Source organism: Anabrus simplex, chromosome 4, assembly GCF_040414725.1.
Source record: "Anabrus simplex isolate iqAnaSimp1 chromosome 4, ASM4041472v1, whole genome shotgun sequence".
Lineage (NCBI taxonomy): Eukaryota > Metazoa > Arthropoda > Insecta > Orthoptera > Tettigoniidae > Anabrus > Anabrus simplex.
Window position 1 is genome coordinate 77,548,012 of NC_090268.1, and position 285,937 is coordinate 77,833,948.

At 38.8% G+C, this 285,937-nt stretch overlaps 4 protein-coding genes and 1 pseudogene across 5 annotated transcripts; 3 read left to right on the forward strand and 2 right to left on the reverse strand.

Moving 5' to 3' along the window:
* Positions 1-3,047: 3,047 nt before the first annotated feature.
* On the reverse strand, positions 3,048-23,974 carry LOC136871649 (dnaJ protein homolog 1). Its single transcript, XM_067145127.2, has 3 exons — positions 23,818-23,974; positions 10,430-11,268; positions 3,048-3,871 (listed from the first exon to the last, which is right to left on the reverse strand). The coding sequence occupies exons 2-3, from the start codon at positions 11,261-11,263 to the stop codon at positions 3,638-3,640; spliced, it is 1,068 nt and encodes a 355-aa protein (XP_067001228.1). The 5' UTR covers positions 11,264-11,268; positions 23,818-23,974; the 3' UTR covers positions 3,048-3,637.
* A 180-nt stretch (positions 23,975-24,154) lies between these two features.
* Sc2 (trans-2,3-enoyl-CoA reductase Sc2) lies at positions 24,155-74,711 on the forward strand. Its single transcript, XM_067145129.2, has 6 exons — positions 24,155-24,213; positions 24,439-24,489; positions 38,846-39,159; positions 55,163-55,379; positions 56,946-57,138; positions 74,383-74,711. The coding sequence occupies exons 1-6, from the start codon at positions 24,208-24,210 to the stop codon at positions 74,508-74,510; spliced, it is 909 nt and encodes a 302-aa protein (XP_067001230.2). The 5' UTR covers positions 24,155-24,207; the 3' UTR covers positions 74,511-74,711.
* Positions 74,712-82,503: 7,792 nt separating this feature from the next.
* tous (testes of unusual size) lies at positions 82,504-213,628 on the reverse strand. The gene is made up of 18 exons (XM_067146015.2): positions 213,420-213,628; positions 209,592-209,859; positions 198,136-198,401; positions 179,371-179,680; positions 173,325-173,529; positions 167,780-167,997; positions 159,427-159,636; positions 152,367-152,540; positions 146,509-146,826; positions 137,978-138,162; positions 125,974-126,073; positions 113,145-113,326; positions 99,354-99,504; positions 99,122-99,265; positions 98,830-99,045; positions 97,876-98,058; positions 92,672-92,866; positions 82,504-82,629 (listed from the first exon to the last, which is right to left on the reverse strand). Exons 1-18 carry the CDS (start codon positions 213,626-213,628, stop codon positions 82,504-82,506), a joined length of 3,660 nt encoding a protein of 1,219 aa, XP_067002116.2.
* On the forward strand, positions 191,353-191,471 carry LOC136872982 (5S ribosomal RNA; annotated as a pseudogene).
* A 7,154-nt stretch (positions 213,629-220,782) lies between the features above and the next one.
* Positions 220,783-275,710, forward strand: Ctu1 (Cytosolic thiouridylase subunit 1). Of its 2 annotated transcripts, XM_067146240.2 has the most exons (7): positions 220,783-221,130; positions 225,388-225,419; positions 230,141-230,372; positions 234,441-234,559; positions 237,428-237,616; positions 263,684-263,891; positions 275,412-275,710. In XM_067146240.2, exons 1-7 carry the CDS (start codon positions 221,094-221,096, stop codon positions 275,636-275,638), a joined length of 1,044 nt encoding a protein of 347 aa, XP_067002341.1. In that variant the 5' UTR covers positions 220,783-221,093; the 3' UTR covers positions 275,639-275,710. The 2 variants fall into 2 exon arrangements, with proteins under 2 accessions (XP_067002341.1, XP_067002342.1); XM_067146241.2 differs by lacking the exon at positions 225,388-225,419 and having other exon boundaries at positions 220,784-221,130.
* The last annotated feature ends 10,227 nt before the right edge of the window (positions 275,711-285,937 follow it).

The window sequence follows — 285,937 nt, forward strand, 5'->3', positions numbered from 1 at the left end:
ATACTGCTCTTAACAATGCACCATGACCCAACCACTGATGGAGAAACCGGCGACAAACAGCAGCCGGAGATTAACACATTTTACAACTGCACAAAGTCTGGCATTGTTGTCGACGAGCTTTGTGCAATATACAACGGTGGACGTGTGAGTAACTGCTGGCCACTATTTTATGCCATGCTGAATGTAGCTGGCAGAAATACTCATCTACCAATCAAAGAGACCCGATAAGGTAGTTAGACGAGCTTTCCTCAAGCAACTGTCTCAGGAAAGGGTCCATGAACACATGAAAACCGAGCGGTAATGGAGAACCTTCCTCGTTCGCTGAGGTCGAAGATATCCGTATATGTAAGCATTTAAACTAATGATAGGACCTCCACCTAAGAAAGGCTTAACAAGGTGTGGGTATTGCCCTTCTAGTGCTGACAGGAAGACAAACTGAGTACAACAATTGTGGAATAATGATCTGTGGTCAACACACCACTCCCATGTGTCTCCAGCGTGCAGGTATCGCTACCAGCCAGCGTTAATAAAGTGCACATTTTGGACAGCAATGAATTCTTGAGGAATACTGGTAATAATTTGCAAGTGATTGGAAACTTATTGAGACTTGTGCTGTATATTATGTGAACATTTCTTTAAATTGTTCATCCTAAGTGATTGAAATTTAAGATAAATACTTTCCTGCCGATATTAACCCTTTCCACTCGAATTTGTACGTCCTGATTTTTCCCAACTCGCATTTATTTCTGTCAGCATTCTTCATATTTTAAAACCTGGTGTTAAGTACTGGTTGTAACAATAATACAGGGAGAAACTACAAAATTAATGAATGTATGGTATTTACATGACACAAAATCATGTTTTTCACTTTCTTAACGGTATGTCTTTAGTGTGTGGAAGCGTTCAAAGCAAATGCTTGGATGGAGCCCTGCTTGCTTATCCAACCAGTCTGCACTAAATTAATCCTGCATTTTTGCCTTACTGTTCATCCCCATGTTGATAATTGTACCAATAAATGCCTTCAGCTCTTCTAATGTCACAGCTTTCCAAGAAAACCAGATAGATCTCTTCAGAAGTGGAGTATTTTGCTGTAATTTATATTTCAGCAAATTTGTTTGTCTCATGGACAATAGAGGTTATCAACTGATCAGTAAAAAATAGCTACCAGTACTCTAGTTCTATTTTAAGTCTATTGCCACAATTTATGAATGCACCGACTAATCTGTAAGGACATTTGGGTAAACCTGCATCACCCATTCTCCAAGGAATGTTTGAAGTCAGCACCGTATCACTGGGACCGGGACGAGTCAAAATACTATCGCCGCCTCTATGATTTCTTGCAACGCTGATATCAATATCGCCATTTGAATCACTAATAGATATATCTCTTTCATTGCCAGATTCAAAATTTTCATCATTTTCATGGTCACTATAAAAACAATCAGCCAAAATAGACGCAAGAATCTCAGCTTCAGTCAGACTGTGCGCCGCCATGTTGCTTCACGCGACTGCTTTCCATTGTCAAGAAAACGGAGCAATTTTGCCAAGCAAAGAAACTAAAACACACCTATTTGGTTTCTTTCAGTTTCCGGAAGGGACCAGCACTTACGAAACGAAGTACAAAAGACCTGGCATTCCAGGTAACCTAGCAACGAGCGGCGAAACATTGTGTCGACTCATCAGGGTCGACACACGAGCTATAACGCTGAGCGACGGCTGTCGACCTCAGGTCGACACACGAGCGGAAAGGGTTAAGGTCTATTTTAATATTCATGAAATTATTGTATTTATAATGCATGTTATATTGAATAAATTTTCTAAAATCTCATTAAACGATTTAAAACGGTTCATTAGAACAGTCTAGGCACAATTCATTTTATTTGTAGTGAACAATGGCTATAAATAAATTTTAAGAACTCTGGTCAAATATACCTATACACCAGTGTACACGTTATATTTTTTCGCGCCAGTCCCGAAGAGTTAATGCTTAATATTACAGCAGGCAGTAAATTAGAGTACAATCCAAAGAGTATAACAAAACAAATTTACTGATTTTATTTGAGACTGCAGTTCTGGAGAAATTGCCAAACTATAATTGACATTCTTGGAAGAAAAGACAAAAAAAATCCAAAACTGAAGTATCAGAGTGCAGTTGAACAAATACAGGGAAAAATTAGAATAGGAGACAGTATTAAAGTAGATAATATTTCTACTTGGGTAGTAGAATAAACGATGGCAGAAGTAAGGACATAGAATGCAAACTAGCACAAGTGAGGAAAGGGAGCAAGTTTGCATACTTGGAGCACTGATATAGGAATTCTAGCTCAGAAAGAAATAATTGAAATTTATTAAATGTGGTGTTCCAGAAGAATGCTGAAGGCAAAAAGGGTAGATGAAATCACAAATGGAGATACCACGTCGAACACTAGAATTTGGTAAAATTTGACAAGAGGAAATGATTTGACATCAAGACACTCAGGATTTTTAGGTCTTGAGGGACGTTCATTATTCTGCACACTGGTGATCCTCACTCCAGCAACATCTGATTTTTGCAGAGCAGATTCTCCATACATTTGAAACCTAGGCAACAGTATAAACCACCCCTCCCACCAAAAAAATATTCAAAACTATTTTGAAGGCATAGTAGTGCAGAGATCACAAATGTTTCATTAGTAGTTTAATACTTATATTTGCACTTGCTCAATGCATTTGCAATGGCCTACACAACTGCTTTGGACAGCTTCCTCTAAACTAATAGAACTCACTTTCACGAAGCATTCCAATGCCCAGGACTTTTCCTTTCACACTTCTACATTTTTACTTTTCAGTTAAAATTATGCTTTTAAGTGTCAAGGGCATGTTTATGCTTCAGCAGAAGCTGGGTTTTGGAGGAAAGTGATTTGGAAACTACCTTGCTATTCACGTCAGGAATGTCAATACCACCAAGGATTTTATTCTACACATTCTATATCTACGACCTTTTAGCTTGCATCTTTTTAGGTTGCCACAGGGCAACTTCCATGCCTAAATAAAAGAAATTGCATAAATTACTTTTACTACAAACTTTTATTTTCTAGAGCAATTAATGATACACAAGGTCTTCAGACATATTTACAGTTAACATTCATGACCACAAAGAAAGCAATGTCTTGTAAAATTCGTACCAAATCATAAACAAGAAGAAATGAGAAGAATTTTGTACACGATGTCCAAATATACTAGTCATTCCTTCCGATCTGATTCAATACCTCTTAAATTAAATACATTGTACTAAAACGTACAAATCAAATTTTAAAAATGAAAGCAATAAACATTAAAAAGGCCACAAAAATGTACACATTTCTTTTCAACCTGCTTAAACACAAGCTACAAACAAATTACTGAAGTCCATTTTCACACATACCTACACTCGCACAGTTCATTCTCTCCACCAAGTTACAAACATGATACCCAAATTGGGAGATTTTCTATGCTGAGGCAAATCACATTCTGTACACAATGTGCACAAATAATGAAGATTACAAATGGATGCCACTTACAAAAATCTGGAAACACCAGGTCAAATTGAGTATGTCCACAAACTTCTACTGAAGACTGTAACAGCATTACACAATCACACTATCACACATCACAGTTTTCAATTTGGCAAAGTGTCGAAGAGTATGTCTTTTACACTTTGAGATAATGTCTCTGGGAACCTTATGTCAAAGGACACAAGTAAGTCACCTTTCCTGCTTGGTTCTTTAGGGAAAGGCAGACCATGACCTTGAATCCGCTTAACAGTTGTGGGCTTCACTATCTCATTGGTGAGGTTGATGGGAATTTTGTCTCCAGTTAATGTAGGTACATCAATGATGCAACCACACAAGGCCTGAAACAAACAAAAAAAATCCATTATATAAAACATAAGTATAAGCTTCCGACAGATTTAAACAAATGCTATAAAGGAATTGTCGGATGAAGCAAACACTCCCATAGTGTTTCAACATTTGAGACGTACCACAGCAGCTCATATGGATTATTGCAACTTGGAGCAGGAAAAGGACCATATTCCAACCTAGCCAGTATCAAACGATTATCTTCTGAGGCCACTAGAATGAGTTATTACTGTTATTGAAACATTCAATTAGTGAACACTAGCTTGTTGGAGGAAATCTGTTCCTTGCAAAGATATGTAACAAAAGTCAAGGTTAGTCAAGTTAAAAATTAGTTTTGTTTGTGAAAGAACGAGTACACGAAACAAGTTTTCCAGATGCAGGAAAATCAGGAAGTGTTATCCAGATCAGGTCAAAGAATGGCGATATTCACTAGATAATCTATTTCTACAGTTGGAAGGTACGCATCCCCCGCCCCAGAAAACGCAAAATATCACAGTAGTTTTGAACAGAAATCTTATCAATATAAGCATGAAGCAATGTGTACAGTCTAAAAAGCACACTAGTGGTGATGCGACCTAGTCTCACTTTTCCTGAAGCCCTGTATGAATTATGCAATGCAGAAATCTTTGAGATCACGTTCATATACTGTACTAAATAAATTACTTTACATGCCATAATTGAGATTTCATTAAATTTATTAAACTGCAGATCTCCACTGAGATTTACTACTTCTACACAGTACACGACATTAACAATCGCTTTGCACTATTAGACGTCCCTTTTATCCTTTTACATGTTTGGTTCTAAAACATTTTCTCGTATCTCCCGTATTTATAGGTTAAAGTGAGCTTGAAACTTTGATTAGGGTGAAATTCGAGAATATTTTAAACTCTTCACATTTTTTGCACACTTATGTATAAGCTAGAATCATGAAATTTGGTCCAAATATGGCCTCTGATCATGCCAATCTGCACACCTAAACTTGATGACTTTATCATTTTTATAAGTGTCAAACATGAAGTATACGTGTAAAAATCACCAAATTTACGAACAATCCAGAAATACAGCCAAATCTAACGTATAAGGGAAAGATACGACAAAAAGTCGTAGGACCAAAGTTGTAGATTACTCCAAATTGAGCGGAGATTGTGCCATCCCTTTTGTTATACGACTTATTTAGCCAACAAATAGCTCAAAAGGAATATCTGCACAGTCATTAAAATTGCCTCCATATTTAGATATTTTTGGGGTAAAAAGTGAAAAATGTGAACATCTTGCATTGTTTGGTTGCAAGCTAAAAGCTATAATTTGGCCAAATTTCAATTTTCTAGCTCGCCTGGCAGATTGTGCTGCCATCTTGATTTGGGGAGCAAGAGAGATAAAAATGAGGAAATTCACAATTTTTAAAGCCCACCAAACCTACAGCTGCGTGCCCCTAACCGCACAGCCAACTCACCCGGTACAGAACAATCTACCACACACAGAGCATTCTTCATACTGTATCTCATGGATAGATTTGGTCATTATAAAGATTTAAAGCAAATTTTAAATTTTTAAAAATGTGTGGTGATACGCCTAGGCAACCATCCTCTATAAAATTAAGAGAAAAAATCAAACTAGTCCAACACTTCCGAAAATGATAGCCACAGAAGGACAAGCGCCATGAAGGGCATAAAAATAAAAGACTGCCTAGGCCTCGATACCTAATACCAGCAGGGTCGGAAAAGAACAAGAGTATCGAGGAAGGTCAGATAGGATAGATTAAAGTGAGAAGCCTGGCAATAGTGGAAGCAATAACAGAACTCTTAAGTGCCCTGTAGTCTTGAACCCAGTTTGTGTGAGTGAATAAGAGATCAAAAGGATGTGGAATGTCATGTTTCTGTCGTATGGACCATCCATGCAAGCGCGCAAGAGTTCCTACTTTTACCAACAAGTGAGGACACTTCTTGGGACAATTGCAGAGAAAATTTTCAGCAGCTACTTCCAGGCAACATATGGTATCAAAATGTGCACCTTTTGCAAAAATATTCATCAAAACTTCAGACACTGAAAGTGAAGTTACAATGATATCTACCAACTGGAAGACCAGAGTGGAAAGAAGCCAGGATTAAGATATCCCAACTGGGCCAAGACAGCACATACAAACTACAATGTTTTCAGCATACTAGGATGGAGGCAATGAAAAGACCCTACAGAAGATATGAAAATTAAGACTTGTTGGAATTTGAGGACTTAAAACTGCTGGATAGGGTCAAGATGACACTGCTAAGGGAAGATACCAATTAATATTTGGTAAATCAGAAACTTCCCACAAATGTTTGACAAGCACATAAGCAATGAATGGGGAAGTTTAAAAAAAAAAAAAGGGCTTTTTTCTTGAGGTTTTTATATACTACTTTGTTGGAAATAGAAAACTCAAATTTAGTAAAGTGTCAATAACATTCATGTAATTTTTCACACTTTCCTTATCCCCAAGTAATAAATCACTGACAAGTTTTTAGATTGATTGCAGACATGCAAGGAGTAATGAAGAAAGAAAAAAAAAACGCACAAATTTTAGAGACAAAACTCATTTCAATATCAAACACATGGAGGGAAATTTGTACCAAATATCCTTCTAAAAAAACATTCAGACCTATCAACAAATAGGTGAATCAGATCAAAAATCATGCCAGAAATTACACTATAAATATAAACGTGAATTGCAACAGTTTTACATTTTTTAACCATTGCTTAGACATTGCAGTATAGGTATTCCACAAATAGTTTGATTAAGATTATTATTTTAAAGCTAGTATAAAAAAGAAAGAAAATATCCTTACAACTTACTAGCAAAACTGATTCAAAGATTTCCTCCAGCTTTAGAGGATAAATTTACAGTGCTCCTTATTTCCATAATATGAACATGGTTAAGTCTCTTGGGCATCTCTTGCTGAGGAATCTCCAGGTCTCCCTCTATATGCTCAGCAATATGTACCCTTCATACTCTACAAAATAGACCAGCTGCTTTAATTTCAGGCTGACCAAAATTTGATCAAACTTAAGGAAACTCACTCTGGATTTTTGAAAAAAAAATAAGTACCCCAACCTGTTACAAGAACATGGCCTATGCTTCTACAGTTTTTAATACCCCCATTTTATGCCGACAGGGATTTTCCTCATTTCCCAAAATCTCTACACAGAACCCCATTTAGCATTTTCACAGGTACCCAATATTTTTAACCTTAAATGGGTGTTCACCTTAAATTGAGGTTTCAGTAGAAAACAACATTTCCAGAAATCTTTGCCTGTATTAACAAATTGTACTGTTACAAATTTTCACAACATTAATAAAACTAGGAGATATCTTACACAATGTCCTGTAGTTATAACGTACCATTTGTGCTGAAAATTACTTGCATAAAATTGCCCCTGCTATCTATGCAAGAAACCTATATTGAACCACAACTAGCTTTGGCTCAGACTGTTCTCTGAAGAAAAATGTAAAAAAATGCTTGCATAAGCAGACCTGGGTACAGCCTAACAAATGCATTCCTTTGCACTACCAGATTAACAGACCTATGCTATCTGCAGAGCCAAACTGAGTAATAATTGCTGAAGGCACATACAAGGAAATTTGGTAGCTAGAAGATCATTGTCTCCTACATCTTAATTTTACACTGTTACACCTTTTAGCATTCAGTCTTCAAGCCGCTGAATTAAGTGCTTCCATAATCCTCTATTTGTAAACAGCTCTAGCTCCTTTTAGTTGCACACCTTAAAACCATCTCCCTCTGCACCACTTAGTTTGTTAAGAAATATTGTTTTCAATGTTACTGAGGAATACATTCGTTATTCCCAATAACTGAGCCCATTGTTGAACCTTTTTGTCGGTGAATGCAAAACCACTTTGGTTTCAGACTGCTCTCAGAAGGTTATATATATGATTATGCATAAAAGGAAAGATACCAACACTTGAAACAACTCATTGAAGTCTATATGAAACAGCAATCCATTTGTTTAAAAGTTTTTAGGGTTGTTTCCAAACAGCGGCTCACTCATTAGCATGGTATTTTTCTAATTACAACTGTCTGAACATGCATATTCACTGTCATTCTTAAATATTGTAATAGAGGCCTGTGGCGTAAGTTTCCATTCTCTTTCTTCAAACAACATCGCTTAACCTCCGTTTACCGCGCATGTACTATGAAAACATTTCAAGCTCCGTATAGAGTAATAACCTTTTCACTACAAATTTACATGGGAACAGCATTTCTGAAATTTAAACAGACACGAAAGTATGTAACCCAACCTCTGAAATTTTGTATCTTGAGAAGTATCAGATTCTTATTTTTATTTCAGTACATTGTATAAAATTAAGCAATCTAACTTCAACCTTTATTTCCAAGGAGGTAACAACTGCTGTCTGAATACTGGAAAAATATGTTCTCCCAAGGTTTGTTTACACCAGTTGGAATTTTGGTGAGGGGGGAACTTGCTTGTGCAAGTAGTGACGAATACACAAGACACGAAAGATGATCAGTAACTTCTTTTCTAGCCTATTTCAATCTACTGCTGGATATAGGCCTCTTCCATGTGCTTCCATCGTCTTCGGTCTTGAGCCACTTGGAACCAGCGTGTTCCAGCCAACAGCTTTATGTCGTCGAGCCATCTCTTCAGATGTCTTCCAATGCCTCTCTTGTCCCCATGGTCTCCAGTGAACATTTGATATAAATGCTGGAGTAGAGCGTATGAATATTGATTACTAAATAATGAACACACCCGAATTTGCCCGTAATAACAGATGAATCAGTAAAAGGTTCACATAACAGAACGATATTGCACAGATTAATATAGGAATGTTCAAAGGGCATAATATTGTCATTAAAACAGGGTTCTTTTTAATGTACAACTACCGTGATCCGATGTGTAACCGAATCAGACATCAAGTAAGCCCTAAGCGCCCGTGTTCCAAGTTCCTCTTTGGCATTGAACCATCCTTAGCAAGCTTATGACTGATAAGTTAGTGTCCCATAACCATAACAATTAGAAGTAAATATTAGAGTTTTAACCATTCTCTACACTAAATGGGGATCGGCGCCCCCCCCCCCCCCCAATGTAAATTACGTTAAATGGAATATAAAATGGCATTGCCCTTATGGAATAAATTTTGGGACTTCATTCCTTCCGTCAGATGCAGGTTTACGCTAAATCGAGGTCACGCAAAATCGGGGTTATACTGTACAATTATAGAAGTCCTCAGTAAGTAATAGCTAGGTTTGCTATTATTCCTGATAGTGGCAAGTCCATTATTAACCCTTCCTCTTGACAATCTGTACACACCAACATATGGTAAGATACATCAAACTGTCAACACGAAAGTCTTCTACACGAACAATTGACTGATTCTTGATCTGAATGTTCCATCATGAAGAGTCAAATGAAGCCAATTTCCATTTAAAACAACTTCCATACTATATAAACTAATTTATTTTCTTTTACAGCCAGAAGATATTTAAAGTGAAGTGAAAATCACTAAAGCCAAGTTTTTGATACTAGTACTGATCAGTTACTGGGTACTAATTAATGGCAAGAGTTGCAAACAAATATGTATGTCTAGTTACAGTATGCTTTAACTCTTACCCCTTAAATTAAAGTTCTGTGTTGTCACTGTTATTATTTAAAATTTGAATTTTTATCTTATATGACCTGTATTCATCTTTCAGGATTTTGGAGATGGTACTTTCTTTTAAATCGTGTATTTAGACTACATGTTTACAGCAACCTATACTGGAGCAAATAAAAGAAATGTGCAATTTATTTTGCATTATTACTACTACTACTACTACTACTACTACGTTAGCACATACCGATTGGTTTCGTTAATAATTTCACGGAACAAATTATTGATAAACAAAATGAAAAACTATTCCGCCTGTTTTCATACCACGCAGTAGTTCGTAGGCTGAAACTGCTGTAAACAGCGACTTCTTAAAATCGGGATCCGTCGATTTATAATTGTGCCAGCCGTCGGCATCAGGCACAGGTTGGGATACGGTACACAAGCAGACCATCGCCAGTTCACTTAAGCACTGTCAAATGCTATTAGATATATTCACTAGGGTACAAAGAGTAGAGGTGCAAAAATTACTGGGGTTTTGTGTTACCTGACATACAACATTGAACAGTAAACTATATGACTAGAAGAGCACATGGCGACCATGTTTGTTTACTATCACTAGAGCTTTTGTGTGCGTGAGTGGACAGCTGACTGCTACACTACTATCTAAATAGATTTTTAACCGACTGTCAAATAGTATCTGGATTCTACAAAGTTCCACGCTGAACCAAAAGATGGCAGAACAGTATAACAGTATTACACAATGTCATGTTGGGTCTCACCCGACATGCAACCAGAACGGGAATACTTTATGCCTGGCCTCACCCGACAGACGAGAGGTAAGGGTTAATAGTCCACAAATGGCAACACCCTAATCACTCTTCTATTCCTGCTACAATGGAACTAATAAAGACCCATACAAAATAGTGAAAACTAAGTTACGGAAACTTACCTGCTTCAATGAAATCTTTGCTGTGTACCGGATGTCGCTGCCTTCCCTCTTGAAGTACGGATGTGGTTTGTCTCTTATTATGAAGACTATATCTGCAGGAATCTTGTTCCTTCCTTGGTCCCCTTCTCGCTGGAATGTGATCTTTGTACCAGCTTTCCAACCAGGTTTCACATTTATTGTAAGGACTTTATCTTCTTTCCTAACAGAACCATCTTGTTGAAGAACTTTTCGTGAAATCTTCATTTTCTTTGTACAACCTCTAGTAATATCCTCCAATGTAACATACAGGTCATGTTCAATAGGTGGATCTTGCATTTTGTCTTTACTACGGCTTTGAGGGCTCCCATGAATGTTAAAGGAATGTGATCTGAAAGCACCACCTGGACCACCAGGTCTCCCACCACCCATGCCTAAACTTACGAAGGGATCATCAATGTCCATATCATCTTCACGGAAGCCAAACATCCTATTGCCACCTCCACCCAGATCGAAGAAAGTCTGAAATGGGCTTGCTGAACCAAAGAACTGAGCAAACGTTGCTTTTGGATCTCCATGAAATGCGTATGTGAAGGACTGTCCAGAATTATCATTTCCTCCAGGTACACCTCCCTTCAGGCCTTCTTCACCATACTGATCATATATTTCACGTTTCTTTTTGTCGCTGAGAACTTCATAAGCCTCTGCTACCTCCTTGAATCTCTCCTCAGCACCTGCAGCCTTATTCTTGTCTGGGTGGTACTTAAGAGCCAGTTTACGATAGGCTTTCTTTATGTCATCGTCTGTCGCTCCCTTGGCGAGTCCCAAAATTTTGTAGTAATCTTTCCCCATGACCATTCAATCTGAAACAATAGGAGGAAAGGTAATATTACTTAGCTGAAATCATAAAAGCAGCATTATGGATTGAACCTTTAAATGTCAATAACAGGAGCTTTTTTTTTTTTTTTGCTTGATATTGTGATCAAGTTTCCATGCACATTTAAGAGAAGAGAAATCTAAAGCCCACCATCCTATAAAATGAAATTCCTAACAGTTTTAAGGGTTTATGAAATCTACAAGACTAACTTTATTATAAGGTATGTACCACAGATTTAAAGGTTTATCTACAAGACTTATTTTGTGCCATTTCTGACATGGATCAGAAATGCAGGTGATGGAGAGGGATAAAAGTAGAATACGAGCAGTGGGAATGAAGTTTCAAAGGTGTCTAATAGGTTTAATAAGAATGGACAGAGTAAGAAATGAGAGTTCGGGAGATGGTAAATGAGGTACCCCTACAGGAAAAGATAGAAAAATCAAGGCTGCAGTGGTATGGACATGTTAAGAGAATGGGAGAAGAAAGGATAGCAAGAAAGATGTTAGAAATGGAGTTGAAGAGATTTAGAGGAATACCAAGAGACAGATGGCTGAAAGGTGTAAAGAAGAGCATTGAGGCAAGAGGAGGGAAACTGTACCAGAGAGAGAAGTGGTGGATGGACAAAACAATGGAGAGGCTTATATTCCAAGCAGACCAAGCCTGTGGTTGGAAACTGCTCCAGATGCACACAAGCAAGATATAGCTCCCCCCCAAAATACTGGATCTTTGTTATGGAATGCTCAACTTTCCCTTTCATGTTTCAGTGCAGAACGATCTGACTAGTGAGTCTCGAATCCGCAACCTCCGAGATCAAGGATATTGCATACTGACCTAGAGTTTATATGATCATGTAACAGTGGCAAGAAGTTAGTGTTTCATGTTGAGTGATAATTTTATTAAGTGGAAGAAAGTAAGTTTTCAAAGTGCAAGACTTCATACAAGTTCTACTTGAAGCAAGCTGGTGCAACTCAAGTCAGTGTGTGTAACGTGCAACAGTCAGCTACACGGCATCAGGGTAAAAGAGAAAACTCAAAAGAAAGTCCTGTAAGAGTTTCTAGAAGCGAATATCGCATAGATTGTTGACGCAGTAAGAAACTACTTGTTTGAGCGAAATCCATGACACTCCCCATCAGTTACTGGGAGGAACCCGTGAACCAATCAGACTTAAGTCTTACTTCTACAGAAGGAGAGGGAAAAGCTTCGAGAAACGTCCAACGCTGATATAGGGAATAATACTTCCGACAGATCAGGGAGAATTTTTCCCGACTGAACAACATGTGGGTGGCTGTGCGTCACAAAGGGAGAAGCAGTCCAGAAGTTGTAAAGGGATACGCGAGGCAGTGATTCCAGTGAGGGAATCACTGTGTACAACATAGTTGGCAGGTTGCTAGTACAAAGACTTAAAGAGTATAAATGGACTGGATAGTCAAGGACTAAGAGACTAACAAAAATTTTCAGGTTTCTCAGTTGAATAATTTGTAAATATATAATGTGTGCCTATCTTTTCTATACAGGTGAGGAAAAAAAAAAAAGTGTGTGTGTATAAAGGCGATCTTGTTATTTCTAAGATTAAGCTCCCAAAAAATCCAAACCCAAGTCTCCAGCCTGTTCAACCCTTAAGATCCAACACCTTACAATAGGCAGGGGACATCATGGGCATTCTTCTAACGCACCCACCCACAGGGGGAAGCAATAGAAGGGAAAGTTCCTTGTGACGTATACATGTATTGTCACATTTATCCAATAGTGAAAGTGATTATGAAAGCAATATTAGCAAAGATGGTGCACAGCGTGTTAAGTGAACTATACTGCTAATAATAAGAGTTGGCGTCTGACATTTCTTAGAGGGAGGTCCGTTTACTGCCTGCCGAGGCGGAATAAAGGGAGCGGCTGTGTGGTTGCCATGGAAACGAGGGTGGGGCGACTGCGGTTGCCATGGAGATAAAACTTCAGGGCAGCTCGTCTTTCTGGGAGTTGCCAAACCTGTCACTGTCACTGATAAGAACCGGATTGTTTGTATAAGAGTGATCGCAAATGGGACGACACCGCCTCGCCAGGTAGTCTACAACAGATCACAGCGGTCAGAATGAAGGAGGGAACAAGTGAGCCGGAAGCGAGGGGTAACAGCATGTAGAAAGGATGCTGGAATGTGGCAACATCGTGAAATGGCACGTGCAGTGCTCCTCCCCCCAACCTTACCTGTCAGACGCCAACTTTAGTTAAGTCTAGTATAGATACACGAGCAGAATATTCTAAATTCCAGCAGTTTCATTATCTAAGATAAAATTATAAAATAATTAAATTGTATGAGTCCACCTGTGCGATACAAGTTTGCCATTTGATAAAGGTCTGTCTAAAAAGTTAGATAGGACATGTTGTAACCTGGCCTAGAGGTCATCAGCTAAAATAAAGATGAAAGCCATAAAAAAAAAAAAAAACAGTGATACATAAAAAACAAAGAAACTCAAGAAATGTTATTGCCTTTCTGGACGAACTTATTCAATGCCTGTCTAAGATCTGGAACTATTCCTGAGGAATGGAGAAGATCAGTGAAAATCCTATACAAGGGTGAAGGACAGACAAATGATCCCAATTCTTAGAGAGACATTGCATTGGAGAACAACATCCTCAAAATATTTATGAAGAACCTTACAAAGAAATTGCAAAATTCTGTAACAATCCCGGAATGCCAATTCGGATTTATGCCTGGAAGAAGCACAATTCATGCTGTAAAATACCTGCTTCAGGAAATAGAAGCATTAAGACTACCCAAAGGAAAATACTATGCAGTTTTCATGGATTTCACGAAGGCTTTTGACTCCGTAAATCGAAAAATTCTCCTAACCAAGATAAAAACATGATCAGCGAAGCTCATCCCCTTTTTAAGTTGCTAAATAACATCTTGATAGTGAACTACATAGAGATTGAAGATGGAGTCGACACCTCGGACCCGATCAGACAAACGAATGGAGTACTGCAGGGTGACCCGATGAGTCCTGCTCAACATCATCACGGCAGACATCACGAATATAGTAAATTCTTCACCCGACATGACAGTCATCCTCTACGCAGATGACATGGTACTAGGATCAAACAAAGACAGCTTACAAGCCTCCTTAAGAGTTAGAAAAGTGGGTTAACAAAAACCACCTCACGATCAATCTTCAGAAGACTGTGCAAATGACCTTCAGAAAAGGAGGGAGACTTTCTACAAAAGACACTCTTACCCTTTAACAACGATCTAACAGTAGTCTACAAATTCAAGTACTTAGGAATAACTCTTCAAACCACAGCTCTGTCTTTTAATTACAACATAGAAGAAAGAACTGCGGCAGCGACAAGGGCCACCTACAAGATAAAAGATCTCGCAGCACTACCTTTATCCACTGCAATAATGTTATTCCACACAGTAATATCACCTGTCTTCTCTTACGGATTGGAACTAATTTGGGACTTTACGAGTTGGAAAATCGGCCCCATCACGTCTAGTATATGAACTGGCCAAAGAAACTTTACATTCAGGACCTCAAATGAGGCTCCATCTGCCATCTACTGGAGCTTACAATGAACTCCTAAGCAGAAGGGAAGAAAAAAAGGAAATCTACCCCGACTTCTATACCTCAGATGCCATCTTGGTGAGAAACTGGACCAAAGAAAATCAAGATCAAAGACATATCATTCATGGTTTTCACCACAGGATATGCACAGTGGTCTTTTCATAATCCAGATGTTAACTGTATATGCGTTATGTGTCAAACAGTGTGACAGGTATCACATCAAGACTTGGAACAAGAGAACCATGTCGATAAGTGAATATTGTAAACCCTAATGCCCATTCGGATGCCCTTTCTAATAAAAAAATGGAGATAAAATACAATCAGCACATGCAATGAAAACCTATGTTTAAAAGTTCATAGCTTCAATCTTCGGCAAATCTGGTTTTAACAGGTGTGGGATCTAATTGTAATCATCACAACTAGTGGTTGGCTACAGGAATACTTTAAAATTGTGAAGGCTCAAACGTTCTATTTATCACGCTTCTGGAAGCAGAGTGAAGTTTTAAAATCCATATACAAATTTCTTCATAGAGAATACAAGTATGGCCAGGATCTAAAAGCAAAACAAAAAAGCCAAGTGTGAGAATGAAAAAATGAAGTAGAAGTAAAAGTTAATACGAAAAGATTTAATTGAGCCTTGCTTCAGATCTTTAGATTATTGCGTCAACAAGGATATTAGTTTTTCCTTGGATTTTGTTAAGTCAATACAAAACCAGAATGAAGTTCATTATTTGCAGTTTCATTGTTTGCCAAATGATATTTCCTCTGTTTGAGGAACCTTACACGAGGTATGACAGTTTCATAATGCTGCATGTCAACACTTTCATCCTTACGCCAGTAACCGATTTGTAGGCTTCTATATTAATGCATTCAAGCACAAGAAGCAATATGCACACCTACTTCATGCAAGTTAGTCTAAAGTCTAGATCAGTACTGGTATACCTATCAGTTTCATCTATAATGTACTGCACTATACTGTCATCTAAGTACTGCCTGAAAATGAATTCTGTACTTAAATGTTCACAAATTCAGCTTTCATCATCCATATTGCTGTACAGTACCAAATATTTTGTTTATGCAAACTGTTTCTATATAACGTGTGGACAATTACATGTTTTCAGTCATGAAAAATATTGTAAAATGTACTTAACTGTATGCAATTATGCCAATCAATTTACCTCCAAATTTATGAAAACTAATTGCAATGGTATGGACAATACAACCCAACAGTGCAAGCAAGTGTCCACAAGCCCACCCCTTAAAGGAGGTTAAAAGCTAACTAGGAGGAAATTTAAATCTCAGGAGTGCTAAAACCACACCCAGGCAAATGGAGTGGGATATTGATGATGATGACGAGTGCTGAGGAAACAATGTCCCATACCTTTCATAACACAAGAGGGTTGCAAAATGAGGCCTGGCATTGTAGTTCTAGCCTCTAGTGTCCTGATTTATGATAAATAAACTCTGAATCTTTCCCTCCTTAACTGTGCCTGCAATTGATAAAACGCCAGGTGTATCTCGTGGGGCAAAGAATGGGCTGAGAGATATCCATGGTTTGAAGATACTTTGAAGGAAACACAGGTAATGGGATGTGTCCAATAAAAGTTGTGCAACGTGTTTGACATGGGTAGCACAATAAGTACTTAGTCATTATGGATTTCATTTTAATTCCCATTATGTTCACAACTGCAAACGCTTATATTTTTGCGTGAAGTAGTCCGCAGCTTAATGTGATGGGAATTTGAAATTAGCGACCATTTTCAATATAATGATACATCTGGCCGCTACCAATACAGATCAATGCTGCAATAGACAGGTTCAAATTTTTTTAATACTAAGAGCATATTAAATGTTCTAGCATTATGAAAATTATTTTGCATGTTATGTAGAAGGTTTATATCTATAAAGTACGATTTGGTATGGTTATCATAAATGGATTTTCCTTTGAAATGTTTTTACATTTTACTGCAGGATCAAAAAATAGCGAATATTTGAGAAAGTCAAGGGGATACTCCCTACAATGCCTGAAATCAACGTAGGGTTTCGAGTTTGCGGCAACAACTGCTTGAAATTTGAGGCTGTTGCGATGAATAAAAATGACTACCCATCTATGGAAGTTACTTATTTTATTTATCGTACCTCTCTGTTCCTTTTCTCGGTATAACTTTACACAATACCAATATAAATGGTCCGTTATTGGACATTATAAATTTTCCAGCTAACTCATTCTTGTTGCCAGCGTTTCGCCCCCATGTGCTAGGCTGGGCTCATCAGTTGGTACCTAGCACACCTACCAAGACGCTGGATAGTGCATACCATGTCCAATAACGGACCATTTATATTGGTATTATAAATTTACTCATTCGGAACAAATATTTCAGATTCCCTATGGGAATCAACATCTATATCATAACTTTACATCCCGCAGCCCAACGTTTATAACATAAGGAAGTGAAAATAATGCAAATCTTAGTTGGAATTCCCTTTAGAGGAGAGATGTGTTCATTAAAATGTCTAGGACCCCACCATCCCACCCCCAGAATTACATTTACAACCTAATAAAGAGCAGCAGCTGCCATCGTCCACGACTAAAGTAGCTTCTTGCATTCTCATTGGTCAATGTGAACAGAATGTGACAATATTGCCATCAATGCCGATAAATACATTGTGTTACCAACCCTGGCTGAATAAAAGCACAAACAAAACACACCATGTAAAATAACAATGCACGGCAAGAACAAGTCCAGACCAATCATCACCACCAACAGCTATCTAAGCACCTTACTCAGTTCCTCAGTACAGAGGTTGGCAGCTTCGAGCACTGTTTCACAACAACCTTCTCAAGAAAGCTGCGAGCGTGTGAACAAATGGCAGTCGTTCAGCACGCAGCTGAATGTAGCGAGTACTGGGCTGCGAGAAGTAATGATATCAAAATATTTTAGTTTTTTTTTACGATTAAATTCTGAATTTCTTGTGCTCTGAAGCCGGCAAGAATGCACTTTTAAAAAACGAAGATCCTGAAGTAACCCCCAAAGAAATGAAAGTATTCATTTTACTTCTAAGGGGCAATGTCCAAATGCAACCATCAGAATTCGGAAAGTGCAAAATATTTAACATTATCTGGGTGTTATTTTGGAAAGAAACAGTTCTTTGCACTTTTTTTCTTTCTGGAGTATCTGACAGATTCAATGACCTACATCACTATATCACTCCAACGAATACCAGTGTGAATCCTGCAGCCGCACAGAATGCGTCAAGAGTAGTGTGGGCGTCTAAACTTTTTGCCAGTCCAAGCTAGTGAGAAGCGAGAACAGTAGGTTAATAAAAACTAAGTCTATAGTAGTATCATTCCAATTTCCTGAAGATATGTCACGTCTGAGCTAATGTCTAACATTCTGTAACAATATTAAGCATTAAATTTCATGGTATTCTACAGAGGTAACAATTTTGATGTTTCACCCAAAAGGCACGTCAAGCATCGTGTAGTACTGTGCGGTACCAGGCCCTTATTTAGAAACTCAATCATCCAATTTTTAGAAAAATTGACAACGTTCTATAGTATGTGAATGCTGGGAATATTATAGAATTTAAAAATCTAAAACTCTGGCATTCCCGGGTTACGGGCAACGACAGCCCTTGGGCCTCTTTACTGTCTATGCAGTTAACGAGAATGGATTTGTGGGCAACGCAAAGTTAGTATTCCTGTGTAAAGAACACCAGCAATGCACACAACAAAATGAATGGGGTAGGTTATGAACATCCTGATTTAAACATGGCACGTCCACGCCTCCACCAAAGAAAGAGTTGCGATTCGCTGAGCTTATAGTGCCGACCTCCAACCCGCCAATGTCTCTTGTTTGGAAGTACAGGGCTGCACATCGCATACGATAACAGTGCGAAGAACTGAACTTATGAATAAACAACTAAAGCTGGATTCTGTTCACTTAGTTTATTGAACACATTCACAATACACTGCCTGTAGTCACTTCTGAGTGGTTTTCCTCGTGCTTCACTACACGTGATGGTCCTACCTCTTGCTCCATTTCTCTCACTATGAATACTGACACTGACTGCTGCAACATGCAACACCTATCTCCTCACTATGAGAAGACTTCCTGCATTACACCACGCCATGTGCCTTCATTTCTCGTTATTTAATCACTATTGTATATATTAAAAAACGTACACTGGTATATATGACAACCGTATGTAAATTTGATTACATACTCATCCAAACTCTCTAAAGGTAATAAACTAAAATAAATGCCACGTACTACTTTTCTTTGAGCTTGCATACAGTCAAGTGAGTGCGATGGTTGCATCTCCAATCAACTATGTGTATGTCCATGTGCAAAGGCAACGCGCTCCACCTATTTGTTTACACCAGGATTAAACTCTCGTGAAGACATACAGTAGAAAAAAGAGCATTATGGCAATGTCATAGAAACAGCAAAAGCAAGAGAATGGCTTACATCCAAAGGTGTCCGTGATGAAGTCTACACGCTTAAGAAACATCTTATGAACTTGTGACACCAACAAAATAGAGAATGGCAAAAGGGCGGAGACATGAAGTGCTTTGCCTACCTATCACTGATCAAAACCCACTCTTGTGGGCTCAAATGAAACACTGTAGGAATGAATAACATACAAAACAAAAGATGTAGAAAAACTGACAACTCTTTCAGAATTGTATCAAAATCAAAATTAGGGCAATAATTTAGACCACATGAAATAGTCTAGCCTATGTGGAAGGCAGATCTACAGGAAGATGCCGAGCCCTTCATAATTCAGTTGGAAGTTCAAATGGCATCTGAAAGTAATGACCATGGTAGAACATCGATCTGGAAGGAACCTAACTACAGACGGCCAAGTGAAGGATTACGTGGTAAGTAGAACAGAAAAGCCTAAAATACTTGTTTTATTATTCACATAAATCGCATTTTCTGCCCCCTGATATGAATACCAAAGTTCCTAATAGCCTGTGCATGATGGAAATGTCTTAACACTTCCTACACTATTTGAAACAGCTCTTTCAGATTTATGTGAGGCATAGGATCACAAATCCAAGGAGGAAGTGTTGTACTCGACATCATCTGTCAATCAGTAACGAGTCATACCACTAAGAAATGAATGCCCTCATCGGTTCACTTCTGTATCTTTAACATTAGCCCAGTCCGTTAAAACCTGTACAACAACTACTTCCCGGCAGTGTTCTATTTCAGGTAGCTGCTGGAGTTTTGTCGCTGTATTGTGCATTGTGAAAAATCAGCACTACCTCTACCTAGGGCAAAAGTTCAGTTACTACAACACATTTTTCAGCACAGACACCTAGGCGCGATTGCACAGCCATTTCCTCCTTTCTGCCGATTTTGAGATGGTCGTGATCGTGCAGTACACAGAGCTGCTAACTCTTGACCTTAAGAAATAGACTTCCATTGCTAGTTTACAACTTACAAACTAGCGGATGGTTTGGAACGACCTAGCAGGGCGGGGGTCTGGGGGCACAAGCCACCAGGCTGTGAAGCAGCTGTTAGGCCGCTAACATTCCTTATGGTAGTGCATTCAAAAAGCTAAAGAAATTTATTATGCCTCCTAGTGACAAATGTATATGGTTTTGCTATAGATTGCAGGTTATAACTGAATGCGTATCAATACTTGCTCCCTGGGCACGCAGCCTTCTTGGGAAGGATGTTTGTCAAACAGTGGTCAATGCTGCCAACTACTTAGGAACTAATGAGCGAGTGGTGCTTCGATAGGTGATGATAGTGGTGATTGCTGCATCACTGGTCTGGACTGGTTCTTGTTGTGCAACAGAATAGGACCTGGGCGTGACCTGTGATATAGGGACAAGCAAAGGCAGTCTGGGGTCCTTGCATTTATATTGTGCTGGGGTTGGTAATTTAATATGATTAAAGGGAATGAAATCACATGCCACTTTACATTGGCCAACAGGACTGAAAGTAGCTACTTAGCAATGAAAATGGCATGTAGTACTCTTCATAAGGTTACAGAAGTAAAATTTATTTCTGGGGAGGGGGTTCCTGGACACCGCTATGAACACCTCTTCTGAGATGCATTCCAAGCAAGATTTCAGTAATTTCCCCTTACTACGTTAGAAAAATCTTGTCTCCAGGTGTCAACCTTTACCGAATCCATTTCTCTTTATTGCAAGGAATGATGTCCTATCCGATTGTATCTAAGGCAACTGAAATGCTACAGCGCGCTTCCGAGAAATGAATAATAGCGTGTGAAATTATATTAGGTTATAAAAGTAAATACACTTCTAGGGAACAGCGGGTGGGTCCCTGGCTGTTGCACACATCTCTCCTCTACAAGGTATTCCACAGAAGATTTGTGCACGTATTTACTTTCTACCTCAAACTTTTCTGACAGTTTGCTCCTTGTTTCCCTTAGTTCAAAATCGTGAACAGTAAGTTAGTCTGCAACTCTGAGAACGCCACATTTGCCCGGCAGCAAATAGGGCAAAAGGGTGACGTGGGCAAAGATTTACCTTGTGCAATGCAACAGTATTGGGAGCCACCACCTGCAGCACAGTACAACAGTTTCTCGCGGTCTGTGTGACGGTGCAGTGTGCAAGGCCACGGCTGCCAACTTCAGACCAATGAGCAAGACTACAGATGTTAGATATGGCTAGTGACAAAACCAATGGTCTGGATGGATCAGATCCAGCTACTGGGGGGCATAAGCTCCCAGGTTAGAAATGGTGTGTCTCTGGCTATTGTAATGAAACCCCTTATACTGCTATAAAGTTTGCATAGCAGGCAGTAAAATTCTATCCTGCATATAGGTATATTTTGGAGGTTTGGACATATTTCAAAGAGCATACTTCCAGACCTCAACCATGATGTGCATAGCCATGTGGAGAGTTGTGTCACCACAACAACTTAACCAGCTGTATCTTGTTATTTAAGTATGCTGACTTCATAAAACATCAGTACCTTTCAAAAGTAACCTTTACAGTTTCAGGTAACCAATTCAATTGAAGGCAAGGCTGAATGCTTCATTGAATCAAAGAAAGTCTTGGCTGCATCCTTTCTGGAAGTCACATTAGCTGATTCCAATTTTATCTTTTGTCAACTTCTTGAGATGTCCGAAGAAAGTTTTTCTGCAAATATGTTTAAGGAATAAGCTTTACCCAGAAACTAGGGAGAAAAATGGCAGCACCTCAGCATTATAGCAATAATGTGTATCCTTACAATTACAAACTTTTGCATTTAACAATATGTTTATCTTTTCTAGTTATCCTACAACATCAATAATGCTAATGCAGACAATTTATTTTAGTGCATATGAATAAATGAAAAGTTGAATGCACATTCAGCACCAGATATGTTACACAAACAAAGTTACCATATAGTTCATTATAATGGCAAAATGTCACATTTAGGTCAATTTCAAACTTCTACAGGCAAGTAGGTCTATGTTCAAAAGCCCAATGAGTTCTCAACAAGAACGTAATATAAGGCAACATATTTATACTTTGTGGTTTACTGATAAATCACACCAAGGTAAGGTCAGCACAATTCAAACCCTAAGTTCCCAGACCAAAGGGCTACAGAATTCCAGTTACATTCAACAGGCTTAAGGATGACCTCTTCCACCATTTGTATGCAACAGGAAAGGTTTATAAGCAAGATGGTTCAAAAATTATGATCTGGCAAGCAGCTGTAGCTCAAAGCAGCCACAAAAACAACATGCTACTACAGAAGACAATCTGTAAATTAGAGTGATTTAACAAATCTAGTCCCTAAGGAAAACTGGCTTGATCTCTATGATTAATCATTCTGAAAAAAATCTTAACCATGTCCTGCACTTAAAATAGATGCATTAGGGATACATATTGTACTATTGGAACGAGTATCCTATCCTACAGGGGCGAGTTTGCTAATGAACTTTACTTCGACGTACTTTAAACTGTAACTTTTGTAATATGAACGTTATCAATGAGAAGACAAAAGGTGGCGTGAGGGGACAGAATTGTTCACGGCAACTACGGAAAGTACCCTATACATTCAATTCCGTCCGGTCAAATGCATTTCCTACAGACAAAGATAAGTAGGCCTACTTTAAGAAAGCGCGATTCACTCGTAAGAGCCATTTATGGGCAATTGATATCGAAAAATTGCAATTTTTGACAGTTTTAAAATGGACTCATTAAATTTGCTTTTCATGCTCTTGTATGTTGAAAAAACCCTGACAGTTGCTCAATTTAAGTCATTTAGCACAACATTTACCGTATTCACAAGTAGGCGTATGTTTTTAGCTAATGGAAATGGTCTAAGGAACATTTCAGACCATACGTCTCGACTTTAGCAAACAAGTGTTACTTCTGCACGAATTCTGAAGCATTTCGACAATATAAATTATTTTCATATAAATACAATCTTGAGTATAATGCACCCAGCGCGTGTGCTTGAGGATAATGTGGAAGATTTTGAAGAGAAAAAAAAAAAAAAAAAAGGAGCCATCTGTCTTACGTCCATTGGTAGTGCCACGGGCACCTCGTTTTACTGGTAACGGGACCATACGAACATGACCATTCAAACACGCCATTTCGCCTTGTCCGGGATTCGAATCTCGACGTTTATGGAGGAAACAGAAAACGTCACGACATATCACCCGTATAAGCATTTGTTTCCATGTGGAACAGTCATGATGAGGAGTCCTTAAGTAGGACTAGAGAAGTAACTAGCATATGTCTAAGAAGCTAAGACTCCACTCTTTTTCAAATCATTATAGGAAATTCACAGCTGTAAAGGTTTACTTGTAAGACAATTTCCAACACACGAGACCAGATGCATCCAATGATTAGAGCAGGAGAATATTTCGTAGATTTGTACGCCTCAGCCAAAAAGCTAACGCTCCGCGACGAAGGCAAGTCAAATAAAAAACTCAGTTTCGAATAAAGTTAAGCACGAACATCGGTACTTAGTCCGATAAAACGAATATCAACTTACCAGATAATGATTAACACAAACTTCGCGGTTACACACAATTGTCCTCTGCAGGACGACACTAACGAAATATTCGACTGCAACACTATCTCCCAATGCACTCGAACTTCAACTAAACCATTACTCGGCTCTGTGCCGGGGATATATAACAGCGATTCGGTTCTAGAACATTCCGGAAGCGTCTGCTTGTGGCAATGTGCCAAATCAATGCTACCAACAACTCTACAAATTATGCGAGGGAAATTTCCCCTAGATGAAGGCTTCTGGAATGTTCCATAGCACGTCTCCAAAGAAATAATGTTTCATATCTTCCACTGCTGCTCACTGGACTTCAATAAAAGTGGCTCTACCTATTGTTATTTGAGTTCACTAAGTTTTGTCTGAGTCAGGGTGATGGAGGTAAGTACAATTTGTAAAGGTATATCATTCTAAAATTGTTGATTTTAGAAACTTTTGTTTGGAAAACATAACATAACATTGGAGTATGTGCAATAATCAATAAGGCAGGCTTTTAGTTTGTCGTCAAATAATACATATTATATGTACATGCCTTTCCGGTGGTCTCGTAATTTTGTATCCATATAATTTATAAATGACATTGTATTTTTTTCCTCCTCCTTTCAGATCGAAATCCTTTCAACTCAAGGCTCGAAGCCTCTAGGAACTTTAAGTAATGTGAGTATTAATGAAAATTCTGTTGGTTTTTCACTTCAGGTGTAGAAAAATGATTGGTTAATGTCCTTTTGATTGCTTTCTTTTCATTTAACAGCATACAGTAGGGCAGACACTGATCATACAGATTATGAGCTAGATTATGCACTTCTTTATTATTACATTGTTAATATATTAGATTGTATACATCTTGCAGGGAATATTATATTTATAATCACTCAAATGAAGTTATTTTATATAGTGTGGTTTATTTGTAGTCACACTTGGACAAAGTATTCTCGTTTGGCAAGATGTTTGATCATTCTTTGGGTTGAGAGATTGGCTGCTGGTAGTTAGCATACCACACACACTTCGCACCCCACCGTTTGGTTACTGTGAGCTTTCATTCCCTTCACCCACAGAACACCAATATATAACAGAAGTGCACAGTCCATGTTAGAGCTTGGAAACAAAGATGACCGCAGCACTCGTAGTGGTCTGGATGCTAAGTGATAGCACGGCCGAATGGATCCCTTCCTGCGCTAGCGAGAGCGACGCATCAAGTTGGCCGTGGTTATAGGTATGAGAATCTTAGCTTGCAAAGTACCTCCTGGTATGAGAACTTTCATTTGGTTATATAGGATAGCTCGCCTCCCCACACGTTTCTCAATATCTTAACATGTTGAATAATATGTAATAGTCTACATTTTTTCTCTCATAATGAATATGGCATGAATGAGCAATATGTTTTACTACTGGTTCATAAATTACTTTGTATTTTAAGACTTTCATATACACAATGAAACGGAATTCAATATGTTAAAATACTGAGAAACGTGTGGGGACGCAGGATATTCTAAATAACAAAACGAAAGTTTTCATGCCAGGAAGTACTCTGCAAGCTAAGATTCACATACCTATCACCGCGGCCAGCTCACTAAATTCGGAAACCTACAAGCTGAAAAATAAACTTTGTCATTGGGAACAGGGCCACAACGTCGCATACAATGACACTGTGTGTTGAGTTTGGAATGAGGAGCTTTGAGTGGTTTGTATTCTGTGGGAGAACAACCAATAAAAACCATATCATGATGACACTTGAAGTTTATTGGATTGCAACTTAATACATTAAACATTATAAATGACAACAGGAAAAGCAGGTGAAACTGATCTTTCCATCAGAGAAAGGATAGGTACATGAAAGAAGACAATCGGTCTGTCAATCATCAGCGATCTGCGTTTAGTTGTCGCAGAGGTGGTAGTTTCATGTTTACCACCATACAAGTCTTCAAATTGCCTGGGCCTTCATCAGTTAATGAAGACTACAGTACCATGGTTTCAGCAAAAGTACAAGCATCAATAAAATACATATATCTTCATTATAGACGGTTATGCCCTTCACCGTTCACCCTACAATCCTCTGTGAATTAACTATGTCTCTTCAGAGCCCTCTTTCCGCAATTAGCTCTGTGGTTTTGTTTAGTTCTCGCAACTAGCTCCGTGGTTTCGTTTCGTTCTACACCTCTGACTTTTAAGTGTTGGTGATGGTGATTATTGATTTGAAAAGAAGTACATGTAATCAACCATCCTCTATAGGCCTATAACACTAATCAGAGAGAAAAAATGGAAGGGATCCGACACTTCGAAAAGTGAAGATTTCGGCCAAAGGAAGACAAGGGCCATGAAAATGAGCGACTCCCTAGGATTCGCAACCTAGTACCGTCAGGGTCGAAAAGAACAAAAGCTGACCAAGGGAGGTCTGATAAAAGAAGATGAAAGCAAGGAGCCTGACAAGTAATTGGATGCAATGCAGTACTCAGCTAAGGGCCCCATGGTCACCAACCCACGCTCCCAAGTTTGGAGTCACTAGGGCCACTTTTAGTCGCCTCTTATGACAGGCAGGAGATACTGTGGGTGTTATTCTATCCCCCCCAAAGGTGAACCTGACCTTAAAATCCCTGAGAACTCTGTCTAATCATTGCCCTGGTCTTACCCTCCATAACCAAGTCCATTATTTCCCTAGGAATCAACTTCATCCATTAGTTCCTCCTGTGGGTGGGGCAATAGAACAACACCCACAATATCCCCTGTCATAAGAGACGACTAAAAGGGGCCCTGGAATTGGGAGCGTGGGTTGGCGACCACGAGGCCCTTACCTGAGTCCTAGCATTGCTTACACTTACTTGGGCCAGGCTCCTCATAGTCTATCCTATCCAACTTCCCTTGGTCAACTCTTGTTCTTTTCTAACTCTGATAGTATTACATATGGAGGTCTAGGGAGTGTTTAATTTTCCTGCCCCTTGTGGCCCTTTCCTTTCTTTGATAGGTTCCTTCATTTTTCGAAGTGTCAGATCCCAGGACTCTCAGGACCACTTGCTAGGCCACTCAACCTTTGCCCAGGGTTCACGAATTAGGATGTGACTACAGAAACCCACACCATGAACCCATACAGTATATACAGATAATATTTACAACCACACAAATCTAAAAATTCCTCAGCCTACATATGACAATGTGTAACCTAATCAATGAAGGACAAGCAGTAGGCCTATACAATAGGCTATACATATATAATGCTTACAACCACACAAGTCTTAAAACGAAATTACCTAGGCCAACATATGGTATAGCAAACCCAATCAACCAATGAAGAAAATATATTGGTGCCAGCAAATAGGACAAGCAATCATACAGTCTATACAACTGCACAAGTCTTAAAACTACCTAAGCCTGCATACAGCTAACCTGATAATAAATTCTAGCAAAATTAACACCGTTTACAAACACAAACTGGGATTTGAATTTTTTAAACCTTTTTGTCATGTCCAGCTGAATACTTTCTCTCAACCAAATGTTTACACTCTTTTAAATGAGAAATGGAAGAGCTGCCTGCAAAATTACATTTTCAAGAAAATGTTTCCAACAAAAGGAGTAGGCTGGCCTGGAAAATACACCTTAAAGGCTATCTTCTAATGCTTCTGTATGACCATATTTGTCCAAAAATATATACAATGGGTCATGAACATGAAGCAGAAAATCTTTCATTTGTTCACTGGCATACTGCAAGTTAGCTGATGAACTGTTTTCTTTGAAATATGTAAATAAATGGCCTTCAGTCAAGTTAGGTGAATATAGATTTCCCTTGCACACATCACACTCATTCTTTATACCTAAAACTTTCAAAATATATGCTACATATGTCACAGCTTGATTGTCCTCTTAAAAGATCAGAGTGGGATTTACTGGTCTGACTTGAGACAGTAATTTATACCTTCATGATCAACAGAGCCAGTGCCACATATGTACTCCTGGATTGTCATCATCAGCACTTTTAAAAACATATAAATTGGTAAGGGGAAAACAATTATCACTGTCACACTTACCCATAGTCTTGAAGGGCAAAGCCATATTATTTCCAATACAAGTTTTTAAAGGTATTACAAACTGAAAACATGTAGGATTTGTGTTGGAAATGCCATGCTGTCATAGGCAACATAATGCATTCTCTAAGGGCTCCTGATTGACAGCTTTCATACTAAGATACCTGAATCCTACTTTCTTCTACCTATTCCACAAAAACATAATAGACCTTATAGTAATCTGCCACCCATCAATGAAACTGAATGTGCATATCTTATCTCTACCAGTTTTAAGGTCTCTTATTTTCCAGGTACCTATCTCTTTTAGAATAGTGTTCCAAAACTCAATGTGTGGAGAATTTCCTGAAAGGGCACATCTATACATCTTACTTAAATGGGCATTCTGGTTACAACTGTTCAAAGAATCCAGAAGGTTGTCACTTGCTTCTACAAATTCTGCTATGTATATAGACATGGGTTACATCTAAATGGTAATGGAAAAGCAACTCTCTGTAGACAAATTGCTACAATTATCAACAGAGATTTGCAAACTAATCTGTACTTAAGAAAACCCATACCACTAAACTGGCACATACAGGGAAACTTGCCAGAAAACCCAGACCCTTAAATCAAGATCTATGTACAAGGATCTGGGTTCCAGGGAAGTTCTCAACTCATGAGTCAAACGTTACCCAATTGCAGCAGTCAAGTTTTAGGGAGGAAGGAGGTCTGAGATTGCTCTTGGTAAACTGTCAGAGTGTAGTAAATAAACAATTAAAATTCGGTACATTGATGGAATCTTATGAGACGGATGTGGTGATAGGAGTGGAATCGTGGTTGAGAGAAGGGGTGGGTAATACAGAAGTATTTCCAGAAGGGTATACAGTTTATCGTAGAGACCGAGGAGATAAAAAGGGAGGAGGGGTATTTATTCTGGTGAAGGAAACTTATTGTTTGCATGAATGGTTTACTGATGAAAGGGATGAAATATTAGGGATAAAATTAGTTTGTGATAATATGGAGGTGGGAATTATAGGAACATATAGGCCTGGAAGAGAGGAAAGAGACATGGAAATATTTGAGAAAATAATAGATTATACTCATAAAAACAATAATGATACGGTAATAATTGGGGGAGATCTAAACTTGCCTGAAGTTGAATGGAATGGAGCTGCAAGTGAAGCCCATGAACAGAAACTGGCAAATAAGTTAATTTGGGAGGGAGGATTTACACAAGTAGTACAAGAACCAACTCGTCTCAATAACTTGCTAGATGTATTCTTGGTTAAACCATGGGAAATTGTTGATAAAACTGAGGTAATTGAAGGAATAGGTGACCATAAGGCTGTAATAATGGATGTAGGACTGGTACCAAAAAGGCTTAATAAGAGGGTCACAAAAGACAAGAAATTATACAGAAAAACTAAAGTTGATGAATTTGGGACTTACCTTAAATCACAATTCAGTTGTTGGATAAGTGAAGGGAATAATGTGGATACACTTTGGGCTAAATTTAAAGGAATCATTTGGGAAGGTGAGAAGAGATTTGTACCTGTTAAGAAGGGTAAAATGACCTCAGACCCTGTTTATTACACAAGGGAAATAAAATTAAAAAGAAAATGTAGAATAGTAAACAGGAAAATCAAAGAAGGTAGGGAGAGTAGAGAAAGTAGAAAACAGCTAATGAGGGAACTGAATAGAGTGAAAAAGGAAGCAAAAGAGAATTATATGAATGGCATTCTTCAAGAGGGTAATGACCACAAAGGGAAATGGAAAAAGCTGTATTCATATATTAGGAATCAAAAAGGAAAAGGAATCCAAATTCCTACAATGGTGGGAGAAGGGGGTGAACACTATTTAACAGATACTGAGAAAGCAAACCTCTTTAGTAGGGAATTCCGAGATTCAGTAGAAGATTGTCAGGACTTGGAAACCGTAACAGAAGATAGAGAGGGAGAGACACAGAGGGAAACAAGAAGCTTCTCATTCACAAATGAAGATATTTTCAGAGAAATCCAACTGCTTCAGCAAGGAAAAGCAGCAGGAAGTGATCAAATTACTGGGGAGGTATTAAAGACAATGGGGTGGTATATAGTGCCTTATTTAAAATTTCTCTTTGACTATGTCATAAATAATAGTGTGATACCAAAGGAATGGAAGGAATCTATAATAATACCAATTTATAAAGGAAAGGGTGATAAAAGGAAACCAGAGAACTACAGACCAATCAGCCTGACCAGTATAGTTTGTAAAATACTGGAGAGTTTAATAGCAAAGTACATCAGAGGGATATGTGATGATAAAAATTGGTTCATGAGGAGCCAGTATGGATTTAGAAAGAAATTTTCTTGCGAGGCACAACTGGTGGGATTTCAGCAGAACATATCAGATCAGTTAGATTCAGGAGGCCAATTAGATTGCATAGCCATAGGTCTTTCCAAAGCCTTTGATAGAGTGGAACATGGAATATTATTAAAGAAATTGGAGGGAATAGGATTGGATGTAAGGGTTATACGTTGGATAAGAACATTTCTAAATTCAAGGGTTCAGAAAGTCAAAGTAGGAAATAATATATCACAGGAAGAGAAAGTCTGGAAGGGAATTGCACAGGGTAGTATAATCGGTCCGTTACTTTTCTTAATATACGCAAATGATTTAGGGAACAATATAACATCGAAAATAAGATTGTATGCAGATGACATAATTGTTTATAGGGAAATAAATAACATTGAGGATTGTTCAGAATTACAAAGGGACCTTGACAGTATCCAAGAATGGGTTGAAGAAAATAATATGAAGATTAATGGAGGCAAATCAACTGTTACAACATTTACAAACAGGAGCTTTAAAACTGAATTTGAATATACTTTGGATGAGGTAGTTATCCCAAAAGATGGCAAGTGCAAATACTTAGGTGTGAGATTTGAAAGTAATTTGCACCGGAAGGGTCATGTTGATGACATTGTTGGGAAAGCATACAGATCGTTACATGTCATAATGAGACTACTTAAAGGATGCAACAAAGAATTAAAAGAAAAAAGTTACTTAAGTATGGTTCGTCCATTATTGGAATATGCAAACAGTGTTTGGGATCCTCACCAAGAATACCTAATAAAAGAACTAGATGGTGTGCAGAGGAAAGCAGCAAGGTTTGTAACAGGGGATTTCAGGAGAAAGAGTAGTGTATCAGAAATGTTAAAGGAACTTGGGTGGGAAACTTTAAGTAAGAGAAGGGAGAAAACTAGACTTATAGGATTATATAGAGCCTATACAGGAGAAGCATGGGGAGATATCCGTGCGAGGCTTCGGTTGGAAAATAATTATATTGGTAGAACTGACCACAAGTACAAAATTAGAAGGAATTTTAGCAGAAGCGATTGGGGTAAATTTTCTTTCATTGGGAAGGGTGTGAAGGAGTGGAACAGTTTACCAGGCGTAGTGTTTGATCCTTTTCTAAAATCTGTACAGATATTCAAGAAGAGAATAAACAGAGATAATAAATTAAATGTTAGAGGGCATTCGACCACTGCAGGATATTGTAAATAATAAATGTGTGTGATTAAATTAATTCCATCCCCCTGGTCTAAGGAGTTTGGACAGCCCAAGTAGGGGACTGCCTGTAGGGGTGAAGTACAGTGGGGACTTCGAGGGCCCTGGGACCGCTACGGTAGCTGTGAAGGCCCTTCAGGAACTCTGAAAAGTGGTGGCAAAAGGGGCTCTGGTTAAGACGCAGCAGGTCGTTATGCTACTTAGGTTCCAAAATGGGTAAAATATAAATAAATTCAGTGTTAATTTTAATCTTATACCAGTTGTATAGTATTATTAGAAGTAATTTCACATACCGTACTGTATATGAGTTGACTATGTTTGTAAGATATTATAAGTAGAATTTTGTAAACAATATAAATTTATTAAGGATGATGTGTGTGTTTAATAGAAAAAATTATTAGCGTAAATTGTATAATATTGTATTCTAGGAAAATTTTCTTCGTCTCCTGTTAATTTAAAATTTAGAGCTTGACAATAATGTATTTTAGTGTACCATTTGCCACCGAGGTAGACATCTCATTTGCAAATAAAGAGATTTTGATTTGATTTCTGAGGGCAACACTTTGAGTAGCTACATACAGTATGTTTCAATTACAGCTGCCATAGTATGGCTTAACTGTGCAGCAGCAACTTTAACTTTAATTCACATAGCCATCCTGGAAGTTTAAATGTTTTTTTCTCAGTTTGGGCAAAGATGACAGACTGGGCAAACTGGAGCAAATATTCATTTATAGGAAGGGGAGTTAGGGATTGTAATAACTTACCAAGGGAAATGTTCAATAAATTTCCAATTTCTTTAAATCATTTCGGAAAAGGCTAGGAAAACAGATAGGGAATCTGCCACCTGGGCGACTGCCTTAAATGCAGATCAGTATTTATTTATTGATTTAAATCCTTTCTCTTGGTCTATATTGAATGTATTTAAATTTTGCCACCCTGTGATCATTAACCTGAATCTTATTTTCAATTAATGCACTTCTGGTATTTTTCAGAAGGGGAACATGATACATGACAACAATTGGTTCACTATTCACAAGAAAATGGAATGGACTGGGTCTATCTAAATTACCTTCACAATGCTTTCTGATTTTTCAAGCCATGGTCACAAATTGTGCAAACAACTTTCAACCCTTACTTATAACAAATTCAATCAGCTGTTGTAAGGCTACATTGCATGCTGGTACTGAATTTGTGGTGAAATAATAGGCAATTACAGTATTTGTTTCCAAATTCTGTGAATACATCTTAACATGAAAACTAATGCATGATTTGTTAGAACAGATGACCTTCCTAAAAGACCAAGATCTTCATACCCACATATACCTTGTTTATTAGCCTCATAATATAAACCCTTTCCTAGTGACATTTCATCAAATAGGAGGGCACAGTATTTGTCAATATTGGACATTTTAGAACCTCTACTTTCAGCACTTCAACTATGGGTGTATTCAGACTAGTGTCATAAGATATTTGAGATGGTAAAGAGTTCAAAGGCCTGACAGAGGGAAGCTTATCGAGTAACCAAATATTGATATAAGCAAGGCCCACCTTTATAAATTGAAAGTGCCATAACCTTATCCTCATTCCACCACATACCATATAGAGCTTTGTTAGCATTCTGTAACTGAGCACTGATGATTTACAAAAAAATGATACTCACCAGTTTGTGTGTTTTCTCCAATCTCAACCTCTTCAACATCACGTAATACTGAAAGATCTAGATTACAAATCCCGTTTGTGAAATTACTGAAATTTAATTCAGGAATACATTTCTATTTTATGCCATGCTATTACTTGACACAGGCATGTCTAAGTTACAGGGATTATAGGGGATAGTTTCCAGATGTTTAATATGAAGATAAAGGTGGAATTCAAGAGGACAGATTGGGGCAAATATTAATTTATAGCACAAGGAGTAAGGGATTGGAATAAATTATCAAGGGAAATGTTCAATAAATTCCCAAGTTTGTTGAAAATATTAAAGAGAAAGCTAGGTAAACAATTTATAGGTAATATGCCACCTGGGCAACCACCCTAAATGCAGATCATTGATTGATTGAACAACATTAAAATTTAATTGGTGCCTAGTGTGCCGGTAGTTAATAAGGTCCTTCTCAATAAAATGAACTTTACAAACATAAAAACTAGAACAATTTACACCATCACTCACACGACACACATTCTTCCACTGCTTCAGAGAATCCTTATTTATAAAAATGCTTATTCTTGATGTTGAGATTGCCAGTCATATCGACATAATAGCCACTTGTATATGCTGAAAACTTGCAGGAGTACTTTAACCTCAAGGTGTTACCTCTCTGAAATAAAGAACATGACGTTTATAAACAAAGTTTCAATACCGAAAACAAAGAAATGTAAGGAATGAAAAGTATAATTTAATACACTGTTTACAATTTTATTTCCCTAACTTACCTTTGCTGTACTTAGCATCTTCGGGCAGAAAATAACAATGTTTATGTTCTGATTACATGTAGCTTACAATGAAATTGCAAAACTACAGAACTCAAACATACAGCAACACTTGGACATTAAGCGTACCGTATCTAAAAACTTTTACCGGTTCCTTCTTCGTCGCAACTTCTTGTCATAACCATACAGAATTAAACAGTAATAAACAGTACAGAACTGAATCTCCATTTTCCATTTTACCAGCATAGGCCACGAGCACGAGGCAAGCCAGCCAATCAAGGCGCGACTCTACACCCTGCAACGCTTCCAAGTGGTCTGGACCTGAAATACGGCCTGTTGTACTTTTGTCGTATCTCACCTTCACCCCCAAGCCTTCACCTGCCTCCTGCTTCTCTGGCAACATATTTGGGATGATTCTCTCTTAGGTCATTCCATGTTAAGAAAACAGTGTTGCTCTTATGACAAGGTTGCCATATTGAACAGCTCTGCTCAGCATCACAGGAAAACTGTTCTAAGCATTTAATTCTGAGATGAAAAGGGGAAGAAACTAAACTGAAAATTATTTTTATTAAGGAGTGTCTCATTTTTTGTTTTCACAGCAATACGGGAACATGGTGGAACATAACTTTGTGAAACTCTGTACTTAAGTTAAAGATAAAAAGAGAAAGAAACTTAGGTTGCAAATTGCTTTTAGGAACTCAGACGGTGTATTTAGAGGCGCTCATTTTTATTTTTCACAGAAATACAGGAAAAACAGTGGCACATACATTTGGGAAACTCAACATTCAAATTCAATCTCCAAGTAAGATAGCTACTATGGCATAAACAAGTACCACTCAAAACCAAGATGACACTGTATAAATCATACTTGCACCAGCCAGTACTGTCCTTTGAGCTGCTACGAGTTCAAGACAAGGTAAAACAAAACGTAAGTTAAACTGAAGCACTGGGCACATTCCCCACACGAATAAAGACCAAAGCAAGAAAACTTACCACCAGTACACAAGGAGTTGCCGTGGATACCTAGAATTAAACTGGTACAGTATTAACCGCTATAAACTAGTTGAAGGAAAGACCAATCAATCGCTGAGTTTCAAAAGGTTTAATTTTAAAGTATTAGAGCTGGTTTAACAACTGGGAAAGGAACAGTACTATTAAATAAGGCTCAATGAGCTGCAACATAATAAGGTTAATTAATAAAACTTAAATTACTAGGAAGAAAAAAATTAACAGTTAACTCAAATATTCAAAAGACGACTGTCATTTAAGTTAAATTAGGAAAGATAATCTGGTATTTTAAGTACGGCTAACATTAAATTACTGACCCTTGATCTCAACAAATTTCCTCAAAAGAAAAATTAGCAATTACACTTCAAAGTTTTTAGATACACTTGAGCAGGTTCAAGTTTCATGTCATGAGTTTTCACAAGCATCAAAAAATAATTCAGTCATGAGCCAGAAATAGGCTAAAGAAAACAACCTCCGAAAGAGGATAAAAAATAAATCAGGATTAAGGGAAATGATTTTAAAACATTAAAAAAGAATTAAGTACACCCAAATTATAGCTCAGGATACAGAATTAATGCCAGGGAAAAATGATGCCCCAACATCAAATCATTCAACATCAACAATCGTCAATTAATAATCATCACCATAGTTACCGGTGCAGGCAGATTTACAAGCAGGCACCAATCCCACAATCGGAATAAAGAAAGAACAAAAGAGAATCAAGAAAAACAAATGTTCAGTAAATAAGATAAAAATTAGCTTAAGAGGAAGAATAACACCAAATAAATAGAATCAATAAGGGACTGAAAGCTAAAAATAAACTCTTGTGGGAATTCTTTCAGACATTACATACATCATTGATACTTTTCATTAGCTTTGTAACAGAACCATCACGTTACTCCCGAGAACATTACTTTAAACATTAAATAATAACAATAACCGAAATTTGGGAGTAAGCTTTTTGAAAAGTACAAAGGGAGAAACCCATGTTTCTATAGGAGAATTACAAACAGACTGGTGTTTTTGTTTTTTGCTAGTTTACATTAATTTCAAGAATCAGACGATTTCCAAAGGACCACTTAGAGTCCTTATTCCACTAGAAAGAAACAAAATGTATCAAATGGAAATGGAGTTCTTGATGAACATCCTCGCACAATTCTTTTTATTAACCATGATCCATGGTTACACTGATCGCTAGCCTAGAGCCACAATGAAACATGCTCCTGCTCGCCATAATAGCTTCCAACAGACTCCGGCGACTTCAAGTCGGACAGAGAGGACCATTGCGTAACAATCCTCGCTAGCACTGATTGGCCAGAGACATAGGCGCGGCTGAAAGTTGCGCTCGCCTGTGCAGAAGGCAGATACCAATTCAGCGCTGTCTGGCACAGAATAACGGGAACCGGAACAGACAGTGCCCGTATTAAATAAGAACGAGCATTTTAGGCAAGTTAAATATAAGTTAGGGGTACGACCTCCAGTAACTTAGAAACGGTAGTTGAAACGTAGGCTCGATGTGACACTGATTTCCATGGCAATAGTCAGTCCTAAAACATAAATAGAGAAGGCTGAAAATGTTACCTCAGTAACATACTACACCCCTATCCTCGCATGCAGCCTGGAAACTGCTACGTTAACAAAGGACAACTCGAAACTCCAAGCAGCAGAAATGAAGTTCCTACGCACTATCCAGAAGACCAGGAAGAGGGATAAAATCGGGAATGAAGAGGTCAGAGAAGACGTAGGGCTAGAAGACTCCTTACTCCAGAAGATTCAAAAGGCAAGACTGAAGTGGTTTGGTCGTGTGGAAAAATGAGTGCCAGTAGCTCTGCGAGAAAGGAGTATGAAAGAGAAATAAGGTGAAAGAGACCAGTGGGCAGACCTAGAGAAAAATGGACAGACTTAGTGAAGAAGGATGTAGAAGAGAGAGGTCAGGATTGGGAGCGGATTGTGAATGAAGAATGGTTCATGGACCGACAAAATGGAAGGGGCTCGTATACCACACCTGGGAAACTGGAATCTGTCAACGATGATGATAAAACGGGGAAGGTACTTAGCTGAAAATTACGTTTATTAACTTAAGGGGGTTTGGGGGGTGCATTTTGGTTTTTATAGCAAAACGGGGAAAATAGCTGCACAACAATTTGTGAAACTGATTTAAGTTCAAGATAAAAGGGGGAGGAAACTAAGCTGGAAATTATTTTTGTGAACTCATGGGACAGGTGGTGCCTAGGGCATAATGAAAAAACGGCAGTCCATAAATAAGTGAAATCTGCATTTAAGTTAAAGATAAAATTAGAAAAAAAACTTAAGATGCACATTATTTCTATGAAATCTAGGGTACAGGGGTTGAAGAGGGGATGGGGGGGCTTATTTAGGTTTTTACATCAGCAAGGGTAAACTACTGCACATACAAAACCTCAGTATTGAAGTTCAAAGAAAACTGGGGGAGAAAATAGACAAGAGATCATGTTTATAGGCTCAGGGGTGGGGGTGCAGTTAATTGCATTTAATAAATTTTCCCAGGCAACACTGGGTGCTACTGTGCCATCACATCTCCCATGTAAAGAATGGTAGAAATTAAATGTCCTTGTAAAAAAGTGGTAAAAAATAACATGTGGTATGCATAAATAAAATAACAAAACCAAGCACAGATAAAAACGGCAAATTTCTGTATCAGTACCAGTCATACCATACACGCCACCACAGCATCAAAATCTTAAGTAACAACTGCTGTACAGTACGAGAATATTAGAAAACCCACACACACACACAAATAAATGGATGACTTCTCTTTAACACTGGTAAGCTGCCAGCAGTAAACAGCGTAACTCATTACAAAATGAAGGAAAGCAACAAAGCAATCTGGGAGACTGATTACCTCGGATCGAGTAGGGGTATTTCAGTCACCTTGACAAAGAATGCTGCAGTGTATTCGAAACGTCGGCAAACTGTACGTAATGAACAGAAAACAACAGCACAGTTCAACACGAAAAAAGAACTAAATAAATAAAGCAATGGCTGTTCCTGCCAGTATGAAATGTAGAATGTTAAGTACCAGGGTAGAAATTTAGTATGTACTGCATACAATTTATAGCATTATAATGGATTTGAAATAGTACAAATCTTAAATAGAATACTTTGTAGAGGATTGATCACTGCAACAGCCAGGGACTCCCACAATCCCTCCAGAACGACATTTTCTTTTATGGCCTAATTTATTTAGCACACTCCATTATTCATTGCTTAAGTATGCTGAAGCATTTCCATTGGCTGAGACAGAATCGGATATGACATTTCCAGCAGTCAAGTAAAAGTGCATTCTGTTACCAACCCTTGCACAATAAAAACACAACTAAATGCAATCTGTAACAAAACAATATACAATACAGAACAAATTACTTGTTCCTCATTGTGAGAGACCTTTTTTTTATTGCTGGCATGAGGATGCCAGTGTGTCTGAATTTTGTATATTAGGTTGATTTTGTTACTATGCTCTGCTTCCAAAATTTACGGTTTGGCTATGAGTAGTGTGTGTGTTCCTGCATACTAAATTTAACTCGTTCGGCTCAAAATGCACATGAAACAAGAAGTCGCTTGTTTTTAAATCGTTCATTATATATTATATATTGCTTAAACCTTTGAAACCCAAGCTCAACTATCCATTGAACATTTTTATTACCTGGATCATCTGCTTCATCTAGAAGGAATTATCTTAATTAGAAGCAGCCATCCTTCCCAATATTCTTCCATTTTGTTGAAACATTTGAAGTATTGTAGCCTAGCAAAGCAGTTTCTTGACAAATCATTTGTTATTTTATACATTTTATTAAACAGGTTATTTTTTAAGTATTACATAACAAAACAATGAGCCCTGCTATCCATAAAATGAAATACCAAAGAAATAAGCCAGAGACAATTTTCCAGATCAATTATATTTCAAACTAACTCTCTTTTATATATCCATGTGATAATGTGAGGATGCTTTTATGATTCTCATTACTTTAAACATACTTTTTAATGGTATGTTTCAGCTTAACCCTACTACTTCAATCAAAGAGATTAAGAAACAAATACATGGACTGAAAAAAAGCCTTTATCCTGACCGTCAGTCAATACGCTTGGAATCAAAAGGAAAGAGTCTTAGTGATGGAGAAACGTTAAAAAGTTTAGGTTTAAAGAATGGGACCAAGCTGTATGTGAAGGATTTAGGACCACAGATTGGTTGGAAGACAGTATTTTTAGCTGAATATGCAGGTCCACTAGCTGTTTATCTTTGGATTTATCAAAGACCTTGGCTGTTCTATGGAGATGGAGCCTCAGCTGTCCCTATTCAGCCAGTTGTTCAGTAAGTAGAGCACTTGCACTTTTAAGCAGTAATAGTTTGTTTTTAAAATATTCCCTTATATCTATCTAAAATGAAGTTTGTCTATACTTGTGTCAGAAGGAAAATGCAATTTTAAAATTTCCACAATATCTGTATGCATGTACATGATTAACGAGAACAGCTGAACAGATCTTGATGAAAATCAATATTTAAGGTGAAGGGAGAAGACAGTACAAACTAGGCTATAAATACGTTAATTCAAATTGGGTGAAATGGTAGTTTAGAAGGAGGTCTAAAAATTAATTTTCAAATATCTCTGTTCTGTTGATAATTACTGCATAATAAAATTTGTAGGAAATAAGATTTCCAATCTTGTGCACAACAGAAATTCATCCTGTGACGATGAATAACAAATATTTACAATTTATTTTCCACACCCTGTCATTCATAACTGAAGAATACTTTGTAACAGAGAAAAAAGGGGAATACTAAATTCTGATCTTCCATATTTTCACATTTTTACACCAGAGGAGATGTTACCGTTCCTGATTTTTGACTGCATTGTCTGTCCCAAAGTGGGCTGTGAGGAGATGTCTGCATGACATTCGAATTAGTCTCGGAGTGGAACAACTTGTCAGAATATTGGTGGGGAGGAACTGGGAAGTTAGGTAACTTTATTTTGCCATTTCTCTGGGTTATACATATTTTGATAATTACTGGTACTGGACACGTTAGGCCATCATAGTATTCATGCTATTCTATCTGTGCTTTGGAGGCTCTGATAGGAATGGGAAGTTAATGCACTGAATAGAGCACAGCAAAGCAGTCTTTCACTGCTGTCTGTGGCAGAGAAGCTATGAAAATCAAGAGACAAATTTTCTGATATAGTGCATAATTTCTGGCATGTAGGAAGTGAATTAATCAAGAAATTACACTGTAACATCTTATCCAAGGAGGATTTTCTGCAGCGCCAAGGTAGTGGATACATGGTGTTGGTCGTCTGGCTGTAAGTTTGTATTCGAAAGATAATGGTTCGGTTGCCATTGTTTTGATATGGTTTCCCTTTTCAGACCAGGCAAATGGTGGGAATAAACCTTAATATCCCATCATTGGTATAATAAATATTTTTGTTACTTGATTTTGCAAGTATTTTTTACATTAAAAGACGAACTGTATGCCATTATTGTTGGAATCTTGTAGGTAACAAACTTCATAAAACAACAATTATGTGAGATGCACAGAGATAATTGTGGTCATCATCGATTTTCCGCTCCAGCAAGCCAGGTGTGGGTGTTTACGAGCCTCTTCCAGTTCGTCCTGTCCATCCACAGCTGATGTTCTACCTTTTCCTGCCAATTTACATCACGTTTTGCAAGGTCTTTGAAAATTTGCTTTTCCCAACTATCACAATGCCTCTCTCTGGGCAGAAAAATGTTGTGGTTTATGCCGAACTATTTTGTCGTTTCTACAGCAGCTATTGTTTTTTAGTTGATCTGGGAGTTGGTATCCTTTTCTGTGTAAACACTGATATAATTTAAACCACTGAAGTCCGAGTAACAGATCCACACTTTAAACTAAAGTGTAGATATGTTAAAAGTTTAAAGTGTAGATGTGTTATTCTGATTTCATCAATGGTTTAAATAAAGACTATAAATTGTCATATCAGTGTTTATATCATTATTGGTTATATGTGTGCTTATGTCTTCCAATTGGAGCATAGCTGAAGATGACCCAATATATATGGGGTCGAAACTAGTCCCAGTTTTATAAGGCAATATACAAACTAATAGTATTGAATAGGTTTACCCTTTGATAGTAGTTATCATTGTGTGTCGAAAGAATCCCAGTCTCTTACGCATAGTATCAGTAATGGGTTCCTACACTTCATACATGTCTTTATTGGGCACTATCTGCCACTGTCCGTCTTTCTGGTAATTTATGGAATTTTTTTTTTTTTTTTAAGATGTCCCAGGTTTACTTTTAACTAGCTTGTTTGTTCATCCTTTATTTGGAACGAGATTTTTCCGATCAGGTTCTTTGCCTATTTTTACTTTGTCATTTATACTTCTTTTAATGATAGTGTTTGGGGCATAATTCCTGTCTCTTTAAATGATGTTTTGAGGCCAGTTTTAGTTCCAGAGTTTTGAAGTAGCGATATGTTTTTTTAGCTTCATTGAAGTCGGTTCTTAGTAATGTGAAGTCGTCGGCGAAACTAAGACAGTTTGTATTGATTTTTCTGCCTATATTTTTATTGGAGAGGGTGGGGGGTGGTATTTCTTTAACCATTTCCACATTACACTTTCTAGATTGCAGTTAAACAGTAGTGGTGATAGTCCATTACGCTGGTGTAGTCCTGTTTTGATCTCAGATGGTTCTGGTGATTCGCCTGTAAACTTAACTTTTGACTTCTTGTTTGTTAGGGTCAGAAACCTCTCCTGTATTCTCCTAGTTCCTTCTCGAGTTGTAACCTGAATTCTGTTAAAGATGATTTGAGAAAGGATTTTGTACGTTATGCGTAGAAGTGAGATTCCCCTGTAGTTATTAGGGCCTGTTTTAAAAAAAAAATTAAACTCGTGTCCTGGTCTTTAGGTGCGCAGCTCTCTTCAGGCAGACCCCCAGTAGAGGTGAGCTGCATGTACCATTTTATCCACACACCAGACCTCTTACCTTTTCTTAAATTTCTGGCAGTATAAGGAATCGATCCTGGGAGCCCGAGGATGGCAGCTAATAGTGCTAACCATTATGCCACCGAGGTTGGATTTTTTTTTTTTTTTTTTTTTTTTTTTAATTATTATGTTTTCTTCCTGCATATTTCCAAATCTGATTTCCTGGTGCTTTGTAATGGAGTATTGCTCTTCAAGTTACTGAGTTCTGCCAGGTCCTCGTAATTTAGGAATTTATTGAAATATTTAGTGAGGATTTCTGCATTGTCTTTGTTAGCCAGCATACCATTTTCATCCTTTATTATTAGTAGGGTTGGGGGATTCGTATTTTTGTAGTTGCTCTTTCAAGATTTTGTAGTAATTTAATTTTATTGTGCATTCATGTGGTGTTTTCTCTTTATCCTCCTTAACCCTTTAAGCTTATGTTGGAAATGTTTTGACATCATGATAATCTAATGTTTACTCAAAGAATATTGTGTTTTAATGGAAGGATTTTAGTAGCTTTGCAATTCTTGTAGAGTACCTAGACTTTAGAGATTCCATGGCCTTCTTTTTTTTCAATTTGCTTTATGAAGCACAGACACAGATGGGTCTTATGCTGACAATGGGACAGGAAAGAACTAGGGAGTGGGAAGGAAGTGACCATGGCCTAAATTAAGCTACAGCTCCAGTATTTGCCTGTTGTAAAAATGGGAAACGGTGGAAAATCACCTTCAGGCCTACAGACAGTGGGTTCGAACCCACTATCTTCCAAATGCAAGTTGACAGCTACGTGACCCATCCTTCTGAATATAATAGTGTGATTTGAGCAGGCAATCCACAGAACGTATAGCGAGGGCTGCGTTTACAGTTGGAAGGTGCAAAATGGCCTCAAGCAATCAAGTGAAGATCATTGTCTTTCAGAACTTGTTTCGGGTAGTAAATATCAGAGCGCATCAAAAATATCCTGTGAATGTGAAGTTGCAGAAGGCTCCAGTTCATTAGAAGAAGATGGTTGCTCTGAGTAACTTAAAATGATATTATGGAGTTCCTGCATAATTTGCTAAGTAAACACACATAGAAAACATTTATAAATTTTACATTCATTGTTTGTGTAAGCCTGTAAAGCCTATTATTTCAGCTTTTTTCAGATAAATTGTTTTAGCCTTAGAACAGATAGCAGTATAGTCATACATTTCCAGAAAAATAAATACGAGTAGAGGTATATGACCAACTAAACAAATTCAAGTGATAAGTGTTTCCATTCTTTGCTTACCTCCTGTGGTTGGGGGATGCAGACGAAGAATACACCCATGGTATCCCTTGCCTGTCGTAAGAGGTGACTAAAAGGTGCCACAGGGGCTCTCAACTTAGGAGCGTGGTTCGGCGACTACGGGGCCCTTGGTCCCTTGGTCGACTCTTGTTCTTTTCCGACCCCAATGGTATTAGAGCATTTGAGGCCTAGGGAGTCTTTCATTTTCACGGCCTTCGCGGTCCTTGCCTTTCTTCGTCCGTTACTTCATTTTTCGAAGTGACGGATCCTTATTTTTTCTTTCTGTCTACCCCCTGTGGGTGGGGGATGCAGATGAAGAATACACCCACGGTATCCGCTGCCTGTCGTAAGAGATGACTTTTAAATTGTCATATTGAGGACCAAGGGATGATTTCATTAGAACCATGAAACTACTTGTGATTAGTACAATCACGTGGGGAACACCATGGGTCGCCTTTACTTGCGAGTAGTACCACTATGTTAGGTACACAATAGGTTTGGGGGGGGGGGGGATGGGAGGCACTCGGGCGCACGGACTAATTTCTATGTGAGAAAAGGTGCCATACGCTGCGCCGGAATGTGTCGTATCCCTGTGTTCAGAATGGGTATGCGTTACCTATGAGTAGTACCTATGAAGAACACCGCGGGTCTACGTTGCTTCTTATTAGTACCATTATGTGAGGAGCACTACGGGTTTGGCTGTTGCCCATGATTAGAACCACTATGTGGGTAAAACACTGGGTCTGCATTGCTTGAGAGTAGTACCATTATGTGAGGAACACCATGGGTCTGCGTTGCTTGTGAGTGGTACCAGCATGTGACATACCATCGGTATGCATTACGTGTGATTAGTACCACTATAGGAGGAACACTATCGTTCTGCTGTACCAGTGATTAGTACTATTATAAGGAACCGGTGATATGGATTTTGGTCCCCTTTGGACAACAAGCAGTATATCAGAAAATGATTGGATCCACTGATAGTTTTGGATACTTGGTCATTTTTTCATCATTCGTTTCATATTTTAGTCAGTGGGTACAGTTTGAAGTTTTAATTATAATTTAATTTTGTTGCACCTCATACCATTAGGGGCTGATGACCTAGCTGTTAGTCCCCTTTTAAACAGCAAACATCTTCATCAAGAAAAAAAGGAAAAGAACAGAGAATAACGAGATGCCATGGTAGTTGAGTGTAGTTGAGGCCATGATATAAGTAAACAGGTATCCTAAGAACATATTTATTATGTAGTAAAATTTAAAAGGGGAAAAAAAAAAAGGCAACTGGTATTAAAATATAGTAAGAGGGGAACAGAAAATCAAATACCAGTAAAATAATTTAAGGTGCTTACGAGCACAAAATGTGTGTGAAGAAACATTACATCAAATACGGAACGATTTAAAAGAGAACTGCACACGAGCTCTTAAAAGTGATTTTTCATTAAAAATTCACAGGATTTTGTACGTGTTCAAATGTTACACTACATGATCAAATTTACCTTACTTAAAAGGTGATGAAGTTAAAATTTAAGAAAGGGAAAATAGAAAATGAGTTTTTGAAACATTATAATATCACATTTCAAAGTCGTGAGAGGCTTAAATGTATCACCACAAAGTGAAGTACAACTATTTACATCCACAAGCAAAGAGGTAACATAATGATTAATACACAAATTCAATATAAAAGTTGCTTACCTCACAAGATGTTGATAGGAAAGTTCAAACTGAACTACCTCATCTTAAAATTTACCTTTCAAAATACTGTACTGTGGATAGAAGAAAAACGTTTAGTTCCTTGACGTCATTGAACCGAAAGAAAGAAAGTCTTACCCTAAGAAACAGCAAAGCTTCCAGTGAATAAGGTGCTACATGGAGACATGTCCGTCCCATAGCGGACCCAAACAAGAAGTGATACCGCACCATACCTTGCTCCAGGGGAAAAAGCTTGCGCGCATTAAGCAAAACATACAGATAAGCATTTTGGCTTAAGGCCAATGAACATGCCGGATTTAAACAATATCTACATGAAGCATCCCTGAATGCTGCTCTAAAAACTTTCACTCATGCTCACAGTGTGTTCTACAAATACCCTTCATTAATATTCAATTTAACACTCATAACTTGGCATAATTGTAATCAACAGGACTTATGTCATTGTTATGGTCAATTACACAATGGGGTTTCACTGCAGGCTGTCTTGTTCATCCATCATTTCTGTGGGTCTCATATTTTCAGTGTCATGTGGTCAACATACAACTTCTCATGTTGTTTTCCTCTGATATCTCTTGTTAGTTTTGTTTTTGTGCAGGTGGTCATACACTTGTGGACTTGAATACCAGGTATCTATCCACAGTGTATCCCCTTTCAGCAAGTACCTATCAATTAGTATCACGATAGCTGCATATTCAGGAATTATTTCTGTAGTTGCCCCTGTGTACACAAAAAAATCATCTAACACACATCTACAAAGGTCACTAGGAAAGTTTTGCAATGTGAGTGAACACCTTAGACTTTTTCAGAATAATTTCCATCACACTCATTACACTTCTCCATACGTCGAAACCAGTTACTGAACCAACTCTGCCTCTTTTCTTCGGTTACATTTTCACTCTCTTGATCCCATGCTGTCAGAAGCTCCTCGTCGGATGCAAAACGCTGCCCTTTCAGCTTCAGCTTCACTTCTTGGAGGAGTGCGAAGTCTCATGGGGCAAGATCAGGACTGTATGGAGGGTGATCAAGCACAGTCAACTCTGATCTGGCAAGAAAATCCATCGTTACATTAGCACGATCTGTCGTGATGTAAGAGGCAAGTGTTGGTCCATGACCTTGGACGGAGCTACTTGAGAGCCTGGATGACCTGAGGCAGACAAGTCTCACTGTACCACTTCGCAGTAACTGTCCTTTGTGTTTATAGCACAACCTGAGTCAGGATGCCCCGTTCAGTGAAGAATACTGCAACCATCCTTTTCTTCAATGACCTTGACTTTTGCACAGTCACAGGAGTACTCTCATCTTCAAACAGCCACACCTTGTTCTGGGATTTTGCTGGGACATCGTAATAATAAAGCCAAGTTTCGTCACCGGTAACGATGCTATTGATGTTACGCAAAGTCCCATTTTCAAGCTTATTAGCATTTTTTTTTTTTTTTTTTTTTTTTTTTTTTTTTTGGCACCATTTCTCTCGAAGTGCCCTTTGTTCCTCTGAAAGTGAATGGGGCACCCTAAGGGAACAAAGCTTTCTAACTTGGAGATGGTCGTATAGAATTGAATGAATAGCTGGTGCAGGGATGTGGGGGGGGGGGTCTCTTCTACCTGCTGATATGTCCACTGCCTCTCTTGATGCAACATTTTCCTCACAGCTTCAATGTTTTTATAGTCACTGATTCAGACGGTTGCCCAGAATGAGGATTGTCTTCAACCCCAAAATTTCCCCTCTGGAACTCTTTGTACCAACAGAAAATTGTCCGATGTGGGCAGTCTTTCCCCAGCATAGGAGTCATTTCCTTCAGGCACTGGTCAACAGTTAATCCATGAGCAAAATTGTAGCGGATAATTGCGCGATATTCACCTTTAGACCACACTGACAACTTAACTTGCTTTCAATCCCACTGCTTGGTAAAAACTGGTGTAAAGATCGAGTCTTGCTCTCTTCTGGACAGGTCTTCACCCCTCTTTTCATCCCTCACCATAACAGGGGTGTCCAGCCAACTGTTTTTGCTTATTGCAAAACTTTCCTTAGTGCCCTTTGTAGCCTTACAGTTGCAGATAACAAATGTCTTTATCTGTGCCTCTTTGGTGGGATAAACTGAAGGAATGCAATCGAACTTTCATAATTGCTAATGATTTTGAACAGGGTGAACGTTTCTCAGGCTTGTTTCTGAGATGGTCAATTACATACAGCCGGTGCCTTCAGGCTGCACTCGGCTAGAAATAGCCACACGAAATTATTATTATATGAGCACTGCGGAGAGGTTTGGAATTTAATCCAGGCTTTTGGCACACAGTGTAGTGATTAGAAATTGTATACCTCCCCTACCCTGCCGGCCAACATTCTGGTGGTGAAATTTTTTTCGACCAATGGAACTCGAACCGGCTAACCTTGGTGTCGGACCGTTTAGACTTCAGCGCCTTAACGAAGTGCTCATGGTCATCTATTAGTTTTCCTATGTTGTTTTCATTTTGTCTCTTGTATCACCACTTTCCTTTGTGATGATGTAGAATGTTAACATTTAAGGTTCTTTTTTGCTTCTCCAGTAGATTCATCAATTTCATCAGGAAAGTGGATGGAAGATGTCACATTCACCACCCGGTTTTTCTTTGGTACATATGAAAGGGAAGACGTATTTTCACCAAAACCAAACAAACTACTGCACTACGTCGCTTTCCTTTGCTAAATATAGCTGGTATTTCTCTTTTAATCTTCAAAATAGTGCCAACTAGAGATAATCTGTGATCTCTGTAGTTCGGTGGCTAGTGGTATGTTATGGAATTGGATTAGTTATCAGTAGTGACATTTTGTCCTGTTTCTGATATTTGGTCTATTAATCTCAGTACCATCTGATGAGGTTGAATATCCTTCTGAAAAGGTCCATCCAGTTACTTCCATGTTGAGGGCATAAAAAAAAAACCCTGGCATCACACAAGTCAAATATCTTTATACCATATTTTGCCAGTTTTGAATTCATGTAGGCTCAGAAAATGCAGCATCCTCAAAAGGGTTCGAACATCTTACCTGTTGAACAAGCTGGTTTCTGCCCGCACCGAAGCTGTACAGATCAAGTCCTTTCTGTGACAATTCATAGAGGCTAATTTTCAGAAACACCAGAAAACTTCAATTGCTTTCATTGGTTTAACAGCAGCATATGATACTGAGTGGAGACAAGGACTGATTCTCAAACTTCTACGAACCATTCCATGCCTGCACATTGGAAATCTTATTAACAACATGCTCAGTAACAGAAACTTCCTGGTTCAAATTGGTAATAGTATGAGCTCGCTGAGGAGTCTTAATAACGGTCTCCCACAGGGTTCTGTGCTGGATCCTCTTTTGTTCTGTTTATATATAGAAGGTATGCCAGAGACTACAGCTAGGAAGTTTGGGTACGCAGATGAATGGGCCCTTGCTGTTAGCCACATAGACTTTGAAGTTACCGAGGGTATTCTAACCAGAGACCTATCTACTATGGAGCGATACTTTCGTGACTGGAGGTTACAGCAAAGCGCAGCAAAGACAGTAGTTGCTTCGTTCCATCTCAACAATAAACAAGCGAATAGAGAACTGAAAGTTCACTTTGATGGCAGATTACTCTCGCATACCAAGTATCCAAAATTTCTAGGAGTCATTCTAGATAGGACTCTAAGGTTCAAAGAACATCTTACCAGAACCAAAAATAATATCCTGCAGAAACTGTGTGGCACTACATGGGGATCAACAGCTTCTACACTTAGGACTTCTGCCCTTGGACTAGTTTATCCCGTGGCTGAATATTGTGCACCAATCTGGATAAACAGTGCTCATGTTAAGCTTGCTGATACTCAGCTCAACCAAACCATGCGTTTAATATAAGGGACAATCAGATGTACTCCAACATACTGGCTGCCATCATAAAGTCGCATAGCACCTCCATCCGTGAGAAGAGAACAAGTACTTACCAAGGTGTACAATAATATATGCAACAATTCTTCTCTTCCTGAACATCTTGACCTCCCTGTTTTTTTGCTAGGGGCTTTACGTCGCACAGACACAGATAGGTCTTATGGCGACAATGGGATAGGAATGGCGTAGGAGTAGGAAGATAGGAATGGCGTAGGAGTAGGAAGGGAGCAGCCGTGGCCTTAATTAAGGTACAGCCCCAGCGTTTGCCTGGTGTGAAAATGGGAAACCACGGAAAACCATTTTCAGGGCTGCCGATAGTGGGATTCGAACCTACTATCTCCCGGATGCAAGCTCACAGCTGCGCGCCTGTACGCACACGGCCAACTTGCCCGGTAACCTCCCTGTTATTAACAGGAAGACACTTTGCTCTCGCCACCCTCCATTGAATACTGCAAGGAGGCTTGCTGAAAGTAATTTCAACATGAATGACAGCTGGAAGCAATTATGGAAGACCTCTGCAACACCAGAACAGCAAGCTTTGCCATGCATCACATCTAAGCCACCATGTTTTGAGCTCACCAGAAAAATTTGGTGTACTCTAAACCAAATCAGAACTAATTGTGGCAGATGTGCAGACTCCCTTTATAAATAGAAGAAAATTCAATCTCCCGAGTGTAGTTGTGTTGCTGAAAGACAAACTGTTCAGCATATTATCCAAGAATACCCTCTAACAACCTTTTCAGGAGATCCAGCCGAGTTCCTGATGGCTACTCAAAATGGTGTTCATTATATTACAGATACCAATCTGACATTGTAACTTAATGTGTTCTGATGTGTAAATAGTTTTAAAATACTTTTATTGTGATGTGATTGTAAACCATACGATATAAATATATATATATAATCTATGGTAATATTCTCTCCTACAGGATAGCGTATTTTACAGCACTAGTCGATTACTTCAAAAATCTCAGCAACTTGTCAACTTTTTCCCCTCTCTTCTCTGTTAGTCTTGTCATCAAAACTGTTGCCAAGAGAAATCTAAGCCTTCTAAAGAGACATTGGGTGGTGTGAATAAAAATGAGCACGCACTCTTTACTCGCGAATTTAGAGCAGGCACTCGCAATGAGGTGAATAAAAACTGCCTGTCGGAAGCAGTCATTCACAGCAGACCTGTGACCTTGAGCACACGCTCCAGTCGCTCGAGTAGCAGAGTGGGCGCTCCAGATTTCTGGTGAATAAAGATGAAGCAGGCACTCTTTCTGGTAAGCGCCTGCTCATGTTTCCTTGAGCTAACTCAGTGACTCCAAATGATAAGTGTCAAGTTCAATAGCATGGCAGAGGTGATAGTGGTGGTTAATCGGAAAATAAAATTATATGAACTTCGCAGAGAATCGCCTCAACTTGATTACAGTGTTATAAAGGTCCAGTAAGGAGCATGCTGAAGAACCTCCGTGGCTCAGATGGCAGCACAGATGGGTTCCATGGTTCAAATCTCGGCCACTCCATGTGGGATTTGTGCTGGACAAAGCGGAAGCGTGACAGGTTTTTCTCCGGGTACTCCAGTTTTTCCTGTCATCTTTCATTCAAACAGCACTCTCATATTATATTTCATCTGTCAGTCATTAATCATTGCCCCAGAGGAGTGCGACAGGTTTTGGCAGCCGGCATGATTCCTATCCTCACCGCTTCATTCATTCCATTCCTGACCCGGTCAGATGACTGGAAACAGGCTGTGGATTTTCAAGGAGCATGCTGAATGGTTAGCAGAGCATTTCCTTGGGCACTCTAAACAAACAAGAGGTGGTGCACTAACAAATGAAGGAAAAAAATATAAATCTTCTTGCGTGTTGTTGGTGACCCTGGAGTGGAGTTGGTGAAGACATGGGGAGAACTGTGTCAAAAACATTTTTGCAGGTTTTGACATGAACAGAAATGAAAGCATATTATTAGATAAAATTCCAACAAATGTTGCTTAGATGCAGGAAGCACGGGCTGAGTGACAAGAACGTTTCAGGTTCCCTTATGCTGTCGGAACTGTAGACTGTACTCGTGTACAAATTCAGTAGCCGCATGTTCATGGGAATTACTACATTTACAGAAAAGGCGTCCCTAGCATTAATGTACAGACCACTTGCAATGGAAAGGAAGAATTAAACCAGCGTAGATGCATCACGGCCTGACTCTATGACTCCCGAATTCGGAGAAACTCCGATGTTTGCAGAATTATGACGCCTCTGTAGGAAGTCGAAGGGATGACAACTTCTGCAGATTTTACAACTTACTTACGTCGCGCCGACACAGGTCTTATGGCGACGATGGAATAGGAATGGCGTAGGAGTAGGAAGGGAGCAGCCGTGGCCTTAATTAAGGTACAATCCCAGCATTTGCCTAATGTGAAAATGGGGAAACCACAGAACATCTTCAAGGCTGCTGACAGTGGGGATCGAACCCACTATCTCTCGGTTGCAAGCTCATAGCTGCGCGCCTAACCGCACGGCCAACTCATCCGGTCCTGCAGATCTGGCTCCTTAAAAATTTCATTAAATTGTCAATATATTATTTTCATCATAATTGTTTGTTATTTACGTTATAGGCCTACCATTTTCCTCAATTTATTAATGTCGTAATATTCGGGCTATGATTTCCTACCTTTCAGACGGCCGATGGTAGGGTTATTCTCCCCCTGCATCAGATTCATCAGCCGCTTCTCCCATTATTTTAACGATATGCATTTGTTTCCTGTACGCTTTAATTCTCCGTTATATTTGTCTTGTTTTCATGTTTTGTAATATTTTACCAACAGTTGTTGGACGGAAATTCTTCTCCTTCTACCTATTTCCCCACCTGTGTGGGGTCCTGGGTGTGAATTGTGCCACACATGTGGATTTGGCCCTGTTTTACGGCCGGATGCTCTTCCTGACGCCAACCCTAGATGTAGAGATGTAATCACTATTGCGTGTTTCTGTGATGATTGGTAGCGTAGTGTGTTGTGCAAATATGAAGAGGAAAGTGTTGGGACAAAGACAAACACCCAGTCTCCGGGCCAAAATATTTAATCAGATGTGATTAAAATCCCCGACTCAGCCGGGACCCTCTGAACCTAAGGCCTCAATGCTGACCATTCAGCCAATCAGACAGTTGTTGGACGGAAATGTTTGAGTTAAATTTAGTGAGTAGTTCACACTGAACTGCATTTATTGCACTGTTTTCTTGTGCTTCTTATCCGGTAACTGTGACTTTGAAAACCTAATTGTATGTTCCAGTCTGCTTTTATCTCCATTTTAAAGGAATTCCACACTGTCGTCTGTCATGTTAAGCATTGAACTACCCGGAAGTCATCGAACTGTTTTCACAGTCGGTGTTACATACATGGCACGTGCACGATCTTGATCAGGGACACTGAGTGGCTGTTCCAGACACTCGAGTGCAATAGTGTACGCTGTACTTCCGCTCTATATTTTTATTCACCGCAAATGCGGAGTGGAAGCTCATCGGCAGGAACACACTCAAGCACTCAGCGAGCACATGCTCGCTCACTTACTCATTTTTATTCACTCCACCCATTGTTTCTGAAAGAAAAAGAAAAAAAATTCCATTCCCATCCTTGGCGTAAACACCATCCAGATTTTGATGGGAGGAAGTACTCCTGCAAGGTATAGAAGACCTAATAAGGCCTTTACTTCCATTATATTTGTTATTTGGGCATCCCTCTTTCTATTAAAAGCGTGTGCGTGTGTGTGTGTGTGTGTGTGTGTGTGTGTGTGTGTGTGTGTGTGTGAATCCATTAATTCATAAATTCAATGATTCTTTCCAACATACAGTTCTGAAAGAACTAACCCCAACAATCTATTGGTGTCTTACCTTCCTTTTGCTTGTCCCTTTACTCCTGATAAATGAGTCATATTTTACCTCCTCACATTTTGGCGAGGAGTACGAGTGTGTCATTATGATGTTGTTCTTTTGTGTCAGATATGATACCTGTGGTGTTGCATTGTGTCGTGGTTGTAGGCCTAGCTGATCAAGTGGTAGTAAAGTCATCTTCATCAGCTGATATAATGGTAACTAGAGGTGTGTCGGTACTGGCGTACCGGTACGCGTCACCTATTCTCCGAATGGAGCAGTGACAGCCTGCTCCAGGATCCTCTTCTCTACCGGTCCACTGCTACTGTGACAGTCTTGCGCTGCGACTCGCAGTTTGCTGTACCGGGAAGTGTTGTTACTACTATTCGCAAATGGTCCAGTGACACGGCCGTCGTCGCCCCGTACCGTTAGGGAGGTTGTGACAAGAACACGACGGAGACATATCGGTATGGTGTTCAATATTTCATGTGAACGAAAGAAATCCACAATAATCTACTTCAGCATTAAAACGTTTCTACAAATAATAATAATAATAATAATAATAATGTTATTATTATTAATGACTTTTTCTTAACATAGTTAAAATATAGTTAAACGTCACTTTTAATACTATAACTAATCATTTAATCTGGCGAATATGATCAATGAACATTTTAAATTCACAACACTGAATACTTTTTATAACGTCAGATATTTCAAAATGATCATCGGGGATTTCTAAACAACATTATAGGTCATTCACATGTCAGAATCTTAGGGAAGAATTGCACACAAAATGTTAATCATTTTCCTAGTTGGGAAGTAACTGGGTAAAAGTAATCGGATTACTTGTAACGATTACATTTAAAAAATACCGGTATCATTACTTTTCCAAAAAGTCTACTTGTAATTTACTTCTTAAAATAAAATTGTGCCGGGCGGAGTAGCTTGGTCGCTACAGCGCTGGCCTTCTGACCCCAACTTGGCAGGTTCCATCCTGGCTCAGTCGGGTGGTATTTGAAGGTGCTCAAATACGTCAGCCTCGTATCGGTAGATTTAGAGGCACGTAAAGGAACTCACACGGGACTAAATTTCGGCATCTCGGTGTCTCCGAAAATCGTAATAGTAGTTAGTGGGACGTAAAGCAAATAACATTATTATTATTATTATTATTATTATTATTATTATTAGTAGTAGTAGATTTACTGGCAAGTTAAAGAACTCCAGTAGAGCAAAATTCCGGTACCTCGGCGTCTCCGAAAACCGTAAATGTACTTATTGGGACGTAAAACAAATAACATTATTATGTTTGTATTTATTAATTGAATATAAAAAATAGTTTCTATACTTTCAACCTACCACCAGTGTGCCGTTATCGAATCGGATAAGACAGGCGTGATCATGACATAATCGAAGAACATAGCAAATCGTGCGTCCGCTTACTACGTAAGCCTACTATGCTATATTGCTCAGCTCCATTTGTGCTTGTATCGGTTGTCACTGGACCGGCAGCGTGTCACCGCGCTCTGCATACTATGCCATGCTCCTCAGCTCCATCTGTGGTTGGACCGGTTTGTCACTGGACCGGCAACGTGTCACTGCTCCAGTCGTGTCACTGAAGCAGTTGGAGCAGTGACACATTATTTCTGGACCGTCACACCTCTAATGGTAACTTCGTCATTATCCTCTTCAGATTCATTGTGTTTATGTATGATTTGGCTATTTTCATTTGGATCCAAAGCCTCCAACAATAAATTATGAATTCTTTCCTGTTTTTTTAATAATCATCCATTTTCAATGACAGAAATGTATCTGTAGATTTATTTTCACACCAAATAATGCACAGGTAAACCACGAAGAACACATTTTAATGGCTTACAATTGGGTCAAGATTGAACCTGCATTGTTGTGGAATAAAAGGAGTTAGGATCACAGAACGGGAAATTGCTGTGGTTGTTTAAAATCTCGATCCATCTTGATTTATGCTATCAAAACGGTTACTTTATTTAGTTGCACGCAGAATTTCTCTCCGCGAAAATGCACTCTCGAAATAAAAGTTCCCAGTGCTACCGAATGGTTGGGAAACAGATGACAATTTTAATTGTAATATAAAATTGAACAATAAAAAGGCAGCTAGACAAGAGATTAAATGATTCCAATTGAAGGGAAAAGAAATATTAACGCAATTTAATGCGGAACAAGTTTCGCACCGTTCCTAATTAGGGGTTAACCACAGATAGCGTTAAAATGCACTGGGAACTTTGATGGTCCATTATATTCCATTGTATGCCTCTCAGGTTAAAAAAATAAAACTCCAAAAGTATCTATTTCCATTTCAGAAATTTAGCCGAAGTTGCTGAGAAGATATATTTTCCATTTGTTTTGATGAACAAAGTTGAAACTGGAAAGAAAAATGGCTTCCATTTAAAAAAAAAAAATTATTCTAAGTTTTACACTGATTCTTCTGTACAGGAGTCCTCTCAGGTTTTGTATTGAGAACTGTACAGTACAGCAGCTGGCCATGTATTTCTGGTTTTAGCCTTCTTTTAAGTAAAATAGTAAAATAAGCTGCAACTTTTGTTTTCCTCCTTTCTCTTTTCACTTTTGTTTTCCTTCTCTCTGTTTTCTTTTCTTCTGATTAACTTTTTAAAGCACTTGTTTGTTTCTTTCTAGCATTGCTGCTGGTTGCTGGACGCTCCATTATGTTAAACGGCTTTTGGAGACTATATTTGTGCACAGATTTTCACATTCCACAATGCCCATCACAAACTTGTTCAAAAACTGCTCCTATTATTGGGGCTTTGCAGCTTACATTGCATATCACGTGAATCATCCTTTGTATACTCCTCCGAGTTCTGTACAAGTGTACACTGGCCTGGCTCTATTCCTGGTAAGTGGATCTTTTGCAGTTGATTTTAAAATTTATATTTAAAGACTGTAATGTAACATTTTGATGCTCTACAGTTTTTTAAAAACGAGTTTCCTGTAACTGGAGCCAGATAGGAATGATGCATTTTAAAGTTAATGTGATGCTTTGTTCACCTGGATGGTCGACGGTTCAGTGTCCCATCAGGAAGTTATTGAGAAATAAGACTAACTTTTCTGGAGATGCTCTTGGCCTTGACTCTTGACTAGAGACCAGTTGGGATCAGATTAAAATCCTAAAGTAAGTTGTCATTTTCAATTCTGTGTTTTTGTGAATAAAATCTGAAGTGTGGCTAAGAAATTTCCAGTATAACACTACACTACTTTGTTCTAGCTGAGAGTTTTGGCACACACTAAATTCTGACAATTATAGTTTTGCCAGAAAGTTTAGGGACACACTCCCGTTTTAACATATGCGATCCTCTCTCTGTATTATTAGATTTAATAACACAGTTTTTTTAACAGTTATTTAACAATTGGAAACAAGTATTTGTTTCGCCCAAACAAGGCGTTTCTTTGGCTATGGTTACCGCTTGTAGGAAATTTTAAAAATTAAGCAAATGAAAAATCTTGACTTTTATACAATAAAATCCAAAATTACTGAATTACTGTGAGGCAGTTTTGATTTATTGCTGGATTGCTTTCAACTTATTACATTTTCAATTAGCAAGGTTGAAATATGTCATGAAAAATTATTTTGCAAGTGGCCAAGCATTTTCTGAGATTCTTTTTTTTTAGACAAGGGTGGGGAAAATCATGGTTTATTATATTTCATATAACTTTTGACTAGAAGCATCTAGCACGTCGTGGTTGGCACAGCAGCGCTTCTTGGGATTCGCTCGGCAAGATAGACATTTCGCATGTGTTAGATGCTTTCATTCGAAAAATTATTTCAAACAACTTCTACCATGATTTTCCCCACCCTTGTCTAGAAAAAAACTCGGAACATGCTTGGACATTAGCGAAATACTTCTTCAAGAAACATTTCATCCTTGCTAATTTAAAATATAATACATTAGAAACAATCCAGCAATGAATCAAAATTGCACCACAGTTATTCACTTATTTTGCAATTTATTGTCAAAGTAAAAAAAAAAAAAAAATTGTTTGTTTAAACATAACATTTTTCTAGAAGGAATAACCATCATAGAAACACTAGTTTGGGCCAAACATAATACTCGCTTTCCATTGTTAATTAACAGTTAAGAACATCGTTATTTTACCTAATAATATAGCGACAGGGTCACCTGTGTTCAAATTATAAGCGTGTCCCTAAACTTTCTGGCATAGCTGTACTTGTGCAGAACTATGGGTTCTCTGCATAACTGATTGATGCTTGCTTTTAAGGAGCTTAAAACTGAAAGCATGCAGCTGTAAAGAACAAGAATCTCTGAGCAAAGTCCACTGATTCATACTAGAGGTTGTGTTTTTTGAGATAGCATTTGTAGGTAAATTCTAAGGAATGTACTTGTGTATCATTTGATTTTGAAAATGATTTGTCTGAATATTATTTGTGTTTCTTACTCTGCAGATTTGTGAATTAGGAAACTTGAGTGTACATATTGCTCTTCGCAATCTTCGTCCACCTGGCACAACTGTGAGAAAAATTCCTGTTGCGACCTCAAATCCATTAACGACGCTCTTCAATTTTGTGTCATGTCCAAATTACACTTACGAGTTTGGAAGCTGGCTGGCATTTACAATTATGACACAGTGTTTACCAGGTAATATTGCTTGTTTTAAGTTTCGACGTTATGTCATTAGAAAAATTCTTGATGCATGCATCTTATTATCTATTTTGTGAATCAGGGGTGGTTTTAAATAGAATTGCTGCTGATGTTCCTTAAACCGAGCTCGATAGCTGCAGTCGCTTAAGTGCGGCCGTTATCCAGTATTCGGGAGATAGTGGGTTCAAACTCCACTGTCCGCAGCCCTGAAGATAGTTTTCTGTGGTTTCCCATTTTCACACCAGGCAAATGCTGGGCTGTACCTTAATTAAGGCCATGGATGCTTCCTTCCCACTCCTAGCCCTTTTCTGTCCCATCGTCGCCATAAGACCGATCTGTGTCGATGCGACGTAAAGCAGCTTGCAAAAAGAAAAAAAAAAAAAGTTCCTTAACCCAATCGCATCATTTGACGACCCTAGCTCGTCGTAGTTATTCGTGGCATATGAATCGAATGACGAGCTCTGCTCGCGGCAATGCACAGCTGTACATCAATCCATGTAGTTCAGTCATTAACCCACAGATGCCACATGTATGCATTCTGAGCTGAAGTTTACACATGTGGCTTCGGTTTTTTCCCTTTCACTAGGTTCTCACACTCTTCCGGAACAAGAGATAAGAGAATCTTTTTTCATATTATTTCGCTCTTGTCAGTTGCCATCATGGCGTCAAGCAGATGTTCTGGTGTTGATGAAGAAGGAATACAGAAGCTAATAGATGGTGTTTTAGAGAGTGATATTGAAGGCAGTGATGTTTGTGACGATGAAATGGACCCTGAGGTCCTTAGTTCAAGTACTAGCGATGCGTATTAGTTCTGATGACCCGGAAAGTGATGCAAATAACGACGGTGTGCCGAGTCTTTCGAAACAAGCTCGTACCTCAGCACAGACTAACTTGACCAACTGGAACTGGACAAAAAGTGACAATAAACCTGTTGTACATAAGTTTAGTGAATACAGTGGGATTAGTGAAAACTTATTGAAAAAGTTTGATACGCAGCCACTATCTGAACTCGGTTTTTTGTGAATACATGAACCTTTTGTTTGACAAAATATCTGTAGAGACAAATTCATATGCAGCAAAACAGTTGAGCAATCCTGACAGAAAAAAGTTGAAAGACGATGACAAATGGTTTGAGACTACACCCAACAAAATTAGGGCATATTTTGCGTTAGTTATACTAATGTCAAAAGAGTGAAAGTCGAGAATACATTTATACTGAAGTAAAAACAGGTGTATAAACACTCCTATTTTTCGTGAAACCATGAGCAGGGGGAGATTTATTATAATTTCACGATTTTTACATTTTGTTGACGACGAACAAGTCGATAGTAGTGACAAACTAAGAAAGATTGGGCCTATAATACAACATTTCTGTTCCAAATTTTCAGAATTATATTTACCTTCACAAGACATTGCTCTAGATGAAATTCTAATGAAATTCAGAGGCCGCCTTTCGTATGTCCAGTGTAATGGGTCTAAACGTTCTAGGTTTGGAATAAAAATTTACAAAATTTGTGAATAAAGTTCTGGCTGCTGTCTGTCTTTCAGAATTTATGTAGGTGATGATGTAACAGATCCAAGTCTGCCAGCAAATACAAACGTTGTGCTCAACGTGTGTGAACCCTTATTAGGCCGAGGGCATACATTGTTTTTAGATAACTGGTATTCTTCTCCAGATTTATTCAAAAGGCTACACAAGCAGATGAATGTAATTGGAACTGTTAGACAGAACCGAAAAGACATGCCTCGCGATATCAGTAAGATGAAACTAAAACGTGGAGAGCATGAGACGTGGGCTGCCAACGGTATGTTGTGTGTGAAGTGGAAAGATGACAATGATGTTCGATTTCTCATCACTAAACACAAATCAGCTGACATGAGTGACAGGCAAACTCAGACGAAAGAGAGGACAAACCCCTAGGGAAGAAGTGATAAAGCCCAAGTGTGGCCTTGAATACCAGAAGGGGATGGGTGGTGTTGACCTTCAAGATCAGGATACAGCTCTGTTCCCCGTCATGCAACACACAGTGAAAGGGTATAGTAAAATATTATTTTACCTCCTAGATATGTGTATTTTCAATTCCTTCACTGTGTATCACAAGATCACCGCTAACAGAAAGACGAGCTACACGGACTTCAGAACTAGCATTGCACAGCAGCTACTAGAGATTGTTCAGTTGCCGGAGTACTTGGTTCTAGGTAAACACAGCGAGCACCACCCCCACCAGATTACAAGCTAAATCATGGGCCCACTTTCCCATGCATATTCCCCGTACAGAGAAGAAATCAGTCACAAGAAGGTGTGTTGTGTGCTACAGCCGGGATAAAAGAAGTGAAAGTTGCTGGCAGTGCAAAAAGTGTGGCGTAGCTCTTCACTTAGAAGAATGTTTTGAGGTGTACCACACCCAGCAGATGTACTAAAATAGACATTGGTAAGTTTATTACTTCGTTATCATGCATGCAAATTTTCAGAAAGGAATATTTACTGGTTGGTTTTGTATGGTTTTCTAAAGTGTGATGACGACGGCCGTAGAGTGGTATTTATATATGATTTCTTAGTGAACTCCTATGGTATTTAAATGTGAGGCGAATGGGTTAACCACAGGTTTACTGGATGAAAATATTTTATATTGGTGCTCCTTTTGTATACAGTTTTGTAAGTATTTTACAAAATGAAAGCTGTGGAGAACAGCGTGATCAGGGTGGGTCCTTTTCCTGGACAAGTCCTAAATTTTAACCATCCTTATAGGGTCTGGGAGGAATTTTCAGTAATTCCAAAATGTCTTAAGTTTTTAAATATTATATCCAAATTACTGTAAATTTGTTATATTTCTGTCATTTGCTTCAAAACTTCTCAAAGTAATCATGCATATACAAATTCTGACATATAACATTCATAGGCTACTTTTGTTGAAATACACAGAATTCCATTTGTATTGATGTAGAACGTGATTAGCACAAATTAGTTCATTCTTTCTAGCTTTGTTTGGTCAAACGTAGTGGGCAATTTGGCAAAACTGGCAAATAACACAAATCATTCAAATGTGGAAAAATACAAGACAAGGTGATTGCTTTGTTTGTCCAGCAGGAACAAACAACCTCCATAGCCAATAAAAGTAAGGTATTGAAAATGTTACTTTTGTGAACACGAAACCCCGATTATTCTACAATGCATTGCTTGTATTATTGTGCTTCCCTATAGTTTAATAACAGGCACCTAAAAGGGCTGCCTAGAAGTGAGTGGGTTGGGAAAAGAAGCAAGCAGAGTTGTCAGTTTTCTTTTTGCAGTGCAGTGTTTGTTTTAAGTTTGCTGTTTACTTCATATTTATTTTATGGTTTGATCAATGGAGTTGCACATTAAGAGTTCCTTTTTACCAAGATTACTTCCGTTGAACATGTGAAATATGTAATAATGATACGTTAGACATAATAACCTATAATTGGGCTAAGAATAACTATAATACTAGTAGGAATGACAGGACTGAGCGAGTTAGCCGTGTGGTTTGTGTTGCGCAGCATTGAGCTTGCATTCGGGAGATAGTGGGTTTGAATCCCACTGTCGTTAGCCCTAAATATGGTTTTCTGTGGTTTCCCATTTTCACACTAGGCAAATGCTGGGGCTGTACCTTAATTAAGGCCACGGCTGCTTCCTTCCCACTCGTAGTCCTTTTTTCTATTCTATCATTGCCATAAGACGTATCTGTGTCTGTGCAATGTAAATAGAGAGAGAGAGAGAGAGAGACACACACACACACTCTTGTCACTATGGATACCGCAGGGCTCTTACTGGTGCGGCTTTGCTTGAGGAATATTTCCCCAGTCTACTGAAGCTGTCATTGGTGCGTTACAAGGCAAGGAGTATCAATGCTGCACCGCATTGTACCATTTAGAGAAACACAATAATGTTGAACAATTTTTGTAGTAAAATCAAATTTCAAATATTAAATTTGTCTTCCTTGGACTGTATTTTTAAGCGATTTTCTGTTGTTTAGTGCATTACACAACGTTTAATGTATTAAATCAGTATAGCAGTGTTCTTTTTAGTGTCCTACATTTTTAAAATTTCCTACATTTTGAAGCCTCAGTGGGGGAGGATCGGAAGGTATTGGACGGCGGCTGGTGTCAGACAATCGCATATGTCTTTGTTAGCAGCGTGTGGCAAAACCTGTTTACTCACAGGTCCGCCTGCATGTTTGAAGGGTGGGTACATCCTATTCAGTCGAAAGGCAGGGTCATTTGAGTGGTGGTGTATTTTTGTCCTTTGTGTGATTTTCGGCTGGCACAGATTTATTTTTACCAAGAAGTAGCAGCAACAGGGATAAGTTGCATTGAACTTTAAGTACAAAAGCAAAAACGGTATTCCTTACTCTGTAATATCGTGCGTTTAGAATCGGTTTCTTTTCATACATTCTCATTCAGTTCCTGTTGTTTCTTAAGGGAGTCATGTGTGCGGTATCGGACATCATAGGTTGCATTTCCGTCCAGGTTACTGATAGTACTATCCTTTGTTTTAGGTAAACATGGGGAAGATACGAAGATAATGGGAAGAAAGCAATATGGTATTAGCCGTGAATAGTGTCAGGGACAATAGAATGAATACTAGAGAGGCCAGTCAATGTTCCTCTGTTCCACAAAAGCACATTAGGTGATAGAATTAAAGCTCTTGATGCTGATAAGATTCCAATAAAAGCGTGTACGGCGAACAGTGAGACTTACCAGAGAACATTCTCAGATGAAGAAGAGAATGACCCGTACATGCATATCAAGACCCCGACAGTCAGCTCGTGCCACTCAACAGAACAGAATTTTTAAAACTTGTGTATCAGTTTGCTGAGGAATTGAGAGCTGAACATAGGTTTAATAAAACTAAAATTATGGCAGAAAGGCCTAATTTTATGACTTTATGAAGAGGCATCAGGACCTCCGTTTGAGGACGGCTGAGTCTACCAGCTTGCACCAAGCAGTAGGCTTCAACAAGGAGCAAGTGGCTAAATTTTTTGATAAATTAAATGATCTTATGACTAAATATTTTAGTCCATCAAGAATCTTCAATACTGATCAGTGTGATATTTGCAGAATGGCTAAACGTTAATTGTTCGTATTTTGAATGTGAAAAAATCTCCTTTTGTTATAAAGATTGACCGTCGGATATCGCCCTCCATTTTTCAAACCTACGAAAGTGTAATGACCTCATTTGTTAATTTTGTCAGTGTTTTTAATTGTGATTTAATATAATCTAGTGAGTACGTTAATGTAAGAATATAGATGCTTATAAAATGCATTAGGTGATTTTTTCCTATTCCATAAAAATATTATGCAGAAAAGTTGCTGTCCGATACCTCCCGACATTCCCCTATATCAGTTACTTTTTCAATTTTCAAGTAAAGCTCTCTGTTTGGCCTTAATCTGTATTCTGTATTTCTTTTTTTAGCTCCTAGTATTTTTATCAAATTCTTCTTTCAACTTTTTCTTTTTTTTTTTTTCTTTCAAGATCTCCAGTTCGTTACTTTAAGTGTGTCTGCTGCATATAGAGTTTCGGTTCTGATCACTGTTCAGTAATGTCTTCATTTCGTTTTCCAGGATTAGAATTTTTTGTTATAGGCCTATATATTTTTTGTTATATAAAACATCCTATCCATTCTGCTAGGTATTTAAAGCAATTTGTTTTACATATTGTTATGAATTTTGCTATTGTTGGCGGGTGTCACTGATCATGAACTTTGTTTTTTCAAATAAAATTTGTAATTCTAATTTAGATGCTTGTTTTTGCAATTCTCTGATTTGTACTTAAGCATTTTTTAGTGAGTCAGTAATTAATGCCATGTCATCTGCAAAAGCTAGATAGTGATTTTATGTGGATTTCTTCCTAGTTGAATACCTTTAGTATAAACTGCTTTCCTCCAGTCTCAAACTACCTTCTCTAATGCCCAGCTGAAAAGTAGAGGCGACAAACCATCTCCCTATCTTACACCTGACTTTATTTCGGAAGGTTTTGAGATCTTCCCCCTAAATATTACTTTGGATGTTGTGTTTGTTAATGTTGCTTTAATTATTTCAGTTGTTTTATTATCAAGTCCTAATTCCTTTGTAATGTCAATTAGTGTATTTCTGTCAATTGAGTAATATGAAACATCTTAAAATCCACGAAAGTAACTACGTATTTCAAGTTCCTGATTTTCCTCATTTCTATTATATTCTTTAAGTTCAATATTTGTTCTGCACATGACCGTCCCTTTCTGAATCCTGCCTGATACTCTCCTAGTTGTGGGTTGAGTACTGTATTTCCTCTGCTTTTTCCCCAAGTGCCTTGGACAAGATCTTGTAGGTCACAAGCAGGAGGGAGATTCCCTTACAGTTGTTAGGGTCTGTTTCCTTCCCCTTTTTTATGTAGTGAATGTATTAATGCAGATGTCCATTCTGTGATGGTAAACTGTTTCCAAATTGCATTGATGAGTTCTATTGAACATAGTGCAGGGTTGTTTTTTTTTCTCTCAGTGTGTCAGGGAAACATGCACGGAAGGCGATGGCGCGGCCGGGTGACTCATTTGCCGCAAGATGTATTGTTTCATGACCGGCTAAGATGATCTAATGCAGTACGGTAGCGATAACCATTGCTTCACAGCAATAGTTTAGTTTAACATCTAGTATTGGTAGCGTGTTCAATGTGTTCACTTTAAAATAACGATTCTGTAGGAACACAAAAATATTGTATGTTTGAGTGATTTATACAGTAGAACAGAGTGTATTCGTTGTGTTGTGCTATGCGAAGCATTCTTTTTATACAGACTGCTGCTTTCGATTCATTTGCAAATTTCCTGGCATCCTCCCTCCCCATAGGAATACGGTACGTAAATTAGTAAAGAAGTTCCGCACCACCGGGTCCATTCTTAACAAGAAATCGCGCAGGTGACGAACAGTTTTAACAGATGGAGAGCATGATGAAATAGGAGCTCTCTTGGAAAAAACTCCAACAAAATCCCTGTCGCGTCTTGCCGTTACAAGCTAATGTGTCTTCTGCCCACAAAGCAACAAAACTGTTAAAAGCCAAACCATACAAGCCTACCTCTGCCCAACATTTAAGAGGACCTGACAGTTTCTAGGGTTGCTTCAGTCAGTTCACGATGGGTATGTTGACCCAGAACTTTTATTTTATAGTGATGAGGCATGGCTACACTTAAGTGGCTATGTAAATAGTAAAAACAATCGCTATTGGTGTGCAGAAAATCCCCACCATCTGCATGTCCGTCCACTTCATGATGTAAAGCTACGAGTCTGGTGCGCAATAAGTACTCGCAAAATTATAGGGCCTATATTTTTCCGTGAAACAAATGTTGATCAATATATAGACCTCATTCTCAGACCATTCTCCCAAGAGCTGATGGAAGAAGAAAGGAGTAATGGTTATTTCATGCAAGATAATGCGATGGCACACACTGCTAATCGGTCGATGGAGATAATACAGGAAGTTTTCGAAGATCGTGTGGTTATTTATCCCCCTAGATCTCCTGATTTATATCCCTGTGATTATTACCTGTGGGGATGCTGAAGGGAAAAGTGTATGTGAACAACCCTTGCACAAGAGAACTGTAAGAGAGCATTACACAAGTTATTTCGAACATCACACAGGCTGAGATTTGCAGAGTGTCCGCAAACCTGTTTACGAGGTGTCGGGCGTGTTTGACAGCTGAGGGACAACATAGTGAACATCAAATGTAATGCCAGATAGGTTTTTAGACTTCTAGTTTCATTAGAAATGGCTTTCTATAAATGTGAATTGCCGTGATGTATTGGGGAGGAAAAGCGCGCATTATGCCGGCTAGTGAGGGAGTGTCATTGCACCAGCCATGCTGTGCTCTGAGTGGTGCTTCAGTGCGAGCCCAAAAAAAAAGACACTGTATATTGTCACTTGAGTATTTCCATAATTCAGCAACTACATTGTCTTCTCCAGGTGCTTTGTTATTTTTAAATTCTTTAGGTGCATTGCAGTTATGTAGTTGAAAGTATTCTGCAGTTTTCAGCGTTTACTACTGTATATGCAGTTTTCTGTCTTTTGTATCTGTGAAAAGTAAACTTGGAGGAGTGTATTCCTTCAGATTACTTATGAAGGTTTTGTAAAAGTTCCTTGTATTGTTCTGTTTGAAGTTTGATTCCATTGATGTTAGTTGGTCTTTCATATGTTGTATTTTGATTTTTGAGGCCTTTTGATGCAAGCTTTTGGGTTACTTTAAGGTTGTACCAATTCTTATCATTTTTATTTGCATTCCAGATGTTCCAAGCTTGTTGTCTTTTTAGGATTAGTTCATCTCGTTAGTCATTCCGCCAGGCATGTTTTCATTTTTTCTAAGGAGAATGCATACCTGCCAAATATTCAGTTTTTTCCGAAAAATGTACGGATTTTGTGTGTGTTTTATGGTTGTACAGATGAATAATGTTGTACGGATTTTGAATATCCACGCTTGGTTTCGCTTTCTGTGGTCAAATCGGATTTGTTTGACTTTTGGTAGTAGCGGGTAATACAAGATGCAGTGTTTGAAATTCGACCAGTAAACGTATCGATAATGTGATTATCGATTATCACCGTGCTTTTCTCACCTGTTCGACCTCAACTGCTACTTCATTCAATGAGATGTTCCCAAACAAGTAGCAGGCTGTGATTTTGAAGAAATGCTCCATAGCAGTTGAAAGGCTTTGTTTGTGTACGTGTGTAACATTGGTGGTAGGTCTGAAACTCGTGAAATTGTGACAAATTTGTAAGCAATCTAGTATTTTTAGTGGTGTTCATAAATGAGTTGCTAAGAAACGATATTATGTCTTTTCATGAGGCATATTCGGCTTAATTTCCTAGTTTTATACGATCACGGAAAGTGTTCCCAGTGTTCATTGAAAACAGATGAGCACTCAAGATGTAACTTCGTGTATTTAATTTCAGGGTTGACCATAACATATACAGTACAGTAAAACCTCGATGCATCATTTTTCAGGGGGCAGGGGGAAAAATGATGACGGATGCGGGAAAACTATAAATGCGGGCAACATAAAAAATAGGTGGGAAGCAAAGTACTAAAATACGGGTACTGTATTGCGACATTTTTTATTATGTAAAAATAATAAGAGCAGCAATAATGGCACGTGGCCTCCGGAACCGGGTGCAGGTCTTTAAAGTTGTCGCGTGATAGGCAATCTACAAGCATATGAAAATGCGGCTCTACCTAAGATGAATTCTAATGTTTAATTCGGCAGGCAGACAGCCCCCGAACCATTGGAATTAACCAAGGAAAGTTAAAATCCTCGACCCGATCGAGACCCCTTGAACCAAAGGCTAACATGTGTTAACCATATAGCTCATATTATACACAACGGTATCAAAATATTGCAACCATGATATAGGCCTACGAGGTAAAAATAAAAAGCGTGACTTTTACGCAGTTTCGTTTCACTTTTCTTTACAGATTTCATAATTGAGAACCTTGAAGTTCAGTTCTCTTATTGCAAATTAAAGATATACGTGGATATCACGGCGATAACCTGTACTTAGGAAAAGAATCCATGGACCCTTTGCGAACGACAGGTTAGATACCCAGCCTGGCACGGCTCTCACAGCTCAGCTCAGATGATGTCACAGAGGTTAGAAATTCAACGCGGCGCATCTCAAATGATGTTACAGCGGCTTGTGCGAAGCTGCCACCCTAGGAACTAGTTACAAGACTAGGCTATGAGAAAAGATTATTGGTCTGGCTTGGTTAGGTCGGCTTGTAACAAGACTATTGGGCAGAGGGCAACAAAGCGGTCAACAGGCCTCTAGCATCCCACACACTCCACAAGGTACGACGCCATTAATCACCCTGTGAGTAATTAAAACGAATCTGGCGCACTGCACGATTTTCTTTTTTTTTTTAAACTGTTGGCAGCCCTAGCCAGCCTATAGACACAGAAAATGGTGGTAAATTTGAGTTTTACGCTGTCTTAAGTTTTAATTCTTGTAAATAAGAATACTTCTAGGGGTCGGTTAGAGGGTCGAGGAGAATCGTTGGCACCAGGAGGCTTGTGAGTTTGCGCGTGAATAACCTGTGCACAGCACTCCAGCCTACAAGATCCCTGTTCAAGACTAGCAACTCCGAATCGCTCGTACATTCTCGCGTAACAGGTTGCTGCTAAGCATATTGAGTAGTCCCTCTAAATTAAAAAAAAACTTTTGCGTATTGTTTTCTTACGTACGATCGATCAATGCGGGAAAATTGTGACCCGAGGACAAATCACTTTTTGACGATAGATGCGACGAAACGATAGATGCAGGAAAATTTAACATTGGCTTATATGGATAATTTTTGAGACCGAATAAATTCAATGATGAATACGGGAAAACAACAGTTCTGGGAATGATGCATCGAGGTTCTACTGTATTCGACTTGTATTAGTATTGTTTATAATTGCCCCCTTGCCGTCCTTTTTCATTGTGTCTCAAGACTATTACGCATGCCTGTGTTGTTAAAAATTTTCCGCTGAAGGATCTTCCGGATTTCTCTTTTCGAAAGTTGGCAGGTATGAGAATGGTTTCTTCCGCTGTCTGTACTATGTCATTTTGAAGTTGTGCCCACGTTTTGGGTGCTCTCTTTTCCAAAAGCGTTTTTGAAATAATTTTCTTTACCTACTTTTTGTATAATACCAATATAAGTGGACCGTTATTGGACATTATAAATTTTCCAGCCAACTCATTCCTGGTTGCCGGTGTTTCGCCCTCGTGTGCTAGGTTGGGCTCATCAGTTGGTACCTAGCACACCTACCAAGACGCTGGCTAGTGCATACCGTGGAGGCCACTGCGTAGGCTCCAGCCTACTGTCCAATAACGGACCCTTTGTATTGGTATTTCCGTACTGTGTCGCACCAAATAGCTACTATCATTCACGGTTTCCTTACAACCGCATTGCGATCGAGATCTCTGTGTCGATGTTTGCCAACCAATTATCATTATAGAAAAACTTCTGCTAAGAAAAGTAACTAGATATTACAAAAAAAAAACCTAAAACATTTGCGTAAGACATCTATTGGAGGACGATAACTGTACTGTGTATTACCAGGGCTTATAAATCTGGATTTAAGTTTCCGGAAACTCGTTAAAGTTACAAGCGCATTTAGGTACTCATAGGTAACTGTGATGTACCAGAAACCGGCCATCAGTGTATACCAAGGGTCTCCTTGAACTTCCTTCACATACGTAGCTTTGAAATTGTCATTAATGCACCCAGCATCATCGTTTAGACTTCGTTTTATAAGCTCAAAATTGTCTTGATGTACCCTGGTTGCAGAGGTAACACCAAATCAGCGCCACACTGTTTGAATGAACCCTCACGACTGTGTGATTAAATGAACACTTTCTTCATGAATGCTATTTCTCTGTTCATATTTGTAAAAGATACTCCTTACTGTTTCAGCAACAAGGTGCATAGTGTTCACTAAAAAGGTTTAATACAGAATTTTCAAACCTTCACGTGTTTTAGCCATTCACTTCATCATTCGGATGTCATCAGTTTTCTCAAGGTGAACTGTTAACAGTAAAAATGACAGTGATGGGTCACATGTTAACGCACCTACTACAACATTGACTGCATAATGGCTAGTAGCATCAGTCGTCTATTCCATGCTGGTTTTTCGCCAATTTCACAGAGAATCGTGTGTACTGTCTCGGAGAAAAATTTTGGTAAATACTGTATTTTCTCTCATAATTAACACCCTTGCGCGATTTATGCATCCCGATATTTTTGGGTCTACAGTGGAGAAAAAGAAATGTTCACTTATTTGACTTGCCCACTTCTTCCAACATCCATCCTGCAGTTCCGGATGCGTTTCGAAATAAAGTTGTCAACTACTCAAGTAGCAGCCTTCCTATTGCGAAAGCGGGCATTCCAAATACAGGGCAACGTGCTGTTATTAGCTGGCAGAAAATCCCACCGCACTAGTTCAGTGAGAGAATCGGCCCAGAAGTGACTAGTGACACACTATTCCAGTCTGATACAAACATATTTTAAGTGTTTCGGGTACGGTACATGCGTTTTGTAATCTCAAAGTTTGTTAGTCCACAGTGAGCAAGTATTAGAGTAATACTGCATCATGTAAACTCGCAGTCATCAGTTACGCTGAAACATGCAGGAATAGGGCAGCAGACTGCTAGTATTCAGCGTTTCGCTACCACAGTAACAGAAGTACACTTCAAGCGACCAACAAGTTTTGCAGAGCATTTTGCAGACCAAAAAGCAGCAAGTTTCTGCAAGTAGAGGAGGATCTGCTTAAATATGATTTCGTTATGCAACGTTGGATAAGCAGTTTCTCACAAAATGTTGTATTTTAAAGAATGAGAAATAGCTTATGCACATGGAATCAGTGTCTCGGATTTGAAGGTTAGCCAAGGCTTGATGGACGTTCTCTTCAATGAAGAACATCATTATGCCAAAAAATGACGAGTGATTTCAACCATTTTCATTGCTTTGTGATTGAGAAGCATAAAGTGAAGGAATATTTGATCTCCCAAATAGGAACCATACGTCAGACGCCAATCAGTTTCCATATGCCACAAAGTTGAACAATTGATAAGAAAGGAACAAGTGTTATAGTACGTGCTACCGGAAGTGAAGAACTATGTACCGTACTGCAATGCTTGCTGTAACAGCTGATGCATCTTACATCGTTCTAAAACGAAAAACAATGCCTAAAGCAAAATATCCGCGAGTATTCGTATTCACGAAAAAAGGGTGGATGGACACGTCACTTGTAAAAGATTGGATGCAAACTTTTGGGAAATCTAGCAGGATCTCTCCTTCGATGCTCGGCCCTTTTCGTGTTGGACAGTTTTTTTTCCCGGTGTCATTGTCATGACGTTAAATGAATTGTACTTTTATTAATGTTTATATCACTTCAGTCTGTATTGTCAGCTCGTAACAGGAAGAATATTTTCCAGTGTCGGTACTTACCCACTTGTCTAACATACCTGATGTACCCTATTTGACTACCGAGCTCGATAGCTGCAGTCGCTTAAGTGCGGCCAGTATTCGGGAGATAGTAGGTTCGAACCCCACTGTCGGCAGTCCTGAAAATGGTTTTCTGTGGTTTCCCATTTTCACACCAGGCAAATGCTGGGGCTGTACCTTAAGGCCACGGCCGCTTCCTTCCCACTCCTAGCCCTTTCCAGTCCTATCGTCGCCATAAGACCTACCCATGTCGGTGCGACGTAAAGCAACTAGCAAAAAAAAAAAAAAAAAAAAAAAAGCGTAACAAAACAAAACCTATTTGACTTCAGCGCCAAATAATGAGAACTGCAGATGAGTTGAACCAATATGTTTATATTATATTTGATGTATCTTCTAAATGTAAATGAACTGAAAATAATTTTTTAATATCTGAATTCCTTGAATAATTTACGCATCCAAAGTTTTCAGCTGTATTTTTCGTCAAAAATGTGTGTTAAGTACATGAGAAAATACGGTAGTACTTGCACAACGTTGACTCCTGAGAGAGAGGAAGTTTGGCGTACTTCTCTAACGTTTCAAGTAGCACTGGATGCTGCAGTTTAAGTGGGTAATCAGCTGCAACAAATGCTTGACAAACCACAATCATCAATGTCCCACTTCAGTCACCTAGGTGTGGTTAACAAGCCTCCTCCACTCCTTTCTGTCCTTCCACCATTACTTACGCCACATCCACACCAGCTTCTCTAATGTCCTTCCGAATCTCATCCATCCACCTTCTTCTCAGTTTTCCAACTCGTCTCTTTCCCTTAACTTCTCTTTCCAATTCCCTTCTTGCTACCCGTTCCTTTACAATTCTTTTTAAGTTTCCGAACCACGTCAGTCTTGCTTTCTGTATGTTCTGTACTAACTGTTCTATATTTAGCTCTTCTCTGATTTTAATATTTTGAATTCTGTCTCTTGTCTTTTTAGCCGTTCTTAAAAATTTCATTTCTGCTGCTTGGATCTTGATAAAATGTTGTACCTGTACTTAGTCTGTTATCAATTTCAGGGTTGATTTCATTACTTCCATTAATAATGCTACCCAGATATGTAAACTGTTCTACATTCTCTAACCGTTCTGTCTACGTTCACTTGGCTTCTCTTTTTCTCTTTTCCACAGTGCATGACTACAGTTTTCATTTTACTAATTACCATTCCAAACTCCTTCAAATTTTCATTCCAAACGTCCAATTTCCTTTATAGGCTATTTCCTTTTCTCCCTTTCCCCAAATCACCACATCATCTGCAAATACCAAAGCATTCACTTCACTACTGATACTCTGTTTTACAAGTTTTATGATTTCATCCATCAATATAATAAATAATAATGGCGACAGTGCACTTCCTTGCTTGAGACTTTGTTTGTATAAAATATTTCAGAGTTGCCACTCCCCACTTGGACACTGCTTTTACTCTCATGATGCAACATTTTTATCTTCTTAATTAATGATTTTGGTACATTCCTCTTCAGTAGGCATTCCCATATGTGTTTTCTCTTAACTGTATCATAAGCGTTTTCCAAATAAATAAAAAAATACGAAGATGATTTCAGTGTTCCTTTTCAGATGTTTTTCCATTATCGTTCGCACTGTAAATATCAAGTCTATTGTTGATCTATTCGGTCTAGTCATACTGTTCTTCCTCTGCATTTCTATTATATCCCTCAGTCTTTAGTCTGACTTTCTCCATTATTTTTAGCCCATGTGATAATAGGAGTTTCTTGCAAATATTGCGAAGTAATGCACTTTATTAGTTTCAAAAAAGGTCTCCAAATTTCTGCAAATTCAAGCAAGCAGGCAAGAACTCCATACTCTGTCTGTCCTACAAGTTTGGCAGACCACTATCCTTTCAAGTAAAATTTCCTATTAAGGTATGGATTAGTGGAGGGATGCAGGATACTTAATGAAATTCTGACAACTCCAGCCCCCTGATGTCCCTAATGACCAGGGAATTCCTGCCTTGAAGTAGAATACAATGACAAGAGTGCATTGACAAAACAGAAGCCAATTGCTAGAACTGCCATGGATCGAAAATGTGGGCAATACATCAACTACAAGAAATTGGACTTAGCATCAATACTGGAAAATGTAAAGGAATATGCATCAAACATGGTCACCTGTCAGAAGAAAAACTATTCACGGCAGATGAAAAACAGATACCATGTCTGAAGAAAGGAGAATCTATCAAATATTTGGGTGTAAATTTTTCCAATGAAATTACCTTCCAGTCCGTCGAGGTCCTAAATAAGCTCAAAAACACCCTAGAGCTCCTCATTTCTTCACCCCTTTTGCATTCCGATCAAAAATTTGTAATCATAAACACTTCAATCTGTCCCAGTTTGGTATATAAATTTCAGACAGTACCACCACAAAAGATTCCAGTCAAATTTACAAATGACGCCGATATTATGGTTAGGGGGGCATTAAAGGAAATTTTGCAACTTCCCATGGATGTCCCGAATGATATGATATACGCTGAAATGAAATTTAAAGGTCTGGGTTTATTTTGTGTATCATGGGAAATATATCTGCAACATATTAATGCATGCAAAATTTTGAAATCTTCCAATAGTAATTTTCTACATTCAACGAGAAACTTATGTCAAGAAATCAGCACAAGCCTTGCCGTATTAAATGTAGCAGAAACAGAATCTATTCGAGACAAAAGACATGGCTTTGTAGATACAAAGAAAGTCCGACTCGAACTGAGAAGAAGAGCCTTTGACAACTGGAGCAAAAAAGAGCATAAAGGCAAAGGTGTAGTCCTATTTAAACAGTATACTCCAGCGAATACATGGATTCGTGATCATAAAGGATTGTCTTGCAGTGAATGGCGTGATGCAATAAAAATGAACGCCAATGTCTCTGCTGTGCGTACTGTACCTGGCAGATCCCAGGGCAACAGCCTCTGTCGGCGTTGCCACAGAGAGTTCGAAACTCTTTCACACGTCCTGGGAGCCTGTCCACATGGTGAATTACTGCGCACCTCACGCCATAATGTAGTCAGATCAATGATAGCTAACGCTCTTAGAGGACAAGGTTATAATGTCTATGAAGAAGTACACGGTCTCTCCAACAGAGGAAGCAACCGACGCATTGACATTATTGCTTTTAAGCCATCCTGTTCTGAAGGTTTCATCATTGATCCAACAATTAGATTTGAGACCAACGAAAACCAGCCGGAAGAGGTCGATGCAGAAAAAAGAAGAATTTATGAAGAAACGGCGGACTTCTACAAGCAAAAATATAAGCTCTCATCCATTTCTGTAATCGGCTTGATGTTAGGTGCTCGAGGAACAATACCTGCATTTTTTGTCAACTTCTGCAATACCTTTGGGCTAAATAGAGATTTTATCTATAACATCGCCATTACCACACTCAAGAAGTCCATCATGATCTTCAAGAACCATGCTTGCGGACCTCAAATAAATGTTTGACATGCCTCACTCGACTGCCTACATTTAACATCATACGAACACATTATCTATTGTATCCACATCCATTATTGTTGTGAAGGTACTCTTTGTCTTTGGGCAACCTGCAGCTGTTGCAGGAAGATTGTATAATAATAATGTAAGAAGTAGAATACATACTGCCGAATGTTTGAATAAATATGCCAGAATATGTATTTAATTATGAAAGTGGCAAAAAAATATGTAAATAAAGCATTACATAAAAATATTTAAGCACTTAATAATATATTATTTTTATAATAATAATAATAATAATTATTATTATTATTATTATTATTATTATTATTATTATTATTATTACTGACAAGGATAGGCAAATTGAATTATGTAAGCTCCCATGTCTGTATTCAGGGAAAGGGAGAGACAAGTTTGATTTGAATTTCTTCAAAATGGTTTTGTATCTTAACCCAGGTACATCTGTAGTTGGTGCCTTTGTTACAGTCCATGGATCACTTGAAATTTCAAAGGAAAAAGCATGTTAAATTGTGCAACATTTGTTTTATTATTTACATTGATTATTTTCATAAAATAATAAATCTAAGTAAGGGTAGCAATAACAGACAGGTAACATTAGATAATTTGCCCTTCCTTGCTACATTACATTTCCCATTCAAATTATCATTCTTGTTTTTCTTGGTCTTTGTCATGCAGTTGTATTAGGTTACATATGTATATTAATATAATTAAATATTCATAGTGTGATATTTCAACTGTGTCAGATTGAGAACTTATGTCTCTACCATTATTCATTGTACTTTTGGTATGTTTCAGCTGGTTTCTTTGCCTTGGCCGGCCTATACCAAATGGCAGTTTGGGCTCTAGGGAAACATCGAGCCTATAAAAAGGAATTTTCAAACTATCCCAAAGCTCGTAAAGCTATATTGCCATTCATTCTGTAAACATTTATACTGGGATTAACCATCAGAAAAAAGTGTGTTCTATTTCAAATTTAGTACAAGACTGTAAGTTATAAGGCTTTAATGTATCCATGATAATTCTTAGAAAGGATTGGATATTTTTATCTACTTTTCTCTCTTTAAATTTAAATACAGATTTATTGTAATCACAAGAGAGAGAGAGAGAGAGAGAGAAAGAGAGAGAGAGTGAGAGAGAGAGAGAGAGAGAGAGTGTGTGTGTGTGTGTGTGTGTGTGTGTGTGTGTGTGTGTGTGATATCTTTGTATAAATTTGTCGTCAGGTTCAGATAAGTCTATGTTGAGTGCATTATTTTACTAGGTTGTCTTCTTTGAAGTTGGGTTCCAATTTTTGTACTGACAGTGATGCAATACCTTCATATCCACAATAATCATTCCATCTGGTATTGGTGGAGGGGTTAGTAAATAGGCAGCAGTCAGTTGTCAGGTATAGAAGGCAAGAAGAGTCCAGAAACCTCTTCTCTGTTGGTCAACTCCACTATCAGCTGAACACCTGCCTACTTTCTCTTCCCTTTATACATAGGCATAGTCCATGCCTGTAATTATGCTATGATGAAAGGGAGATATTATGTAGTTTTTGGGTGCCAGCGTAATCTTCGTAGTTGAGATTGTTGTAGTTGAAAGAAGAATTATAAAATATTTAGTCTCTTGACAATTAGTTGCCCAGGATTACGTGTTGATTGCATTTTTTGGTTTGCTGACAGAGAGGATATGTTAAAAAAAAAAGTCTATTTCAATGCATTTTCTTATTGGTTTGATGTTAATGTTAATCACAATAACATAAGCAGACAGATTTTGTTTGTATTAATCATTGCATTTTTCCCCATATAATCATTTACATTATCAAAAGGAAACCAAAATCATTTCTAACCTAGGGTATTGTAACAAATTTGTATCAGAAAAGTTAAATAGCTATATTTTGGAAAAATTCAAACATTTGTTATACATTAACAAATTCATAGTGGATTTAAAGTGATTTGTTCACTGCAGATGACTGGTGTTAGGGTTGTATTACTTAAGTATTAAGTAATGTATCTTATCAGAATTTGACATCTCTCTTTCAAAGTGGAGTAAGATTTGTGATTGAATAAAAGTGTTGGTGCATAGTCCTTGAATTGAAGTGAATCCACAATTATTGTATTTTTATGAGTTACCAAACAAAAATGGTATAGGTAATTTTGGGGATCAATTGTATTTGGTTAAGGGACTAATTTATTGATTATCTGTTACTTTTTGTTTAATTTTCTGAATCTCGATTCCTTTACACGGCGTTTATTTTTACTATTTGGGTAGAGGGCATTTTATTAAATGTAGTTCATCTCAAGTAAAAATTCATTATTCCTTGCATTATTTTTCACTTTCAGTTAGGGATTTTAATATTTCTTCATGGTTACTCGAGTGTCAAAACATTGGATTATTTGAAGGTACCTTATATTTGTTACATTTTACAATATTTCATTGCATTCAACTTACAAATTACAGTAACAAAGTACATCATTTTGCACAAGTTGTACAACAATCAAAAGTGAATAAAAGAAAATAATAAAAGTAGCACAGAATAATGAACAGTAAATCATAATTTACAGGACAAGATAGCAATCCAATAATTTATTTCCTTACTGTTTCATTAATAATGTTCTTGCCAAGTTGTATTAGTATACTTAAAAAAAGCAGCCAGTGGGGAAAAAGTAATTTTAGAGTTAAGGCTGTCTACTTGGAAGATAACATATTATTGAATGTTGTCGGTGATGGGCAAATTTTAGATATATGATGTATTCATTTTCATATCACCGAGGGCAGACATGCAAGTGAAAGTGAGGTCAGTTAGAATTAATGCACATAAGCAGAGTAAATGTAAACTTTTATTTAACATATCATATATAGATATTAATCTTTGTTATAAATTAATTGTGCCATTTGAAACAAACGTATAACAGAATGAAAGGGAATGTTGGCACACGTTAGATGAAATCAGTGGTATGGTTATGCTCGACAAGCAATGTATTAATGCATTAAAATATTTTATTCAGCCTTGGATATCTGCGCTCGCATCTGCAGTCTGTATTTCAGGCTTCCTGTCTTTTTGAACTTCTTTACATCCTTTTTCTTAAAGTTTTTTCTTAGTTGTCGTTTTGCTTCTTGAGCTTTCTTGAGCTTTGTTGTTCCTTCCATATGTCCTTGAAGTCACAGCAGAATGGTAACCAATAACGCAAAGAAGTTCTCTGGCGTGACTTCATCTTCCTTCATTCCTTTCGGCTGTAATTGGTAGAACTCCATTGTTGCTTTGAATTTGTGTTTACACTCCTCCAAGTTTTCAGTTTCACCTGTAAGCTGCTCCTTTGCCATTTTGAGGAATGTTTCCATTTTGTCTTTGAAAGGCTGACAATTCTCCTCAGAGGATGCTGCTATTACTTCCTCTGCTTTCCGTTCCCGAGCAGATAGATCTTTCCGCAGTTTCTGCAGTTCAGTTCCAAGTTCTTCAAAGTTAACTGCGGCTGCTCTCGGGAATGGGGAGCGGCACATCACGACTTCGTAGATCTTCACACTTTTGCTTCATATATGTTCTTTCATTATTTATTGTCTCAAATTTCATAAGAAGGATTAATTTCTATATATGATATGTTAAATAAAAGTTCATATTTACTCTGCTTATATGCATTCATTCTAATTGAGAAACTTACACTTTGTAATTGTTTAAAATCTTCATCTTCTTCTGCTTCCTCTTCTTTTGACACCACATTGGATCACTTTAATCAACCCTTTGGTTTGTCGATTTCTTGGTAGAAACTGTCTGAGCCTTGCGGTCCTCCCAGTACTTCTTCATACATGTTGATATTCTTGCCCTTTTTTAGAAATAAAAATAACCGTAACTTTTGAAAATATCCCAATACAATCAGGTACTGAAGACAAGATATTGTATTTTCTCACATATTCCCTCCAAGCCTTTTTTTAGACATTTTTACACAATAAAATTTGTTCGGGGTGGATTTTGAAGGGCCTGTTGGATCTGGTATGGGAAAAATCAAGAAACGAAAGTTAGCATTATCTATCAGTTATAGATACAAAATCGGTATATTTACCTAATAAGTCAATAAAATAAATTCAAATTTACAAAATTTGATCAAAATGTGTATCAATGGCATTGGAATCATGAATGTCACACTGGGCGAAGAAAGCAGCAGATACAGCCACAGTATTTGCCTGGTGTAAAAATGGGAAACGGGCCGATGAAATAGATATTAGGCCACTTTAAACAACAGGCAAAAATGGGAAACCACGGAAAGCCATCTTAAGGGCTGCCAACAGTGGGGTTCGAACCCACTATCTCCTGAATGCAAGCTCACAGCTGTACATCCTAACCACACAGCCAACTTGCTCGATAGGTGTTATCACTTGTTGGTTATCAAACACTCCTGACTACTCAAAACGAAGCACATTCCAATCTAGACTGAAAATAACTGAGGAAACTTGGTACAGGTGGACAGTCTGTTCATAAATTGACTGTTCGTGATGACTCAGAGAGATTAGAAAATGGTGCTCTTCCAGTTATTCTAGGTGCAAGAGTAGTAAGGGTGTAGTGTGACTCCCAAAATCTTCTGCAAAACAAGCAAACAAACAAAAATTAGGGCAGGGAAATTAAGCAAGAACTTCACTTTTAAAAATGAATAGGTGCAGCGAAATTACACAGCGAGCTGATATGGGAGTAAATATAGCATTTTTGTAATATATAAAGCATAAGAGTTGGAAATTATTTTAGTAATCTATTGAAATTTGTTATAGAGAATGTGGAAGAGTCTTATCTTCTCAAAGAAGTATTTTATATTTTCATTTTTAAAGCTAAATTTTGTCTAAATCATCAATTTTAGACTTTCAGGAAAGGAACGGATCATCAGGGATTAATTAAATGCGTGAATCGATGACCTTAGATGTTAGGCTCCTTTAAACAACAGAAATCATCAATTAAATGTGTATCTAAACTGCTTGTTCTTACAGCTTAATATACTTGCCCTGGAGAACTGAAAATTTTATTAACCAAACTTTATATAGATCATGTCATATAAATACAGTACTCCTTAAGATTTATTAGTCATTTGAGAGACATTTGTCAGAGAAATTATGCTCTTGCATATTTTTCATTCAGTTGTTGTAGTAGTGATTAAATACTTCTAGTACTGTAATTTAATGTCTTGTAGTGACTATTCAGTAAGTAATGTTAAGATTTTTGGTACATATTCACTTTGTCCATATGTTAAGAAAGGGATGTTTCTCATTCTCTCATAGTTTCTCTCTAGTGAATTGAATCTTATAAAATGAAACGTCTATAGCATCTATTTACCATACCTCAGTGCAGTATTTTCTTGAATTTAGAGAATATGCTCTCTGACTCCAAAAGAATCAATAGAATCTTATATGTTCTATAGGTTGAGCGGTTCTGTTGAGTCGTAGGAAAACACTGAAATGAATGTTTCATTGTGTATTAATATTTCTTGCCTATTCATGTCAATAATTACTGTGTGTCCATGTATATGAAAGAACATTATTGTACTTCTGTTGGATTAATAATGAAAGAAAATTTGTGTAAAATATTGATTATATAAGACATTTTGATGCAGGTGATTTCTGGTTAGTGAACATGACTCTTGTGAATTATGCATTCCACCTTCTGCATTCCTGGTGATGCTTGTATTGCATTGTTCAAGCGTTTAAATATGCAAATTGTATTTTTCCTTGCTCTGCATGTGTGAAAAATTACAGTATTTTGTTTTTGAAAGTTGCAGGATACTGTAAATAGCACATATTGTTTGACAATATTGTCGTAGATTGAAAAACACTATTAAACAGCAGATAAGGGCCACTGTATTTGTATTTTCCTACACTCTTTCTCTAATAAATATCTCTTCTTTCTTATTTTTATTTGTCCAGTCTGACAGCATTGCATTTTTAGACTTTTCTTTCTTGTCCAAATTTTTTCTAGCTCCATTTAGAATTCGATAAGTTATTGTATATCAACCCCCACTATTTAATAATCAATGTTGTAATAAATCCTTGCTTTTTTACTCTTCCTCCAGGTGAAATTATTATACTGTGTCACTATTGATTAAAAATGTAGCTTAGAGAACACTTAGGTCAAACTGCGACTTGCTGCTAAATATAGTACAATTAATCTTGGTTAACTCTGTGATTTCAGTAAAGCAAATACAGTACTGAAATATAATTTCAAATACACAGAATACACCCTGAAGATAACACTATATTATCTTCTCATTAAAAGAAACAAGATTTAACTTCATTTCTCTTCATTATGTCTAGTGTATTGTAGAGGTGTTCTTCAAAAATTTCAGCATAGCCTGTATTCCTGTCGAAAGGTAGTCATGATTGTTACATTTTGCTGAAATATCATTTCACCCACATATTGCTATCGAATTGTGTTGTTTCAAGTATTTTCTGAAATGGAGGAAGGTGGGAGGAGCACGGTTTTATCAATACACTTGACCATGATTGTGAAATTGAAGAAACAGTAATATCTCTAATTCTGTATGGGGCCTAAGAAAATTATCCCATTATTTAAATTTAGTGGGTGTGCAGTATTTAGTAACATGCGTGGTCGCCCAGCATACTTTCTACATGCTTAAGGAATAACTATTTCTGTGCTACCAGGGTAAGTAAATTACTTACATTAACCAATAATGAAATACACTTCCATTATATTACTCTGTTGCCATGGCTGTGGGTTGACCTTTATGCGAATTTCAGGAATTCTAGCCTTTTTCACAAGCTGTCTTCTTAAACAAATTGCTCTTTCAAGATAATCTTTCTCTTCTTTCTTCATTTGGTCTACTTTGCATGAGAGATGATTTTTGCAACGCGCATATATCCATCAGAGCATAGAATACGACCAGTGGCCATCTTCTTGTTACAAGTGTTTGGATGCACACCTCCCACTGTGTCAACTTCTCCCTGTTTTGCATTGTAATTCAGGATTATCTCTGGTTTATCTGTATCGTTGTCAGTGGTTCTACAATCATGCATAGTTAACGTTAGCAAAAAATAACCTATTCGTTTTTCGGTTATGGGACATTCTAAATTTTCCAGCTAACTCATTCCTGGTTGCCAGCGTTTCACCCCAGTGTGCTAAGTTGGACTCATCAGTTGGTACATAGCACACTCCCCAAGATGCATGGGTAGTGCATACCGTGGAGGCCACTGCGTAGACTTTTTAGAGCCACCAGCAGTGTCAGTGCACTATGAGAGACTTTGTCTCATTTCCGAAAATTTATGCCTGCCTGGCATCATGTATATCAACACTGTCATTCTGGAACCCAGAGATGACTGAATACCCCTACATTTTTGAGGCTAAAGTTCTTGTGGAATCATGTTTGGCAATTTTTTCTCTCTTGTGTATCTAACAGACAGCTAAGGTGTAGCTGGTGTACAAGTTAGCTTAAGTATTGTTTCTTCTGTTGCCTTCACTGCGAGTAACACACCTTCCAGGGAGAAATGTATTTTTTCCACAGTATGCACTTCCATGTTGCTTGTGAAGAACATTTTAGCTTCTATTGAAAGATGAACATTTTTCCCATAGTTTGAAGATTTGTTTTGTGATATACTGAACAAAAAAAACAATGACTCGGAAAGCTTGCAGCTTTCCATCCACTGTTACAGATTCACGCACACTGTAAATGTGCTTATAGTTCACCACTTAGTTGGCTGCTGTTTGCTTATTGCAGCTAATGTATCATTTGCTCTTTCTTGCCTTGTGTTCTTGTCAAAACAGATACAATGTAACAGAAATGGGGATCTTCTATAGCTAATCACAGCTCTTGTGATCTCCATGCCTGTGCTTTTTGCTGTCTGTATTGAAGTGACACTCCTGTGGTTTGATTTCTTGGTCACAATGAGATATAGCAAACACAGCAATGCCATTACTTCACAACTTGTAGTTTATTTAGCTTCCAATCCTGTGGAATATTGTATATTTTTCATAGACTAAAACTGTGATTTCTTCAATCATTTTCAGGCCAAGTGTTTTCACGAAAGGCTCTGTTCCACTTGACACCTCTGACAACATGTTTAGCTTGAGAAAATATTTTTACAGTATGCTTTTGTTTAGTGTAGTCATACCAGCACATGTTTTATTCTATTTACATTTTCCATCCCTCCCAGTGAAACAGTTACCAGTGGAGGTTGACTGTTCAGCCTGCATCTGAATAATATTTTTGTTTAGAGCCTGAATCGTGGTAGCATCAAGTGTCCTCCTTAACAAATAGAACGACAAGAACTCGCCTGATGTGTTATATTACACTGTTTTTAAAAAATAACAAAATCGAAGTGAAGGAAATTGATGACTGTGGGCATGGTGTACTTTGTACAATAGGGTGACACTACTGTTGTGGGTTTCATTTCACTGCTGTTCACTTGGAGGTATGAAAGCAGAACTTATCACTACTAGCTGAAGCAACAATGAAATAATAGTTTTGAACTTGCAGATGTAAGACAGTCAGGAAACGTTTCAAGACAATGTTACTCGTGGTTGGTACACATAAGCACACCCGCTCAAAGGTTAAATAATCCAAAACAGTATTCTTTGGCAGCTGTACGATTTTGTAGAACAATTTAGACAATGTAATGTGTTTTTATTGTTAAGAGAAGTCTGTGCTTGTGCAATTCAGGTTCAAATAAATATTGTATTTGTTGCTGTATTTTGTTCTATTGGCAGTTTACAAAGAGTGAGAATTACAGATATAGTTGAATATTAGAGGGAACCTTCTGAATTAGTACGAAGTTTTTGCCAACATATTCTGTTAGCACTGTTTCTCACTCGGTGTTAACTGCTGCCTATTTTTTGTTGTTATTGTTGTTGATACTTTATGTATGGTGTTTGTTTTTTAAAAAAATGAATATATGTTGTTGAAGTTTATTGTCTACTCTCTCATTACAAATAAATGTTCCATACCTTCATTACAATGGCTTATGTCTAAGTATTTTCCTTTTTTCCTGCACTTGTTCTGCTTGATCTTCTTGACCTAGCTTTTGTACCAGTCGTTGAACTTCTTCTCTTAAAACTCTTATTAGTTTTTCATTTTCCTGCAGTAAAGAAAGAGGAATACATTAATTTCAGCTTTTTGGAAAATATATTTGTATCCTCCTGTTTTTGTGTTATTTGGAATAGACATGGGTGCAGCTTAGGGATGGTGCTTTGTTAGCAATGTTATGAAAATGTTGCACAAAAAAGGAAAAGTGAATGGAAATTATTATTTTTAGAATTTGCTTTACGTCACACAGACACAGATAGGTCTTTGGTAACGATGGGATAGGAAAGGATTAGGCATGGGAAGAAAGCGCCGTGGCCTTAAGGTACAGCTTCAGCATTTGCCAGGTGTGAAAATGGGAAACCATGAAAAAACATCTTCAGGGCTGCCGACAGCAAGGTTCAAGCCCACTATCTTCCAGATGCAAGCTCACAGCTGCGCACCCGTAACCGCATGACCAACTTGTCAGGTGAATGGGAGTTTAGTTAGTTCAACCATGTGACGTAGCTTGTACAAGTGAAGACAAACTTGGCCGTTACACCACAAGGGCAAGCAAAGAGGAGAGAAATGTTTAAGTGCTACAAAGGCCTAGCAAGTGTTACGTCAGTTCAATAATTGTTGTCGTCCACCTTCACATTGGAAAATTGTGAAATGTACAACTTCCTTGCAAATGCTTTTGTTGTGATGGGTTCCAGACTTTGGAATTCCTTGCTTGTCAGTGTCAGATACCACCTCATTACTTAAATTTAAGACTGATTGCTGAGACTGAATGCAGCTGACTAATTTGTATGACTGGGGTAAAAAAGTGTGATGTATTAGCGTGTAGATTATTATTTACTATATATTATATACTCTTAAGCTCTGCTTCCAATGATATATCTCTACAGTGTTTAAGTGTAAGAGAGGGCCAAGAGACCTAACTTCACCACCTACAAAGGCATAATAAATAATACAGTAAAACCTTAATACATTTCTGCGGGGGACAAGGAAAAAGAATGTGTTAAGTGAGAAAATGTACTACTGAATATAAAAGTAAAAACTACCTAAGAGGGATATGGAAACACTAGATATGATTTTTTTTTTTCTGGCATGAGGGCATTTTAGATCGTGTATCTGCAGCTACAGTGAAAACTATACCTAGGCCTACAATTTATAAAGATGAAAGGAAAGTATTAAAAGGTGTGAATAACGCGAGAGAGATGAATACCTTTTCTGCTGGGACTTATAACAGTGCACTGAAAGGTGTGAAAAATATGAGACAATTAAGATTTTCTTCTGAAGAGAGCAAAGTTCTCTGTGAAACAAAGAATTTCACCTTATTTTCTTAACATGGCATAAGCCCTAAAGCCTATATCAGGTCCATAGTCATAAATCTGGGTACAGGAGGGGGGGAGGGGGCTGGTGATGGTACTGCTTAACCCTCTACTTAAGCCTACTCCTATCGAATGGCACCAAGGAGTCTGTTCAAGGCTTACCGTCTCCATTCGATGGACGAATCAGTCAACGAAGTCATATGCCCTTGCTCCAAGATAAAGTTGGAATTCAAGAGGACAAATTGGGGCAAATATTAGTTTATAGGAAGGGGAGTTAGGGATTGGAATAACTTACCAAGGGAGATGTTCAGTAAATTTCCAATTTCTATGAAATCATTTATTAAAATGTTAAAAAACAACAGATAGGGAATCTGCCACCTGGGCGACTAACCTAAATGCAGATCAGTATTGATTGATTCATTCATTCATTTATTCCTAAAATGTTTTGCTTGGGCATTTTATTAGTGTTGTACAAATACACATAAAAGATGTCCTTCGTCAGAAGAAGAGGGATTTGGAAGCGTACAAACGCCTGTAAAGGAGAAATGAAGAAAGAAGTCTGAAAGACTAAGTAAGCACGACACCACCCTGAAGTAATGCGAGAGAGGTTCCGGGGTGATGATGCGCTTCGTGGGAAAAGCGTTTGTAGGTTTTAGTGGGTAAAAATCCCACACGCTTGCGGAGTGCGGACCCTTCATAAGTGTCTTTTGAAGATTTTCCACAGTCCCTAGAAAAATAAAATTATTATTGGGATTGTTGGACATGACAGTACGTGTGAACTTCGCAGCTACGTAGGTGCTTTGAAAAGTTCTCGGAATGTACTAGAATTAAGTATCTTACCTTGGTGGAATTGCTTTTATTTTTCAACATAGTCTCCCTGTAGACTAATGCATTTGGTCCAGCAATGCCTCTCCAATTCGGCTGTCAGTTCTTCCCTTGTAGAAAATCTCCGTCCACCGAGGAAAATTTTCAGCTTGGGGAATAGATGAAAGTGTGATGGTGCCAAATCAGGTGAATAAGGTGGATGTGGCAACAATTCGTACCTCAGTTCCTGAAGTTTTTCCCATGGCAATAACACTTGCGTGCGGCGGAGTCTTGTCCTGATGAAAGATGACCTTTTTCCTTGCCAAACCAGGCCTTGTTTCGCGTATCTTTTCCTGTAGTTGGTCTAGGAGGTTTGCATAGTATTGCCCCGTAATTGTTTGGCCGGTAGGAAGATAATCTATCAGCAGAATGCCTTTTGCATCCCAGAAAACTGAGGCCATGACCTTTCTGGCCGAACGCACTGCCTTTGCTTTCTTTGGTGGTGGTGAATCACCATGTTTCCACTGCTTTGACTGCAGTTTTGTCTCGGGTATAATAGTGGACCCAAGTTTCATCTGTAGTCGCAAACCGGCGCAAAAAAATCTTGTTGGTTGCACTGAAAACGGGCCAGATTTTGTTCGGACATTTCCAATCTGGTGCATTTATTGTCCAATGAGAGCCGTGGCACCCATCTTGCGGATAATTTTTTCATACCAAATTCTTTGGTTAAAATATAATGTACCCGTTCAGAAGACATCCCTACAGCTTCAGCAATCTCCTGCACTTTTAGTCGACGATCCTCCATGACCATTTTATGCACTTTTGAGATAAATTCTGGGGTCGTAACACTTTGGGCGTCCACTACGCGGATCATAATCCAAGCTCTCCCGACCAAATTTAAACTCGCTGGTCCACTTGGCAGCAGTTGAAAATGAAGGAGCAGAGTCCCCCAGTGTGTTCTGAAAGTTGGCATGAATTTTCTTTGCTTTCATACCTTTCTTTACAAAGTATCTCAGTTTTTTCCATTATCACAAATCGCTACGCGGGAACAACAAAGAATCGTCACTACCACACTCCTGCAGCTAGAGCACTGACGCGCCACGTGTTTACTCACAAAGGATGTGTGATTATTGTGCGGAAACCTCGTTGCTCTAGCACTGATATCTAGCAGTGATTCCGAGAACTTTTCAAACCGCCCTCGTACAAGATAGCTCAAGAAAGCAGGTTTATATTGTGAAGGTACTTGCCGAAACAAACTTGTATGGTTATTTTAAGCTCCATTGCATGGTAGGTGTGTTTGTTTACAACTGGAACGACAGAATATTGAGTGAAATATTGAAAAGTTTGCGGTGAAATAATCTTGTTGTGAGCAGCCATCTTGCCAAAGGTCAAAATCACGTAGAAGTAGCACTGCGGTAAATAGACGATCGTTTTCTAGTGTAAGCGCTCCCAGCGCCCACTCATGACATCATCCCCTTGGCTCAAGACACGGCCAACTAAACTCCCTCATTGGCATGGTGGCAGAAGCAGAGATTCAGTGTGGTAGAGTGGAGCTCCTGGAGTATCAAGGGAAGCCATCCACAATGGCTGAAATGGTAGGAGTATTGACCTAAATCTGATTGATGATATCAGTCGGCAGATAATGGAGAATCAGTATAAACAAGAGGTGTATCTTGAGACTGCAAGATCACTGTTGAAGAACACCATGGCTATTCCTCTTAAGAATCTAAACACGGAAATAAAGAATGGCCTCATGAAGTTGGAAGAAGCTTTAGAGGCTGGAGCAACATGCAGGATGTCGTGGAAGAAATCGACAGAAGAACTAAAGCAGGGATCAACTACCACGGAGGATAAGGAATTTTCAGGACATCACCAGTGATAAATGACTCGGAGGAAGATGGAAAAAGGGAAACGTTTCTATCCAAGAAGAAGAGTGAGGATAGGAAGCACAAAGATATTCCAAAGAAACAGGCCGGTAATGATCTTGAAAGTACAGCGTTTAGCGAAAGTGGAAAACGACCTCATTCTAAATATAGGAGTCGTTCAGAAGCCGTAACCATCAAAACAATGAACAGTAAGACTTTTGCTGATGTTTTGAAGGATATCAGGAACAGGGTGAAGCCAGAAGACAGTGGAGCAGGCATTCGATCTATCCGCAAAACAAGAGCTGGATCTGTTCTTCTTGAATTCAATAAAACAACAAAGATTGAAAACGGGGAGATATTCAGTAATTCTGTGAGAGATGGTGATGTAAAGGCTTTAATCCCCCAAACTACACTGGAGATTCGAGACATGGATGGCATCACTATCGCTGCAGATGTGGAGGAAGCTGTAAGACGAGATTAGGGCAATCCCCATGGAGAGCTGAAAATATCTGTCTCAAAACCAAACAGCTGGGGACAGGAACTTGCCATCTTCGAAGAATTAAGATAGGATGGCTATACTGCAGAGTACGTGCTAGAACCATGTTACCTCGCTGCTATCGATGCCTATCATATGGACACCTGGCAAGAAATTGCACAGGCCCCGACAGAAGTAAGGTCTGTTTTAAGTGTGGAGAATCTGGTCACAAGGCAGTAGACTGTAAAAAGAATAAGCTGTGATGCATGCTTTGTACAGACAAGAGTGTCAATGAAGCTAAATGAAATCATGTTCCTGGATCGGGAGCATGTACAATATTTCGTGAATCTCTGGAAAAGGCAAAAAATCACAGTAAATGATGCGAATCCTTCAAGCAAACATGCACAGGAGTCAAACAGCTAACGATCGTATGACAGCTGATTTATGAGATGGAAGCAGACATCGTTATTATTAGCGAACCATATCAAGAGAGGGACCATCCAGGGTGGTTTATGGATAACCTCGGAACACCTGCAATTTGGATACAAGATCCAGGGGAAAGTTTCAGTAACAGAGCATGGATGCAAAGACTGTTTTGTTTGGGTACAGACTGGGGGAATCACTATTGTAAGCTGTTATTTTACGCCAAATGAATCTCTTTTCCAACTTTCAGATGAAACTTCATGGCCTTGAGGATGTATTACGCGGAATGGAAAACAGACTAGTGGTTGCTGGTAACGTAGATGCTCAAGCATCGGAATGGGGTATGCCACAGACGGACTCCAGAGGACGGCGTATAATGGAGATGGCAGCCAGAATGGGTTTGGTGGTCAACAACATTGGAAATGTGTCAACATTTCGACGGCCAGGATGCCAGGGAACAATACCGGATGTAACCTTCTCATCGGAAGATATCGCGCCTAAGATTACTGAATGGCAAGCGATCGAGAACTATACGGGGAGTGATCATCAATATATAATCTTTCAACTGCTCCAAGAATATCCTCAAGTAAGAAACATCTTGCGCAGGCCAGCACGGTGGAACGTAGCCAGTATTGACAAGGAAAAGGTTCATTGATGTAATACGGAATGGAATGGAGAACATAACAGAAAAATGTTTTGCTCGTAGAGGGAAAGAAGCAGCTGGTGTATGTGTTGAACTCGCCATGCAGCTAATCCACCAAGCATGCAATTCCTCAATGTCCCGAAGGAGACAGTGAAATAGCAAGCGCCCAGCATACTGGTGGAACAAAGAGATTGCTGAACTGAGAAGGAATTGTCTGCGACTTCGATGCAGGGCTCAGAGGATGAGAGGCAGTCCAGAGAATACCTCAGTCACAGCGGAGTACAAGTCTGCGAAGAAGGAACTCCGCAATGCAATTAGAAAAAGTAAAGCCGAGAAGTGGTGGGCACTGGCTAAAGAAGTAGAAGATGATCCATGGGGACTAGGTCACAAGATTGTAATGAAGAAACTCGGGACATTTTCAGTCCCAAGTGTGGATCCGCAAACCATTAAACAAATTGTGGATACACTATTCCCAGACCATCCAGAGAGGATTGACTGTGATGATGAAAAAGAACTGGATGATATACCCCTCTTCACAGTAGAAGAGCTGAGTAGAGCTTAGAAACAAGAAAACTCCAGGACCAGATGGTATACCTACAGAAGTGCTAAAGATAATATCAGAACTCTGTCCAGACCTGTTGCTGCATATGTACAATAATAGCCTGCAAGCGGGTGTTTCTAGTCCCCGATGGAAAATAGACCATATGGTTTTAATCAGCAAAGGAAAACTTGGTGGTTATAGACCTTCATATATGCTGAACACAGCTGGAAAAGGCCTGGAGAAAATTCTGCAGCCCGGAATCCTCTCAGCAGTTCAACTAGCAGGGGATCTATCTGTTCGCCAACATGGATTTCGAAGAGGACACTCGACGCTAGATGCAGTGTGGGAGGTGGTGAATACAGCAGAAAGAGAGCAAATGGGCAATAATCATTCCCGTAAATTGACACTTCTTGTGACCCCGGATGTGAAGAATGCCTTCAATTCGTCAAGGTTGGTAACTCTTGAAGAAACTTTCAAGCTACCACAATATCTTATGCGAATAATGAGAGATTACTTCAAAGATCGCACTCTGCTGTATGATACGGAAGATGGACAAAAGACAAAACATCTGATGGCTGTTTCAGCGCAGGGATCGATCCTTGGTCCAGATCTTTGGAACATAATGTATGATGGCTTGTTACGTTTGGAGATGCCAGAGAACACGAAGCTTGTGGGCTTTGCTGATGATGTGGCCGCCTTGATACTGGCTCTTAATGTTGAAATGGCTCAAATCAAACTGAACCAGGTGATGCAGCGCATAAAAGAATGGATGATGAGCCACAGTCTAACACTAGCTGAACACAAAACGGAGATAGTTCTTCTGACAAGGAAAGGGATCGAAACTCTTGTGCCAATGATTGTTGGAGAGTTAGTGATAGAAACATCTGCGTGCACAGAATATCTAGGAGTGACACTTGACTCCAAGCTCACATTTTGGAATCATATTCAGAGAGCGACAGATAAGGCAGTAAAATCCATGACTGCACTTAGCAGACTGATGGGAAATATTAAAGGTCTGAAATCCAGTAAACGACGTCTGCTCATGTCGACGGTTCAGTCAGTGTTCCTGTATGGCTCTGAAATCTGGGCTGAATCCTTGAGATTTGCTTGGTATCGGAGAAGGATAGCTGCCATACAACGGAGAGCAGCTTTACATATTGCATGTGCATACCCCGTGGTTTCCGAACCTGCAATCCTCACGGTGGCAGCAATAGCCCCAATAGACCTACTTGCATTGGAGCGACATGAAATCTGGTGTACCTAAGGAGAGCTGGGAAAGAAATGTGCAAAGAAGCATGCTTTAGTCAATGGATGAGGCGATGGCAACTCAGATGGGAAAGTGACTCTCGGGGAAAATGGACAAAGCGACGGATACCACGCTTGGATATCTGGGTTGAAAGGGTCCATGGTGAAGTAAACTATTACCTAAGTAATAATAATAATAACTTAAATGTTTCCACCTTTTCAATACAATATATTCACAAAATTACAAAATTATACGGTACTAGTTTCGACCCATCTAGGGGTCATCATCAGCCGTATTGGAGCAAAGATCATTTGTGGCGAAATCCTAAGACAATATTATTTTAAAGAATAACAAGTGAAATGAGATGTTATGGTAATAGTTAATAATACAAGGAATATACATAATAAGAGGTTTTTAACAAAGAATAAAGTATAAATGGGGTGTTGTAAAAATTATAATCATGGAAATCAGTAAGTTCTTGTATTGAAATGAAATATGGCTTAGGAAGAGGGCTTAAGGTGGGGCTGAAGGGTGCGGGAGAAAGTGTAATTGTCTTGGAAAAGTACCTTTGATTAAATTTAGGATTGAGTTTAGGTTGGCTGCATTATTGTTTCTGAGGAAAGTGATAAATAGATCGAAGAGTATGTTGGGTTTCTCTGAGATTTCATTGAGATTGTGACTGGCATTAAAGTATTGGTCTAGGTGTATGTAGTAATTTTCCATTATGTTCAGTAAAGGGCCCTTGTTTGCTAATACGAGGATGTCCATGTCTTGTTCAATATTGGTGAAATTATGGTTATAATCTTGCATGTGTTGGCCGATGGCTGAAAACTTGTTGTATTTTATTGCGTTAGTGTGCTCGTGGTATCTGATAATGAAGTTTCTCCCGGTTTGCCCGATGTAGGTTTTTTTACAGGTGGTACATTTGATCCTATAAACTCCTGATTTTAAAAAACTGCTGGTCTTGTTGATGTGTGAAGTATTGTATAAAACATTCATGTTCTTATTGTTGGTTTTGAAGGCTATTTTAACGCCTTGTTTCTTAAAGATGTTGGTTAACTTGTAGATATCATTGTTGAACGTGAAGGTGGAAAATGTTAGAGGTTTGGTTATTTCTTTTTTGAGGGTAGTTTTTGGGTGATGTTTGTGTTTATTGATTATCCTTTCTATAAAATGATTGCTGAAGCCGTTGAATTTTGCGATTCCGCGGATTGTGTTGAGTTCGTTTTTTAGATCTTTATTGGACATAGGTATGCTGAAGGCTCGGTGAACTAGGCTGTTGTATGTGGCTCGTTTGTGGGACTGGGGGTGCACTGAATCTTGGCGAATGGTGGAGGCTGTTTGAGTGGGTTTTCTGAAAATTTTATAACTGAAAGAATCTGAGTTTCTAGTGATGGTTAAATCTAGAAAGTTGATTTTTTTGATTTGATTCGGATTCTAGTGTGAATTTGATATCGGGCAAACCGGGAGAAACTTCATTATCAGATACCACGAGCACACTAACGCAATAAAATACAACAAGTTTTCAGCCATCGGCCAACACATGCAAGATTATAACCATAATTTCACCAATATTGAACAAGACATGGACATCCTCGTATTAGCAAACAAGGGCCCTTTACTGAACATAATGGAAAATTACTACATACACCTAGACCAATACTTTAATGCCAGTCACAATCTCAATGAAATCTCAGAGAAACCCAACATACTCTTCGATCTATTTATCACTTTCCTCAGAAACAATAATGCAGCCAACCTAAACTCAATCCTAAATTTAATCAAAGGTACTTTTCCAAGACAATTACACTTTCTCCCGCACCCTTCAGCCCCACCTTAAGCCCTCTTCCTAAGCCATATTTCATTTCAATACAAGAACTTACTGATTTCCATGATTATAATTTTTACAACACCCCATTTATACTTTATTCTTTGTTAAAAACCTCTTATTATGTATATTCCTTGTATTATTAACTATTACCATAACATCTCATTTCACTTGTTATTCTTTAAAATAATATTGTCTTAGGATTTCGCCACAAATGATCTTTGCTCCAATACGGCTGATGATGACCCCTAGATGGGTCGAAACTAGTACCGTATAATTTTGTAATTTTGTGAATATATTGTATTGAAAAGGTGGAAACATTTAAGTTATTATTATTACTTATATATTGTTCAATACGGACCAAAAACATGAAATTCATAACCATCAAACTATTACCTCACGCAGCTTCTAATAGGACATGGATATTTTAGGAAATTCCTGCATAGAGTGGGCAGAGCGAGTGACACAGCATGCATATACTGTGATGATATCGATGACGTATTTCAAACCTTCTTTGAGTGCGGCTATTGGACGATACAGAGAAGATGTGTGGAAACTGAACTAGGAGAATTGGCAACAGATAATATTATTTCTGTGATGCTACGAAACCAGGAATCCTGGGATCGCATGGCAGTGTATGTGGAGGATGTCCTTTGTTAGAAAAAGAAGGATTTGGAAGCGTACAAATGTTCAGAATGTAAGATCTGTTTGTAAAGGAGAAATAAAGAAAGAAGTAGTCTGAATGACAAAACACCAGCATGACTGACGACACCTTTCATAGCACTCGGATGCACTAGTCATGCTCTGAATGTCATTAGTCAGCTCCGTTCATACCTCAGTAACTTCCATACTGTCTGTATTAACAGACAGATGAAAAGTACTGCACTCTTCACTAAATAACCTCGGACTATTTATTCTAAGAAATCTTTTGTCTTGAATATTGAGTTTTTAAAACTTACCTCTAGTTTAGCCTTATATTCATTATGAATATCATCATGCTTCTTTACTGCACTTGATAGGCGAGCCTGTGCTTCCTTTGGACTCATGTACTTAGCACTTAAGCCCAAAATGGACTCCATATCAGAAATATGACGCTGAGCAAGTTTCAGCTCTCTCCTTAAATTGTTTATTTCAACTATAAAGGTCACATTTTCCTATAAAACAGAACAAAACAAATTAATGACAAGTTTTTATTTAACACACAATCAGTGCATTTAAACAAGCCAGTATTTAGACTTTGCCAAACAAATGCTAATCTGAACAACATTTATCATGACATGATGTAGAAAATAATGGTAATAGTCACTGTATCAAGTTTCACTCTGCTAAGTGGACATACTGATTGATTATATTGTTACGAACAAAATACAGTTGGCCATGCGGTTAGGGGCACGCAGCTGTGAGCTTGCATCCGGGAGATAGTGGGTTCGAATCCCACTGTCGGCAGCCCTAAAGATAGTTTTCTGTGGTTTCCCATTTTCACACCAGGAAAATGCTGGGGCTGTACCCTAATGAAGGCCTAGGAGTTGGAAGGAAGCGGCTGTGGCCTTAATTAAGGTACAGCCCCAGCATTTGCCTGGTGTGAAAATGGGAAACCACGGAAAACCATCTTCAGGGCTGCCGATAGTGGGATTCGAACCTACTATCTCCTGGATGCAAGCTCACAGCCGCGCGCCTCTACGCGCACGGCCAACTCGCCCGGTACCAGCCTGTTTAATCGCTCTAATTTATTTCAGGATGAACCAGTATAAGGGCCATTCAAAAAAAGAAATGAGCCAGAGGCTATAAAATGAAAACCTGTACCATTATTTCAAAAGTATTGCCCAGCACTGTTGAAGCACTAATCCCACTGTGACACAAGGTGGTGAATGGCTGTCTCGTAAAATTCCTGGGGCTGCATTATGAACCAGTTCCGAACGGACTGCTTAGCGTCGCTGTCCGAGGTAAATAGTTTGCCTTTTAGAGCCTTCTTTAGCTCACATTGGATTTTTTGGGTGCCGACGACCCTGCACGCTTCCACTGGAGACTTTGTCGTTTTGACTCAGGTTTGAAATGATGACACCATGTCTCGTCTCCAGCGACCACTCGTGACAGGAACTCATTCCCTTCCTTAGCACAACGCAGTAGATGTTCAAGAAAGAGAGGTCTATTTGACATGCTTCCTGTGCTGGTTGAATACAGTGAGGCATCCATTGGGCACACTTTTAGCGAAATTTCAATCTGTCCTTAATGATGGCATGAACACTTCTAATGCTCACTTCAATCTCTGCGGCAGTGGCATCAGTAATACGGTGTGGTGTTCCAGACCGTACATCATCAGCCCCCACATGCGATTTTCCCTGAATCGCTTGTGCCACACCTTGACCCTTGCAATGGGCATGCAGTACTCTGCGTACATATGTGCCATTCTTCAATGAATTTTCGTTCTCCTCGCTTCTTCTGCTGTCAGGAAATGCTCTACACTCTTTTGCTCTTCTTTTGAAGCCTCCATTTCACTATTTTCAGGATGACTGGGTGCAGTGGATGATCCTTTCAGTGGTTTTCATTTTATAGCCTCCAGCTCATTTCGTTTTGAATGGTCCTCATAAATGCACACACACACACACACACACACACACACACACACACACACACACACATATATATTCTCACACAATTCTATTCAACCATGAATTACCACCCCACTAGTTGTTGGCTATTTTACAGGTCTCTGTTCTTTTCACACAACAGGCGGTTTGGCTCATTGGTATTACCTGGGAGACAGTGATCCTTTGCTCACAAGTCCAGTCACCCCATACAACAGCTGTGTGCACACTGCTAGGTTTGAACACAGGGCTACAAGCCACACAACACACAATGACTGTTTCTTGGTTCGACTCCAGAGACAGTCCAGCAGTGCACATAGTCAGACACAATGAACAACTAAACAGCAACAGTTTGACAGTGGTAAGCAGCAGGACAATACTCCTCACAACAACAACAACAACCAATAACACTGTTTCAATTATACTCACGATATTAATCCTCAGTCCTCAGAAGTACACATACACAATACTTGGTCCTGTATGCAATGATACCCTGACTCCAATGGGACAATGACAGCAGCCAACAGTCGTCTTCAGTCCAGTCCAGTGAGACACTAGCAACACCGCTGTTGCCATCAGTCAGCCACCGAACCCCAACATATCGAGTGCAACTCCGACTCAACACTAACTCCAACCCTACAGTAAGTCCAACACTGAGTGCAACACTGACCGACTGTTCACGGCTAGCCTACTTTTTATAGCTGGGGATGATGTGTACCAGAATATTCGCGACATAGCTGCACCTCGCAGAAACGCAGGGGAAGCCAGACAAAGAGAACAATACAAGGAAAGGTTACGCCCTCCAGGCTGGCTAGGAGCTTCCTTGTTGTGTGACACACTAGTACCTTTTAGGAAGTAAAGAAAGGGTCTACCAACAAGGGCTGGCACATAACAGTGCCCCCCTTCGAGAGATGATCGTCCTGATCAGTTATCTTCTCAGCTGTTCCTTGGTATGGCACCCGTCGGTCCAGATGTACCACCATCTTGCATCTTGGCCTCCGTTGTATTCGATGGCTAATGTCATTTATTTCCCTCAGATCAATGTACTAAGGGTATTTCCTTGTCCTCTGGAGCTCGAAGGACAATCCTCTCTTCCCTATGGGGTTGTACTGCCACCGTAGGTCATTCTCATGATTTCTGGTGGTACCTGCTTGCTGGTTGTTGGTCGTACTGCGCCTTCAATCGGTCACTCTCTAAGCTCAAACTCTTCCAGACAGCAGTGTGTACATCCTCCGGTCTCCTTGTTACATCCGAGCAGTACCAGTTAGTTGGGGCAGGATGGTCTTGAGGTTGGCTGAAAGCTAAATCCACACGGTGTCCCTGCTAGGGCAGATCCCGTGGCTTCATGAACTGCAGGTGACGATGACCTTTGATGTTAGGCCCCTTAAAACAACAAGCACCCACCATCATCATCATCATCATCATGAACTGCAGACTGGTAAGCAAGGGGGATCAGGGGAAAGTGACAGTCCTTGTCCCTCTGGGTTTCCATTCAGGTGTCATGGCTCTAGCTTCCTTTGAACTCCACTGTGGTCATTCAGCAGGGAATTTCATGCTTGGCCTCCCTCCTGGAACAGAACTTATGGTCTTTGGGACAGAGCATCAACCTGCGGAACATGCTTTATCTCATGGAGACCCTCGACCTTTCCCTGTCACCCTTCTTCTTCTGGCTGTCCTCCATCTTCTTCTGGCCATCTTCCATTTTTTCAGGCCGTCTTTTATCTTCTTCTGGTGGTCTTCCGACTTCTTCTGACCCTCTCCCATCTCCTTTATAAACCTCTCCTGGCTTTCTTCCAACTTCTTATAACATTCTTCCAACTTCTTTATGATACTGAAGAGCACATTTAACTGAGCCTCCATATTTTGTGTGGCCTTTGGTCTCATCTGGCATGCAGAAATGACTGCAAAAAGAAAACCAAATGAGTTATATGTATATGTCAGTGGCGGTTTCTGGTATAGCGCAATGGAGCAATGCACCTCCAGTTTATATCAAATTGTACTCAGCCACTTAATTTTCACGATTCCCTTGTCATTCTCAAAGCTCATGCTAAGCCCATCTGTCCGTAATATACTCGTACTGGCTTTCAATTCATGTGAGCTGCGCATAGTTTGTGGCTGGATACTTGTCTGGAATGAACCCCCATACAAGGCGACATCTCCGTCCGTACCTAGGCGAAGGGAGCAGTGAGGTGCGGGAGGAAGTCTGTCAGCATTAAGGCAAGACCTGGATATCGCAGAAAAGAATATCCGTGCTTTACGTATGCGCAGTATGCCATTCTCTCAAATCTGTCGCAAGTCATGTTGTTGGGGTAAGAAAACTGTAATAGTATGTGTTACCATCTGTTGCCCTTACAGGAATTTAACCAGGCAGCAGAGAATAGTGCACATAATTAGCGCTAGTGTTGAACAGCATCATTACTACCAAAAGGCATGTTAAATTGCCAAATTCCAATTAATACCTTGTCCCAAATATATCAATGCTTACTTAACATCTATTCATTTGCCTTCTTTGGAATAATTACTTTTTTTGGAGAGAAACTTAGCTTAAAAATCACTGAGGCAAAAAACACTTTATTGTTTGCACAGAAAACAAAGTCAACAACCTCTACCATCTAAAAATAATGGATAAAGTGCTAAACTTTGATTAAATAGATAATTGAATAGTTAATGAAATTAAACAGATCAATTAAATAATGAAATAGATAATTACATATCATTTCTGCAGCATTTAATACATGTTGTGTTTTATGTGCTGGTGAGTGTTATGATTTTTGAAGTGTGAAATACTGTAAAAGCAATTTTCAGTGTAGAATTCTGCATAAGATGTACCTAAACAACTGGAAAATTCAAAGTCATCTTTTGATCATGAGCTAGAAAGCAATTCGTTTAGTTGGTCCAAAGGGAGGTTATTGAAATATTATGTTACTCAAACAAATACATGCTTAGCTGTCAGCCATTTTTACACACTACGAGAATATTTCTATTTCTACAGATAGTTACAAGATGCCTTGTTAAGTGCACATCCAAATAATATTGCTGCAGCCAGCTATAGCTGAACAAGCATATCGATAGTGATGAACTGTGCTGTTAAGAGTACTGAAAAGGTTTGATTTGATCCCACAACCTTGTGAATGAGAGCTGAGGGCTACTCAGCTATGGTACATAGGTAGTCTATTCTTGAAAATAAAATATCTAGTTGAAATGTAATTGCTTTTTCATCACTGAAGAGATACGAGCAGAATCACGGATTGTGCAGATGATTTTCAGGAAGTATTTATCGAATTATAGAATTGCAGAAAATACACAGGTGTTTAGTAGTACTGGTACATACAATATTAGAAGGGAAATAATTTGAAGAGTGATGGTAAGTACTAAATTCTTTTGGTGAGTTATGTAATGTCAGTCTGGAAAATTCTGGAATCCACCTTGTAAAATAAGAACAAGATTTGTTTAATTGTTGTTGTTTTACTTATAATTCTATAAGCTGTAACATGTACAGACTTTGTACTGAATTACTATACAGTTCTGAGAATTGTCTTCCATAATCCTTAAATAATCCATGGAAAAAGAGACTTTACCTCCATGATCTTTGCACCATCTCCTATAGCTCCTTTGGTTTCTTTAGCAGCCTGCCTCTTAAGTGCAGCTACAGTTCTTTCCAAGTGCTCTCTCTGCCTCATGAACTCTGCCTGGGCATCTACATCCTGCACTCTAGTATTTAAAAAGTCGTCATCATCTTGGCTGTATTTGTGGTACAGTGCCTTGAACAGAAGAAAGAAAAACAAGTAAGAAAAACAAAATGGTAGGTTTATTCAGAACAATGAGATGAATTTCTATACTCCTATGTGTTTCAGTCTGTAGTGCAATGGCTGTATCTAGGCTCCTTTCATTTTGATTGACAATTTTTAAATATTAAGAGATTTGATTTCCAAGTCATATGCCCTATTAAGGTAAAAAGATACAGTTTAAAGCTATGAACAATTTAAAATAAAAGAGAGATACCCTTCCCTTAGAAAGTAAATAATGCTGGAACTGAAAAAGGATGGTTGGATCAAATGATGCAAGAATCCTGGCATAAGTAAATGGAAGTGATGCCAAACTCAGTCCTCTCAATTTGCCAAAATGAACAAAGCTCAGCTCAGCTCAGCTCAGTGACAGGGTTTCATGTTTTTGCACTATTATAAAGATAAAAGTTAAAATTTAAATGCAAAAAAATAATTGAAAAATCATATTTTTGGTCGGTCAAAGGCGTTGGTCCCCCCTTTATGGTTTTCTTTGCCTTTACTGCCTTTATTGTAACTGTTCTTAACACACCCAAGACATATGAAGGAAGAATGAAGAGCAACATCTGTAAAAGAAAGTAATAAAAATGTAACTTACATCAAGTTGTCTCAGGTGTATGGTACAGAAGTTATGTAGAGACAAAGAAATGATGAATCTACAGCAGAGTGCAAAATTTTTGTGTTCTGTGAAAACAGATTTGTTAATTTATCATTTTCTTTCATAACAACTATGATATTACAATTACATACTGTGACAGCTTGTTTCAGTTTGTTTGGTTCTTGAATAAGTCCAGCTGCATCATGAAGATCCATTTGCATTCGACGAAATAATGCACGACTCCCACGATTTTGACTTAGTGTTGTTTGTAACTCCATATCCGTTGCGTGTAGTTTTTCTTTGAGTTCAGCAAGTTGTAAATCAAGACTTGTATTGGTTTTCTGCAAATTCTCAAGCTCCAGTTCCATCTGGAAGGAAAACATTAAAACTGTAGTATAATATGCCATACATTTTCATATATTTATAATGTTCAGAAATACTTACATCTTGGATCTGTTCTTTCTTTTCCTTAATTTCTCTATCTTTTGGTTCAATTTGATTCTTTAGTTCTTTAATTTTGTAATTTAGAACAAATTTAAATTTCTCCAATTCCTGATTCTTCCTCTTTAGGTCATAAATACGTTTTTCCTGCAATCACAATTTGGAATGATATTATTTCACTATAGTTAAAAGCAAATCAAACTGTTGAACTCTTATTTCCGTGAACAACACATACCTTATCCTGAATTGTGGCATCTCTTTCATTAATTTCTTTCTTGAGATCATTAATATCTCTGTCAAGTCCAGAGATTGTGGCTTGGAATTTCTGATGTTCTCCTTGCAGTGTGTGGACTTGATGTTTGAACTCATCTATCTCTTTTTGTGAGCTGAAAGAGAAAACAGGTTGAAGTTTCTCATATCAGGACTATAGAGCCTATGTTCTGTTTATGGAAACCTGACCATCTTTTTTACGTACTGGTACTTGTATGTTCTTGATGGAATACCATGTTAAATAATTACAACACTAATTGTTCAATGAAATATTTAAAGTTATAGGCTATGGAGTTAGTTAACCCTTCAATACCACATTTTACATGCATATAAAAGTCTTCTGTCCACGGTTATTTAAGAACAAGTTCAGCTATTCAGTAGCTGCCTCTGTGGATCTGTGGATCCATGGTAGAGTGTCAGCCTCCGGATCCCAAGATAGCGGGTTCAAACCCGGCAGAGGTAGTCGGATTTTTGAAGGGCGGAAAAAAGTCCATTCGACACTCCATGTCGTACGATGTTGGCATGTAAAAGATCTCTGGTGATACATTTGGTATTTACCTGACAAAAAACATTAAATCTCAGCCATAGACGCCCAAGAGAGATCCTGTTTACTCTGTAGTGGTCCTAGAGTAAAACAGAATGTCGAAATTGACGAGCAGACAGCCAGATGGCGTCAAATCGAATGTCTGCACACTGTAGCTGAGGCCATATGATTATTATTATTATTATTATTATTATTATTATTATTATTATTATTATTATTATTATTATTATTATTATTATTATTATTATTATTACCTATTCAATATGTAGCTTACTAGCTATTGTACCTGTCTTTGTCAGGTTGGACATGTAGGCGGTTCATGTAAATAGAGAAAAGTAATTATTAACCTACTCAAATGTTGCAGTTAAAAGCAATGCTATAATATAAAATGACCGAGCTCGATAGCTGCAGTCGCTTAAGTGCGGCCAGTGTCCAGTATTCGGGAGATAGTAGGTTCGAACCCCACTATCGGCAGCCCTGAAGATGGTTTTCCATGGTTTCCCATTTTCACACCAGGTACATGCTGGGGCTGTACCTTAATTAAGACCAAGGCCCCTTCCTTCCCACTCCTAGCCTTTTCCTATCCCATCGTCGCCATAAGACCTATCTGTGTCGGTGCGACGTAAAGCAACTAGCAAGGCCCCTTCCTTCCCACTCCTAGCTTTTTCCTATCCCATCGTCGCCATAAGACCTATCTGTGTCGGTGCGACGTAAAGCAACTAGCAAAAAAAAAATATATATATATATATAATGCTTGATCAAATGAAAATCGGTGCAGATTTTCACTTTTTATGAATATTATGCTACCAATCTAACAAGAAGTTCCAGTGCTGGAATGACCTAGCCATAGGCCATGGTGAAGACTGCTCTGCTGTGCTCTGTTCAGAGTATTAAGTCCCCATTCCTAACAATACCCCCATAGCACAGATCATATAGTCTGAGTGATATGATGGACCAGGGTATCGGTACCAGAAGTTATCAGAATATGTATTATTTATGCATATATCAACATAAAATGAAAGTTATCTAATTTCCCAGCAACTCCCTGCCAGTACTCAAAGGGAGAGTGAGGTAATTTCACTAGTTCACAAGTCAAGCGGATGTCTGTTAGGGAGAGACAATATATTCAAATATTGGGACTGATAACTTTTCTACTACAATGAAAATGTATGCGCATGGAAAATCAAAGTTTACTATTCCTCCTCTCTTTGTTACAAAATATTTTGTGGTAAGATTAACATTAACAATGATAGGTTGCAGGAAATAAATTTAAAAATTATAAATATTATCATTAGTATTCATTGTAGTATTATTTTGTACTGCACATAAGATTGTAAATGTTATTTTCTGCAACTTTTATTATGTAGCATTTATCGATAGGACCAGTACGAACAGAAATATATGGGCATTTCATATTGATTTCCATTTTTAAATTTTCTGCCATCCATAGTCCTTCATTAGGTTTGGCAAAACAGTTGCTTAAATGTAGTACATAGGCCTATCAACAGGTATCAACACATAACAGAGAAGCATAATATCTGTGAACTATTGTGTGCATTTCTCCAACAGCGGACATTAAGTGAAATGGAGAACAATCGGCAAGACAGATTTGTTTCCGTGGAGGAGAGTGTTACCACCGCTGAGATTCACAGGTGACTGGTGACTGTGTGTGAAGAGTATGCAGCATCATGAAAAACCATTTACAATTGGGTGGATGGCTAGTAAAAAAAGCTGGACAACAACAGTGAGGGAAATAAGTTACGGCAGGAAAGTGACAGTGACCACACCTGTAAAAGCCGTGCAAATGGAGAGGATTATTGAATAGGTGCATCAGATTCTCTAAACCAGAGGCAGCCACTGGACTCACCTGCATCACATCATGCACAAACACCTTAAACTGGAAAAGATGTCTTCTAGGTAGGTTCCCAAAGCTCTGACTGCTGAACACAGACAAGTGTGTGGCTGTTTGCAGCAATCTTGCAGTGCCACAAGGAAGATCTAGAAGGCTTCATGTCCAAATTTTTGACCAGTGATGAGAAGTGGTTCCATTAGTCTTAAAGCCCAGGGAAGTGTGAAAGGAGTCCCCGCAAGAAATTCAGCACAGTGCTCTCGGCAGGCACAGGCATGGCTACAGTGTTCTGGGACAAGGATAGCATCATCCTTCTTAGCATTTGTCCTACAATGGAGCAGGGGTCCACTGTTTTGCAAGCCAATCTCCACTTGGTTCTATTAAGGGCATCGTTTGAAACAAGATGAACATAGGCATGTCTTCTTGAAGGCGATCAAGCCATCGTTTCTTGGGCCGACCACATGGCCTATTTCCAGATGGTGTAATGCAGAGTGCCATCTGTATAAAAGATGAACCTTCTCTATGCATTACATGGCCATACCATCGAAGTGGCATCTCACGCATCTTGTCTACAATCAAGGCAACTCCCATGATTTTCCAGATTTCTAGGTTGATGACATGATCTAGCCAGGTCAGTCTAAGTGACCAGCAAAGCATGTGCATCTCCTTGACGCGAAGTGCTTGCTCGTGCTTGATTGTTGCTTGCCAGCATTCAGAGCCATACAGAGCGACTGGGCAAAAAACAGTCCTGTAAACCTTGGATTTCAGATGGATTGGTATCCGACGATCGCAGAGAACACCAGTAGTTTGCCGTCACTCATCTAGGCCGCATCTAATCATGCTCGGGCATCTGAAATAGTGTGACACTCAGTATTGACCAAAGAACCAAGGTACTGAAACTGTTCTACTTTTTTGAGATCTTGGCCATCTATCTGAATGGTTCCTGATTGACCGGCTGGAATCAAGGATGATAATTAACAGCAAAGAATATGTGAGCACCCTTCAGAATTCGAAAGATGAGCTCGGGGAAATGGAGGAAAAACGTGTTCTTGCAGCATGATAATTCGTAACCTCACATGAATTGGGAGATAACTACCACCATTGCTGATATGGGCTTCCAAGTGCTGCCATAGCCACCACATTGCCCTGACTTGGCCCCTTCTAATTATAGCCTGTTCAGGGCTTTGAAGAAATCCCTGCGTGGATATCATTTCACTGACTGTAAGAACTAACTAAATTTGGCTGTCCGGAAGTGGGTGCGACATACTCTGAAAAAGTGGTTCCAGGAGGGCCTAGAGAAGTAGCCATACCACTGGAGCAAGTATATATAGTTGAAGGGAGACTATAAAGAGAATGTGGACATATTTACTGAGGTGTAATTGTTCTAAAATAAAATAAAGTGTAAATCAATTGACACACAAATACCAAATTTTTAAAAATTCTGACCAAAGTATTTTATTTAGGCTATATACATTAATTATATTTCCATCAAGATTATTTTGCTATTGGTTTTACATTTTACCAATGCAGAAGGTCTTATGGTAACAGTGGAATAGGACAGGAATAGAAGTGATTGTGGCCTTCATTAAGGTGTGGTGTAAAATTGGGAAAACACAGAAAACTATCTTCAGGGCTGTTAACAGTGGGGTTTGAGCACACTTTCTCCCAAACGTTAGCTCGCAGCTACATGACCCAAATGGAGGTGCATTTGGCCCTGAGGTTCACTCAGCCTACACCAAAAATAAGTACCAGATTAATTCCTGGGAGAAGAGACGGCCGGGCGTAGAGCTAACCATTCTACCCCATCATGTGCCAAGGTTACGAATAGTGGAAGCCTATAAGAGCCTTCATGGCCTGTACACTTACAGAGATGGCTTTGATTTACATGACCCAAATATGCTGCCAACTTGCTCAGTGTCTATCAAGATTAAGAAGAAAATACCTCCCATTAATAACTTTCATTACCTGTACCTAAAAGCTAAAAGACTGCAAATTCTTCAAAACACAGAACAGCACATTGCCCCTTGCCACATTTTACAACTTGGTTCCTTCTAGTTTTCCTCCATTTTCTCTGGCTGACAACAAACCACTGGTGCACGAGAAGTATGTTTGAAATCTCTGTCATCCCTTAAGGGACTCACTGCTAGAGTCCCTGAAGTTTGTTTTATTGTATTTGTATTTGACAAGTCCTTATGTCTTTCGTTGGGCAGTTTTGTTTGATAATAATAATAATAATAATAATAATAATAATAATAATAATAATAATAATAATAATAATAATAATAATAATATATTATTATAATTATATTATTATAATATAATTATAATATAATATATAATATAATAGATAATATAATATTATTTATTATTATTATTATTATTATTATTATTATTATTATTATTATTATTATTATTATTATTATTATTATTATTGCCTAAACTATGCAATTGCAGACTTTCTGAAGCAGTGCCATCCATTTTGACATTCCAATTGTGCTGCTGTCCAGCAATAAAAGCAGAAATGTATTGGATGGGTCCTATGGCTGAGTAAATTTAATTTTGTCAGATGATACTCAGCCTGCCACCAAAAATCTTTAACATTGAGTGTCAAGAGTTTTGACAGCTGGGATTGAAGCTGCGAACTTGGACTCATGAGTAGGACACTCTACCACTGATCCAAAGAGGAAGCTGACAATGTACTTCTGTAGGTGTAAGTGTTGCTAGATACTTCAGTCTCTCCGATATTACCTGGAACGCATGGGATTTATTTCTGTTGGAACATCATTGAATTTGATATTCCTTGGCTGAATGGTCAGCATTGAGGCCTTCGGCTCAGAGGGTCCCGGGTTCAATTCCCGGCCAGGTCAGGGATTTTAATCGCATATGATTAATTCTTCTGGCTCAGGGACTGGGTATTTGTGGTTGTCACAGCACTTTCCTCTTCATATTCAGACAACACACTACACTACTACCACCACAAGAACACGCAATAGTGATTACATCCCTTCATATAGGGTTGGTGTCAGGAAGGGCATCTGACCACAAAATAGGGCCAAGTTCACATGTGCAACACAGTTTGCACCCGCGGCCCGTCAGATATGGGAAAAGCGGAAGAAGAAGAAGAAGAGCAATGAATTTGATGCACACCATTCAAACATCACGTCCTTGACAAAATAAGGTCTATCTATAAAAATACATTACAGTCAAAGCCCGGTTAAATGCAGTCCGATTCACCATGGATTCTGATTGAACATGGTGCAAAGAACGTCTCCGAATAAACTAATCAATGAAATTTCTAATTTTTAATTGCATACAGGGATTCCGCATTACAGTCTATAACTATTACTGACTCCATGTTAAACAGAACTTCAAGGGATGATTGGATGAGGTTTTAGAAACTGCATGCCTGTCTATTCATAGAAATAATGGAATGTCAGCAATTGGCCAAGCTTTTGTGTGCACAGGAGAAAGTTAAAATAATCTTCCCTCCCCTTCCCCTCAACAACTTAAGCTTGTTTGCCTGCACCCGCACTTACAAAATAAGTGACCGTGTTGGTTTTTAGCTTGTGTCAGACGATCTCCTAGTTAGGTCTTGAGTTCGGAGCAGGTGCTGTGATGTCACAAAAAATAAAAGCATAGACCCTACTCTGTGAATGATAAATTGAACATAATCGAATACAATGTCAAATATGTGTATTTTAGGTACAGAGTCTTTCCTAAGTTTGTGTTCTTTTGTAGCCTACTCTTTTTCCCCAAACTTCTGTCACCTTATAGGTCATTTTCCATTTACCACGGTTAAGCTATAATGCAGGGTAAAGCATATACCATGGCAACTGCATTAAATTGAGCTTCTACTGTACCATTTTGGTAGTGAATGCATTAATGGTTTTAATTTATACAAGAGCAAAAGCAGATACAATATACATCATCATCATCATCATCATCATCATCATCATCATTTCCCATTATCCAGCTGTAGCCAGGCAGGGGCAAATATGGTTCCTCTCCACTTTCTTCGGTCTTTCAACCACTCTTCCTCCAACACTGTGTCTCAGTCCAGGTTTCTTTCTCTAATATAACGTTGGATTGTGTCCTTCCATCTCAGTCGTGGTCTTCTGCGGCCTCTCCTTCCTTGCATTTGCATAACTTTTTTTTGGCATTCTTTCATCACTCATTCACTTTATGTGCCCAAGCCATCTTAATCGGCTCTTCTCTTGTCTATCATTAATTTTTTCCACTCAAATTTCTTCCCGGATTTTCTTATTCCTTATTTTGTCTCTTCTACTCTTCTGTATCATACTCCTCAAGAACTTCATTTTGGCTGCCTCTCATCCTTCTTTGTCATTGTCCAAATTTCTACTCCGTAAGTTGTTATGGGTACCTTGTACGTAGTTTCCTTTGCTTCCATTGGCACCATATACAATGAATTACAATATACTGTACTGGGAAATCAAATATGTCATAGGTTCTCTGCGAAACCGTTTTGATTTTTACTTCATCATGTAGTCCTACATTTGACTATGTTGATGACCAAAAACGCAGAATTAAGTCCGTAACATTTATATTATGATTTTGTGTATATTCTTTCAAATTTCACATTCCTGTTCTACATCAATAATAAGGAGTTGTGAATTGATGATACCAAAGGCCTGAACCTGTCTTTCTGAAGCTGTTTTTAAGATTCTAACATTTTACCCCAGTTTTGACATGGCTTACTGTACATTTATTTTAAATTCTAAACTAAGTTGTCAACACTGGATTAAAGAATGACTTGCTTTCTTTTGTACAATTTGTATTAATTCAGTGTAACAGCTCATTTCACAGACAGCTATTCAACATCAAAAATTTGAACTGTAATGTTCATATACATGGCTTGTCCCACTGAAATCAGTCAATATACCAATCTAGACAATAGGGAATTTGGGTTTGAGTCCTGAAGACAGTCATACTTTCAACTTTCCTTCAGTAGTAAAATACAATACAATATGCTCTACGTTGCCCCGACACAGATAGGTCTTATGGCGGTGAGAGGAGAGGAAAGGCCTAGGGGTGGGAAGGATTCGACTGTCGCCTTGATAAAGGTACAGTCTCAGCATTTTCCTGGTGTGAAAATGGGAAACTATTGAAAATCATCTTCAGGGCTGCCGAACCCACTATCACCCGAATGCAAGCTGACAGCGACGTGACGCAAACCGCACAGCCACTCGCTCGGTAATAGTAATAATCCTTCGCTTTGATTTAATTTATCAACATATGAATAGTAACACAGTAAAGGTTTCCACCTATTCAGTACTAATATGTATTTACAATGTTATAAATTACATGGAACTAGTTTCGACCCACCTAGGGGTCATCATCAGCCATATTAAAGCATACATAAGTTTTTGTCGAATCCTAAAACATGTTATTTTTAATTGTAATAATCGTATGAATTTATAATTTATAAAGTGAAGTGTGGTATTGAGATGAGAAATGTTAGTATGGTACAGGTGAGTAGTAAATAATAATATATATACAAACAAGTTTGGAACAAAGTACAAGTGGGGTGCTTAGAGTTGTAAAAATATTAGCAAACAAAGGCCCTTTACTCAACATAATGGAAAATTACTACATACACCTAGACCAATACTTCAACGCCAGTCACAATCTCAATGAAATCTCAGAGAAACCCAACATACTCTTCGATCTATTCATCACTTTCCTCAGAAACAATAATGCAGCCAACCAAAACTCAATCCTAAGTCTAATCAAAGGTACTTTTCCGAGACAATTACCTTTTCTCCCGCACCCTTCAGCCCCGCCTTAAAAGCTCCCCACCCCCACCTCACCCCAAGCCACCCCCACTCTTCCTAACCCCCTCCTAACCCGCACGCGCCTGCCCTCCTCTCTGCCCACACTTCTCTCCCCGCCATTAATCGCACACCATCAGCTATACTACACACACCGCAGCGCGAGGTAAGCGTCCTTTCACTTTATGTTAACCTTTTCCTATCTCCATTTTTTGTTTTTACCGACTTTCTCCATTTAAAGATAAAAATTTCATTGTTCCGTATTGAAATTATTGATGTTAAAAATTAAATAATTGAAAAGGAGGTTCAACCTATTCAATACTTAAAAGAAAGAAATGTAGTAATTACATTCTTATTTAAATGGGACCGGTTTCGACCTTAGTCCAGGTCATCATCAGCCGTAAAAACATGTACAATGTTTATGAATATTGGAGGTCAGTTTCACACTCTGATAGGCACAAAGACACGACACCACATTCTGTCATGCACAAAGTCACAACACTATCAACTAATATACGAAGATCAAAAATAAATTGAAGTCGCAGACGAATAGATTTGTAGTAGAAAGCCGCCAGCTCCTGGTGATCATTGATTTGCGTCGTATATTTTTATATACGTACTTAACTTCCCGCAACTGTGACAAATTCTGGTCCTTCAAAACATTCTCCATTCTACTTTGGCGTTCGACCGCAGCGCATGACCTTGAATGTGCCGCGCTGATCACCAGGAGCTGGCGGCTTTCTACTACAAATCTATTCGTCTGCGACTTCAATTTATTTTTGATCTTCGTATATTAGTTGATAGTGTTGTGACTTTGTGCATGACAGAATGTGGTGTCGTGTCTTTGTGCCTATCAGAGTGTGAAACTGACCTCCAATATTCATAAACATTGTACATGTTTTTACGGCTGATGATGACCTGGACTAAGGTCGAAACCGGTCCCATTTAAATGAGAATGTAATTACTAGATTTCTTTCTTTTAAGTATTGAATAGGTTGAACCTCCTTTTCAATTATTTAATTTTTCTCCATTTAAACAGGCCCAATTTGGTTTCCGCTAAGAACTGAGAATCAATATATCCACGCGCAGTTTCCACCTTCTTCTCAACCAGAAATTCAAAAATAACTTCACGTCCAACAATCAACAACGCAACCGATCAACACAGCTTTAATACACCAAATGCCTAATTTCTCCACTTAAGTGATCAGTGTCAAGCCGACTTGACATCAAAAGAGTATCACTCTTTACTCTCCAGACTTTGTACATACTTGTATATATGTTTATATGTGTTATTTTACATTGATTCTTTAGTACGAGGACTACTGACATCCACGAGGTTATATTTTTACAACTCTAAGCACCCCACTTGTACTTTGTTCCAAACTTGTTTGTATATATATTATTATTTACTACTCACTGTACCATACTAACATTTCTCATCTCATTACCACACTTCACTTTATAAATTATAAATTCATACGATTATTACAATTAAAAATAACGTTTTAGGATTCGACAAAAACTTATATATGCTTTAATATGGCTGACGATGACCCCTAGATGGGTCGAAACTAGTTCCATGTAATTTATAACATTGTAAATACATATTAGTACTGAATAGGTGGAAATCTTTACTGTGTTACTATTCATATGTTATTCTCAGTTCAGTACGGACCAACAACATGAAATTCATAACCCTTGATGTTAATTTATCAAATCAATCAAATTATCAATCATTTGCATTTAGGGCTGTTGTCCATGCGACAGATTTCCTATCAGTTGTTCACCTAGACTTTTCTTATACGATTTCAAAGAACTTGGAAATTATTTGTCCTCTTGAATTCCAACTTTATCTTCATGTTATTATCTTTCCTACCTTTAAATGCTCCACTCAAACTTATTCATCTACTAATGTCGTTGCACGCTCTCTTTCCATGGCAGCTGGAACATACTGCTTAGTTGAACAGCTTGTTTTCTTACTTCCAAGTCTTCCCAGCCCAGAGTCTGCAACATTTTCGTAACACTACCCTTTTGTAAGAAATAACCTAGAACAAGTTGTGCTGCTTTCCTTTCGATCTCTCCCAGTTCTTGTATCAAATAATACGCTGGAACCATACTCTAATTTTGTCCTTACCAGAGACTTATATGCCCTCCCCTTTGCAGCCATACTTGTTTGTCCAACCCGTTTCCCTAGGGTCAGGTATGAGGTGAGATGAATCTGTTGTGGGGGGTTTTCATGACCAGATGCCCTTCCTTATGTCAACCTCATCAGAGGAGTTAATGAGATGAAATGAATGACGTGATATATGATAGTAGGGAGAGGGCTAAACCCGGTGCCAGCACATAACCTACTCCTGTCGAATAGCACCGAGGGGTCTGCTCAAGGCTTAACGTCCTCATCTGATGGACGAATCACCATCAACAGCATCATATTCCCTCACTCCATATGAGCACTGTGGAGAGGTTTGGAATTTAATTCAGACTTTTGGCACGCAATTTAGTGATTAGAAATTGTATACCACCACCTCCCCTACCCTGCTGGCCAACATTCTAATGGTGAAATTTTTTTCGAACAACGGGACTCGAACCGGCTAACCTTGGTGTCAGACCGATTAGATTTCAGCGCCTTAACGATCATGGCCACCAGGCAGGCTCTTTACAGCCATACTACAATCTGTAAATACCCTCCTAACCATAGGAAGAGATCTGTAAACTTTATTTACAATCTCGTTAATATGATTACTCTAATGAGATCTATCTTTATATTAACACCTGAGTACTTACAGTGATTCCTTTGGGGTACTTTCACCCCATCAACACAGAAATTTAAACTGCGAGGACTTTTCCTCATCTCATCATATGTTGAGTTCTCTTTGCAGTTGCTCACAGTCCTGTAATTGATTTAGTAGTCTAGTACATCTGTAAAAAGCCTTTGTGTAATTCCATTTCTTTACTCATATAATTTATACTGTATATGGTACGAAGGTCGATCAAATATAAACAGGATTTTTGTTCTTGAACAACAACAGTTGGTAGGACTGGCCCCGCGCTTCTGCTATGCTTAGGCGGGACCGTTAGGTGTGGGGAGAGCGTGCTGTTAGATATTTTCCGCCGTTTCATCAGTAATGCTCACGATGTCGGTGCACCAGGTGCACCCCTCCACTGCGCAACACATAATTATAAAATTTCTTGCTTGTGAAGGAGTTACAGTGGTGGAAATTTTCCAGAGATTGACTGCACAATTCAGTGATCAAACATTGTCGGGACGCATGTGTGTAAGGAGTGGCGGAGGAAAGGAGAGGCAGCACCAGTGAAAGCCAAGACTCGACTGTCAGCTGGCAAGGTTCTTGCAACCATTTTTTTCAATCTGTGAGGTATTTTGCTGATTGAATTTTTGCATGAGCGACGCACAATCAATGCTGCTTACTACTGCGAACTGTTGAACAAGGGGAGGGTTGCATATCGCCACAAAAATCGAGACCAACCGATTTGACAATGCACGGCCCCATGCTGCAGTTCTAACTGTCTCCAGGCTACAGGAAATGGACTGGACTACATTTGATCATCCTCTTCACAGCCCGGACTTATCGCCCTGCAATTTCCATTTGTTCGGACCGCTTAAAGAAGCTCTAGGAGGGCAACGATTTGAAGATGATGAGAGTGTGGAAGACTTTGTGCACAACTAGCTGGTGACACTACCCTGTTCTTTTTATGATGAGGGCATCAAAAAGCTGCCCATATGCTAGGACAAATGCATTTCCAAAGCAGGAAACTATGTGGAAAAATAAATTGTAATTACCTTGACTTTTTCAATAAATGAATTTAAATCTATATATATATAAAATAAGAGTTTTGTCTGTACATTGCTCAGAAGTTGAAAAGAATGGTATTTCTATATCGGTCATGGCCACAGTAACAAGAAAATGCATTTTTTACTTTTCCGTAATTTCTGTCTGTCTGTCTGTCTGTCTGTCTGTCTGTCTGTCTGTCTGTCTGTCTGTCTGTCTGTCTGTCTGTCTGTCTGTCTGTCTGTCTGTCTGTCTGTACACGCATCACGAGAAAATGGCTGAAGAGAATTTAATGAAAATCAGAATGTAAAGTTGGGTGATGAACTGCTAAAATCTAGGCTATAAATTATTTTAATCACGCCGAGTGAAATGGTAGTTTAGGGGAAGGCCTGAAATTTAATTCTCAAATGTTTATGTTATTAGTGGTCGTGTCTTAATGAAAATCGCTAGACAAAGATGGGAAATAAGTCGCTACAATATAGGCTATACACACTGAGAAAAATGGTAGTTTAGGGGAAGGCCTAAAATTTAATTGTCAAATATTTATTTTATTAGTGGTCGTATCTTCACGAAATTTGGTATAGAAAGTCGGTTAATTTGCTTGACGTCGCACCGACAAAGGTAGGTCTTATGGCGACGATGGGATAGGAAATGAATAGTGGTGTGAAGGAAGCGGCCTTGGCTTTAAGGTACAGCCTGGTGAAAATGGGAAACCACAAATATACCATCTTTTTTTTTTTTGCTTAAAGTCGCACCGACACAGATATGTCTTATGGCGACGATGGGATAGGAAAGGTCTAGGAAGTGGAAGGAAGCGGCTGTGGCTTTAATTAAGATACAGCCCGTCATTTGCCTGGTGTGAAAATGGGAAACCACGGAAAACCATCGGCAGGGCTGCCGACGGTGGAGCTCGAACCCACTATCTCCCGAATACCATCTTCAGGGTTGCCGGCAGTGGGGTTCGAATCCACTATCTCCCGGATGCAAGCTCACAGCTGCGCGCCCCTGACCACACGGCCAACTCGCCTGGTCGTACCGACTGTAACAGCCTGCCTGTATATTGGTGGGAAGTAGCTGGGGTGTAAGATAACTTTCTTCTTTAGCATGCCATTCCTCTGGTTCATACATTTTCTGATATATCTGGTACGTAACTCACTGGTTCATCATAGTATTCAAGCTATACAATCCCCACTCTGAGCCACTGATTGGAATGAGTAATGTGCATATTTAACGGAATAATGACAGAGGAGTGTTCACGGCAGTCTGCGACCTGGTTATTCCAGCTCTGGAACTTTGGACTCTTAGATCGGCACCGTAGTACTGTTCGTTGAAAGTGAGAAAGTGTGCAGTTCTTCATTTGATCGGGCATTTTATATGATAACATTGTTTTTAATCGCTACATTCCTAGACGTTTTTGTAATGACCTATGTTGAATTCAGTTAGGAAAACAACAAAGTCAGGATTTCTGAGAATCCCGTAGTGAAGCACGGGTACATCAGCTAGTAAAAAATAAAAACCCATTTATATTTGATCCCCTCTCGTACATAAGAAAACATAAAGGTCCAATAATACTGCCTTGGGGGACCCTCTTCTTAATCATTACAAGATCCACCTACTCTAATTTTCTGAGTTCTATTTTCTAGAAATTTAGCCTTCATTTCCATCAGCAGTCTCCCATGATCTTCCCTATTAAAGCTTTGGTCCTCCTGAATCTAAATCCTACTGGAATCCTTCAAGTTTATTCTTGGTTCAAATGCCTGCTTTTGTTGATACAAGCAAAACTTACCTGATGAACTTCTTCTTCATTACTCCTGCTTCTCCTCTAAGCCGCACATTAATATCTTTTTCTTCTTTTAATTGTAGTTCATAACGAGTTTTAACTTCCACTATCTCCCTGTCAGCATCGTCTTCAATCTCTAGTTTTATTCTCTCATGCTCCTTGATTTGTTGGTTTGACTCTTCATGTAACTAGATTTTTAAGAAAGCACATAACTTAAATTTAAATTGTGAACAAAATACAGAAAAATTACATTCACAGACTTCTTCTAACTTTTTTAAGGAAGTAGATGTATTTGAAAGGTAGTTGTATTTAAGCTTTACTCCTCTCTTCAATACCATTTCCATAATTCTTGACTCATTATGGATATCACAAAAATTAAGACATCTATTTCCAATGGGATACATGTCCTCAAAAGTTGTTTAAATATTTGGTAGCAATATATCCCTTTCAATAGTCAATTTTTTAATTGTTTTAAATCGTTTACTGCTTTCAAACTTCCTTAAAATAATGAAAATCTTATTCAAAATGGAATTTATATTTCATGTAGTATAATGTTCAAGAGAAAATGTGGCAAGTTTTGTTGGAAATGGGAATTCCTGTACATGTGGTTTGGCTGATAGTAAATCTGAATGAAGTCAACTGAGCTGTGGTCAGAATAAATGGTAAACTGATGGGGAATTTCAGAATCCATAAATATGTCCATCAAGATTGTATACTGTTGCTGGTGTTCTTAAATCTTAATTGAAACCAACTTTCAACTTATTAGGTCATGTGACGTACATTCAGTACGTGTTGAAGAGATGTTAAGTACAGAACAAATGGCCAACCAGACACCAGTGGGATCCGAACCCACAACCTCCCGATTTCGCGTCAGTTGCTCTACCAATTGAGCTATGGTGGCCTAGGCCATCTTTGTTCTGTTGGAAAGGATCTAAGCTACAGGTCTGGTACTACTACCATCACACTTTATTATCTATGGCGAGTACATCATGAGAGGTGCACTTGAGGAATGGAATGACAGATTTCCTCTCATCATCAGCACTGAAGAGTTTGGAATTTCTAAGCTCATTATTCATGGTAAGCAGATGATATGGTAATAGTTTCAGAAGAAAGAAAAGAGCTCTAGAAGGTACTAAACAGACTCACTTGAGTGGCCCTAAAAAAATGACTTGCAAATAAATCATGACAAAACTAAACAAATGACTTCAGAAGAGACAGTAAACTCTCTCCAAAAGATACATTGACCCTTCAAAATAAACTTTTAGATGTAGTACCAAAATTATCTCAGATTTATTCTTCAAACAACATTGACATCTTTTAACAATCATATCAAAGAGAAAACAACGTCAGCAATAAAAGCAATTTACAACATTCAACAACCACAAAAACTTTCAACATAAACAGCAATCATACTATTTAAAACAGCTATAGCACCAATAGCAACTTATGGGATCCATATAATCTGGGATAAACTTCAAAATAACAACGTGATATCGCTAGAGAAAGTTAAAGCTTGTAATATGAAACGAATCCTGGGTATCAGGAAGACAACACCATCAGACCTTGTCTTACTAAAAGAAACTATCTTTATAGAAGACATCAGAATGCAGATACACCTGGCAAACACTAAGGCCTACAGGAACACATTCCAAATTATCATAGAAAAACGCCGGGGGTTGAAGTTGCTCACGTCCGTAGGTTTAACCTCACATTGCCCTACACGTGACCCCCGGGTGGTGCTAAGCGAGCAACAGAGACTAGATGCCACCGTACTGTCCTCATCAACCTCACGGCAATGACAATCAAAGAGTTAGCCCTTTTCAGGGCGCAGCATCCTATACATGGACACTAGGCCCTCAATTAACCACCTGTCAACTAAACATTGAGGGTATAAGTAGAGTCAAAAGTGAATACTTGTCGAAGATACTTCTGGATCATTCTGTTGATATTCTGGTGCTACAGGAAACTCATTGTGAAGATGAACATCAACTGATTAACAGGGGAAAAATACCTGGGTACAAACTAACTACCAGACTTCACCACCCTAAGTATGGCATTGCCATCTATATGAAGAATGATATTGACAACTATGAAATTCTGCCACCAGACTCCATGCATAATATCTTCACCACCTCTGTCAAGGTTCAAAATATTACTATCATGAACATTTACAAACCACCAATGGTTAACTGGCCAGACCCTATCACACTAAAACCCACCAAAAATAGTGTTATCCTAGGTGACTTTAACAGCCATCATACATTATGGGGTTATAAGAATAGGGATGAGAATGGCGATAGACTATTCCAATGGATACACATTGATAACCTGACACTGGTGTATGACGCCAAGGAGAAAGGTACATTCCATTCACCACGATGGGATCATGATTATTCTCCAGACGTGTGTTTTATGTCACATGGACTAATGGCACAATCTCCACAAACCCAAAGGCATGTATTGAACGATTTCCCAGGAAGCCAAGGCCCATAACCTACAAAATCGGTCTGCAAATCCCAATAGTTAGATCAACTCCTAAAGCTCGGTGGAATTTTCAGAAAGGTGACTGCAAACTGTACTCCTCGTACACTGATGCTGACATAAGATGGGTAAAACCATCTCCTGAGAACTACGTTCATTTCATGGGACTAATCTAAGCTGTTGCTAAGCGAAGTATTCCAAGAGCGTTCCGTAAAGATTACATACCTGAGTGGAGTGAGGAAACTAGTCGTATATACAAAGAGTACGAACAAGACAACAGTTATGAGAAAGCTACTGAACTGCTGGCATCCTTGGACAGTGGCAGGAAAGAAAAGTGGTACAAAACTGTTGAAAGGCTCAGCTTTACTTACTCAAGCCGGAAAGCTTGGTCACTTATCCGAAAATTGGACTCATCAAACAAGCCAGCAAGAAAACGATCATCTATAAATTTAGAGAACATTGCCAACTACATTGCCTCCTCATCCAGGCTCATGAAAGATAAGAAATACAGCAGAAAAATTCGATCTGAGTTCAAGCGGTTAAGACAAGAAGTTGAACCTCATACCAACTACTCTCGACCATTTTCTCCAGAGGAAGTACAGCATGGCCTGAAATCCCTCTAGAATGGTAAAGCAGCTGGATTTGACGGTGTATATCCAGAACTATTGAAGAACTGTGGCCCCGCAATTGTACGCTGGCTGGCGTCCTTCTTTAGCAGTATACTGCACTCTGGACGTGTACCCCCAATATTCAAGAGAACTAAAATCATCTTCATACTGAAACCAGGAAAGGACCCTTCTCTACCCCAGAGCTACAGGCCAATTTTGCTACTGTGTGTTACTTTAAACAAATGGAAAGGTTAATTCTGAACAGGATAGCTCCTGCAATAGAACACATGATCCCAATAGAGCAAGATGGGTTCTGCCCCAAGCAAGACTGTAGTGACCAAGTCCTTGCCTTAACATCATATCTGGAGATTGGTTTTGAGAAGAAATTTAGAAATGTTTCTGTCTTCCTCGATCTGTCAGCGGCCTATGACACTGTCTGGAGAAGCTCCTCCTGAAGCTCATCAAGATTGTACCTTGTCTTAAGGTAATTACTCTCATTGATAATATATTGAGTAATCGATTATTCCAGGTATTCTCTGAAAATTCCAGGAGTAGATTTCACAAATTGAATAACAGCTTACCGCAGGCTTCAGTCTTAGCCCCTATACTGTTCAATTTGTACATCCATGATATTCCAGAAACTACAGCTCGGAAATTCATTTATGCTGATGATATAAACCTAACAGTACAGAGATCTACTTTCAAGCAGGCTGAGGATATACTGTCTTAAGATCTACGAGTGATGGATGAATACTTCAGGAAGTGGAGACTTCAACCAAGTCCTTCGAAGACGGAAGTAGCCGCATTTCATCTCAACAACTTAGAGGCTACTTATCAACCTAGGATATGGTTGAGGAATCAACTTTTGAAATACAATAGTACACCAAAATATCTAGGTGTAACATTGGACAGATCGCTGACATTCAAGTTTAAAAACTTCATGTTAATTCCATATTGAATCGAAAATCTAATGGGAACAAGAAAGGTCCACCTATTCAATACCATACAATGTTATAAATTATAATGCTGGTGTTCATCGAAATCAGTACTAAGAATAATAAAATGTTATAAATTATTTTATAACATTGTATGGTATTGAATAGGTGGACCTTTCTTGTTCCCATTAGATCACTGATATATCGAAGTCACATAGAAAAAACAGCCGTCCAACTTAAGACCCGGAATAACCTGCTGAGCAAGTTAGCTGGAACTTCATGGGGAGCTGACGTCAATACTTTGCGAACTACCGTCTTGGCCATGGTATATTCTACAGCTGAGTACTGTGCTGGAATATGGTTAAATAGCTCTCACTGCAATCTAATTGATATCCAACTTCGCCAGGCTATGCATTTTGTATCCGGTACGCTGTACTCAACTCCAGTGCAATGGCTACCTGTCCTTTGCAATATCTCTCCCACCCATATAAGGAGATAACAAGCAGTTACTAGCTTATGGTGCAGAATAGTGAAGAATGAGGCCCTATACATCAAGATATAAAGCAGCACATTACAACTAAGCTGAAATCGAGAAAACCAGCGTGGAAGGTAGCTTTGGACCTATCATGTCCTCGGATCAATCCCAGGAATGCCTGGAGATAAGAGTGGAGGATGTCGTCTCCCCGTGGCTTATGTGATATCTCCGACCCCAGCATGAAACTGGCTGGCTTCAGTTTGCCCCATGCTGTTTGGTCAACCCTGAACAGGATCCGATGTTGTGTTGGTAGGTCTGGCGCAGCCTTACATCTATGGGGATGGGTAGATTCTCCCTGTTGTGACTGTGGTGCTCAAGTGCAGTCTATCAAGCAAATAGTTCTAGAGTGCCCCCTACGTGCATTTCCTGGTTCTGCGGAGGAATTCTTTAAAGTAACACCGGAAGTGTTTACATGGATAAAAAGTTTGGACATTAAAATATAAAAGTGAAGTCCTGATGCTGTCACCAACTTGTACATTTTGTATTATGTTTGTATATTTTGATTGTCATATAATAATAATAATAATAATAATAATAATAATAATAATAATAATAATAATAATAATAATAATAATAATAATAATTTATTATTATTATTATTATTTATTTTTTTTACGAGGGAAGTGTGGGAAATCTTTCATTAGACACTTGTGAGGGTCCGCATTCCACAAGCGTGTGAGATTTCTGCTCACTAAAACCCACACACCCTTTTCCCACGACGTATATCTCCGCCCCGGAACCGCTCTCGCATTTCTTCAGGGCGGTGTCGTGCTAATTTCTTATAATAATAATAATAATAATAATAATAATAATAATAATAATAATAATAATAATAATAATAATAATAATAAAACGCTGCTATATCTGGAACGACTTTTATTCAACAGACACCATAATGACGGATGATTGGAAACAAGTAAATTACGAGCTTTGACATGTAATAACGCAATATGCAATACATGGTTTTCATCACAAGTTCTGTCAAAATAAGAGATTTCATCACCCGAATGAAAATTGTGTGTGTGAATTGTGCAATGAACACTGTGAAAGATATCATGCAAATATCTGCAGTAAAAGACAAATATCAGTAACAAAACCAGGAGTAGAGTAATGTAATAAAGTTTTTGTAATTTGCACATTGTATGCATTTTTTGATGATGATAATAATAATAATAATAATAATAATAATAATAATAATAATAATAATAATAATAATAATAATAATAATAATACCGAGCTCGATAGCTGCAGTCGCTTAAGTGCGGCCACTATCCAGTAATCGGGAGATAGTGGGTTCAAGCCCCACTGTCGGCAGCCCGGAAGATGGTTTTCCGTGGTTTCCCATTTTCACATCAGGCAAATGCCGGGGCTGTACCTTAATTAAGGCCACGGCCACTTCCTTCCACTTCCTAGACGTTTCCTATCCCGTCATCGCCATAAGACATATCTGTGTCGGTGCGACGTTAAGCAAAATAGCAACAAAAAAAATAAAAATAATAATAGGGTCCTAGGAGTCAACCTAGGAGGGGTCTTCACGGCCCTGGCAAATGCGTCGTTGCGACCATCTGCAACAATAAACTATTGGATTCAGCAAGAGAATCCAACTAGCCTCTTTCACTCCAACTTCAGCACGTAACCTACAAGAGGTGCCCCTGTTAAGCCGAGCAACTCAGTTGAAGGTTGGGTAACCAATCCCAGCGGGAAACTGGATCGGTGAACCGATCAGTGCTGGGGGCTCCAAGGTTCACAACCTTGGTAGTACCTTGGTCGGTGCGAAATATCACCGACCCCTGTCTACAGTTTTTCAACTGTGAAAAAAGCATGGAGGAAATTTCAGCTAAAGCTGCTACCCCAGGTGGTAACCAATCCACCGTCGTCTTGTACGACGTTAGCGGGCCTTCTCGGATTCTGGGGAGCCTGCACCGACATGCTCGGAGGTATCGGAGACTCCACGAAAGATCAAACATAGAGCCAAGAATTTCTTTGCTACCTTTAATGCCAATTCTCTCCAGAAGGTAGGAAAACTGAAACAGCTCACAGATATCCTATCGGAACAGCAAATTTTGATTGCAGCAATTCAGGAAACGAGATTTACAGATGAGCAGGCCTTTGAATCTGAAGGTTACAGGATCTTCAAGGGTAAACCTGGTAAACGTGTATTACAAACTGTCCCCCACCTTGGCACAGCATTTGTAGTCAACAAAATGATTCTGGACTCAATAACAAATTTCACCTCTGTGAATAGCAGAGTCTCGACTCTGTCCTTTCAAAGCACAAACAAAATGTATACTATTGTGAACATTCATGCGCCGATCAACCAAGCAAACAAAAGAGACCCAAAGGGAACTGATAGATTCTGGGAAGAACTTGAGGAGATTTTATCCAAGATTCCAGACAAACACACCATAATCGTGCTTGGAGATTTCAGTGCCCAGGTAGGCAAAGAGAGAAAGTTCCGAAACATCGTTGGAAACTATCCTGCTCACCAAACAACAATTTTTTTTTTTTTTTTGCTAGTTGTTTTACGTCGCACCGACACAGATAGGTCTTACGGCGACGATGGGACAGGAAAGAGCTAGGAGTGGGAAGGAAGCGACCGTGGCCTTAATTAAGGTACAGCCCCAGCATTTGCCTGGTGTGAAAATGGGAAACCACGGAAAACCATTTTCAGGGCTGCCGACAGTGGGGTTCGAACCTACTATCTCCCGAATACTGGATACTGGGCGCACTTAAGCGACTGCAGCTATCGAGCTCGGTAGACAACAAATTGTAATGGAGAAAGGCTAATAGAGCTGTGTAAGGCATTTAACCTCGTAATGAAGTCTACTGCTTTTAAACACCTGCCCAAGAAACAGGAGACCTGGAAATCCCCAAATCACCACCTTGGTGAATTCCAGATTGATCATGTCGCGATCACACGTAAGGCTCAAAGAGAAATTCAGAATGTTAAAGTTCTAAGACAAGCAAAACTGGACTCAGATCACTATCTATCCAAGATAAACATCAAACTGCTCCCGAGAAACACAAGGAGAGTTAAAGCCAAAAGGATTGAAAGATTTGATAGAGAAAAACTAGGATCTAACCGTGAGTTCACTCAGAAACTACAATCGGTGGATGCAGAGAACTGGGAACAACTGCACGAGGCCCTGCTCAAAACAGCTAAAGAGACGGTTCAGCTTACTAAGCCCAGAAAGCATGCTTGATGGAACAGTGAATGCGATGCAGCGCTAAGGCAAAGACAGTTCACCTGCCAGAAATGGAACTCGCTAAAGAACCAAGTTAACTGGACAAACTTCTTGAATGAGAGAAAGTGTGCAGCAAAAACCATCCGCAGCGTTAAAAGTGCTTTTGATAAACACCAGCTGGCTCAAATTGATCAGGATTTCAAGAACAATACACGCGACTTTTATAAAACATTTAAAAGCAACTTGAGGAAATACGACCCACCGAGCCTACAGTTCAGAGATTCCAATGGAAACCTAGCCTATAACAACAAGGAAAACTGCCGGATCCTTGCAAAACACTTTGAATCCCTTCTTAACTGCGAGGCCCCAATGTCCAGATTCACATTTGAAGATAAAACAACAGTCCACCGAGATTCAGCTCCACCTACAAAAGAGGAAGTCAGACAGATTATCCAATCCTTGAAGAATAATAAAGCGCCGGGTGAAGATTCGATAATAGCTGAATTGTGAAAGTTTGCTAGTGACAATACAGTGGAGAAATTAACGGACATCATACATGAAATCTGGAATACTGAAAGACTTCCAAGTGACTGGACATCTGCCCTAATCCACCCACTTCATAAGAAAGGCTACAAGTCGGATGTTAACAATTATCGCGGCATCTCCCTCCTACTTATAACCTACAAAATTCTCTCGAAAGCTCTTCAAATCAGGGCAGAAGAACAGCTAGATCCAGAGCTGGGTGATTACCAAGGAGGTTTCAGGAAAGGACGGTCATGGGTGGAGAAGATTATGAATCTGAAATCTGTCCTTTCATATATTAAACTAAGGAGCAAGCCTTTTGTAGTAACATTCATCGACTTTAAGAAGGCCTATGATTCAATTGATAGAACTACCCTACTTCAGATCTTAAAGGAATTTGGCTTTTACGGTAAAACAAGAGTGATCATCCAACAGACTCTCACCAACACCATCTTAAAAGTGAAGTTTAGAGGAGAGATTTCAGAGGCCTTTGAAATACGGACAGGAGTTAGGCAAGGAGATGGTCTCTCACCTCTGTTGTTCAACTGCATTCTTGAGAAAGTAATCCGTGAATGGCGCAGAGAAATGAGTTATGAAGGAGTCGAAAGCAGAATCAGACTAGGCCACAAGAACAAGAACCTTTCAATTGACTGTCTAGCATTTGCAGACGATCTCGCGGTTTTCGCTGATTCCTTGGATGTGGCCACGAAGCAGATCAACCAGCTTCAAACACAAACTGCAAAGGCGGGCCTCCAAATCTCCTTTGAGAAAACGAAATTCATTACAAACATCAAACTGACGCCAAGTGAGCTAGAAGGGACTCACGGAAAAGTCAAGCAAGTTGAAAAATTTAAGTATCTTGGTGAATGGATAGAACCTAACTTGTCCGAAAAAGAAGCCTTTTCTTCACGCATGAATAAAATGGAAATGGCTTACCATCTGACTAAAAGTGTCTATAACAAAAGATCTATATCTCTGAATGCAAAAATCAAACACTATTGCACTGTTACCTGGCTAGAGGCTCTATATGCAGCGGAATGTCTCGCCATGAACAAAAAAGGCATGATGGAGAAACTGGAGGCCAAGAAAGAAAGATTTTGAGAAAAATCTTAGGTCCAGTCAAAGATAACGGCGAGTTTAGGAGACGGCACAACCAGGAGTTGTACTCGCATTTGGAGAAAATAACTGATGTGATGTGAAAAAGGAGGATTACTTTTTATGGACACATGGCCCGAATTAATTCAACACGGTTAACCAACCGCATTTTCACTTTCCTCCAAGAGAAAAAGGCAAAGGGGGCATGGTTCAGTGAGGTACAGAAAGATCTACAGGAGATTGGGATCTCATTTGAAGATATCCAGGAGCGCGTCCCACTTAAGAAAAAACTCCAAGAACATCAGAGTTTCCTACCAAAGCCGAAGACGAAAACTGGAAAGGCATGGACGGAAGAGCGAAAGGAGCAACACCGTTTACGAATGAAGGAATACTGGACCAACATTAAAGCTCAAGGGAAACAGTTGAAATGACGTGGTCCTTAGTTGGCCGAAACAAAACAATAATAATAATAATAATAATAATAATAATAATAATAATAATAATAATAATAATAATAATAATAATAATAATAATAATAATAATAATAATAATAATATTTTTAAAAAAAAAATATATATATATATTTTTTTTTTTTTGCGAGGGAGTGTGGAAAATCTTTCATAAGACGCTTGTGAGGGTCCGCACTCAACAAGTGTGTGGAGATTCTTACCCACTAAAAACCACACTCCCTTTTCCCACGACGTTTATCTACGCCCCGGAAACCGCTCTCGCATTACTTCAGGACGGATGTCGTGCTTAATGCATCTTGTGCTTCATCTTCCTTCTTCTGCTTTACTGTCTGTCGTAATCGTCCAGGTCCTTCTTCTTCTGACGCAGAATATTTTCTACGTAGACTGCCACCTGGTCCCAAGATTCTTGACTTCGTAGCATTACTGACATGATCCCTCCTGGCGTCAATTCTCCCTGCATAACTCCTAAGCATCTTCTTTGTGGCAGCCAATGAACACACACAAAGAAAGTATGTAATACGTCATCGATATCACCGCAGTATATGCACACCAGACTGGTTGCTAGCCCTTGCCTATGAAGAAATTTTCGGAAGTATCCATGACCTGTCAAGAACTGTGTGAGATAGTAGTTCACTTCACCATGATTTCGGCCAACCCATACGCCCAGAGAAGGTATCAGTCTTTTCGTCCATTTCCCTCTAGAGTCATCTTCCCATCTTGTTTGCCATTGTTGCATTCTGCGACTAAGAGCCAAAGCCTTTGTCCTTTTCCTTCCTAGCTCTTCTTGTGTGAGCCAAATTTCTTGTCTTTCGAAGGCCAATAAGTCAATAGGAGCTACTGCTGCTACTACTAGAATCGCAGGTTCTGATACTGTGTGATATGCGCAAGCAATTCGTAAAGCTGCTCTCCGTTGTACAGCCGCAATTCTTGTCTGATATTTTGCAATTTTTAACGATTCAGCCCAAATTTCTGAACTGTCGACATGAGAAGCCGCCTTTTACTAGATTTTGGCCCCTTGATATTTCCCATGAGTCTACTCAGTGCAGTCATGGTTTTCGCTGCCTTATCTGTTACCCGTTGGATGTGGTCCCAATATGTAAGCTTAGTATCAAGCGTTACACCAAGATATTTTGTGCTCCTAGTTGTTTCAATGGCTATCTGCCCGATCTGCATCGGTACAAGAGTATTAATCCTTTTCCTCGTCAGGAGGACAATTTCCGTTTTATGATCTGCGAGTTCTAACTTGTGATTTATCATCCATTCTTTGACATGACGCATCACCTGATTCAATTTAAATTGAACCAGCTCTAGGTTACGGGTTACTATCACAGCAGCCACATCATCAGCATAACCCACAAGTTTTACATCTTCTGGCATCTCCAGCCGTAACAAACCATCATACATGATATTCCAAAGGTGTGGTCCGAGAATTGAGCCTTGCGCTGCACCAGCTGTGAGCCGTTTTCTTCTCTGACCATCTTCCGTGTCGTATAACAATGTACGGTCTTTCAAATAGTCTCGTAGTATATACATGAGATATTCTGGTAGCTTGAAAGTTTCTTGTAGAGCTTCCAAAATATCACTCCATTTTGCCAAGTTGAAAGCATTTTTAACATCTAGAGTCACAAGAAGCGCCAGCTTTCTAGAGTAATGATTACCCTTTGAGCTCGTTCTGCTGTCTTCACCACTTCCTTCACAGCATCTAGCATTGAGTGACCTCTGCGAAATCCATGTTGTTGGTCAGATAGGTCGCCAGCTAATCGGACTGCTGCTAGTATTCTCGGTTGTAGTAGCTTCTCTAAACCTTTCCCGGCGGTGTCCAGCATACATAGAGGTCTGTAACCCCCAGTTTTCCCTTTACGGATCAGAACCAATCTAGCTATCTTCCAACGAAAGCTAAAAATTCCCACTTCCAAACAATGATTATACATTCTCAATAGCAGTTGAGGACATAATTCGACTGCCACCTTCAGTACTTCTGCTGGAATACCATCTGGTCCAGGGGCTTTCTTATTTCTAAGGGAATTAATTGCTGTTATCATCAATTCTTCAGTTGTAAAAGGTGGTACATTATCTAGTTCTTTCTCGGCCTCAACATCAATTCTCTATGCATGATCAGGGAATATGGGTGTACTATTTCTTCCATGGTGCATGGATCCATGATAGGGCTTGGTAACATCCTGAATTTCTTCATAACAATTTTATACCCTAATCCCTATGGATTTTCATCCACTTCCTTAGACATTTCCCACCACTTGTCGGCTTTACTCTTTTTAATTGTATTTCGCAGTCTTTTCTTCATAGTCTTATACTCTACTGAGAGAGCTTCATCGTTATGTCGTGCTCTTTGTGTCCTTTGTGTGAGTCGCAGGCATTGTTTCCTCAGCTCAGCAATTTCTTCATTCCACCAATATGCTGGACGCTTGCCTCTCCGTTGTTTGTAATAATAATAATAATAATAATAATAATAATAATAATAATAATAATAATAATAATAATAATAATAATAATAATAATAATAATAATAATAATAATAATAATAATAATAATAATAATAATAATAATAATAATAATAATAATAATAATAATAATAATAATAATAATAATAATAATAATAATAATAATAATAATAATAATAATAATAATAATAATAAAAAACTCCTGGTAAAAGATGTGAGTGGTCAGATAGGGTGCAGATTAAAAAAGGAGACTTGCAGAAAGAAAAAAGTGGAGATAGAGAATATTTTCTAAATGTAAGAGTGTGCGAAGGAGAATATCTGTTGACCAGGAGAAGAAGTGTAGAGCACAGGTGAAACTGACAGTGAAAAAGATCAAAGTGGAGGAAGTTGTGTGAACTAAACATTGTGTGCAGCTTCCAGCGATACCAGCAACAGATATATATATATACATCACAAATTTATTCTACCAGGAAATAAATAAATACACTGACTCTGTAATGGAAAATGTCACTTAAATATGCAAGTATTTTACTCATTTCTCTTACCTCTTCAATTTGTACATTTTTCTCATGCAGTTGGCTCTCATAACTCTCTGTCAACTCCTTGAGTGCTTTCTCTTTATCGAGAGTCATATCAGCCATTTCTCTGGAAGCAAAATAAGTAAAAGCAAATTTAATTTTTATTTCTGATTGTATAAACAGCTTGATATATCTGATAAACAGTCAGTTTTGAGAGACGGCTATCATTCCTTACAAATATTGTAAAATATGTTGGTAGAAGTTGATCATGAAGTGGTAGTAGAAAAGTAGAAGATTGTTTCTTTATTAATAGAAATAGTAATTAATATCGGTGATCAAAACAGCCAGGTTCTATAAAAAGTGGTTTATGTTACTCAATAGCAGATAAGTTTGAAGTGAGGATAAGGACAGCAACACAAACTCTACCCTGCTTTTCATAACAACGGATATTCAACCAATGACAAATAAGGAAACTTATGAGGGCAAGTAAGGGATATAAGTGATCAGTAGAAGTCTGTTTGGAAGAATGAAACTTATGTTATTTTGCTGCAGTGAACTTGTGTAAGGATTCATTAATAATTTATTTCTTCTGTTTAGAAACTTCAGGTCCAAAACTGTCATGCTTTTCAGTTAAAACCTCCCCAAGTTTCAAACTCACTACCTGCCACTGGTCTTGATGGAAGGCTCACTGATTAAAAAAAGGTAAGCACATAGAAGGAATGATCCAATTTGGACATAATTTGTTGCACATGCATACCACTGATGATCATTAGTGATGTCATCACAACTGTAACAATAGTGTTGTCAGACAGGTGCAGAGCATCGAACGCAGTGAAGAAAGGTCATTAAACACAGAGTAAGCCTTGTAGATGCATTAGACAGCTTTAATACCAATTGACAGAGTTTGATAGGGGCTGCTATTTGGGTCTCCACGAAGCCAAGTGGTTGTGTTGTTCAGATACCAGGCATATGCAACTCACAATGCCCATTGAAACTGGACTGTGGAGCAGTGGTTGATTGAAACATAACACACCAAGGGAGGATCATCATGTTGTGTGTCAATTACACAACCCCATGACATCTGTACCTGCCATCAAGAGACAGTTACTATACTTTCTACAACACCCCATATCATCCTATATCATGTCTCGATGGCTGATATCACCATTCCATACATAGCCTGCAGTTAACAGAGCAGAAGTAGCTGAGTTTGGAATAGTCCTGTAACTGGGACTGATGATGAGTAATATGGCTGATGAATCTCCTTTCTTCATTACCTAGGGTTGCCATGTTTTTAAGACGACATTAGCCAGGCTGAGTGGCTCAGATGGTTGAGGCGCTGGCCTTTTGACCCCAACTTGGCAGGTTTGATCCTGGCTCAGTCCTGTGGTATTTGAAGGTGCTCAAATACATCAGCCCCATGTCGGTAGATTTACTGGCACGTAAAAGGACTCCTGCGGGACTAAATTCCGGCACCTTTGCGTCTCCAAAAACCGTAAACATAGTTAGTCGGATGTAAAGCAAATCTTCTTCTTCTTCTTTTCGTTTCAGCCATCTATGGGCTACGATTATGCAACTTCCATTGCTTTCTCAAGTTCTTTCTCCTTCCTTTTTTGCCAGTATTTGCTTGCTCGTGCCCGTTCTTCTGGCGAGAATACTCTATTCTTCCTTGTCTTTTCATCAGCTAGGTCCTTCACTTCCGCAACACTCTGCCTGAACATTTTTCTGTTTGTTATATCTTTTGCCATGATCCCACATATTTCTAAATCTCGGTGGACTTCTTTTACCCATGGGACTTGTGTCTTCCTTTTCTCCTGAAAGGTGTGGATCCTGTTGGTGAGTCTCTCTGATCCCATCCTTTTAATATGTCCGTAGAACGTCAATCTCCTCTTTTTCATTGTGGTGGTGTTTTCAAATTATTGGTATAGTTCTTGGTTTGGTCTCATGCGAAACGTAAAGTTGTCTGATGATTTTCTGGGTCCAAGAATCTTTCTAAGGAACCTCCTTTCTTTCTTTCTTTTCCAAATCTGACAGTCCCTTCATGGGTATTGTCTCAGTTGCGTATAAACAATCGTGCTGTAGTGCTTGAATTTGGCCTGGTAGGAGAGTGACTTAGATTTGTAGGTGTTCTGACATAATCTAAATGCAGTTTCCATCTTTCTTGCACGTTTTTTAATTGCTGCTTTCTCATTCATGTTTGGAGTCAAAATCTCTCCTAGGTGCTTGAATTTTATAGCTCTTTTGATGTCACCATACTTCGTCCTCATTGTCCAGGTTAGGTCAGTGGTATTTATGTTCATGTACTCCGTCTTCTCAAAAGATATTTGCAATCCTGTTTTGTCTGCTGTTTCTTTGAGGACTTCAATCTGCTTAGTTGGAATTTGCAAATTCTCTGAAAAAAGACTGTATCAACTGCAAATGCGAGGCATTCAAATTTAAGCCCAGTTCTCTTGTGGCCTAATCTAATTCCATTTGGAAAGTTGAACTTGCTAATTTCTTTTCACCATTCCCTGATAACTTTCTCTAAAACTCAGTTGAACAAAATTGGAGAGAGGTCATCTCCTTGTCTCAAACCTGTTTTGATTTCAAAGGGTTCTGACAGTTCTCCTAAAAAAATTACCTGCGATCGCGTGTTTTTTAGTGTTTGATGAATCAGGGTTGCTGTCTTATTGTCTATTCCAAATTCCTTAAGCACTTCCATTAGTGTGTCCCAGTCTATGGTAAAAATCTGTTCTGCACATGACCGCCCCTTTCGAAAGCCAGCTTGATATTCTCCTAATTGTTTATATGTCCTTCTATCCTACACTTGAGTGCTACAGAAAGTATCTTGTAGGCTACTGGCAAAAGTGATATCCCTCTATAGTTATTAACATTTATTTTGTCTCCTTTCTTGTGCAGGGGGTGGATGATAGCCTCCCTCCATTCTTCAGGGATCTCTCCTGTGGACCAGATCTGTTGAAAGAGTGTTTCAAGTTATTCCAGGAAGTTACCCCCTGCATATTTCAGAAGTTCAGCAACAACTGACTCCTTGCCAGATGCTTTGTTATTTTTCAAGCTCTTGATGATTTCCTTTATTTCATTCTTATCTGGTGGAGTTGATTCATGAAGTGTGCTTTCTGGTTTTTGGAATGTCAGTTTTTCTTGAGGTAGATCACAGTTGAGCAATTCTTTGAAATATTTAGCCAAGTGTTCACAGTTCTGTTTGTTGCTCATAATCAGCTTAGCTTGATCATTTTTGAAACAAATGTTGGGTGATGAGTAACCTCTTCTATCTCTCTCAGCTGGTCTCTTTTGAACCTTCTTTTGGCATTCTTGAACACCTTTGCTGTTCTTTCCCTTTGGATCTTAAATTCTTCGAAGTTCTGTTTGTTGGAGTTCCACTTGTTCCAAGCTTCTGATCGTCTTCGTAGAGCATCTTCACACTCATCATTCTACCATGGATGTTTCTTCTTCTTAGCAAGAAAAATTGTTTGTTTCGCTGCTTCCTGAATCTTTCAAGCCATTTTGTCCCACTCATAGGACTCCAACGTGTCGAGTTCTTTCTGATATTTTACTACTATTTCTTCGCTGACTTTGAGTTCTTCAATTCTGTACTTCTCTATTCTGAGAGGTTTCTTCCTATGGTTACAAGGTGTGGGCTTCACTTTTATCCTTGTTGGATAGTGGTCGGAATCAAAATTAGCACCGAACTGCACTCTGACATTCATTATTTCCTTCGGGCTGGTGGTCGCTACAGGGTCAATTTGGAATTCTCCTAACATAGAGTTAGCTGATCACCATGCCATCATCTGCTTGGGAGCTCTTGAATTGAGTGGACATTATTTTCATGCCAAATGATTCACAAACATCTATCAGTCTTTCACCATTTCTGTTTGTCCTTTTGTGAGTCGTGTATATTCGAACAATGTTTTGAAATTTTCTCTCTTTTCCAATCTGAGTTTTAAAATCTCCCATCAAGATCTTGACATGTTTTTCTGGGGTTCTGAACAGTTCTTCTTCAGGCAATGCATCTGTGAAAAAATCCTAAAATCTACAGTTTTCATCCTATCACCTTAGAATTTTGATCATTTAATATCAGTATCAGCATGATACAACATACAAAGTTTCAAGTTTCTATCAATAACAGTTTTTGAGATATTCATAAATTTATCAATATTTTAAACAATTTTCGATGTATTTATAAAATGCTTCTCATGCCAAACGGCTCAACAGATCTGGCTTAAAATTTTATGTTGGTTTTAAAAGACCAATATAAAAGAAGTGATGTGTGGGTTTTGACAAATTTGAATTACACTGAAAGGAACAAATTATTTCATATAGGCTTAACTTTTAAAATACTGTATATTTTATGATGATCATGATGAGAAAAAACCAGATTGCCACTGAACTATTGCATGTATTTTAAAATCTGCACATCAGTTTGTTATTATGTTGTATCTGAAACTATCCTAAAAGTTTCAAGTAGATTGATTGAAAACTGTGGCATGAGGAGCATTTTGAATCTTGAAAAGTGCTGGAAAATAAATTCTGAGGAAAAAGAGATTGAAATTTTAGAGATGAGCAATAGTCCAATACCTGAAACTAGTTGACTTAAAACTCCCCAGCACCATATGTTGGACCCTCTGCTGCCTTCTTCCTGGCCTCATTAGCAGTTTAGAGAGTTTTAGTTTCCTTCGGGCTGTTTTGAACCCATACTTGAACCAGAACTCTGGCCGCAGATTAAACCGGCTGGGGTACTAGATTCCATTCTACGCTTGTCCCTCATTACACTAATTTTCTGTCCTGAGCTGCTAACTTTAACACTCCTAACACTAGCTTTTAGTTTCTCACTTGCTTCACAACCCATGCTGAATTCAGCAATTGCTGATGTTACAGCAATCTCCAGTTCTTTATTTGACATAAACACTTCCTTAGGACACTTAGCCCAAATTACATTATGCATTCCCTAGGCACAATATTTGATGTGGAGATTTTAACTTCCCCTACTTGATCTTGTAAAATAGTACTTACATTCTTATTCCTGTTAGAAATGTCATTGTTTCACTTTATCCAACACTTTACTAGGTCGTTTCTTCCGGCGACGACAAGTCTCAATTCTTCTGCCCATTATGTACACTGATAATAACACAACCTCAGAAATCCCAACCTCAAAAACTAAGCTGCTTGCACTAAGTAGATACTGTTATTGTTTATGGATCATTTATAATACACTGTACAAATGTAACATTTAAAAAATTACAGAAAAGCAGAGTAGGCCTAAAACACGAATGATAAACACAAAACGTGAGATCACAACTATTTGTTTATATTCAATACATGGACAAGCTCCATCCTTGAAATAAGCGCCAATTCCACTGGATATATCGATAGTCCATCAGAATAGCCAACATAAAGACCTACAGTAACAAAATTTCTTACATTCAACCCGCACGCTAAATTCAAAATCTTCGATAAACGAAAGATATTCATGAGAACAGTGTCGATGGGTGGCAACGCCCACTTGCACCGGGTCATTTAAATGGCCACTAAGGGCTTTAAATGGCTGATATTTAAATAAAACAAAGCTCAAAAATAAAGTACAAAGTATAAACATTATGAGAACGTAAAAAAATAAAAATGGATTTTTTTCCACAATTTTCACCAAATTTCACCAATACATTGCCTTCAAGTTGTGACCAAAATTCTTCTACTTCCTCTGGATTCTTTCTGTTATCTTCATTAATTGGAGCATGAGCACTGAAGATGGATTACAATTTGTTTCCACTTTTGAGAGTTACTACAGACAGTCTGGGAGATGGAGATCTGAAGTCTACTATAGATTCTGTTATAGAGTTGTGAATAAAGAAGGCTGTCCCAGGTATTAACACTGGGTTCTTGGTTTTCTCTGACTTCTTAACTTTGATAGTTGGCCATCCTTTCAGTATTCTGTAGTTTCCAATAGCCGACACTTCATCTCAAATAAATCTTGTTTCTTGGACTGCTAGAAATTTGATCTTATATTCATTGAGTACTATGATCAGTTCCTTTTGTTTCCCAACTTTCAAAAGGGTGTTCACATTGAGTGTGCCAAAGAAATGCTTCTCTTTTGTTCTGAGTTTGCGGGGCGATGGATCCTCCGACTGATCCAAACATAGGGTCCTCAGAATCCTGTGCCATACTTGAACCAGAACTCTGGCCGCAGATTAAACCGGCTGGGGTACTAGATTCCATACATTTTGTCATCATGTTAGTTGCGTGGTAAAACCAAGTGAGTGAGACCTAGAGTTATAGAACAGCCGCCCCTAACATGGAGAATTTATAATGTCCAATAACGGTCCATTTATATTGGTATTATAAATTTACTCATTCGGGACAAATATTTCAGGTTCACTATGTTCTGCTCTTTGTGCCGTTGGGAAATAGATAGATTCCTCTTCCACTGCTGAGACCATTGATCCCCCTGTGGGTGGGGGCGGTAGAATAACACCCACCGTATCCCCTGCCTGTCGTAAGAGGCGACTAAAAGGGGCCCCAGGGGCTCTGAACTTTGGAGCGTGGGTTGGCGGCCACGGGGCCCTTGGCTGAGTCCTGGCATTGCTTCCTCTTACTTGTGCCAGGCTCCTCACTTTCATCTATCCTATCCGACCTCTCTTGGTCAACTCTTCTTCTTTTCTGACCCCGGCGCTATTAGGCTTGCGAGGGCTAGGGAGTCCTTCATTTTCACGCCTTTCGTGGCATTTGTCTTCCTTTGGCCGATATCTTCATTTTTCGAAGTGTCAGATCCCTTCCATTTTTCCGTCTGATTAGTGTTGTATAGAGGATGGTTGCCCAGTTGTACTTCCTCTTAAAACAATAATCACCACCACTGAGATCATTGACCAGTTTCACCTAGTAACCCTAGGTAGGTGCCCTATGACAGGGTGCTACCATCCGGAGCCAGATGGACCCTCGTTTTCTTACGAGGTTGATACAACTCCCGCTCCTCCTTCCTCATCACTTGCTAAATGAGGCCCCGGGCATGCAATCGGCATTGGCAGAGTTTATTATTATTATTATTATTATTATTATTATTATTATTATTATTATTATTATTATTATTATTATTATTATTGCCAACGGCCGTAGCCATGTTGAAACACCGGATCCCGTAAGATCTCCGAAGTTAAGCAACATTGGGCGTGGTCAGGAGTTGAATGGGTTGCCACGCGCTGTTGGCAGGGGGTAGGGGAATGGAGGGGCGGAAAGGAACTGGCCACCCTACCACACATAAACTCCGGCTCAGGAACACCTCTGCGGAGGTTCGGACCTGCCTTCGGGCAGAATAACCCTTACCTACCATTATTATTATTATTATTATTATTATTATTATTATTATTATTATTATTATTATTATTATTATTATTATTATTATTATTATTATTATTATTATTATTCAACCCGCCTGGTGGCCATGATCGCTAAGGCATTGAAGTCTAAATGGTTTTACACCGAGCTTAGCTGGTTTGAATCTCGTTGGTCAAAAATATTTTCACCACTAGAAGGTTGGCCGGCAGGGTAGGGGAGGTGATGGTATACAATTTCTAATCACTACATTGTGTGCCAAAATCCTGGATTAAATTCCAAAACTCTCCGCATGCTCATATGGAGTGAGGACATATGACGCTGTTGATGGTGATTTGTCCATCGGACTGGGACGTTAAGTCTTGAGCATACCCCTTGGTGCTATTCGAGAGGAGTAGGCTATGTGCCGGCACCAGGTTTCACCCTCTCTATTCCTACTGTCACATATCACGTCATTCATTTCACCTCATTAACTTCTCTGATGAGGTTGACATCAGGAGGGCATCCGGTCATAAAAACCCGCCACAACAGATTCATCTCACCTCATACCCGACCCCGTAGAGCAACGGGACAAGGGTCGGACAAACACATTATTATTATTATTATTATTATTATTATTATTATTATTATTATTATTATTATTATTATTATTATTATCCACAAATTTTAGATACAATTGAGGGATGGTGAAGAGAGAAAGGGCATAGCTTCAGATATTCTACAGAGTGTGCTCAGATACAGTTACCATATTTCCATTAACATATTATTTACATAATATCCATAAGACCTGTTCAACACTCAAGTAGTTTGACTCTTTCTCCCCCCCCCCCTCACACACACACACACACACACACACACTCTCTCTCTCTCTCTCTCTCTCTCTCTCTCTCTCTCTCTCTCTCTCTCTCTCTCCAGCTAGGCCGGCTCATTCATACCCACATACAGTCTCACTCATTTGAGATCACATCAACTTTCATCCGTCCTTCCACGCATACTGAACATTCACACAGTAGAAAGTTACGTTATGTACAAAAAGTTTCCTCATATATATATATATATCCATTCTTTTTACATCTTTATAAAAATTTTCAGCAGGTAGTTCTTTTGTCTGTGGTGAAAGTTCATTCCACAGCCGAGCAGAATGAATAAAGAAGCCACTTTGATATGATACTGTTCTTGCAAATGGAGGGAAAAGAGACAAACCTTGCTCTCTTTGAGCAGAACAGTAGTTCAGCTGTAAGCGGTTGAAAGGGTTTATATGAATGTTACCTGCGAGGGATTTTCTCAGAAAAGCAACATCTATTTGTTTACAGAGAGCTCTTATGAGAGGCAGTGACCTGGCTGTATTTAAATGACCGTGTTCAGTAATTAGTCGTTCTGTTCACCATTGAACTCCCTCTATTGTCGCGGCCACGAAATTAGGCGGGTCAGAGAAATTACGCTGTTGCCAAGGTTATGTAGCAACTGGTGAAGAAATGTCTAACTGAACACATCATTTCGGAGTGCGAGGCAAGTTGTTCTCTCTCAAGCTCCTGATGTTACTTCATACAATGTTTCGAAACAAATTATACTACAAGCTTCAGAAAAGACTGCTGATTTCAGTGGTATAACTATTTTCCATATAAACCACTTTAAATAATTATGAAAAATAAAATCTTGAACGAGTAATTTTAAATCCGTAGAATCATGTATTGAAAATTTCAGTAAGCGGCCAAGATTTTATTTCTTCAGCCAATAAAATTTTGTCTGCGGGAAAAATGTAAAAAATCGCCTGACTTATATTTTTTATCTGAAACATATTTCTGTGAGTCTTGTAATTTTCCTGGAAAATGGCTCAGAAAGCGATCATGTAAATAAGGAAGTTCGGGGCGCACGCACCAGCACAGGCTGCAGGACCCCCGTAAATACTTTCGGATTACATATTAATCCGTATCCGTATCAGTTTTATTACATTATAACTTTAAATATTTGAATACTGTATATTGTAGCGAGTAATATAGAAAAATAACTACTATAAAGAATAGGTTTACATTAATTTACAATGAAGTAAGAATCGGTTTCTGGCTTTAAGGCAGTCTTAGTCACTGTCATCACTCATCTCACTATCTGTCGAGTCGTCTTTTACACTGATGATGAATGGCTCCATTCTTTCATCCCTTACTATTTACTTGGCCCAATCGTCTGTTTGAACATTTTCCGCGCAATTGAAGCACTTTTCCCAATCTGCAGCAGTCACATGGTCGATGGCTTCTGAGTGAGTTTTTCTATTTTTCTACGCCCTTTATTTTGAATGTCTTGTTCCTCTCTACCACTTCTCTCTTGACTTGAGCCCAAATCAATTCACATTCACTATCCATCTTTCACTGCACTTACGATGCGAACTCAACAGCTACTTGACAGCGAATGTCTCGGGTAAGGTGGCCTGGAGCGGATGGGCTTCAGTTTGACAGCACTGCACGATCAGCGTTGCCAATCCGTGCCCGGGGGTAAGCAACTCTCGACCATCTGTCGCTTCGCCGTTCCCATATCTGGCGACAGCGCAGTTTTCCTCACCCGCCTAATTTGGTGGCCGCGACAATAGTTTTGTCATGTTCTCCACTGAGGAGGGGTGCTAAGAAGGAAGCCCATACAACAGTATTGGCCATACTAATGCCAAATAGGCCATCTGAACTAATTTATTTCTGGCTCCCAGTAGAGGTATGCAGATGAATCCCAAGACTCTGTATGCTTTGTACTTTATTTCCTCAAAGTACTTGTTCCATTTGAAATTGCTGCAAATATGAATGCCAAGCAATTTTATTGAGGTGCAAGACATCAGGTACTGTAGAATAAACTCTTACCACAAACAAAAGAACTACCTGCTGAAACATTTTGTACAGAGGTAACGAAATTTGGTGTTTTAACGGTGATCTTGCTCTAGTTAAGCAGATATATTTACATTTCTGTACATTAGAATGCAGTATCCCTGCTGGTACATCAATAGGATGACAGCTACTCAACATGGGATGTGCCAGATAAGGCTACTACCAATACTTCCTGTACAAAGTTTGAAAGTCTGTAACTTGTAAATGATTGACCGTAGGCTGTATGTTGTGTTGTTTTGGGTTATACTATCTGCCTACAATTACTTTCCACATGTTCAGAAACATTCTGTATAATAGGTAGTTTGGGTTTATGCCTTTTAAATTGTGATGTGTGCTGTGGGAGTTGATATATTTGGCCTTTATCAAGTCAATTTTGGATCATTTAAAATTGTATTCAACTTTATTGTCAAACTTTGTGGGACACCCTGTAGTGCACGTGTTGATTTTTCTGGGACTTGCACAAGATACAGGCTTCGAGATGTTTCCAAAGGCCTAGATAACAGGCATCCAATTAAACATTTAAATTTGATTGGTTTAAAAATATCAAAAGGTAACTCTGGTGCAGTCACTGGTCATTAATTTTGCTGTGCCTTTTCTGATTACACCATCCAGCACGAGCTACCTTTGGGAAGCGCGTTGCAGGGTGGATGAATTCTGTCTTTGGCATCATGTAAAGTGAAAAATTTGTTTGTGAGCTCTGTGCTCCATGGGATAAGCAAATCTTACAATTCCTTATGTAACTTTATTTTATTTTATGTAACATTTTAATTTGTCACAGGAGTTTACTCGTCAATCTTTCTACCAGAAATCAGTTGTAATTTATGATGGTGTAAAGACGTCTTACATCCATCTTCGCGTTGGCAAGAGGCAAGTCTTTTCTAACAGTTTTGTAACTTAAATTAATTTCTCATTAAGCTTGACCTCAGTAATTCTGATTCATTTTAAAATGTTTTCTTATGACCTGTATTTTATTTTTTGGTGAAGGTGGCCGCTTCACATTACAAGTAATTTTAATGAAGACTAAGTTAGTATCCGTAAGATTGTAATACTGCAACTTCATTTCATTGGGATTCGTATTTCTTTTGTGATTATGCTACCAGTAGTGCTCCTTATTTACTTGTTTTTAATGTTTTTATAATAAATATGTATTTACTATAAGTAGGTATTAACTAAATTATTATTTGGTCAAAGTTTCAGCCAGTCACCGCACCAGAGTTACCTTTCGATACTTTTAAACCAATCAAATTTAAATGTTTAATTGAATGCCTGTTATCTAGGCCCTTGGAAACATCTAAAAGCCTGCATCTTGTGCAAATCCCAGAAAAATCAACACATGCACTACAGGGTGTCCCACAAAGTTTGACAATAAAATTGAATACAATTTTAATTGATCCAAAATTTACTTGATAAAGGCCAAATATATCAACTCTCGCAGCACACGTCACAATTCTTTCCGCTGTCCACATCTTGCCATTAGTTTCCGTGTATTTTACCTTGTTTAATTTTTTATTTAATGTTCCAAATGTTTTTATTTTATTTTATAATTGTTTTATTAAGCCACCAAGCGCTACTACATAAATATCATAATAAATATATCAGTAAACAAATAAAAAACTAAAAAATCAATGCATAGGTAAATAGGGAGATATAAAAATAGATGTTGAATTGGTATGAGGCACATCATCTCTTAAAAAGAAAAAAGAAAAAAAAAAAAAAGTCTCAAAATTCAGTATTCATTTGTACTAAGCTTGCCATAAACCCAAAAGATTTATTATATCTTGAATATAAACTGCAAGATGTGCATCAATTTAGTACTTAAACTAAATATAAATCATATGTTCACATACTTCTCACATGCGTCTCTCATTTTCTGCATCTTGTCTTCCAGCAGTTGATATTTATCATATTCTACAATAAGCTTGGCATTATAACTGGTCTCCATCGATTGAATTGCTTGTTCATGACTTGATTTCATTTTTGAAATTTCATTATTAATTGTATTCATTTCTTGAGTATGTTCACTTTCCAATTGCTGAAATATAGCAAAATATTTAACGCTAAATAAGGAAGTACAGTCATTGAAACTTACAGCCGAATAAGACTCTTATGTTACATTTTGGTTCTATTTATTTTGAAAATGTATTAATGATCAAAATTATTCCTTAAGTTATTTCTGAAATAACTTTAGAATGCAGCAACAGAAGATATTTTTTGAGGAAAATAGAACTGTTATGACCTCAGCTATCATGTGTAGATATTTTGATTTGGTACCATTTTTGCTCCCTACATGTCATTTTCAATGTTCTGTTTTACCCTACAAGATGGCAGAGAAATCAGTACTCTGCTAGGTGATCTGTAGGCCCTAAGTGATTTGTAATGAATACTGCTGAGTAAACACCAAACAAACTTTCTTCTGCCCTTTAAAAATGTGACTACTTTTTCCAAGTTTAAACCCATCATCTTGGGATCCAGAGGCCAACTCTCTACCATTGATCCCCAGAGGGAGCTATTTTTGAGGAAAAAGAGCATATGTGAAGGTCATCCACTAGTGCTTTACTCCAGCCAGTGACAGCAATTGGAGTGGGGGTCGGGGGTGGGAAGTGAGGGACAGTTGCTCCCCCCCTCCCCCACCACCACTTTGCAGAGAAAACATTACATTTTAATTCCATTTTAACCATGTGAAACTAGGAATTTTTTTTTTTAAAGCAGGAACATGTACAAAATGCCGTTTGTTGTGACTAACCAATTCATACAGGGCCACAGCAAATATTGGAGACTCGCACAGCAGCATGTATGTGCTGTGAGAAAGGGTAGCAGGAAGATATTTTTACCAAGGCCATGGACATTGAGGTAAGACTCACCCACTAGTGGTTGGCCCTTAAGGACTCTCGGACGGTGTTCTCCCTAGAGAACGAAAAGGTTCTTTTATTTTCTCTCGTCATTTGAAGTCAAATTTTGGACTCAAATAATGCTTAAAAAAATATACATTTCATTGTAAAACTGTAAACTCCCATTAATAAGGAAGAGTGTTCAGCACGTAGTTCACTGGTAAATACTTTCAGGTTGAAGATAAGGCATGGGCTCTTGAGTTTCCGTCTGAGGATACAGTGTGGGTGAGGGGGTTGAGATGTAAGGGGGAAGCATGCTGATGGACGGTTTCGGGGGGAGGAAGGGTGTGGGAAGAGGCTTTTACTTGGGCAGAGTTCGTAGCAGTGTAGCAGTAAAGATGTCTTCACAAACCCCTATACGAGCATGCGCCAGCGAAATCTCCATGATCGCATGTAATAAAATTATAATAGTAATTTATGACCTTGTTTGCCCTATTTATTATTTAAGAAGTAAAATATAAATAATTATATTGATATGTAATATTTAAGACCAGTAATTTTGATTCAAATTGGGCCTCAGCTTGCATCCTGCATTTTGTGCAATGAATTAGTTTGTTTTCGTGCAGAAGACTTGAATGAGTGCAGTGGTAGTGGTCAGTAGCAATGAAAGAGTTGTGGGGAGAAAGTACTACGGCTGCCTGCCCTCGACCTGAGAAACCACCGGTCGTCACTGGATTCACCTATCTGCGGCACACATTTGTCAGTCTGGCAGTCTCACTTATTCAATGTGTCTGTGTAGTTCAATCTAGTGTCTGTTACTTTGTTGGTGTATAGTTAAATACTAAATAATGTTTAATTGAATTATCATGCCATATTTCTATTTAATTGTAATGCATATATAATTAGTGTTACTTGGGTGAAAGTTTTATTGTATAGTATTGAATGAAAATCTCAAAAAACTTGTATTATTACACTCTAGTTTATAGACTATGAACCTTTACCTCTCTGTCGAAATTTGCTCAGTTTGCATTAAAAGAAATATTGTTGCTATTTTTTTCTATTTTGATGTACCCTCGCCTGCTATATCCTTCAAAACTGGCTATTTTTTGTCATCTACAGTAAATTCATGTGCCCCCCCCCCCCATACCTCTAATTCTCAGTTGCTACTACTGACTCAGCAGTTGAAATATTGTGTGACATTGGGTAATGTTTGCAACAACATTTTGAATTTTCAGCACTTGGATGATATGTATGGGAACTTCCAGATTCTATTCTATCAAACATGTCAGTGCACCAGAGACAACAGTACAATATGCGCTCCCAGTGGGTAGATCATGAACTCTATGTAAACCGATTAGAAAACATGTGTCCTACATGTTGACATGAATAACAAGGCATATCACTGACTTTTCAGTCTTCAAAATACAGTATCGTTACATGCCAACCCTCTCATAGCCCCCTTTGGTATTTCCCGGAAGGAACTACTGAGTGAACTGGGAGCTCCTAGCCTGAGGGCCTAGTGACAGCATCTCCCCTCTACTGTTATCTTCACCTGTTTTTCCCGTGCACCTACTGGAGCATGAAATGGGGATGTTCTGTCTCTAGCCGAGCGTCAAATATTCTATTGCTATTTGCTTTAGGTCACACCGACACAGATAGGTCTTATGGCGACGATGGGACAGGAACGGCCTAGTAGTGGCAAGGAAGCGGCCGTGACCTTAATTAAGGTACAGCCCCAGCATTTTCCTGGTGTGAAAATGGGAAACCACGGAAAACCATCTTCGGGGCTGCCGACAGTGGAGTTCGAACCCACTACCTCCTGGATGCAAGCTCACAGCTGCGCAACCCTAACTGCATGGCCAACTCACCTGGTGTCAGATATTCTAGTACCCCACCATCTTTATATATAAAATAAGAGATTTGTCTGTTCATTGCTCAGAAATTTAAAAAAAATTATATTTCTGTATCAGTTATGTCAGAAACAAGAAAATGCACTTTTTAATTTTCTGTCATGTCTGTCTGTCTGTATGTATGTATGTACATCATGAGAAAATGGCTGAAGAGAATTTAATGAAAATTATATAGTCGGGGAATGAGGCACTATAATTTAGGCTATAAATAATTTTATAAATGCTGAGTGAAGTGGTACTTTAGAGGAAGGCCTAAAATTGAATTCTCAGTTACCTATGTTATTAGTGATCCTATCGATAAATACTACACAACTAAAGTTTTATAGAATTAAATTTCTGATCATTTATGTCCTATACATTTTTACCATACCGGCTATAATAAGAGATATTCATGAATTTTGATTTTTTATTGCTAAGTCCATATCAATGCTGAACCACGAGAAAATGGGAAAACAGAATGTAATGAAAATCGGTATGTAAAGTCAGGGAATAAGGTACTACAGTGTAGGTTATGAATAATTTTATTCACTTTGGATGAAATGGTAGTTTAGGAGAAGGAGCCAAAAATGTAATGTTTAAATATCTATGTTATTGGTCCTATCAAAAAGTAATACATAAAAAAAAATATAGAGAGTACAATTTTTTATAATTTATGTCTTATACAGCTTTACCATACCGATTATGATAACAGAATTCATGAATTTAGACTTTTGTTGCTTAGTCCATATCAACACCGAGCATTGCTAACATGGAAATATTATTCAATCGTGCAATGGTTTTTGCAAAGAAAGAAAATGTAGAGGATAATTGCCCTTGGATAACACACATTTATTTTAAGAAAAAGGAAACAAATAAACATTCATAATGGAAAGAACAAATCAAAAACTCAAAAAAGATATTTACAAAGGTAAATTTAAGTGTTAACTGCACCTGCAAACATGTGCACTGGCCAAAAGAAATTTAATCACAGGTTTGAATTGAAGTAAAATATCCAATGATACATGACAATTAAAAGGAGGGTTAATCCCAATCTACATAAAGTAGAAATAAGACCAAACACAGGTTTTTTTTTTTTTTTTTTTTTTTGCAAGCTGTTTTATGTTGTTGCACTGACACAGATAGGTCTTATGGCAATGATGGGACAGGAAAGGGCTAGGAATGGGAAAGAAGCAGCCGTGGCCTTAATTAAGGTACAGCCCCAGCATTTGCCTGGTGTGAAAATGAAAAACCACAAAAAATCCATTTTCAGGGCTGCAGACAGTGGGGTTCAAACCCACTACCTCCCGGATGCAAGCTCACAGCTGCACGCCCCTAACCGCACAGCCAACTCGCCTGGTTATCCATAATCTAGAGTGATATAGAGAAACATTGCAAATAAATAGGAAATGTCTGTGAAGGTTAAAAACAGGAATAGAACCTAGACACTATTAGAATCATGTGCTGGTTGTAATTATTGTTTTAAAAGGAAGTACAACTGGGCAACTATCCTCAAATTAGAGCCTTTTCTAAAAGTTCTAACTCATCAGAATGCTGAGTGGAAACAAACAGCTAAACATATGCTATAATATTAGATGACACTTAGCATCTCTCTGAAACTCCAGGCTATATTCTGCTATCTACACCTAGCCAAGGCAGTAGAGATCAGATAGGTTCACCTGGAAGGAGGAAGTCATGAAATTTAGAAAAGAAACCTTCACTTATAGAAAAGCACATTGTCCTGAGATACACTCACAAGCAAAGGCTACAGCAATAGGGCAACCAATTTTGTTCAAACTTTTGAAAGGATAAAGAGATATGTGTCTGAGGGTTTGTGCCACTGGACCTTATTTTAACAGGAAGATGGCCTTTAAATTGAACAGTTTCAAACCTGTTGGCAATTTGCATATGAGTATCTGTAATACCGCTGGTCTAGTGGTCAGCGTTCCTGATTTCCACGCCTCTACCTTGGAGTCAAGAACAACCGCCCCCGCCACCACCACCACCACCGCCACCACCGCCACCTCATTTTTACTTTTTATTTTTTCTCTCTTTTCCTTTTGTCTTTTTTTTCTTTTTCCATTCAGGCTAGGAAATGCACATATTAAATAAAAGCTGGATTATAACATACACATTTGCTTTTGTCCTAGGTTGTAGGTTAATTTGTTGTAATTTACCCTATTCTCTGTACACTGTTGGGACAATAATGGAAAACAAAAATGTTGTCATTAAATTCATGTATTCAGCACTCTACTCATCTGCATCCTTTCTCTGCAGTTTTGCAGGTCTATGACTTATGTGTAAACAGTCAATGGAAATATAACTGTGGCAATAACAGAAAATGCAAAGATTTGTCTAGCCTATTAAAAACTATTTAAAATACTATATACACTTGAATCCATCTTGTTAATACACTTTTATCATTGAAAACCATTTATTTATCGAAAATGTTTTGGGAACATAATACATTCCCTTCTTCAGCGAACAAATACAAATACCTATTATGGTTAAGTTCATCAACATTTCGTCAAGCCATAAGTTTCAAGACAGGATGGTAATAAATGAGTTTATGATGCAGCATATATTTGATCCATACATTGCCTAGTCTGTGAATGAAGAAAGAAAATATAAAAAAAGAAATGAGGTGCTGGTGCTGGTACTTCTCAAATCTGATAATAATAATATAGCTAATAGCTAAGATAGCTAATAAAACATGTGCAGAAAAATTACATAAAGCCTACACAATTACTTGGAATTCTGTATATACGATATGTATGAAATCGCTTTCCACTAAAGCCAAACTTCGACACTACCACACAATTGTTCTCCCAGAAGCACCCTATGCAATTGAGATATGATCCTTAACCATCAACATCAAGGACATAGAGAAAATAGAATGGCAGACACTCAGGAAAGTATTTGAACCCAAGATTCAAGATGGTATCTGGATGCGTAAAAGCTCAAAAGGACTGTATTTTATGATTGAGCGATTCTCCTCAATTGCACGGAAGAGGCACATGATATTTTACGCACACATAGCACAAATAGACGACTCTCGACTGACCAAAAAAATCTTCATCATCATTAACGGAAGCTGACAAACCAAATTACACTGGTTGGTAGAAACACAAAGCGACCTTGCAGAAATTAATACTGACCCACTGGCAACTACACGGACCACATTCAGACAGAAAATCAATTCACATTAAGTTCACATCCAAGAACCCACACATCCAAGAACCCAACAGCTAGAAACTTGAAAATCAAAATTGCTTGGCCACAAGAGAGAAGATAAGACCACAGTAAAAGGATGAGGAAGAAGAACAAGAAGTCCAGTACTAAATAATGGTTCTACGTGCTCTTTATAGGGTAAAAAGCATTATATATATAATATTAATTTCTTTACGTTCCACTAACTACTTTTACAAGTTTTGCAGACGCTGAGATGCCAGAACTTAGTCCTGCAGGAGTTCTTTTACAGGCCATTAAATTTACCGATACGAGGCTTACGTATTTGAATACCTTCAAATACCACCAGTCTGAGCCAGGATCGAATATGCCATGTTGGGGTCAGAAAGCCAGGACCTCAACCATCTTAGCCAGTCAACCTGGCCTTCAAATCTGAGACACCATATGGAAATTAAGGATACCGCCTACTAGACCAGCAGTGTTACAGTTACTCATATGCAAATTACCAACAGGTATGCAAGTTGATAAATTTAGAAGGCCATTTTCTCATTACATAAGAGCCAATGGCACAAGCCATCAGACAAGTGTCTTTATTTTTGATGTAGATTTTGTTGATGTCAAGGTGCCAGAATTTTGTCCTGCAAGAGGCCTTTCCTTCTCAACCTAGAGCAAAAATGAGTATTAAGTTGATTCCTGAGGTTGCTAGACATGTGGCTACCCACTCTGTCCCACATGTTTCATGTGCCACGAACAATAGAATACTTTACTTTCGTCTACTCCAGGATCTTCATTTTCTTTATAAAGATGGCTTTGTCTTTCACAAATAACAATAAATGTCAAAAATAGTGTTTAAGATGGAAGAAAGGGTTCCCAATGGACTTATTATTATCATCTCTGCGGTGGTGGTGGTGGTGGTGGTGGTGGTGGTGGTGGTGGTGGTGGTGGTGGTGGTGGTGGTGGTGGTGGTGGTAATTCAGAAAGGTAGAAGTAGCACGGTGGGATTAGCCTCTGGATCCCAAGATCGAAGATTCAAACCTGGTAGAGGTAGTGCAGAAAAAGCACTATAAGTCATATGATGTCAGCCTGCTAAAAATCTCAGGGGATACATTTGTGTTTACACAACAGAGGCCCAGTTTATCTGCCATCTGGTAGAGTAAAACAGAACATTGAAATTGACATGCAGGCAGTCTAAATGGCATCGAATAAAAATAATTATCTGCAATACAGTTGTTGAGGCCATACAGTTTATTGTTAACAGATTATGAATCAAAACCCAAATTTCTGCTAATCAATAATTTCTATTTTTATTTCTCACTCACTGCAGTGAACCATAAGTATAGCAGTAATTTACAACATGAAGACCGTCAGCATGTAAACTGTCTCTACACAAGCAAACTGGCAGAGATTTCTGAAGAATTTAGTTTGTGTTGATTTTATACTGTATAGAGTAAAAAATAAGTTTTTAATTTCATTTTTTTAAATAATATTTGTTCAGGGCATCAACCCGTGTGGATCCTTTGCCCCTAATAAATAAGCTATAAGATTGTGAGCAACTACAAAAAGACCTCGACAATGTTGTGAGATGGACAGTAGGCAATGGTATGGTGATAAACGGAGTTAAAAGTCAGGTTCTAAGTTTCACTAATAGGAAAAGTCCTCTCAGTTTTAATTACTGCATTGATGGGGATTACTGTAAGTACCTAGGTGTTAATATAAGGAAAGATCTTCATTGGGGTAATCACATACATAGGATTGTAAATAAATCTCTGCACAAGATTATGAGGGTATTTATGGGTTGTAGTAAGGATGTAAAGGAGAGGGCATATAAATCTCTGGTAAGACCCCAACTAGAGTATGGTTCCAGTGTATGGAGCCCTCACCAGGATTACTTGATTCAAGAACTGGAAAAAACTGAAAGAAAAGCAGCTCAATCTGTTCCGGGTGATTTCTGACAAAAGAGTAGCGTTGCAAACATTTTGCAAACTTTGGGCTGGGAAGACTTGGGAGAAAGGAGAAAAGCTGCTCAACAAAGTAGTATGTTCTGAGCTGTCAGTGAAAAGATGGCATGGAATGACATTAGTTGACAAATAAGATTGAGTGGTGTTTTCAAAAGAAGGAAAGATCACAATATGAAGATAAAACTGGAATTCAAGAGAACAAATTGGGGCAAATATTAATTTATATTTAGGGGAGTTAGGGATTGGAATAATTTACCAAGGGAGATGTTCAATAAATTTCCATATTATTTCCAATTATTTAAGAAAGAATTATTTAAGAAAGAATCTGCCACCTGGGTGATTGCACTAAATGCAGATTAGTGGTGATTGACTGAAAATAAAGGGATCGTGCATTGCCAGACTGTACCCTCTCTCAATTGATGTCAGGCACAGCCATAATTCACAGATTCTGTGAACGGACTTTAAGAATAATACACATAATGATAATGGAACTTGATTTTCTTTTACTTCTACTTACCTCATTTTTATCTTTAAGCTCTTCAATAACTTGACAGTAACCTTCATGTACTTCTTTTAATTTATCTGCATGAAAAGCTTCAGTTTGTCTCATCTGATAATTGTGCTCATTTTCAAGTTCTTTTATGCGTTGTGTAAGATCGACTATCTTATGAATTTTATCCTTTAGATCATCTTTGTTTATAAGAATTTCAGCAGCATAAGAAAATTCCTTATCCATCCGAACTATCTGTGTCTGAATTGCAGCTATCTTCCACAAACATAACGTTCCATCTTCAGAGCAAGAAATTAATGTCTGATCATCACATGCCACACCCATCTATAACAAAGATGGTCAATCATCCTTTTTATCATTAAATAAGATAGAAACAAGGACAAAGAATAAGATTCACATCTTGAATACAGAACATACTTTTAGAGTTACTGGTTGACTTTGGAGAAGCTACTTTAAATACAGGTCAAGTCGGCTAATATGTTAACCGGAAATAACTCAAACTATCAAGAATAATAAAAAATCTATTTCCACTTTCCATAATGTTACCAAGGGACTTCCAATCAAATTTTCACTATTTTTACAGGGTTTTAATATCTGTGGAGATCTCCTTTTTGTTCAGTTCCCATTTCAGTTCCTGTAGTTTTGAAACTCCAATCTTCTTTCTAGTCCCCTTGCTGTATTGTGTCCATAAATATACTATGATAATTGTATGATTCAAAACTTTTTAATAGCATCTTCGGAACAGGTAAAATAAAAAAGCAAATGCGAAGGCTTGTAAATTAAAAGATTATTACGCTTATGTGACATTAATTCAGTGCTTTATCTTTGCTGTAACCACTTACTGTAAGTACAACAAAGAAGGAATTGTAACAGATAAAAAGGACAATTGTGCATATGTCACTGAACATTTGAAATTAAACCCAAGATTTTAGTCTGTAATTACATGAATAATAACCATTCTGAAAATGTATATGTCAGCAGCTCATGATTCCAACTTACTGCATTCCTTGGCTGTCTGCTTAGTGATTCATTTTAATAGAATTGTCTATGGTGGGTGAATGAAGCATCCAGTGTCCCACCAGTGGACACCAAACATGCAAGATGCTACTGTTGCATCCAAAATAAGTACCAAAATATTGGTTATTATTTATTACGTTATAAAATATTACATGAAAATTACAAAAATAATCATTAACAGAAAATACACTGAAGGCAAAAACTTGTGGGTGGTATGTTTGAAGACATTCTATTTTATTGAGAAGTACTTGTATTTTGAAAATAATTACACCTCTAAAATTGTAATGTCCCTAATTGTAATGCTAGTAATAGACATTAGTGTAGTTCCATTTAAAATAGCAAAGTTATTGCTATTATCTCTGCAGATGTTGACACCCTGAGAAAGTAGTGCAAGTTTGATTTTGAGCCCCAGGATAACATTATTGAAATAGATTTTCATTATCTTTAAGAATTTAAAAGTTATTTGAGATGGACATTTTAACTGACTCACTCTGGAGAAGTTCCAAGCTGTTATTCATATATGTATCAAGGAATGTGTAAATAACTGTGAAAACTTCCCCTATTATCTTATGTACCATATGTCAAATTATAGCACATATTATTTAAAACACAGTGGGAAGAAATAGATGCCACTGTATTGAGTAAAGATTAATTTGGTTTCCTAAGGAATGCAGAAACTTGTCAAATAACACTGATTCTATGAGTGAGCTAAGAATCTTACTGAAGAAGAGCAAGCCCACATTTCTGCAATTTTGAAACACTGGTTATAAACTTTTGTACAGTTTGATACACAGTATTCAACTTTGTAAAACTTTCAGCTGCATGTATGTATTGATTGTTACTGAGCCTCAAAGTCTGGCAGGAGTCAGACACTGTAAAAATGATATCATCATCATCATAATCATCATCATCATCATCAAAATCATCATCATCATCAACTTTATTGGCCACATTGGACCACTTGAGTCATTCTATGTTCACTTTCTCTTTGAAGGTTGTGTTGTTTGGTTCTTGTGATCTGCCCAATACTTTTTCATTTGTTCCAATCGTAATTTTCTCAATTTGTCTGAAATTGCTATAGCCCTTCTATGTCTCATTTCTGCTGAAAATTTGTGGGTTTTAAGAAGGGTGTTAGTTTTATCTTGAGTCCAACTGCTTTGAGATCTTGCTGAATTTCAAAGATCCATTGTCCTCCTGTCTCCTTTGCAAGATTTCTCATCACAAGTTGTAAAATCCATTTTCCTGGCAGACACAAGATGTGAAAGAAATACAAGATACTTTTCTTCTTCATTTTGCTGGTGATTGGGCCAATCTCTCAATTGACAATTTCATTAGGTAGGATTCTCCAGACTCCTTCGACCTGTATTTTTTATTTATGCAAGTTCCGATGATTCTTCTTTCAGTTTTAAGGAGCCTTCTTATTTTCTTTTTAATTTGGAACAGGGTTTCACAAGTATAAGTGGCTTCTGGGAGGGTTTCAGTTTTACAGTGTTGGATCTTAGTGCCTTTGATTGGTCTGTAGTTGTTTATATGATCTTTGCTTTGTGAAGAAGTAAGAGCATGAGTACAGTATATTAATGCTCTATTTCTTCTTATATCATCATCATCATCACTTCCAAACTCCATTTTCCTGGGTGTGGAGTACAAGCGCTCGCCATCTCCTTCTGTCTTCATACATCTTTTGTTCCAGTACATCCTCCCATTTGTATCCTCTCTCCTCCACACCTGATCTTACAGTCTCTATCCAACATTTTCTTGGTCTTCCCTGTGGTCTTCTTCCTACGAGATTAAGGTCAAAATATTTTCTGGCAGGTCTTTCCCTGTTCATTCTCATTACGTGCCCATACCACTGAAGTCTGCGTTTCTTTATGACACTGATAATAGGAACCTCAATACCAGCTACTTTCCTATTCACTTAATTTCTGATCTTGTCCTTTCTGATTGTTTGGTTCATGGTTCTAATGAATCTCATTTCAGTTGCTTAGATTCTACAGAAGTCTTTGTTTAGTAGGGTACATGTCTCTGAACCGTATGTGAGGATTGGTACGAAGTAAGTGTGGTACATGATTGTTTTCACTTTCTGTGGTATTTTGCAGTCCCAGAGGAGATTCCTGACTTGACTGTAGAAGTTTGATGCTTTCTGTGTCCTGCTGAGTATTTCCTGCCTAACAGTGTTATCTTTCGATATTGTGCTTTCGAGGTACTTGAAGTGGGAAGCTGATTCGATTTTTGCTCCTTCCAGAAATATATTTGAGCTTGTTCCTTCCCTATTGATGGTCATTTCCACTGTCTTTGTTTTGCTCAACTTCAGTCCAAAATTTTTGAATGTGTTGTTCCATTCATTAAGTTTATTCTGAACTTCAGCTTCTGTCTCTCCCCATAAAAGCACATCATCAGCAAATACCAGGGCATTTGGTTCACTGTCCATTTTCTTGATAGATTTGATGACCTTGTCCATTACTATTACGAACAGGAGTGGTGACAGAGCACTTCCTTGTAGGACTATATGAGTATCATGTTGAATATTGTTGTTATGGCTTGTATAAGGTCTTCCCCTTCCCATTTCAGGAATTCATTGTAGATGCCTTCCTCTCCTAGGTCTGTAATGTTTTTTTTGCTTCTGTCATGGCTGCTCTTGCTTTGCTTGGCAATATGGGGGTATTTCATCTTTGTGGTTTCCCTCTACAGCATTGTGGTCCTGACTCGAGTTTCCCTTCTGGAAGTTGCTTGAATTTAATTTCCTATAGAATTCTATACCTTGTGTCGTTATCTATTCTCTTGAGGCCTGTCTTTTTTCATTGTTGTCCTCCTTTCCCAGCATCAACTACTTGCCTAGAGTTAATTCCTTCCTGATTATCTTTATTGATTTCGTGGTCTCCATGATTTTTGACCATATCCGTGTTATGGTCTCTGATGTCTTTCCGGATTTATCTTTTAGTGTGTTTGTTAATCTCTGCTATTGCAGATTTTTATGCATGTTATTTATGGTTTACAATTTCAAACATTCTCTTTCCTCAATCATTCATTTAGTGTTATCCTTTAGTTACTCTTCTTACTGTTTGGTGGTTTGAGGAGTTCTTGGGCATGAAAGATATACATTTTTCTATGTTGTTGTGCTGGTGGTCTCACTTTCTGGTTAAGTTCGTGGAGGTTATGTTTTAGTTCTTCTGTGTATTTTGACTTGTCGACACATTTTGGGTTTATGCTCTGGATGCTAAAATAGGGCTTCTTTTTCTTTATTTTCACTTACAGGTAGACCATCCTGTGATCTGTATTGAATTTCAAACCATTGATCACTTGAATATCTTTTACCCCTCTAGGTTGTCAGTGAGAATGAAGTCAATTTGCCATTCGGAGCAATCCATATCCATATAATTTCTGAGTTTTTGTTGAAGAAAGTGTTCACAATGTTTAGCCCCTGTCTCTGTGCAAACTGTGAGTCTGTCCTGTCTCTTGTTCCTTGTTCCATAAACATATGGTCCCATAGGTTCTTCATTGTTGAAATCTTTGCTCCCTATTTTGCTGCTTAAGTCCCCCATTAGAAACGTTTTATATGCTATGTAATTGTCCAATGTGTCCTCTAGAAGTTTGTAAAATCTTCAATTTCTTCTCCTGTGCATTTATCTGTGGGACCGTAGACCCGAATTATTACAATGCCATTTATTATGACTTCACCCTGTTGTCTGATCTTGCTGAGGTCTAGCACATCATATTTCAGATTTAATAGTGCATTTTAAAGTTCAAGTTGTTTGTCTTGCATTCTTAGCGTTTTGATGTTTAATGTAGCTACTATTAGTTCTTCCTGCTTGTTTGCCAATTGTTTGAAGTCTGCCTCTTTTAGGCTTCCTTCTCCCTGTTTTTTGAGTTTAGGTCTTTCCTGTGCACCTATTGGCCACTCATTAAAATTTTCTGGTACCGGTAACTGACTCTTATGCCATTGCTGTCTTTTCTCCCTGCTCTTATCTCAGTGATACTTGGATTGTTGTTTCACTCCTGGTGATGTTTCATGTGTGTAGAGGTCTTGTCCATTCAGCTTGTATTTATTTTTGACAATTTTTAATTTGTCAGCAAAATGTTTGAAGTTGACTTTCATAATACCTCTGTTGTTTCTGCCTTTCCCAACATAGGTCGTGTTCTCTGATTTTACTTCTTTATCTATTATATCCGAGATGGATTTGACTTTGATTTTTAGTTCATGATTGCTATTTTCCTTGTAAGATAGTTCTTTGCTTTTAATTACTACGTTATTCCTCCTTTCTCTTTTCACCCTTTATTCTTCTTGTGCTTTTATTTTTTTGGATAGCCTGTTCATATTTTCTTGAGTTGCAGTGTCTCTGTCATTTTTTGCTCTAAAGCTTTGCTTATCTTTTGCCAGAATTCATCCCATTTCTTTATTTCATTTTTTATGGACATAATTTCCTCTCTTATTTCTTGCCAAAAGTCCTCACCTTGTTTCTTCAAATTCTTCAGTTCAGATAAAATTTCAGTAAACATAACTTAATGACTTCTCCCTTTGCACATAGGCTAACCATTTGTTTCTCTTTCTCTGAACTTTCTGATGTTAGAATTTTGTGTGCTTTTTGGTTTCATTTCTTGCTCTTAGTTGTGATCTGTTCTTTAGGTGGCATATTGTCTTAGTTGTGATCTTATAAATCAACAAATAAGGCAGTAAAATATTTCTTGGGGAGAAATACCTCTGGAGTTTTTCTATGTATATTTGGAGAGTCTTCTGATTGCATAAGAAGGAATTCAGCAGTTAATGTTAATTCCACTTCAGAGAGTCCCTCCTTATCTAACACTATTTAAAATATAGTATGTATTCTCATTGTTATAAATCATATACTTACCCAAGTAATAGTGCAGTCGTGCATTAGGAACTCTTGAAATAGAGTTTGATCAGTAAATGGAACCTGTACTGACAGAATATTTCCTGCTCCTCCACTCACAAATATCATTAAATCTGAATGAGATATCAGAAGACAATCCAACTTCGGTGTCAGTAGGTCCACAGTTCGAATAACCTGAATATCAAGAATATTTCATTGTTAGATAAACATATCACACTGCAATATTTATTTACAGAAAAGCACACTAATATAAGCAATTATTTAAACTATAGTGTACACTCCTCCCAACAGTTGGAATTTCACTGTGTTGCCCAATTGGAAGGAGAGCTGCACTTTCCAACAAAACACAGTTATGAATATCATCACCACCCAGACCACCCAGAATGGTGAACAACAAATATAGAAAACAATTTTACAAGATGATTGATAAAATCCCCATATTTTCATCCTTAGCATTTTCTGATTTATAGCCCTTTTAATATTAAGAGATAACTGGACATTGAATATTGTCCATTAGAAACACACATGTTATGTTACTCATGTCAGCAGTACACAAGAACCTCATTTATCCGGCCCTCATAATCTGGATCTCCGGTTTATCCGGATTGAAAATAATAATAATAATAATAATAATAATAATAATAATAATAATAATAATAATAATAATAATAATAATAATAATAATAATAATAATCGAGCTCAGTAGCTGCAGTCGCTTAAGTGCAGCCAGGATCGAGTATTCGGGAGATAGTGGTTTCGAAGCCCACTGTCAGCAGCCCTGAAGATGGTTTTTCGTGGTTTCCCATTTTCACACCAGGCAAATGCTGGGGCTGTACCTTAATTGAGGCCACAGCCACTTCCTTCCCATTCCTAGCCCTTTCCTGTCTCAATCGTTGCCATAAGACCTATCTGTGTTGGTGCGACATAAAGTAACTTGCAAAAAAAAATATATATATTTAAAAATATTAATAATGTTACTTGCTTTACGCCCCACTAACTACTTTTACGGTTTTTGGGGACGCCAAGGTGCTGGAATTTTGTCCCTCAGGAGTTCTTTTACGTGTCAGTAAATCTACCGACATGAGGCTGACATACAGTATTTGAGCCCCTTCAAATACCACAGGACTGAACCAGGATCGAACCTGCCAAGTTAGAGTCAGAAGGTCAGCGCCTCAACCGTCTGAGCCACTTAGCTCGGCAAAAATGTATTTTTACTTGTACAGTATTTCTTTTACGGGGTCGACTGTTATTGAATGTCTTTTCTGCCAAGGATAGTTAAGGACAGGAATTGGAAGTAATTCGGCCACGGTCTATCAAAGGTACCGTCCTGGCATTCACCTGGAATTGAGCATGGGGAACCGTGGAAAACCATTTCCAGGATGGCTGAGGTGAGATTCGAACCCACGCTCTTCTGAATGCAACACACTACTAATTCACTGATAGTGAAAATGAAACCGGCGCTCCATCAGAAGAAACAATGACTCATGGAGAGGCAACAATGCAGCTGGACAAACTGATGGCCTATTTAGAATCCTAGACTGAAACCACACCAGCAGAACTGTTGTTAGTAAAACATCTTCGTGATCGTGCTGCACGCAAACGCTATACAAATGTAAAACAGAAAAAACTTGTGCATTATTTTAGTGCATAAAACAGAGTGTAACTGTAAGAAAAGTGTTCTTATACTTTTTGTAAAAGTGAAAAAAAGGGTATTACTGTACAACTTAAATTATATAACAGCTACTGTATTTGTTTTTTAGTTTTTCTGGATTATCCGGATTTTCGATAATATGGATTAATTCCGGTCCCACTTAATCTGGATAAATGAGGCTCTTGTGAACAAGATTTATAAATAAATGGCAAGCATTACTTACCTATTTTTATCTTCACCTTCAGATGTAATTTTCGGATATCTGCTTATGGTAATAGAGGTACTGGCCAGGAGGGATGGTAATACAGTTCTTAGCAGAATTTTAATTGTTATGAATTTTAGTATTTTCGATGTTATATGTCACTAAGAAAACCAAGTACAAGATTGGTAACATGGATGAAAGAGGGGAAAGTGATCAAAACCTTATTTTTCTTGTAGACATGATATGGGCTTTTGGGCTTATGCTGGGTCAAGAAAACAAAGTGAAACTCTTTATGTTTTGCAGAGAACTACAGCAATTTGGAAAGAAAACTTATCAAAGAAGATGAATGACCAGGAAATGATTGACTGAAGTGGTCCAACGAGGCTCTAAAAGCAGAAGAAGAAGAATAAAATTATATCACACAAGATTGTGCACTGTCTATCCATTTATAATCTTAAAAAACATAAACATTGTAATATTATGGGTTATCTCATTTAAAAAGTCTTTAAAATCATGATCCTTGACATTGAAAATCAGTCAAGTATGCCTATTTGGGGCAGGCGAGATGTTACCATCATAAATACACGTAAAATACAACTAATTGCATACTGAAAACCTTTGTGTTCATAAAACTTACAGGTAAAATATGTTCACATGTAAATGCAGCAAAAATGCTCTTCATCAAGTGAGGTGTTACATTTGTATGTGTAGCTGGTTGGGCTGGGCAAACTCCTCTCAAAAAATGAAGTGAAGTCAGTTCCTGAAAAACTGATAGAAAGAATGTCAGAAGGACTTGTAAGGACTTGCAATAAAAATCATTCTACATTACACATCTTGTGTGATATGATTTTATTCTTCAATGTATATCGTTTTATGTTTTTGGAATTTGTCCTGACTTTACAAGTAGCTAAATATATCCCAGATTAAGGGATCAAAACATGTCCTACTTAAGATAATTGTATTTTGGAAAGTATTGAAAAAATGGTGGAATTCTCTCAAAAACTATACAATATAAATATTTGTTGTCTGTCTGACAAGCATAGCAGGAGTGGAGTATATTGTGAGCCTGTGAAAAATAACAACAAAAATCTATGGAGGCTATATTCAATCTGTGGATGACAAGGATGTAAAGCTGACAGCTAGCTCATTGCGCTGTGTGTTCATTATGGGAATGATCTTCTGATTCTTAATATTAAAATTCCATTTTCTCAAAATTGGGTGAGAGTTCGGCCTTGCAATTTGAACCAGTTGAACTTTTCACCATGCACTGCATGTAGATTGAAAATGGGTCAAATTGGTTGGAACACATAAGCAATCTGATGATGTAGCCTCTCTCAAACTCATCTAGCTCTTGAGGCTTGTTGAGTGTGCCATCGGGACATGCTGCACTTTCTTTCAGCTTAATCCTGGTGGCTCACTGCTACTAAGGCCTTATTTGGTGTTTTGCATATATGAATGAGAGCAGATCATGTAAGCTCCCTAGTGGCACATCTACACAAGCAATCGGATTAAACACAAGTGGGACATATTTCAGACTATGACGATACTGTGCAACAATCTTCGTTATACTTGTGCGATTTGTTTATGGTGTACAATTTTATGTTTCCTATGGTTGTGGGGAGAGAGAGAGAGAGTGGGAGGTGGGAGGTATGCACAGAATATTTAATTTATTAGCAGATCAAGTAATTTTACAGAGGAGGTTTGAAAGAAGAAAGGAAATTTTATATATTTTTTATATACTGTTATGAATGAAACGCCATCTATTTTATTGATCTAATTTAATTTAAGATGGCCCAATTAGTACACATACCATTATACTATATTTGAGAATGGATGACAACAGTTCGCTAATTAGTGGCTACTTACAAAGTCTTTTGTCCTCCTCACAGCAGGTTGCTAGCTCTGGTATTTACTTGGAACGACAATCCCTTCTGTAATTTTGATTGACAGCTCACCTTTCACTTCGCTTCACACGCTCAGTCACTCCATTCAGCAGCTTCATGCACACAGGTTTGACTGTTCCTTGGCATGACTCCAAAGTAGTCTGTCACTGTTACGAGTATTTCACATACTAGAATCTTTGGGATGCAGCTAGAGAAGGAATTTTCTTGTTTTGTGTTCCAGAAGGCCCATGGGAGAAACCTGACAATAGCACAATACAAGGAGAGGCTGGCTGGAAGGTCCCTTGGCTTGACTCACTCATCCCTTTCAGGAAATACCAAAGGGGGCCACAACAGGGCTGATGGTCATTTGAGCATGCAACAGTGTTTAAATTGTCTTTCTCAATACACTTTTTGAAAATTAACCTGATACATGGTTCTTATGTTGGACAGGGCAAGTAGTGGCCAATGTTGGGTTCAATTGAAATTTTGTGTATTTGTCTGTAACAGCATTATGAGGAAAAAGATTGGCTTGCATTTCATGAAACTTGTCGTATAAGTTCAGGGTATGGGTGATTAGGGTCTAGCTACTCTTCTTGAGATTCATTTTAAAGGTAAGGGAGGTTGAGATGAAGGCCTGAACACAAAGAAAACAGACAAATAACTAATATCTCTCTTAATATTAGCCTGATTGAAAATGGAACTAGTGCTTACACACTTATTGTTAAAAATTATTGTGTAAAATATTTCATGTATAATCAACAATTCAGAATGTAAGCCATGTTTAATCAATCTTAATTTACAAAGCATGGTTTTAAAGTACGTACCGTTTTTAAATATGGCCGCTGCAGCACTTTGATCGTCGTTCAGAGCATGTGCACTCAGTACGTATATCTGTAGGCTAGCCACAAACGCCGTATTGAAAATGCCTCTGACAGTTAACGGTCCCGCCGAGTGTGAAGTACATGCTGTGATTTGATTTTTAAATGGAAAAGGTGTGAAAGCTGTTGAAATTCATCGGCAGATTAGTGAAGTATATGGAGAACACTCTATGAGCAACGGAATGGTAAGAAAATGGGTTAGAGCATTTAAAGAAGGCCGTACTGTCCACAGTGAGAAGCGTAGTGGGGGACCGTCTGTCAATACTGAATACTTGGTGCAAAAAGTTGATGCAAAGGTTCAAGAAAACAAATGCTTTAAGATTTTGTCATTAAGTTATGAGTTGCCTGAAATTTCAAGGAGTGTTCTTTATGAAATTGTGTCGGGATGCTTAGATTATCGGAAGTGGTGCTCATGCAATCCGAAACAAATGGCTTGTCATGCTCACAAGGGGGATTCTTTTGCTTCATGACAATGTGCGATCTCACATGGCTAATCGAACCCGAGACCTCAACGCTTCATTTGGTTGGGGACAATTTGATCATCCTCCATGTAGTCGTGACCTAGGATCTAGTGATTACCACTTGTTCCTGCACCTGAAAAATCATTTAGGAGGTCAGCACTATGATGATGATGATGATGATGATGATGTGTGTTTGAGTCATCAGTCCATAGACTGGTTTGATGGAGCTCTCCATGCCACCCTATCCTGTGCTAACCTTTTCATTTCTACGTTAACTATTGCATCCTACACCTGCTCTAATCTGCTTGTCATATTCATACCTTGGTCTACCCCTACCATTCTTACCACCTACACTTCCTTCAAAAACCAACTGAACAAGTCCTGGGTGTCTTAAGATGTGTCCTATCATTCTATCTTTTCTTCTCGTCAAATTTAGCCAAATCGATCTCCTCTCACCAATTCGATTCATTATCTCTTCATTCGTGATTCGATCTATCCATCTCACCTTCAACATTCTTCTGTAACACCACATTTCAAAAACTTCTATTCTCTTTCTTTCTGAGCTGGTTATTGTCCATGTTTCACTTCCATACAATGCCACGCTCCACACGAAAGTCTTCAAAAACATCTTTCTAATTCCTATATCAATGTTTGAAGTGAGCAAATTTCTTTTCTTAAGAAAGCTGTTCCTTGCTTGTGCTAGTCTGCATTTTATGTCCTCCTTACTTCTGCCATTGTTAGTTATTTTACTACCCAAGTAACAATATTCATCTACTTCCTTTAAGACTTCTTTTCCTAATTTAATATTTCCTGCATCACCTGCTTTCGTTCAACTGCACTCCAACACTTTTGTTTTGGACTTATTTATTTTCATCTTGTACTCCTTACCCAAGACTTCGTCCATACCATTCAGCAGCTTCTCAAGATCCTCTGCAGTCTCAGATAAAATAATAATATCATTGGCAAATCTCAAGGTTTTGATTTCCTCTCCTTGCATTGTGATTCCCTTTCCAAATTCCTCTTTGACTTCCTTTACTGACTGTTCTATGTAAACATTGAAAAGAAGGTGGGGGACAAACTGCAGCCTTGCCTCACTCCATTCTGGATTGCTGCTTCTTTTTCAAAGCTCTCGATTCTTATCACTGCAGACTGATTCTTATACAGGTTGTAGATAATTCTTTGTTCTCGGTATCCGATTCCAATCATCTTCAGAATCTTAAATAGCTTGGTCCAATCAACATTATCGAATGCCTTTTCTAGATCTACGAATGGGGGCTAGTTTACCTCCGGAATATTTTACCCGGGAGGAAGCCATCATCAGTACATCATTCATACAGAGAGAGCTGCATGTCCTCGGGAGTTAGTTACGGCTGTAGTTTCGCGTTGCCTTCAGCCGTGTAGCAGTATCAATATAGCTAAGCCATGTTGAGTATTATTACAAGGCCGTACCAGTCAATCATCTAGACTGCCGCCCTTGCAACTACTGAAAGGCTGCTACCCCCCTTTTGATGAATCATTCCTTAGTCTGGTCTCTCAACAGATACCCATCCGATATGGTTGCACCTGCGGCTCGGCTATCTGCTTCATTGGGACACGCAAGCCTCCCCACTACGGCAAGGTCACATGGTTTGCAGGGGATGATGACGATGACCTAAAAATGGACCGTGCGTCAGTGGCTGGCACATCAGGTGGCAGATTACTATGCGAATGGAATTCAGAAGCTGGCTTCACGATATGCACAGTGCCTTAATATGCCTGGAATTTATGTTCAGAAATAATTTAAGGTATAGGCTTACTTGTAAAAAAAGAATTGTTAAAAATTGTATTACTTTTTATCAATATCAAAATGGCACTTACTTAAAAAAACATGTCTCATAATTGGTACATGAAATATTCTTACTGCTTAATTTTAATGTAAATGTTAGTTCATTAATTTGATAATTGATAATTTAAATTAGTATTTGTATCAGAAAGTGTTAATTTACCTCTGAATTATGAACTTCTCGGATTTGTCCATCATTTCCAATCACATAGTAACGTGAACCTTCTTTGGTGACAGCAATGTCTGTGATATCACAGGTTTTGAAAATTACTTCACCTGATCTCATTCCACTTGAGAGATTCCATTCAAACACTGCATTGGGGATAGAGGACACAACTTTCTCATCATGATGAGTCCATTTGAATGTTACAATCTGCAAGTATACAATGTTTAAAATTTAAACATCTTATCAGTCTGGAGGTTGCCAAAGAAAATAATTTTAGGGTAATCATTCTGAAGCCTTCCACTTTCAGGTATTTTGGTTCCTGCATGATAACTACCAGTGAAACATACTAGATTCCTGAGCAAGAGTTAATGTTGGATGACTGGAGTAGTGTCAGGTCACAGGAGAACTTTGCAACCTGAAGATTCTTCTGTATCTAAACTTTAAGATGTATCACACAATCATTCGCTATAGGGCAGGATTACATAAAATCAGCTTCATGGTCCGTATCGCACTTAAAAATTGCCTTAAGCAATCATTGTATCGACTAGGTGGAAAATAAATAAATACTTAAGTGTGAATAGGGCAGGATGTTGGCCTGTGATGAAGAAGCATGTGTAGATCCTTGATATGATGGAGATAAATGAAATGTCGTATGGCTTTTAGTGACGGGATATCCCAGGACGGGTTCGGCTTGCCAGGTGCAGGTCTTTTTATTTGACTCCCGTAGGCGACCTGTGCGTCGTGATGAGGATGAAATGATAATGAAGACAACACATACACCCAGCCCCCGTGCCGTAGGAATTAACCAATTAAGGTTAAAATCCCCGACCCGGCCGGGAATCGAACCCGGGACCCTCTGAACCGAAGGCCAGTACGCTGACCGTTCAGCCAACGAGTCGGACATGATGGAGATGAGGATACTAGATGGTTGTTGGGTGTTAACACTTTCAACGCTATGCTGGTACGGGATAGTTTTCATACGGGCGTGATTTTCGCACGTGTTTATAGGCAGCTGCACGTGTCCCAAGTGGTTTCCATCCCTTGATTGGAGGTAGTAGTTTGTCTAATGTCTACAAGAATGCATCAGTCATCAGGAAGTTCAAACTGAAACGATCAAAAGGGTAGTTTCTCCTTGCCATGACCTCGACCGAAGCACTTGATGTGTCAGGTGCTGAGTTTGCCAAATCTGTCGTGCTGTCAGCTGTGTTACTGTACAAACATGTCCTCACGCTGGCTCAATGATAGTGATATTTTGGATATTTTATTGGGAGAAGTGGGTTCAGAAATAGATGATAGTGATGAAGACTCCACTTACGAACCAAATAACACATCAAGCGATAGTTCGGGCAAGATTTTCATTTGCTACAACACTTTCAAATGCAAGTTTTTAGCTGCATTATTTTTCTCCAAATATAAATGATAGAAATACTTCACCTCCCTAGAAATTTGGGATTTTATTTTTTTTTTGTTAAAGAGACACAGGCTGATGATTTACCTGTAGGCCTACTGCAAAAAGAAAGTAGATGGTGGTACAAGGAATGCAATGTTGGACTGTGTATAGCCCAATGTTTTCAGGGCTACTATACCAAAACAAACTATTCCTAAATAGGTATATTTTGTATTTCAAATGTATTTGTGTTTATTTCTGGCTTAAGTAGCAACATTAAATGATTCATTGTTATTGTTTGAGCTGGATTTTTGGTATGACTTGAATGTAAAAGATTTTTTCTGTACATTTTTTTCATGTTTTTCATAAGACTGGTATAAATAAATTACTTTCGGTATGTACTTGCTGATTAATATACACTGACTGACAGAGCAAATGCAACACCAAGAAGGAGTGGTCAGAACTTTATGCCAATTGCAGGGTAGACTGACGTCACTGAGGTATGCTCATGATGTGAAATGCGCCGCTGTGCTGCGCATGTAGCGAACGATAAATGGGACATGGCGTTGGCGAATGGCCCACTTCGTACCGTGATTTCTCAGCCGACAGTCATTGTAGAACGTGTTGTCGTGTGCCACAGGACACGTGTATAGCTAAGAATGCCAGGCTGCCGTCAACGGAGGCATTTCCAGCAGACAGACGACTTTACGAGGGGTATGGTGATCGGGCTGAGAAGGGCAGGTTGGTCGCTTCGTCAAATCGCAGCCGATACCCATAGGGATGTGTCCACGGTGCAGCGCCTGTGGCGAAGATGGTTGGCGCAGGGACAGGGACATGTGGCACGTGCGAGGGGTCCAGGCGCAGCCCGAGTGACGTCAGCACGCGAGGATCGGCGCATCCGCCGCCAAGCGGTGGCAGCCCCGCACGCCACGTCAACCGCCATTCTTCAGCATGTGCAAGACACCCTGGCTGTTCCAATATCGACCAGAACAATTTCCCGTCGATTGGTTGAAGGAGGCCTGCACTCCCGGCGTCCGCTCAGAAGACTACCATTGACTCCACAGCATAGATGTGCACGCCTGGCATGGTGCCGGGCTAGAGCGACTTGGATGAGGGAATGGCGGAACGTCGTGTTCTCCGATGAGTCACGCTTCTGTTCTGTCAGTGATAGTCACCGCAGACGAGTGTGGCGTCGGCGTGGAGAAAGGTCAAATCCGGCAGTAACTGTGGAGCGCCCTACCGCTAGACAACGCGGCATCATGGTTTGGGGCGCTATTGCGTATGATTCCACGTCACCTCTAGTGCGTATTCAAGGCACGTTAAATGCCCACCGCTACGTGCAGCATGTGCTGTGGCCGGTGGCACTCCCGTACCTTCAGGAGCTGCCCAGTGCTCTGTTTCAGCAGGATAATGCCCGCCCACACACTGCTCGCATCTCCCAACAGGCTCTACGAGGTGTACAGATGCTTCCGTGGCCAGCGTACTCTCCGGATCTCTCACCAATCGAACACGTGTGGGATCTCATCATTGGACGCCGTTTGCAAACTCTGCCCCAGCCTCGTATGGATGACCAACTGTGGCAAATGGTTGACAGAGAATGGAGAACTATCCCTCAGGACACCATCCGCACTTTTATTGACTCTGTACCTCGACGTGTTTCTGCGTGCATCGCCGCTCGCGGTGGTCCTACATCCTACTGAGTCGATGCCGTGCGCATTGTGTAACCTGCATATCGGTTTGAAATAAACATCAATTATTCGTCCGTGCCGTCTCTGTTTTTTCCCCAACTTCCATCCCTTTCGAACCACTCCTTCTTGGTGTTGCATTTGCTCTGTCAGTCAGTGTAAGTTTGGATGGCTGCCAACAGTGGTGTAGGGGTAGCATGCCTGCCTCTTACCCGGAGGCCCCAAGTTCGATTCCCGGCCAGGTCAGGGATTTTTACCTCGACCTGAGGGCTGGTTCGAGGTCCACTCAGCCTTCGTGATTAGAATTGAGGAGCTATCTGACGGTGTGATGGTGGTCCCGGACTCAAAAGCCAAGAATAACGGCTGAAAGGATTCGTCATGCTGACCACACGGTACCTCGTAATCTGCAGGCCTTCGGGATGAGCAGCGGTCGCTTGGTAGGCCAAGGCCCTTCAAGGGCTGTAGTGCAATGGGGTTTGGTTTTTGGGCTGACAAATTGATATGCAAAAATCAGCTATGTACTATGTTTCACTGTTGTGTAATAATGTTAAAATTCATAAAAAAGACAAGGTTCACTGCCAGGGTCCATGTTAAATATGGTCGTGTTGAAAGTGTTGAATGATTGAACTACCTAAGGAATGAGGACAGGTTTGTACCCCACTGTCGGCAGCCCTGAAAATGGTTTTCTGTGGTTTCCCATTTTCACACCAGGCAAATGCTGGGGCTGTACCTTAATTAAGGCCACGGCCACTTCCTTTTACTTTCTAGGCCATTCCTTTCCCATCGTCGCCATAAGACTATCTGTGTCGGTGCGACGTAAAACAAATAGCAAGAAGAAGAATGAGGACATGAAGAATACATTCAAGATCATCCCAATACTAGCCAAGTTGAGAGAGGCTGCCCTAACCAGAGATGATGGAGAATCAATTGTGAAATGGGCTCTTGAAATTGGCCCTGATGGATGCCAGCCCTGAGGATGACTGAAAAAATGGTGGATGGAAGGATGTGGGAGGAGATGTGACTTGCAGGCACCTGCCCATCTGATGCTGCAGACTGGGTGAAATGGAGGATAAGATTTAGAATGGTGGACCCTACAGCCTGACGGGAATAAAGCCAAAGAAGAGGATTGTGAACATTTTCTATAAATATAAAAGATTGATCATTATTTATTAAATTACACAAACTTAGACATAGACATATTTGTAAACTGAACTGGCTGAATAAAAATATATATAAAGATCTTATTGTAATAAAGTTGAAGGAATGGCAGAAATGAAATGAAACTGCAGTTGCTGTGAGGTCATGCGACTGTATTGCAATGATTACAGTATCAGATCAAATGGACAATGGCACATCGTTGGTCCCATATCAATAGGATGTAGCACCACTTGGGTCTTAATGAATACTTTTGGTTCAGAAAGGAGTCATACAGCTGTTGTACCCTCACCTGAGGTAGGTTTGCCCACAGGTGTTCTAACTAGCACTCAGTATATAGCAAATCAGCATCAGTTTGAAGTTGACATCCAAGCTAAACCCACACATATTCTATTGGGAACAGATCAGGGGATCTTTCTGGCCATGGAAATACTTCAAAATGACACAAGAGTTCATGGATACATGTACCGTGTGTGGACGAGCTGGGGCAAATATTCATTTATAGGAAGGGGAGTTAGGGATTGGAATAACTTACCAAGGGAGATGTTCAATAAATTTCCAATTTCTTTGAAATCATTTACGAAAAGGCTAGGTAAGCAACAGATAGGGAATCTGCCACCTGGACGACTGCCCTAAATGCAGATCAGTATTGACTGATTGATTGATGATTGTCTTTTCGACAGACTATACCAATTTTTTAAGAAGGAAGCCATAAATTTCAGTGTCAACTCAGTTAATGTAACATTAAAGTTTTTCAGTCTGTCCACTGCTAAATATAACTCCTATAACACTATAACATACCTGTAAACAAAAGTATACTATTAAACAAAGCATGACAAGTTTCGATCTTGAAAGAACATAATTTTCCTGATGCCAACCCAATGTGGAGGATATGTTCACTATTACTTTTTTTTGTGTGGTTACCCGCTGGTGGCCATGATTGTTAAGGCACCATGGTTAGCTGGTTCGAGTCCCGTTGGTTGAAAAAATGTTCACCATCAGAATGTTGGCCAGCAGGGTAAGAGAGGAGGTGGTATACAATTTCTAATCACTCGATTGCATGTCAAAAGCCTGAATTAAATTCCAAACATCCTTGCAGTGATCATATGGAGTGAGGGAATATGCTGCTGTTGATGGTGATTCATCCGTCTTATGATGTCGTTAAGCCTTGAGCAGATCCCTCGGTGCTATTTGACAGGAGTAGGCTATGTGCCAGCACCAGGTTTCACCCTCTCCCTTCCTACTATCATATGTAACATCATTCATTTTATCTCATTAACCCCTCTGATGAGGTTTACTTCAAGAAGGGCATCCGGTCATAAAAACCTGCAACAACAGATTCATCTCACCTCATACCTGACATGTAAAGCGATGTGGCATGCGTACAGTAGACATTGACTCACAATGCAGCCCAAGCCTGGTCAGTGTCGACATCGCCATGCAGCAGGACAAGGGTTGGGCAAACAAACACCGTACTTCTACAGGCCTTCAATGTAATGCCCTGCAACATGTTGTACCCATTACCAGATGTGCAGAAGGTGCAGGATTCCAGTATCAGTGCCACCTACCACACTCTACCACTTGAAGTATGCCATCTCGTGTAAGGAAACACTCCCTTTGGAGTGGTTCCTGTAGTTTGTGGAACAGATCAAAGTCCGGTGAATAAAGTGGATGCTCCAGGACCTCCCACCTCCACCATGCCAACAATTCCTTCACAGGAGCAGCGTTGTGACAGCAGCCATTGTCGTGCAGGACAATGGGTGGATGTGTTTGGAAATGAGGCCATTTCCTGCATAGATCAGGAAGAAGATGACGTTCCAGATGTGCCACTCAATCTTTATTCATGTTCGTTGTTCCACCTTCCAGTTTGACACCACAAATTGATGGCATTGCACTTGTTCTTCTACAGAACTTGCACAAGCACAACTAGGTACATTGCACAGTTCCACCTCTACATGCACTGCCAACAGTATCACCCTCAATTTTTCATACTCAAATTAATAACAGTGTTACCACTACTTTCTTTCCAGCCTTCATAGTAGAGAAATAGCAACCCTGTCAAGCTTCTCTGCCAATTCTGCCTTTCTTCCATTATCATGTTACCTATCTTCTGACCGATACACAAGTTTTTAACTTATCTCTCTTTATACTCGAACAATGACCTTGCTAAAAACAAAGGATCTTTTGCGTGTTTCATTATCAATCATAAAATATGTAAAAATTTGAAAGGTTCATTCGAAGTCTCATATGCTCATGGTGGTGATTCAATTTGAAGATAAATTATTGATTACTTTAAAATTGACAACAGTATAAAAGGAAACTTGATATATAATATGCAGGGTGGTAGGAAACAACATAAACCAGGTATATGAGTGTTACAGGCTGGCCATGCTGATAAATTATTTGAAAAAAAATTGATATTTCGCGCCATTATAAATTTATGAGCTGCTGAAGTTATTCAATCAGATCGCTTCATGGGTGAATTCAAATGGGCTTTGTGAGGTGGTGTTTCTAAACCTATATATGGCTTAAGACCGGCTTGAGAGCACCATTTCTGAAAGAATGTTTCTTGAGGATCCACCTTTTCAACACATTGTATGTTTTTTATTAATTCACATAAATGAAATAGCATATGGCTTTTAGTGCTGGGAGATCCTAGGACAGATTTGGCTCGCCAGGTGCAGGTCTTGCATTTGACGCCCATAGGCGACCTGTGCGTTGTGATGAGGATGAAATGATGATGAAGACAACACATACACCCAGTCCCCATGCTAGGGGAATTAACCAATTATGGTTAAAATTCCCAACCCTGCTGGGAATTGAACCCGGGACCCCTGTGCTAACCATTTAGCCATGGAGCCGGACATTCACATAACTAATGTTACATCATACTAAGTCTTAAGCCGGACATGTTTCACCTATTTTTTAGTTATATTCACCTGCTGTTCCTAATATCTAACATCAAAATCGCTAGGATTCTAGGCTTTTTTATGATAAAATGCTTAAAATAGTTAGGCTAACATGAATTGCTCTGTTTAAAAAGTTATGCTTACACATACCATGTGGGGCCGATGACCTTAGATGTTAGGCCCCTTTAAACAACAAGTATTATCATCATCAAGCACATGCCATGTACCTTATAAAAACATCCTTGACATGATTGTTATACTTTAAAAAATTCAATTATTTACAAGTTCACTCCAATGTTATTTATAAGGACACTGGGCTGGCATGAATTGCTTAGTCTATAATGTCCAAAGTGTGTGAAAACTTCACTGACTTGATTGTCACTTTTTTGTAATGTTAGTTTTTGGGTTAAAAATTCAGTTGTGGTTTCATGAGATGTTGATGTGGGCAGTTGTCTATTTTTCTTCTTTGTTACCTTGTGATGATTAAAATTAAGTGAAACAGGGCTGCCTGATATTATGTGGGTCGGAAGAGGGGACTTCTCAAGATTGTTCTTTCTGTTGTTGTGGACCTTATTGCTCATTAAAGGTTGAGAGTGGTAGATGGAGAGTCTGTAATGAGAAAATTGACTTCATTGTGAATTTTTTGTAAATAAAGTATAAAATGGGGGTATATATTGTTCAGTACGGACCTAACGATGAGATTTATTACTTGAGAACACTAGTCGAAGAGAAAACTTTGCCAGGGGACTGATTTGAACACGAACCTCCAAGCATGCTACTGGGATACCTGTTGAAATGCACGGTGTGTTTGTATTTGATGCTGATTTCTCAGCATTGGTGGCTGCTGGGCGATTGATCTTTTACAGCCATTTTGGTAAATAGCCATGTGGCATGCTTACAGTGAACATGGACTCACAATACAATGCAAGCCTGGTCAGTGTTGACATCGCCATGCAACGGTTCACCTACGCAGAGTTTGCTGATGTGCATTTAGCATGCCTTCTCACAAAGCCTATTTGAATTTGCCTGAGAAGCAATGTGATTGGCTAACTTCAGCAGCTAATAGAATGACTACAGCGTGAGATATTTTATTTTTTCCAAATTATTCATCAGTACGATCAACCTTTTAATGCTCATATACACGGTTTACATTTTTGATCACCCTGTGTACAAACTGCCTTGTTAACGTGCTATAGCTTGTTTACAGTTCTTACCTTTCCTCCATGCCCTTCAAGATTATAAATATTAGCATATGAGATTGTAGAATATATTTGTATCAAAGGTTCATTAGCTACTGCAAATAAATGACCATTTGAACTGAAGGAAACTCTTTGACATCTCCTTATTCCAAACTCTCTGACTGATTGAATGTCATCAATTAGTATCATCATGAAGCGCAGTTTGTCTGAGAAACCCACAAGAGCATAAAGTCCTATAAATGAATGAAAAATATGTCATTAGCAAGATATAAAAGAATGAAAGAAAGAAAAGATATACATGTATTAGTATCATTGATAGTCAGAAGTACAAGAAGTTATTTTATATCACATATTCATGTAGAGAGAAGAAAATCTGTAGTAATAATTTAATGTTGACTGTTAAGGATTATAACAACCAGCATGCATCCACTTATGATAAGTGTGTAACATATAAGATGCTAACAGGAAGTTCTTGTGTGATCCTGGACTGCAGTTCTTCTAGACTGATAAGTTCTGGCATCCCATAGTGAAGTATAATTAAATATATTTAACATTATTTTAACTGCAAAGTGAAGTAAACCAATGTATCCACGTAATCGGTACAATATATTTTGCCTTAACCAAATTTACATTTCAGTAGCACGTTTCGTTTAGTAATTAAACATTATCAGCTACAACATGTTTAGGTGACATAATTAAAGGGTGTAAAAACATAATCATCTCATATTAGTCTTAAAACATTCACAACACCATAAAAACTTTGACTTTGTTAAACTTTGAAGGGAATGAGGGGGAAGGGGAAGGTAAATAAAATTAACTATATCTAACCTAGTCATAGATTAAAAACTTATTGCCTAAAACACTTGTGATAACATATCCAAATATCTTTAAAAATATAGTATTTGTGTTAGCATGCAATCTCAGATCTAGTAAGAAGAAAAGAAAAATTATTCCTGTCATCTTGTAAAGTCATGTCTGTTTAAAATATTCTGTAATTTTATATATGAAGAAAACTGGTGATGTTTGCAGTAAAACTTGACACTTCATTGGAGAAAGGTGCATGGATGTCTTGTATTTGACTGTGCTTATTAGGTGGTTAGGAGTTCGAGGATAATATCGAAATGTTTATTTAATCTTAAGGAGTTATATTTTTTCACCGCGGACTATAACATAAAATCGCTTCTAGAGGCCAACCGGTTCGAAATAGGTATATACCATCCTGGACTTTTTTGTAGAGGTTTTTATGCTCTACATTTTGTACACTTATACTTGGGGTCTATCATTGACGGTTTAGGCAGCGTAAGCCTAGAAAGCAAGTGACCGACCATGGTAGAGCGCTGGCGTTCTTAGACCAACTTGGCAGGTTCAATGTCGGTCGGTCACTTACTTTCATGGCTTACGGCGCGTGAACCGTCAATGATAGACCCCAAGTGTAAGCGTTCGAAATGTAGAGCATAAAAACCTCTACAAAAAAGTCCGTGATGGTATATACCTAAAAGTGATTTCATGTTATAGTCCGCGGGAAACTCCTTAAGATTAAATAAACCTTTTGATATTATCCTCGAACTCCTCATCGAAATAAATTGTTCAGCCTCCTCCACTATTTCATAAGGATTACAATAACCTTGTCAGGACATTATTTGCACGAATGGTTCAGAAGTTATGACCATTTTAGACTGTAGTGGTAATAAGTTCCCTGTTGTCTGCTAGCAAGCTGCCTCTACCTCGCCGCTTGGAGCGCTGTAGTCGCCTCGGATGAAAAATATCATCAGAGCTTCACGACTGTATATATTAGACTATGGTACAGCACAAAGAGCTATTTTGTTTCATGCAGGTGGTGAAATGAGGGTTCATTCAAGGTAATCAGTGTCTACAGGCAATGCCTTGTCTATGAAACCAGTCTTTCCTGTCCTCAGCTCTTTGTTTCATTTCATAAAAAGAACCATAATGGAGATGATGATGAAGGAACATTACTTTATGTAAACTTCTTAATTCTGTCACAAAAAAAAATTACAGGAGGGAAACACACATTCTGGAGACTCATAAAAGGTGCAGAGTTGATTTATGATTCAAAGTGGCAATCACAGGTTTAATATGTCAAAATTAACAGCACAAATTATACTACAGTAAATTGCTGTACGAGTGACTCATTGTAAACCTTCTGTCCAGCTGCACTTTAATCCTTGACAATGCACTGTATCATACTATTCAGGAAACAAACCTCCCACATGTGTTGCTTGCAAAGACATTTTAGTGCTGTGGTTGAAGGACAAACAAAATTGACCAAGAGAGAATTGGTTAAATTTGTAAAAGCAAATAAACCAGAACATGTGTACATGGTAGACAGGATTTTGAAAGACAGTGGGTTTACTCATCTGAGATTATCTCCCTATCATTATGACCTAAATACAATCAAATTCCTTTCGAACTTAGAGAAATGAAAAATAGCTCAAACAATGTCTCCAATCCCTCCATGATGCCTCTGAAAGAACTAACATGCCACTGCATGTGAGACATGGCCTAAGAAGATTGGATGAAAGAGCAAAAGTCACATGTTGAGAAAGAATACTGGATCACGTTGCAATAATGAAACAGGAGATTGACAGAATATTGATAAATATTGTTTTGAAAAGTAGCAATGAAGAAAAGTGACAAGGAATTCAATACCACCACAGATAATCAGAAGGTAGCTCAACCGATTTGCAGTAGAGGCAACTGATATGGTTGCTAAAATTACAAGTTCAACTTCAGATACCACTCAGTAATGAAGTGATGTGAAATGTATGTACAAGCCATATCATTTTATTAAAATAGTTTCATTTACTTTACTTACTTATACTGATTAGTGCATTGATGAATGTTGCCTGATATCCATAATGCTGCAATATGGAGTGTACCTCCCCACCCGCTACTCACCTGGCATGCCACTACATTTCAGTGGACAGACACCTGTGCACTTACACATAAACGGTAAAGACTCGTACAATTGCTTATAATTATTTGTTGCTGAATGAACTCGGTGTTCAATAAGGTTCACAATTATATAAGGGGCAATCAAAGAGTTTCCGCACGACGGCCGTACAGTCCTGAATCAGGATGGTGATCACACAAAATCGCTGGGAGCATTGAGGCACTCATCCCACCTACGCACATAAAGTAGAAGATCCCCGTGTGGTAAAATACCATGTCCTGCTGTGTGAAATAGTCTGTAACCTCCTGCTGCACATCCTCATCTGACAGGAAGTGTCGACCCTTCAAGGCCTTTTTGAGGGGGATCAAAGACGTGATAATTGCAGGGGGGAAAGATCAGGACTATAGGGCGGGTGCTCGAGTGTCTCCCATTTGAGATTTTGTTGTCCATAATGGATGAGGCTGGCCTTCTACACTGACCGGTGTCTTGTGTCGAAACACAACCCGCATGGAACTTGGTGCACCATTCCACAACGGTGGTATTCTCCCATTTACAAAACTTGAAAGCATTGAGAAAGAACGTAGCTCGTATTTCTGAGAGCAAGGCATCGGAGACTAACATCGCAGTCCAGGCCTTTGGCCCACTCCCCTCGACCCGCCGCGTGAGGCTTGCTGACGAATGTCGGAAAGGTGTGGGGAACGAGGGCGTACTAACCTTGAGCTGTGCTAGGCTTCGGTCCATCAAATCGCCACCGCTAACGAGAGGGACAGCGGTAGAAAGAGAAGGCCCAAAGACTCGAAGTTCTCTGGAAGTGTCCGAATTGATGGGATTCACCCATGTGCTACAGTATCACAAGTTTTTTTTTTTCCATGTGCAGGACATCTTATGGGTTGCTTATAGTTGGAAATTATTGGTATATTTCAGTTGATCTCAGAACAATTTTAACTTATCTGAAGTTATAGTGTTTAACGTGACTGTGACCTTGTGATGTTACTTTTGTGAAATGGCTGAACCATGTGTAAGTTGTTGGATAAACCATTCTCGCAACTGAAATATGAAGATAAATTGCTGATAATTAAAAATGGTAAGCCTACCCCACCTCTTACTCAGTTACAGTATGAACAGGAGGAGAAAAACAAGAATCCATACAAAGGGTATTTCAACTTAAGTATGAAAAGTATTTGTGGTTATGTGGCACATGCGAACTTCACAAACTTTATTGTTGGCCATGCTTATTGTTTGCAACTGAAAAAAAAAAAAAAAAAAAAAATAATAATAATAATCCCGGGCAAGTTGGCCGTGTGGTTAGGAGCGCGCAGCTGTGAGCTCACATCCAGGAGATAGTGGGTTCTAACCCCACTGTCTGCAGCCCTGAAGATGGTTTTCCGTGGTTTCCCATTTTCTCACCAGGCAAATGCTGGGGCTGTACCTTAATTAAGGCCATGTCCGCTTCCTTCCCATTCCTAGCTCTTTCCTGTCCCAACGTCGCCATAATACCTATCTGTGTCGGTGCGACGTTAAGCAACTAGCAAATAATAATAATAATAATAATAATAATAATAATAATAATGTCCACTTCTGTGGTGTAGTGGTTAGTGTGTTTAGCTGCCACTGTGGAGACCCGGGTTCAAATCCCGACTCTGCAACGAAATTTGAAAAGAGGTACAAGGGCTGGAACGGGGTCCACTCGGCCTCGGGAGGTCAACTAAGTAGAGGAGGGTTTGATTCCTACCTCAGCCATCCTCGAAGTGGTTTTCCTTGGTTTCCCACTTCTCCTCCAGGCAAATGCCGGGTTGGTAACTAACTTAAGGCCATGGCCGCTTCCTTCCCTCTTCCTTGTCTATCCCTTCCGATCTTTCCATCCCCCACAAGCTCCCTGTTCAGCATAGCAATTAAGGCCGCCTAGACGAGGTACTGGTCTTCCTTCCCAGTTGTATCCCCGAGCCAAAGTCTCACATTCCAGGACACTGGCCTTGAGTGTAGAGGTGGGATCTCTCGCTGAGTCCGAGGGAAAAACCAACCCTGGAGGAAAAACGGATTAAGAAATAATAATAATAATAATAATAATAATAATAATAATAATAATAATAATAATAATAATAATAATGCATAGCCTCTGGAAAGGCTTGATGGTGACCTGATGAAATGAATGGTGAGGACGTCATAAGCACCCAGTCCCCGAGCTAGGGGAATTGAGAGTACGAGGAGGCTGATTCGTTGGCTACCATCTACATTGATCAGGTGTTGAGTATTGGCAGTAGCAGAGGCTAGGGCTTGTGAACCATCCTTAACACAGCAGGCTACTCCGATGGCTAATAGCTGCAGCTCAAAACCCTTAAGGCTTGACGTTCACTAAGCCAACTATCGAAAATGGGTAACCTATGTCTAGTGATAGCCCATGTCTTGATTGCAGCATACGCCACTGTTGCCTACATGTCCATGCTTATATACCCGCATCAGAGTCATGCTACGTTGCATGTCCACTGCAGCAACACCCTCAAACGGAAACTTTTTGATCACACCTTATGTTTTTATGTTTCATCTGTTGCATGTACTTTGGTTAATACCTATTCAATCTACTTCAATATCAGGTTGAAATAAAAAGCTTTTAAAACCACAAAACTTACCAATTTTCATTCAATAATTTACCTGTTGGATGAAGAGCTAAACTGCATATTTCTTCTTGATATTGTCGTAGCAGCTCCTGAGACTCAGTTTCATAGTTCCATATACGGATTGTACGATCAAATTCTCCAGATGTCATGAATATTGGCTTCCAAGCACACATTGCTAATCCATTAATTGGTCCATGATGTAATTGTTCTCCGACTATTTTGAAATATATTTCAGGAGCCTGTAATCCATCAAGAAGTGACATTAAAACGGACATGTAAGTTCAGTTTCTTTTCTGGATTTTGTTATTTTCATTGTAGTTAACATTATTCAGAAGAAACATGTTCAAGATTTCAAAATCAATCCCTACACTATCTAGCTACTGTGTGTGTCCAATCCCTGAAACTGGAAGTTAAGTGTCACACTGAGAAGGCAAGAACCACATTATTCAAGCTCCAGACAGTCTTTTTAACTCTTTCCAGTCTAACTGCGAGCCAATATTATGTTCATGCCACGCTGTGAGCATAACCCACAATAAGGTTTGACAATTCACTAAAAATTGAGAACGAGCTATGCACACATTCTGGTGGCTACATCGTGTTTCTTCATGTATTAGTTATGAGAGTATTTCAACAGATGGTAGTATTATCTAAGTCAGAGAATTTACTATATTATTGACGAGTGTGCATTAGTAGATGTCACTCAATGTGCTCTAAAACATGGCTTCTCGCGGCAAACAAGTGCTTGACGAGAGTGATATTTTATGAAATTGTATTCCGTCATGTCGAGAAAAAACCAGAAAACAGATATTCTTACGTATTCACGCAATTATGAAATGCGTGGAAACGTGCAGTAGGCTGTAAAGCGAATTCCAGTCATAATGAAACGCAAGATATTGTTTCAGATTCCTATTTGGATGTCAATAATATTTCCACTTGTGTATAAAATTATAATTACATACCTTCAATATCATCTTCATTCTGAGTATCTTCATTAACATTGCTTTCCGAGCCACTATCATCACATAAAAAAATATAAATAAAATTTCATAAATGTTCCCATTTTTGTTATTGTTATTACTATTATTGTTGAACAATTATTATTTTATATAGTTTTCATTATTGGTGTTGTCCAGCTCCATGGCTAAATGGTTAGCGTGCTGGCCTTATTTTGCTAATGAAATTTATTCAAAATCTAGATGCAAAAATAACCCTCTTCTTATTTCGCATCTTAAGACTGAGAAAAATGACTTGGAAATATCTTCTCTCATGTATGGTCAACCCAAAATTTAAATTCAGGAACTCTCTCATATAAAAAGAGTTGAAAAATAAACATTTCTCCATGAAATTAATACGTAGAATGTGGCTTCATAAGTCTTTCAAATCTCCAAAAATAAACACTTATTTTCATAAATCACACTCGTATGAAACCTACAATCTTTCTAAATTCATGCATAAAGTCTGTTTAAATTATTAAATGGGAATTCATAAGTTGAATTGTGGTTTCAAAAATCGACATCATAAATAATTCTCATATGAAACCCTATAGTCCTTTTACATTAATGCCTAAAGTCTTTTTAAATTAATAATCACACGAAAATAATCTTTCATCAATTGGCACTTATAATCCATGGTTAACATAGCACTTTAAAAAATATGATTTGAAAAAGTGCCTTTTCAATAAGTCAATGATTGTCTAGTGCAATAGTTTTTAAAGTATTCACTTGCTTTAACCAGTTTAAAATGTTAAATGCACTCATATCACCTGAGAGAGTTGTGTAGGCTGGAACTGATGAATGCGGCTCCACGAGCAACAACAGGAACTCGTCGAACCAAGTACCACCAACGTCATACCGTGTTCCATATCCCTCGATCTACCACGAATTACATCCCTCGTCGAACCACGTACCGCCTCTAACGTCATATTATGTCCCACGTTGAGCCAGCTGTTGATTTAATATGAGGCTTAACACTCAGTCAAGATTTCTGGTGTCATAAAGTGTTGTTGACACGCGAGAAAGTTCAAATGACACTGGATCGTGAGTGTAAAATATAGCACTGTCTGGTTTATGGAATGTTTGCAAGTCAAGAATAAATAGCATTGCACTTAGAATCACGTGAATTTTGAATCACAGTTCATAACAAGCATTTTGAAACACATTCCGTTGTCTCACTTCAAAGTAGTGCTCAGAAATAGTAATGGCTTTTAAAATGAATTAAAGCACAGTCTGAAGTGTTTGAAACACATGTCACAGTTCAAAGTATCCACAGTTTTTAAATATTCACACTTCTTAAATAAGATGAGTTTTTAAAGACACAGTTCATACAACGCAAGATATTTACACTCGAATACAATGTTCTTAACATTCAGAACTTGTTGTATTAGTTCAAAGCAAAACATAAAGTTCACAGTTTATGGAAATAGCGAGTGTCAGTCCAGTCCATTTCCTATACACATGATGCGTTTTAATTGTCTCTAGCTATCACCAACACAAGTTTTAAGAGTGTTTTCACTGGTATTTAGCCTCACTTAAGTCAGTATTTCCTAAAAAAAGACATAAAATGTCCTTAAGGTTTATTCTATTGTCTGATATTACTGTTCAAACACTAGTTATATCTGTGAAAATTGTTCACTTTTGGTTATAATAATTACCGAGTTTCTGATTATCAAAATACTTTCAAGTATGCGAGGTCACAGTTCAATTTTATACACAAGCAGTCATATACATCAGCAGCATACATATCAAGTTTGGAGATGCACCGATAATAACAAGGCTCAAATCTTCACACGCAGTCTTTATCGAAGTCCGTAACACTGTATCTGAGAATAACAGAGTTCAACCTAATGCACATGAATTATTACAAGTCTGCAACACGGCAGGAGATTTACAAGTATTGTCTTAATATATGACAAAATTTTCTAAGTCTTTTAGTAAGGCAGAAGTTTCATAACTCTGACGAACAACTTTGCGCAACACGGCACGGCGATATTACCATGTGGCATGGTCGAGTTGTATATTGCTACTGCCTGTACTTGGTGTACTTATATACGGAAAGCCGGCTGACTCACTGCTTCAAGCAAAACTAGTGTACTTCATATTTTTGTAGTTTACGGCATTTAGCAGATATTAAAATGCTTCGAGATCATTCTAGACGGGTGGGTCTGCAGCACGCGGCGATTACGTCACCCAGCTTGTCCTCTACCTGTGACGTAGCACTGTCTCTCTCACTCCTTTAGCGAGCAGCTGAGTCTCGAATGTTCGATCGGCATGCTGTCTCCAAATGATAGAGCTAACAATTCATTAATAAATTATGAATTACAAATATGATGTGCCAGGCCATAGGCATTCCTGGTACAATATATATACATAAACCGAGTATATGAGCGTTAGAGTGTTCATCATACTAAGAAGTAATTTGAAATGTTACGTCGATATCTTGCACCATTGTAATTTTATCAGCTGTTGAAGTTAGCCAATCAGATTGCTCTGCGTGCAAATTCAAATGGGCTTTAGGAGGTGGTCTTGCTAAATCTGCACATGACTTCGTCAGGCTTGAGAGCCATGCTGAGAAATGAGCAACAAAGATGAACGCACCATGGGTTTCGGCCAAAGCCACCGTAGTGCTCTTGCTATGGGCCAAGCCTATCAGCAGGGAGGTCCTTATTCCAGTCCCTCTCCTGGAGAAGTTTATTTCTTCTATTGGCATTCTCAAGCCGGTCATACGCCACGTGCAGTAGCAATACCGCCTCGCAAAACCCATCTGAAGTCGCCCGCAAAGTAATCTAATTGGCTAACTTCAGCAGATGATAAAATGACAACGGTGTGAGATATTGACATAAATTTTTCAAACTGCTTATCAGTATGACCAACACTCTAACATTCACACAGCTGGTTCATATTTCTTCCAACCATCCTGTATATCTATGTACATTTATAATATATTTAACAGTGATTTCAGTGGTAGCTGGATTTAAGTCAGTCATCATCATCATCATCTGCAGTTTCCAGCTGTTGGCTGGGTCTGCTTGATTTAAGTCAATATGGACCATAAACAATTAAAACCATAATGGTTAAAATAATAAATAGGTAGACCTAGGAAAAGGTGGATCGATTCAGTATAGAGTAGTGCAACAAGAAGAAGAAACTGGACTAAGACAAAATTGTGGAAGAGGAATGGTGGAAGGAGAGAGGACGGTGGAGAATTGTCATAAATGCTTTGACCCGACAGGAGCTTGATATGGGGAAAGGATGACGATGATGATGATGAAAGGAGATCAACATCAGATTGCAAAATGGTTGCAAAACAGTGGCAAATCATACAACAATTGTTCAGACAGACTTATACTGCCTAAGATTTCGTAATGTGGACTGCATACGCCATAAGGGGTGTTTTGAGAAAATTTCAAAAGAATGAAAGAAATTGTTCAAAGTGTTTCAGAAACGGTCGAGAGACAGCACGGCTATACCAAAACAAGTACCCTCACAGACACCAACCACATCACACAACGTTTCAAGCTCTTTTTGGGCGTTTGTGTGATCATGGGTCCTTTCGGACAGACGAACGTGCAGGGAGGCGGCAGACTGTGCGTACACCAGATCTGGAGGAATCGGTTCTACAGGACATTGAGACGAACCCCAGTACAATCTCCAGAGTGGCCCGCCAACATGGTGTAAGCCAGACTACGATTATGTGTATTCCTGCATGACAACAGCTATTATCCCTATCACCTGCAACAAGTGCAATGAGTGCAAGGATTATCAGCAGCGGATTTCCCTTTACGGGAAGGATTTTGTCGATGGCTTTTGCACTAGGCCATCATAGTTATGGGATTTCTGTTGTCAGTCCTCTTTACCAATGAAGCAAACTTTACCAGAAATGGCATCGTAAATCTGCATAATCTTCATCTGTGGGCTACAGAAAATCCCCGGGGAATGATTGAAGTGTCTCACCAGCATCGGTTCAGCATCAATCTTTGGGCAGGGATTCTTGGCGACCACATACTTGGACCAGTTATTGTTCTACAATGCCTCAACAGAGGAACGTACCTGGACTTCCTGCAGAATACCCTGCCTGGATTGCTTGAGAATGTGCCTTTGGCAATAAGACAGGTTATGTAGTTTCTGCATGATGGAACACCACCTCACTTCCGCATTACAGTTCGCCATCACCTCAAGAACATCTTCCCCAGGCGCTGGATAGGACGCGGAAGCCCTGTTGTATGGCCTCCTAAATCACCGGACTTAAACCCCCTGGTTTTTTACCTCTGGGGACATCTGAAAAGGGTTGTGTATGCTGAACCAGTTCCTGATGTGCAGACCCTTCAACAGCGTGTTCACAATGCCTGTGATGCTATTCGCCAAGAGGCTGGAACATGGAAAATAGTGAGGCAATCCATGATACGATGTCTGAATGTGTGCATTGCGGCCCATGGAGGCCACTTTGAACATCTGCTGTGACGTGGATGCAATTCAGCTATGTACTGTGTTCTGGGACTATTTCCAGTCAGGAATCAGTCCCTGCAGTTTGTCGGTTTTATTAAAGTTCACCCTGTATTGACCAAGGTGGACTTTGATGAAAAATTGGATGAAACCATCAAATTTTCAACATTGTATGACGTTGCATTTATGACAGTTCTGGTTTTTTGAGTAGGTTGTCAAACAATGTTTGTTTTTATTTTGTTTTGAAAATCATGATTTTGAAAGATTCAATTCTGAGGTGCCAGTAGTTAAGAAAGTTACAAAATATATGTATACATTCTGAATGAAAGCTTAGATTTTCAAGTTATTGCCATGCCATAATTTACTCAAGAAATATAATTTTGAATATTCAATGAGCTGCAAACTTTAAATTATCCCTCCGAAAAAAAATGGAATTTGGGACATACACCACTTGGCAGCCCATATATTGATGTTGTTGATGATGATGATGATGATAAAAGAAGTTTTACTGTATAAAACTAGTTTTGGTGGCTGTTTGCTGCAACATAGTATTTTGTGTGAGGACAATACAATATTAACTATAAACTACTGCTACAGAAATTGTCAGTAATGATTACAAGAAAAATACTTAAATTTACCTACCAGTGTTAGATCTAATCCCCAAAGACGGACTGAAAATAGCTGAGTACGAAGTGTAGTGGCCAGGAGGACATTTTCTCCTGGACTGATGCAGAGGTTTTGAATAACATTCAAGTCTTCACAAGCCTTGTCATCGTAACCTATTTTTGGAATTACGAAGACATTTCTTTTTCGATATTTATGATTAGTTTCCTTCTCAAACATATGAACTGTACCTAACCCACAAACATACATAAATCCTTTATGGAATGCATAGAGTTCTTTAATTTCAACATCGTCCTCGTCTGGTGAAGGCTGAATACTCAGTGAAGCTCTGTTAATAAAAGAATAATGATATTCAATAACATTTATTTTATGGATGACATAATTTATGTCAAATTCCTAAGTTAAGTGTATACTGAGAGTTTCTCTGATTGGTTGACCGATGGGCGCGCTCAGCTTATCTGCCTCCTGTTGACTCATCACTCCCCGCTTTGCGGAATAGCAACAAGGACAGCACTTCGCTGACTTTATCTGTGCATGACATGAGATAACAATTAAAATTAAGAAAATAAAGATAAAGAAAATAAGAATAAAGAAAATTAGTAATTAAGAAAATAAGTTTGTATCTTATGACAAGAGATGTTGTAGATGTTCTCCTCCTACATCCGCACATTTCTGACATCATCTTAGGAAACTCCGATTCACACTCATAAGTTCGTCTTCCGTAGTTGAGGCTATTTTAACATTTTTGTAGCCCGCCATGCTGAGCTCTTTGAAACTCCGGTTTCTTGTCCAAGTCATCATAGGGATTTTGTAGGCGTATGTTCTAATCTTTCCGCGATTTCATTTACTTTTTCCTCGTTAAGTACACCATTTTCGACACTTCGCTTCTTAAAGTTAAAAATTTCATTGTTCCGTATTGAAGAATATTACAGTTAAAATTGAAATAATTGATAAATAGATTCAACCTATTCAATACAAAAGAATAAGAAATGTAGTAAATTACATTCCCATTTAATAATAAGCAGAAATGGTACCGGTTTCAACCCTAGTCCAGGTCATCGTCAGCGGATTAAAACATGAAAAACAATGCATAGGAAAAGGAAAAGATTAAGTACACTCTGGATCAGTAGAAGAGGCGATATAAATGAACAGGGGTAGACATTGTAAAACTCAGAAGAAGTAAAATGCAAGTCACTCAAAAGAAAACAATACGCAATTCTCTGAGCGGCAGCATGGCACATGCAGCGCTAGGCAAAGTCCCACAATGTTTACGAATAGCGGAGAATGGTTAAATGAGCCAGTTTTTAAACACTGTCAGGCACAAAGTCACATCACAATTGAACACATACGAAAATCCATAATTGTCCAGGAGTTGAAGACGAGTAGATCCATTGAAGCAACTTGCCAGCTGCCGGTGATCAGCGCGACACATTCAATATCAGGCACTGTGGTTTCAAACTCCAAAGTAAAATGGAGAATAGCTTGAAGATCCAGTAATTTTCCTCGGTCGCGGGAAAGTAAGTATATAGATAAATATAATACAGTTCAATATAATTGTATAAGTAATTGTCAACTGTTCTAAGTATTCTATAGGAGCACAATTACTTATACAATTATATTGAATTGTATTATATTTATCTATATACTTACTTTCCTGTGACCGAGGAAAATTACTGGATCTTCAAGCTATTCTCCATTTTACTTTGGCGTTTGAAACCACAGTGCCTGATATTGAATGTGTCGTGCTGATCACCGGCAGCTGGCAAGTTGCTTCAATGGATCTACTCGTCTTCAACTCCTGCACGATTATGGATCTTCGTATGTGTTCAATTGTGATGTGACTTTGTGCCTGACAGTGTTTAAAAACTGGCTCATTTAACCATTCTCCGCTATTCGTAAACATTGTGGGACTTTGCCTAGCGCTGCGTGTGCCATGCTGCCGCTCAGAGAATTGCGTATTGTTTTCTTTTGAGTGACTTGCATTTTACTTCTTCTGAGTTTTACAGTGTCTACCCCTGTTCATTTATATCGCCTCTTCTACTGATCCGGAGTGTACTTAATCTTTTCCTTTTCCTATGCATTGTTTTTCATGTTTTAATCGGCTGACGATGACCTGGACTAGGGTTGAAACCGGTACCATTTCTGCTTATTATTAAATGGGAATGTAATTTACTACATTTCTTATTCTTTTGTATTGAATAGGTTGAATCTATTTATCAATTATTTCAATTTTAACTTCGCTTCTTATCGATTAACCCATTGGCATGCAAATATTTTCCTTGAGAAATGTACCTTGGAATGCGATTATTTTTTTCTACATTTTATGTTATGGATGCTAAAATGGTTACAAAAGCAACAACAACATTTTGGGTTAGAGTTTAACTTACTACAATTAACTGAAGTCTTTTAAGGTATGGTACACCTTGAAACATCCATCCCCGTGGAGGGCAGCTTTGAATTTGTTGCACTCGAAGCAAGATTCCTTCCACATTCCACGCTCAAAATAGACTTTACATCTCCTTGATGTGGCTGATTTACTTGCTGTAGAAGCATTCGTTTCAGGAAAATGACCCCAGTGCCTTCCCTGTAGTCTCATTGGTGTGCTACCTTGAGATGTACCTTCTGTAGTGGCATAATCAGTAAGGGTGACATCTTCCAGAATTTTATTTGCTTATGCATTGGTTTCCTTGCAAATTCCCCCCCCCCCCCCCCCCAAAAAAAAGTGTCAGTAAGGAACTGACTCACAACATCATATTCTGTAGCTTTATCATCCAGATGCCTCCCGACTACAGTATTTAGCTCCCGAACAACTGCACACGCATTGCCTTTCGGAAAATTACTGGCCAAATTCCATTTTCAATTGTTCAATGCGTGAGGTTATGTACGAAGTTATCTTCATCCTCACTATCACTTTCACGAGTGGAGTCACAGTTCTCAGCCACACTATCACTGCTAAAACTACTATCAGATAATTCTGAGATATCTTCATCACCACTATCAAGCGGAAATTGCAGAATTGTTTCCTCTTCCTCCTTGCGATGTTTACACAACATCTTGCTCCATGTAGCGTTCATTTCATGAACATGATGACCAATTTTAGGAGCAAAATAAACATTGACAAAATACCCTTTGGATAATAACACTGGCATGTAAACACGCTAGAACTATCTAGGAACGTAGTTCTAAAGTAAAGCATCACTATCGAAAGAAATCGGTAGTCAGACAGATTTATTTCTGACTTGAGTACATGGAGACGGTTGTACCCGTCATTGCACGTTAATGAATGTGGAACTTTTGATGGCTGTACCCGTCACTGTAACGGAATGGGTTAAGGAACCAGTTCCTGTCAACTTGTTTACAACTTTCCTCACGGTCTCTCTATGTGGAGGGCGTACACCTGGAAATTGTGTTACAAATCACCTAACGACTTCCCTGCAAGACTCTGTTTTCACATAATTATCGTACATAAATACCCTTTCCTCTAGTATGTACACATGTAGAGGTGTTGTGAGAATTATGCCCCAAAGTAACACTTCACAAATCGAGAACAGTTCGAGCAACAGATCAACGCTTAATACACTTACTTAGCACGGACCTGAACTGTGAAGTGTGGGCATTTCTGTGCTGTCGCTGCGCTATGTAATGGGAAGTGATGAGTCAACGGGAGGCAGATAAGCTGCGCACGCCTGCCGGCCAACCGATGAGAGAAACTCACTATACTAGCACTAGTTACTATATATATTATATTCATATATCTGTTTCACTGTCTAAGGAATGGAAAGGAACAAATAAGTGACAAATCAAGTCATATATAGGAAGACAGGAACATGAAAAAGAACACACAAAAACACAAACACAATGACAGGTCAGTATGAGAAGAGAGAACAACAGAAAAAGGAGCCAAGGACAAACATGAAAACTTAAAAGGACAAGAACAATCTCTACATCTTTATACACTGTGTATCCTCTTGAACTCACTCCATTGTTCGTCATTTTCCGCTGCTTTCTTCCTGACGTTTGACATCTGCACGCTGCCACAGCTACGGGACTACTGTCAGCCGATTGCCTGTTTCAAACCTGGATGACGTCATCAACTCTGCGCTCTTCCTGGATGTTCTCAGCGTTTCTAGTGCTGTGTGTTACTACTTCCCCTGTACCTCCCCTCTCCAACTGGCCTATATAAGCAGCTCTATTTGCCTGCTACTTTGAGGCGTTATTCAGCTGTTGGAGAGAGGGAAACATCTTCGTTTTATGCTGGTGTATATTTTCACCTCAGTATGGGACTTATTCTTTGACCATGAGGTATTATAAACTTTGCATGACTATCTTCTCGAGTGGTTGCAAGGGAGTAACTGGATATCCAGTTCCTTTGTTTGGAATGCTATTGGAATTTATTTTAAAATGAACTATCTGTGAGTCAATACTCTCGAAAACTTCTGGCACTTCAAACTTTGTTTACTTCCATCTACTGTGTAATAGTTTTATCTTGAACTTATTTACGTTTATCCTGTTGGGCTAAATTCATCTGTGTTACATCCAGTGTTTTCTAGAACTTGTTATTTGAAATAGCAGACTTTTTCTAGTCAGATGAACTCTTACGGCATGCCCTGACTTTGTAATTTTGTAATTCAAAATGCTGATCTTTAAGTCATTCCCCTATTCTATTATTTTTCCTATCTTCCCTAATATTTCTTATTTCACGTTGTACAGTTGGTGGGGAAATATCTGTTCTGTTTACTGAATGTAATTTTAAATATTATTAAAATGAAATCCAAATTTTTGCTATCATCGATCTTTGTAATATTTCCTTCGTGATTTGCTGTGAAAAGTGTTCTAATCTTTTTGCTGTTTTGGTGCAGTACTGTTCCTAACCTTTTGTGTCTTGTGTTTCAATACATCTATTTTGTTCATCCTCTAGTGTCCTTGTATTTTCCTGAGAGTTTGTACACTGCTATTTATGTCTTCCCCCTTTGTACCATCCACGGTATACCTCTTGTTGCCCAGCACTTGAATATGTTGCTTCCATGATCCCTTTTTATCTTTCATAATAAGTATAATAAACAACCCACCACATTGATAGTGGAGCTAATATGAACACTTCAACTTTTGTCTCCACATGGATGGACTCCCTCCTTATTAACTACAGTTCTCTTACATCGATTTCTTCTCAGCCCCCTGACAAGTTTGTTTCTGCTTTCCTGGTTCATTAGGAGAGTGGGCATCAAAAATCATTGCGGGATCATTTTGACGGATCTTCAGTTTTGATGAGAGAAGACAAGAACAAACCTGGATTTACACAGGAAAAGGCAAGAGACAAATTTTAAGTTAAATATAGGTGTTAAGAGACCAGGAACACAGGGCAAATATTGAAGGAGAAGGGAAGTCCAATGGATCATTAAAAGTGATGGAAAAGAGCAACAATCGACAAATCAGTATCAACATAGTTTATAATTTTCATGATCCATGTTGATTTCCCAATTTCAGTAGAAAAGGTCTTTTATTAGGAATCTGCCTAATCAACACTACATAACACTGTACACAAAATCTTATCCTATCTCATTAGAAGTTGTACCAGTTTCAGTCACTGTGTGACCATCTTCAGCTACATATGTAAAGTGGCTCAAAAACTAAACATAACACACATAAACAATAATATGGCATACAAAATCTAAAAAAAAAATTGTGAACCTTCTCTACAATGTCATCTTTGGTATTGACTCTGTTGATTTAGATTAAGAAAAACATCCACATTTTGGAAGGTCTAAGAAGGTTATCACGGGCGAGAGGGAGTAAGTACAAATTTTAACACATATACTGTATCAAGATTTTTCTGTTTTGGGGTTAGTTTCCTACTACAGTACTATTTCTCTTTTTTTTTTTTCCATTGCAGGAACTGTTTCCTTTTCTGTCTATATTGCCTGGAACTTTTGGATTAAACACCTAAATTTCCCAATTTCACTACATTTCCATTCTCATAAGGCTCCACCAGCATTTTTGCTTCAATATAACAACCAAGTGTCATCGGTGTCAACAATAGTTTTTTCAATGTAAATTAGACTGGCCAGTTGTACATCATTATTTTGGTAATTCAGTAACGACGTATTTGTAAACAAGTTTGTTTGTCTATAAAGTTTGTTTGTGTTTACTTTAAGTCATGAATGTACCATACTTTTTTATTGACTAAAATTTTGAAAAAAATGGTGAGATTACTTGTCTATAAAGACTATCAGAGCTTTTTAGATTTTTAAAAGTGTATTCGTAATTCATAGGACAAATTCCAAGAAGCTTCAACAATAACAGTATGGACGTTCTTCTTAATCTAAATCAACAGAGACTATACCAAAGATGACATTGTAAAGAATGTTCACAAAAAATATATATATTTTGTACGTCATATTATTGTTTAAGTGTGTTCAATTTACAAAGGTGTGAAAATTATTAGACTCAAAGGAGAAAACCAAAACTAAATTGTCCTCACTTTCTTTTGCCCTCACTTGTCTTTCTAATTTGTTCCATGGAACTCCCCTATCTTTTAGTCAAATTTCATCCTACTTACTAAACTTTGTGTAATACTGTATTATTCCTAATTTTTTAAATATTACATTGAGATTAAATATTTCTGTGTGGTCTGTTAATAATCCTACAACATGAGTTTCCTAGAGTTTGGATAGTAAATAGTACAAAGCACAGCAAATTATACCAGTGTTCAAGTAAAGCAAAATATCACAGAACCACTTTATTAATTCCATTTTATCTAATTACACTCAAAAGAGAAATTAACAATCCTCAACACTGAAATTTAATGTTGATAAAAGAGTCTATTGATTGTAATATTGTCATGGATGTAACTGAAAGATAATGTACCTTGTCTTCTATAATTTACTTTAAACAGACAGCAAGTAACACGTAAAAGAGTTCCACTGGAACACAAAAAGCTTTTTATGGTCAGGCAACTAATAGGTAATTTGACAATGGAATTATTCAAAAATTACTGCTGAGTCTAGTACTCTGTACTTACAGAGCTGAAGATGGTCATACAGTGACCGAAAATGGTACTACTTCTTATGAGATAGGATAAGATTTTGTGTACAGTGTTATGTGTGTTGATTAGGTGGATTCCTAAAGTCCTTTTCTACTGAAATCAATATCATATATATAGAATGTGCGAATGGGAAGAGTCGGAGCTCCCAAGAACCTCCAAAAGGATCAAAACGAAAAAGATTTTCAGGATGGGGACCATAAATGTACAGACAATGACAAAGACTGGTAAACTTAAACAGGTAATAGATGAGATGAGAGAAAGAAACATTGGGATACTAGCCATGCAAGAAACAAGATATAGTGATGAAGACACAGTGGAGTCAGAAGGCTTCATAGTGCTGAAAGGAAAACCAGGAATCAGAGTGGGAAAAGGAAGACACACACCTACATGCTTTGGTACAGGATTCATAATAGACAAGAGGTATGAGGATGGCATAATTGAAATGAAGAGTAGGTCTGAAAGGATTTCCACGTTATCAATTCGAGCAGGGAACAAAAAATATACCATAGTAAATGGACATGCGCCTACCAATGACAAGAACAGAAAAGACAAGAAAGCTGTAGACAGTTTCTGGGAAGAACTGGATGATACACTGAAAAGCATACCACACAGACAAGTAAAGATACTTGTAGGTGATTATAATGCACAGGTAGGGAGGGAGAAGCAACATAAGGGGATAGTAGGCGAGTACCCAGCACACAAGAGGACGAACAAAAACGGAGAAAGGTTAATTGAACTATGTCGAGAACACAGAATGAGACTTATGACAACTCACTTCAGGGCCAAACCGAATAAGAAAAAGACATGGGCAAGCCCATGCACCCACATTGGGGAATTCCAGATTGACCATGTGGCAATCAATCGGACAAACACTAAAGAGATTATGAACACAAAGGTCAGAAAGAACACAAGAATAGAATCAGATCACTATCTTACAGAAATCAAGTGCCTTTGGATTCCGCACAGGGGTAGACTGCCACAGACAAGTAGACCAACTGGAAAAATAAATATAGACAGAGACAAATTACGGCACAATCGATCCAAATACGAGGAAGGAATAGAAACTGGCAATGGATGGGATGACATGAAGCTGAATATGAGGAAACAGGCTGAAATATGGGGAAAGGAAGAAAAGAAAAAGAAACACTGGTGGTGGAATACGGACTGTGAGAAAGCGGTTGAGAATCGCAGGAAAGCCTGGAGAGACTGGAGCATTAAGAAGAACCTGGAAAAATGGGAAGTTTTCCTACGAGTAAGGAAGGAAACAGCCAGAACCATAAGATGGACCAAAAGACAGAGGATGAAGCAGGAATTGGATGAAATTGAAAACAACTTCAGGAAAAACAATAGTAGAGACTTTTTTGGGAAATTCAAAAAGAGCCTGAGTGGATATAAAGGCAGAGAACTCTTTATAAGAGATAAGAATGGGGATCTGGCAGTTAGTGCGAAGGAGAACTGTAGGATACTTGCAGAATACTTTCATGACCTGTTAAACTGTGAACCACCTGAAGAAGAGCTGGAGCTGGGGACAAACACAGAAGAGAGAGAGTCATGTCCTCCAACTAGAGATGAGGTCGCACAGGCCATAAGCGATCTAAAGAATAACAAAGCAACCGGAGAAGATGGAATATCAGCTGAGATGATTAAATGGGGAGGTGACAAGGTAGTAGACAACATGACCAACATCATCGGCCAGATTTGGAGAACAAAGAAGTTGCCAGAAGGATGGAAGAATGCGATCATAATACCAATACATAAGAAGGGAGACAAGAGGGATGCAAACAACTATAGAGGAATTTCGCTACTAGAGATTGGCTATAAGGTGTTGTCGAAAGTCCTGCTCAATAGACTGGAAGAACAGTTAGAAAGTACAATTGGAGACTACCAAGCAGGATTTAGGAAGGGAAGAGGATGCATAGAACAGATATTTATACTGAAACAACTGATAGAACATAGGGCCTTAAAGAACAAAAAAACGGTGTTAACCTTTGTAGATTTCACTAAGGCATATGACTCCATCGACAGACAAACTCTTGGAAGAATCCTGAAGAACAGAGGATTAGATGGCACTACACATGAACTCATAATGGAAATTCTATCAGACACAAAGGCAAGGGTGAGATTCAGAGGAGTACTTTCTGCAGAATTTGATATCAACACTGGTGTCAAACAAGGAGATGGATTATCACCAATGTTGTTCAACATAGCTCTGGATGAAGTCATCAGACAGTGGAGAACAATGAATGAGACAATGGGAATACCAAAGACGCATGTTGGGGACAAAAAGGACAATAGGGCCCAAGTAGATTGTCTAGCCTTTGCGGACGACATAGTTATAGTAAGTGAGACAGAAGAAGATGCAAAGACACAACTCAACAACTTAAGCAATATAGCCGGAAAGGTAGGACTGAGGATCGCCTACAACAAGACAAAGACATTGAATACCACTGAGGATTGGACAACACCGGAAGGCACTGTGCAAAAGGTGGACAAATTCAAGTACCTAGGAGAATTTATAACAGGAAGGAATAGGAGCAATGAAGGAATAACAGAGAGGATAAAGAAGATGCGATCAGCCTTCTGTATGACCAGAGATATATACAATAAAAAGAATATATCTACAGACGCAAAGATCAGACATTACAAGGCAACGGTGAGAAATGCTGTATTATATGCTGCTGAGACAATAGCACTAGGAAGAAATGGTGCGGAACAACTAGAGAAAGAAGAGAGAAAAATATTGAGGAAAATACTAGGCCCTAAGAGAGGAGGTGAGAGATGGATGAGGAGACCCAGGGAAGAACTATACCGGAACATGAGGACAATCTCAGAAGAAATCAGACTGAAAAGAGCACGGTTTGCGGGACATGTAATCAGGATGAATATGGATAGAATGACGAAAAGAGTATGGGAAACAACAGCGAGGACACGAGGAAAGACAGGAACCAAGTGGGTAGTTGAACTCCGGAAAGATTGGTCAGATTTGGGGATCAAGGTGGAAGGAAAGGAAAATTGGAAAAGCAAGTACATACCGACTAATATGCCAGAGATCAACGATAGGGATGGATACAGGAAAAGGATTGAGAGTCACCAGTGGAGTAGACAAGAGAAGAGGATACTGAATATCTCGGAAGAAGAGCGGGAGAGAAGAAGAGAAAGGATGAAGAGGTTCTGGGAGGAGAAGAAGAAAATGCAATCCATGAAGGAGCTGTCCGTGGTCCTACAGAGGCCGTAACGCAAGAAGAAGAAGAAGAAGAAGAAGAAGAGAGAAAGGAATTTAAAAATGAATACAGAAAACAGCAAACAATGATGAGTCAATGTGGGAAGAAGGAGCAACAGAAAGAGGAGATGAGGATAAACATGAAGACATAGGACAAGGGCAATTTGCTTACAATGTCATCTTCAAATAGATGGGCTCGCTCCTCATCAAGCAGAATTCTTCTAGACCAAGGGCGCCCATACCCGGGGGCAAGGTGCGGCCATGCCCACACACTCCCCCCCCCCCCCTCCCTAGCTCTCAGGGTAAGGCAAAATTCTAGTGTAGTCAGGTGTTTTCCATTCAAGAAAATGATTTAACCCTGGAGAGGGTGCGTCACGGTCTTTTCGACTGGGTTCAGAGATAAATGTTTACACTTCTTAACGTAACGGGCCGCTAGCTTCCATCCCCTCAGTACCTTACATTTGACTCATCCACTATCAGTGTGCTTAAACAATTCACCCTCATGCTTCTCAGTTTCAGCCTAAGTGCATTGCTTGACGGACCCAGTCTAAAACTCCTGGCGCGCCCCATGACGTATGCATGTTTATGAGTTTTTTTACTGTATTTTTCCAGTTAATATACTAAGGATAGTTCAATTTTGTTTGAATTTTGTGTAAAATAGTGCCTTCGTATATAGTGAAGTCCAACCCATCATGGGGAGAAACTGGGAAAGAGAAATCGGAAGACTTATAAAGAGCGTTACTCTACTCAGTTTCACGCACAAGCAATCGTTGGTCAGTGACTTTGTTTTTTTACCATCTTGAACATTACTCGAATTAATTTGTATATTATATACAAGCATGCGAAAAGCAACTTTAACATTCATTGGCATAATTATCTGTAAGAACTAAACCAAGAGCCATGTGTGAGATATTTGCAAGAACGGTATTCAAACTCTGCCAACGGGGCTAAACAAGGAACATTCGCTGAATGTTAGGATTGTCTGAAGAAGAGCAGCCCTTTGCAGCTCCACAAGAACTAGAAGGGCCTGGAAGATGTGCCTACTGCAACAAGAAAATGAAGAATGGATGCCATGTATACCAGCGACATATCTACAAAGAACACTCGGCAATGACATGTGTTCGGTGCAGTAAGGAAAGTCAAGAAACTAGTGATGATGCAGAATGAACATCAATTGTTTAACATCCAATTTTGTATTGTCAAAATACCTTTAAACATTGTTTAAAAGTTTGTGCAAAATTAATTACTAGTTCTGTAATATTAAAAACAGTTTTTGCTTAATTTATGTTGTTTTTTCATGACCCGGTCTAAAAGACCGTGCACGCCTCTTCGCAGAATTATTTTCACGCACCCTCTCCAGGGTCAGTATTACGTAGAAGCGGTAGTATCCTCCCCCACCAACAGGCAGGGGTTACCGTGGGTTAGTCTACCGCGGAATACAAGTCGCCATTTATCTTCCAGAATATTAAAAATACTACGTACCCCCAGGTCTGGCCCCCCTCTCCACCCTATAAACGGTCATATGGGCACCTATGTTCTAGACCCATTTCTTCTTGGTCCCACCCGACAAGCTTGTTTCTGTTTCCCAGCTTCATCAGCACAGCAGACATAAATACTCACTGAGGGGCCATTTTGACAGATCTTCAGTCTTGATGTGGGAAGTTTATGAGAGATGCAGTGTGGAGATAGTCCTTGTCCATTTTCATGTATATCCTTGTCTTCTCTCACTGTTCTCTCCGCCAACGGCCATACTGTGTTGAATACACCGGTTTTCGTCCAATCACCGCAGTTAAGCAACATTGGGCATGGTCAGTACTTGGATGGGTGACCGCTTGGGAACACCACGTGCCATTGTATATCCTTGTCTTCTCTTACTGTTCTCTCTTTCAATTGTGTTTGTCCTTTTATGTGCTCCTTTCCATATTTCTATACATACAGTACATCACTTGATTTGTTTCACTGTTTATGTTACATTTAATTTCTCCAGTGCTGACTTCCATTATGTACTGTAGTGATTTTAAGAATTAACAAGTAACAATAACTGCTTCTCCCTGGTTTTTATGGTAAACAATTTTACCATAACAACTGTAATGAAGTTGTTGTCATTCATTGTTAGTATGATTTACTGTGCTCCAAATTAAAGTATTTCTTATGGGAAAGATCAGTTGTGGGTTCTTGAATTTTTTATATTCATCATAGTGAGAATAGCAAAACTATGCAATATTATCAAATGAATGTGGGATAGGAAATTGAAGGGAATGAAAACACAGATGACACATGTAGCTATGATATACATGAGGAAGTATTCTAGACTTGATGATAGTTCAAGACTAGGAAACACTTCACAAAGTCTAATTATTAATATTAAAGATGTCTATGAATGTTGGGATATATATGAATAAGTAAACTAGAATGTAATTACTTTTTGTAACTTTTGTTGTTTGAATAATGTTAGGTACAGTATTTTGCGTGGTATTATAAATAACTAACCACATGTATTAGTAATTACAATAAATTAATACCCTCTCAGTAGTTACTAGTCATATTTGATTGGGGGAGATGAAAATTCCAATCATTCATTCACACATTCATATTCATCATAATAGGAAACTGACACCATATTTCACCCTTCTTCCAGCTCCCGAGCCATTGGAATTAACCAATTAAGGTTAAAATCCCTGACCCGGCCAGGAATCGAACCCGGGACCCTCTGAACTGAAGGCCAGTACGCTGACCATTCAGCCAATGAGTCATTGAAGAATGAGAGAATCTAATAAAGACAGTTCAGTGCCATGAAGGACTTTTGCTAGTGGTTTTACGTCGCACCGACACGGATAGGTCTTATGGTGATGACGGGATAGGAAAGGCCTAGGAGTTGGAAGGAAGTGGCCGTGGCCTTAATTAAGGTACAGCCCCAGCATTTGCCTGGTGTGAAAATGGGAAACCACAGAAAACCATCTTCAGGGCTGCCAACAGTGGAATTCGAACCCACTATCTCCCGGATGCAAGCTCACAGCCGCGCGCCTCTAACCGCACGGCACCTCGCCCGGTCCACGAAGGACTATCTAGAGCTCATAAACCTTACATTATAGGAGTTAGAAAAGAACACAGAATGATAAAAGGAGGTAACACAAGGAAGATGAAAGAGAGAAGCTAGACAAAGTGATAGAAAGCAATGCCAGATTCAGAACAGACTTTTGTTTGCCATGAAAGACCAATAAGCTGTGAACCATTTGGTTAAGGGGCCCTATTCTTTTTAAAAAGTGACTAGGAAATGTATGCTTAAAAGAATAGAATGCTCTTACTCTATAGATTCCAGGGATCCTTTCAGTGTTTTCGATGGTAATGATACCAACAACACATTTTAAGAAAGTTTGATACTACCATACTTTAGTTGTTTCTCCTAATATATCCAGTAGTTTTGAAGTCATCCTTAAGAACTTTGGAAAAAAATATACGAAGTTTGGAATTTTAATAGTGGCAACTATTTCATTACAACTGATACAAAAGAGATACACATCACCAAGTTTTACTATCCTTCAAAATAGTCACCAGCATTGTGTACAACCTGTTGCCAGCAATGTGTAAGTCGTAGAATACCTTTAGCAGCGCCTGTTGTGTTGATAGTTCGAATTGAGCAGTCTACTGCCTAATGAATATCTGGAACAGTTCTGAAGCGAATGCAATTGAATGTATTAGAGGTTATACTGCATAACAGTGTCATCAGAGTCTTCAAGAGGCCTGCGGGGAATCTGCATTGCCTTTCAGAACAGTGACACAGTGGGTAAAAGCCTTCAACAATTTTTCTCGTGCCCTGGTGTTCTTTCAGAACATGAAGCATAGTCGTATGCACTAATCCAGTATCTTGGACCAACTCACAAATTGTATGGCATTCATCAGTGTCTAGTATTGCGGCAAGAGCATGCACTTTTTCTTCACCGACTCTAAGACGACCTGGCCGACGCATATCCGACAAATTTGGCATTCCTCGTTGAAGGATTTTACCCACCGTGCCACTGTTCTGTACAGTGATGCAGATTCCCTGCAAGCATGAAGACCTTGATAACACTGTCTTGCTGTATGACCTCTGGCACATTCAATAGCATTTGCTTCAGAACTGTTCCAGATATTCATCAGGCAGTAGATCACTCCATTCGAACTATCAACACAACAGGAGCTGCTAAAGGTATCCTACGACTTCCACATCGCTGGCAACAGGTTGTACACAATGCTGGTGACTAAAATTTGAAGGAGAGGAAAACTTAGTAATGTGTATCTCTTTTGTATCAGTTGTAAGTAAATAGTTGCCACTATTGAAGTTCACACCCTTGTATTGTAAATCAGACAAAAAGAAAGCAATGTTTTGTTGGACATTTGCATAATGTTGTTCTACTTCCAACTTCAAAATTTCACTTGTTTCTTTCTTCACTTTTGTTTTATAAGTTTGGCATTGGGAACCTATCCCTATCATAATAATAGTCCATAATAAAAATGACTGTAAGTATAGTGCCTCATCACTAGCTTCTCACTAAAATGAAATGAAATGAAATGAAAAGTCATGTTCCTGCAGTTTAGATTGCACGTAAAACTGGCTATGGCTGCAAATAACAAGCTTGCTTGCTTGCTTTGCTTAGAATGGTACAGCACCCCTTGAAATTAGGGCACTATCCTACAGGAAAAGTTGTGGAAAGCGGGCAACCAGATCTAAGCAGACGTCACCAAATTTAGAATAGTCAATATTTTGACACTAAAAAATAAAACTCAAGAACTGGACAATCCATGAAGGAAAAAAACTTGGATAAAGAGATAATTCCTCCCTCTTAACTCCAGTCATTGAAGAAAGTGGCTTGACCCATGGGCACCAGCTGAATTACTTGTAGGGGGGCACTGTTCCAGGCAGTCTGGAGGGAACAGAGAACGCAGAGGTTTGTTGAATATTTTTTAAATTTGAAGTCAGAATAATGTGGTTTTTTAGGTATTTTATCACCCAAAATATATACTTTAACTTCAATTATTTGCAAGTAATTTCTATATTTTTAAAATTATTTATTTAATTTTTTGTTAATCTGCAAGAGAATTAAATTCCTTGTTGTGACAAACAAATCTGGAAAGCAACAAAGAAGGCTCAAGTTTCTGTTCCAGTGTTAATTTTTTAAATGGACAGGATTTTCCTATGTTTTAATGTTTGTTCTGTAACTTTTATGCATTGACTTTCTGTTCTATGTAATAAAAATGGACACGAAGTTCTACTTTATGGATTCATTATTATTAAATTTAAGTTCTGTTGAATAAATTACATTCTGTATTACACTACCTACTTTTCTTGTGGATTTTACTACTTCAGCCTACCTTTTCATAAACCAGGGGGAAGGGGTGCAAGTCCACACTCTCTTGTGACCTCATCATGGTGCCCACGGTCTGATTCTTTGAAGATATTGACAAAAGAAAGGAAATGTTCATGAAAGATGTAATAACAGAAGGTTCCAAAAGACCTAGCAAATCTAATACCATTAAGGTAGGAAGAGAAGAAGAATTGGAGGAGGTGGTGGTGGTGGTAATTTTTTTTAACCCTTTACAGGGCAGAAAATTTGCACTGTGTTTAAATGACCAAAACTTATTTTGGTTAAGTGTTATCCATAAATGATAAATAAAAAATATTCTTATAGATATGATATAGGCTTTTGGGCTTATGCCATGTCAAGAAAATAAGGTGAAATTCTTTGCGTTTCGCAGAGAACTATGCTCTGTGTCATCAGAAGATAATCTCGACTGTCCTCGAGAAAGGCTTCTAAAACAACGAGCTTTGAATATAGACGTTACCCAAATTCAAAGCTCATTGTTTTAGAAGCCTTTCTCAAGAACAGTCAAGATTATCTTCTGATGACGCAGAGTACAGTTCTCTGCAAAACGTAAGGAATTTCACCTTATTTTCTTGACACAGCATAAGCCCAAAAGCCTGTATCATGTATATAAGTAAGGGCCATGAAAGCATCAATGACAAAAAATATTCTTATTTAATCTCTTACATTTTGAAATGGTAACATGAGACTAAAAGTTGAATGATAGTTCTTGTTGTAAAATAATAGTAGAACCTGTTAACATACCAGGTGTATGCATAAGTCTTTTCCAGTTTCACTAAGAGATGGTATAAGCGAACAGTATGCAGTGTATGAATTTGACATATACGTCAGTTTGCTCATCTGACATTAACCTACCAACACACACAAGCTGAGTCCACCAAACACTAGCATCTGTGTTGTATCGTTCAGTGATAATGTTGACGTTTGTGCCTGAAAAAGAACATTACTTTTCTTATTTAATCAAAAGAAACAGACTGTGTAAAGTCATTGTTTGCTGGTAGAAACATATGGTAAACACGCTCCATTGATTAGAACATGTGAGACATGGTTTCGATAATTTAAACGTGGTGATTTCAATGTGAAAGACAGTGCATGCTCTGAACGCAAACTCAACACAACAATTGGCACAAGTATTAAATGTGTCACAAGAAACAATCAGCAGACACCGGGGAAGATCAATAAACTTGGTAAATGGGTCCCACACGATTTGAATAAACGGCAAATGGAAAATTGCAAAGTCACTTGCGAAATGCTGCTTCAACGCCATGAAAGAAAATCATTTCTGAACCGAAATGTGACGGGTGATGAAAAATGGATTTAGTTTGAAAACCCGAAGCAGAAAAAATCGTGGCTGTCACGCGGCAAATTCGGTCCGTCAACACTAAGGCCAAATCGCTCCAGCACGAAGACCATGCTTTGTGTCTGGTGGGAGCAGAGCGGTATTGTGTATTATGAACACTTGAAGCACAGCAAAACCATTAATGCACAATGCTATCGCCAACAAATGATTAATTTAAATCAGGGATTGATTGAAAGACAAGCAGAATGGGCCAGAAGACATGGCAAAGTGATTTCGTTTCACAACAATGCACCGTCTCACACAGCAAAACCAGTGAAGGACACCTTGAAATTGCTTGGAATGAACATCCTTCCACACCCACCGTACTTTCTCAACCTGGCGCCATCTGACTATCCTCTCTTTGCATCAATGGGGCACGCGCTCGCAGAGCAGCACTTCAGCAATTTCGTGGAAGTTGGAAAATGGCTTAACAAATGGTTTGCCGCAAAAGACAAGCAGTTTTTCTGGCATAGTCTTCATAACTTACCTGAAAGCTTTTTGAATATTTTGAATAAGGAAAAAATAAATTTCCCTTGGAAATTACATGTTTTCTTTACCACAAAAGCTGGCAAAAATGTTTGCATACACCTGGTATTGTCACAGTTTTCTTCCATAATTTACTGTAGCTCAAAATATAAAACACCATGTCCAAGGATCATTAGAAGGGTACAGGGTAGATTATAGATGCATATTTGAAATATTTTTTAGGATCACCCATCAACAATATATTTTATTTTTGCTAGTTGCTTTACGTCACACCGACACAGATAGGTCTTATGGCGACGATGGGACAGAAAAGGGCTAGGAGTGGGAAGGAAGCGGCCGTGGCCTTAATTAAGGTACAGCCCCAGCATTTGCCTGGTGTGAAAATGGGAAACCATGGGAAACCATCTTCAGGGCTGCCGACAGTGGGGTTCGAACCTACTATCTCCCGAATACTGGATACGGGCCGCGCATAAACGACTGCAGCTATCGAGCTCGGTCAACAATATATTGTTTTAAATAGTCACCTAATCATATTTCATAAATGAAGAATCATACCTGAAGTTATTAATATCAATTAAATGTCTTTTTGAAAGGTCCCTGCCATTTTATCAAATTTTTCTGAGAAGATTATTATTAATACCAATATAAATGGACCATTGGACATTATAAATTTTCCAGCTAACTCATTCCTGGTTGCCAGCGTTCCGTCCCCATGTGCTAGGTTGGGCTCATCAGTTGGTACTTAGCACACCTACCAAGACGCATGGCTAGCGCATACCGTGGAGGCCACTGAGTAAGCTACCTGGAGCCACCGACAGTGCCAATGCACTTAAGAGACTTTTTCTCTTTACCAAAAATTGATACCTGCGTGGCCATCAGATGATACAGATGTTGATTCCAATAGGGAATCTGAAATATTTGTCCCAAATGAGTAAATTTATAATACCAATATAAATGGACCATTGGACATTATAAATTTTCCAGCTAACTCAGTCCTGGTTGCTAGCGTTTTGCCCCCATGTACTAGGTTGGGCTCATCACTTGGTACCTAGCACACCTACCAAAACTCATGGCTAGCGCATACCATGGAGGCCACTGCATAGGCTACTTGGAGCCACCGGCAGTGCCAATGCACTTAAGAAACTTTGTCTCTTTACCAAAAATTTACTCATTCAGGACGAATATTTCAGATTCCCTATGGGAATCAATATCTATATCATCTGATGGCCAGGCAGGCATCAATTTTTAAATACCTATCAAGATTTTGTCAAAGAGAAAACTTTCAATTTCTTCATTTAAGAATTAATAAGAATTAATAATGATGAAATATACTTACTCGTCTTTGATTTTTGCATCAAGAATAGTTAATTCTGTAGCTTTATACATAGCTTTTAGTTCCCCGGATTCCACTAAAATAAAGCGTCCATCTTTTGTTCCAGCCAAAACTCTATCAAAAGTTAACCAGCAGCAACAAGTGAGAGGGAGTAGATCTGCTCTTTGGAAACCATATTGTCGCCACACTGATTCTGACACACTCAGAAGCCGAAATAAGCCAGGACCAACAATAGCCACCACACAGTTGTCCGAAGGATTGCAGGAAATCTGGAAAAGTAAGTTAGAAGTTGAATTAAATGGGGTCATATTGAAAGATAAGATTGGACATGAAAGAAATTTGGACTTTTTTTTTTAAGAAACAAACTGCAAAAAGGAAGCCTGGATGCTCCCATGACAGCTATGAACCAATTTAGCCTGTTGCCATCTTTTGATGACAATATTCATGAATATGACCCAGGTGTAGAAGCCAAGCAATACTGCTGAGGATGTTGTTATGTTGACCACATGACACTCCAAAATCTGCAGACCATCTAGCTGTGCAGCAGTTGTCTTGGCAGGCCAAGAGCCTCAGTAGCCTGTATGTGCTTTTTATGGTTTGTTATTTTTCCACTGGTTCAGGCTGGAGCTATTAGTTCATTAGTACAGAATGGAGCAAGATCTAGATGCAGAACTAGTGTCTATGGATGTTGTAAACATTTTGATTGCAAGGTCAGAGGTGCTACTTGGGCAGCATGGAATTTATTTTCTATATTCTTTTTCAAGATATATTGCTTAGACAAGATGTTCCTGAGGTATGAAAAGTGGTCTACCTCTTCCAATATGGTGTTGAAGAGCAAGTTTGTAAATACAGCTCTTTTATTCTTTTGTAGAAATTTTGCAGGTCTCAGCCATCAAATAGCCTTTGAAGTTTCTGAATATTTTCTTGCCACCAGTTGTGTTGAGCTCCAGAAGGTTTGTCCCTAGGGCAAGTTTTCCAGGTGCTGATCATAAGGCCAAAACTATCATACACATATGTAACAGTTGACTGAGAGCTGAGAGCAAATATTGCAACATCATCAGCATACTCCATTTTGAATATCCTGCTAACATTAGTTGTTCACTGTGTGTGTATTGTGGTTCAAGTAAAAATATCATCCATCAAGGCGATACCTGATCTCTATGCGTCAGTTGTTTGTAAATGATATCTTATAGAGCAGGGGTTTCTAAATGGCAGCCTGCGGAGAAGCCATATTTTGTGGTCCGTGAGGGGTTTAAAAAAATTATTTTAACAAATGTGAAGAAAATTTACAAAAACTGTTTTGCAGCTCATTAAAGAATATACCCTTTATAGACCCAAGTCAGAACTAATTCATTCTTTAATATTACGGTATATCTTCTTTTTAAGCATTCACTTGGTCTGAGTAGATTATTATTGATTTAAAATATTACAATACAAACTTTGGTGGAAAATGAGCCCTTACAAATGTCAGTGCTGGCTCTTAACTATTCTAAAACTGACTATGGGCTCAACACCAATTCTTGTAAGTCCATGTCAACCTCACTGCGTTCATGCAATATAGTATGCAATGAATACCAATACTTTAATTGCCATTGGTGTAAGAAGCGATTTCAGTTCTTCATTCTTCTCTCATTGGTAGTATTGGTTGATACACAGTGCAACACACTTGAAGAAATTTTCAGGGAAGTACACTGCTGGGATTTTAGGCTCTTACAACTGTATATCATTGTTCTCTTCACACAACTCCCACTAAATTGTCCTTCTTTAAAGTTTTGTTTTGACTACTTTATTACTTTCAGTTTGTCTTTTGGTTTTCATTTTTTATTTTTACTTTTTGTCATTGTCAAATATTAATTCAAATGAACTGATATGCTCTTCTTCAAAATTCAATTGTCCTGGGTATAAAAGTGTTCATTTTTAGTGTAATTTATTGCAATTATAAAATAGCTTTTTAAACAATTAAAATGATTAAACCTTCCTTTTGATTGAACTATGCATATTATTTCATACTGGTATCTCCATTCTATTTACGGAATTTTACGCAGATTGGTCTATTATTAAAGTGAGGCCCGTGAACGTGCATAAGGTTTCCAATGTGGCCCTTTAGCCCTTACAAATTGGAAACCCCTGTTATAGTGTCTTCTTCTTCTTCTTTTTCTACGGCTTTTCCCACACCTGTGGGGTCGTGGGTGCTAACAGTGTCGCACATGTGGATTTGACCCTGTTTTGCAGCCGAATGCCCTTCCTGAGCCAACCCTATATGGAGGGATGTAATCACTATTGCATGTTTCTGTGGTGGTTGGTAGTGTAGTGTGCTGTAGGAATATGAAGAGGAAAGTGTTGGAACAAACACAAACACCCAGTCCCCAGCCCAGAAGAATTAATCAGAGGCGATTAAAATCCTTGACCTGGCCAGGAATCGAAGCCGGGACCCTCTGAACCGAAGGCCTCAACGCTGACCATTCAGCCAGTGAGTTGGACAAACCCCTGTTATAGAGTATAGCAGCCAAATACAAAGTGAAGAGAGCTGGGGCTATTACATGGCCCCGCTTCAATCCATGTGTCATGGGAATGTTTCATAAGTCTAATTTTAATGGAAAACCATCCACATACAACCTTCTTCTTCTTTCTGAAAACTTCTTATGCATTTAGGCATCAGAGTCCTTCAGTCAATTTGCACGTTTTCCTATTCTGAATGAGGCGACGCACACATACCAGGTTATTGAAAACTATTTAAAATAGTATGTGCTAGGTTCACCTTGTCAATATACTTTTATAATTGAAAATGATGTATTCAAAGATGTTGCAGGAACATAGTACATTCCCTTCACCAGTGAAGTCCAATCAAAGAATAAAAACAATATAACACTTTGTTTTGTTTGGCCCAATATTTAAAGAAACATTATATCATAATTCACCATATCAATGAATAAACAAACAAACATTAGTTATATATTAGAAAAATTATCATTACATAAAATGTTAATATTCAGATGATAACTAAATAAATTTAAGATCTTCAAGTTTTATCTTTCTCTTCTCTTTTTTTTCTCTTCTTCCTTAAATAATTAAGCACTAGTTTATGCAATGGGTTCTCATCTGTACTTCTTTCATTCAAACTTGATTCAAAGTAATTTCTTTGAGCAACATAAATTTCAAAACTTTTTAAAACATTCATGAATATTCCTGTTTTGGCTGAATGTGTTAATTTTCTGTCATTAGAAATGTCTGTAAATTTGATTCTTTTCATCCATATGCTCTCCCATTGCTGCATATCTTTTATGTTTACTGCATTTCATGTTCTTTGTACCTTATAGCTAAACTTCTTCCAGACTGTTCTATGTATCGCTGCCTACATGTTTGGCATGTCAATTTGTAAATTCCTGATTTATTAAATATACTGCACATTTATTCTCAGTTTTATCTGAACTGAAAATTATCCTATTAGTGTATTTTTATCAGTTTTGTATGTGATATTGATTCCTTTTCCTGAAAATTTTAGCCAGTTGACAAACATGCTTATTTTGAAAAGTTAGAACTGCAAATTTATTTTTCCCCTTTCAATCCTTAACATACCAGGTTTTGGGACAGAATTGAAGGCTTTTCCAGGTCATAAAATACTAAAAACAGAGTTCTTTGCATTCTTCATGGAGTTGCCTAGCACAAAAATATCATGTCCATTGTGCCTCTGGAGGCTTGGAAACCATGTTCAGACTTGGAAAGAATCCTTTTGGAGTCAACTTGGAGGCAGATTTCATGCCAGATGTTTATCTTCTACATGTAGCATGGATATACTATGATATTTATTGCATATACTATGATCACCCTTTCTAATGCTATGTCCTAGGTGTGAGCTCCAGCGTGTACGTGCTTCAATGCACTACTTGTTTACTGGCTTCCATTTGTCCACTGTCGTAGCTACCAGGCTAGTAGCACGATGGTAACTGCAAAGAGAGCAAGATGTTTCTCATGGAGATTAGTGCATTGAAAATTGAGTTAACAACTAGTACAAGAAGCATTGCAAGAAGGGAAGGCATTAGTCACATGAACATCTGGAAAATTCTGCATGAAAACCCTCAGTACCCATATCACCTTTAACAGGTGCAAGGATAAGGTTGACTTCACATTTGACGGTATCTTCAATTATAAATAGATTTCTAAAAGGGATGCCTACCTGTCTTTTGCTCAGGATCCATCTTCCATAGACAAGAAAGCACATTATCAAGAGCTCAAGAAAAAATGTCAGACTGAAATGAGAGTAATCAAAAAGAAATGGCGGCAATAAAAGGCTTAGAAACTCCAAAATCTATCTGATGCCGAAGACCTATGGAACTTTTATGCTGGAATAAAAGAGCTGTACAGACCTGTTCATTCCTCAATGGGCCCCCTGAAAGCCACTGATAATACTACCATTTTCACTGACAGATGGGACATCTTGAACCGCTGGAAGAAACACTTCAGCTTGCTCTTAAACCGCAGCATGGCAGTCCCACTTACTTTTAAGGAATTTAGAAAGAGTCTTGATAATCTAAAACCAAGAAAGGCTCCTGGACCTTACAACACTCCTCTTGAGCTCATCCAAAGTAGAACCTTACCTCTGAAAACCAGATTTTTCTCCCTGATTCTTCTAATATGGGAATCTTGCAAGATCCCTGCTGACATGACAAATTCCACCATTGTCACCATCTTCAGAAAAGGCGATCGAAACATCTGTGGTAATTACAGTGACATATCCCTATTCTATATAGCTGGTAAAATATTTGCTAGAATTCTGTTGAATTGTCTCCAGATAGTCTCTGAGAAGGTACTTCCTGAACCCTAATGCGGGTTCCATCCCTCAAGAGGCACCACTGATATGATCTTCTGTGCAAGACAGCTTCAGGAAAAGTGCAGAAAACAACAAAAGCGTTTGCTTTTTGTGTTCTATGATCTGGATATGGCCTTCAATATAGTGCCTAGAGAAGCAATGTGGATAGTTTTAAGGTTATTTGGCTGTCCAGAACACTTTGTCAGATTGATACAGGCACTCCATGATAATATACTTGGACAAGTGTTGTATCAAAATGAAATTTCAGAAGAATTTCCCATCACTAATGGGCTCAAGTGAGGCTGTGTACTTGCACCAACATTCTCTGCCCTGTACCTGGCATCCATGCTCTACAAGACATCATCTGAGAACAACACAGGTGTGGAACTCAAGTATAGGCTTGATGGAGGGCAGACTCTGATCAGAAAGGCTTATCAGTCTCACCTATGTAACTGAACTGCGATATGCGGATGACAACGTTTCTCCAGCTCATACACCTGACGAGCTGCAAATGTCAGTTAACCGTTTCACTAGGGCATATGAATTATTGGCCTAACCATCAATATTTCTAAAACAAAGATACTTGCAAGCCAGCTCCTGGAACTGCCTTTCCAGATATCAGCATTTCTATCTCCAGTATACTTCTAGAAAGATCATTTCCTCTATCTAGGAAGTATGCTCTCTAGTATCTGCTCAATGGAGAAGGACGTGGAGAACAGAATAAGTGCTGTCCATATAGCTTTTGGACATCTTACTCATCGGGTCTTCTTGAATAAAGATCTAAGAATATATACAAAACTGATGGTGTATCGAGCATTTGTTATCTCCATCTTGAAACCTGGACTCTTTATCATCGTGATATGAAGAAACTAGAACAGTTCCATCAAAGAAGCTCAGATATATTATGTTCATCAAATGGGATAACTACATTCCAAACACAACAGTTCTGGAGAGGGCAAAGATGAACGGTATAGAGGCCACCATCGTCGGTCATCAATTCAGATGGATGGGACATGTCCAGCGCATGAAAGATGACAACGAAAAATTCTGTATAGTGAAATCAGTACAGGCAGAAGACCCCATGGTGCCCCTCTGAAGCACTATAAATATCAGATTAAGAAGGACCTTCAGGGGCACTGACATTGATCCAAATACTTGGTATATCATTGCAGAAGACCATACTCACTGGCATAATCCTACACTGCCTCGCAGAGCCCATTTGAATTCACCTGCGTAGTGATCTGATTAGCTAACTTCAGCAGCTGATAAAATGACAGTGGCGTGAGATATCGAATTATATTTTTCAAATTATTTATCAGTTTGACCCAACCCATAACACTCACACACACAGTTCACTTTGTTTTCGACCACCCTGTATATAGATAACATCTGTGGATGGACTTGACAACATGTAGGAGGCTCATACACATCCGCACCCGACTTGCTGGAGCAAAGAAATGATGATGATGATGATGATGATGATGATGATGATGATGATGATGATGATGATGATAATGATGATGATTAGGGCTCGGAAGTTGAGGAAAAATCCTTTTTTCTCAAGTTTTCGAAGACTAGGCCCAGCATAATGTATGTTCATTCCGGGTCATTGAAGGCTAGAAAATGGTGGGTTTTATCTGCCCTTTTTTTTTACTTTTTTGGTATTTTTTGGTTCATTGGTCCTTTTTTAGCCTTATTTTTAGGTCTTAACAGATTTTTTTTGTATCTTCACCTTCCTTTAACTACAATTTTACTGCGCATTCTCAATTAAAATTATCATTAGTTCATCCATCTATCACCTCTTAAACATATGTTCTGTAGTAAATGTATATATTTGAACCATATCTGAAAAGAGAGAAAAAGTGAGAATGAAATGGAATGAAAAATGAAACTAATGCTTGAAAAAACCAGGCGTATCAAATTGCATGCAAGTTAAGTGAAACCTATTGAATAGAGAAAATTTTGATATGAGTGTTCTTGTTAAGGTATGATCCCTTAACGTCCACTTATGTGGAGAGAAGTTTCTCAATGTTTTGCAACGTCCTAACTGGAAACAGACAATCCTTTACACGTAAGAACCTGGCGATTATTATAGTGATATACTGCAAGGCCAACTGAGGTAAGTTTCTGAATTCCAATTCTGTTACCCTTGTGTGGTTAAGCCAAATATGATTCGAGTTATATTAATGGGAGTGTGACGCGTCGTTGCAATCCATTTTGCAACAATAACATAAGGACTCGGTAAGTTTGAGTCCTCTAGCCTCTCACACTCCAACTCTAAGCATCTAACCTACAAGAGGTGCCCTCGTTAAGCCGAGCAACCCAGTGGAAGGTTCGGATAACCAATCCCAGCAGGAAGCTGGGTCGGCGAGCCGATCAGTGCGGGAGGATCACCAATCTGTCAATGAAGCAGGCGTGGTGATTATGCTTCACATCCTTTAAGTCAAAAGACAATGAGTGACATTAAGGTGAAATTCCTACATTCTGGAGGTAAAATAGTCCCACGATCGGATCTCCGGGTGGGTGCTACTTTGATGTCTCAAGAATGAGAAACAACCATAGGAAAAATCGAAACCTACCAGCTTTGCACGCACAACTGTCGTTCTCTATTAGGCAATGACAGATTAGAAGAGCTTGAAGATGAACTTAGAAAGATCAACTGCAGCGTAATCGGTCTATCTGAAGTACGCCGTAAAGATGAAGGGTGTTACCTTTTGAATTCTGGTAATTTATTCTATTGCTGTGGTGAACCAGAAAGAGGGCTTAATGGAGTAGGATTCCTAATCAGTCGCCATCTCTTAAACAAGGTCTCTTTTTGGAAGGTACTTCAGGTAGAATTGCGCAATTAGTTCTAAAACTCTCTAAGACATACGAAATGCACATTGTGCAAGTATATGCCCCGACATCAAGCCATTCAGATGAGGAGTTAGAATCCTTTTATGAGAGTCTACATGAAACCTGTGAGAAGGGGAGTGGCTGTTACTTTCAAACAGTAATGGGTGACTTCAATGCGAAGGTTGGAACCTGTAAGACTGGTGAAACTGTTATTGGAAACTATGGGATAGATGAGAGAAATGAGAGAGGGGAGAGATTGGTCCAGTTTGCTGAATACACCACCATGCGTATAATGAATACATTCTTTAAGAAACACCCAGGGCATAAATGGACATGGAGAAGTCCAGATTTTGAATTCACCAATGAGACTGATTTTGTTCTCTCTAACATCCCTCAAATCATTAAAGATGTATCAGTCCTCAACAGATTCAATACTGGTAGTGACCACCGATTAGTAAGGGCTAGAGCCAAGTTAAACATTAAGGAACATTGACTTAAACTAGTGCAGGAGAAAAAGAAACAAATAAATCTTAAACATCTAGAAGAAAATAAAGAGAAATTCCATCAAGCCCTTCAACAAAGCCTACATGAAACAACTGGTGAAAATCTGGCAAAAATGCTAACGGATATGGCTGAAGTAATTGGAGGGTTGAAAAAGAATAACACTCGGGATAAGAAACTCAGTGATGATACCAGGAACCTGCTAAAGAAGAGGAGAGAAATGAAAATTCAGTCTGACTGTGACAAAATACAGTATTCTGAGCTGTGCAAAACCATAAGAAAGAGAATTAAAACCGACTTAAAGAAATTCAATGAAGATACTCTAAGAACTTGCTTATCTGAAAAAACAAGTTTGAAGTCTGCTAAAAGGAAGCTACAGATTGGGAAAAAGCAATTAATTGCATTAGATGGGGACAATGGCCGAATTACTGATAGGGAAGAACTTCTTGAGTTCATCAGAAACTTTCATAGCAAGTTTTACGAGAAGGCTGATAACCTGTCTTTGCCTGACTTGTCCAACATTTCCCAAGTCCCGGAAGTTCTCCAATCTGAGATCCGACATGCTATAAACAGTATGAAAAAGGAATCAGTTGCAGGTAGCGATAACCTTTCAGTTAGCATCCTCAAACTTGCTGGTGATGAAACTTTAAGCCACTTGGCAAAAATATTCACGTCTTGTCTATGCAATGCATTCATCCCTCTGTCTTGGAACAGAGCAATGATAATTCTCCTGCACAAAAATGGAACATACATGACATCAGAAACTATCGTCCTCTTAGCTTGCTTTCTGTCCTTTACAAGGTTTTCACCAAGGTACTAACAAATAGAATCAGTTCAACGCTTGATTTTGCCTAGCCAGTTGAACAAGCAGGTTTCCACCAAGGTTTTGGAACAATCGACCACGTACTCACCCTTCGTGAAGTTATCAGCAGATGTAATGAATATCGAATGTCACTCTGTCTAGCTTTTGTGGACTCTGAAAAGGCTTTTGACTCGGTGAGCCACACTGCTGTTATGCAAGCCTTAGCCGAACACGGTGTTGATGCTGCCTACATAAGAGTACTCCAGCATATCTACGAAACCTCTTCAGCCTTCGTGAACGCCAATGTGCCAACCACGGATTTTCCCATTCAAAGAGGTGTAAAGCAAGGCGACCCATATCTCCCAAGCTGTTCTCAGCAGTATTAGAAATGGCCATGTCAAAAATCAACTGGAAAAGTACAGGAATCAAAAATCAATGGGAAAAGGTTAAACAATTTAAGGTTTGCAGACGACATTACACTTTTGACCAACGACATCAATGAACTACAAACTCTAATACAAGATCTTGTCTCAGCCTGTCAAAAAGTGGGACTATCCATGAACCTTTCTAAAACCAAAGTAATGCTTAACAAATGGGCCCCAGCAGGAAAGCTGCATGTGGGGAAACTCCACATTGCAACAGGTCACTGAGTATGTCTATCTTGGGCAGCTTTTAAACATGAAAGGGGACTTAAGACCAGAAATCTTCCGATGTATCAAACTAGGATGGCAAGCCTACAGAAGGAATTCTTCAATATTCAAATCCAACATGCCAACCCACCTAAAGAAGATAGTCTTTGACCTGTGTGTTCTCCCTGTACTGACTTACGGTTGTGAAACCTGGATATTGAGCGAGTTTGTTAAGCAAAAACTCAGAACAACCCAAAGAGCTATGGAACGGTTTATGCTAGGCTTCACGAAGAAAGACAGGAAGAGAGCAGATTACATCAGGTCAGTCACAAAGGTCAGTGACATTTTAGAAAGGGTGTTTACTCGAAAATGGCAGTGGGAAGGCCATGTTGCTCGGAGAACTGATGGTAGGTGGACAAAGCTTGTGCTTGAGTGGGGTCCAAAAGATCATCTGAGACCTATGGGAAGACCACCGGACAGATGGGATAAAGACATCCGGAAGATTACTGGGATCAACTGGCAGAACATCGCTCAAGACCGTCCCAGATGGAGAGACCTCATGAAAACCTACCTTGCTTCGGACTTAAAGAGGCCACATTGTAAAAACGATTGATTATGGCTGATAGCGATACTAATTTCAGTTATTTTGATTCCTGGATGTCCATTGCAGGTTTGCTGAATTCATTCTAGGTGGAAAAAAATACTTCATTCTAAATTTTGCAAGTTCCTTTTTTAACAAATACAGAATTCTTTTTTTAAAATGATATTAATTTACAATATATACTGTCTGATAGAAGTATTTCGCTCACTTATTTTTGCAATGTATGTTGCGTACCACCAGAATTTTGAAGTTTTAAACATATATTCCTTTATTAATTATGTAATTAAAAAGTAAAATTATGAATGAATTTGGATCGCATTTTTATGTCCTTTTTGCCAGTTTTAGGTCCTTTTTTCGTATATTTTTAGGTTTTTCATCGGTCTTTTTTTAGGTGATTTATAGGTCTTCAACTTCCGAGCCCTAATGATGATAAATAGATGTTCACAGATGGAACGAACGCTGGCCCCACAGTGTAGGGATAGCATGCTGCCTCTTACCCGGAGGCCCCGGGTTCGATTCCTGGCCAAGTCAGGGATTTTTACCTGCATCTGAGGGCAGGTTCGAGGTTCACTCAGCCTACGTGATTACAATTGAGGCGCTATCTGACGGTGAGATAGCGGCCCTGGTCTAGAAAACCAAGAATAACTGCCGAGAGGATCCACTGTGCTGACCACATGACACCTCATAATCTGTAAGCCTTCGGGCTGAGCAGCGGCCGCTTGGTCCTTCGGGGCTGTTGCACCATGGGGTTTGGTTTTGGTTTGATGGAACATACAAGTGACAAATCAAGGCATTTACAGAAAGATAGGAATATGTTTAGGAACACATCATAGGATGAGTTCAATGACAGGTCAGTATCAGAAGAGGGAGCATAGAAAAGGATACAAAGAAAAACATGAAAACAAGGACGAAAATAATTTCGACATCTTCATACAAATAGATGGGCTCTCTCGTCCTCAATCTCAGCTGCTCTACTACCACTTCTTCATTCTTTATCATTCATATTTTTAAAATATTGTATGCTTCTTAAATTTTGGAGCTAACCAGTAGAGGATTACTAGAAGAGAAGTACAGATAAATTTTGAGGAAGATTCTATGATCTAGATATGTTGATGGGCAATGAAGTCTGAGACCAAATGTATACAAGGAAATGGAAGGAGTTATTTATGGAATCAAAAATAGACAAATACAGTTTTATCTGCAGGATGAATAAAAAAAAAGGCTCATGCTAAATATCCTGATCCATTTTGAAACTGTATTCTGTGGAAGTGATGTGTATCATACCTGTGTAATTGGTCCAGGATTGTTTGGAATATTGGCTTTTGCTGTACTTTCTACTTTTCCCTTCTCCCAGTTGTAATATAGCAACATCCAGTCAGGTTCTCCAGTTATTGCTACTATATATGTTCCATCAAAACTGAAGTCCATTGCAACAAAGTCATGGGAGTCAGTTTCAAAAGGAACACCCAGTAACTTTTTACGTCTCAAAGTTTTTACGTCATACAAAGTTATTGATGGTTTCTCTCCTCTCTCAGCCACTGCTAATATAGTCCTACAACAAAGAGAAACCATCACAATAATTATAAATACTATTACACTGTGAGAAATAATGCATCATTTTACATACTAAATAAAGAAGTCTCCTAGAATACCAAAGCTTCTATATGTACTCTCCACCTGTGCATACTCATAACTTCCACTTATTCTTCCTCTTCCCAAAATTCTGCACTTCTCCTTGGTACTGTTTCACTTCTTCAATTTAGATATACTTTGTTAAGCTCCTATGTCCCTTGCCTTCCAGATTTCTTCAACAATTCTCTTTCATTCTATGTTCATAGTCATTTTGATTATTGTTTATCAATTTGCTTTATATCGCACCCACACAGAGAGGTCTTATGGACCGAGCTCAATAGCTGCAGTCGCTTAAGTGCAGCCAATATCCAGTATTCGGGAGATAGTGGGTTTGAATCCCACTGTCAGCACCCCTGAAGATGGTTTTCCATAGTTTTCTATTTTCACACCAAGAAAATGCTGGGGCTGTACCTTAATTAAGACCACGGACGGTTCCTTCCCACCCCTAACCCTTTCCTGTCCCATCGTCCCCATAAGACCTATCTGTGTCAGTGCGATGTAAAACAACTTGTAAAAAAAAAAAAAAAGGAAAAAGGGTCTTATGGTGATGATAGAACAGAAAAGGGATAGGATTAAGGAAAGAAAAAAAGGTCTTATGGTGATGATAGGATGGAAAAGGGATAGGATAGGGAAGGAAGTGACTGTGGCTTTAATTAAGGCAGAGCCCCACATTTGCATGGTGTCAAAATAGGAAAGCATGGAAAATCATTTTCAGGGCTGCCAATAGTGAGGTTTGAACCCAGTATCTCCCGAACGGAATCTGACAGCTATGTGACCCAAACCACGCAGCCACTTGCTCAGTGAAAATTTCTATCTTGTTCTAATAGTACAGTGAGAGCATTCGAACCAAGAACCACCTGTGCCATGTTTTTCCTGTCAATGGCACGACAGCCGTCTGCCAAGTTCTGTGCATGGAAGATGTGCGTGCACAGTAAGTACAATTCAGCACATCAATTATAAACTGTTGTGTAGCACACCGCATGAGGGAACCATTATCTTCAAACCTCTTTCTGGAAAGCAATTATGTCAATTTACTAAATAGATGGCTATTTGCTTTACGTCGCACCAACACAGATATGTCTTACGGTGACGATGGGATAGGAAAGGCCTAGGAATTGGAAGGAAGCGGCCGTTGCCTTAATTAAGGTACAGCCCCGGCATTTGCCTGGTGTGAAAATGGGAAACCACGGAAAACCATCTTCAGGCCTGCCGACAGTGGGGCTCGAACCCACTCCTTATAATTTTTTATGGCAGCAACTTTATTTCCAACTGCGTGTTTATTGGTTTCTCCCTTGATTGCATTCCATATGGTTCGTGAATTATTGCACGACTCTTTAACTTTCTTGTTATTGTGCATTATCTTAGCCACCCTAAGAACTCTTCGATAGACTGATTTGTAGTTTTTAACATACTTACAAAAAACCCGGTCACAACTCTGCTGTGCTAATCTACTTAGTAATTTACATTTTTGACTTGAAATCCGTATACCCTTCGTGATACATGGCTTTTTTGAAGATTCATTAATTACTGCAAGTTTTTTGGAAAATGTAATTCAAATTGCATTAAAAAATGCTTAAAAAGGTTCTATACTTTTTGTCAGTGCTATGACCAAATGTTATTGGAGCCCAGGTCTGAAGTTTAAGACTTTCAATGAAACTGCCACATGCAGCTGTAAAGAAAAAATGAGTTAACTGTGCTTACTTCATTTTGGTTGAATGGTTGTTAGCATTCTCAATTTCTAGTTGTAAAATTTGAGCATGATGATCTGATAATCCAAAATTTATATTGGACGCTTGCATTTTAGAACAATGGAAACTAATACAAATGTTGCCTATCGTCAGAGCTGAGGTGGCAGTTACCTAGGTGGGTGTAAAAATGAAGTGTTTTAGATTACAGCTTTGAAGAACATGCGGTAGTTGTGATGTTGATGGAAGGTTTTCTTCAGCAAAATCTATGTTAAAATCACCACAAACTATTACTTCTGTGCTGCTATTCCTACCGAAAATGTTATGAAGGATCTAATTTTCCTTAGAAAATCTCCACATAAACATCTGGTGAACAGTACACAGTTAACAGAATTACCCTTTTACCAAAGGGTAGCTTAAATTCCACTGAAGTTAGTTCAAATTCTAATTCAGAATTATGCACTTCAAGATCCTTCCTTTCTTTACATTCAATTCCTGACTTAGCAAAAATACAAACTCCCCCATGCTCTTTATTACCCCGACTGTAATTACTTGCCAGATAGTAACCTTCAATATTAATAAGTTCAAGTTCATCATTATTACACCAATGTTCATCCAAACAGATAAACATAACATCCTATATTGAATTTAAAATAAATTGTAATTCTAAAATTTTATTTTTTGAATGTTCTGATGAAATATGTTGAACTGCCTATTCCCACCCTCCAAGTCATTACCGGTATTTAATTCTGGACCCACATTCTGGATTGAAATGTTATTGGGTCCAGAATCTAACACATGTTTCCCAGACTAGGTAGTTCTAGGACAGTCTTTTCCTGATCTGAATTAACATCTTTATCACATACCACTTAGTCAAACAGCTTGCCTCCTTTCTCCGAAGTCTTCCCTGGCCAAACTTTGTAACGCTACTCTTTTGTCAGAAATTATCCAGAACAAATTGAGCTTCTTTTCTTTGGATTTTTTCCAGTTCTTGAATCAAGTAATAATCCTGATGAGGGTCCCATACATTGGAACCATACTCTAGTTTGGTTCTTACCAGAGACTTATATGCCCTCTCCTTTACATCCTTACTTCTCTTCTTCTTCGTTTTGCCTCATGACTGAGGCGTCGTGACTATCATAATATTCAGCCCTCTAGTCGATGAACCATACTCCGCCATTCTTCCCTATCTAAAGCTTTCAATGTGGTTACTCTAAATACCCTCATAACCATGTGCAGAGGCCTGTACCCTTTATTTACAATCCCATTTATGTGATTATCCCAATGAAGATCTTTCCTTATATTAACACCTCAGTACTTACAATGATCCCCATCAACGCAGTAATTAAAACTGAGAGGACTTTTCTTACTTGTGAAACACACAACCTGACTTTTAACCCTGTTTATCATCATACCATTGCCTACTGTCTGTCTTACAATATTATTGAGGTCATTTTGCAGATACTCTCATTCCTGTAACTTATTTATTACTCTATACAGAACAACATCATCCGCAAAAAGCCTTACCTCTCATTCCACTTCTTTACTCGTATCATTTATATATGTATCAATAATACTGCCTTGAGGAATTTCCCTCTTAATTATTACAGGGTCAGATAAAGCTTCGCCTAAGAACTTTGGTGAAGTGATCACGGCTTTTAATAATTTGCTAAATTGAATATGAGTAAGTTAATATTCTGAAACTTAATTATTGTGAAAATAAATAGGCCTACCCTATACCATACTTATCGTATAGATACCAATACTGTAATTAAAATCTCAAAGATTTACTTACCTGTCTGGATTCAACAGAAGTATATTAACCACTTTTTTCCTATCTGGTAGGTTTATATATTTCTGTGTTTTATGAGTAAAGTTGTGTACCACAAGAACACCACCAGCAGGATATAAAATGTCATGTTCTGTTAAGTAAAGTGCGTTTCCTCGAATTCCTGTTTTCAGTCCATAGAATATATGAGGATGAAGGGATGGTACTGTGGCCATCCTCTCCTTTTCACACTAGACCTATATTTTAATAAGGAAAATGCTGTATAAAAAGAAATAAATAATGGTCATTAGATGTTATACTTCATGAAATCTATACTGTGTCAGAGTCATTTAAGATAGATTAAGGCATGTGTAACAAAGTGAATAATGTTAGAAAATATATGATAATAATACAATGAATTTAACACCCCTTCAATTAGGCCTACTGATGATATTAAGGAATGGCACAATGCTGAAATTTTACACTAGAAATCTTTAACATGCCATGAAATGAAATGGTGTACGGCTTTTATTGCCGGGAGTGTCCAAGGACAATGCCATGGAATCTACTGACACAGTTCTTCAAATGTAAATACTGGTACCGGTACTCTTAAATCTCAACTGCTGTGCTGGGATTCAGTCAAGCAACCTTAAGCATTGGTAGTGAGCATTGGCATTCTTAATATCTATTGAAATTGAAGGAATATTAAACACATAACATTATTGATATAATAACTTCCTTCTTAGAGAATATTGTTGACCGCACTTATCTTAGTTTGCTTGAATTTCTCTCATTTTGTGCCAGTCTACAAAAAGTCACATTTTACACAGTCTACTTGCTCCAATTTGATGTTTCCAAGCTGATATTCTTTGGTTTCTTCACAACTGATATCCCTTTAGTCATTTAAATACTAACTGGACTTCAAGTTTCTATGATATATCTTAGACTGCAAGTTTTGAGCATCATCTGTCATACAAATGAGATGTTGACATAAGCCAGACATTTACAAATACCCAGCCTGCCATACATTTCAATAAAGGATCCATAAAAGATTACAACCTTGCCTGACTTCAGCTAATTTGAACTAAGGACTCTCCATAGTCAACTCTCACTGCAGCTTGATCTGCAATAAAAATATCTTTGATTGCCTATAATAACATATGTTTGATCCCATAATTTTTCAGTAGAGCCAAAATCTCCCCCCTTGGTAAGTTACTATGTCATATGCCTTTTCTGTAGCTACAAAAATATACAGAATAGCTTACTATTCCTCTTTTAGCAATTCTCAGTTATTGATGGATAATGGCAATTTGTTCCCAACAACCCCTTTGTGGTCCGGTCCAGAAAGCCAAGATAATGGCCGAGAGGATCCGTCGTGCTGACCACACAGTACCTCGTAATCTGAAGGCCTTCGGGCTGAGCAGCGGTCACTTGGTAGGCCATAGCCCTTCAGGGCTGTTGCACTATGGGGTTTGGTTTAATCCCTTTGTGGTGTAAAACTGCATTAATTTTCATCTACTTTAATCGCCATAAATGAGCTCTCTCTCCTTTAATTCCCATGTACATTTTAACTGGGATACTGACTGAAGAAATATTTCAATTTCAATCATACCTGTTCTCTGCTTATGGAATAGTGACTATCAAGATAACTTACCTTATCACGTATCTTATTACTTCATTTAATTATCCCTGGCTTTCCTTTAGTAATTCACCATCTCATACTAATCTTATTACTTCATGTCATGTCCGACTCCATGGCTAAATGGTTAGTGTACTGGCCTTTGGTCACAGGGGTCCTGGGTTTGATTCCCGGCAGGGTCGGGAATTTTAACCATCATTGGTTAATTCCATTGGCACTGGGACTGGGTGTATGTGTCGTCTTCATCATCATTTCATCCTCATCATGACGCACAGATCGCCTATGGGCATGGGCGCCCATATGACAGTCTGTAGGGAGGGGCCCAGACCTGGGGGTATGTAGCATTTTTAATATTTTGGAAGATGAATGGCAACTTGTATTCTGCGGTAGATGGTATTCCCTGCCTGTTGGTGGGGGCGGTACTACCACTTCTAGTAATACCGACTTCTAAATCATTTTCTTGAAAGAAAAACACTTGACTACATTAGAATTTTTCCTTACCTGAGAGCTAGAGGGGGGGCTTCTGCCCCCGCTTGACCCCGAGCATGGGCGCCCTTGCCTATGGGTGTCAGATCGAAAGACCTGCATCTGGCGAGCCGAACTTGTCCTCGGACACTCCTAGCACTAAAAGCCATACGCCATTTCATGTCACTATCCCTGACTTTCCTCTATGAGATGCCACCTCTACAATAATATTACTATAATAATAGCAGCTATTTTATTTGTTTTTGTAGCTATAGAGAAGGCATATGACAGATAATTTATCTAGGGGAAATATTTATGACCAAATCTCATCCATTCCTACTATTATAGTTTATTTACTGTACTTCCATTTTTTCATCTAAGGTACGGTATGTTTCTATTTCCAGCTACGTTTCTCATCCCACTGAATTTTCTGATTTGAAATGTTTGAAAGATTTCCTTTTCACAAAGTAGATTTTCTATAGCATATTCAGGATCTGCAAGGAGTAAATACCAACATGTCCCTTACAGATTTACAGAATTAAAAGTAAGTTGTTACATAATCAGTAGTGAACCTGGTTCTCGTAACCTCCCAATTATAATGATGAAGAATAAATTTGTGAAGGCAGTGATGTTTGTGGAAGAATAACTTCAGGCTTAAGGCGAAGATCTATCTCTTTCATATGCTGATTCTACCAGTCCTACTGTATTATTCTGAGACATGGACCATTCTGAAACAAGACCTGCAGAATGTAGAAATCTTCCAGATGAGATGCCTCCATCAGATTCTCTGTATCACCTCTTTGACCACTTCTGAAACTAAACCATCTGGAAACAATATGATGACCAACCAACTAATTAAGAAGCAATCCAGATGAGCAGGCTACTGTGGTTTGGACATGCCTGTTGAACGTATGAGAACAGGATACCTTTAGTGGTAGTGACCAACACTGTGTCAGATTTAAAGAACAGCACCCAAGAAGATTTGGTGAATCAGATCAATTGTGACCTGAGGAACTCAAACACATGTCACATCCAAAAATCCTGGAGAAAAATGATTAATGAGGTCTGAAAACCAGCAGTACCCACAGCAGCATACTGGCTTTGGAGCAGATCCTAATCTGTCATCAGCTAGGGAACAAAAAAGAAGAAGAAGAAACCTATATTAGGATAGATATAAGTTACTGTAAGCATTTTGCATCCCAGTTAGCTTCATATGTTCTTACTCATTGCTCCCTTTTCATTCAAGTGTTTTTCTTATTTTCACCTTCTGCTTCACATAGTGAATATAGAAATAAACAGTTTAAAACTGTGTAAATACCAAATCTATCCACACCATACATTCATGTCAAGGCATAGAATCGTCATTGTTTAGGGAATATGATGTTTTGACTCCTGGTATGAAGAACTGTAAATCGGTTAAATGTTTTAAGGAAAAACTGAAGGAATATTACTCCTATACAGATATCTTAATACAACCTCTGTATAACTTACTTTAATTAATACATTCATATATTGTCCATATTTAATATCTTACAGCCATGCAATATCTGAATATACTTTTGAAAAACTATGATGCTAACATGTTAAAAAATCAACTATGTCTTAGTTATCTAAAAATGTACTTATCACTTTACTGAAAAAGCTCCAGGATATTGTGTCACTTTAACAAAAGTATGTACTGTACTGTCCCTATCATGAGCCAGAGGCTCATGGGACCTTTTGTCACCAATAAATAAATACTGTAAATATAAACAAATAAATACTTGTTTAGAAGTAATGGAACGAAACAAACAAGTGCAAATCAAGTCATATATAGAAAGACAGGAACGTCCTTTCAATGTTAATGAAGTCTGAAAACCAGGAACATCCTTTCAGTGTTGAATGTTTTTCTATAAATGATTTGATTTGCACTTGTTTATTTCTTTCAATTACTTTTATTTACCCTTTAGGCTCCTTTTCTCCTTTTACATTTGTCCCGTGTTTCTAGTCTTTTACCACCTGTATCCATCTCCCACTTTCATCCAACTTTCTTAACCTACACTTCCCACACCAAGACTGAAGATCCGTCAAAATGGCCCTGAATGAGTGGTGAAGTCCACCCTCCTAATAAAGCTCAGAAGCAGAAACAAGCTCATTGGGTACTAAGAAGAAACGGATGTAGAAGAACTGAGATTCATGAGGAGAGAGCCAATCTATCCGAAGACGGTTAGAGAGAAAAGCAAATCTATTTGAAGATGGCAGTGCTTGGAAATACAGAGATTTTACTTCTCCTTTTGTGGTCTCTTTCAATTTCTCCCTCTTCCAACACTGACCTGTCATTGTGTTTTTCCTGTTATATGTTCCTTTCAATGTTCATGCCTTTCCATATACACTGAGTGGCCAAAAGTCATGCAAAGACATTGAACGTGAAACGGCAGTAATACGGCGAGGCATCAGCTCTACAAGGTGTTGGAATCATTCTGGAGGGATCTGGACCCACGCATCTTGCACTGCTACCCAGAGTTCGTCTTGCGTAGTTGGTGCAGGATTCATGGAGCATATACCAGCATCGACAGCATCCCATAAATGCTCGATTAGATTAAGATCGGAGGATCTGGAGGGCCAATACATGGTCGTAACTTCATTGGAGTGCTTCTCTAACCACCTGTTTGCCACCACAGAGCAGTGACATGGTGCACTGTACTGTTGAAACATGGCATCTCCATCAGGGTACTCTGGAGCCAGAAAGGGATGCAGCTGGTCTGAAAGAATGTCCACATAATGTGCACCTGTCACTGCTCCCTGCAGCCGGATAATGGGGCCTAATTGCGACCATGAGAATGCCGCTCAGACCAGAACTGAACCACCTCCCACCTGGACACAACCTTATTGACACGCAGGATCCATAGTTTCATGGGGCATATGCCATACTCTCATGCGCCCATCAGCTCGATACAACTGAAACCAGGATTCATCAAACCATACCACATGCTGCCACTGTTCCACGGTCCATTGCCGATGTTCACGGGCCCATGCACATTGTTGAGCTTTGTGTCGAGATGTCAACAAAGGGACACGAGTTGGTCGTCGGCTGATGAAGCTTATGCGGTGCAGTTGCCTCCTTACAGTCCTGGTAGAAATGGGTTCCTGACTCCCAACATTCAACTGGGTGGTGATCTGACTCACAGTAGCCCATGAGCGCCCAGTATGGTTCTGCGGAGGCAACGTGATGTCCATTCGTTAAACACCTGTGACCTTCCCGTGCGGCGGTTTACGCAGGTATTAAAATTCTCTCTGCAATATTGAGGATCCACCCTCAACACTCTTGACCTTGGAAACTGAATTCACATCTAATCTCCGCAGTGCTATGACCCATGCGCCATGCACCAATGATCATTCCACGTTCAAAGACGGTTAACTTGCAATTTGTTACTACCTTCACAACACTGGTGTCTGTAACAGACTGCTCAGCTACGCCGCAGATAGCCGCAATGCTCAGGGGTCATATACGGCACATTTTCTAATTGGACACCCCTTACCATGACTTTTGGCCACTCAGTGTATTACTTGCTATGCTACTTGCTGTTTGTTTTCATGTTCCTATCTTTCTATATATGTCCTGGTTTGTTCCTTTTTAGTACTTAATATTATTTGATTTTATTTCTTTCCATCCTTCCCTACCGTTGATAAAAACATACCGTACTGTATTTCAATCTTCTTCATTGTCTCTTTGCCTCCTTCTTTTTGTCTCTTACTAATATGCCATACACCTCAGTCATTATAAATACAATTCCATCTTGTCTGCTTGCTCAGACAATTCTACTCCCTGGAAACCTGTTGGTGTTTCTAACACATAGACCCAGTGAAATTTTAATTCTAGCAGTCTAGGGATCACTAGTGGATTTGGTGGTCTTAGCCATCTAATCACAAAGGGAGCCACGGCTCGGAATATCATCATCCAAGTATTTTGCCTTATGACACATCTTGTCATGGGATGAACCTCTTCCACTTTTTCCTGTCCTGCGCCAAGTGATTTGGAATAGACTACCTATATCTAAGATGCCCACTTCTATTCAATAGTGATTGGTGAACCAACTCTCAGGACCATTTACTAGGTTACTCAGTCGTTGTTCATTGTTCAAGAACAAGGACATGACTACAGGAAACTATGCATAATAAGAGAATACCGGTAAATGTGTGTGTGTGTCCAACCCTAGTCCTATTTCTCTACAGGGTCAGGTATGAAGTGAGATGAATCTTTGTAACAAGTTTTTTATGACCTGATGCCCTTCCTGACATTAACCTTATCAGAAGAGTTAATGAAATGAAATTAATTACTTGATATATGATAGTAAGAAAGGGAAGGGTAAAATCCAGTGCTAGCACATAGTCTACACCAAGTGAATAAAGAAGGTATGCACCAATACGGTACATTAAAACATCATATAGAATACATAGTTGAATTAGGAAAAGTGACAAAGGAATGAAGAAGTAATATTTACTTAGATAAGAATGTGAAGGAGACACACATACATAGAATACCGGTACCATAGAATAGGCTGTTTGTGCTGTCTGTCCTACAATATAGTAGTACCATGGTATTTGTACTGTATATCATGCCCCTGCTAAGATAAGTCGCTCTTCCTCTTTTATTTTCACACATAAGGGTTTTCAAGAAAGTGGGAAAGGGTTAGCGTTATCATAATACAAACTTCTGCTCAGCCGGAAGACTGAAATAAATAATCTATGCATTTTTCATGGGTACCAGTAGCTGTTAGAAATGTTCGTGACATACTTACAGCAGTTAATGCTAATGTAAATAGAGTTTCCTGTAGTTTATCACAACAAGATGCGTTGTTAGTTAAATAAGCATATACGAAATCTACTATTTGTGAAAATAGCAACGGTAACGGATAGGTATGAGTTTGTCACCAATGTGACATTTTACACGCGGCGCTTAAAATTAGACAGTTCTACTGTTTGTTGTAACCTAGCAACAGCAACCAGCTCGATCGATCGACAACTGTTCTGCGACCTGCTCCAACCGTACGAGCGATCAATTATCATGCTTCTCAATCCAACGGAATTAAAAAAAATAATTGCTGTTAGTAATAGGTTAGTTTTCTTATTAGAAATTTGCTTTGATAAATTATTTTGTGCTTTTTCTTCAATATTATTTGATTGCTTCTTTATTCTTCTATCTGTAATATGCAACTATACCCAGCTTCCTTTTTCTGCCAGTCAAGTAACAGTTGGTATTTCTTAAAAACACGTTTCTGATATCTCGCATCGCGCTGTGTGGCTGGAAGGAAAATAGTTTACTTTCATTACCCTTGTTGTAGGTTATATCCGTTATATTTCTTAATTTCGTCTTATGAATATCGTTGCTGAATTGCCGTGCCTCCTAAGTAGAAACTGCTGTTGTGTATCTATTGGTTCTAGGAACATGAGAATTATAACAACAGTTGCAAGATGACAATAACGACTTGTTTCCTATAAGTTTTGTTGAAAGCAAAGGAAACTGACCGTGATATGTGGTTGTATAGTTGACAGAGAATTTATTTTACGACTTCGAATGTGTATTGTAGGAACCATAACTTCACAATGGCTCCAATTCCATGCTCATCTCGATGTGGAAACCGGGCGATATTAAAGGCGAGTTAAATACGTTTATAGTGCAATGTTCCCTTTAATGGCATAGGATAAATTTCATTTATTTATAGGTACTTAAAACGTTAACATATCAGATGTCATTTAACGACATTTATGTTGATGTATAACTTATGTGTTAATTTCAGTTTATAAACAAATCTTATCTCATGCCTAGTTTTAGAAGTGAAACAAGGTTAAGTTTCCTTATGCCAGTTAATTGTAAGTGTTCAGATGACCATTAAGGACTGTTTCAGATTTTTTAGATGTACTATTTATTTATGTACAGGAAGTAAGGTAGATGTGTTGATTAACCATTAGCAGACCCTACACGGTCAATAAAACTGTCAGTACTGAAAAATATTGACAGTAATACTGATCGCGTGTGAACTGGAATGATAGAATGAAGGCCAGTACTGAAGCAGATCCGGATTTCCTGATCTGCAAGCATCAGTACTGTAGATTGGTGGGGATACTGACAGTTATACTGACCGTATGAGTGCGTTCGTCATTATTTCTGTCAGTATTAACGGAGCAGCGATGGACGACAAATGTGTTTCTCACCAAGGCCAAGTAGAGGTGCTTGTGGAACCGCCAAGTAGGCCTATTGCAAAAGTTTATCGAGCTATATGAAACTCTGCCAGAATAAACGTAACACAATACTCCACATGTTTCCACAACTGCTGTACTGGTGGAAACTGGTGAAATTATAGCGGAAAACTGTAAATCTTCAAAATTTCTACCAGTTGCAAGATTCCTCAATGTCGCCGCTAATCTTTTTGCCGCCGATAAACAGGTCTGCATGCTTGTATTTTGCCTTATTAGAAAAGGCTCTACCCTTCCTAGTAATTTTGCAAAAGTAGGCCTATCTCACTCATTCGGAGATAGTTCTGATAATCTTCTGCTTCGATATATTGTATTTCGCTCAACAACTTCGTATGTGTGGTGGTTAGTGTGATTGGCTGCCACCCCCCAGAAGCCCGTGTTTAATTCCCGGCTTTGCCACAAAATTAGAAAAGTGGTACGAGGGCTGGAACGGGGTCCACTCAGCCTTGGGAGGTGAACTGAGTAGAGGTGGGTTCGATTCCCATCTCAGCCATCTTCGAAGTGGTTTTCCGTGGTTTTCTACTTCTCCAGGCAAATGCCGGGGTGGTACCTAACTTAAGGCCACGGCCGCTTCCTTGTCTATCCCTTCCAATCTTCGCACCCCCCACCAAAGTACCTGTTCAGCATAGCAGGCGAGGCCGCTGGGCGAGGTACTGGTCATCCTCCCCAGTTGTATACCCCGACCCAGTGTCTCACTCTCCAGAACACTGCCCTTGAGGCGGTAGAGGTGGGATCCCTCGCTGAGTCCGTGGGAAAAACAACCCTGGAGGGTAAACAGATTATAAGAAGAGGAAGAAGAAAAACTTCATATGAGAATACTCTTCTCTTGTTTGTTTTTTTGCTAGTTGCTTTACGTCGCATTGGCACAGATAGGTCTCATGGTGACGATGGGACAGGAAAGGGCTAGGAGTGGGAAGGAAGCGGCCGTGGCCTTAATTGCCTGGTGTGAAAGTAGGAAACCACGGAAAACCATCTTCAGGGCTGCCGACAGTGGGGTTCGAACCCACTATCTTCCGAATACTGGATACTGGCCGGACTTAAGCGACTGCAGCTATCGAGCTCGGTTCTTCTTGTTTACGTTTTGTGCAGAGTGCTATATGATAGCTACACATGCCCGTCTTTTACAATCTATTTTGATAGAATACCACAATTTCAAGTTATAAATCTCATTCCATATTGACGATTATTGACTTTTCATTTGTACAGTGAGAATATCGCAATGATAAGCAAGTGCACTAGTACTGACCAAAATATTGACAGTCATAATGATCGTGTAAGGTCGCTACAATATTGATGCATACTGTCAGTATTATTGACTCAGTAACTTATTACTGATCAGTATTACTGACCGTGTAGGGTCTGCTATTGATTATTGTTGTGCACTCAACTGTGGGTTATTGTGTTTAAGAGGGAAATAATTGCTAGAACTATATTTATTTAGTGCAGTGACATTGTTGCTGGCTTTCTACCCAGGCGGCTGAAGTTCGAATCCTGGTCAATAACAGGTTGGAATTTTTACTGAAAAATCACATGGCTGTGGCGACCAAGGAAATAACTGGAATAAGCACAAGAATGTTTTAAGTGCTAATTGTTTTAATTAGATCGAACGTGTGACCAGTGCCAGTGGTGTGACTGTCTTCTTGCTTCAAAAGGTCTCAAATAGTCTTAGTGAAAGTAAACACTTGGAAGTTCATGATTAGTTTTAACATTTTACTACTTTCATTTACTACATTTTGTGTTATTTCATTTCCGGTAGTTAACACAGATTGGTTTTTGTGATTTCCCTATAATCACATAAACTTTGGCGGTGCTATTTGGGGATCCAATCTTCCTCATGGAAGACAGTTTTAAAGCAACTATACCAGCTTTTTTTTTTGTCAGTCAAGTAACAGTTGGTATTTACATAAAGACACCTTCATGATATTTTGCTTTGTGCTGTCTGGCGGAAAGAAAAATGGTGTACTGTCAATGAGAATGTACGCCCTTGTTGTAGGTTATTATAGGCCTATCTGTTATTTCTTAATTTTTTCTTATGAATAACTTAGTTGAATTGCCATAACTAACGAATCTTGTAAAAGTAAAATAAAATGCTTGCTTGTGACCAAGCATTAGCAACCAATGACAGGTTAACTGAGTACAATTAGACAAAGGTAATCTTTATACCTGTCGTTGTGACATAATCATTGTTACTGAAGCATTAGCTGTTCAGGTAGTCCAAAATCCATTAATTGTTTTTATTTCTTATAAAACAAGAGGTTGTGTTCATTGCTCAGTCCTATATCACATTTAATACACATAGTACTGACACTTGATGAATATTGGCACCTCTTTTTGCCCTGAGTTGGAACCAAGAGGTTGATCTAGCTAGTCATAACAAGGGTTATCTGACACCCTATTGTCTGTGACACTTGTCCTTGTTGTTGATAATCTTCCTGCTACTTCTCTTTTTGCATATGGAGATCCTATAACTTAGGATGTTTGTTCATGAGGTGAGTGGTACCTACTCAGTGGTTGTACCTGCAGATGATACGAGGCTGTGAAATTTAAATATCTTTTTGGCTTGAGAACATATCATATGATAAAAAATGGCATGTAGGCTATATGTTAGGGGTGTAGAAATTTTATCCGAATTGAAGAGCCAGCAAGAATCCCACCAACCTGATCCTTATCATCATGAACGTGCTCCAGTTTCTCAGGTGCGGTGAATGAGTGCTCTTCATTTACTTCTGTCCATGTAGCATCATCCATAACCTGCTGCAAATCCAGACCTCGTCTAGCTAGATCACTTTTAATCTGATTGATCCACCTCTTCCTTGGCTGACCTCTTGATCATCTGCCTTTGAGTTCTTAGTCATACCACACTCTGATTCCTACAAATAATCAAGTTGTGCTACTTAGCGTTGACATCGGTATTACTTCGTACCAATTCTGACATGTGGTTTAGAGGCATGTACTCTACTAAACAATGCCTACAGCAGAATTCATGCAACAAAAATGAGATTCATTAGAACTATGAATTAAACTACTCGAAAGGACAAAATCAGAAATGAAGTAAAAATTCATGCAACAGAAATGAGATTCATTAGAACTATGAATTAAACTACTCGAAAGGACAAAATCAGAAATGAAGTAAACAGAAAGGCAATTGGCATTGAAGTCCCTATTAGCAGGTGTAATAAAGAAGCATAGACTTCAGAGGTATGGGCACATTATGAGAATGAAGAGCAAGAGACCTGCCAGAAAATACTTCGACAGTACTGCCCAAGGAAAGAGACCAAGGGGAAGGCCTAGGAAATGCTGAATAGACACAGTGTAATCAGATGTGGAGGAGAGATGTCTCAAGATGATGTCCTGGAGCAGATGATGTATGTACACAGGATTTGGATTTTTAATTTGTCATTACATTTCGTACCATTAGGGGCTGATGACCTACATGTTAGGCCCCTTTAAACAACAAGCATCATCATCAAATAACAGATCTAGACTAATACTAAAATATTCACATTTGTGGTGACAACTTTCAGCCTGTTAACTGATAAAATGTCAAAACTTATCAAAAATAAAACTGGAAAGCAAACTCCCTAGCATTTTCAGAAAACTTGTATATAATCATAATCAAAGAAGCTATGCACTTACCAAAATTTTGTTCATTTTCAGGTTTGCCCCAGGTAAAAATAATACAGGGATGGGTATGTATATATTAATTTCTACAAACTTACAGATTGGCAGTTGGTAATGACATCTACCCATGTTAAATTCTGGGAATGACACCCTATGCAGTTGTCGTTAACCCATTATGCCCGAATTATTTTTTTCTTCCGATATTGATAACTTGTATATATAAACACTTAATATGACCAATCATTCATGTACAAATGAACAAAACCATATTTACTTGTCTAGAACCCATATAAACGCATGGGTCGTTAACGACCTGCTAAGCACATGCTCGGGAAACAGGGAGAGAGAATATTCTGAAAATCAACCTTAGCAACAATTTAATTTCTACAGACTTACAGTTCACTTACCTTTAGAAATGAGTATTACAATGACACAAAAGGCAATAATTGTCATTGTTCTGTTTAATTATATTATTTTGTACCCAAAACACGTAACTTCAGATTCCATAACTGACAGTGAGACTCATTCATGGTAATTTACAAAACACCTATCATGAAGGGGAAGATTACACCTCGCACTGGCCTTCACTGTTTTATTGCAACAAATCTTGCATCGGCGCCTAGGTTGTTGACTTATAAGCAGGTGCCCTAGATGGTCCTTCCTCTGGCGTTCCTTGATAATGTCAAGCGATGTAAGTCAAACTCTTCCCTTAGAAGTTGTCTCATATTTGTAGAGAATTGCCTTGGTTGCTTCCCGACGGAAAGTTAGGGCATCAAGAGACATACCGTAGCTCCTGCTAAGAATCCAGGCAATTGAAACAAAATAGGAATGTACCATTTTTTTGCCACGAATTGAAATTCGTAAGTCTGACACGTTATGGTTCATGAGATCAACTCCACCCATGCTTTGGTTGTACTTACGGAAAACATTTGGCTGTTTGACTTTTATTTTCCCCTGTTGCCTGACTGACTATCTTGTGACCTCTTGAAAGGGGGCTACACCAAAGTGATTTGACATAATGTTCACTACAATATTGTCTTTCCAAGACACAACTATCACACCATGCTCTTTATCAAAACAGGATTCAAAGTAACCACGTCTTTCTTTTCAATGAAAGGCTTGCCAGAAATAGGGCACTTTAGCATTCTGTTACTTCTGAGAGTTCCTGTAGCATGATGGCCTTTTTCAGAGATCCTACTTTCTATATAGAAGCTTAGCTGACTTGAAAAAGTTGTCGAAATAGAAAGTAAAAGCAGTCCCAGGAAATACTTCAGAAAGAATATCCACAAATGTCATCACTACTGCTTCACCTAATCCCACTCCTTTCTCCCTCCCTCCTTTATATCCTTGGTGAATGTCAGCCTGGAGACAGTAGCATGTCCGCTGAGCGGCTACCTAGCCTTTGAAGCCGAAACAAATTGGTTTTCCACGGATGAATTGCTTACACCCGTGGCACCTGAAATACAGGTTCATAGACTCATCAATAGATACTTTATCTTCATTGGGAGCGTTTATAAGAAATGACTTGTTTAGATGATCTATAAAATTTCTCAATTTACCCATTTTGTCACCTGCCGGGAGATCCAAATTATCACAAACATGAAGAAATAGGAATATTTCTTCAAACCTATTCCTATGCATGTTTTTCTGAACAAGTTCTTTTCTAACATCATCTGAGTTCTCCCAAAACATCCTTCTTGTTGGTAGGGGTACATACCCATTCAGAAATAGTATGCCAAGAAAAGAGTACGTCTCTTCCAACGATAATTGAAACTGTGGATTATTGGTGTAAAAAGCATAACCAACGGTATATTTCAATATTTGAAGAACTGTAGGCTATCTGCTTGGAGAAATGCTTCCAAAAAATCTATAGGCTATGTTTGGATCTTAAAATTTCTTTAACCTGGATGACAAACATTGGACGAAGAAGTGGGTGGGAATTTCATATCACCTATTTCCCAATTGAAAGAGTATGATTTAGCTGTCACATTAGTACAATTTGTGTCCAAGTCACTACCATCAACCTGTTCATTTTCCGAAAGTGGTTCAAGTTCATCACTGAATTTGGGAGGAAGTTCTGAATTGAAGTTACTGTTTATTGGTACCTGCATCACTAACTCTGCTAGAGCTTGAAGCTGAGCACAATTTAGTCTGTCAGAATCTGAACAATTTTCATCACCAGAGTCAGCATCTGTTTCTTCTCTTCCATCTTCACGCAGCCCAATAAAGATATCAACACGTGAGTCGGGGATATCTGTAGGATCGCCCGCTTGGAGCTCATCCAGAATTTCTGCAACTGTTAGTTGCTGTACTCTGCAATAAATTACAGAGCAATTAGGAATACTGAGGCTAATTACGTAAGTGTTAAAATAAACATATGGTCATTATCGAGTGAATGTGAAAGTCGGTGATAGTTCTTGGGTAACTGCCCAGTGGGTCGTTAGCGACCCACACTAGGTTCTATTGAAAATACCGGAAATTCTAAGCAAGTTACGCGGATATCATTTTTGACATTTTCGATATCATATGTATGTACAGTATATTATTGAAGTTTTAAATAGTAAATACTGCAATGAATAACATGCCAGTGAGAATAGTTGTCAATTCTACTTACATTCTTCTCCTGCATGCAGAGCCACCTGGGCATAAATGGGTTTTAATGTGGGTGGTATGGAAAAAGTTGCATGATTTCTGATATATGTATTCCTTTGTTAGTATATTTCCCCTTTCCTTTCCTTTTTTTTATTTTTTTATTTTTACAATTTGCTTTACATCAGACCGACATAGATAGGTCATATGGCGATAATGGGATAGGCAAGGGCTAGGAGTTGCAGGGAAGTGGCTGTGGCCTTAATTAAGGTATAGCCCTAGCATTTGCCTGGTGTGAAAATGGGAAACCACAGAAAACCATCATGAGGGCTGCCGACAGTGGGGTTCGAACTAATTATCTGCCGAATGCAAGCTCACAGCTGCGTGACCCTAACCACATGGCCACCTCGCTTGGTTAAATATGTTTCAAGGAACAGGTTGTAGATTTCCCAGCATTCGAAATGAACACTTCTCTCTCCTGCATATAAAGAGAGAGAAGATTTATGTAATTCAGCTGCCCTAATTACTGTATGTGGTTTATGCTGTAAGACTATTCTCAAGTTTCAATCCTGGCCTACCTTCAAAACAAGTACATTTCATAAAATTATATTATTTTCATATGATGCCACAACAGACAAAAGTTGATCTTCACCTTACCACAGTCATTTCTGAAGATGCTCGATCCACCCCTGGCTTTTTTTGATTTAGCCAGAGGTTCCTGATACTACAGCATTTTGTATAGAAAGTATTCTACTGTAGTAATAAGAATTCAAATCTTGGATGACTAGGTGGGAAGCCACCAGCTAGCTACTGCAATAATTGTGCTGTTTCCTAATTTACACAATCAAACCCATCTGTATAATCGTGTATTCTAGGATCACTAAACAAGCCTCATGAGAGAGCGCAGGTTGTTCAGTTTCGTTTCTGAAATTGGTTTTCCATTGGACCATAACAGAGTGAGCAGACCATGAGGAACTGATCCATTTTCATTCTGAAGCCGGCGACCAACTATAGATTTCTTAATGTCCACTTCAACAGTGCGTTCTGCATCAAAATGCATTTTTAAGAAATTGCTGAAAGGTTTATCTTTCTTCAACATGCACATGCAGCCAGTTTACCTTCTCACTGTTTGTACCTGTCTTCCTGTTTACAATGTGCTTCTCCAGATGAACTGTACTATGAAAATCCGGTCTCGTCATTCTGTGCACAACAAGCGGGTTCATCTTTCGGCACATCTTCATTACATTTATGTAGTCTTCGGTGGTATAGAGGCGCTGCTGAAATTTGAAAGCAAGTTCTATATCTACAAAGTCGCTGCCATTCGGGAGGAAGATACGGCCTGGAAATAGAAATATTTGTGTAATCTTTTCAATGGTAGGGCGTTGTTCCAAAACTGTTTTCAGAAGTAGAACAATCTTTATATTATGATTCTGGCCTCCGCAAGAATCTGACCACAATATTACTTCTTTGGCTTTGTGCACGTTTTCCATGAGATGATTGCACAAGCAGGATCCAACCTCCTGAGCCCCTCGTCCTGCTTCTCCTCTCAACCAGACATAACAAAGACCTTTATTATCTTTCCCACTATGAATCCCTAAGTTATATAACCACAACTGATGCTTGTAAAAGCCACATCTGTGGAAATACGGGGCAATGGCAGTGTTTTTCAATGTCAAAACAAAGCGTTTCCAGTTTTTCATCCAACTTCGATTTTTCCATATCAGAGGTTTTTAGGTTCTGGGTGTACACCACAGGGAAGAAAACCTGCACGGGAATCTACATTTAGCATCACATGACCAAGCGACTACACGTGTGTCATGTGGTCATTTGATGCGTAATTCAGACTCAGAAATGGTGGTTGGTCACTTGATGCAAAACTTCAATTTAATGATTGAGAGGTTGGTGTTTGGTCAAAATTAATTTCCCGCGAAATCATATTGAGAATAAGAGTCCTATGTAAAGTTAACACCTTTAGCTACCAGATGGTGCAATAATCTAAAAAAATCCATTTTGGCGCTTGGTCACTTGATGCATAACACCATCCAGTTGAAAGTTTACAAACGAGCAACTTTATTTTATTTGTATGCAGTGTTAACAGGAAGTGAAGTATTGCTCATTGGTACATTGTAACTTACATTTATTATCATATGCTTTGTGTTTTGAAGAGTCTCCTGATTTCTTTGTTTTATTGTCTTTGCAGAGGCCAAAAACTGGTGATGCTTTGTGCAAAGAATGTTTCTACTTCGCATTTGAGACGGAAATTCATAATACTATTGTAGAAGGAGGCTTATTCAAATCTGGACAAGTTGTGGCAATTGCAGCATCAGGTGGAAAAGATTCCACGGTACTAGCATACATTCTTAAACTCCTTAATAAACGTCACAATTACGGCCTCAGTTTAGTCCTACTGTCAGTTGATGAAGGCATTACTGGTAAGATTCATGCTCAAAATGTATTCACTTGGTTCCACCATCTGGAAAGTGAAATAAGGTAAAATTCTAGATTTCTTACTGATAAATTGGAAATTTCCTTTTGAGATCTAGGTTTCTGCAGTATTAAATTTCATGTTATGGTTTTTATAAGTTTCACTTTGTCCTTTTTGTATGTTGAAAGTATGTTATAGTGTAGTGTTAAACTATAACAAAATTATGCATTTGAAGATGAGCTCATTATCTCACTCCTATCATATAGGGTGTATCTAAATTATACCGATAAAGGAATCGGGGAGGCTCTTGGTGTTACATAAAGAACGATGGCACAATTGGATTGGCATAGAAAATTCTTCATTTTTACAAAATTAGGTTACTTTCAGTGTCCAGTTCAAATTGACATACTTACCTATTTGCTGTGCTAGAGTTCAAGCTCCTGCTCGCTGCTGTGCTTCAGAGAAGGAAAGGGAAGTGGGGATGTATGGTTGACAGAGACAGAGATAATGTTCTGTGTGAATGCACAAGTCTTGTCATTCAACTCGTGCAGGATTGTACTTTTTTCTTTTTTACAGTTTGCTTTACATTGCACCGACACAGATAGGTCTTATGGTGATGAAGGGATAGGAAAGGGCTAGGAGTGGGAAGGAAGCATCCGTAGCCTTAATTAAGGTACAGCCCCAGCATTTGCCTTGTATGAAAATGGGAAATCATGAAAAACCTTCTTCAGGGCTGCCAACAGTGGGGTTCGAACCCACAATATCCCGGATGCAAGCTCACAGCTGCGTGCCCCGAACTGCACAGCCAGCTCGCCCAGTCAGGATTGTACTTGTCTGTACAGGCAGTATTCACGGTTTGTTCATTAAGCAGCCGTAATTGCACACACAGTACAAGAACATACTGTAATTAAGACACACTTTTCACTCAAGGAATGCACCTGATTCTTTCTCCTCTCATCTGTTAGTCTCGATAATGTTCTTTATTATTTAACATGTGCAAACATGCAATGCTGCCACCCCACATATTCCTTTACACATTACATTGTAAATGAAATGAAATACTGAACAATAAATGTTCAATATGGCGCCATTCTACTTCGATACACAGTTCACAGAGGTGTAGTAGAGAGCTTTGAACTCTGTTCAGGATGTGTGGTGTGTCGTGAACAATTTAGATAGTTGCCTTGATTCTTGGTACAAGGTCATCTAAAGACACTAAAGACTTTACTTAACCCCACAAGAAAAATGACTATGGGAATGAAATCAACAGAGTTTGGAGGTCGTTTAACTGGTAATCCAGCGGAGTTAGTTCTTCCACTTCTTGATATCGATAAGGGTGCAATTGTTGGTCCTTCCATACCCTCCACACTGTCGTATGAGAAGTGTCCTGTCCTTGCGACAGACCTCATACTGGTTGCTGGATCATTATTTATTTCTTCTAAAGCAGCCTCTTTAAACTCAGAGTTCGATACCAGTGGCGCTCTGCCAACTTCATGCATCTGAGGCACAAAGCTCCCTCCTTCATGCAGTCACCCACCAATGGACACACCGGTTGAATGATGGGGTTGGCGGCGATTAGGGTGCTGACACCATAAATACGTGCGGTTTCTCTGCCGTTGCTATTTGGTGTGCCATAGGGTAGGTGCATATCAGCCATTTCTTTGTTGGTGTACTGAAAGGAGCCATTCTTACCAATTTCTGCTGCAAAACAAACTGTATACTGCCTACTGTGACTGGGAACTCACTGCGTGAAATGAACTTCTTGTTCATTTGCACCCAGCATTATCTCTTGTCCCAATCTGTCATACATCCTGCTGCTCCTCCCTTTCCTTTCCTCCTCAGAAGGAAAGCAGCAGTCAGCGGCTTGCGCTCTGTCACAGCAAATATGGCGAGTTTGTCAAAGTAATAAAGAAGCTTCATTTTTTAAAAACAAAGTGTTCTCTGCCAATCCGACTGTGCTATTGTTCTTTACCCAACACAAAGACCATTCCTGATTTTTTTGACGGTATAGTTAACATACACCTTATATGGATAAAATTTATTCTTATCAATCTTAACATACCTTTTGAGTGTTGTCCTTAACATGTTATGGTTTGAATTGAATTTGAGTCCATCAGGAGATCGCCAAGTCCATTGTTATATGAAATTAATTGGTCCGTATTGATGATTGACTACTTTCAACAGGATAGGCAGGTCCACCCTATTCAATGTCATATGTTATACTACACTGCTCTGCAAAACTTACAAAAGTAACTTCCGCATGTTGTGTCACTGCCAAGTAGCATAGCTCGATGAAGCTTGAACCATACATGGGACGAACTGCTACAGTATAGTACGGTAGACTAACTGAAAGGAATGTGTGATGAGACGAATAGAAATTACACTTTTATACAGAGGTAATTAATTACACGTAAGTCACTGTGACTCGTGATGGTCCCCTGGACATCACAAAAGAAGGGACATGGTTCTTAAAAGGGTGTGTGATTTGTATGCCATTAGTGTCGGGTTGGCTACATTTGTTCTGTAGGCCTGTTAAATCTCTCTTTGGCATGTCCTACAATACATACACTTCACATGACCTGAAAGTTGAAAACTTATTTTGGAAGTGTATTGCAATCTTAAACACTAAATACTCAATAAATACATTGATCATTAGGGTGTTTTTTTTTTAAAAGTAATCGATCACCACTGATGTTGCCCAGGTAGTAGTTTCCCTATCAATTTTTACCTAGTCTTTTTAATATACAGTAAAACTTCTCAATAGGGGACACTTTTGGGGATTTACAAAATGACCATTGTTAAGAAGTGTCTGCTATTTGGAAAAATAAAGAGAATTGGGGACACATTTTCCATATGAACATCACAGCTGTAGTCCAAGAATAAAAATGTTCCATCAGTAAAATTAAGTTTAATAGTAGACCTAGCACTGAGAAATTTCTGCTAGTTCAAATTGAAAAGACATGCAATGTTAATTTTCTTCTTTAACTTTATAAAAATCTGGGGTGAGTGTGTGTGTTGTGGAAGCATACTGAAGTTTACTCTCTGGATGCATTTCTGCTTCTGAAATAATTTTCAGTCCCTCTGCACCTCCACGATAGACCTGCTACACCCACACTCTTCAGTTGAAAGATCTGTCGAAAACTTTCACAGAACACAGTTCTTGCCCTTGACATTAGTGACATACAGTACACAGGGATGAACAGTCTCAAATCAGACTTACTTGACTTCATTCTTGCTGTATTGAATGCATTGCTGGAAATAACATAAGCAGTTTATTTTTGGTGAATATTTTGATTCCTTCAAATATTTCTGTATTTTCTTAAAAACAAAAATTCATTGAAGTTAATATCTTACCTACATCATCTTTACTGTCTCCAACATCCATGTGTACATATTTTGCTAAATGATTTTTCATTCTGATGACTTGGCCCTCACACCTTTTCTTTATGCCTTTTCAACTTCATCAAACAAAAGCCAATCAAGTTTTCTACCAATCATATTGAATTTTTGAGCTTAAAATATTCAAAAGCCAAAGCTCAACAAGTAACATGGCTACTCTTTGCCACTAAAATTCATAAAATTCTTCAGCTCCTTGCTTCACAGCCCGTAGGAGCATTTGGATGGGAATTAGCCTTTGAATAGAAATTCACATTAGAAACGGGATTATTCATTATTATATATGGAATTTGAATTTCCATTTGCAAGAGGATTTCCCATTACTCATTATGTTAATATGCATAGATTATTAAATGAATTTGACTCATTTTTCAGTAACATAAATAAGAAAAGTTGTAACAGTAATTAAAATTATACATCATCAAAAAAAATTAAGACAGGTTATTTTAAAATATCCCCTTGGTTTAAACCACATTGGCAAACCTTACGCCTCACATCATTAAAATGATTGAGGGCCTGTACAAGAACAACACAATCAAAGTCAGAGTTATGTTTCTTGTGTTGTTCTTTTCTTTTTTGGAATACTTTTATTTCTTTTTGTAACAGCAGAGATGTTTTTTTAGGAATTTGTTTTCATTTTTAAAATATTGTTTTTCCAGTTTTGTGACTTACATTCCAGGTTACCGTGATGACAGTTTGGAGACTGTAAAGCAGAATAAAGAAGATTATGAAATGCCTCTTAAAATTTTATCCTATCAGGAGCTTTATGGATGGACAATGGATGCAATTGTTGAGCAGGTTTGACCATTTTCTTTATGGATAAAATTATAATTTTGTGTGTAGATTTCAAATTATTGTCTCAAATTTTGTTTTTATGTTGGATTAAATATACTTAGGTTGAAAGTAGGTACTATTCAATGTTTGGTGTGTATGTGTGTATGTATGCATGCATGTTACAACACTATAGAAAAATGGCTGAACAGAATTGCTTGTAACTCTGCTTTTAAGTTCAGCGATAGCTGTGTTGTGCACTAGGCTGTATATTATTTGATTTGTATTCAGTGGTGTAGTGATATTAAGGAGGCCAAAGCAGGCATTGTCAAATTTTTCGATTAACATTAACCCTATGGAAAAACTGTACATTAAAAAAAATTTACGAAATATAATTTCCAGTCTTTTATATTTTACAAATTTTTACGATATGAGAAATAAGAAATGTTCACAGTTATTACATTTTTCACAAATTTCAAGATGTCTGAAAATGTAGTTCTATTTATAAAGTGTTCATAACAAAAATCATACAAGATCCAATTTCCAATCATTTACGAAGCTGGATCGAATATAAACGGGAATTTGAATATACCGCTGCTATTAGTAATAATTTTTAGGCAGGGCTTTGCCAGGATGTTGGTGGGGGAGTCTGGAGAAGGGGTTTGCGCGCGCAAACGATGGTGGAAAGCTGGGCTGCTTCAGTACGCAATGAGTGAGCAAGAGGTGCAAATGTCTGTCGTGCAACACATGATTATCAAATTTCTCACAAGAAAGAGCACCAAACCTTCCGAAATTTTGAGACGGCTCCGTGCGCAGTTTGGGGAAGAAACACTTTTGCAGAGTCAAGTGTATGAGTGGGCTAAAAAATTTGTAGGAAGAGAAGCTGTGGAGAATAAACCTCATGAAAGGAGACCATGGATGAACATCACTGCAGACAGCATTGTTACGATTCGTGACATTATTGGTGAAGATCGGTTAATAAAACTTTTGCAAATTGTTTTAGCCATAGGAATGAGTAACATAAGTGTTCAAACCATCATCCAAGATTAACTCCATTTCAGAAAATTGTCTGCCAGGTGGGTTCTTCGTCCCCTCAACCAGGAACAAAAAACTTTACACCAGGAAGTTTGTCAGAGACCCCTGCATCATTACAAGGAGGAAGGAGAGGATTTCTTGCGTCGTATTGTGACTTGTGGTAAAACTTGAATGCATCATTACACCCCAGAGTCACAGTAAGCAAGCATGGAGTGGTGGCGAAGAGGCGAAGCAGGTCCAGTCAAAGCCAGGTGCTTGCAACCGTTTTCTGAGACTCGACGGGCGTTTTGCTGGTGGATTTTCTTGACGAACAAAGGACAATAAATGCAGCCTATTTCTGTTGCGTTTTGGATGAAGCAAAAGCTGTGTATCGCAACAAGTGACGCCGGCAACTGATCCGAAACGTTCTTCTCCATGACATGCAAGGCCGCATACTGCCGCTTTAACGTGGGAAGAACTGGAGAAAATTCACTAGACAGCTCTGGAACACACTTCGGACAGTTCAGATTTATCGCCCTGTAACTACCATTTGTTTGGACCGCTCAAACAAGACCTAGGAGGACAGCGGTTCGGTGATGGTGCAAGTGTAGAAGAGTTTGTACGCAACTGGCTCTGCACACGTCCCTCTCTTTCTATCAGGGTGGCATCAAAAACTTACCAATCCGATGGAGAAAATGTGTATCGAAGGCAGGGCACCATGTAGAAAAGTGATCGCTCTATGTGTGTTTTTTGTTTTTTGTTGATGCAATAAATTTTAAAAAATAATTCCCATTTGTATTTGATCCGCCCTCGTATAACTGATACTTTCTTACGTTGAAATTGATGGTAATGTATATATTCACAAGTTTAGATTTTGTGTCAGTTCCATCCATGGCATACATCACTGATGTGGAATGTTATACATTCATCATGGTAACAAGATAACTGCAATAGTTATTCTGACCAACAAGTATACTTGTGGAGTTTTAAGAAAATCTGGCTCTCAGAGAATGAGGCTCCTACGGGGAGAGGTTGAATTATCACATTAAATTTATTAAGGCATTCAGCTGTGATTACTTAGGGATGTCGGAATATCAAATTTATCACTTATAGTTTGCCATAAACGGCCTGTGATAAGTTTCTTGGTGTTGTCATAGCACAAAGCAGTGGAAGGCAGCAGCATTCTCCATATAATCTGAGGGCAATTTGTGACATATACTGTATTTCCTCGCATATAGACTCCCCTTCTGTTCACTTTTATAGCCACAAAAGGTAATTTTGTGCAGTGAACACTTGACATCTGGCTATAAAGAACTATAAATTATGCATGTTTGTGTCCTACACTATTCTTTAACAAATTAATAATTGTATTCTGAGGCTTACTAGGTTATGGAAGAGAGTCATTCCTTTCATATATCCCAGTAATTACTGATGGGATTGAAATGTTTTAAAGCATTACAATATCAAGATTGCCTTTAGAACCACAATATCCCAGCAATTACACTCAAATAAGGACCATCTGGGCTCTCTTTCCGTTGCAGATGTGTACAACATCTCATTTGTGCAATAAAGTTTATGTTGAGACCATCAAACACAGTATTAACACCTGCATATTAAAAGTTATAGTCATGAAAATTTGTTTTGTTTTTAAAGCTCTTGTAGGCTGTAGATCTGTGTTGACTTATGTAAGATATAATTTCCTTCCTTTGCATTACAAATTGATCTTGTTAGCTATCTCTTTGCTGTACATGTATACATTTTGTTTGTTGTTAGCTTTCTTGCCCAAGCTTTGCAGAGGAAAAGATAATATGGTGTAGTAATGTTACCCAACTTGAACACCTTCTGTCTATTGATTTTACCAGTTATCCTTTGCAATTTCAGATTGGCCGCAAAAATAACTGCACGTTCTGTGGTGTTTTTCGACGTCAAGCTCTGGACCGAGGTGCTGCCTTACTCAAAGTTGACTGCGTAGCAACTGGTCACAATGCTGATGATTTGGCTGAAACTGTTCTGATGAATGTTTTGAGAGGAGATATTGCCAGACTTCAAAGATGTACTGCAATAATAACAGTAGGTAGAGAAGTTTTGTTACTATTAAAGTTACAGTCAGGAAAAGTTTGTTGTAGGTTTAAAACTCAGGGGTTATAGATCTGCGTTGACTTATGTAAGATACAGTTTTCTTTCTTTTGTGGTTTATGTGCTTATTAAATTAATTTTGTTACCTAAGCTTTACAGTGGAAAAGATATGATGCAGTTATGTTACCAAACTCTGTCAGAATTGAATTTGAAATGTAATGTTATAATAGAATAATTATTATCAGAGATAGACTGAATACTTTACAGCCTCCCAGTAAGCAAACTTCACACTGTGGGATTCACTTTCTTCCTTTGCACTGAGCAAATTCGTGTGAACAATTTCGTGTTTTCACACAGGGCAAATACTGGGATCCTTATTCAAGAAAACTCTGTACGAATTGCAGCCATAAGCTGCATGGGCAGAGCATATTCTATTTTCCACATCCTTTTCTAAGTTGCAGCATATAGTTAGAATACTATCAAGGTAGGTGAATTGGTCTACTTGTTCAAGAGGTGTTCCTGCTTTGGTGACATTTAGTTCAGGGACAATACCACCTGGTGCCGGCTGTGCAAGTACTTTAGTCGTATGGGTGTTGATGCTCAGACCAAATCGTTCATAAGCATGGATGTTTGAAGCTCCTCAGGTGTTGCATTGTCGTCCGCATACTGAAGCTCCATTATCCGAGTATTATGAGTCAATCTCTAAGAACAGAGCCTGGTTTGGTTGAACAGTCCACCATCATATCGAAATTTAATTTCCACGCCTACTTGGTCGATATTAAAAGTCTCGTGAAGCATGGCTGCCAAGTACAGGGTGAAAAGGGTGGGAGCAAGCACGCAGCCTTGCTTAAGCCCATTTGCAACAGGGAATTCTTCTGATAGTTCATTCAGGTGAAGAACTCGTCCAACCATTCCATCACGAAGAGCCTGGATTAAGCCTACAAAACGGTCAGGACAGCCAAAGCGCCGTAACACCATCCATATAGCTTCTCTAGGAACAGAATCAAAGGCTTTTTCCAGATCGTAAAATACTAAAAGAAGCAGGATTTGTTGTTCTCTGCATTTCTCTTGGATTTGTCTAGCACAAAAGATCATGTCAATGGTACCTGTTGAGGCACAAAACCCACATTGAGACTCAGGCAGTACCATTTCAGAGACAGTCTGAAGACGGTTCAACAAAATCCTTGCCAGAACTTTTCCTGCTGTGGATAGTAGGGAAATGCCACAGTAATTGCCACAGATACCTCGATCCACAAGTAAAGCAGTCGCTAAGCGAAAATGTAAGAACATCAAGACTCAATGGTATGGCCATGTAAAAAGGATGGATCAAATGAAAACAGCAAGAAAAGGAACTGGAAGGCAAAAGACCTAAAGGTAGACCAAGGAAACTGTGGATCAGTCAAGTAAAACAGGCTTTAAGGAAGAGAAGTGGAATGGCACTAAGTTGAGGAGGACTGACTGACTCAGTTGACGATGGGATAGGAAAGGTCTATGAGTTGGAAGGAAGCGGCCGCGGCCTTAATTAAGGTACAGCCCCAGCATTTGCCTGTTGTGAAAATGGGAAACCACGTAAAACCATCTTCAGGGCTGACGACAGTGGGATTCGAACCCACTATCTCTGGGATGCAAGCTCACAGCCGCGCGCCTCTAACCGCACGGCCAGCTCGCCCAGTGTTAACATTTTTAATAAAGTTTAATGTCTTATTGCAAATCAAGCATTTTGCCATTCCATTGCACTAGGTAAAAAGATACGGCATAATAAAACACGACAAAATAATACGTGCTATTGAAAGGTCATACCACAACTAGCGAGTAACAAAGTATTGTCAGCGTGTCCACTGCCGCTTGTTATGAAGCATGGGTGAGGAAGCTACTGATAGCAGCTGAAGATCTCGCTCACCACATCCCTGCGTGGGTAAGAGCTAATCTGTCATCATCCCTCTTCAAGGACAAGGCGCTGCGGCATCTGACGGAAACTGGCTGAACTACCAGCACTAGAATTCGGCCGACACTCGGAAGTCAATAAGCAGAGCTTTATTAAAATCACGATTAAATATATAAAGAAACCCTAATTTTGAAGTATGTTAAAGTAGCCCCTTAGAGAAAAATATAAACTTCGCTACGGTATAGTTTGCTTCTAATTTGAACATCATCTTGACTTAAAACAAGTTTAGGAAAACCACGGTTCAGAGCTCAATTTCATATGGAGATTCGTTATTTTAATTACCATTTTATAACTATATTTGCATTTCTTTTTGAAATGTTTTTGCACTAATGAAAAGTGTATCACAGACTACCGTGCGCTATAAAAACAAAATAATTTTACCTTGTTCCGTTTCCTTATAAAAACTCTTACAAACTTTTGACCCATGTTACAACAACTACTGCGCTGGTGGCCGGCCGTTCCAGCTCCGGCCGCCTCTTAAGGATTAAAAATGCCACGAAAAAGGAAAAATTTTGAACCCATACTGACTATTTTTACGTACGCTACCTATGTCATTGGCATTCAGTTAAAAAAAAAAATTAAATTGGAAGGAGTTTGAGACTTTGTTTCCCTTTTTTACATACAGCACAGCTGGAAAGTAGAAACCAAAGAGGTGGAAACTTAATCATGAAGTTGGCCACCAGCCAGGGATCATATAAGAGAAGTCAGCTGGTAAACGTTAACCACACATGCACAGTAGTGGTCTTTAATTTTGTCTGCTACAGAACAAATTGTGGTCATCCCTGGCTGGGGCGAAGTAATGCTCTTTTTTGTAATTTGTAATACAGCAAAACCTCGTTAAGTCGTTTATACAGGGGACAGAGAAAAAGAATGTGAGAAAACATTGTGTATCCACGGATATAATGAAAATGATGTCTACCAATTCTAAAGATGAGAGGAAAGTATTAAAAGGTGTGAAAAACACGAGAGAACAAATATGGAAACTTTTTCTGCTGGGGCTTATAAAATAACAACAGTGCACTGAGGTGTGAAAAACGTCAGACAACAAATATGAAAACATTTGCATGGGGGCCAGTAAAAGTATCAAATTATTATTGCAGATTACGCACTTTCTAAAATAAATGTTAGCAGAAACCCTACAATGAATTGGATGATGTGCGAATCCGAGGAAGACTTTGGCCACCATTTTGAATCTGACAAAACTTTGACCAACTCGAGTGATTGAGTCGAAGTTGCGATTTTCAACATTCACGACACCTCTGCGGACTTAAAGATGCAGGTGCCCATCCCCTTTCTGACAGATTTTAATTTTGTCTTCATTAGTAAGGACTTTCACGTATTTTTCTGTATCCATAACTTCTTCTTCTTCTTCTGTGAATTTGTCTTGAGACAGGTATCAGCTGGACAGCCTCCATGATTCTCTGTCCTGAGCATCTTGCTTCTGTTCATAGTTTTTCCCTTGTTTGACATCTGCTAACATTCCAAACCTTCTTCTTCCTCTTCCTTTCCTTCCATCTATTTTTCCTTCCATCGCCCTCTGTTGAAGACAATTTCTATGTAGTATGTGACTCAACCAGGATATTTTCCTCTTATTGTTGTCATCAGGTGTCTCTTCTCTCCTACTTTTCTTAGCCCTTCATCATTTCTCACTTTATCTGTCCACTTCACTTTTTCCATTCTTCTCTACAAGCATATTTCAAAACTTTCCAAATACTTTGTTTCTTTCTTTCTTAATGTCCATGTTTCAGCTCCATGTGACACTACACTCCACTCAAAACACTTTGCAAACCTTTTTCTTAAATCGATAGGGATTGCCTTTGATGTCAAAAGCCCTCTCACCTTTCCGAAAGATTCTTTTCCCATAGATATTCTGCTCCTTATTTCTTCTGTACAGCTTCCATTCCATATCAACAAATTTCCCAAATATCTGAATGACTTTACTTGTTCTAATTTCTTTCCTTGTAGTGATATCTTAACAGCAATCTCCTCCTCTCCTATTCTTATCACCTTAGTCTTCCAAACTCTTTGCCCACTCTATCAATATTTTCCAGCATGATGTGCAGATCTTTTCCTGATTCCGCTAATACCGCCACATCATCTGCGTATTTTACGGTCTTTATCGGTGCTCCTCCCTCTACAACGCCACTTGCCTTTTCCAGGGCCTTCTGTAACAGTTTTTCGGCATATATATAGAACAGAGCCAGTGACATGCAACATTCCTGTCTCACTCCTCTTACCCACTTCTTGTTTCATATTCATCTACTCTAACCATCACCTTCTGATTCTTATACAACTCTTATATCAGTCTTCTATCTTTCCAGTCTGCACCAGTACCTTTCAGAATCTCATCAGAATGCACCAGTTCACTGTCAAATGATTTTTCCCAATTAATGAAACATATATATACATTTCCCTATTCACTTCTAACATCCTTTCTGCAATCATCCTTAGGCATCCAATTGCATCTCGCCTTAGTAACATGACATATACAGTAAAATTAACTGTCGTATAGTCTTTACATTGTTTAGCATTACATTTCTTCGGTAAGGGAACCATGGTGGTCCTAAGAAGATCTTCTGGCCAAATTCCGGTATCGTATATTGTGTTCACCAAATTGGTCAGTCTAACTATTCCTCCATTCCCTAAAGCCTTTAATGCTTCAAATGGTATCTGGTCACTTTCCTTTCCTTTACATCCTGGATTGCCTTCTCCACTTCCCATTTTTCTATCCTTGGCCCTCTGAATTCTTCGTCACAATCCTGCTCATTCTCCAGTATCATTGTTCCATGATCAGCTTGATGATCATATAAATCTTTTATATATTCTGTCCACACCTCCTTACTTTCTTCTAAACTTGATGTCATCTTTCCGTGTTTGTTCATTATTCCTTGCTTGCTTATCTTCCTTGGATTTCTCCTCATCAAGCTCCTTGCTGTTCGATACATTTTTATTTTTCCCTCCTTTTCCAACTTTTCTGTTTCTTCAGATTGGTTTTTCATCCCTTGGCCATATCAGTTGTCCATCTCAGCTCATTGTTTAGTTTTCTGTATTGTATTTTTCCTTCAACTGAGGAGTCAATTTTCCATTTCCTGCGTTCATCCATTTTATCTAACACCTTTGTTATCCATTCCTTTTGATTTATTTTCCTTCCGACTTTACCTACTTCTTCTAAGGTTTTTACTATTGCAGTCCTGATGGTAAGTCATTTCTTTGATACATCCATACTCATTCTCGAGTTTTCCAACTTTTCTTCAGTCCTCCTTATATAAGACTTGACATTTTCATTCTTCAGATTTGTTACGTCCCATTTCCTTCCATGGTGTTTATTTCTGATATCTTTCAGTCATGTTCTTATATCTGCCACTAGCAAGTTGTGGTCTGTATTTCCATCTGCCCCAGGAAATGTTTTAGCCATTTTGGTGCTGTTTTTGAACCTTTGATTGAGTATAATAAAATCTGATATCTGGCTGTATCACCAGGACTCTTCCATGTTTATAGCCTCTGTTTATGGTTCTTAAACCAGGTGTCAGCAATCCAAAGGTCAAGGCTCTTGCAGAAATCAGTTAGCTTTTCTCCTCTTTCATTTCGTCTCCCTAATCTGTAATCTCTGACCACATTACTCCGTCTTCCACTTCCCACTACACTGTTCCAATCTCCCATCATCACAATTCTTACTGGACCTTTTCCATTCTCCTCAAACACCTCCTCTATCCGCTCATAAATCTGGTCTACCTCTTCCTCGTCCGCATTCGTTATAGGCATATACACTTGAATGATCAGTGTATCAACACGGTCACTCTCTATCTTGATTGCCAGTACCCTATCACTTACAGGCATCACCTTAATTATACTACTATCTAGAACTTTTCTATACAATAGTCCTACTCCTCCTTGCCTTGGTCTCCTCCCTTATAAATCATCTTGTAATCTCCAGATACAAGCTCTCCTTCTTCCCATCGCTCTTCACATAATCCTAAAATACTGATGTTGTATTTCTATATTTTCCTCTTCACATTCTCTAGTTTAGTTTTCTCATTCATCGTTGATTTTCTTCTCAGGAACAGCCATATACATGGATCTTGTCTAGTGGGACTAGGGATACTACAAGAGTCTTTAATGCGGTGGTTTCCCCTTGCCTTCCGCATCATATGTCATTGACTTCCAATAAGTTCATCCGCCTTTAAGGGTGATTTCTCACCCCAAGGACAAGAGGGTGTCCTTTTCTCCACCCGTTCATCCACCCTCCTAGGAGGCTGTTGGCCTTTTGTAGATGGGGACCGCTTATACCAGTGGTCGCTGGGTTTCTTTAAATTGTACTCGTATTAATTCCCAAGTTCAGAGTTGCCTCTTCCGCCATCTTCACCATACTAAAGTCCGCCTTCTCCGCCGTAGATGCCGTTGAGGTCTTCACTCATAACCCGTAGCTGGGACCCATACCAGATGTTACACAACAGATCAGTGTGCTCTGGGACTCGCATAGGCAGGGGCTTCACTCCCTGGGTAGAGCTGCCTCCGAAGAGGGTCCCTACCTGCTACCATAACTGGGCTATCACAAGACAAATATGCACCACGCTAGTCAAATTTACGTGATTATGTTCCTAATCCAGATATAGGCTATCATGCTACAAATATTCGCTACACTTCACTGTACCATCACCATCAAGTTTCCACTTCAGTGTCCTGGGTGTGTTTTACGAGCGCTGTCCATTTTAGTCTATTCATGTACCACTGCTCCTTCAAGACTTCATCCCAGTTGATTCCTTTGGATGTGATATCTTCCTTCACTTGGTCCAGCCGTCTCCTCCTAGGTCTCAGTATGCAACCATTGTTTTGCAATTCTTCTTTCTGCCATACGTTTGACATGACCAAACCATCCCAAACGTGCCCTAGTTATGGTCTCCTTCAGGTGGCGTTTCTTCAGATATATTATCACTGCAGCTTGACTGAATATGTGCATTAGGACTGGAGTCCTTCTTTATACCATAATATAAATTCTCAAAGTACAATTTCATAATTTCTCTCATTTCTGTATCTTCCATAGTGATGCTCCCATCTGGTTTCTGTAAAGCTGTTATTTGCTCATAATTATTTTCACTTGCAGCCTACAGTTTATGTATGTCTGCTGTAATTCACTCATTTTTAATTCATGTTTTTAATTTCCTTTCTGAATTTCTTTATCTTGAGCCTTTCTTGCTTCATTTTTCTTCTTTTAGGGTTTTCTCCTTTAGCCCTTGGCAGTCCCCTGCCACTTCTAAAAGGCAGCAGTGTTGGAATCCTCTTTTAATTAACCCCAGAGAGGATGGGTTGCCACATCCACCATCTCTGCCATTCTGAAGGTTGCCTTCATCATTCCATCAGGCTGTTTCTCTTTCCTTTACTACTAGTTTTGCCACACATTTCTACATCAGTTCCAACAAGACATTCTTTGAATCTGTTCCACTCTGTATTTCCTCCTTGTGTTCTGTCTGCAGGTATTTTTGAGGCCACCTTTTTTTTTTTTTATACATCATTTTGTTTTCTACTTTTTTTCAGTTCACAGGTTTTCATTTTTGGTTTTTTGGTTTCCTTGGTGTGCGGATTTTTACATTTTTGATGATTGCAAGAAGCAGTATGTAGTCATTATCTAAGCTCTCACTTGGTTCAACCTTAACATCACAAATTGTTTGACCAGCTTTTCCATAAGATATTATGTAATATATTAAGGATTTGGATTGTCCATCCCAACTATACCTTGTTATTTTGTGAGATTTTTTTTTGAAACCAAGTGTTATTTATTTTAAAGCAATTTCTCACACGAAAATTTAGAAGTTGTTCATCTTCCTGGTTCCTGATGCCAAAACCATGCAGTCCAACACATTTTTCATACCCAAGTCTGTCTGTTCCCACTTGTGCATTCAGATCACCCATCACTAAAACATTTTCCACTCCTTGAGTAGCTTTCTCTAGGTCAGATCAAAATTGCTCCTTTTCTTCTTCATCACATCCAGACTGTGGGGCATATACCTGTATGACTGTTAACACCTCCTTATTGAAGGAGACATCCAGTTTAATGATTCTGTCATTCACATATATCACTTCACTTACAGCATCTATATCTTCTCTCAATACAAATCCGAAACCATTCCTAGCTTCGGTTTTGTTACCCATCCAGTGAAGTTTATATCCTTTCCTCAGTTGTTTTACTCCTGTACCTTTCCATTTTGTCTCACTTATGCCAAGGATGCAAAGTTTCCTCCTCTCCATCAAATCCACCAGTTCTTCACATTTACTTGGCAGTGTAAGGATGTTTAGTGGTCCAATCCTGTGTTTGATTTTCTTGATTTGGGATTTCTTTGCATAACATTGTAAAAGATCATCAGCCTTTTGGTCATCATACATTACAAATGTTTGAGAAGATTTGTCAGTCCGGTATTTGCTTTTCTTTCCGAATCTCTTTTAGTATTTTAAGCAGTCCAAATTACTCTTCACCTGGCTTGCTAACCCTAACACTGGAGAGGAGTTTCTGTTAGGGTTTTCTCCTTTAGCCTCTGGCAGTCCCCTGCCACTTCTAAAAGGCAGCAGTGTTGGTATCCTCTTTTAATTACCCCAGAGAGGATGGGTTGCCACATCCACCATCTCTGCCATTCTGAAGGTTGCCTTCTCTGCCAAAGGTGCCATAATGGACTTCATCCATAACCCTGGGCAACACAAAATACACTTCTAACTTCTGAATGGAATACAAAACACAAGCATAAACAGGCTCAGTGTATTATTCAGGATTCTTGCTGCTTACTAGCAAGCAAAACTGAACATTCCTGAGGTTAACGGCTTGTTCCCCGAAGGTGCAACTTATTTTGTGACGTTCAGGAATTCGAGGCCTTTTCCCATAATCTCACAACTGTGGCAGTACCCAAGCTGGAAATCACATTTCTATTACAAGGAATGACAACATATTCAGGTCTAGGAAAAATATGATCTGTTAAGCAGTAATAGTGAAAATTCATGACACGATAAGTGAGGTACAGTATTTTTATGTAGATTTAATACGATGAGAATTAGGACTTTAAATTTATGATGTGCTAAGCACTAATGAGGTTTCACTGTATTTTGTTTGCTGCTTTTTAAATTAAAGTAATCACAGGTTATCATTCAATTTAACCACAGAAATCCATTTGTTTTTGGTGTTTTACTGGGAAGCAAATGGCTAGTTCATGAAAATACACAATCCAGCTTAAAGTCCAACTAATTATTTAAAAGGTTAGTACATATTTCGTCCCTAAAATATGGAACATCTTCAGGTAAAAAATGATATTTATAAGTTGATGCAAACTGTCACACGTGTGGATATGGCCTTGTTTTATGGCCAGATGCCCTTCCTGATGCCTATATGGAGGGATGTAATCACTATTGTGTGTTTCTGTGGTGGTTGGTAGTGTAGTATTTTGTTTGAATATGAAGAGGAAAGTGTTGGGACAAACACAAACACCCAGTCCCCGAGCCAGATGAATTAATCAGACACTATTAAAATCCCCAATCCGGCCGGGAACCGAACCCGAGGCCCTCTGAAGAGAAGGCCTCAACGCTGATCATTCAGCCAATGAGGGGGACTGTTGAAAGTTATGCAATGTTATCCTTTAATTCAAATCTATGAACAATACTACAAACATTTGTGGCTGTAAATCACACTTTTGCAGTGTCATGATTTTCATTACTTTCTGACTTCTTTTTCTTTTGGGCAACATTATTGAAACTATCACAGATCTAATTATTGAGCAGAACATTGTAATTGAATAAGTTATAAATGTTCATTTACATACGCCCAATATTTCAGATTTCATTTACCCCTCTCAAACACGCCTAATAAAATAGTAAAACAAGTTATAGCTTATAATTACTGTAATTATATAATTAGTACTACAAAGTGCTGTTTTAATATAATTTTTACTATAAATATTAATGCTATTATTTCAGCTCCTTGTTGATGGGAGATGCAGACAAATTCATTTATAGGAAGGGGAGTTAGGGATTGGAATAACTTACCAAGGGAGACGTTCAATAAATTTCCAATTTCTTTGAAATCACTTAGGAAAAGGCGAGGAAAATAACAGATAGGGAATCTGCCACCTGGGCGACTGCCCTAAATGCAGATCAGTATTGATTGATTTGATTTGATTTGATTTGATTGTGAAGAACACACCCATGGTATCCCCTGCCTGTCGTATGGGGTGACCAAGTGATGATGAATTTAGAACCATGAGAATACTTGTGATTAGTACCATTATGCGAGAAACACTATGGGTCTGGGCGTTGTTCGTGATAATGGTCATCGTGTGTATTCCACCGGTTGGTTTCACTGTTCAGAATGCGTCTGCGTTACTTATGAGTAGTACCACTTTGAGAAGCACCATGGGTCGACGTTGCCTGTGATTAGTGCCATTAAGTGAGAAACACCACGGGTTTGGCTGGTGCCTGTGATTACTCCCACTATGTGAGCAACACCACGGGTCTGTGTTGGTTGTGAGTAGTACCCTTATGTGCGAAACACCATAAGTTTGTGTTACCTGCGAGTGGTGCCATTGGTCTACATGGGTCTACATTACCTGTGATTAGTACCACCATGAGAGAAACACCATGAGTTTACGTTACCTGTGATTTGTACCAGGAGGAACACCATGGTTCTGCTTTACCAGTGATTAATACAATTTTGAGGGGCCGGTGACCTGGATTTTGGATGCCTTTGTAATGAGTATCATCCCAGTGATGGAGGCATTGTCAATTGGATCCACTGATTGTTTTGTTTCATGATCATTTTGTTGTCATCATTCGTTTTAGATTCTAGTCAGTGGACATAGTTTGAAGTTTTAATTTTCATTTCCTTCATCTTGTTCCATTAGGAGCCAATGACCTAGCTGTTAGGCCCCTTTAAACAACAATCATCATCAGCAGCTATTATTTCACACCTTTAGGTATAGTGTAAATGTAATTATTTTCTTTCCTTCTCGTGTTTTCTAAATAAGTTTTTCTTCCTCTTTATTTCAATACGTAGAACAAGGCAAGTCTTTCTTTTTCTTTTCAGAAAGAAAGAAAACAATATATTGCATAAATGTTTATACTTCCAAAGTCAAAATTACAATGAAACAACTGTACTGACTTCACTTGAGGAGGTCACAAGTAAATGAAAATAATGGAAAAAAGATCTTAACACAGAACAAGGTTGTAACCTTACACAGAAATCATCATCATCATCTTCATTTCCCATTTCCAGCTTCCTGGGTTGGGTTGTAAATCAAGGACCTCCAACGCTGCCTGTCTCTCCACCACTCTTCTCCTTTTTTAAGTACATCATCTTGTTTTCCTTCCCTGTTCTCTATGCATTCCCACACTGAATCTCTCCACCTCTTTCGGGGTAATCCTCGTGATCTCTTGCGTGTTAACTTCTCTGGAAAAGCTTTCTTTGGCACTCTCTCTTCTCCCATTCTCATCATATGCCCATACCACTTTAGCTTTCTTGTTTCTATCCTGTCTTGAAAGTTTCAAGATTCCTGTCCTTTTCCTTATCTCTTCATTTCTAATTCTATCCTTTCTGGTCTTGCCTCAATACCTCTTAGGAATTTTATCTCCGCTGCCTGCATCTACTCTCCTCTTGTTTTGTTGTAGTCCACAATCCAGCTGGATAGGTTAGTATAGGTTCATAATAGGTTGAATATAATACTTTCTTACATTTCTTTGGGACGTCTTGGTTCCACAAAATACCCCTTATACTCTGGTAGAAGCTGTTTCCTTGTTGTATTCTTTTTCCAATTTCCTCAGTTATCTTTCCATCTTCTATGATCACACTTCCCAAGTACTTGAAACTTTTAACCACTTCCAGAAATTTACCATTCAGTTTTATCTTCCTTCCTTCCTTCCTTCCTTCCCCTTGTCATCACTATTCTTTTATTTTTCTCTGTGCTTACTTTCATCCTAAATTTTTCTATCTCTTGATTCCATACATCTATTTGTTTTTGCACTTTGTTTCATCCTTACCACATATCACTGTATCATCTGCAAACAACATGGCTTTTGTTACCCGTCTTCCCAATATCCATTAAATGTTCTTATGAATTTCATCCATGACTGTGATGAATAGTATGAGGGATAGTACACTTCCCTCTCGGAGAACAGTTTCAACTTTAAACCAGTTTGTTTTTCCTATACTAGTCTTCACACTACTAACACAATTTTTGTACATAGCTTTTATCATTTGCACTTCCACTTTGTTAACTTCTTTTTTCCTTAATGTGTACCATACCAACTGTCTGGGCACACTGTCATAAGCTTTCTGAATATCAATAAATGTCATCACTATGTCTTTTCCAAACTCCCATTTTTTCGCCATCATATAATGTAAAGATCAGGTCAAACGTTGATCTGCCTTTTCTAAAACCATACTGTTCTTCTTCCATTTCTCCTTTTAGCTTCCTCCTTAGGCTTCCTTCCAATACTCTCTCAAATATCTTAGCTACATGGGCAATAAGGGTGATCCCTCTGTAGTTATTACATTCCTTTTTATCACCTTTTTTAAATATCAGTATAATTAAACCCTTTTCCCACTCTGTCTCCTTCTTCCTCCAGATTATTCTAAATAATCTATACAGCTACTGTAGCCCTATTGGTCCTGCTGCTTTTATCATTTCCGTAGTTACCTCATCCACTCCTGCTGCTTTACCACTCTTAATCTTTTATATGGCTTCCTCTATTTCTAACATTGATATCTCCTTTTCTTGTTTTTATTGTTACGTGGCCTGCTTGTATCACCCGTGTTCTTTAACTACGGAGTCCAGCTCTCGACTGACTTGCTCCCGCAGTCAAGATGCAAGACGAATAATAATAATAATAATAATAATAATAATAATAATAATAATAATAATAATAATAATAATAATAATAATAATTTTGTACAAATAGAGCTGCTTTTCTTTGGATATTTCCAGCTGTGGAACCATACTCTAGTTGGAGTCTTACCAGAGACTTATATGCCCTCTCCTTTACATCCTTACTACAACCCCTAAATACCCTCATAACCATGTGCAGAGATCTGTACCCTTTATTTACAATCCCATTTATGTGATTATCCCTATGAAGATCTTTCCTTATATTAACACCTAGGTACTTACAATGATCCCCAAAAGGAGCTTTCACCCCATCAACACAGTGATTAAAACTGACACTTATTTGTGAAACTCACAACCTGACTTTTAACCCCGTTATTTGTGAAACTCACAACCTGACTTTTAACCCCGTTTATCAACATACCATTGCCTATTGTCCATCTCACAACAGTATCGAGGTCATTTTGCAGTTTCTCACAATTGTTTAACTTATTTATTACTCTATACAAAATATCATCTGCGAAAACCTTTATCTCTGATTCCACTTCTTTACTCATATCATTCATATACAATATATATGAAAACATAAAGGTCCAATAATACTGCCTTGAGGAATTTCCCTCTTAATTATTACAGGGTCATATAAAGCTTTGCCTAATCTAATTCTCTGAGATCTGTTTTCTAGAAATATAGTCACCCTTTTAGTCACTCTTTTGTCAAGTCCTATTGCACTCATTTTTGCCAGTAGTCTCCCATGATCTACCCTATCAAATGCCTTAGACAGGTCAATCGCGACACAGTCCCTTTGACCTCCTGAATCCAAGATATCTGCTATATCTTGCTGGAATCCTACAAGTTTGTCGTAGGTACGACATCGTAACTAGCATAAAACCTTCAATTATTATGTTTAATATATTTTAGTTATACTTATCTTTTATTAAATGTAAATTATGACTAATACATGGTTCCCCTCTAAATATGTATTATAAATTTGTATAACCTCAAATATGTATTGTGTATAAGTTTAACCTCAATATCTATATAGTCGAAAGCAGTAGAAAATTCCATAATGTTCGTATGTTAGACTTATTGTACTATAATTTGGTATATATGAAGCGTTCTGGAGACTTACTGTAAGGTTTTATTATCCAGATACATGTAGAGACGTTAGGAATGTTGTAGAGATTTCCATGTGTATTGGTAAACAGTAAACGAAAGTTTGAGTACTCATTCGACTAGCTGGTTGATCGATGTTTCAAGTGTGTTCCATTAGAGTGTTATAAGGACTCTTCCAGAAATCGATAATTCTAGATGGTTGATCGAATAGTATCACTGATCTCTATAAATGGATGGCTGGTAGCTTGGGTAGCAGTAAGCGGAATAGAAGATGACTGGCGTAGTAAGATGGCAGCGAGCGCACGGTGCAGTTGACCACGAGGAGCGCGCCTGCTTTGTTTATGCTTTGTTCAGTGACGCCAGGTCTCCTGATTGTAGTTCCATGGGTGTTCTGTGCTGTTTTAGGAATTAAGATGAAATACATCAATGAAAAGTCACTAGTTTAGATATATCACTCGCTGAATTGAAACCACACGTTACTTCTGCATGTTAGTAAAATATAAACAAACAAGGGAGCCATGCTTGTACTACTACGATTAACACAAATACGAATTCCTAAATGTAAATAATACAAATATATAATATATTTAAACTCTCATAGTAGACATGTGTGGCAGATATAAATTGAGTACTATTTGGAAGAGGTACAACATTCTCTCCGTCAGTTCAAATTACAATATTTCCTAACATAACGTAATTGTATTTATAACGTAGTAAACAAGTGACTGTCGGCATGCCGAAGTGTACTTCTACGGCAAATACGCCGCGAAATACCTGAATATCCAGCGAAAAACACACAGTAAACTATCATTATGCCGTTACAGGAGAAGTGGGTGTGGTTCTAGGCTTTTAAATGTCCTGCAGGCTCATATTAAATGGCTTCTACAAGCTTTAACAAAGCCGGAATTACTAAAATAAAAACATTTTCCGAAAGAGGAAGAACAGGGCTACTTTTGTATCAATAAAAAGAAAACCGAGTTTTTGGCTCAAAATACGAAAAATTCAGTCGTACCTCCCCTCAAGAATGCATAATTTCGTAGCATACATGTATAAAATTTACAGCAGTGTTTCCAGAAACTGTTTTTCACTCGTATTGTATTACTGATCGCTAATTGCATGTATTCAGCACCTAAGGTAATATTTGTCGGCCGTTATTATGCACTCAGTTTTTTGTTATCCCGGAGATTTACTGACCTCGGAATGACGTGTTGGTGTTCCCAATGTCCTTATGCTTTGAGTTAACATGTCTCTATATTTTTAATTATTCCAATACGCCATTAATTGCTATTTAAAATTTATTATATTATCATTGCTTTCCCATAAGGAGAGCTCTAGGATGGGTACACCAACATGGTGGACCGCGCGCTCAACTTGGCGTACTTTCTCCTGCAGCGGAGAGCTGCCATCAGTGATCCATGTATAGAGATCAGTGAATAGTATATATATCGAGCTGTCAGTCAGTGAAACAGTCAAGTCAGGATTCAGTCAGTATTGGACTCGAAGGCAAGTGATGGACTGCGAGTGACTGTTGGGCTCTGAGGCAGAGTCAGTGAGTTCAAGAGAGAGTATGTTATAGTACGCGAGTCAGTGTTGTTGATATCTGTACTTGTCAGAATTGACTTCAGGGCACTCCGCTACTAAGAGTTGCATTGTCACTTGCTAGTATGTATAATTGTGTGTTGTGACTTACCATGTAAATAAAGTAATTTATACAAGGAAGTGAACGTGTTCGTATGTGATATTTATTTACGTCAAATAAAATCGCATCGCAGAACGATAAGTTGAGCTTCAGTGCAAATAACCTTTCCTAAACACGAACTGCCTTCTGTTGAACCAGTTATCAATTTTGCAAACATGTCTAATATAATCAGAAAGAATGCTTTCCCAAAGCTTACATGCAATGCATGTCAAACTGACTGGCCTGTAATTTTCAGCTTTATGTCTATCACCCTTTCCTTTATACACAGGAGCTATTATAGCAACTTTCCATTCATTTGGTGTAGCTCCTTCATGCAAACAATAATCATATAAGTACTTCAGGTATGGTACTATATCCCAACCCATTGTCTTTAGTATATCCCCAGAAATCTTATCAATTTCAGCTGCTTTTCTAGTTTTCAACTTTTGTATCTTATTGTAAATGCTGTTGTTATCGTAAGTAAATTTTAATATTTCTTTATTATTAGTCACCTTCTCTGTCTGGACATCATCCTTGTAACGAACAATCTTTACATTACTATCTAACTACCTTTGGAAAAGTAAAACAAAAAATAATTTGTTCAAAGAAGTCCAATATGATTTAGAAGAGTTGAATATTACAATGCAACAAACTGCAAATTGAGAAGAGAGAAGGATCCTGAAGAACAAACATATGAGACTTAAGGTACTCGTCCATGGTGCAACTAAAATGGCATGCAACTTCGATTTGAGCAAGAAAAGTTGAGTGGCTTCGTGTAAACAGTCATGCAATTCGAAAAGTTGCACGTGCCACTCGAGTTCTGCGCAACTTCCAAGTTGCGTGCAATGTCAAAAGTGGCATCGTGTACACAGAGGAAGAGAGGAAGTTGCGCCATCTGAAAGTGGCGTGGAAAGTTTAGATCATTTTTGTGGCGCAACTTTCTCACGTGGTCGTCTGCTGTGGCATTATACTGGTGTTTGAGAGATTCACACTCGGGAATAAATTAAGGTAAGTGCGTACCTGTATATTATTTATTGTGAATGAAATATAACATGCCTCAAACTAGATACCGGGGTACCCATCTTACTATAAAATAACTGCATAATTTATGTAACTTCATTTACAGGTTACAATGTCTCAGAACACGAAATGGACACGGGAGATGACAAGAAAGCTGATAGATTTAGTTGAAGCACAGGAATGTTTATGGAAGGTTGAGGCAACAGACTATAGAAATAAACAAAAACGTCAGAGAGCTTTGAGTGACATCGGAAAAGAGTTCACCATGTCACCGGATGAGATTAAGATGAAGATCCACAGACTGAGGTCCCAATACACCAACGAGAGAAAGAAAATGACAACAACAAAATCTGGAAGTGGCGCAAATGATAAATACCATACGAAGTGGGAATTCTTCGATGCACTTCAGTTTATGTTTCGCCACACCGGCACTGACAATGACACAGTGGATTCTTTGGTAAGTACTCTTGCCTTATATGTATCTGTATTGCCAAGGAACTTCTCCTTCACGGCAAAAATACTCTTTGAACTCCTCCCGAATGTTTTTAGCTGATGCATGAGCATTTTTAGCAGCACTTCTTTGTAATGGCACCAGTTCATATTCTTCACTGCGCCAAGTACCCTCCGTAACAGTTCCATCTCCATTTTCCCTGTCGAATGTTCCCCTTGGGGCATATATTGCAGCTGAACGTGTAATTAAAAAATTGTGTAACACACAAACAGCACACACGATTGTCTTCACTTTATTAGGTTCTAGTTCCATTGTTCTTCTGAGGCATCGAAATCTAGCAGAGATAATTCCGAAGACGTTCTCTATAACTCTTCTAGCCCTTGATAAACGGTAGTTGAATATTCGCTCTTGGACACTTTGGTTTCTGAAAGCAAATGGCTTCATTGTGTGGGGTTTTAGTGCAAATGCATCATCTGCAACAATGACATGTGGTACTGGAATTGTTCTTCCCGGCAAAGGCTTTGCACTGGGAATATTTAATGTGTTGCTTTCAAGGGCTTTCGACAGAGAACAGTTCCTGTCGAATACCCCTCCATCAGAATCTCTGCCTTTAGAACCAACATTAATGTAGATTAGTTTGTAGTTTGCATCTGCTAGTGCCATTAAAATTATACTATGAGCACCTTTGTAGTTGAAGTACAAACTGCCTCTGTTTGCTGGAGCTCGAATGTTGACGTGTTTTCCATCCAATGTTCCAATACAGTTAGGGAAATTCCACTTCTCGTGGAAATCTTTGGCTATTTCTACCCAGTCATCTTCTGTGTTTGGGACCTAGAAAGAAAGAAAATAATAATAATAATAATAATAATAATAATAATAATAAGTACTGGCATTAACCTGACTTCCAACTACATGGGTTAGCGATTTGCTCCCAAAATATTGTACAAGGGGCTTCTAGGTAACTGGCTACTTTCGAGGTGGTAGGGGTTTTTTATGAGTAGGATGTTATATTGATTTTACTACCTAATATATAACCGGTTTCATAGTCATGTATTATTGTTGTTCATATCATTATCATCATCATTGTTGTAACAACTGAAACTTGGTTTATTACAGGGAATGGTTCCAGAGAGAAGTCCAAGTATTGAGGAACAGCACATCGATTATGACTGTGACGCAGACTTAGGAAATGAATCAACTGTCAATCATGATTCATTCTCCCAAAATAGCTGTTTGTCTCCATCACCTAGTCCGGGCACTTCTAGTGTTTCCCAAAGGAGCGATAGAAAACGACGCCGCAGTTCTGAATTTCAAGAACAGGCTGCTATTAACCAATGTATGGCGTTTCTACAGAATGCTAGTAAAAAAGATGAATTTAGTGTCTTTGGAGAATACGTGGCAAATGAAATGCGACAGCTTGACGATTATTTTAGGTACAAACTGAAAACTGGCATACAACAATGTATATTACAAATTAATAATGAATATGCAGCAAAGAGGTTTGGCGTATCAGCTCCATTGCCGACAGTTCTGACGTCACAGACAACAACAGATGTAAATGTTCTACCTTTACATGACTATTATGTTGTGCAACAGGAAGACGAACAGATTCAGTAAAATCATAGTCTAAAATGTATCCACAATGACAATAAAGTAACATTTATATACCTTTATGTAGTCTTCTTTCATCACGCTGTAAATAGCATCACAAACTTCAGGTATTACACGTGAAATAGTGCATGTCGGTATCCGAAATAGATACATCAATGATTGATAGCTGTCACCTGTAACAAAACAAAATGCAGGAAATTACAATGAGGTAAGAGAAATGGTACCTTATGTGTACTGTATAAAAATCCATATTTTTTTTAAAGTCGCCTTACCTGTTGCTAAATATCTCAATGTCAACACAAGCCGTTCCGTTGGTGATATTGATTTTCTCATTAGTGTGTCTTCCTTTTGTATCAACGGCGTTACTCTTCTCAGCAGATATTCAAAATCAGTCGCTGACATTCGTAGGAAATTCTTGTAGAAGACTTGGTCTCCCATGTACAATTCCTGTAGCAAGTTATTAACAACTCCACAATGTTCACGACCTAAAATCCATTCCCTCACCCAACATTTCCGTTTCGCTCTTTCTCGTCTTTTTCTTCGTCGCCGTAATAAAATCAGCGATAAGCAAGCCGCCGATAACACCTCACCAGAAGACATGCTTGGTACTATCAACACTCACATCCGCTAGAACAGCTGACTAGGGAAGTTGCATGCGAGAAAACTTGCGCCACTTAAGTAGCATGGTGTAAACACTCGGTGCAACATTTCTTTCGGCGCGCAAGTTTTCGTGTTGCGCAACAAGAAAAGAGGCAAACTTGCGTGCTGTGTGTAAACAGTGCGTGCCATGTGTGCGTGGCATGTAAGTTTTGTTGCATCGTGGATGAGTACCTTTAAACTAAAAACTTTGCAAAGAAAACTGTCACATCTGATGAAGAAAGGGCAGCCAGGCCAGAAAGACTGAGGAGGTTTTGGGAGAGGAGGAGGATGATAAAAGCTAAATTCCCAGTTATTTAATTTATTTTCCGGGTTGAACCGTGTTGTACTTGTACGCATATCACGTACAGTTTGCCGACGTTTCGAATACATTGCAGTATTCATTGTCAAGGCGACTGAAATACCCCTACTCGATCCGAGGTAATCAGTCTCCCATGCAGAATTACACTACTAGAGTGGCCTTGATCTTGGCCTTTTATATCCTAGCCTATCTGGCTGACGTAAGCCCTGGCTGTCTCGCGAGGCTTCTGGAAAGTTTATGTCACAGCCAGGTAGTGGGGGCTTGCCCGCGCTGTTATGTAATGGGGTTGCGGCCCGTGTGTTTATGTTGTGGTCTGTATGTCTTAAACTATGAATGATGGGCATCCAAGAATTACTGATTTTGTATCCTTCTTCTAAATTTATGTTATTCGGATGTTTCTTGATTTCGATAGCCTCGCGGATTTTTCTTTCCAGATTCCAAGGGATAGCTGCTAGGATCTTGGTCTTGTCAAATGATATTCCGTGCCTAGTTTCGTAGGAATGCTTGGCTACTGCTGAAATATCTGTGTTTTGGTTCTTGGTGTGACGGATATGTTCTTTTAGTCGGGTGGAGATCAGACGTTTTGTCTCACCTACATAACAAGCTCCGCAGCTACATTCAATGTGATACACTCCAGGGGCCTGTAATTCTATTGTGTCTTTTACTGGTGGTAGATAACGGGCTAGCTTACGGTGAGGTTTATAGAAGTTTTTATGTTGTATTTGTCCAGTATCTTGCCGATCCTGTCTGTAGTGTTTTTAATGTATGGCAGTATCGCTGTTTTCTGGCGGGTCAGTTCTGCTTTCCCGTTGTTTTCTCCTGCGGCGGTCTTTTCTTTCTTCTCTTCTGATTTTTTAAGGACTCGTCGGATGTTATTGAGCGAGTAGCCATTTTTCCTAAGGGTTTCCGTGAGGTGTTCTTTTTCTTCCTCGAGGTGCTCTGCGTCAGATATCGCTATGGCCCTGTTTACTAGTGATGTTAGGACAGCCTGCTTTTGTGATGGGTGATGATGAGACGAGGCGTGTAGGTACCTGTCTGTGTGAGTGGGTTTCCTGTATACTGCGCGACTCAGCGTCCCATTGGGGTTACGTATTACTAGCACATCCAGGAACGGTAGTTTTCCGTCTACTTCTATTTCCATGGTGAACTGAATATTTACGTGTATGGAGTTGAGATGGTTGAGAAATAGCTGTAGGTTATTGCTCCCGTGAGGCCAGATTACAAAAGTGTCGTCTACAAAACGGAGAAAACATTTCGGTTTCAGGGCAGATGTAGCTAAGGCTTTCTGTTCGAAGTGTTCCATATACATGTTTGCTATTATTGGAGAGAGTGGCGACCCCATCGCGGCCCCTTCAGTCTGTTCGTAGAACTCCCCGTTGAAATAGAAGTAAGTGGCGCTAAGGCATTCTTTAGCTAGTGTTGACAGGTCTTCTGGAAGTTTCTGATCTAATAGCGGAAATACTTCAGTTAGCGGCACCTTGGTGAAAAGTGACGTGACGTCAAAGCTTACTAATAGGTCCGTACTTTCAATTGATTGGTCCTTAAGGAGCTGGATGAAATGTCGGGAGTCCTTCACGTAGGTTTCAGTGTTTCCTGTATGTGGCTGAAGTAGTCCAGCTAGGTAGCGGGCGATCTCGTGCGTGGGAGAGCCTATAGCGCTCACGATAGGTCGCAGAGGTATGCCTTCTTTGTGGATTTTAGGCAGGCCATACAATTTTGGAGGTATCGGGTCCGAGGATATCAGTTTCTTCTGTATTTCGGCTGGGATACTGGAATTTTTTACTAGTGTGTGGAGTTTGTTCTTAATGCGGTTTGTAGGGTTCCTAATTTTCCTGTATGTAGAATCGGTGAGTAATTGTTCTATTTTCCGAGTGTAGTCTGTGCGTGTCATTATCACCGTAGCGTTGCCTTTATCTGCGGGTAGGATAATTGTTTCCGTATCTAGACGTAGTGTTTTTAGGGCATGAATTTCTTCTTTAGTCAAATTGGATGGCGGCGGCTTTGCAGATCTCAGTAGACATGATACATCCTGTCTGATCTCCTCTGCAGATTCGGTAGGAAGGTGCCGGATTGCAATTTCTACTTTGCTAATTATTTCTTCTACCGGTATACTATTCGGAGCTACTGCGTAGTTGAGTCCTTTTCTCAAGACCGAGGTAGTGGGTTCACTGAGTGGCTTGTCTGTGAGGTTTACTATTACATTCTTCTTCAGTGGAGCAGGTGGTTTCGGTTTCTGTTTTTGTAAGAGGCGGTTGAATTTCTTGTTTTGCTTGGCAGTGGCTAGTTCCAGTGTACGCTGGGATTGTGTGTTGCTAATGCTGTCTAACGTGGTCCAATCATTGAGCGACAGAGTGCTGGCAAGTTGCAGGTGGAGATGAAATAATTTATTGTTGAGGTAGTCCAGAGTCTGTCTTGTGTCACTGATCCGTTCTCTGAGGAGTTTTATGCTGGTTTCGTGAAGAATACGGTCAGTCCGTCGGTTCTTGGTGTGATATTTCAGTATCACACATGCTGGTATAATGCTGTTGTCCCTGCAGCGTTTCAGAAAGGCGAGTCGAGCCAGGTAGTTACTCATTTTCTTCCGAAGGTTGTCGAACTGCCTAGTAGCTTTGAGAATATCCTCCCCGTAAAGGTTTCGTATCTTAGAAGTGAAGCTTCCACGGTGTGAAGAATTATTTAATTTATTTTCCGGGTTGAACCGTGTTGTACTTGTACGCATATCACGTACAGTTTGCCGACGTTTCGAATACATTGCAGTATTCATTGTCAAGGCGACTGAAATACCCCTACTCGATCCGAGGTAATCAGTCTCCCAGGCAGAATTACACTACTAGAGTGGCCTTGATCTTGGCCTTTTATATCCTAGCCTATCTGGCTGACGTAAGCCCTGGCTGTCTCGCGAGGCTTCTGGAAAGTTTATGTCACAGCCAGGTAGTGGGGGCTTGCCCGCGCTGTTATGTAATGGGGTTGCGGCCCGTGTGTTTATGTTGTGGTCTGTATGTCTTAAACTATGAATGATGGGCATCCAAGAATTACTGATTTTGTATCCTTCTTCTAAATTTATGTTATTCGGATGTTTCTTGATTTCGATAGCCTCGCGGATTTTTCTTTCCAGATTCCAAGGGATAGCTGCTAGGATCTTGGTCTTGTCAAATGATATTCCGTGCCTAGTTTCGTAGGAATGCTTGGCTACTGCTGAAATATCTGTGTTTTGGTTCTTGGTGTGACGGATATGTTCTTTTAGTCGGGTGGAGATCAGACGTTTTGTCTCACCTACATAACAAGCTCCGCAGCTACATTCAATGTGATACACTCCAGGGGCCTGTAATTCTATTGTGTCTTTTACTGGTGGTAGATAACGGGCTAGCTTACGGTGAGGTTTATAGATAGTTTTTATGTTGTATTTGTCCAGTATCTTGCCGATCCTGTCTGTAGTGTTTTTAATGTATGGCAGTATCGCTGTTTTCTGGCGGGTCAGTTCTTCTTTCCCGTTGTTTTCTCCTGCGGCGGTCTTTTCTTTCTTCTCTTCTGATTTTTTAAGGACTCGTCGGATGTTATTGAGCGAGTAGCCATTTTCCCTAAGGGTTTCCGTGAGGTGTTCTTTTTCTTCCTCGAGGTGCTCTGCGTCAGATATCGCTATGGCCCTGTTTACTAGTGATGTTAGGACAGCCTGCTTTTGTGATGGGTGATGATGAGACGAGGCGTGTAGGTACCTGTCTGTGTGAGTGGGTTTCCTGTATACTGCGCGACTCAGCGTCCCATTGGGGTTACGTATTACTAGCACATCCAGGAACGGTAGTTTTCCGTCTACTTCTATTTCCATGGTGAACTGAATATTTACGTGTATGGAGTTGAGATGGTTGAGAAATAGCTGTAGGTTATTGCTCCCGTGAGGCCAGATTACAAAAGTGTCGTCTACAAAACGGAGAAAACATTTCGGTTTCAGGGCAGATGTAGCTAAGGCTTTCTGTTCGAAGTGTTCCATATACATGTTTGCTATTATTGGAGAGAGTGGCGACCCCATCGCGGCCCCTTCAGTCTGTTCGTAGAACTCCCCGTTGAAATAGAAGTAAGTGGCGCTAAGGCATTCTTTAGCTAGTGTTGACAGGTCTTCTGGAAGTTTCTGATCTAATAGCGGAAATACTTCAGTTAGCGGCACCTTGGTGAAAAGTGACGTGACGTCAAAGCTTACTACCTAGCTGGACTACTTCAGCCACATACAGGAAACACTGAAACCTACGTGAAGGACTCCCGACATTTCATCCAGCTCCTTAAGGACCAATCAATTGAAAGTACGGACCTATTAGTAAGCTTTGACGTCACGTCACTTTTCACCAAGGTGCCGCTAACTGAAGTATTTCCGCTATTAGATCAGAAACTTCCAGAAGACCTGTCAACACTAGCTAAAGAATGCCTTAGCGCCACTTACTTCTATTTCAACGGGGAGTTCTACGAACAGACTGAAGGGGCCGCGATGGGGTCGCCACTCTCTCCAATAATAGCAAACATGTATATGGAACACTTCGAACAGAAAGCCTTAGCTACATCTGCCCTGAAACCGAAATGTTTTCTCCGTTTTGTAGACGACACTTTTGTAATCTGGCCTCACGGGAGCAATAACCTACAGCTATTTCTCAACCATCTCAACTCCATACACGTAAATATTCAGTTCACCATGGAAATAGAAGTAGACGGAAAACTACCGTTCCTGGATGTGCTAGTAATACGTAACCCCAATGGGACGCTGAGTCGCGCAGTATACAGGAAACCCACTCACACAGACAGGTACCTACACGCCTCGTCTCATCATCACCCATCACAAAAGCAGGCTGTCCTAACATCACTAGTAAACAGGGCCATAGCGATATCTGACGCAGAGCACCTCGAGGAAGAAAAAGAACACCTCACGGAAACCCTTAGGAAAAATGGCTACTCGCTCAATAACATCCGACGAGTCCTTAAAAAATCAGAAGAGAAGAAAGAAAAGACCGCCGCAGGAGAAAACAACGGGAAAGAAGAACTGACCCGCCAGAAAACAGCGATACTGCCATACATTAAAAACACTACAGACAGGATCGGCAAGATACTGGACAAATACAACATAAAAACTATCTATAAACCTCACCGTAAGCTAGCCCGTTATCTACCACCAGTAAAAGACATAATAGAATTACAGGCCCCTGGAGTGTATCACATTGAATGTAGCTGCGGAGCTTGTTATGTAGGTGAGACAAAACGTCTGATCTCCACCCGACTAAAAGAACATATCCGTCACACCAAGAACCAAAACACAGATATTTCAGCAGTAGCCAAGCATTCCTACGAAACTAGGCACGGAATATCATTTGACAAGACCAAGATCCTAGCAGCTATCCCTTGGAATCTGGAAAGAAAAATCCGCGAGGCTATCGAAATCAAGAAACATCCGAATAACATAAATTTAGAAGAAGGATACAAAATCAGTAATTCTTGGATGCCCATCATTCATAGTTTAAGACATACAGACCACAACATAAACACACGGGCCGCAACCCCATTACATAACAGCGCGGGCAAGCCCCCACTACCTGGCTGTGACATAAACTTTCCAGAAGCCTCGCGAGACAGCCAGGGCTTACGTCAGCCAGATAGGCTAGGATATAAAAAGCCAAGATCAAGGCCACTCTAGTAGTGTAATTGCCTGGGAGACTGATTACCTCGGATCGAGTAGGGGTATTTCAGTCTCCTTGACAATGAATACTGCAATGTATTCGAAACGTCGGCAAACTGTACGTGATATGCGTACAAGTACAACACGGTTCAACCCGGAAAATAAATTAAATAATTCTTCACACCGTGGAAGCTTCACTTCTAAGATAAATTCCCAGTTAATTCTTTAAGACTTAGATATATGGTTTGATTTAAGTGCTTCAATGTAGGTGTAAAAGATTTAAATAAATGAATAAATAAATAAAGAGCTCTGTTGTGTTATGATTAATTTTTCATTGTATGACCATTCTGTTGTGATATGGTTTGCACTAATTTGTAATAATTCACAATAAAGGCTATACAGAACTTTGTTTTGCTGGCCACAAGCTTACAATGAAATATCCATGTATAAATTTGGGTTATAATCTTGTTCTACGTACATCATCTGATGGAAGTTTTGCTGCTATCGACACCTCTCTTTGATATACACTGTTTTCTAGCTTACCTGATTCTTTTGCATTTTGCACCATGCCACTCTCACCTGTTATTTAAACTATTAATGTGGTTTTGAACAATTACTGTAAGAGTTATACTTGATGTGTCCGCCACCTTACAGATGGATACACCCGTAATCTGTGCAACACAAACTTGTTGCCAGATTTGCATACTTCTGTAATGATTAGCAATTGACACCATGTATGTAATTGAATATTTTGTTAATAGTAATGAAATAAATTATTCTAGGATGCTGGTGAGGGAAGCATACCACGTTGCAAACCACTGAAGTACACCTACGAGAAAGAAATAGTTATGTATGCGTATTACAAACAGCTACATTACTTTTCTACTGAGTGTGTATTTGCACCAAATGCTTATAGAGGGCATGCCCGAGCTTTTCTTAAGGATTTGGAAAAAATTCGACCTACAGCCATTATAGACATCATTCATTCAGGTAAGTGTAAAATGTCATATGTTCTTGTTTGGTATTGCATTCTTGGAAAATTTATCTTAGGTCATGTCATGTTTGGAGATACAATTACTGGTTATAGATATGACTTTGTCAGTTATGTATTACCTGTGGTCTTCAGTATGCCAAACTCTGCAGAAATGGTGACCCAGTTATTCTTGTGGTTAATAAAGAGGTGTAATCAGGCCATGTCACGTGCTGCACCACTCTGGATGAAGCATACTGCTTGTGGTCATAAAAAGTACAAATGAGGAAAGCTCATTTATAACCCTAATGTCAGTAAAGGAGCAGCCAACCTATATTGTCCCTGGAGCCTTGAAGTCTCCAGTCATCACAGATTCTGTGCTACTGGATCAATGCTTCAGGGACTGTGTGACTTATAAGGTGTCAGTGTATGCACATTAAAAGATCTTGCATAAGAATATTTTCCAAGGGACATTAACAATACGCCGTAATGCACAACAAACTCCTACAGTGATCATAAAGTTTTGAAGGGAGTAGGATGTGTTGTCGGGAATATCTTGGTAACAAACTAGCAGTAACTAGGTGATTGCTTGATGACAGGTTCTAGAGCAGCTCATTGCTGGACTCATGACTGAGCCTTCTGATATGGGATCTATAGCTTCTACTTATAGATTCTATTCTACCTTAATTTTTCACCAATTGCTTTTATGTACAAGTTTTCAACAAATTAGATCTTCAAAACAGTGGTTTATATTTATTGAAGTATACCAACAGATCATGAGAATGTTTAACTGTTGTGTTACATCCTCAAGACAGTGACTTATTTTAGTGTATATTGAATATTAGATCAAACTACTTCCAAGTGTTTTGCTATCTGTTTTTATTATATGTATAGCCAATTAGTGTTTTTTAAGTGTTTTAAGACCTTATGGCTGATGAAGGCCAAAACTAGTACCATAATTAAAATAAATAGAAATACAAATGTTGTATTGTATTGATTAGGGTGGATTACCTAATTTATCTACAGTAATTTTATCCTTGGGTCAGGCTGAATCTCTTATTTTCTTCTTCCCTCCCACATCTTATTGATCTTCTAGGGAGCAGTTTAAAACTGCAGAAAAATGTTCTTGCCATAATTCAGTTGATCCTCAGGGTTAGTTAAGATGGTTCCATCTTTGTTCCTAACTGGATTGTTTCTCTGCATCTGTTTCCTTGCCAGAACTCTGATGGTAAAGAGTTCTTCAAGATTTCTCTGTTGGCTGCCTCCTCTGCCTGTTGAGATACATCATCTGTCCAGTTCCTTTGATCCCTCCTCACTCGTGTCTTACATGTGTTCATTGCCTCTTTTATTTTTTTCCTTTTTTCTGATGATTTCCCATGTCTGTTCGGTAATCCAGTTTTATCCTCCTATTTAAAATCCAAAATATTTTCACTTACACCTCAGTGAGTGCTTGAAATAGATTCTTTAGTTCTATCCTGAAGCCTTTCTTCATGTTTCTGTCATTGTTCATTTAACCCCAAGAAGGAGGGTTGCCTTCTCTGCCAACTTTGCCATAACGAAGGTCTCCTTCTCCACCTAAGTTGCCGTTAAGGACTTACCAGAGCCTCGTTAGCCGTTACATTTCAGGGTTCCTGTAAGGCCCCCACAGCTACTGTAGTGGTCCTGGGGAACACAAAGCCCCTGCTGTACTTTGCCCCTACGGGCTATCCCCTTCTTCATACCATTGCCCGCCCCCACAACGTGGACGTGGGGTTCAACTTATGGGGGGCATCTAGAACACGCTTGTATTCACTTTCTACAAATTCACAGAATTTATTGAATAAAATATAGAAATACTGAAATATTTTATTTATAACAGTTTCGTTATCAGTAAGCAAAATGTCGGCACTTGTATAGATCACTGCTGATGTCTGCACCTATCTTATTCCTCACATCCAACAGTGAACGCCTCCATCTTAGTCCATTTGCCACATTATCTGTCTAATTCTCTGTCCTATGATCTGTTGATATCCAGGTCACTATATGGCAGTCCTTATGTGAAAATACAGTACCACCAATAACTAGATTGTGGCTGACACAGAAATCCACAAAGAGCTATCCATTCTCATTTTGTTCTCCTAGGCCATGTCTTTCCATGATATGCTCAAGTCCTTCAATGTCCTGGCCCACTTTTGTGTTCAAGTCTCCTCCAACTATAATTATATCCTACCTCTTCTGTTTCTTGATCGTGCTGTTGAGATGCATATAAAACACCTGTTGTATTCTTCCTTCATTGTCTCAGAGAGTGCATAGCACACTATCATCACGTTTCTGATATTGGTGCCACAATTATCCTCGCTGACACTGAATACCACTCCATAAGACTCCTCTTGGCCTCCTTGACCATCATTATGCCCACACCTTCACAACTCATTCCGTCACCCTCGGGTCTTCCAGAGTATCTAAGTGTAGCTCCATGGGTTGTTAATTCCCCAAACTTGCTCCATCTCACCTCACTTAATCCTAGGATATTCAGGCCATAACTCTTCATATATGCCACTGCCTGACACAGTCTTCCACTTTCCCTCAGAGTTTGCACATATGGTTTCCTTGTTCATTTAACCCCAAGAAGGAGGGTTGTCTTCTCTGCCAACTTTGCCATAACGAAGGTCTCCTCCTCCTTCGCCTCAGTTGCCGTTAAGGACTTACCAGAGCCTCGTTAGCCGTCACTTTTCAGGGTTCTTATAAGGCCCCCACAGCTACTGTAGTGGTCTTGGGGAACACAAAGCCCCTGCTGTACCTCGCCCCTACAGGCTATCCCCTACTTCATACCATTGCCCGCCCACACAATGTGGATGAGGGGTTCAACTTATGGGGGATACCTAGAACACGCTTGTATTCTAATCTACAAATTCACAGAATTTATTGAATAAAATATAGAAATACTGATATATTTTATTTATAACAAGCAAAATGTCGGCACTTGTATGGACACCATTATAACCAACAAAGTAAGCAGCGTGCCCAGTACCAAGAATGTTCATTTTTAACTCTTTTTCCATTTTTGAAAATACATTGTTGATATTGCCTCGTTTGCATCCAATGAAATTGGTGTTGTAGTTATCTGCAGAAAACTCAATAATTTTCTCAGTGCATCCGGGAGATAGGGGGTTCGAATCCTACTGTCGGCAGCCCTGAAGATGGTTTTCCGTGGTTTCCCATTTTCATACCAGACAAATGCTGAGGCTGTACCTTCATTAAGGCCACGGCCGCTTCCTTCCAACTCCTAGGCCATTCCTATCCCATCGTCGCCATAAGACCTATCTGTGTCGGTGCGACGTAAAGCCCCTAGCAAAAAAAAATTTCTCAGTCAGCTGGTGCTTTCCAAAAATACCTATGATATGATTTGCAAGCAGGTCTGCTGTTTTCCTGTTCTGTTCTGGAACTCAGTAACTTTGACCTGAATACCTTCAGTCAGCATGAAGTTCCTAGTAAGGATGGGCACTAACTTCAGATCTCTGTGGTTTGATGTGGCCACTATAAGTTAACTGAAATATATGTGGCTTCTTTCAGTTCAGCTGCTATCGTATTGCATAAGGTGTGAGGACATTCACGAAAATGTATTTGCCCTTTGTTCATTCACATATTAAAAAAAATTACATCAAATTTCTCACTGTTGCAGAAGAGCAGACCATCGATCTCAAAGAGAGGTTATATTTTGCTGCATGGAAGAGAAACGATTGGTGCAATGCAAGACATTTACTTTCATAAGTTAACTTCGCCATTTCATTTTTCACGAAAAATGATTTAACATCTTGACTTGAACTGAAAGCAGTGGCTGCTTGTTCAATTGTTTTATATGAGAACAGCCCTCTGTGTTCAATAAAAAAACAAAAAAAAAAACACACTGTTCATAACAACTTGTTTGTTGTTGCATCTTCTCTCAAAAAGGGATATCTCATCGCCATAAGACCTATCTGTGTCGGTACGACGTAAAGCAAATAGCAAAAAAAAAAAAAAAAAAAAAAAAAAAGGATATTTTTCTTTTAAATCCTGAGTGAAACTACACTTCCTTTTTGGCATGATTAAAAAACAACATGAAATATCACCACCCACAACATATGCATCTTTAATAACTTCACTACTATTATTACTGGTATTATACGTAGGTGGTTTGAAAAGTTCTCGGAATGTACTAGAATTAAGTATCTTACCTCGGTGGAACTGCTTTTATTTTTCAACATAGTCTCCCTGTAGACTAATGCATTTGGTCCAGCGATGTTCCAATGCCTTGATCCCATCTTGAAAATGAGATTCCTCCAGGCGTGCAAAATACCTCTCCAATTCGGCTGTCAGTTTTTCCCTTGTAGAAAATCTCCGTCCACCGAGGAAAATTTTCAGCTTGGGGAATAGATGAAAGTCTGATGGTGCCAAATCAGGTGAATAAGGTGGATGTGGCAACAATTCGTACCCCAGTTCATGAAGTTTTGCCATGACAATAACACTTGTGTGCGGCGGAGCGTTGTCTTGATGAAAGATGACCTTTTTCCTTGCCAAACCAGGCCTTGTTTCGCGTATCTTTTCCTGTAGTTGGTCTAGGAGGTTTGCATAGTATTGCCCCGTAATTGTTTGGCCAGTAGGAAGATAATTTATCAGCAGAATGTCGTTTGCATCCCAGAAAACTGAGGCCATGACCTTTCCGGCCGAACGTACTGGCTTTGCTTTCTTTGGTGGTGGTGGTGAATCAGCATGTTTCCACTGCTTTGACTGCTGTTTTGTCTCTGGGGTATAGTAGTGGACCCAAGTTTTACCTGTAGTCACAAACCGGTGCAAAAAATCTTGTTGGTTGCACTGAAAACGGGCCAGACTTTGTTCGGACATTTCCAATCTGGTGCGTTTATTGTCCAATGTCAAGAGCCGCGGCACCCATCTTGCGGATAATTTTTTCATACCCAATTCTTTGGTTAAAATATAATATACCCATTCAGAAGACATCCCTACAGCTTCAGCAATCTCCCGCACTTTCAGTCGACGATCCTCCATGACGATTTTATGTACTTTTGCGATAAATTCTGGGGTCGTAACACTTTTTGGCCGTCCACTACGCGGAACATCATCCAAGCTCTCCCAACCAAATTTAAAATCGCTGGTCCACTTGGCAACAGTTGAAAATGAAGGAGCAGAGTCCCCCAGTGTGTTCTGAAAGTCGGCATGAATTTCCTTTGCTTTCATACCTTTCTTTACAAAGTATTTAATTACTGCTCGAATCTCAGTTTTTTCCATTGTCACAAATCACTACACGGAAACAACAACAAAGAGTCGTCACTACCACACTCCTGCAGCTAGAGCACTGGCGCGCCACGTGTTCACTCACAAAGGATATGTGATTATTGCGCAGGAACCTCGTTGCTCTAGCACTGACACCTAGCGGTGATTCCGAGAACTTTTCAAACCGTCCTCGTACACAGACTGGCATCAGCATACACGCTTGATGTAGCAGAGCTACCAATCGTTTCAGCATTTTAATCTTATCACAAAGACACTGCTTTCACAAAGATGGATAATAGTCATAGTATAGAATATTTCTACTTAGAAGTATAATAAATTGTCTGAACATACAATAATTAAGTCATCCTATGTATTTAAGAAAAAGAGCAGATTCAGAGTCCATAAAAAGTGACATCTTGTTAAGGTTTCATCGAGACAACAGGACCATAAGCTAAAAAGAACGGATGTGTGGTCACCCTACCCTAGAGATTAACATGTTATTGATTGTGTAATAGTGTATGCCAGAGGTCAGCACAGTGGATGAATTATGAGACACAAGTACTGTACTGATATTTGTTGAACTGACCACCATTCGATACGGTCTGTAATGGTTCTGCATGTTTTTCGAGAATGATAGAAGCAGAAGAAGATGAAGCACTGCTGAACACCAAATGTTTTAAGCTGTGGAAACTAAATCAAACTTTTAGACTGTTCTAAACTGAGACCATCTGAATATCCAGATGACATTGAGGAACACTGGTCAGTATTCATCTTAACCTGTTAGGAGTCCGTAGGAATTGTTAAGAAAAACATTAGATCAATATCCCTATAATAAAAATGATCAAGAAATTCAAAGCGTCATGGACCAAAAATGAAAGACAGAATGCTTAGCAAAATTGTCCTCAGTCATTTACAAATAGTTTACAATATTGAGAAATCAAAGCTGAAGTATGTCGAAAAACTTGGGTGTTGAAGGGCCAACGGTGGATAGCAAAATCACTTGAAATGCAGAATCTAGGCAAAAGCAAAAATAGTAGAGCTTTCTTCAATGCCACCAAAGGTGCCCTTGTCCTGTAGATTGAAATGCTAAAGCCTCGGCAATTGAAAGACTGCACTCAATTTCATTGACTTTAACAGGAATTTATGTGTTCATGAGAACATCTTTGCTATATTTCCTTAGAAACCTTTTAGGTGAACTTCGCTCTCTTCAGGAAGTTGAATCAGCTAGTCAATAACTTCAGAACAGTAAAGCAATCGTCTCAAATGGAATCATCCGTACTGAATTTTTCAAGAAAGGTCACCTAGTAGCTGAATTTATCATCATTATCATTGTACAGTTCCAGATTCCTGGGTAGTGTTAATGAACCTCTTCCACTTCTTATCCTGGAGAACATCATCCACTATCCATCCTCTGGTAACTAGATCAACCTTGATCATGTCCATCCATCGGGTTTTAGGTCTTCCTGCAGGTCTTTTCCCCTCCACCTGTCTTTCCAAATTTATTCTGGCTGTAGGCTCTATCCTCATCACATGCCCGAACCACCGTAGTCTGGATGTGCTGATTCGGTCTCATAGGGATGTCTTTATTCTGGCTTCTTTCCTCAACTCCTCATTTCTTAACTTGTCCATCCTGGTCTTCTGGATGATGGATTTAAGAAATTTCAATACCATAGGTCAATATGGGTATGAAATAGCTGTTAAACATCATCAGTTTGGCCGGTTTTGGAATCACGTCATCCCATAAAAATGTTCTTACTTGTTTGTAGAATTCTGATCCCTTTTGCACTCTGTTTGTAATTTCCTTTCTGTTCAAATTATCACTGGAGATTACACTTCCAAGGTAAGGAAAACTATTCACACACTCTAACTGATGGTCTAGTTTTACACTTGCTGGATGCCAATCTCTGTTCACTGTCATCACCAGTCTTGGTCTTGCTGATGTTGAGTCTGGTCTGTACTTCCTCTTCTGTTTCACCTCAAATCATATCATCATCAGCAAACCTAACTTTTCCTTGATGTTCATTATATTGTCCATAGCAATGATGAACAGTAGTGGGGACAGTTATCATTGCAACACCGTATTTTCGTGTGTAAAAGTTATTGTGAGTACGAGTCTGCTCAACGGGGATGCAGTGCATTTGTTCAGGAATTTCCTGGTAAAGTGCCACCTTCATGAGCACAGATTCACATAATTGTAAATAAATTTGAAACTACTGGCTCAGTGCTGAATAATAAACATGCGTGCACATGAACTGTTTTAACAGAGGAAAAGCTAGATGACATTGATGCGAATCTTGAATGGTCACCAAATAAATCGCTCACAAAATTAGCACAACAAGTAGGGGTTTCTGTTTCTTCTGCACACAGAGCTACAAAGCTGTTACAGATCAAACCGTACAGGTTTACACGGGCCCATTGTTTAAAACCTGCTGATCCAGCCACAAGAACGAGATATTGTGAGCGGTATCTTGCATCCTTGAATGGTCGTATGAACAGTCATAACTATACCTCGGATTTGTAGGTGGTAATAGGTTAGAATGTAAAGTAATTTGGTTTGTAGAAAGTGTCATGCAACCCGTTGTACCATAATGTAGGAAGAGTAGCATAAAAAGAAGGAGTTCTATATGCTGTACCCCTAATATCTGTGCAAATCTCATAGCATAACCGCTGTACAGTGTAGGGTATACTTGTTACTTGCTTAAGTAAGTTTGCATTCTAACCTATCAGCACCTAATAATCTGGACTCTAATCATAACTCTCATTATTGGTGTGCAGAAAATCTAAGTACCCTCAACCTCGGTTAGTGAATTCCATTATGCATATGACAGTGTTGTTCTTGTCAGTGCAGGGAAGAATTAGAAATTGTTTTGAATATATTTCACCAAACTTAACACTAACAAAATACTAGTTCTTTATTAGCCTGCACCAAACTGCAGTGAGGCAGCTTCTTCCATGATGAGACTGCGCTAAATCAAACACTTACCTCACCTTCGTAGCCACTTTTCACAAATGTTAAGATGAATTCTGATATACTGTATTGCCTCTTGTGCTAGTGTAGCATTGGGTTTTCTGCGTTAAAGGGTCTTCAATGACCATGGCCTCAGTGTTCAAACCAGGTTATTATGTGTTAAAAATGCGATAGCAATACCAACATTTACATGTCAGTACAGGACTTGGAATACTTAGAGAAAATGTGTAAAATATCTTGAAAAATACCACTTGCAGTATCTTAGAAGAAAGAGTAAACTGGCATGACTGTGAAACGTCAGTGTCATGGAAGAAACCAATACCACGAGCTTTGAGGCAGTGATTATTAAACATCAACTTCTGTGGATCATTCGCATGCCGAACACGTCTTGAACAATAAACAACATAATGAGGGAGGACCACAAGAATATTCTAGTGAGAAGAAGTGCTTAATTGACATTGGCAACTGTCAATCTGATTGACCAGTGTCGCAATGTATTGACCATGAGGGCCCTCGACATCATTTTGAATAGCAGCAACAAAGGCACGAGTTCTTAAAAGAGAAATTGTGGGAAAGGAGGAGAACATCCAAGAAAAGTAAGGCTCTACTACAGCAAGGAGCTTGCCGGGCTGAGTGGCTCAGACGGTCAGGGCGCTGGCCTTCTGACCCCAACTTGGCAGGTTCGATCCTGGCTCAGTCCGGTGGTATTTGAAGGTGCTCAAATACGTCAGCCTCGTGTCAGTAGATTTACTGGCACGTAAAAGAACTCCTGCGGGACTAAATTCCGGCACCTCGGCGTCTCCAAAAACCATAAAAGAGTAGTTAGTGGGACGTAAAACAAATATTATTATTATTACAGCAAGGAGCTTTGGTAGATTTGATGTGCCAGTATCATGGCAGAGTTTACAGCTCTAGACTTAGTGAGTTGATTTTTAGATCAATACTCTCCTTTGCAATGGTTATATGTATGTTTGATATTTAATTTGAAGTTTTATAATGTTCCTATGTTACTTTTAGATTAATAATAATAATAATAATCGTATGGCCTCAGCTACCGTGTGCAGACATTTCAATTTGACGCCATCTGGCTGTCTGCTCGTCAATTTCGACGTTCCGTTTTTCTCTATGCCCCCACTAGGTGGCAGACCGAGTAAACCGAAACTCTCTTGGGCGTCTATGGCTGAGATTTAATTAATTTTGTCGGGTAAACACCAAATGTGTCACCAGAGATCTTTTACATGCCGACATCGTACGACATGGAGTGTCGAATGGACTTTTTTCCGCCCTTCAAAAATCCGACTACCTCTGCCGGGTTTGAACCCGCTATCTTGGGATCCGGAGGCCGACACTCTACCGCTGATCCACAGAGGCAGCTACTTTTAGATTCAAATTGACCTTATGTATCCATTAAAGGAAGGCTACAAATCAAACTCATATGCCCGAGAAATATGCTACAGTATTTATATTCATGGTTACTAGTGTTCCTTTTACCATTCAAACTGCAAGCCTTTGACAGGAAAGAAGTCGTTTTTGAATCCTAGATTTACATGTAGTGCTGTCCATTATCTCTTTCTATATGTCTTAAATTATTAAATACACAGCCTTAATAACCATTGTCTCTTTGGTAACTACTACTCATCCATACACTCCCACTATCTTGTAGCATAAATCAACATTTTAATTCTTAGTATTCATGTTTTCATTCCTAGATCTCTTGTACAACTACTACAGCAATTACTTGGTAACTACTACTCGTCCATATGCAACATACACTCTCACCATCTCATAGTGGTGGAGCGGAGGCAAATGCTGGGGCTGTACCTTAATCAAGGCTATGGTCTTATTTCTTCCCAATCCTAGCCCTTTCCTGTCCCATCGTCGCCATAAGACCTATCTGTGTTGGTGCAATGTTAAGAAAAACACCTTATTAATCCCAACTGCTTGTATCAGCCAGCATTCTTTGTTCTTTCTTGTTTGATTCATTACTTACATACAGGAAAAGGCAGTGAAAAGTTACTGCACTATGCAGGAGATGTCGTGGGGGGGGAAACAAATTGCCTGCGCTCCATTGCTTGACTCATAGGCATTCACTTTCATTATGGTAGGCCTAAATTATTAGTTAAGAATTAATAATGAATGAACTTTAAAACTGATGAGATCTTACCTTTCTTCAAAGCAGTTGTTGAAAACGAATTTTATAGGTCTCTACTACAGCAAGGAGCTTTGGTAGATTTGATGTGCCAGTATTATGGCAGAGTTTACAGCTCTAGACTTAGTCTCTTCTGCCATAGCGAGTTGATTTTTAGAACAGTACTGCCCTTTGAATCCTGAATTTACATCCAGTGCTGTGTATTATCTCTTCCTAAACATTTTAAATTACTAAATACACAGCCTTAATAACCATTGTCTCTTTGGTAACTACTACTCGTCCATATGCAACATACACTCTCACCATCTCATAGTATGAATCAGCATGTTAATTCTTAATAATCAGTGTATTATTTTTAGTGTATTTAGTTTAGTTAATAGAAGATTTAAACTTCTGTCTTCAGGTGTAACAGCAATTACTTGAGCTCACTTGAGCTCACCACAGCTTAATAGAAGAAAATTATAGTCAAGCTGGTTCTTTAATTCATAATATAAATGATTCTCAAAAAATTCTGAAACAATCTTCACCCCTGAAATGTCGCGTATCAGTCATCTGATATCATTCTTCACGGCTTCAAGAGTATGTGGATTGTTCTTGTACACTTTTTGTTTTCAAGTTCCCCGAAATGAAAATCACAGACCCTGAAATTGGGGAAAGGAGGGAGCCGAAATCCAGGGCTAATTATTTGCTCATTGAACACCTGTTCTAATACATTGCAGCACCATCAACATAGAAATATGTGAATGGTTCTGTCATATGATTTCTTCTTTAGGAGAAATATTTGTTTTTCAGAGCTAACACAAATGACATTCAACAAGAAGTGTAGGAATGCAACACTAGTAACATTAATAACCTGCAGTCAACAAGAACTCCACTCGTAAACTAAACATACATTACCGCTAGCTATGTTCGCCGCGCTGCCTGACCATGCACTGAAAGCACTGAAAGCAAGCATTTCCCCAGTAACTTTTCACTGCCTCTCCCTGTATTATTTGTATATTTACAAAAAATTAATGGAATGTTTACAGTTTTCCTAGTATTCCAAAATCTTGACATGCTCCTCTTGGTATAATTGAGTTTTAGATGGCCTCTTTGGTGATTAAAAAAATACCAAATTTATACTAGGCTACAGTTTTATATCCTTGATATTGAGACTTGTCTTCATTTTCTTTTAAGGTGAGAGCTTGTCTATCCGTGAAGATGTGAGACTTCCGCAGTTGAGTAATTGTTCACGTTGTGGCTTCGTTTCCAGCCAGCAGTTGTGTAAAGCTTGTGTGCTTTTAGATGGTCTCAATCGAGGATTGCCCCGTTTAGGCATTGGAAAAAGTAGCAAAATAAATCGATCTTTGGCAGAAGATGAAGAAAGGCAGAAGATAAAGATGAATAGTGCAATAGACTTCTGAAATAACATTTTTATTATGATTGTATAAAAATAAACTAAAATGACATTTAAAAATAAAATATTTTTAAACATATTGTTTATTACAATATTGATTTACTTGTGAAGATTGTCGACCATCCTGCCATGGAACTTCTCCGTTGTTCTCATTACATGTTCCTATCATTTATTCCCTTATTTATATTGATTAAAAGCTTAATTAAACTTTAAAGAAATTTGTATTTGACTGCACAAATTTGTTATGGCCAAGACTGGCATTATGGTGATGATGATGATTGCAAACCGTCCCCTTCATGGTCTGTATTGATAAATTAATCACACCGTTATTACACCAGGTTAAAAGCTGAGGCTACGGGTGCAGGGCCACTCCCATGGTATTAAGAACGTGGGTGCAGTGCTCCTATATTCGGAGTTGTCACAAACCAACTCACCTTTCAATGCACAAACTTATGAATTCTCGGAGTAACGTTAAATTTCACCACAAATACCATTAGCCTCAACATACAAGACGACCGGGCGAGTTGGCCGTGCGGTATGGACAGCACTCAATCGTTTGAGTACAGGGCATGGAAGATGTGGAGACTTGCTCTTCAAGTGGAGAGTGCAGTCCTCACCCGCATGTGACTGCGGCACATCATGGCAGACCATTCAGCATATTAGGGAAGACTACAGAAATAGAGCTTAGGGAGGAGAGTATGAGAAATTCCTAATGGCAACCCTGAATTGCATCAGATACATCCAAGAACTACATGTTTGTTTATATAATATAGTGATGAAGGTAATTATGTTTCTCAGAGTGTATCCAGAAAGCTATACGCTAAATAGTTAATCTTATTCAAGAGTCTCTATCAAAAGGAAATTATGACATTGATTGTTACTCAAAAAGACTTTGCATACCACTACCAGATGAAACCGAGGGGAAAGCGAACGGATCACGGTCAAAGCCAGTGCAACCACAATATGCATTACAAATTTATCTTTTGGTCTATATGTGATGCATCATTATTTACTGTATGTACCTCGTAGTTTACTTCTTAGATGTACTAAGTATTAAGTACCATATTTACTTGTGCATTAGACCTCCCTGACATTTCAGGACAAAGAAAAAATAAATAAAAGCTTGCATATACAGTCCCTCCCAACATAATTCGTAACAGAAGAACAAGGATTCCACTTTGCAATAGTGTTCTGGTTTATCTGTTAGAATAGAAAACAACAAAATTGACAAGCAACACAAAGGGCATCAAGTTAAAATGCCTACACATGGTACCCAACATCATAATTATTAATTTTGTGTTGTAGGGTGGCAAGTCATGACAGCCCCTATGAGCTCCATTTCTATGAAAAATGTTTAAAACCTTAGCCCATGAGTTCCATGAGGCAGTGACCTGGGATCTCCACAACCACCTTATTTGGGGCTATGAATGGAGTTTCCAGCAGGATTTGGAACCAGATCATAAGACTCTTAACAACACCAAAGCAGTTCAAGCTGAATGTGTTACGTTTCATTTGTCTTTTGATTGACCATCTGGTAGTCCTGACCTTCAACAGTATAGACGACACACTGCAAACTGTGCTCCAGGGCATGGGCTACACCCTAGCATGTCCAATGCTCACAGAGGGATGTGGTTAAGTTTGTCAGTAGAGACAAGCACATTGCATTGTCTGATGAGTGGCCACAGAGATTTAAGATATGTATGTATCTTAAAGAGTAATACCAATAATATCTGTCTCCATGCTGTTCCAAATATTCAGTAGGTTGGTGAATAAAGCCCCTGCATCAAGTTTCTTGCACAAGCAAGTGCATGTTCCTTTCTCATAAGTACTCCACATTTGCATGCCATGTCACATGATGACAATGGAAAAAGTCTATATCTAAGGAGGCTTTATGAATGAATTGGAGGTTATAGTCGCCTTTGAGTAGTGCTAAGCATGGCTATTAGCCCATTATTTCACACTGTAACATGTTTTCTGGCATTTGCTATAATCGTTACTATAATTATCCTCTACATCAGTTTTCTGCTTGTATTTCTTGCTCCTGTCTTCCCTCTAGGCTTAATTTATCTGAATACTTAACCTGCCCTGCGCCTAAATTTCTCCTCTGTTACCGCTTTCAAAAATCCATACTCATATGATGAGAATTAGTGAGGCACATTTCATTTTTCCAATATATCCACATGGTATTTACATACCCCTATGTGTCCTATCCGGCTGTCCTCAAATATTATCCTATCTCCAGTAATTATTATAAACTTTCTTTCTGCTTTAATCTCTCTGTAAGTAAGTATAAGAGTACTAATCCCGAAATCTGGACTCTTTCCTTTGAATGATACTATGCACTTTTTCTTTCGCAGTAAATAATTTTGCTGATTAACTCGCTTAACAGTGCGTTAATTGGAACTTATTTGGACTCGGTGGGTAGGTTATGACGCTTTTGAGATTTTGTTAATTTTACTTCGGCCGCTAAAAGCGAGCTACCCTTCGAAAATCATCGTCCAAAGTTTAAAAACATTCTGAGAATACTTTTGAATGAAAGCCAATTTGAATGTGGGCAGATTTAGATGACATTTGAAAAGCGATGCTGATAGCAGGCCAGGTTCAGCTCGCAGAGAGAACGTCATTGTAAATATAGGGTGGCGGTGTTGATTTACGTACCAAGGTTTTCGAAGACGCCGAGGAGCCGGATATTTTGTGCAGCAAAAGTTCATTTGTATACAGGTAGATCTACAGACACGAGTTTTCCAGCTTTCCAGCATTTTACGAACGAAACCTCTTCACATATCGATCTGAGGCAGGATCAAACCCACTACCTTGGGACAGTTAGTTGGCGCTCTACTGTTGAACCCATTGAGCACAGCAAGACTGCTTTAGACCGCGATGCCAGCTCTCGGCCGATAGATTTAAAAAGAGCGCTGCTCGATTTTCAGTGTGTGATGCTGATCGTGAGACAAAGCAAATGCAGTAGAGACAATACGCGACACCTCCGGATTTAGCCTTGTTAAAATGGGAGACAAGTCACGTGGCGCTCCTAGTGGCTTGACCTGAAAATTCGCGCTAAATTCAAATATCAATGGAAACGTATATACGGAAATGGGTAAATAAATTACGTCTAGAAAGAGAGTGTTACTAAGATATTAACTTCAAAATTGCTAAAGCAATTCTGGTAAATGAATGAAGAATTATTTAACAGGTTATTATTTAAAGACTGAAATTAGACATATAAAAGATGTGAAATGGACTGCTCTGAAAGGGCTTGATCTTTCATTTATACATTATTTACATTTAAGAGCTGGACAATTTTCCTTATAACTTGAAACCTACTAACAGAAAGAAAATCTATAAATTTATCCTCAAAAACATTCAAACTTTCCCTATAAGCAATACTTGCCATAATGCCATTACATTAGGGTAAAGCAAATTTGCATCATCATATTGTTTCAACAAAATATGTACATTTCTTAAATCACCCATGTTTTCTTCAGTGGCTGACAACGCATTACGGCATTCCAAATGGGGTAACTTGGAACACAACCAGCCACACTCATATGCATATGTATTTTCCTGAATGAAATCAAACCCACAGATCACACCTACAACAACACATCGGTATTGAAGGTAATAATGGGCAGTCTGAGACGAGGTCTTGAGATTTCTCGAGACTAGCGCAGGTACTATTTCGAGAGATCTCGAGAGCGTTGTCCCCGCATTGTGCGGCGAGCAGCCTGTCGTAGGCCTACAGGCTGTCGGAGCTGAATGCTGTTTGTGCCGAGTATACGAATAGCCAACCACAGGCCTCCTGAAATTCGTAAATACATGTCAACAGGCGACTAGGGGCGTTCATTTCTACCGAGGTCCATTTTGACGCAGTATAACATAATTATAAAGGCTACGCATTCTGGCATTGTATGCACTGGTAGGTACACGAATGAGTGGTTTAAGTACGTAACCTGACGGCTACTGTAGGTACACGTACCTGGATACTAGAGGCGTGCTTTACTGGAACTCGAGAGGAGGCAAGATGCGCCTTGCTGCATATGCAACCACCATCACGCATGAGTGGAATGTGTAATCTAAAATGCTTCAGTTTGCTCCAGTTCTTTCGACAGGTAGATGTACATCGTTATCAGACCCCTCATTCAATAACATATGACCACTGCTTGTGTTTTCCGATATTTTCGTGACGAAGGAAATAATTCCTTACAGTGTTATAGAGTATTCGCGTCATAATTAGGTATTTCGATATATGACGGTGCAATGTGAAATTGTGTCTAGTTGTACGCGACAAGTTGAAGACGATGTCCGAAAAGCAACAAAGTCGTAGATGTCGGTTATTTTGAAGAGATATCACATAGCACAGCCCGCTGTGTTGCTTATTTAAAAAAAAAGTAAAATACGTCGGCAGAAATACTTCTGGGATGATCCGACACTTAAAAACACATAATATAAACGGGTTATTCAGCTAAGAAGTCCACCTGACATAACTCGTGAACAGTTTAAGATACTGGCATTCTGCCTTCACTTTCGTTAATGGTATTAAGGAGCTCATAGTTCAACATGCAGTGCTTTCCTAGGCTTTCGACAAAATTTATCGTCACACACATTTCGACATGAGACTATCAAGCTTACACTCGTAGTTACTGGGACGTCACGTCGCACAGTTCGCAGCATACGAGAATCGGTCTCGAGAGCGTTGTCCATCACCCCTCCCTAAATTTAGAAAAAAAATTGCCAACATTAACGCAAATAAAACCCACACCCCAATTTTTTGCCTCAATTTTTTTTTAAATGTGCGGGTATTATTCGCGTAAATACGGTAATGTGCTTACATATTAAATCATACAAACCTATGCCATTATATATAATGAATTATTCAAAATGGCGGTGTATCATGGCCACTGTTTTGCCGTTTCCCTGATAATTTCCAAACACATGAATATTTATCTATAATTCCTTTCTTGTTATGATTAGTAATTTTATAGCTACAACTTGTCAGTGGCGGCGCGTGACTTTCGTCACTGGGGGTTCAACAGAAGGAAATATCCCCCCTCAATATCTCCTCTCCCCCCTGTCACCTGTGCCATGACTAAGTTCAGAGAATGGGCATAACGGTGCACATAATGTGCATGCCTAAAATCTTCCCTGATTAGAACTTGCACCCTGAATGGTGACCACTCATTACATTTGCTCCATCGTAACCTTGTGAAATCAACTTATCTCTATTATCCACAACTTCGCTAAAAGAAATTTTAAACACTCTGCTATTGTCTTAGCATCATGACTAGAGGGTAGAGAAAACCCCAGAATCTTTCAACTGGCTTACCGTTGGGAAGAATGATAACAAATTGTACTGTAGTTGATATATCGGTGGTCTCATCTGCGATTACCGAAATGAAGTGCGCTGTGGTGATTTTTTTCTCACGACAGATTTCATACATGCACGAAAGCAAATCATTCTGAATGTCTTTCGAGGTGCCTTTGAAAACAGTAGCTTTGGAAAGATGGTCTCTTAATGCAACGTCAATTTCGGAATAAAAATTGACGAGGCCTCGAAATATGCCAGGATTCGATGATTCACTTGTTTCGTCATGCCCGCGCAATGCCATCTCAAACGCGCCACATACTTTACACAGCACATAACGAATTTTCCGTACTTGGTCGTTGTCTCTTTCCACAGGCTGCCTGTAAGCACAGTCCAATTACTGACGGTTATCGTGTCTTCCCAGGAGATCGCATTGTAACTGGGCAAGCATATGAGATTTAGAACTTCTGTGTTTCTTTATTATTATTTTTTGGGCAGATATCCTATATCTACCACTCCGACTTTGGTCCAAGTCACTTTGCTTTCATCACTCATGAATCATAAAAAAGGAAAACAAATCAACATGTTAGTAATTTCGCACCCACAGATCCACTCGATTATTTTATACGGTATAAATCCAATCTGAATTAACGCACGATTTCATTACTTTTACTTTTAGGATGCCTCGTTATATCAAGATCAGGCATTGGGCGTCCGGCATCCTTAATCTTAATCGTAAGTTTACGCTCAAGAGAGAGAGAGAAGGAAAGGTTGTCTTCTTAAGTATCATATCACTCTTCAAACTTATTATGTAGCTCCTTACCTTTCCCGGGAACAAAAATTATGGACGCAACTACAGTGCACAAAAATACACACACGGAGAAAATATTGTAACTTCTTTATGTCCTAAAAATTAAGTTTCTGAACGGCACAACAGTGCAGAAAAACACTCACACGCTTGCACAGCGTACAATAATATTACGAATTATGATAACTATTGCAAACTGTTGTAAACACTAGCATCACACTTGAAAAACAGAGTAAACTTTAGGGATGCATGTTCGCAATATTGGTAACTTAATTTTAAGAACTCCTGTGGCTAGGCAATTAGCGTTTTCTTTGGTATTACATTCCCCGCTACTCTTTGGCTCGGTGATTTTTAAGTTAATTTTCTCTCCAAAAAGTAATTATTCCAAAGAAGGCAACATTTGGGAAAATACATCAATTGGAATTTGGCAGTTTAATGTGACTGCTGGCAGTAATGATGCTCTTCAACACTAGCGCTAATTATGTGTACTATTTTCTGTTATGTAGTTGAATTCCTGTAAGGGCAACAGATGGCAGGCACATACCCCAACACAAGGTCAGTCTACCTTGCCCCAACACCCCCGACAACACGACTAGAGAGAGTGGCATATTGCGCATGCGTAAACCAAGGATATCTGTTTCTGCGATATCCTGGTGTTGTCTACGTGCCGGCCGATGTCCACCCGCACCTCGCCACTCCCTTCGTCCAGGTACGGACGGAGAGAGCGCCTTCGAAGGGGGTTCATTCCAGACAAGTATCCAGCCACGGAACGTGTGCAGTTCACATGAATTGAAAGCCAGTACGAGTATATTACGGATAGATTTGCTAAGCAAGAGCTTCGAGATTGACAAGGGAATTATGAATATTAAGTAGTTGAATAAAATTTGATATAAACTGGAGGTTCATTGCTCCATTGCGTATACCAGAAACCGCCACTGTTGTGCTAGAATCAGTGAGGTCCATCAAGTATAAATATTTTTTCATGGAGTTCTTTTCAAGTATTCAATTTTTAAAATTAAATTTCATTTAAAATTTTTTTAAAAGCTTAACCAATGATGCTAGCTCAATAATTTTAGTACATTTTCTTCTCCTAGCAGTGCATGAAAAATTTCATCTTAATATCTTAAAAACTTTCTGAGTTATCAGTGAAATGGTTCTGAAAAACAAAATTTAGGGAAACGAGCAACAAACTTACTGATAAAGGGCTTCACGTTTTTGGTCATAACTCCAAATGTAATGGAGATATTAACAAAAATATTGTACTCTTATAAAGAGAAATGATCTATTCTTTAAAAAAAAAAAAAAAGAATTAAAAAAATTGAAGAATCGCATTTCTGGTTGGTTAAAGGTGTTGGTCTCCCCTTAGGGAGTTGATACTAAATGTTGATTAAAATTAGTGATTGGCTGTTCTGTTACTCAGTATCAGTACGTTTCTTCAATGCTGGATAACAGTAATTTGAGCACCTCTCTTACAGACAGCAGGCAGTGTACTGTGATGTCATTGCATCCCGGAAAGCTACTACTGTATATGCTTATTTCAACACCCTTCTATGCAATTCAGCTCATGCTTACAGCATGAGAAAGCAACATGAGCAGTTGTAACTTATCTGAGCTTGAGCTACTTGCAGTCCACTGGGAGAGTGCGCAGTCAATGTGGTACAGACACCAACTGTACTCCTGTGCAGACCGATGAAAGAAGGTTTTTCCCTATATGGGAAGATATACTTTATAATATACTGAAAGGAGAAAAAGGAACTCTAACAGTACTGGACTGATGGGGTTCAAAGCACGCTACTGGTGTAGACATATATTTCTATCAATAAGTACAGAGTTAATAGATCTTGGATTATACTTTATTCTCATATTCAATTTATCGTTTGTCATTTTAACGTTTAAGAACTTGCAGAATAATAAAAATAGTACTGCACCAGCCATTTGGTGCTTCAGCATTTCCTTTAAATAATGATTATGTGGATAGGGAAACGACTTACCTTAAAATCCCATAAAAATTCACTGTAAGTACCTAGATGTTAATATAAGGAAAGAACTTCTTTGGGGTAATCATATTAACGGGGTTGTAAATAGAAGTTACAGATATCTTCATTTGGTGATGAGTGTATTATGGGTTGTAGTAAGGATGTAAATGAGTGGGGTTATAAGTGTCCCGTAAGACCGCAAATTAAAGTACGGTTCCAGTGTATGGAACCTCGACCAGGATTACTTAATACGAGAACTGAAAAAGGATCCAAAGAAAAGCACAACAATTTGTGCTTTGTGATTCCCAACAATAGTGTTATGAAAATGTTACAAAGTTTGGGCTGGGAAGACTTAGGAAAAAGGAGATGAGCTGCTTGACTAAGTGGTATGTTCCGAGCTGTCAGTGGAGAGATGGCATGGAATCCCTGTAAGGAAGTCGTAAAATTTATGAAACGAGATTTCCACTTCCGGAGGTGGATATGGCCCTGAGGGGTTCACTCAGCCTACAGCAAAAATGAGTACCAGGTTAATTCCTGGGGGCAAAGGCGGCCGGGCGTAGAGCTAACCACTCTACCCCATCATGTGCCGAGGTTAACAATGGTGGAAGCCTTTACCTTCCACTCCTCCAAGGGCCTTCATGGCCTGTATGAGGTGACTTTGCTTTGCTTTGGAGTTAGGGATTGGAATAATTTACCAACGTAGATGTTCAATAAATTTCCAATTCTTTGAAATTATTTAAGAAAAGACTAGCTAACAACAGGGATCTGCCACCTGGGTGACTGCCCTAAATGCAGATCAAAGGTGAACGACTGAGTTATGAGAATCCGGTTCCATTTTCAACCTTGAGACATGACTCAGGTATAGTGCGTTGTTGTTCACAACTTTATATGCAAGGAAACAACAGGCAGACCTAGTTGTATGAATCTCATGAAGGTGTACTATTCACCTGCAAACACTGACTTTGTTTAGTTAAATAAAACTTAACGACAGATGAAATGTTGGTAACGTACAGTGCTTAGAATGACCACATCTGTTACCTGCTTGACAGACAAAATGTATAATTTCAGTTTTACCCTGTTCATTTGGCACTCGTTTGTTTGGTTCCATTACTTATAGCAAACAAGCCTCTCGGTATAATGATACGATAATAGACCTGGCCAATCACAAGGCATTCTCGCAATGTGTGTATGGCCATGGCCACTTTTATTCCCGTGATGGCGACTAGTTTGTTTACGATGATCAGCTGATAAGGGTATATGTGTTCGAATCCAGCCTACTTATGCCAGTTACACAATATAAGTTTGTCTGATAACCTAAAATAGAAGAATTTTAATGGGCGAGTTGACCGTGCGGTTAGGGGTGCGCAGTTGTGAGCTCACATCCGGGAGATAGTGGGTTCGAATCCCACTGTCGGCAGCTCTGAAGATGGTTTTCCGTGGTTTCCCATTTTCACACCAAGCAAATGCTGGGGCTGTACCTTAATTAAGGCTATGGCCACTTCCTTCCTATTGCTAGGCCATTCCTAACCCATCGTCACCATAAGACCTATGTGACGTAAAGCAAAAAAAGAAAAGGAAGAATTAAATTGATCAAAGTAATATTTTGTGAAGAATGAAGCCATACTTTCCAGTGTCGACTTATTAAAATGTAACATAAAAACTTTCCAGTCTGTCAAACACACAATAATTTCAATATAAATTATAACACTATAAACATATCTGTAAAAATACACACTATTATACAAAGAATGACATGTTTCATTCTACAAGAACAAGCTCCAATCGCTCCACCCTATTTCCCCCTCCCCTCTCCATGGTACAGTATACTAGATATAACATCCAATAGGAAGGATCCACAATGTCCCACATGCTCCTCCCCTGCTTTCCCTCCCCTCTCTGCGAGCAGTGTGCTATGCACAAAACTTTCCATTTGCCTCTCCATGACCACAGTCCTGAAATAGTGTTTGGTGACAACAGACTTAGTATCGGCAGTCTAGATAAGTACAGTTGGTTTTTCATTATGTTAATACTTGTAAATTCATTATTTGTAAATACTTGTTCATATTATCGCTTAACTCTCTATCATTGACAAGTTTACCCAACGTAAACAATACTGTATGTATATACGCACATTTTAAGTGATTTGATAGAATCTGAGGATGTTCTTGTAGAACGAAACATGTCATTCTTTGTATAATAGTGTATATCTTTTTTACAGAT

Excerpts from the sequence above, each read along its gene's own strand:
- Sc2 (XM_067145129.2), top strand. Across the intron at positions 24,490-38,845 it reads CTCTAGGAACTTTAAGTAAT|CTTAACCCTACTACTTCAAT; the intron begins GTGAGTATTAAT and ends GGTATGTTTCAG. Across the intron at positions 57,139-74,382 it reads TATGACACAGTGTTTACCAG|CTGGTTTCTTTGCCTTGGCC; the intron begins GTAATATTGCTT and ends GGTATGTTTCAG.
- Ctu1 (XM_067146240.2), top strand. The coding sequence starts at position 221,094 with ATGCTCATCTCGATGTGGAAACCGGGCGATATTAAAG. Across the intron at positions 230,373-234,440 it reads AGTTGATGAAGGCATTACTG|GTTACCGTGATGACAGTTTG; the intron begins GTAAGATTCATG and ends CTTACATTCCAG. Across the intron at positions 263,892-275,411 it reads TATAGACATCATTCATTCAG|GTGAGAGCTTGTCTATCCGT; the intron begins GTAAGTGTAAAA and ends TTTTCTTTTAAG.
- tous (XM_067146015.2), bottom strand. The coding sequence starts at position 213,628 with ATGGCCACAGTACCATCCCTTCATCCTCATATATTCTATGGACTGAAA. Across the intron at positions 138,163-146,508 it reads AGCTTAAAGATAAAAATGAG|CAATTGGAAAGTGAACATAC; the intron begins GTAAGTAGAAGT and ends GCTATATTTCAG. Across the intron at positions 98,059-98,829 it reads AACTGAAACAAGCTGTCACA|GCACTGTACCACAAATACAG; the intron begins GTATGTAATTGT and ends CTTCTGTTCAAG.
- LOC136871649 (XM_067145127.2), bottom strand. The coding sequence starts at position 11,263 with ATGGTCATGGGGAAAGATTACTACAAAATTTTGGGACTCGCCAAGGGA. Across the intron at positions 3,872-10,429 it reads CAAAGATTTCATTGAAGCAG|GCCTTGTGTGGTTGCATCAT; the intron begins GTAAGTTTCCGT and ends TGTTTGTTTCAG.